We start from the raw sequence: 254761 nt of genomic DNA, 5'->3' as shown, positions 1-254761 counted from the left end.
AGATTTCATGGAGACCAGTACACCCTTTTCAAATTTTTTGTTTCTCATTCCAGTACTCTACACAGCAAAGCTTAAAATAAATGAATGCAAAGGGGTTGGAAGTGGGAGAAGTTCTAAAAATGAAATAAAATAAAAATAAAAAAGACTGCCACCCACTATCCTCGCGGCCCTCCTACCAGAATGACTATAGTTTTAGCATCTATAATAGCATCGTTGCCATTTTGAGAATGTTACCACAGTAACCAAGCCCAACGCTGCCCCTAATATAAGAAAAAAGAATTAGCAAAGAAATAAATAACAGACTCCCATAGAAACATTATCAGACCTTTTCATATAAATAACCTGGATAATTAAATGTTTCAAAACAGAATATTTTGAGAGCTGTGAAAAAAAATTCTACAAAGTTTATTTTTAAATGAAGGGGGGGGGGGTAAATATCCACAAAATATCAGCTGGAATACTTGGCTGCCTGCATGGTTTCAGAGAGTCACCATTTCTAAACTTGCCTGAACAAGAATCACAATGAGAAGAAAGTAGAACAGGTCTGCATTTTGATGCACAAGCAAGATTCCCACCAGGAACCGCATCCCTATTCTCCGTTCTTTCAAGAAGGCTCCCTTTTGTGTTTCCCAAATACCACCAAGGGGGCACATGAATGATATTATCTGTGGCAGACCTTCATGGCACTATTGCCTTGGTAAACATAGCTTTGCTATATCCATATTCTCTTTGCCCTTTGAGAATTTTCTGGTTAACTTGTTCTTCTAAGGCAGGGGCCACACATTTCTACAAAGGGCCAGGTAATAATAATTTTAGGCTCTATAGGTCATACAACTACTAAACTCTTTTCTTGTGCTGCTGATACACAAAAACAACTCCAGACAGATAATCATTTATCAGGGAATAATCATGCCTGTGTTCTAATCAAACTCAACTTACAAAAGCAGTCTGCCAGATCTGGTCCCTAGTCACAGTTTTCTGACTCCTTATTCAGAATATTTCTTCTAAATATTCTCACCATTATTATGTATCACAGGAACCACTGGACAACAATCTTTAGCCCAGCAGGAATGCAGACCAACATGCATGCGGTCCTCAGAGGGAAGGAAAAGGAAACACAGAAAGGGGGGTCTTAAGACTGACTCTGGAAATGACTGTGATAAGCTTCCTTAAGAAGGTCCTCCCTGACAAGACTTTCAAAACCAAATGGAAAACCATCTGTCAGGGAAGGATAGGGCCAATGCCCCCTGAAATCCACGGATACTGCTCTACTTTAAGACAGCAAGAAGCCCGGCTGGACTGGCGGGAGGCCCAGTTATGCATCTCTATTCAACACAGCAAATTACTGTCTGTCTGAAGCCTGGAGCAATGGCAACCAATCTGCAACCTTGGGCGATGCTCTGAAGTTCATTTAAGTTCTAGAAAGAAACCTGGATGCCATTTGGTGATACAGAAAAAGCAGGATTCGAGAGATAGGTGCATGACTTCCGATTTCTCCATGCAGGAGCAGCGTTACCAAGCAAATGACTGTGTGAGGTCATCTGTAGAATGGGTACAGCTGGATTGGTTGAGGTCATTAGATAACCAATAGAGAGCAAGGGCTTCTGAGTATGGAGCTAATGCATACTTGCTGCATTTATCCTTTCTAGGGAGCAGGCAAACCTCCAATCCTCAGTTTCATCTATTTCATCATTTGTATAAAGAGGCATCACTGTGGGTCACAACACTTTGGTCTGTTGCAACAGTTGAAAGAATTTTTTTTCCCTCTTGGCAAATTGCCGTAGCAGTAACTGTGAGCAAAGCTTAAACAACTCATTAGCACAGAATGAGCCCAAGTGAGCAACAGCATGTGACAAACACCTCAACCTCAGCAACACACCTCAGAGCTCACAGACCCCCATTTCTGCGTGTCTGTCCACCTGACTCCTCATAAAAGCTTTCTCGCTTTCTTTCCTTCTGTCCATTTTATTTCCTCGCCTCAGTCTCTCCTCCCCTTTCGTCTTCCTCAAATGGCCAGGATCTGAACCAGAAGTAGATTTATGTAATGCTCCCCCATCCCCTCTCCAATGGCCTAGATTAGGCTGACCTTTTTCAAGTATGCCTGATGGATCTTTTCCATGAGTCAGTGGCCCTGATATAGACAGATTCTCTACCTCTGTTCAAAAATCTTTGTGAAAAATCTCTTTCAGAAGACAAAACCTTATGATACACTACAGAAAAGGGTTGTTTCGTGACAAGGGAAAGTTGATCTCAAATGGAAACCTCCAGAGAAGTCATCCTGACTTCTATAGACTAGTCCAAGAAAAATTAAGTAGCTTAAAAGTTCAGAGGATTCTATCAGAGCCCTCAGTATGAAAATCTAGACAACATTCTACTCTCTGTCCTCCTACGGAAACTTATCTTTCCTATCACAGAGATTGTCTAGAGATGAATGAAAACAACTTAGAGCTTCTTGGAAAGAGAGGTTGAGCAAATCTACTTTAATTTCTCTCTCCAATTTATTGTTACAAGATGACAGAAGGGGGGAAAGCTCCTGACCTTTGCTCCTCTGGAGCAAAATATATCCTGATATATTTTACTTTAATGGTGGGTAAAGAAATGAGTAGACGTTTGGTTCTTTCTGAGCAAACTCGATTCTTCCTCCTTGCTTCAATTATTCTGTGAAATACTGATGAAAGCTCTAAAGATTCAGGTTCATGCACAAGTGTTCGGTTTGATGGACATCAGCCACATGAAATAAAACTGCATAATTACAACTTTTTAACTGGTTATAAAACATCTTAGTGATCATTCAGAGAGGGTGAAATACTTAAGGGAGCTTAATTAAAAGCAGTAGAAAAAAGAAGCTATCATTCTCCCAGAGAGCACATTTAAGATGTGAACCATAGGTCTGGGACACATTGTGTTACCAATTAATACCAATGTTTACTGAGCATCTGCTGTAAACCACAGACAGACAGACAGACAAGAAGAGCTGGCTTCCAGGAATCGTAAGTATAAAGATAGCAATCCATTAGGATGAGTGGACAAAGAAATAAAGACAGGAGAAAGAAATAACTTTAGTATGGAAAACAGATGAGAGATCAATAACTACTTTCCATCAATTCTCAAATATAGGAATGTATTTACAACAAAAATCAATTGTAAGATGTAATTCTATTTAAAATCAATCTATTTAGTTCCTTCATTGAGAAATATCTTATTTCCCATTCATACCATCATCAAACATTTATTAAGTCTCTATTACAAATAAGCATCGAGTTGGACACTGATTTTTAGGAGCAGAAATGCTATTTGACAGAGCCAGGAGGTCCTTCCAGGCAACAAGAGCTAAAAGTTAACATTTACTAAGAGCAGACCACGTGCCATGCATTTCTGAAACAACTTAGAATGCAATTCGCACCACTGCTTATGACAGGGGTAAGGTGTTGTTATTGTCATTACTGCAATAATACCTGTTGGAACTTCTCTTTTCTCCTTTTTTGTTTCTTTTCAATATTAATTTTTTGATGAGATTTCTGTTTGATGAGATTTCTCCCTTTTAATAATACCAAGCACTTTCAGTAACAACTATGTTTCAATAAGATTATTAACCACTTTTGTCAAGAGCAATTCCAGATTAATTTCCTCTCCATCACTCATGCCTTACTGAAAATTATGCCCTCCAAAAATAAATATATACTTCTACTAGGTTTTTGAGAATCCCCCTCACCTAGTTATGTTCTAACCTATCTCTCGATTCCCATAATTCTTACTTGCACCCTCACCTCCAGGAAAGCTAATCTCCCTACTGTTCAGTTCACAGATAATTAATCACAAAGAAGCCAAATCATTGAGGAGATGTACATAACCAAGACATAACATGTGCCCTCAAACATTATAGTTTTAAGATCTATAGCACACAGTAAATAATTCCTACCTTAGATGGCTGTTGCATTTTCTTTAACCTGTCTGGTATCTACTCACCTCCTCCTCAAAGTCCTACTGGTATAAAGCTTTTCTGGGTTTCTCCAACATGGAATTTCAAGAACTCAAATTTCTAAAAATTATCCTTGAAGTTCAGCTCTTTATCTTTATTAGAGAGCATTACAGGGAGAAGACTGGGCAAATGACAAGACTGGTCAATGTTGGTATGTCCTTAAGGGAAGCAGATAATACAATTTCTTCATACTAAGCAAATGAAAGGCAACAAAATAAATAAGGCTAGCAGGTCGCAGGAATTTTCCCCAAACAATCACATAAAGATGCAAAATACTATATCATACATGTCTCAAGATTTATGTATAAACTAGCTTGTTAAAGGGTAGATTTGCGAAGATTGGAGAGAGACCTGAGAGTCTACACTTCCAATAAACTGTCAGGAGATGCTAATTCTGTAGTTCTGAGCTCCACCGCAGTACAAAACTGACAGTACACCCATCCGAAGCTTTCCTGGCTAGCAACATAAACAAACCAGCTTATCCTGGAGTTCCCGCGTTACAACTATGCTCTGCTTGCTTTATTCACACTTCAAATACTTCATTGTTCAAATAAAGAGAATCTTGCCTCAGAATAAAATGAAAACATGAGAATGGTGTTTTCTTTGTTGTCAAAGAGACAACAAAGAAATAGAAATGATTTTTTTAAGAGTCAAATAAAAATTTTGGAATCCAAAGACCATAACTGAGCCAGAAGAAGGCAGAATTAATAAACATGAAATTGATTCAGAATACCCCATTTGAGAAACAAGAAGACAAAAATAATGGGGGAAAAAGACACAAAACTTTGAGCACCTGTGGCCAGGAACAGCATGTGCAAAACGGGAGAACCAGAGAAGATAAAAGAGAGAATTGTTGAAGAAATTGCAGTTCCGGGGTTTCTGGCCAAATGATAAAGAATACTGAAGCTACTCATTCCAGAAGCCCAGTGAACTCCAGCAGGATAACTCAAAATTCCTCATCTCGATATCTTATGGTTAACCATTAAAAGCTAAAACAATGTTCAGAGAAAAGAAAAATGATTCATGACTTGAAGGCAACCCTTCATAGATTTACTTCTGACATCTTATCAGAAAACATGAAGGTCAGAAGGCTATCGGGATGACATAGTATTTAAATGCTGAAAAAATAACATTGTTTACATGAATACCAAGCCCAACAAAACTATCCTGCAAATCGAAGGAGCAATTACATCATTCTTGGATACCATCACTGGGCAAACACCTCACAAGTAGTTCTGCCCTATAAGGAGCTGGTTCAAGCACCGAGCTGGGATTAGGCCCTGAGCACCACCAGGTGTGGCCAAAAACAAGTCAGACAAAAAATGTTAATAAACCTATAATGTAAAAAGAGACTGAATTACTCCATTAAAAAAAAAGTCACAAAGAAAACCCCAGGTTCAGCTGTCTTCATTGGTGAAATCTACACTTAAAGGAGAACTGACAGCCACATTTTAAAAACTCTTACAAAACTTAGAAGAAAAAGGAATATGTTCCAATCTATTCTACATAGATGGTATTATCCTACATTATAAATCAGCGTTCTTCAGAGAAACCGTCATTAGGACACAGATAGATAACAGAGGAGTATTTGTTTTCTTTTTTAAAAAGATAGATGTGACAGAGTGACAAAGTTGAAGATTTCTAATGGCTGAACCTGATGGAACAGCCGACAATACCCACGTCATATGGGAGGTGACTAACCTCACATTTGGTCATTCTTTTACGTAAGCATCCCCTGGATGGATCCAGTTCCCAGGTGCTGGCTTTAATTCTTGGAATGTCAGAAATAGATCTTAACCATTTCTTTCCTTAGGAAATCACTTGATTGACTTCTTAACTGGACTAGTCAAAAGCTGATGAGCTGTAATGTCAAGATTCCTTGTAAAGGAATTCCAGGCTGGATAAGTGAAGTCAATGAGTCCTTATGAGTTGGACTGATTTATTTTTTTAAATGCTTTGTTCAGGCACAATTTACATGCCATAGCATGTACTCTTTTAAAATCTCTTTTAAAAGTGACAAGTTCATCGTGAACTTTATACTCACTCAATGACATTAGAAATTCTGTGAGTCTACTGCCAGATTACTAATGGAAATAAAACAGAAAGAAGATGTTCATGTAAAAGGATAGTCGGAGCATCTTTGAATAACAAGGATTATGTAACAGGGCATACCTGTTTTGGGTAAATAGTTCTAAGGGAAGGAGAAACTTGGGGGACCTATAAGACTTGAAGACGGCACTTTCCCATTATAGAATGTGACAGGACTGGGAGTGAAACTGCTGCTCAACAGAATTAACAATCCTCATCCTTAGTCTAAGATGGGGTAAGCCACTTCCCAAGTTGTTTCTCACTGGCTTCAAGATATGAATTGTTGATGCTTTAAAAATAGGTATTTAAACTAGACCCTGACAATGCTGGCAGAGCAAAGTTTCAGCGTAGGCTTTCTGGCTCCAAAGCTTATTGATTTCAGGTCTTATTTTATTGGATTGTACACTTTGCAATATACTTCACAGTATTTACATTTCATTCTTCCCCACACTATGCTCACAATGCCTAATCCAATATTTTGCTAGTTGACCCTCAGTAACTATCTACTCAGTGGATTTGGGTAGTCGACCATGCCATTGGCCCAGAAAGCAAGAATTTTGTATCATTTGGATTAAAAACATCTCAATAAGATCCTCAGGTTCTCAGTGAGTTCTTCCTAAAATTTATGCTGTTAGCAGTGATCCGAGAACTGGATTGTTGTAATCTGCAAGTTGTCATTTTGCAGGTTTTCTATTCTATGAAATCATCTGTTTCTAATCACTCTCATGCACTGATTTCTTATTTTATAGGGGCCATACCCAATGACTCTCAGGCCCAGCAGTCTCAGAGGGCCATTGGTGTCAGGGATGGAATTTAGGGCCTTGCACATGGCAAATCTGTGATCAACCTCTTGAGCTACCTCTCCAACCTGAAAAGTTTTGCTGAAGCGTGACTCATAAATTTAAAAAAAAAACACGTACCAGTCAGTGCTTTCAAAACTGGATTGTCAAATGCCAGCCTGACTTTCAAGTCACATTTGACTTCCTTCTCTATGCACTTGTACATTCATACTTCATTCACATAAAAGATGTCATTTGTCATTTCCTTAACCTTCAAAGATATTCTTGATGTTATTTTGAACATATGGAAAGAAAGCAAAAACAAGTGAAGAAAGGAAAAGAAAGAGAAAAGGAGAGAAGGAAGAGAAAAAAACAAAAATGGTGGATGGATGAATAGTTAGAGAATGGAAGCAAGCACATCTGTAAATACCTACTTCCCCCTCCCTGATGCTAGAAAACAGACCGTATCAAGGTGAAAAGGAGTAGAGGGAACTGGACCCAGGAAAAGCAAACCTCAATGCCCAGCTATAAAATATATACCAAAAAAAAAAATATATCATCCCACTAAGCCCGTTAGCTCTGGAAACTTCAGTTTCCAACCATGCAATTCTGAAAAAGTCAAATTCCAGTTTGCCCACCCTAAATTGTATAACAAGTGGGTTGGCTCTCTTCCCTCTACTGCATGTTCTCCTTTGGTCCTCACAGAGAGTCTATGAATATGTGGGGGAGGAGGGCAGCCAAGTGAGAGAGGAGGGGAGCCAAGTGTTGGGGGTGGGGGGTTGCATAGGGAGATTACGGTAAAATAGTGCTGGGGGGGGGATGAAAGCTCCAACAGAATCCCAGTCTCTTTCCACCCTAACATCCTGTCCTGTTACTGCCTTTCCTCTGGATACTGTGGATGAAGAGAACTTGGCTGGTATTACTGTCCTTCTCGGGCTCTTTTGGACCACTGCCTTCCTGGCCTGGCATGCAGACCCCCTCTGGGGCTCACTACCATTCGGGAGGAGCCTTAGTCTCCCAACACACCATGGTCTTTAGGAACCTAATAAACCCAGACAGAAACCATTCTCTTTGATGATGAACATTATTCCGAATCCCGAAAGAGAGAGAAAGGACTGTACAAGTCCAGGCCTGCACCCATGGCGGGCAAATCAGTAAAGCGTTACACATGGGTTGCAGCTAGAGAAAGATGTTCTGGGCAACTGCAGATCTCTGCTCCTTCACCATCAGAATTGTTTTAACTTTAACAAAGGCTCCTTAACACTACATGGGGAACGTCACACAAAAGCAGTCTTTTAAGAAAGAACTGTGCCCCAGTCAAAGTTGACTACCTTTCTCCCTTCTGCACCCCGTCATCCTTTGTTATGGGGGTTTTCACAGCTGAAATCCAACAATCCTCTACCGGGGCTGTCATGGCTGTTGGTAAATGATCACACTGCTCGCATGAAAAGAATGAGAGCTTTAGGAGGAGTGAGATCTGACTGTTGATTTGCATGAACTCCTGCCTTCCTCCCGCCCCATGCAGAGGGAAGATGATGTGTGGAGGAGACATACCAAAAATCCAGAATAAATTTCATCTCACGGTCAATTTACATTGCCTTCTTCAATCTTCTCTTGGTGGGAAGGAGTTGATCCCCAAGTCAAGGAAAGTCTCACCCAATTTATTCTGGCCTTTTAAAAAGCGAGTTTCATTTAACAGGCACTAACTCATATGCATTAATACAACTTGGGAACTTGGGAAGCACTGAGGCCAAATAATGCAAAGAACAAGAAGAGGTGAGAAGAGCCCCTCAAGAAACGCATAGGCTGACAAGACTCAGCCTCAGGAGATATGTGGCTATCAGACTAGGAAGGAAAGGAGGAAGACCGGGTTATTCTGATCATCGGGATGGCAAGAGAACTCGGGTGGTTGGTGAAGCGGACAGAGAGATTGAAACCACACTCCCCCAAATTACACGGTATTGTAAGCCAAAGGTAGAGCTAGAAAATTTTAACTACAAACAAGCAAAACCCCTAAAGTTTGGGCTGGGGAAATGGTCCAAGTGCTCCCAGGACCTACCGAGCATGTTCGAAGTCCTGGTCCCATCCTTAGTGTCAGGGTTATGCCACGCACTGCTTGGTGTGGCCCCCACCACATCCCAAGAACCACTGGGTATGGCCCCTATTAAAAATTTTAAATCTTAAAAGATGTATTGCGCAAGGCAAGGCAAAGCAAAATAGGATCCACCACAAGAATCTAAACTATAAATGGGAGTTCAAACGGAAGGCAACATGAATATCTGCCATGATAAGTAGAGAGTTGAGAATGGCTCCACATTTGGAGAGAAAGACAGAGAGCAGAAGATGGGAGAAGATGAATGAGAAATGGAATTCGAGAGTCCAGGACTTAGTAGAGTGGTTAGAGAACATGTCAGGCATGGGCCTGGCCTGGGTTAGGATCTCAGCATCAGATGGTCCCCGGGCATCTCTGAGTGCAGCCCTGAAGGCTTCTAAGCACTGCTGATGTGGGCCAGGTAATCTTCAGCAGCACTGCATCCCCAGACCCACACATCGAATCACTGACCCGATTGGCCGAGAGTTGCTGGTGCCCCTGCACCATCCCCAGTCCGTCAAATATTTTTAATGGAATTCAGGACATGTGGAGGCAGATTTCTGCAGCAGCCAGATAAGCTTTTCATACAAAGAAGTAACAAGATTGGAACTCAGTTTTATGATTGTGGTATCAGTGAGTATATAAAATAGATCCTCATAAGAATCCTTCTGATTGCCTTTTTTTTCAAGAGTTACATGTGCTATTTTCAGCACCAAGAAATTTATCTGTACATCTTCATTTTTTAAATTTTTTTAACTTTTATAAAGTTGTTCATGATTTATTACATTCAGTATTCCGACACCAATCTCACCACAGTGCACCATTCCACCATCATTGTTTCCAATTTTCCCAACCACCCTATATATCTTCATCTTGTTATTGTTTCTACTCTTTGTTGCTTACCAACAAAAATAAACCACCACTCACACTGCAGAGATGCAGCATCGGGTATTATCTTGAAGACTCTGGAAAACAAAACTAGTTCCCCTACTCAGTGACTTCTCAGACAGATGCAGTTCTGCCATCAGGATCTGCTACTAACATACAAATACTGCTGTGGTCATGACATATTCCACCCACAGCAAATGTCAGGTTTGGATGACTGGACATACCTGGGTCCAAATACGGTTCTAGCACTGACTCACTGTAAAATCACAACTGTTTGAGGTCATCAGTCTGAGCATGTGTTTTTTCATTTTCTAAAACACACTAATAAGTCAGTCTGCTTTGAAGTATTAGGTACCCTGAGACACCACAGGTATATCTCCTCTGTGCAAATATGTGACAAACTGACAAACAAAATATACAACAAATGCTTTGTGAAACACTTAGCAGTGAGCGCTTGCATCCTTTTCTCTTCACAACTCCCGTTCCCAGCCACATGCCTGATAAGTACCTCAGGGCTTTATTGTCCAGTTTGGATTCTGTTGCCCACAAAGCAAGCAGCGAGACTTGAACTTGGCACTTCACCTCCATCCCTTCCCCAGACCTGCATCTGAATGGTCCTTAGCCTCCCTGCGTATCGGTCTTGTCTTCAGAAATCTGAAGCGAATGTCCACTTTACAGGCACTATAAAGAGATCATATCAGAAAAGCCTCTGAAATATTCCAGGCCTATAAACAAAGACCAGTTTTCTCAGATTTCCTCAAGATTTCACGATTGGTGCTCTGCCCTCTTTGAAAGGAAAGTCATCCTTCATTCAACATCCTGTGAAGGAATCTCTCTCCTGAGCCCCCTGCACATCCAACATAAATAAAATATCTTCTATTACAAATTATCTGTTATTGGGGAGCATGGCTGGTGACAATGCTCACTATTCAGTGCAAGGGATATAGGATGTGACGCTGCGTGGGTCCTACATTGCCAGGGATTCCCCCAGGAACCCTGGCAGTGCTTGGGACTCAGCAAAGCTCTGGGACCACATGGTGCTGAGGATCAAACACAGGTCAGGCACATGCTAAATGTGTACCCTAACCCCTCTACTGTCTCCTCCTAGCCCCTGTGATTATCTTTCAGGAGAAAGGCAGAATTGTTCTTAATTAATGGAGGGTATGGGTGTTTAGGGCCACATCCAGTGATGCTTAGAGCTTATTTCTGGCTCTGGGCTCAGGGGTCTCTCCTGGTGGGGCTCAGAGCTCCCTGTGCCATGCTGGGGATCAGCCTGGGCTTGACTGCATGCAAAGCAAGTACCTTAGCACCTGTACTGATACTCTGGTCCAAGTTTTTAACTTTAAGGAAAAAATTCAAATATATCAACCTTTTTGACATCTCTGTGTTTGGGTGTCTATCACTGACATTGGCTGGAGGGGCGACGGGAGGAATTTCTTTCGCTAACAGCTTAAGTGGACCTGGGAAGAGGAGAAAAGAGGATAATTTTTCTTTCCATGAAGAAAGTCACATTAAAAATTTTTTTCCCAGCATGGTTTTTGCCTAACCAGCCAATTAATGGGAAATGATATTTATGCTTTAAGGGTAGAGTAAAATTTCTTTCACTTAATTTAATCTCACTCTGTAGGCTTACGGAATTGAACTGATATTATTTCTGAACCTCCATCCACATCTCCTTTTCTATGTTCAACCTCAATTACTTATTTTCTAAGCCTGTGTTTTCAGCTGTGTTTCCACCAACTCGTTCTCACAGGGAGTAAGTGAAGAAACGCCCTAGGAGCAGCTGGGCTGTATATCACCTCCTTGTTTATACATCCCTGTCATTAAAGACTACAGGTTGACACACATGGATGACTCCACCATTGTGCTGATGTGTATTGAATGCTATTTTGCCAAGATGCTTAAAAAAGATAATTTCACTCTCTGCCTTTTCCCTCGCTCTATTTATGTTTTTTAGCATAATAGGTTCTGCTTTGTGTACAGCTCCAGTAAATCTGATTCTTTGTTTTTCAGCTGTGCTTGGGGGAAGCGCACGCTGACTCACGTTGGGTCTGACATCTCTATTGAGCGTGACGGCAGCCCGCTTACCTGCTTGACAATCCCCAGTGCTGTTTCTGGCGAAGAGGAAGGACCAACCATCCTCTGGGCGAGCAGCTCCTTGGTCCAAGAGGAGTCAGTGGAGTCAAACAGGATCCCTGAGGCAGTTGGGCCTCAAGAAGGGTCCCAAGAGAAGCAGTCGTGGTCAGTTTTCCCAAGCAGACATGAGGCAAAAAATCTGTGATTCTACAGTGTGAGTCTCACTAGGAACAATGGAAAAAAACCACATTCTTCAAGGCCAAACAAGGGCAGCGCAGAAGCTTGCCACCAGGCCCATGAAGATGAAAAACTGCCATAAGCTCTCGGAGCACAAACACTGAAGCGATTCACCTTTATTTTGGCCCCCTTTCTCCAGCCATTCTCCCTGGAGGGCTCTCCTTCAAAACATGAATTCCACTTGCTCACAGATGGGCATAATCTCTTACAATTTTATAATTGGAAAGGCCTCGGAGATCCCAATGAGTCATGCTCTCATTTTAAAGATAAGGAAACTGAGGCGAAGGACAGCCAAAAAAAAAAAAAACCACCATCTCATTTCTCATTTAAAGTCACACGGGGGGGGGGGGGGTGCTGGAGTGATAGCACAGCAGGTAAGGCGTTTGCCTTGCAAGTGGCCGACCCGGGTTCGATTTCCAGCATCCCATATGGTCCCCTGAGCACCGCCAGGAGTAATTCCTGAGCACACGAGCTAGGAGTAACCCCTGGGCATCGCTGGGTGTGATCCAAAAAAGAAAAAATAATTAATTAAAAATAAATAAATAGTCACACGGGTCAGTCAAGACCTAAATGATGGCAGAGCTCCGGTTCTGCCTTGGAGGGAGCTGACCAGATCGTTTCTGGGATGCTGCAAGAGCCAAGGCAACACTTGTGCTCAGTGAGAGCAATGGGACAGGCTCGCTGCATCTCATCCACTTAGTCCCACCTTGGGAGAACACTGCTGAACGGGCATCAACCAGCCTCTGAAGAGCCTCCCTTTCCCACCTTGCTCCTCTTCATTAACATGTGCTTCAGCAGCAAAGGGAATCGCTTCAGCAAATAAAAAGCCATCGCAATAGGATAACAAGCCCGGGGTGCTCCACGCTGGGAGAGAGTCTCTGCCAAATGACTTCCAACTTGCAGTTCGCCCTTTGAGGCACTCTCGGAGTCAGGAGTTGCTATCTCCTGGCTTGGAAATGAAAAGGTGAGTCTGGCTTGGAAATGAAAAGGAGAGGCTTCGGGGAGGCAGCCCCAGTGATGGAATCAGGGGCCCAGCTGAATCTCACTGACAGCAGAGTCAATGTTACACTAGGCTGGGAAGAAGCTTGGCACAAGTACTTCATTACCCAGGACAGGAACAGCGTCAGGCTTCTCTCTGCCCTCTACCCACCAGGCATGATAGCGCCCAGGCCAGCGCACCCCAGACAGGGTCAAGAAGTGCTATAAGATCCCCTAATGGCTCCTCTCCACCACCACCAGTGTCTCTCTCTCTCTTTCTCTCTCTCTTTCTCTCTCTCTCTCTCTCACACACACACACACAAACACACACACACAGGGAGTGGGGAGGGGATCGTTGTCAGCCTGCAAATGCAGGGCACACAGAGCAGAGAAGAAGAACGTTGCAGGAGCCCATTTCCCTCACATTAGGAGCCCCAGAATAAGAAGCTTCTACAGGATGAGACAGACACGTCACAAATATGACAAGCCCCTTAATCCTGGTCCCTGGCACAGCTTTTATGTGTTGGGTGATTTGCTCGGTTTAACGAAGAGATGTTTTTCACTTTCAAGTTCCATGTCGACCTGTGAAGACCCAAAATACTACGCTTCATGCGGTACTGAAGAAAAGCATCTTGGTTTTCACAGATTCATTTTCCAATATCAGGAACTTTTTAAATGTACTTCTCTTTATTGAGGTGCTGTGAGGTGATGTACAATACAGTTAATGATGGTTTTATTCCAATACCACACCTCTCAGCAGAGTGCTCACTTCCCTCCACTGAAGTCCCAAAGGTCTCTCCCAAGAGCTAATATATATATAATAAAAAATACAGTGAATCAATAATGCTTTCATATAAATTTTGTCTTTTGCCATACATCAAGTAGGTTCATTTGGAACAAAGAAATACCATGTTCTTTAAATAAACTATGTAGCTTATGTTTCAGACAACACTGAAAGCGCAGATGGATTTATGGACCCCCACAATGACCCAACAGCTGGCAAGACAGCCTTGCACAAGGCCCGCAAAGATCCCCAGCATCCTTCAGTCTAGCGCTTCTCAAGTACTCAAGTGCTCAGAAATCATCACGGGACATTTCTTAAATGCAAATTCTAATAGAGCAGGTTAGGACCAGGCCTGAGATTCTGCATTTCTAACAGGCCAGCAGGGGCTGCTGCTGCTACGCGTGGACATGAGTAGCAAAGTCCAGGCACTGAACCCACCAGGACTCAGTCCAGACTCAGCCCACATATCTATCACCTCAAACACATGCCCACTTATCAAAGTCTTATGGCCTCATACCACCATTTTCCTCTAGTTTCCTAATGTATAAAGGAGAGAGAGAGAGAGAGAGAGAGAGAGAGAGAGAGAGTACAGTAGCAGTTCTCAAAGAGGTCACAATGATTCACCCTCCACCTCCACCCTCCACGCAGTGCCTTGAAAACCATACTCTATTACATAGCCAACTGAGCTCTTCCTATGACTACTGCTATTTTACATGCCTTTGTGTTGATATGCATGGTGTTTCATTATAATCTCCCTGAGAGCAAGAACAATGAGGTGGGTATACACCATAGTAACCAATACTTGCTCAATAAATACTTGCTTGTTGATAAGTTATCCAAATGAGAAACATGAACATGGTGGTGTTAACAAAGAAACAATTGAGTAAATGAATGAGAAAATTCGACGTACTGATTAATCTTTAACATACTTATTTCATGCAAATGATAGGCAGGATTTCTTAAGCCTTCGTCGAGTTGAGCAGAAGGCTAAGTGCCTTGTACATGATCTCACTTAGCTGTCACAAGGACCGTAGGAGGGGACCTACTTCCACAGAGTCCTTCCTCCCCTAATACATGCCTGCTACATATTAAAAACACGGTAAAAATCTGACAGAAGATCACAGAACATGTCATTCCACTATTCTCTAGACAAAGGCAGGCGCAAACAAGCTGCAACGTGACCAGCACAATTATGCAGGTCGACGTGAAGTGAGGCAGGAGAGAGACGCCATCTGGGACTGGTAAGGCTATCAGCTGCCGTGTAAACCAACTCTCTATAAAACAGGAACCCGTGCAGAGAAAGGGAGAAGGACAACTGGGGCATGAGAACACGTGTGCGAAGCATGAGACGTGTGAAAGAGCATGGGAAGAGTAACGGGAGACCAGTGTGTGGTCCCAGACGTCTCTGGGGAGGTAGACAGGTGAGGTGTGGGACACAGAGTGACCTGAGAACCCAACTGCACATCCTCGTCCCAGGAATATGCTCTATCCCCCTTGCCTCTTACCTGGGAGCGAATCAGAATCTCCTGGGGAACTGAGACTGGGAATGGATGGGCTCCCCTGGAGATCCCGACACGGCGCACGGGGGTGAGACCCCACTGCTGGAGAAGGCTGATCAATGCAGGGCTGGGCACTCTCCTCTACACAACACGGGCCAGGGACTTTTAGAAATAGGGGAATGGCAACATGAGGTCTATTTTTAAAGTAGGCTTTGGAGCAGAGCAAAAGTGGAGACAGAGAAAACATGAAGCTGCCGAAATAGCAACAATAAAGATAATAATAGCTTATACTTATTAATATACCAGGCAGGCAGTGTTCTACTTTAATCATGTAATCAACGCTTTGAGAGCCCTGTCTGAAGTGATGTCAGCAAGAGGAGAGAGGAACGGCTTCCGGAGAGAGCTCTCACTGGGCAGGGCACGTGCCTGGGGTAAGCCACCAGGTACCCAACGGAAGTCCTGGGCTACCCTAAGCCCTTCCACTTTCCCTCCCACCAGCTGAAGAATAGAAAAGACATTACAGGTGCACTTTGAGGGACTTAAGAGACAAAGACTGTCTCCAGGATCAAAAATGTTTTCAATGCATTAAAACCACATATGCTGGTTTGGGGGGGGGGGGGGCAGTACGGTGGAGCGGTGAATACATTTTTCAGAGTCAGCAGCAGTTTGAACACTAAAGTGAGGATGAAAGTACAGGTACCCAGCGCTGCTCCCCTGGAGAGACGGCTGAATTTCCTGATTCCCTCTAATGAGACTTTCACTGGGGAAATCCTGAAAAGGACAGTGCTGTGACTTAGCATAGAAGGGCACACACCAAGGAATAACTGGCACATAGGAGCCCAGAAAGTATCAACTTCTAGAATGTTAATGGATTTATGGATCATCTTGGTTTCCTGAGCAGTTACTAGCTGGTTTCCTGAGGGCTAGGTCAAACAGAGAGGGGAGGGCTAGAAAGAGCTATAAGAAACATATTTTAAAGGAACAAATGAAAACCCTAGTCCAGGAAGATATTCAGCGATTGTGCGTGCCCCCTAGATACTTGTTATTAAGCTCTCACATTCCCTTAGACCTCTGGACAGACCTGATGAAAAGTGAGTGTTCCAGAAAAAATGGGACAAAGTGAGGGCCATCAAGGTTCCCTCCGACTGCTCGCCCACAGCTCAAGGCCAGACTGTTGGGCGTCTGCATAGGAAATATTTCCACTATTCAAATAACATCTTGCCTGTCCTTCTTTAGTGGATTAGGGTGGAGATTTTTTTGACCATCAGGAATGGTGCTTAGAACTGCAGCAAAAGGAAAAGTCATGCCCAGAGAGGCAAGCACTGGCAAATAAACACTGCAATTCAGAAGCATATCATTCTAGTTGCGATATTTGGCCAGAACCAGTTATGAAGCCTCACCCAACCTAAAGAGGGTCAGAAGCAAAACTTACCATTCCTCCAGCGTGGGGAGGGCGAACATCTGGTGTGGAACTCTGCTGTGGTAACCAATCATAATCCCGAAAATCGAGTTCATGCCTCAGCCTTGACCAGACAGGCTAATGTGTTTACTGTTGGTGGATAAACTCAAATCACTGATGAATTGCTGCCCCTGAAGCCCTAGCATGCTATCCAAAGAAGAATTGATAACGAGGCAGGATGGATGAGTAATAACATATGAAATTGAGCTTAAAGTGATTAAACAGTAACACCCCTGAGCTACTTCTTCCACCCCTGGGCTACTGCTGTCAGAATCCTCTTTAACAGTATTACCCAGAAGAACTATGGAATCTCATCAAGGGAAAGATCCAGTCTAAGCTTCTCTGGACCAACAACTGACAAAAAGGATTTCAATACACCTCCCCCATTACCACCACTCAGGATCACAGCTTATAAGAATGTGCCTCACAAAAAAATATCCCCTACCTTAAAAGAAAACAAACTCCATCACCCTCTGAGGAAGACTGAGAAGCGTAGTACAAAGCCCATCAGAAAGAAGAAAAATCTGCCATGTCCCTGGACACTGAAGATGACTGACAGATCTACACTGTCAGTGGGAAAGTAAGTTGGTGCAGCCATTAAGGAAAGCAGTTTGGAGAGTTCCCAGAAGAACCGAGGATGGAAATACCATACAATCTAGCCATTCTATCTCTGGCTATTTGCCCAGTGGCAACAAAACTAATAATGAGGGAAAAAAACGTGCCTTTTTTTGTTCACTGCTGCCAAGATATAGAAGCAACCAAAGGTTTCATTGACACATGAAAGGTCATGCATGATGTAGTCTATATATAGGAAATACAGCTCATCTATAAAACAAAGATGGAATCTTGCCATTTTCAACAAGGATGAACTCAATGTAGTTCTCCTGACTGCTCTACTGGTGCGAGACCAGAATAATATAAACACACATTTTGAACCAATACCCACGTCAAACTGATTAAGGAGTTCTGATTCGACAATGAAGAGAAATTCTGGCTGATCTCACAGTGAATGCTATCCCTAAAGCATGTGTATGCAAAATGCAAGACTTCACAATTTTTCACTCTCCTGGCAAAGACAGAAAAGAGACCAACTCTTGAAATATCTATCTATTCTTATTTTGTTATACATTTTGCTTTGTTTTGTATCTCTCACGACAACCTGTATGGTGATTATCATCTTTACGGGTTAAAAAATAAATAACTCTGAATATTAAGGGAGCTTTTGGTTCTTGTCCATGGCCCAACTCCTCTGAAGCAATAGGTCCCAGGAAGATTCCTGACACTGCCCATGGCCCCAGGCTTCTGTCTTGGAGAAGAACCAGTGTACTATAAAAAATACTGTTCCAGATAGTGATTAATAGTGCAGATAGACCTAGGTAGGAACCCAGCTCCACTTCCTGCAGCTGCAGTTTTCCCAAATGTGAAACCTCTTTCTTGTTTTATGAATAAGATTATATATAAATATGTATATATATATATATTTAAGATGAGCCTGGAACATCAAGTGCTCAAAAAACACTGGTTATCATCATATCGGGCTGGAGCAATAGCACAATGGGGTAGGGCGTTTGCCTCACATGTGGCTGACCCTAGTTCGATTCCTCTGGCCCTCTCGGAGAGCCCAGCAAGCTACAGAGAGTATCCCGCCTGCACGGCAGAGCCTGCTAAGCTCCTCGTGGCGTATTTGATATGCCAAAAACAGTAACAACAAGTCTCACAATGGAGACGTTACTGGTGTCTGCTCGAGCAAAATCAACGAATAACGAGAGGACAGTGCTACAATGCTACCATCATATCATAACCTAGGTCTATGTACTATAAAATAAAGAGACACTTAACAGGACCAAAGGCTAAAACACAACATCCTAAGCAGTTTTCCAGATATTTTCCTAAAATCTTGATGGGTAGTGAAGCAAGCAACAAATGACGATGAAACCTTGCTTTTTCTATTTTTTAGTAACTAAGATGTGTTGTCTTAATGTATAAAAGATTCTATTCCAGGACCCTTTCATGTACTAATTCACTTAATCCTCACCCACAATAACCCTAGGTGGTAGTTTCTATCAATATCCCTTTTCTACAGATACTGAAGTTAATTAAGACCATGGGAGCTTAAATTACCTGCCCAAATGCATTCACCTACTAAGTAGCTGAGTCTTAAAATTTAAACATATAGGGGCTGGAGTGATAGCCCAGTGGGTAGGGCATTTGCCTTGTACACAGCCAACCCTGGGTTTGATTCCCAGCATCCCATATGGTCCCCTGAGCACCACCAGGAGTAATTCCTGAGTGCAGAGCCAGGAGTAACCCCTGTGCATTGCCAGGCATGACTCAAAAAGCAAAAAAAAATAAAAAAAATAAAAAAATAAACATAAAAATCCTGATCTAAAGATCTGTGTTCTATTCTCCCTGAGCTAGGCTGCCTCAAATTAGGTGTACAGTAACATGCCAACACAGAACGTGTTGCATCCAAGAAAATAATGCAGTCTCCCATGTTGCTATTTCATGCTGAATTAGTACAAGAAGAGTAGGTTGGGAATAGAGCAGAACTGGTCACGATCTCCAGAGAGCAGCACCTCAAACCAGTAACAACAACACTGTCAAAGGATGAGAGGGACACGACTTGACAAATAATCAGAAGTAATAAAACCTAATTCCAGGGAACTAGCTCCAAGAACTGTGTCTGATTGTGCTGGTTTCATCACGCTCAGAAGAATAGCCTCAAACTACAAAGAATGGTTACATATGAACCCACATCAAGGCAGTGGCTAAAAACAATTCCTAATTTGGATTTTGATTCCTTATTTGTTTTAGGCAAACTGAGACTGTACGCATTAGAGTGGGAGAGGCAGGATGAGCCCCACATCCAAATGTTCAGGGTAGATTCAGGCCTAGAGAAAAAGGATAAGTGACCATCATCTATCCCTTTGGGTCACTTGTCAGATCGGCCTCGGCAGGGCTGTGGATGCAAAAGCAGTCTGGAAACCACGTCCCACCCTGTATTGGTGCTAACTGACAGCATTAGACATGTAGGGCACTGACCATTCAAGGAACTGTGACAGTAGGAAACTGACCCCTGCTCAATCCTTACCTCTACACGGAGGTCTGAGGCCAAAGGCCGACGGTCCTTACTGTATTCTCCACCACTTTGCAAAGATGGTAGAAAGTCCTAGACTATAAATTTCGACCCTAAAACAGTTTTATCATGAGGCAGATGGGAAGATGCATTTTTGGCAGGACTCTAACCCACTCAAATGTAGTGATTTTTCTCCAAATTGAATCTCAGAAATTCAAGCTGCATTGAGTGCTGGCAAAATGCAACTTCCTGGTTCAAGATATTTAATAACCCTAATAGTTATTGAGTGAGATACAGGCAGATGAGACTAATATATGGATAAAATTTCCCTTGAAATTACCTCGGAAGTGAAAGCCCTAGGGGAAATATGTTCATAATGAGGCAAAATGGATTTTTGCTCAACACAAAAATAGCGCAGGACATATTACGAAACCCCAACAGGAGGCTTTGCTGCACCTACTGATCAAGGGATTGTCCTTTCAGTTTTTTTCAAAGGCTCTCCACAGTGGAATGAAAGGGCCCATGTGGAGATATGATGGAAAACGCGAGAGAGTTCTATGAAGCCACTTCCATGGAACCTGACCCCCCTCACTCAGCTCACCCTCCACAAGGTCTTCTCCAACAGCAGAACTGTTGGGGCAGGAGTTAAACTACCCTGCGCTGGGATGACACTGCGTCAAGTGCTCTCACAAAGTGGGGCGAAGCCTCACAGGGTTCAGATTTCACCATCAACTTCATCCCTCTTAGAAGGGGGCAAGTCCCTTGAAGTCTTGAGAGTCAGTTTCTCTGACGACACAGCTGTCAACTGCTCTGAGCACTCTGGCACACAGAGATTTGGAACTGGATAAGAGAAGGCCTTCACTTTGGTGGTATGCATCAATACTATAGACCTTAGTTATACTACGGCAATCATATTATCCTAAGTAGCACTGTAGCACTGTCCTCCCATTGTTCATCGATTTGCTCGAGCGGGCACCAGTAACATCTCCATTGTGAGACTTGTTATCATTTTTGGATAATTGAATAAGTCACGGATAGCTTGCCAGGCTTTGTTGTGTGGGCGGGATACTCTCGATAGTTTGCTGGGCTCTCCAAGAGGGGCAGAGGACTCGAACCCGGGTCAACCACATGCAAGGCAAATGCCCTACTGCTGTGCTATCGCTCCAGTCCATTATCCTATGTACAATTTTAAAATCTAAAATGATAAAAAGAGAAAAGGAAAAGAAAAAAAAGCCTCAGACTCTCCGAGACTCATGAAATAGCATAAGCCTCCCCCAGAAATTGGCAGGAGAGAAGAATCTAAGACCATGGAGATTCCAGAATCAGAACAAATGACAAAGGTGTCCTGTTTATATTTAAAAACAAATGGCACCCTGCTTTCAGGTCAACAGAAGTCTATAATATAAAACAAAATAGACTCCCTGGGAAGCAATTTCCTGGTTCTGGATTACTCAAATCGTCTCCAAGCTCGAACAATAGAAGATTAAGCATCTCCTCTGTTCGCCCAGATCCTGCTGCAAACACGGAAATATCAATAATTGCCCCAAATTGCTCTCTTTTTATCTCCCAGTAAAAAAAAAATTGTACTAAATAACACTGGCATTTCATTCATAAAGGTAGAATTATTTCTTTCATTATTATTTTTGTGGGTATTTATAGAAAATGAATTTGAATTCCTTCCTTTGGATAATTCCAAAAGTCATCCTCTCTTTCTCCCTGGCCAGCTACAGAAAAGCACAATCTTGTGCACACATGTGAACAAGGAGAACCCATTGCCTCTGCTCGGCAGTCAGCATGTCTGTGCCTTCTTAGGAAGCCATCTTGAGTTTCTGGTACTGCTTCTGCAGATGACTACGGTACTGATCTAAGTGTTCCCTTCCCAAAACTTAGCTCAATGGTTTGCTTACGTAGTTGGCAGTCTATTGTGGTCAAAAAAAAAAAAAGGAAAGGAAAAGAGAAGAAAAGAAAACTAATTGGTCTAAAATTCTCTTCTACAGATGGGGGTTAGAAAAAATATTAAGCAGATTTTGCATTCACTCTCTCAATAAATATTTTATAATTCTTGTCTCCAATGTCATCATATTCATTGAAAATTGAATCTCTGAGCTTGTACATAAAATCAATGAGGATCTAGACCTACAGAAACTCACAGATGATCGTATACGTGATCCTACCAACTAAGCTACTGTCCAATGCCTCTATAACAGCTTGTCTGATATTGGGGAAAAAAAAACACTTGGTAGGACAGAGGAATACATAACTCTACAAGGGCGAGAAGAGACTGAATACTGACATTTGCATCTAACATAGATCTAGAAATATGACTCTCCTGTTAATTCCTTTCCTTTATGGGCTTTCTTAGACACCTTGTATATTGATCTGACTTCAAAGATCTATGTTCCCAGGACCCTCATCTTTTCTCCATCTATAGACAAACCCCAGACAATCACGTTCACGCTCACACTTTCAGCTCCCATAGTAAAATCTGCACATTCAGCCTATCCCATTCTCTGGCAGATCAGATTCCCTTTCACCTTGAGCATTTTCATCCTGAGTGTTTCAAAGGCAGGAGGACTAACATCTCATTCTCCTAACCTGGTATAGCTTATCATCCTCTACTTTCTCGGAAGTGCTGACTCCGCCAACCAATGAGATTTGAAATACATAAGTCATCTTTGATTCTTTCCTCATTCTCAACAAATTAGACTCACTTAAACCATTAAGTTCTCATTTTTCATTCCAAAGAGTTCCTCCACCCCCTCCATTTCTTATCTGTGCTCATACCCATTTTTCTTTCACCTAGATTTGCCCAAGAATCTCTATTGAGCCAACCTCTGTGTTGTCATTTGAATAATCTAATTGAAAGGCAAATCTGAACAATTCACTGCCTTATCTACAACCTCTTCGTTGACTACTACACATCTGAGGCGTAACATGGCAATGATCCCTCTTTCTTTCAGTACTGGCTCAGTGCCTTAGGATCAGTCTCCCTGTCCCCATAATAACTCTAATGCACTATCCAAACTTTACCTTCCAGCTCTAATCTTCCAACCTGTGTTTTATGAACTCAGTTTGACCCAAGTCCTTAATTTCAGATATTGCTGGGATTCACACTGGAAAGCTCCTTCCCTGCATTCCTCCAGAGCTAGATCCCAGTTCAAGCCAGTCCCTATCAGCTCCAATTTCTGGAAACCCAACTGAGATCATTTACCAAACCCCTTTCATGCAGTAAAACAAATAAAGATCCTTTTCTTCTGGGTTCAGACACAACCTGGTAGTCCTGGCTACCATCCACTCAAAGATTCTAAAACTTCTATGGCCTACTGCCCCCTTTTCAGAAACAGAATTATTCAGCGTTCCCCCTGGAAATTCACCTTCATTAAGTGAAAGAACATAAGGCATCACCCAATTACACCCAAGGCTACAACTGTCCCCACTGGGTCAGCAACATCCCCCTATGGGGGTGGGGCATAGCACATACTGTTCTACATCAACTTATAGTCCAGGCTGGAACTGTTTTGGGATCAATGTAGAGGAAACTGGAGCTTTAAGCATCTCCCTAAGCTTTATATCTAATACCACTGGCTCCCATTGATACATGTAACATCATCCCCTCACACCCCACAACTTACAACCGGATGGTGTTCTCCACTGCATGAGAAAAGGCAGCAAATTCAAAACTCTTTCTCACGGAACCCCACGAACAGCCCTTCCCATATGAAGTGGAATTTAGTACAACCCAAAGCTCTGTGCTTCTGTCCAGAAAGAGACATATACAGATGTTGTGCAAAAGCTACACATTACAGAGTTCAGATCCTAGGTACTCTGTGGTAGTTCAGATTCAAGAAAAATAGTTTTCCACTTAGTCATTCACTTACTCGCACAGAACCCATACTGCCTCTTGGTACACCCAACCTCAATCGAGTACTAGAGTGACAGACTGTGGTTTCATAACATCAAGTGATCAGCAAAACCTCACAGATGGGACATGAGGATGTTAAATATACTTCCCACCTCTCTTAATGGAAAATCAAATCCAACTATCAGTGGATTATACTATGTGCCTAAGAATGTAGGGGAAGAGCAAATTGTGCATCTCAGTGAGGCCAGTGCTGAAAAGACCTTCCAGTGCCTTTTTTTTGCCTGGTGTCTTTCAAGAGAAACATCTACTGAAGTATATTCCTGCGTGTGTGTGTGTGTGTGCGTGTGTGTGTCTGTGTGTGTCTGTGTGTCTGTGTCCCATTCCTCTAAAGTCACAGCAGGGTGACAGCAAGCCATGGGCTGAAATGAAAATATCAGTAGCTCTCTCTCAACAGCCAAGTCCAACTTTACCAGTTGCTTTGCATTTCAAATATTTTCTAGAGCCTCCCCCACATCTGGCTGTTGGATTATCAGTGACATTCCCTCCCTGAGAGCATGAGAACTGAACTGCCTAGAAGCCATCGATCCCTTGGGTTAAAGATGAGCTGAGTCGCTGCAGAGATGCCTCTGGACTTTGCACCAGGCTGATTTCACCAGGTTGCCTTAGATGGGAGCAGGCATTGTCTCTCCACCCAACCCCTAGGAATCCCAGCCACCATTTTCCAGAACCCAATGAAAAGCCCAGGTACTCAAGATTAGTGGTGGCAAATTCCAGGACTCATAGGACAGGCGATGGGCTGGCCCTTCCCATCTCCCCGCCCCCATGGAACCGTGGATGTCATGCCCACAAGCTGCCTCCAATGACTATTTAAGCTCCTTAACAGCCAGGATCCAGAGACAAACAAAATAATCTAGGAACCAAACAGCTCATTGCAGAGATTTCTCCAGACCCTAATTATCTAAAATTTTAGATTTCTAGGAGCGCTCAGCCGCTCCTGCGGCCACATGACTCCAATGTCATTCATAGCGGGCAATACAAATAAATTATCTACCATCCGCCTGTTCGGCAGGTTTGAGTGGTGATGGGAAATTCAAAATAATGATGGTGGGAAGGTGTAATTGTGGTGGGACTGGTGTCAAAATATTGAAAGTAATCCATTATTGTGAACAAATACAAAAATTTAAAAAATAAATAAAACTTTATATAAAATTTTAAAAAAAAAGATGAGCTGAGGGGAGAAGATAGAGACACTAGCAAGCTAATGCACCCAGATGAAAAGCAAACAGGCAACTCATAGATTGGAAACTGCACTGGAGTCAAGCCAAAGTGTTTGTCATGTGTCTCAGAAAATAATAATCTCCTGGGGTTTAAAGTTCAACAAGCATAAACTAACACTTGGGAGTTCAGGAATGTGTCATCAACCACACAAGTACATTCCTAAAATGGCCCGAGCTGGAACATTAAGCTACAGCTCTCTGTGTCTGTATAGTTCAGTAAATTAGTTACTGCAAAACCATTTTTTTTTTTGCACAGACTCCCATCTCCCTACTCCAATCCCCACCAGATTCCTACTTTACACATGAATCAAAACTCAGGAAGAGTTGAGCACAAGTGTAATACACGAAACACAGGCACTCATAATGTTCCTCCTCTGCTTATCAATAATGAATACTGATAACCAGAAATAATGCTAAACTTTAAAACAACTTTCCCTCCAGAGCAAATTGATGAACTGTCCTCCCATTGTTTATCAATTTGCTCAAGTAGGCACCAGTAACCTCTCACAACAAATTGTGAGACTTGTTGTTACTGTTTTTGGCATTTTGAATATGTCATGGGGAGCTTGCCAGGCTTTGCCATGCAGGCGGGATACTCTTGGTAGCTTGCCGGGCTCTCCAAGAGGGGTGGAGAAATCGAACCCGAGTCGGCCATGCCGGCCACATGCAAGGCAAACGCCTTACCCACTGTGCTATTGCTTCAGCACACAACATCTTTATCAAATAAAACCATTCCCTAGAAACACGTCCAACAGCACAGAGGTGAAAATTCGCATTTTATGGGAATGTGACTTGAGGCAGAGACAGGTCAAGTGCCTCCACCCAGGCCTAAGTCGTGATCATAAGCTTTTTAAACTCCAGCTTAACTCAGAATCTGGGGCTCCACGCCCCGATGGTACCCCTTAATATAGCTATTGAGTCCAGCCCACATTTCAACACCTACTCGAAGACGTTACACCAAATAACACTCCTTAACGAAGCTGTGTTCCCATACCCACAGCTCCGTACCCACACAGAGACTCGAAGAATTTTAAACCACAAAAGATCTTAAAGATCATCTTGCTCAGCCTCCTCACCTAGCGAAGTGGTGCAGCTCTCAGCCCACCATGACTCCCCAATGCCCATAACAGCGGGGTGGGGGGTGGGGTGGTCCCAATCCATGTGGCAGGAGAGCAGCTTCCTTCATCATCTGACTGGAGGGACAGCTTCCAGGCTGTAGGCTGTAGCCTATGGGGCATCTGTACCTGCACCCAAGGAGCAACAAATAACTTGCTTTTCTAGAACTCGCCAGGCTTTTGCCAATCTCCATGGCCATACTAAGACCTCTCTAGACCGCCCATCCACTCCTTGTCCACTTCCAAAATCAAGCTTCAACAACCTGTTCAAATATCATTAGTGCTGGATCCTCTCTTGAAGACTACCACCCTTCTACCCTCACCCCACGATACCTGTGACCAACCCCCGACATCATCATCCTGTATCACTATGTTGTCTGTGGGACCACCTTCTCCCCACTGGAAGGCGAGTTCTGTGAAGAACTCATTCTTCATTTCTTTTATCTTCACCGCTGAACCAGCACCCAGTGGACTCTATAAAATCCAGGTAAATATGATCACGAAAAACAGAAAGAAAAAGCAGAAAAGGCTAAAGACACAGAACTTAGGAGTTTTGCTCAAGACTACCCAAATAGATAACGCAGTTTGCACATCAATCGGGCACATTCTGTTAATCAGATCTGAAGGCACAGAATCACGTCCCTGTCTATACAACATCCCACACCCATCTCCGCCCTCCATTCCCCCAGAGCGTAGTTTCTGGTTCTGAATCATTTCCCACCCGCAGCTTTGGTAGGGATATTTACAAAAAGGCTGAGCATCCAGTACCACGAGAGAGTAGCTCATGAGGACACTGGAAATGAGAGTCTCGCCAGCAAGACTGGGTGGGAGCTGCCCGGAAGTAACCCATAGGCCCCTTCTTCCCAACAGGTGCTCCGAGAACCAGAATTTTGGGGGGGTGGGGTCACACCTGGCGATGCACAGGAGTTACTCCTGGCTCTGCACTCAGGAGTTACTCCTGATGGTGCTCCGGGGGACCATATGGGATGCTGGGAATCGAACCAGGGTCGGTCACATGCAAGGCAAACACCATACCCACTGTGCTATCGTTCCAGCCCTGAACCAGAATTTTATTGCCAATGCCCCAAGCTTGCAACTTTTCTGTCCTCCAACCCTCTAGACAGTATATCTTAGGGGCTTGGGTCTTCCTGGCCTGGGAAAACCTCATGGCTTCTCCTACTTGGAAGGAAAGCCAGCCAGAAAAACTCACCAAGAGATTAGCCAGCTGGCAACAACTCCAGAGGGGGTGAGGCTACTTGAGCCCACACCAGCCTCCAACACTGGCCAAGGGCCTGGCCAGGAATCAGCTTTCCAGCCACTCCAGAAAGTGCCATAGCAACCGGCCCTCCCCTGGGGCCTCGCCCAGAGAGACCGGCCCCTCCCCAGCTGCTGCCAATTTGCACCTCATTAGCAAGAGCCTCTCCCCAGTGACAGGCCCTCAGAAATCCCAGACAGAGCACCTCCTTGGTGCTAAATGAACTCTGGGTGTTTGGGGAGAATGGCATCTGCTCTGCGCTGCGAGGAGAATGACAGGTCTTGGGGCTTTCCAAAAAAAAAACAAGGGACCAAGAGGCCACAGAGAGGGGACAGAGGACAGCATGCTGGGCAGTAGCCAGCCAAAGGTTTGGGATTAGAGGAGCGGGGAGTCAAAGGGACATTTTGCAAGATTCACCTATGACCATCAAAAGGCAAGTGAATGGACGCAGCTGGATAGAGGCAGAGGAAGAGGGAAGTCACCACAGAAGTGTCCCTGGGACTCAAAAAACTTAAAGGTAAAGGCCCTCCTGTTGTTCGTCGATTTGCTCGAGCGGGCCCAGTAACGTCTCCATCGGAGACTTTGTTGTTACTGTGTTTGGCATATCAAATACGTCACGGGGAGCTTGCCAGGCTTTGCCGTGCGGGCGAGATACTCTCGGTAGCTTGCCGGACTCTCCGAGAGGGGCGGAGGAATCGAACTCGGTTCTGCCATGTTGGCTGCGTGCAAGGCAAACGCCCTACCGCTGTGCTATCGCTCCAGCCCAGTGGTGCAATCTGTTAGTGCACGGTACTTATATGGCAAAAAGCTTAAAAATAAAATTTATGTGAACTGTTGGCCCCCTCCCTTGTCACAACGAGAGCACAAGGAAAATGCCCAGGAAATGTCTAAAGGTCCTTGGACGTAAGTAAGATGCTCTCCTCAAAAGTTCTTTTATTGCATTGTTTTATTATTTTAATGGAATCACCTTGAGATACACAGTTACAAAGTTGTTCATGATTGGGTTTCAGTCATACAATGCTCCAACCCCCATCTCTTCACCAGTGTACATTTCTTAATATCAATGTCTCCAGTTTCCCTCCCACCCTTCCACTTTTCTCCTCCTCCTCCTCCTCCTCCTCCTCCTCTCTCTCTCTCTCTCCCTCTTCTCTCTTCTCCTCTCCGTCTCTCCCTCCCTCCCTCTCTCCTTCCCTCTCTGTCTCTCTCTCCCTCCCTCCCTCCTTCTCTCCCTCCTTCTCTCTCTCCTTCCCTCTCTGTCTCTCTCTCTCCCTCCCTCCTTCCCTCTCTCCTTCCCTCTCTGTCTCCGTCTCTCTCTCTATTTCTCTCTTTCTCCCTCTCTTTTTCCCTCCCTCCCTTTCTGGGCATTATGGTTACTCAACAGTTATAAGGAAGCAAACTTATTTGTTAGATTTCCCATTGTTCTTCCAGAGGGATAACAGAATGAGCAATTTAGAGTTCACCACATTGATTTGGACACATACTGCTATCCCAGCTCCCTTCAGAAATGATCATTAAAAAAGAAAACGACGAAAATAAACAGCCAGAGTGTCACCTTAAAAGAAATTAAAAGGTAAGAGAACATCAAAGCAGATAAGACAAAGCTCTGTGGAAGCTGGAGCATCAATTGAGGGGAGAAAAAACAAAATTTAACTGTGAAAGAGAAGCCAGACGAGGTGGGTTCTTCTTCCCCAAACACCACCACCGTGAGGAAAGAGCCAGAAAACCTCCAAAACTGGATGTAGCAGGTCCAGTAAGGTGAGCATGGGAGATGGGGCTAAAATGGAGAGGCTGTCTCTAACAGACACCTGTGTGACTTCATCCTGAGCAACAGGAGGATTAGGGAGTTGGTACTCAAGAAATAAAACATGAGGAGAACATGAAAACACCAACCACAGCTGCATCCTAGGATAAAACCCTCTCCTCCCCAGGTCTCTACAATGGACTACAAAACGTCCATCTCCAAGAAAGAAAAGTTACGTGGAAAACTCTTGGGAGGAAAGTTGGCCTCCATCCCTGAACAAATTGAACAGGAAGTAGAAACATTTCAGGTTTTCCTGGGAAAACAAACCAGCCCCCAAACTCTTACCCCACTGGCAGAGTTGTGGTCTAACAGTCACATTCAGGCACACATTCAGAGATCCCATTTGGTCTTTTGGGAATTCTCTCTTAATTATGACTGGATCATCAGATATTTGGATAAAGTTTCCAACATGAGACGATAGGAACATAGGTAAGAGAAAATGAAAAAAAATTAGAGCCAGAGCGATAATATAGTGGCTAGGGCACTTGCCTTGCATGCAGCCAACCTGGGTTTGATCCCCGGAAGCCCATATGGTTCTCTGAACCCACCAAGAGTGATTTCTGAGCTCAGAGACAGGTTCATCCTGAGCACCACTGGGTATGACTCCAAATCACAAAAGGGAAAAAAAGATTTAATATAGGTTAATAAAAATGTCCAAAAATTAGCAGCAATGTCTTCCAAGAAATAAGAGATTCTATAACCATGAAACATAAATGCGATTTATATTTTAAAAAAAACCGACTTTTTTCCAGCGGGCACTTGCAGGGCATTTGCAGTACCAACTCACTGCACTCAGGGAACCACTTCTGGTGGAGTTTGGGGGACCATATGGTACTGAAGATTGAACCTGAGTCAGCTGCTTTCAAAGCAAGTGCCTTACCCTCAAGATTGTCTCTCTAGTCCAAAAGCAAACTCAGAAAATAAGACAACTCCAGAAACTAAAAGTTTTGATATTTTTAATGAGTGAAATTTAGATGAAATTCCCTAAAGAAGCAGGAAAAAGGTAAAGAAGAGTAGTAGAAGTAAGAAAGAGGAATAGTCCAGTAGGTACAATAATAACTATATAAAATAAATTCCAGGGGTTGGAAAGCAATCGGTGAAATGGAGGGGAGGGGAAGAAAGGCCCCCTCACCATCCCCCAGGGGAAAAAAAATCACATCCCATTTAAAAGCTAAAACTTTTCAGTATGTAGAGATTTGAAAATTCCAAGCACCATGAATACATGCACACATGCTAAGGCACATCAGCTATGAAATTTCAAAACAGCAGCTATAAATAGAAAATCAATTTAACCCAGAGAGAAAAGAGAAGGAATAAAGTTATGACAAATCAGAATGGAACTGGTCATCTCAACCACTTTTGGAAGTAGAGCAGCAACAGAGAAATTCACAGTTTGGAGATAAAACGATTCCCAATCTAGAACTCCATACCCTGAAATGCTCTCAATCAAGTATGAAGGCAGAAAAGGAGATATTCTCAGACCTGAAAGGATCCAAAATATTCACCTCCTATGAGCCCTCTCTGAAAAGGTTACTGCAGGATGCATTCCCCTTTCTGGGAAATGTATTCATCTAAAAATAGGTTAAAGTTCCCTGGGACAAAACCTATCCATGTATGTACTGTCTCATTGGGATTGCCGTTAGCTCCACAGAACAAGGCATCAACTGAAGTTAGAGACGTGAACTCTGGGAAATCTAGAAAACAGGATATTCAATTGGGGATGATGAGCAAGGGACATAGCACAGCGGCTAAGGTACTTGCGTTGCACGCAGCTGACGAGGGTTTGATGCCTGGTAACATTTACAGTCCCCTAAGCATGCCAGGAGTAATTCCCTGAGCACAGAGCCAGGAGTAAGCCCTGAGCACTGCTGGGTGTGGGCCCCCCAAACAAATAAACAACAACAAAAACCAGTGGGGAACCAAGACCATGATAGAATGAAGGCACCGTCCATTCCAGAAGGGGCACAGTGATGGCTGTCTGTCTGCACCAACTATAATGACATAGGTTTTTATTCTGGTAGGTTTTCAGGGGAAAATTTGTGGAAAAATTAGAAATAACCACATACAAATTTTTTTAATAAAATGACCCACTAATCCAGAAAAAAAAGTCTTTTTTTCTGATAACGCACAGAATGACTCATCCGTATGTAAAATATACAAAGTCAATAACATATGAGCATTTATGGAGGACTTCAATAAAACAATGAAGTTTTCAAAGATGAAAGGGAGATGTGCAGGTAATAGAACAAATGATTCTTCATTATTTCACAGAAAATAGTGGAGGAAACATACAAAACAGCACTCAGTGGCATACTAATAATAAATATAAATTAAGAAACCAGAAGGAAAAAGTTGACATATCACAGCAGCTTTGGGGGAAACGGGATCACAAGAGAGGTGCATACAAGGAATAAATTCCCATACAAGCCCAGAATTCTGGTTATCCATGAACAAGCCATCGACGTCACACTGATGTATGACTTTGATTATAAAGAGAGCATCTTTAAAGACTGGAAAAAAAAGAATGAATTAGCCATCACCCTGTATCTGCCATCTCCAAAATACTAGCAAACTTCTACTCCTAGGTGTCATTAAGACATTCAACTACCTAAAAGGGGGAGGCTTAGATCACCATGACCTCAGTGTTTAGAGAAGGGCAGAGACAGAAAGAAATCAAGAGAGCAAGAAGATAACTGGAAGCAATGGGTGAACAGGCACCAGGGCTTCAATATACTGGGGATACGGGTGAGTGGTAGAGCCAGAGATCCAAATCACAGACTCAACAACACTGAAAACGTGAGGTCTAAGCTGCCACCACTGAAACTTCATAATACGCCTGTCGAGTTGACCGGTGGGGATAGGGTGGACGTTGGGAACACTGATAAAGGGAAATTGACACTGGTGGTGGCATTGTCGTTGAAATATTATATGCCTAAAACTCAACTGCAAAACTTTATAAATCATAGTTCTTGAATTAAAAAATAAAATAAATAAAAGGCGTGTATGTGGGGATAGGGAGAAGGGGAAGAGGCCAGGGGTTGAGAGAGAGGAATTCGACTACCTTGAGAAGTTCCCAAAGCTTTGCATTATTTCACAAGAGAGAGCAGCTTTAAGAACTGGTATGGTGATGTTGTGACAATACCTTGCATGGACAATAAAAGGCTTTAAAATTAACAATGTGCAGTGATTTTGCCATTCAGTCCCAACAACCTTGCCGTGCAACAGGACACTGCATTTTTTAGGTGAGGGCACTAGGTTTCAGAGACAGCAACAACACTGAAGACTAGCAAGTGAGACACCAACAGGCAAAACCAATTTTTACACCCAGACACAAATACATACACAGTGGCCATATCTTCTAATACAGGGACACATTGGCAAGACCTAATTTCTAATTTTATTTGTGTCTTTGTCTATTTAGTATAGATAAGAACAGACAGTTTTGAATGAAGGTTGTCAGAAGGGAAAAGTTTTCATATGACTCAGCAACACCATTTCTGGGAATATACTCCTGAGGTGCAAAAACACACAGCAGAAATGACATCTGCACTTGTATGTTCATTGCAGCAATGTTCACAATAGCCAGAAAATGAAAACAATCCAAGTGCCTGAGAACAGATGACTAAACCATCTTTAACAGATGGTTAAAGAAACTATGGTACATCTACAAAATGGAATACTATACAGCTGTTAGAAAGACAATGAAGTCATAAAATTCGTTTATAAATGGATGGACATGGAGAGTATCATGCTGAGTGAAATAAGTCAGAAGAAGGACAGACACAGAATGGCTGCATTCGTTTGTGATATATATATACATACATATATATATATATATAATATAGTATGAGACTAATACCCAAGGACACTAGAAACAAGGGTCAGAATGAATGGTCCATAGTTGGAAGCCTACCTCATGGGCTGTTGGAGATGGCAGATAGGATAGAGAAGGGACCATTATGACAATGATGGTTGGAAGGGAGCACTCTGGATGGGAGATGTGTGCTGAAAGTGGGTAAAGAACCAAACATGATGGCCTCTCAGTATCTGTATTGCAAACCATAATGCCCAAAAGGGAGAGAGAGAGAGAGAGAGAGAGAGAGAGAGAGAGAGAGAGAGAGAGAGAGAGAGAGAGAGAGAGAGAGAGAAGAAATGTGCCTACCATAGAGGCAGGCTGGGGAGGCCAGAGGTGGCAGGAGGGATATAGGAGATATTGGTGGTGGGAAATGTACACCTGTGGAGTGAGGGGTGTTGGAACACTGTATGACTGAAACCTGATCACAATCACAAAAGCTTTGTAACAGTATCGCACAACGATTCAATAAAAAAGGGGGGAAAAATCCCAAAATTGGATTTTTTTTATTTATATGGAAAGAAATAACAATGTTTTGCATCTCAAAGCTTCATATTATTAAATGGAATTGTGACATCACTTGGTAGTCTCTAGATTATTAATATCTATATTGGGTTGAAAGAGTTAATAGAGTTTTCCCATCCTAATCCTGAAATGAACTTGTGGGCTGTGTCTCCTCATCAGACAGGCCACATGGGCGGTGGGCCCAAGACTGTTTAAGGCTCTGGGTGGCATTGACGGGGATCCTATTCCTTCTTGTATGCTCAGGTCATTCTGATCTCCAGCTCACTCCCTTCTACCCTATTTTTCTCTATTTTCCACTTAGATGAGAAAAATGATTTTCTGACATGCAGGGTGCAAGCTGGCTCCGGGCACTGCTGTGCAATGTACCCCGTGCAGAGAACAAGCTGGTCTCCCTCTCATCCTCCAGGAGCGAGCAGGAGTGCCAGGGCAAGAACGGGTCATGCTGACTCTTCCCCCACAAGGCTGGACTCCACTTACCGAAGATTAATTCTGAAAAGAGCCTGCAGTTTGCAGCTGAAAGCAAATCTCTCCTGGCCACAAATGATCTGTATTTCTATTAACGGGTCCAGCCCGTCTCTATTCATGTCATAGTATTAGACAGTAACACAGCCCTTTGACAGTGAACAATAGTTAAGCTACTTGACGATCGTTTTTCTAATAAGTTCATAACACATATTTCTCCCATTAATTTGTTCTCTGGGGAGAGGGAGAACCTTTCGACTTAATTTATCAAAATGCCAACAATATGATGTGAGGGGGTTTCTGCAAATAGACTAGACAGAAAGTCCTATGCTTAGAAGCAGCCCTCTTCCTAAATTTTCTGTACAGTTACTTATTTAGAACTAAGGACAACTTTGTTTAGCCAAATATGATTAAGTAATCATATCAAATGTGAATGCCAGAAGGCAACCAATCTTAGAAGAAAATATATTTATACAGATATATATATATATACATATATATAAGCACACAAGGCTCAACCTTTAACAACATATTACTAATCTTTTACGGAAGGGCTTAATGGCTCCTGGGTGAAATACAACAATCTTTACACACTTTCCTCTGAGAAACCTTTTCAGGATCATTTTTTGAGGATTATTAATAACAGGCAACACAAAATAAATTATTTCGGTTCTGCTTAGGAGGCAGGGTTTGGGGCTCAGGATGGAAACATTCAAAATATGGTGGTGGGAAGGTATAATGGTGGTGGGATTGGTGTTTGAATATTAAATGTGAACAACTTTATAAAAATAAAATTAAATTAAAAAATAAATATGTCAAAAAATGTAAGTGCCAGTTATCAGACTACTGCAGTTAAAACTGAGTTTCATGTTCAGACTCTGAAAAGATCTCACATTCTCCTTACTCAGTCTTTCTCAAGTTCCTGGCGCTGAAATTCCCGATGCCCTACCTTCTACTCTCTGGGATATCTAAGTGGACCCTGGTTCCCCCATTGCCGTGGCCACCAGAGGGAAACCAGGGGTCTCCCCACTTCATGAGGGTAGGAGAAAAGCACTCACCCACTTTGAAATATTTAGTGACAAGAGAGGGTGAATGGCCAACCTTCATAGCAAAGATTTCTCTGTAAGAAGCACTGGACTGGGGCTGGAGCGATAGGGCGTTTGCCCTGTACGCGGGCGACCCGGGTTAGATTCCCAGCATCCCATATGGTCCCCTGAGCACTGCCAGGAGTAATTTCTGAGTGCAGAGCCAGGTGTGACCCAAAAAGAAAAAAAAAAACAAGAATCACTGGATTTACCCACATTTAGTACAAGGCTTTACCCGTTTGCCTGCAAAGCTCCAATGAGCCTCTGTTGACTGTAAAATCCATATTCTCCTGGTGGATTCCAGGCCTCCAAGGTTGAGCATTTACCTTTCCTTTCCCGCCTGATCTTTCACTGTGTACCTCCAGGATGGAAATGGAATCATCCCACAGTTCACACTGTGGCCCAAACACATCCTGCGTTTCCGCCCACCAAGTCCCTGCACTCCCTGTCCTGCTGTCCAGAGGTTTTCCAGCACTCCCTCCTGTGCCCCCTCACCTCCTGGCATTACTTACTGACATTCTAGAGCACCGCCTCCCAACAGAACTAACCTCTCTCCCTGTCCTCTGTGTTCATGCTCAACCCTTGGGGTCTGCTCTTTCCTTGTGGATCCGCTGCTGGCAGGGAGCAGGCAGAGAGAGGACCTGCTAATGCTGATTCATGCATGGAGTTCTAAGTAACACACCCTGTGGAAAGTCCTGCACTCCTTGACAATATTCAAATGATCAATTCTGAGAACTGTTCAAAGATTAATAGTAAATTGGTGATATAGGGCATTGGGTAGCCTAAAAGATCCTGTTTCTAGCTTACTACTTAGGATCTGGGACAAATATCTTCACTTCCTCCTTGAAGGCACAAGTAACATCAGTCTGTTCCAAAATTTTCTTCTGCTCTTCAGTCTAACTAAAGTGCCCTTCTGGAATCCTCCACCTCCTGTCAACATTGGACTTGGCACTCAACATTGTTAAAAGTCAGCTTCTTGCCTTTTTCCCTGGCTAGACTGAAAATTATCAATAAAGCAGATTATTATTTCTAATCCAGGTCTAGCACTAAGCATAATGCTGATTCATAGAAGTCATTAAATAAGATGTCCTATCTGTTTCTCCCAATAGTTATAAGTCACTTGAAGCAACTTGTAGGTAGCTATCATAAAGTATTCAACCTTGGTTTCCTTAACAAGGGCCTGAAAGTTGTGCTTTGCACATGAAACAAGTGTGTGTTCTGTAGATAAATAAAACATGCAATGTTTTATCCCGAGGACTGCTCAGGTTATAAAACATGGGTGAGAAGAAAACTAATGGTTCTCCCAATGCTGCACATTTCCCAATTTTCAATATCAAAATTTGAAAAAAAAAAGGGTTCAGCGTGTGAGAAAACCTCAGAGGCCCTCAAAATTCATGAACTTCATTTTTCATAGTCTGGGGCTTCTCTCCTTTTCTATTTCTCATCATCCTCACAAATTATCTCACTCCCTTTGGCTGAAGATATGCATCACCCTGGTTATTTTTAGAATACCCCTGTGTGCAATATTGGCAGTTTAAAGCACCAGAGAGAATCTGCACAAACACACAGGGAATCTCCTGGGATGCTCGCTTTGTCCTTGATGCTGTTTTCGTGGTGTCCTGGGGTCTTTCCTCTAGGAACCAGGTGAGCCTCACATTCGAGCTCAAGTCTGTGCTTTCCCTTGGAAGTTCATAAAGCCTATATATATATATATATATATATATATATATATATATATATATATATTTTATAAATATATTTTGAACACATGAGAATGACTGTTCAGAACAAAACCAGGGAACATAATAAGCAATGTCTGGGGCACACGCAGAACCTGAAGCAACACATCCATACTCTCTCATATCTTTCAACACAGTCATATCTTCGATTGAGGACCAAGCCCTAGCCCACAGTTCAGTTATCTACCAATGGAGAAACAATAATCTTCCACCACACTTCACTGCATCCCCACATGCAACGACCACAGGCTGTGTCAGGACTGGCATAACAACCAGTCCACCTGCGAGCTGTAAATGTTTCCTCTTGCACAGAGCCTGCATGCTTGGTGATACAAGGCATTGGGTAGTTTACAAAGAGGAGACAGACATCCTGCCTGTGCCTTCAGGAGAACCATCAGCACAGAGTGAGCAGAGAAGGGACATCTGACAAGAAGATGTGGGAGCACTAACACCTTTTCCTCATTGCTCTCTCCCCTTCCTAATTAAGCCAATAAAGATCTAACTTCTTAATTTGAAAACTAGATTTCTTTTTATTTAAATTTTTAAAAAAACTGTATTGAATCACCATGAGCTACACTTACAAAGTTTTCATGTTTGAGTTTCAGTCATACAATGATCAAACACCCATCAGTGGACATTTTTGACCACCAATGTCCCCAGTACCCCGGCCCCTTTCCCCGTTCTACCCCTCCCCCTGCCTCTATGGCAGACAGTTCTCCTCTTTCTCTCTCTACTTATGGGCATTGTGGTTTGCAATGCAGATACTGAGAGGCCATCATGTTTGGTCCTTTATCTACTTTCAGCATACATCTCCCATCCCGAGCGATCCCTCCAACCATCACTGACTTAGTGATCCCTTCTCTGTTCCAGCTGTCTTCTCCCCCAGTTCATAAGGTAGGCTTCCTGGAGGAAGGCAACCGTGGATCAATCTTCCTGGCCCGGTCTCTACTGTCCTTGGGTGTTAGTCTCATGTTATGATATTTTATATCCCACAAATGAGTGCAGAACTTCTATGTCTGTCCCTCTCTTTCTAACTCATTTAACTTATCATGATAGCTCTCCATGACCATCCACTTATAAGCAAACTTCATGACTTCATCTTTCCTAACAGCTGCGTAGTATTCCATTGTGTGGATGTGCCAGTTTCTTTAACCAGTCGTCTGTTCTCAGACACTCAGGTTGTTTCCAGATTCTGGCTATTGTGACCAAACAGGTGCAGATGTCATTTCTACTGTGCCTTTATGCACCCTCAGGATATATTCCCAGAAGTGGTATTGCTGAATCATATGGAAGCTCATTTTCTAAGAAAACTAGATTTCTTAACTTAAGATTTGTAACATTTAGGGGTCAGAGAGAGAGAGAGAGAAAGAGAGAGAGAGAGAGAGAGAGAGAGAGAGAGAGAGAGAGAGAGAGAAAGTGCTCAGGGGTAAGGCACTTGCCTTGCACATGGCTGACCTCCATTTGATCTGGCACCACATATGTTCTCCCAGTTCTGCCAGGAGTTATCCCTGAGCACAGAACCAGGAGGAAGCCCTGAGTACTGCTGGGTGTGTCCCCAAAACCATACAAGTTTTTTTAAAAAATAAATAAATTATGTAACATTACAAAACGAATGAATGATGAGAAGTTTCTATATAGGTTTGATGCCATGTCACAAGTCCCTCAAAGCACTGCTGTTCATTGGAACTTTCTATAGTGACAAAAGTGTTCAGTCTGTGCTATTCCACAGGTTGTGACTGCCATGCATGGCTAGTAAACCTGTCCTGTGCTTCTTTCTTTGGATAGGAACATGAGGCTACTGCCTACTAATAAAATGGTATCCATTGGACAAAATAAATTATCTTCCTGGATACCAAGTAAGTTTCTATCCATATACAAATGGGTTTCTAGATCAGCTTTGTGTCTACATACTAGGACAAAGTTGAACCAAACCTTTCAAAAGCTGAAAGCAGTTTAAGAAGAGTTGATCACAGGGATTTTCACCAGCAGTATTGTTTAAGGGCAGGGCAGACACCACTTGAAAAACAGAGATACAGTAGGATTGGTGCACGGTTGGAAGCCTACCTCAAATGCTGGGGGAGAAGGCAATTGGGATAGAGAAGGGACCACCATGACAGTAATAGTTGGGAATGATCACTCTGGAGAAGAACTGTGTGCTGAAAACAGATAAAGGAACAAACATGATAACGTCTCAGTACCTGTACTACAATCTCAATGCCCCAAAGGGTGTGTGTGTGTGTGTGGAGAGAGAGAGAGAGAGAAAGAAAGGATGAGAGAGTAAGGGAGGGAGAAAGGGGGAGAGAGAGAGAGGAAGAAAGGATGAGAGAGTGAGGGAGGGAGAAAAGGGGGAGAGAGAGAGAGAGAAAGAGAAAAGTGGAAGAGTGGCAGGAGGGAAACTGGGGGCACTGATGCTGGGAAATGTACACTGGTGGAGGGATGGATGTTGGAACACTGTATAACTGAAACCCGACCATGATCAGCTTTGTAATTCTGTATCTCACAGTGCTGCAATTAAAAAAATTAAAATTAAAAATATAAAAATTTTAAAAATAAAAATGTAAATCTAAGCTATAAAATTCAGAAAAGAGAGGTTCTTTAGCACTCAAAAATCAATAAAATTAACAGAAAGAGGAGGGAAAAAAGAAAAGCAGAGATAACAGTAAACAGAACAGAAAGGAGAGTGCCCTGTCCTGGTGAGTGAAGAGAGAAAGGGAGGGAGGCAGTCACCAGGGGAGAGCGAGAGCGAGAAGGAATCCTGAACATTCTATAAGTGGCTGGTGTTTGAAATAAATACGAAACATGCCAAATAAACATTTAGCCAAACTGAAATGACAAATCTTAAGTGAAATGCCTGCAACCTAAGCAAAACTTTGGAAATGTCATCAGTAATTTGTTGAATTGGCAGTCAAGAAATGGAGCTTTGGGAAGGAGGTTTTATGGCAATTGTTCCACACGCATGCTAATTCGTCTCCATGCGGCAAGCATGGGCTAGCAAGAACCAAGTTCCCCAGTCATCTCTCTGAGTGCACCGCTAGTGCTGTGAGTAGCATACCCAGACAAGATCAGGCAGAAGTGGAAACCCAGCCTCAGTAAATTTAACTCTGGGATGGACAAAGCTCAGGAGTAAGGAAGGACTTTTTGTTTGTTTCTCCAGCCAAACTTGGGGCCTGTTTCTACTTCAAAGGCACCACGATGCTTCTGATGACTCAATTGCAGTGGACCACTCCATTCTAAAGAAGGTTAAGGATAGGGGCTGGAGCGATAGCACAGGGGGTAGGGAGTTTGCCTTGCATGGGGCCAACCCGGGTTCAATTCCAAGCATCCCATATGGTCCCCTGAGCACCGCCAGGAGTGATTCCTGAGTGCAGAGCCAGGAGTAACCCCTGTGCAATACCAGGTATAACCCAAAAAGCGAAAAAAAAGAAGAAAAAAAAAGAAGGTTAAGGATAAGCCAATGTGCAATCAATTAAGAATAATCAGAAAAGTGAAGGTGATTTAAAAAAAAACATAAGGGATAAGGGACACATGAAAATGGAGAAGGTTCAGGCTAAAGAAAAGAGGGCAAAGGTAAAATGTGATGCTTAATATCAAAAATTTAAGACCTACTCTCTAAGAAAAGGCAGAGGGGAGAGGTTATCCTGAGTATCCTGAATATTCTCCCAGAAGTGAAAATGTGAAACTCACAATAGTGAGTAAAACATAAAGGAGCCCATTTCATACTGGATGTGAAGGCAGTCTGATAAATCAGAAAATACGGGTTTAGAGAGTAGAAATGAGCCTGAATCCTGACTCCATTGACAAATAGTTCAATGACTTTGGGTTGATTTTGTTAGCCTTGTTTTGTTTTAGTTTTTGGATTTTGGGCCATCCACCCAGCAATGTTCAAGGGTTACACTCAGGAATTACTCCTGGCAGTGCTCAGGGAACCATATGGGATGCTGGGAATCGAGCCCCAGTTGGCCATGGGTAAAACAATCACAATATTCACCGTACTATCACTCTGGGCCAATAGTTCCAATGACTTTGAAGCCAGTGATAATCCCGAGGTGAGAATCACCTTCCTCATCTATAAAAATAACTAATCATTTCATTATGACCATTAAATGAACAACAACAACAAAAAAAGGCAGTCTCCAATTCACACTAAATAGTCCTTAAATTACTTTAGTTTCATGTTCCTATAAAATAATTGTCCAACAATTAGACCTGCCCACTAGCATCCTCTCTCCTTAAAGTAACCAAAAACTCCAGGCACAGAAGATTTTCACCAATAGAGGTTACCATTTATCAAAGACATTTAATAATTTAGGGGGTTTGCTATATGTTTTGCTTGTGGTTACAGGCAACAGAAATTAACCTTCATTAACTGCAACAAAATGGAAGCTTATTGGGAAGATGCTGGATAGTTTATAACTCAGTAGAAAGACTGGTGATCTGTGCTAGCAAGAGAAAGGAGTCAGGGAAGAGGAAACTGGTCCTACCAGAACCCTGTAGCCAGCACAAATATAACAGCCCTTTCAGCGTCCAAGTCAAGCTAAGTCTAAGGCTTCCGCCTGCACTCAGATGATTTCAGGGTGCAAAGAGGAAGCTTATGCAGCTTCCAGAGCCTCCCCTGGCTTCCCTGGTGGAGAGCCAGACTCCTTGATGGATAGTTCCTCGGTCCTGCACACAAGTGGGGAAAAGCTAACTCTGAAAAGAAAAAGAGGGTATCTGGACAGACCTTTCCTGGGATTCTGCACCAAAGAGCGCTGACACGCCCTGGCAAGGGACTTCACCTGCCACACAAATACTCTCTGCAGCCCTGAGGTGTTGCTTCAAGAACCTGTGCCTCAGTTTCCTCCTCTGTAAGTAGGAACAGCACCTTAGCTCATAAAGCGGTTGCAAGAATTAACTGTCTACATGTAAAGGCCTTAACACAGTTCGTGGCGCTTAAAGTAAGGTGTCATAAAAGGAATAATTGTAGGATTACTGTGAATAATGCTGAGGACTGCACTGAGCATAGCCCAGTTTGACTTTTTCTGAGCAACATGAAAGATCCAGCTTCTCTGGTGGCTTCAGGGAAAAACAAAGCTGATTATTTCAGTCATCTCCTTCCCAGCCTTTCTTGACTTGATTTCCCTATGCAGATAATGGGATCTTAGCACACCAGAGCTGCTTCAGCAAAGCTGTTTTGAGTCACTGTAAAAAACACACAAAAAAATATCTGAAAGGCACTAATTGCTGGAGAGATGCTAAAAACAGGCATGCTAATGAACCCAACGCCACCGTGGGAATAACCATTCCCCATTTGTGGATTCATCCACGTATTATTTCTTTCAAACATTACTTTTCATTCCTGGAAGAGATACTTTACTCTAAGTGGGAAGGCAATAAGGCAATTTACTGGAAGTTAAAGACTAGCTTCCAAGCATCCCAACTGGTCCAGGAAAGAGGTATTTTCTCTCAAATGGCCTGGGGAGGGAAGGGGGGAGTGGTAGGGGGCCATGTTTTGTACAGTATCTTAGAAAACAGCACAATTGTTGCTCCCTTAACAACTCAAGAAGCGAATCTCTTAAGAAAATCACTTTGTCCAGATACACATAGGTCTCACAACAGTTTGTGTGTTGCCTAGAACAGAGATGGCAGAAATGTCTTGAAAGCCAGGCCACAAGCTTCCACACATGGCTCAAACCTCTCTCCAAACAGATGAGTGCAATCAGAAAAATACATCACCCAACAAATTTGTCATGTGACATCTACCCCTTTACCCACATAACATATATAAACCTACAATACAGGTCTTCTGCACGTATACCTTTGTGCCTGAGAAAAATGAACTCCATCACTTATGCTTGCTACATACAATCTTTCACCTCCCATTTCTAAGAGCTTTAAGTTGCCAATAAGATCTCATTGCAATGAAATTTTAGTCCCAGTCCAACTCCATGGCTGCAATCAAAATTTGCAGCCGCATTATGTTTTTAAAAACTCAGGATTCTCAATTATCCAGAGTACACCACTGGAATATCATCAGTTAAAGTCAAAGGTGGCCTTGACAACCTACCTATTGGGCAGTTGTACTTTCTGGAATAAAGTCCCAAATCCTTAACATTGTAAGATGCCCCTTCTCTGCTATTTACTCTGAGCTGAAGAACACGGGAGATGATCAACTATGTTGCACGTTTCTCCACAGACTCAACAAATGTGTCAAGGCAGCTATTTCTTCCCCTAAAATCAGTAAGCCCTGAAAGCATATGCTATATGGAAATGCGAAATGCAGTTGCTGTAAAAAATGAAATGCTATTTTTGGAATACCTATGTCATTACTTGAACCGAATCTCCTTTACAATGAAATGGTTGCTGCTTAGCAACTAATGCAAAGGAAGAGCCTGAATATTTCTTTTCCCCCACGCCCCTACTAGGAGGAGAATGAAGCGTATGCCGTCACACTTGTGGTTTCTTATTCCGATGTCTCTCAAAGAGCAAGAGAATAACAATGAGCCCGTCCTCCCTGATGGTGGATATGGACTGGGCACACAGGCTGGTAGATGGCCGGTTCTTCCTATGTCCATTGTGATTAACTGAGGTAAATTCAAGCGAATCAAATGAATGAAGGCAAAAGCTGCCAACTTCAATGCTAAGCATGTAAAGGACATGTCAGATGCAAACAGGAGCCAGAGTCTGACAGTCCCCTTCACAAGTCTGTAGCTTCGGGGAAAGCACTTAGTTACTATGCGTGTTTGAAGGTCACTGAAAACAACACTGAGCTTCCTACCTGTTGCCAGGATGGCTGCACAGCTTACATTAGGTGAGAGCAGTTTATAAATGGCAAATCCCCCAGAGCTCCACGTCCATTTTCGTTGTAAGTACCTAAATTTAGCCCGTATTAACAGCTTAAGAAATATCCAGAAATGTGTCTCTTTTTTTTTTTAAAAAAAAAAGCCCTTTAGAGTTTATTATAATTCCACATTGGCTCATAGAAAGCTCTGTTTTAAATCTTTAAATAGCGCTCATGTTTATTTTTGAGCTAGAGATTTATTTCGCTAAGAAATTCTGAAGATGTTCTTCAAATGTGAAAAAATGACTCAGGTTTTTGCAATGGTCCTTTGGAATTTTCTGGGTGTCTCTAGCTGCACACATGAATATATTTATGAATTCCGAAGGATGCTGTTATGGAAAACTGTACCGCCTGCAGATGTCCTCTGGTTAAAGGTAGAAGAGTCAACTCTTCCAAGACTATTTTAAAAAGAATTTCGATGGTGCTGACCATTTCCTTGTGCCACTTCAATGACATAAAGCACACACACGTTATCCTAACATTTTTCACTGGACCCCCAAGTCACTGGGCCCTTAATGAGCTCTCTTTGCCTCGCACTCTGATTACAATAAATCACAAGAGTTTGTGCTAAAGGTAGAATTTGAAGGGGCAAGCACCAGGCTGTAATCCATGCAAATTGTATCCTGGCTCCAGGAAAATGGATTTAGTCCCTCACACATGTAATGGAAAATTCATAGTTTTAAAAAGAACGACCACAGAAAACTCGGTCTTGTCCTTTTTATAACTCTCAGTAGCACAAAGCTAATCAGAGCAGAGTCTATGCTTGGACAAGGAAGAAATGCTTATTCTCTGCCATAGGACTTTGCCGGCATCTTTCTCTCTGTCCTATGTTAGGCCTGCTGGGACCTCCAAGATGAAAAACACCAGTCGCTCAAGAAACTTTGTTCCAATAAACTACTAGATAGGAAAAATATGATGATCTACACATAGAAACTGGGAGCTGATGCTGGAAGAGGCAGGACAAAACTGCTCTCAGGAAGCAATAAACAGACCCAGGCCTGCCACTTTACTCTGCCCCTTGACCAGAGTTAGCTCAGGCATGACACAGAATCTAAGCCTCCATCAGCATCCTCATCTGTAAAATGGGGACAAGAAAACTTAATGGAGGCTCAAAAAGATAGAGTACACATTTAGCAGCTCTTAGCATTGATCCAATCAGTAATTAATAATAATCAATAGTCACAAATAGGCAAGTAAATTAACATTTGCTGTCTCTCTAATTTTGGTTTTGTTTTGAGAGTCTCTGGTTTACAATACCGCTAATAACAGTTTCCCACATACATAATTCCAACACCACCCCCATCCGCAGTGTACCCACCTCCCTCCCCAAGGGCTCCAAAGACCCTCCCTTTCCACCTACCCCCCACCCAGAAATTCAACTGGGGGAACCAGTGCTCCCAACTGAGCTGCCTCGGGCCCTTTATTGCTCCCTTGCAGTGTATCTTTAAATCCTAGACATGAGAGAGAGAGCACTAAAGTCTGATTCGGAACCTCTTTCCTTTCTCTTTAACTTGACACATTTTTGGAAGACTGTAAGTGGCCTTTGTGGCCAGGGGAACTGTGTAGGAGACCACTGGGACAGATAAGTACAGAGGCAGCTGCTACTCCATGGCTTGAGGAGACAGCGGCCCTCTGGGGTACCCTGCTCTAATCCTGCTCCACAGCTTCTGGGTTCCAGGGGGTTTTTTTCCATGACTTAATTTCAGGTGCTAAGGACAAAGCTTCCAATGGAGAGAAACAGAAATCCACTACAGCCTTGTCTTTGCATGCACAGAGGCCGACGGAGAATGAAGAAACTCTGTCAACCCAAGCGCCTTTCTGGAAAACCTCTACAGGAAATGATCTCTGACCATAATGGGAAGAGTCCTTCTCAGGCCAAAGAGAGACCTGAAAGATCCAGAAGTTCACCCTAAAGCGATAGAGGGATTCTGCTTCCACATAAGCTTATAGAAGACTCTTCACATTTTTTGTCTTCAAACAAATTGCTTTCATGTTTTTAAGAATATTTTTCCCAGGACCAGAGAGATAGTATAGCAGGTGGGGCCTTGCATGAGGCCTCACTCAGGTTTGATCCGCAGCATCCCACCTGGTCCCCTGAGCCCATCAGGACTGGTTTCTGAGTGCAGAGCCAGGAATGACTCCCGAGCATTGCCAGGTGTGAACTAAAAAACAAAATGAAAAATCAAAAAATATTTATATGCATTTTTCCCATAGTCCAAGCTTCCTCTCATATACAAAAGAATGACTTGTGTTTACGTTTCTCTGGAGTTTATTTTCCAGCTTTTTCCTGAAAGTCTACGAAGGATACAAAAACAACTAAAAGAACTCACCTTTGCTTTTCAGAAGGAAAACAAAATCAAATTTGCCGTATGAATATTTTACTCACAGTCCGAACCAGCTTAATTTGTTTAACAAACACTTAAGATTCATCTACAATTAAGAAATAAATTATATTCTTTGACCTGCTTGAGATAACTGAGAGGCTATCCCCGAAAGGTGAGCCTTCCATTCCTGGAGTGGTCCCGGACCAACAGCATCTGGGAAGGTTCTTGTCTCTGATGGCTGGGACACAGCCATGGCTACTGTGTGTGCGGCTGCAGCCAGCCTCATTAAGCCAGGCCAGTGCAGAAAGTATCTCTGCCTTGGAAGTGACAACCCTACTTCGGGAGCCTTTGTCTTCATCTGCTTCTCTCTGCCCTGCCCTGTGCTCTGGTGTCCTGCTTCCAGGCGGCGTTCTGTGGGTGTGGGCAGCTGTGCCCTGAGCACCCAGAACATTCTCAGTAAGAGGGAATGGTTATCCTCATAAACTGTGAAAGGGAAAGTACGTATCTGCTACCTTAATGAAAGTTAAAGCCTATCAATCAAATTTCCTGACGACTTATTTATCTCATTTTCATATTATCTGAATAATTTTATTACTAGCTGCCAATTTTACTCAGGTTCAATATTTTGAAGAATAAATGAAGCTGTTCCCTCTCAGAAGTGTGGCTTTCACAACTCTAGTGAAAACACCCAATGCAATTAGGTGGTGATAGGGAGCACTGTATTAGTCGAGTATCAGTCGAGTAAAGAAGGTACTGCTAGCTTCCTATCCTTACCAACCAACAGATGGGCACACACATTTGTTAACTGGACCAGGGCCACGCAGCATACAGAAGTGAAAAACTAGACCTGGTGGGACCAGTGTCAGAGCTCTTCACCACCACTCTGCTCTGTCTCTGGTGACTGAAGACTGGAAACGACAAAATTTGACTTCAGTTTAATTGTGGTTTTAAGCTTGAGCTATCTTCACATCCATCCAATAAAAATCAGCGTATTAACAGTGCAGGTGAGGGGCCAGAAAGATAATACAGCAAGTAGGGTGTTTGCCTTCTATCCCAGCACCTCTATGTTCCCCCGTGCCCACCGGGAGTGATCTCTGAGCACTGAGCCAGGAGTCAGCCCGGAGCACTACTGGTGTGGCCCCAAAAACAACCACAGAAAACAAACAAAACATAATAAAAATAGTGCAGCTCAATTCAGACTGTTTCTTAGCAAAGCATTGTTCTGGAATCTGACCATCTAAAGGCACCCCTCCATATGAACAGAACACATGGAGTTTAGACGAAAGAACTACAGAAGTCCCTGTCTAAAAAAATCAATTCCATTGCAAACAAACAAACAGGGTCTCTCTGTTCCAAAAACTTCATAAAACCTCAGGGCTAAGTGAAGAAGCATTAAAACTCATCTCCGAAGACACCTTTCCCCAAGTCACTCCAGGTACACACACACACACACACACACACACACACACACACACACACACGATTTTCCCTGGCATAACTAGGCAGCACTCATGTCACCGTTCATGGAAGACTGTTGAGAAACACACCAGCCATTCTTCAAGTGCTTGATGTATTATGTGAATAAAAAATACCTGGCATTTTGTTGACTTTTTTATTAAGCATGCTAAAAAAAGAAAAAAAGACTCAGGCTCACTAAGTCAACTCAGGAATTCCTAAAATAACTTTCCACCAAGTGAGTCAGGTGATTTGGACAAAGAAAAATGAGTGAAGTAAAAGCGAGGCTCTAGGACTCAGTCACCGTGGGAGGGCTGGGGAGACCCCCCCAGGAATGCTGGGCCGCTACCTTTCTGAACTTCAAAATCCTAATTGCAGAAGGAAAACATCAACCGAAAATTTCCTGAGGAGAAAATCAATGATGCCCCTTGGAAAGGGGATGAGACAGACAGAACGAGAGCCCAAGAGCTAATTAGTGCTACTCAGAAAGCAAATTAAGGCTTTTTCTTTGACAAGCTGCAAATAGCTGGTTAAGTAAAAGCCTCTGCCACCCTCTCCAGCCTCCCACAGCTGGCTAAAAAGCTGATGCAGGTACTCAGACAGGAAGTTGTAACCAGAAGCAGTCCTGGGCCATCGGACCAAGTGTAACTGAGGAAAACTCAGATCTTCCTCATGGGAAAAGGGAAACGCGGCAATGGAGTTGGGCAGGGAATGCCTAACAGTTGCCATTTGTTTAAAGAAGGCAATTAAATGCACCCGTCCAATCAATATTTATCCAACACCTACTAAGCACTAAGCACAGGATTCAAAGATTTGAGTGATAATGATAAGGTGCAATTTTTGTCTTCGGAGTAAACAACTTAGAGTTATAAAAATTAACTCTCTGCCAGGCAGGCTGCTGCATCCTTCACGTAAGGTAATTAATTTATTTACAAGCTACATGTGACGTATTCAATATGCCAAAAAATAGTAACAACAAGTCTCACAATAGAGACGTTACTGGTGCTCGCTCGAGCAAATCGATGAATAATGGGAGGACAGTGCTACAGTGCTACCTTCTCATCACTGGCCTCTAAGGAAGGAGTGACTATGATCCCATTTCAGAGATGAGTTTGCTGAGCAGCACAGGGTTACAGAATGGCCAGTCAGAAGGTGTCTGGGTCAAGCCCCAGACTATTTTCCACAACTGTAGCACTACAGCACTGTTCTCCCACTTTTCATCGATTTGTTTGAGCAGGCACCAGTAACATCTCCATGTGATACTTGTTTTTGGCATATCGAATACGCCACGGGGAGCTTGCCAGGCTCTGCCATGCAGGCGGGATACTTCCGGTAGCTTGCCAGGCTCTCCAAGAGGGACGGAGGAATCAAACCCAGGTCAGCTGCATGCAAGGTAAACCCACTGTGCTATCGCTCCACAACTAGAAACTGCAAAGCAATCCTCTTCGCAAACACTATGGGAAGACAGAAGACAGGGATAGACCAGCCATCTGTCATGGAAAGCAGACATGTCAGAGCTCTGTGTGAAGGAGTTTATCTGGTGAAAAATGTCCAAGGAGGCAAATCATGGGAACACTAGGTTCAAATAAGCATAATTTGGTTTTTTACATTCATTTAATCTTCCCTCCATTGCACCGGCTATGCCTTGCAAAGAGAAGGCGTTTGCCTTGCACGCAGCCAACATGGCCGACCCGAGTTCGATTCCTCCGCCCCTCTCGGAGAGCCCGGCAAGCTACCGAGAGTATCTCGCCCGCACGGCAGAGCCTGGCAAGCTCCCCGTGACGTATTCGATATGCCAGACACAGTAACAACATGTCCCAAGCAGTTCAAAGAATTCCAACAGTTCAAGCCGTCCCATGGCAGTTCAAACAACTGGAAATTAGTCCATTGTTCTGATTATTTCCACTAGTGAATTTTCAGAAGGAAAAGGAAAGGAGTCTGGTAGCATAGTTCTTCTGGTGATTTTTGGTTCTCAGGTTTGGTTTGGGTATGTCAGTATATGTCAGTATAGCTCACATGCCGCCATTAATGCAGTAACTCCATCAGAAAACCACCATTCTGAGGGCTGAGAAGAAAATACCGGGATTGGTGTTCCCAGTGAAAACTCATGCAATGAAGCAAATGTCACAGGCCAGTATGTGGGAACTGTCCTTGCTGAAGCTTCAGGACAGGCTTCACTGGACCCATGCCAAGCACCCCTCAGTCTGCCAAGGGAATGTGTGCCCTAAACCCCAACCCAGAAAGGCATGGGAAATGCAGCATGTCTGAGCTCTCCCCAAGAAACCTCATTTTCTCCAATTAGAAAATGAAGCTTTGGGGACAGAGAGAGTGTGTGTAGTAGGTAGAGTGCTTGCACATGGTGGAACCATGTTCCATCCCTGCTGCTGGTGTATGGTCCCCAAGCATCGCCAGAAGTGACTCCTGAGCACTGAGCCCAGCTGAGTGTGGCACCTCCCTCCCATCCATGCCCACTCCCCCCTCCCCCTCTCAAAAAAAGAAAGTGAAGCATTGCAAAGAGTTTGCTCTAGTATGATCTAATCTGACTCCGGCGGCAAGGTTGCTATCGCCAAATACAGGACACCAGCAAAGCCCCCTTCAGATTCTCCAAGCCCTGAGACCACATGGCCCAGTCTGGTTCCTCTCTGGGGAAAGTCAAGTCTCTAAGTAATCAATTGGAGCAGAATCAATCCCCAGCACCGGTTCATGCGTGTCTAGCTGAGGTTATTGGGGTGGGGTAGGGAGTGGTCACTGGGGATGTCTGTAGCCAGCTGGAGCTAAGTCATCACTGAAGAAAGAAACTTGAAGTTAGAACCAAGGATTTTGGTAACTGATCCTAAAATTGATATCTAGCCAATATGTAAAGGAAGACAAAAAAACAAAGAGTGGTTTTCAAAGGAGGATGTTACATATTGATATCAAGGAGAAGAAAAATTCTCAAGACATTATTGGATCCCATGAAAAAAAGCACAATGTCTACGCTCTCTGTATGCTCTTCGTATCATGAGGATGCTTAATGCCATCTCCATCATCCACATGCTCTCTGATCATCATTTTTATAATCATAGAATCCTGCCTTACAGAAAAAAAGCAAATGGAAATTCTATGTTCTTTTTTAAAATTTTATTTTTATGAAGGTATAAAGTATTTAATAATAGAGTTGTTTCAGGCATACAATGTTCCACCACTAATGTCCCCTACCTCCATCAATACCCCTATGTTCCCTCTCTTGGCAAGCATATAACAAATTTATTTCATATTACTGACTCCAACAAAATTTAAAGAAATGGCAAGTAGAATTATCAGGAAATAAATCAATAAAAGTGCATTTGTGATGACTGATTGCTATGTAATTTCAACCTACATAAGTGAAGAAATTCAAATCATTGATATAATATACTGCCTCGTCTCATTTACATCCTACGTTTTCAACTCAGGCTTCTAAAATGTATTGCATTTTGGGGCTGGAGCAATAGCACAGCGGGTAGGACGTTTGCCTTGCATGCGGTCAACCCGGGTTTGATTCCCAGCATCCCATATGACCTCCTGAGCACAGCCAGGGGTAATTCCTGAGTGCAGAGCCAGGAGTAACCCATGCATTGCCGGGTGTGACCCAAAAAGCCAAAAAATATTAAATAAATAAATAAATAAAATGTATTGCATTAAATTGAACTTTGTATTTGGATCTGGTTGTGATCATTGTCATAACTCCCCTGTCATAAACAAAACTTTTCTTGAAATTCTGTGCTAGGAAATACTATGTTCTTATTGTCAACCCAGTGCCCAACCTAACAAGTTCCACCCTTCTTGCTCTTCCATGTCATGCCAAAAACTTAAGGCAGCTCTGCTATTACCACCCTGGTTTGCAATGGGAAAAACAGAAGCGTAGGTTGCAGCTTCTCATGAGCAACGGCAACTGCCCTGGCCTCCTCACAAGCAAAATCTCACTCTCGCCTTGATTCCGCACTGGGCCAGGAGGCACAGACCAGCCAGCAATTCACTGCACCAAGATTCACCTACACATCAGCTGTGTCATTTTTGCTAAAGGGCGTAAAATCTCTAACGAGTGTCTTCAGAGTGCTGGCAGGTGTCATGTAGGTGGTTTTGTTCTCAGCAGCAAAGCCAATGTATTTTTCTGATGATCATGACTTTATATTCATTTTTATGGCTGGGCGAAGAGTAGAGGAGGTCCTGAAAATGATTCAGTCAACGAGACAGGGATCACAGAGGGTGAAGTGGGCAAGAGGTAACAACTAATGGCCTGCGGCCAGTTACAGAAGAGGCGAGAGAACAGCTGCTGGGCATAGCTCTGGAGGCATGCGCTGCAGAGCAGGTCACACCCAGAGTGAAAGTTTAGGGAAAGTCGGTTAGAGCCAGATCAGGGTTTGGATTCTGCCTCCTCCCCAAGCCCAAGCTCTCTGCTTCAGGTTCATTTTCCACAAAATAGAAAGGAACACACACACACACACACACACACACACACACACACACACACACACACACCAGAGGAGTAGCCTGAGCAATAAGTAAGACTACCCAAAAAAAATTTTTAGCGCAGTGTTTTTGGTACAGAAAAGATAATAAACATAAGCTTCCTTCTCATCCCCCTCCCTTGATGTTTCCAAAAGATTTTCTGACTTAAATGGGAATTCTTGAAGTCTTTAAGGGAAAAAAAAAAAACGAAGTTCCTACACATTATATAGTCAACAGCACATAGGTATCTGTTGCAGCACCATAATTTGCAAAGAAAAAGGAAGTAGTAATTTAAACAGAAAAGTACAAGCTCACTTGCACTGCCTTGTAAAACCTCCAGTTTCGCAGTCTGCAGAGACTGCTAGTGCGCTAGGGGAGCAGAATCTCAAATAAAGAAAAAATTCTCATGGGAAAAATGGTTCCCCCAAAAAGAAAGCCAAGAAAGAAAAGATAATGAGGGGAAATCGAGGGGTATAGAAAGGAGTTTATTTTACTTAACAAAGTAAAAGTCAAGCAACATGAATAATCTGCCTCCAGAAATGGTTATTTAAAGGTTTTTTGTAAAGGGCTCTGGTTCCTAAAAAGACAGGAGTCACTGCCTATGCCCACCCACTCCTCACTTATTTTTAAACCCCAGCTTATATGTTTCTTAGCAACAGTAGGAGCAGATGAGACCCCCTACACACACACACGCACACATACACTCTCTCCAAAAGCCCCCTTCTTCTTTCCTATCAAGTGTCATTCCACAAATATCCATGTTCACCCAAAGGTATTTCTGACCTTCCTGCAGATCTCCTCTTTCCCCTCAAGGGATCCCCTTATGCAAGCAACTCTCCTTCATGCCCCAAGCCAACCCTCCACTTCCATGGCATGGATGAGATCTCCCGGGACCCTCTGCAAATAATCCCACCAAGAGTCATCCTCAGGTAATCCCCCAAAGGTGACCTTTACTGAGGAGCCATGGCCTGACTCCGGCCAAAGCAGGCCCCTCCTTCCACACATTCATTGTCCACCTGTGAAGTGGCCAAAACCATCCACCCAAGTTCAAGGTACATAACCATTCAGCATGGCAACTCCTGATGACGATGAATAAGGTGAAGACACCCCCATCTCACAGAGGCAGCTGGAACCACCTTCTTTTTGCTGTTTTTCCTTGACTTTGGGACTACCTGGCCATGTGTAAATGGGCAACGCTTATGAGGTCCAAGATCAATGGTGTAGTCTCAGAGGGAGAAACGAAAAGGGCAACAACCCTCAGCTCTGAGCGTGCCGAGGCACTGCCTGAGAAGCCTGGGAGAAACTCCCGCCCACAGAGTTTGATTTTGTCACTCTGGAATGAGTGGCAGACATTTTTAACCAGCCACCTGAGGTGACGCGGATGCAGGTGGTTCACAGCATTGGACACTGCAAAGCTTTACTGAAGAGGCAATGATGTGACGAAGCAGGACCCACCCCTGTGGAGTGGAAAGCAGACGCAGTATATTCCTCTCTAGAAAAAGTGTCAGGTTTGGGGCTGTGTGTGAGCTCACAGATCCAGGCGATCGTGGTGAGCACGCAACAATTGTAAGCATATAACCCAGAAAACTAGGGTCCCACCCAGGGCTCCTTTAGTACACAGGGCCTCACCCCTGTACTCTCTCCTTTAAAGGAGAGAGGCTCAAAGCAAGAGACCAGTCGACATGATTTCCCTTGCAAACTCTCGCTCAGGAGCTCCTCTCGGAGGAGCCCAGTGAATACCAATGACACCAAAGAGTCTGGCAATGAGCATCTTAAATTCAACCCCCCACCTCCTGCTCACAGAGCCTAAGTCGGGCTGAATTTAAGTCCCTGTTCCCTCGGGCCAGACAGGGCAGCAGAACTAGGAAGTGGGACAATCTGTGTCCTTGCATACCTTCCCAGAGCTTGCCCGCTCTCCAGCATCTCCCTATTTTTAGAAACCAAAACTATAAGGAGAAGAGTTGAGGACTAATCTATGTACGTAAAAGAGCAAGTCAGTGGAAACATCCCTCAATGCAGGGAGAATGAAACACCCATCGGGGCGGTGGGAGCGACCACCTGACCAGGAAGAACCGTCTGGCAGTCGTGAGAGACCCGCCATCAGATGAGGACAGTTTGCCCTAGGCACTGGGACCTTCTGTCCAGGCAGTTCTCCACCGGGACCCCACCCAAGCAGGCGCAGGCTCCCATAAACACAACACCTCCCCTCACAAACCCACACACCCCTGTCATATGCTTTTGCTTACATAACAGCACATGGGGTGACAGGCTTCATATTTTAGATGGCCTTCTGGAGAGACTAATTCAAACGGAGTCAGGTCACAAGAACCCTCACTGCCACCTTATCAAGAAATTCCCCAGCCTCAGTCCATCTCTGTAGTTCTAGGCTGATGGACTACTGAGACTTTTAAAACCAACAAGCAGTAAGGAAAGACAAAGTCTGGACCCTCTCCGATCACTATTCTCGCCTGGGAATTGGGTGGCTGGGGTGGGGAATGAGAGGAAGGGGGAGGTGTGGGGCACCCAGAGCACCTCCTGAATCCCTTCTTTTTCTCATTGGATCTGGATACAAGGTGGGCAATCCTTTCATCCTAATTTGGTAGTTCTCTCTCTCCCGGCATTCACCTCTGACAAACACCCTCTTCCCGAGGATGGAGTGTGGTTCGAACTGCTGCCCAAACCCCTGGCTGCAGGCAGGCGACCCTCGGTCTCCTTTCTGAGCACAAGCAGGAGAAAGGGTGCAAGCACATGCATGAGAACCCTTCTCACAAACTCCGGCTGCGGAGCGTGCAGGCAGCTGCGTATCTATAGCCATGGGCCCATGGGACGCCTCATAGGGGACTCCCCTGCAGGTCCAGCTCGCCTCCGAATTTCTCAGCACAGCGTTTTTCCTTGCTGCCAGCCCGGGGGGGGGGGGGGGGGCCTCAACTAGCAAGTGCAAGTGATGCTGAAGGCTTATCTGGGGGAGCGGATGGCGTGCAGGGAGGGAGGTGGGTATCTGTTAGGCAGTGGTGGCTGGAGAGGACACACGCTCTGGAACAACTTTGAGGACTTCTCTCTCTCTCAAAAAAAAAAAAAAGAGAGAAGAGAAGGAAAAAAGGGTGGCATCTCTGAGTAGGAGCTTCACGCACACGCATGCATTTTTGTTGCTGTTCTGACCTCAGGAGTCGGTCTTCCGTCCTGGTACCGGGGCACCGGACGCACGCAAAGCTACCCTTTGGCAGAGACTGTGTCGCCGGGAAGAGAAGGGAGCAGGAGACGAGGAAGAGGAGAGAAAAAGAGGAAGAGGGAGAGAGGGGGGGAAAAGGAGGAGGAGGAGGAGGAGAGAGAGAGAGAGAGAGAGAGAGAGAGAGAGAGAGAGAGAGAGAGAGAGAGAGAGAGAAGGGAGGGGTGTGCCCAACTCCATGCAAGCAAAGTGGGGCTCCGCGGCGGGCGGCACCTGTCCCCGGGCTACTGCCCGCGCCTACCTGTAAGAGACCTGCTTCCGGAAAGTTAAGTTCCGCAGCTTCTCCTCCAGCGCCTCGTCCTTCTCCTTGGGGCCCGCGGCCCCGGGCTCCTCCAGGGCAGCTGCGCCCCCCGCCGCCGCCGCCGCCGCCGCCGCTGCCCCCGCGCCCCGCGGCTCCGCGCCGCCCTCGGCGCCCAGGCAGCAGCTCCCACCGCCGCCGCCGCCGCCCGTCGCCCCCTTCTCGTCGCCCGCCGGGGAGCTGGGGTTCATGGCGAGCGCTCGGGCGGCCGCGAGCGGAGCCGAGGCGGCGGCGCTGCAGAGGCCGGCGGGGCGGAGGGCGCGGGCGGCGGCCGCCGCGGCGGGAGCGCGAGCAGGTCCGCGCGCCGCTGGCAGGGGCGGCAAATGGCAGCCCCTTCCCGCAGCATCCATCCGCCGCGGCACCGCACCGGGGCATTGTGGGAAACTCCGTGCCTCCACTCCCCCGGCCCGACCAATCAGAGCGCGGCGCCCGCGCGCCCCCGCCCGCGCCCCCGCCCCCCGCCCCCGGCCTTTTCCCAAATCGCCAGCACTAGCCCGGGGCAGAAGCTGGACTCGGCCCGGGGCGGCTGGAGGCAGCGGGCGGCGGCGGGAAAGTCCGACCCCGGGGGAAGCCGACTGGGGGGCGCCCGGAGCGAGCCCGGACGGCTGCGGGGGAGCGCGCCCGAGGCAAACTCGTCTAGCGGGGTGGAAGCCCGGGGCGGCGGACAGGACCCCGGGAGCGGCCGGGGACCCCCTTGCCGGGGCAGCCGTCACAGGCTGGAACTGCACGCCCACCTGCTCCCGGGGGGCCCCTCGGTCGGCTTGCCTCCACTTGTGTGCCCCCCGGACTCTTGCAGAGCTGGAGCCCCGCCGCAGCCGCCCTCCGCGGGACTCCTCCGGGCACCAGGGGGAGAACGCCGGAGTGCCAACCTGGCCGTGCGCAGTGCAAATTAAGGGCCGAGTTGGAAGGTCGAAGCGTGCAAGGCAGGGGTGGCGTCTACCTCCACGCGGAGGGCGGAGACCCCAGGATCCAGAACCCCCACCCGCGCCCTCCCCGGGCTCTTCCTTACACAGCCCGGGGTTCTCCAAACAGCTGTCAGATCTGAGAAGGCTGAGAAATCTCTGAGACAGGGAAGTCGCCGCGGGCTCTCCCCAATCCCCGACTCCCATCCCCGGGCCAGCCTTTGTTTCTTGAGATCATCAAAAAAGAGCTCCGGGGGTTCAACGATTTTGAGGCAAGGAGAGCTTTTCCAAATGAAAGGTTTCCATCGAGAAACCGCTGCCATCAACAAACAGAAGAGAGCTCTGAAGTGCAGTAAGCAATTATATATGTACCCATGTAGATGGTGCAAGAGAACCTGACCAGCTAAGAATTTCAGGTGCATGTGTTGCTACCCGCATGGCAAAGCCTGGCATATGACGTATTCCATATGCCAAACACAGTAACAACAAAGTCTCACAATGGAGACATTACTGGGCAAAATGAACAACGGGGAGGACAGGGACAGTGACAGTGACAGTGACAGTGTTGCTACCCCATAAGACAACGGACTTGACTTCTTCCCCTTTGTTTTCTCGTGAACAGAATGAAGACTGAAAAACATACCAAAAAAAACTCTCCCAAACCCCACATTTTGTAAGTCCCCTCTTATGGACATTGTAACTAAGGCAAAGGCCAGAGACTTTCAGGGAGTAATGAGAAAACGTAATAATAGAACAAATAGGGGGTCCTCCTCTTTACAGGGAAAGTCTGGTACTAAGAATATCTCACCTGTCTTTAGATTTTCACAGCACTCTGCAAGTGAAATTTCCCCAGTGCTCAGGCTCAGGCAATTAGGAATGGGCAGAAGCAAGAATCACACCCAGGCTGTGTAGTTTTGTGTCTTTGCTCTTTACATCTGTGCTGTGTGCCCCATCTTCAGAGAGGGCTGAACATACAAAGAGCTTTAGCAGTAAAGTTCTGTGAGATCCAAGTATGCCTGGTGATATCTGGTGTGTAGGAATTACGGAACAGTTTCCTAATTGCTCTATGTAGTTTCCCATCCACTTCACTAGCATGACCTCCAAGATACTTCTGATATGTTAGCCATTATCTAAAGCTCTTCCAAGGAAGTTATTTTGATCCTGTTCCAATACGTCTTAACTGATTTTCAAGGGCACATTAGTGGATAATTTGTCAACCTTGACCCCTTCTCCTTCATATACTGTTCAGGTGGTTCCACATTGAACTTTTCTATTCACAAGTCCCAAATGCTCTTTGCTCTCTGTTTTCCATCTATGCATAGATGGGCCAGCTCCCTCCTTTTCCATACTTTTCCCATCTCTCTCTCCCTTACTTTCTCTCTCTCTCTCTCTCTCTCTCTCTCTCTCACACACACACACACACACACACACACACTATTTGCCTGATCTTTCTGACTTGAGATGAGTGCCCCACTGAACCATTATAATAATCTGTGACTCTTAGTCACTTGTCTATCTTGGCTCTCCACAGGTATAAAGAGTTTATCGTTTACACCGTGTCCCCAATAAGATGCATAAAAATGCATATATCGGAAGCTTCCATTAAGCATTTATTTACCCAAAAAAGAAATACAAATGGTTTCGAACATATAATCATACTGTCAAATTTATTCATTAGGAAAGAAAATAAATTTTAAACTATAATAGGATGCCACTTTTCAGAATAAACAGTTTTAATGACAGATGGTCTTGGTGAGGGGGTAGAAAAACCCACATTTTCTCAAATTGTTGGTATAGTTTCATTGACACAGTCTCTGGTGGTGAATGTGGTAATAGCTATCAATAGTATTAAGAGGCCTGAGAGATAGCATAGCAGTTAGGGCACAGGGTAAAACCGGGCCCAATCTTCAGCATCCGATATAGCCCCTCCAGAAGTTATCTGTCAGTGCAGAGCTAGGAGTTAGCTCTGATCATAGATGCGGTCCAAAAGTCCCGCCCCAAAATAATATCAATAAATATCTGAAATGCACAGGCTTATTAACCTAGTAATTTCACTCTCAAAAGTTTTCCTCTCACACTTGTAGTTGTATATAAGGTTTTAAGACTGGAACTAATCTAAATGCCTACTAATATAGAATTAAACTATCTATGATATCTAATTGTCTAGTATGCCTATTATAGTATGCTTAGTATACCTATTGATATAGACTACTTGGTTATATTTATTCCAACCATGAAATTTCTGCAGCCATGTATAAAATGTAGTAATATAAGATGTTAATAAAATTAACTAGAAAAGAAAAGTAGGTTTCAGATTATAGAGCATATTATGATTTCCATTAAAAGAGCTATAGCTCTAATATTTGAGGGATGAAGCAGAAGAATTGGTGACACAGATCAAGTTGAGCAGTCCTAACCAGAATCTCATGTTTTGCCTTATTAAATCAATAAATACTTACAGGAGACAGGATATGTCCCGTGTTCAAAGGAAAATCAGCTGGACCTACCTGGTTTGTATTTGCATGTTAAGAAAATGTGACAAGAGAAGGTGGACAACTAAACAAAGGAGAATAAGCAGAAATGGTCATTGAATATGCACCCAAGTTTAGAGGTGGGGTTTTCAGGGAAACATTATACCTGAGAAATACAAATAATTTCTGCACATGAAAAATAAATCTTTGTTATGGGTGGCCTTCAGAGAAGTTATTTAAAATACCACCTAACATCTTAGACCATTTATTTTTCTTTTTGTTTTCAATGGTCACTAAGCAACCTTATAACTATTCATTCAACTTCTTAGTTACCTAGACACTAAAAAGTAGAATCCTTGGAAATGGGTCAAAAACATTCCAATCGCAAGAAAGAAAGTTGACCTGGAGGTATGAAAATGCATCTTGTATAATTTTGAAAAGTATTAGTACATTCGCGGCCGCGCGACATCTTATTATCTCATTCCTACTTTGGACAAACTTGCAGGCTATCGAATGTAGCCTGCCCACAGGGCAGAGTCTGGCAAACTCCCCATGGCGTACCAAATATGCCAAATACCAGTAACAATGATGGGTCTCATTCTCCTAAAGAGCCGTGAATATAATCTCAGGGCTAGGATGAAAGAGACGTTACTGGGGCCTGCTCGAGGCAATCGACGATTAACAGGATGATGAAATGATGAAATGATGAAATTAGTACATTAATATGTACTGAAGAAAATGAACTTCTGTGGGGATACTATGACATATTGCTTTGGAGCCTCTAGCTGACTTCACAGAAACTGTGCATCTATACTAAACCCCATAGTATAACCTCTTCAGTGAACTTCTTATCTCCTCTTCCTCTCCCTAATTACTGTGTGTTGTAAAACAGGGATCATCCCCTGAATTCTAGGCCTACTTTTTTTAAAAGCCTAATTTTTTTTGCCATACCCGCTAGTGCTCAGGGCTTGCTCCTGGCTCTGTCTCCAGGAATCTCTCCTGGCAGTGCTCAGGATTCCATAGGCAATGCCAGAGATTGAACCATGGTTGGTCACATTCAAAACAAACATCTTAACCCTTATAATAGCTCTTCTGCCCCGAAAGCATAAATTTTTAAAGAAAAAACAATTTTGAGAGTTTTTATAAAACCACAAGACAAGAAATGAAGAGAACATCATAGCTAGCATTTTTATAAATATACGAATTTCCAGAAAATAGCACCAAACCAAATAATGTGTTTTAAAAAGCAAATAGCCATCAAGGCAGGCTAGGGAGTGGGAGAGGGCTGGGAGGGAATCTGGGAGATTGGTGTTGGGAAATGTACCCTGCTGCAGGGACCAGTGTTGGAACACTGTATGACTGAAACCCAATCACGAACAGCTTCATAACCATGTATGTTATGGTGATTCAATTCAAAAATAAATAAATAAATAAATGAAAAAAGTAAATAGCACATATGAATTTACAGTGTATTAAGCACATATAAATATGCAGTGTATTGAGATCTCAGGTATTTATAAACCAGCATACAAATAATAGAGTTTTTGAAAACATCACTATCAAGGAGAGAAGAAAAGGAGTTTCGAGAATTGAACTGATGTGTATGGTTACTTACTCCTACGTCCAAATACTTTTTTTTTTGCAGAGTTAAGAAACAAACCCAGAGTCTCTCACATGAGAAACAGAAGACAAAGGCCCTACCACTGAGCTATATTCTCTACCCTGCTTCCAAATCTTTACACTTGCTACTTTGGCTGCCTGGAATGTTCTGTCTTAGAGACTCTCAAGATTTCTCAGTTCACAGAACCTTGACTGTCTCCATAATTAATTTTTTCCCTGGCACCTCTAAGCCAAAAAAGATCTTCATATTTATGTTCATTAGGTAGTTAGGTGCTAACAGTTTAAGAAGGATTATTTCTTAACAACTTCAGAAGCTGTTTTTAAATATAATACACGTAAATTGAAAGAAAAAAGCTGATGCTTATATTTTATGAGTAAGTAGCCACAATTCTTAGTAATGGGTAGGAAAGAGCATCAAACTGTGGGATCATGTTAGACTCCATCATCCTCATTTCCTGTTCCACACTGATTTTCATTTAGTATTGTCTCTTATCGGCACAACCACTGTAAACCCAGCTTCACAAGAAAACATCATTGAGAAAGAATATAGTCTGAACCAGTGCTGAAACTGTCAACCCCATTAAGCATGGAGTTTAGTAGAGGTTGATTTGAGTATCCTTCCTTTCCTTCAAAAAATGTAAAATATACAGCAGGTCCCCTGTGAATTCACTACAGAGGCTGAGCACCTCATGCATAACTTACAAATAGTGGATCTACGCTCCAAAGTTCTGAACAGTGTTTGCTTTTGCCTGGGTTCTCTAGACAACAGATCTCAAGACAAAGCTTAACAAGTCAGGACTTTTAGGAACTTGTGAGTCCAGGCATTATGAGACAGAAAAAAAAGTAGAAAAAATCTCAAGCTGGTGAGCTGGAGAGACAGCACAGTGGATAGGCCACTTGCCTTGAGTGTGGTCAACTCGGGTTCGAGCCCTGATGCTGCATATGGTCCCCCATGTATAGTCTGTAGTATTCCTGAGTGCAGAGCCAGGAGTAATCCCTGAGAATTGCTGGATGGGGCCAAAAAGCAAAACAAAATGAAAACTTAAGGTGACGAGATATGAAATACTACATCTTCCCAAAGTTCATACAGACACCACTGACAGCATGGCTATTGCAGAGAACATTCTACAGGAGAAGCAGAACCTCTGTGCTTGCTTTTTCTTGTCTTCTGCCTCTCAGAGGTTGAGATTTATCTCTTAAACAGTTATCTCACCTTTTCATCTTTATGCCAATCTCTAGTGAATCCAGATTCCTCCCTCATGGAGGACTTGCCCTCCCTTTCTAGAAGCGATAGGAAGAATTTCTAAAGACAGAGACAGGTGATGTCTGAATACAAGATGCTGACTCTTTGCCAGTGCTATCTCAGTAGAGGTTATCCAGCCCTCCTGGACAGAAATTGATTGAATTGGTAGAAGGCATCAGGCAATGGCAGTGGTATGGTATACTAATAGGAATTGGTAGGAGTTATTAGCAGAGGCCGTCTATAACCTAGATTTAACTAAAAACGGAGCTTTCTTGCCTCTAAGTTGTAAAGGGTCTTTAACTCGCCCACCCACTCCCACCTTTCGCCCATGCAGAATCCCTCCCTCTGATCCTTTCTAGCCTTGAGCCAACTGAAAGCATGGGGGAGTTGTTCTTTCCAAGTCACTGTCAAGAGTCTCTTTTTGAAGATTCTTCCCATTTTTCAATATTGCTCTTTAGTCTGATGTTGGTGCCTTCGAAATTAACAAAATTGAACATGTTCCTTGTATTTTTGAGCAGCTGGTTTGGAGGTCACATGAAAGGAATTAACATTTATATCCATTAAATGTCCTTTGCTGTGTCCAGACCGTCATCCACCCACCCATCCAGAATCTGAAGTCTATCTTTTATTGCACTCACAATCATTCTTGGTCCCTTACTGAGAGCGAGTCTGATCTGCAATATACTATGAAGTCACTGATAAATTTCTTGTGGAGGACGAGGCTGGGATCTGAATGTGTGGTGTACTCCTAGGAACCTCAAATCAAACTGATCGTCTCTTATTTTATAGGCAGTGACTAAATAGCAAAATTAATATACACAAGTCCAAGCACATTAATCAGTGAGAAGCAGAAGACTCTGATCTCTTTGAGCTAAACATTTTTTCAGTGTATCATTAATCAATAACTTTTGTATATAATATTATCTAAATTTAAATATTGTGTTGAACTTTTGTTAAATCCACATTTCTTTTTTTGTGTACACACTTCCACTGAGGGGTTATCTCCAATACTTTATTTTCATTGCATTTCCCTAATGTATCAAACAATAAACCCTATCAAAGAAGATGAGACTGATCTAATAGGACTTTTTAATTAGTGCAGCCCAATTATGAGGGATCATATATTTACCTTTCAACCTATTGCAAACACTTCTTGAGCCTCCTCTGTAGAAACACTGCACTAAGCATATCAAAATGGATATCATTCGGGAACTTTTCCAAAGGAGTTCACTGTTTACTCTGTTTACTTACAACAAATGAAAGCCAACTTGCTTTTTTCCATCATAATAAGTCATGTGCAGATAATAACTTTTTCACTTAAAAGCTAATCCTGTCCCCTTTCTCTAGGATTTTTCTCAACAGATATGAAAGATAAAATACTCTTTTTTTCCCAGACTTCCCTGCAGTGAAGTGTAACTCTGTGACCTGATTCTAAACAATGAAATAGAAGCCAAAATAACCAGATGGGGCTTCTGTGGAAGTGTTTTATTAGTAGAGAAAGGCAATATGCCCCTTCAGTCCTTTGTCCTTCTTTCCTCTTCCTGCTTGAAAGGCAATTCAATGCCTAGAGGTGAAATAGCCATCTTGCCATCATGAAGACAAAACCCACTTTCCGAGGCTAGATAGATGTAATGGTCTTGGTCCTCAGTGACTTCCTTGAGCGCTTGCCAACACCGGACAGCTTGCCCACCACTAGATATTTTATTACCAGAGAAAATTAAACTCCAATCTGTTAAAGTCACTGTCGGTTGGATTTATTTTTCATTTGCTTGCAGCCAAATACATTCTTAAATATTAATTGGTACAAATGAGTTCAAAAACAATTAATATGTTGGCTGAAATATTCATAATAACCTAAATCAACAGGGCTATTTGGATTCTGCTTCTAATTTCCGAAATTAGCTATGAAATTAATAATGTGCCTATAGGATTCTACATTTAGAAGTTGATCTTAAAATTAAAAATCCCAAGAAGAGTGTAAGTAATAGAAGACATTTGTTGTATAATGAGGGACAGATCTAAGCAGATCAACACTAGAAAAGTAATTTATTTAAAGTGTCCATTGATGAAATATTATTCAGCCCTTGTAAAGTTTGTTATGGGTCCATGTAAAACTAAAATCAATTGCTTTGGGAGGTAGAGGGAGGGTTTGGGTCATACTTAGATATTCTCAGGATTTAATCCTGGCACTGTGCTCAGGCATAACTCTAGATGGTGGTCAGTGAACCACACACTGTGTCAGGTTATCAAACCTGGGTCAGCCACATGCAAGGCAAACGCCTTACACACTGCACGATCTCTCTAGCCCCAAATTGCTTTTGGCACAGCAAATAAAAACAACTAGGATATAAAGTTGAGTGACTAACATTGAAATCATTGTTTTAAAGGAATGTACAAACAGGTCATTTATTTTCAAGTGAGACTTTTAATTTTTAATACATCTCTTACAGAGGTCAAAGATTTTATTATGTATTAATTTATTAAATAATGTATTAAATAAATGTATTGAATAATAAATTACCAATAACTTTCAAGTAAGGTAATTATAATAATAAGATTATGCTTTGAAATATATATATTTTGTGTTTCTTTTAGGGACAGAGATATATAATAGAAATTTGTCTTTGCATACTATGGGTAATAAAAAGAGTGCATTATAACTATTTGAGAATACTTTTAGTATTATAATGACTTCTAGTATAATAATTTATAAGAACTTAATTGCCTTCCAACAACTCTACCCACTAATACCATCAAATTGGTGATTGGGGCTTCAATATAATAATTTCAGGAGGGCACATTCAGCCCATCACACCTAACATCATATACGAAAATTAATTCAAAATTGATCATGCACATAAATGTAAGACAGAAAGCTATAAAACTCTTAGACCACAAGAGAAGAAAACTTTATGACTTTAAAATAAGAAAACATTTGCTAGATATGAGATTAAAAGTATAAGCAAAAAAATTCTAAAAAGAGAAGTTGGACATATCTTTGGGGCCAGAGACGAGATAGAGTATATAAAAGGTTGAGGTCAGAGAGAATATAAGGGTGAAGACATATGCCTTGCATATAACCACCCTGGTATGACATGGTCCCCACAACATTGTGGGTGCAGTTCTGGAGCCCCTCAAGCATCATCAGCATGTCCCTGAGACCCTAAGCACTGTCAGAGTTGCCTAAGTCATCCTTGGTACCACAGGACCTTGACAGCATCATCCTTGGACCCTGGCATTGAACCACATGTGCAATTAGCTGAGAATCACTGGGGGTGGTGCCTAGACCTCTTGAGAAAAATAAAATGGTGCAGATGCAATGGAACATAGTTGGGAAGTTCCTCAAAAACTTAATATATATATATATATATATATATATATATCATGGGGCCAGAGAGTTAGTACAGTGCTTGCCTTGCACATGGCCAACCCAGGTTGGATCTCTAGCATTCCTTTACGGTTCTCTGAGCCTGCCTGGAGGGATTTCTGTGTGTAGACCCAGAAGTGACACCTGATCACCACCAGGTGTGACCCCAAAACCAAAAACATAAACAAAATTTTTAAAATACAAAGTTGTCATCTGACCCAGCAGTTTCACTGGTAGGTCTATATCCAAAGAAACTGATAGTAGGACTTTAAAGAAATATTTGCACACCTATATTCAAAACAGTGTTGTTTCGATAGCTAAATGGTCGAAAGAGGTGCTGGAGTGATAGTACAGCAGGTAAGGAGCTTGCCTTGCACACCTACTGGATTCCATTCCTGACACCATGTATGGTCCTTCAAAGCCACAGGAATAAACTGAGCCAGGAATAAGCCCTAAACACTTTTGGGTGTGGCCCTCAAATAAAACGAAACAAAAGGCGAGAAGGTAGAAGCAACCTAGACTGTCATCAAAATCTGGTATATACACACAAAGGAACATGAGTCAGCATTTAACAGGGAGAAAATCCTGGTCCTAGCTCCAACCTGGGTGAGTAGAGAGGACATTGTGCTAGATAAAATACATCCCAAAGAGAAACAAGCAAGGTCTTTCATCCCATTTAAAATCCACAGAATCTCAGAGCAGAGCAGGGGCCTGAGAGGCCGTGGGGGAAGAAACAAGATGCAGTTGTTTAGGGAGCACAGAGTCTGAGACTGATTGCAAAGCAATAATGAATACACTTACCACCTCTTAGAAATGGCTAAAGTGGTCAGTTTTAGAGTTTTTAAAATTTGGGTTGGGGAGAGGGGGTTGGCCAGGAATGTCACTCAGTGGTAGAGTGCTTGCCCGGCATATGTAAGACCCATGTTTCATTCCCAGTTTATAAAAATATTGAAAAATCAAATTTATGCTCCATGCCTTTTGTTTGTTCTTTGCAACAATAAGAAACAGTACTTGCATGTAGAAAGCCTTTGAAACAAAGGGAAAAATGTTATGATCTGAGGGTGCCCTGTGAGTGCTCAGTGGCAAAGGTGAGTGCTCATTCTGCCATGCAAGTATGAGGCACTGTCCCTTATGCCCCAGTGCAATCCCAGAGGCTCTGCCATTTGGGAGTTTGGAATCCCTGGTGCTAACATCTGCCATGTTCCACAGCCAGCTATGTGCAGGCAGGCCCACAGCTCAGCAAGCATGTTCTAACTTGTGTGTAAACCTCAGTTATGCCAGGCAACCCCTGGTTATCCCAGTGACAACAGAGTGAAGGAAGTAGGAGAATTGTGTGTGTGTGTGTGTGTGTGTGTGTCCACACACAATTAAATTTTGCAGTAGGAGTTAAATTCACACCGACCACAAATAATTATTATTATTATTATTATTATTATCTATTTTTGACTTTCCGTCTCAGGTCATAGCATGAAGGAAAAAAATTCTTCTACGGAGATGGGGCCAAATGAGCAGGCGCTAGGAAGGGACAACTGCAAATGAGGGAAAGAAATAATTTCTTGATGGAGAATCTCAATGGGGATGCCAACCCCTGCATCAGGCTCGGGGACATTGGAGCTTGCTCTTTCCTCATCATTAATTAGAAAGAATGCCAGAATTACAGGGTGGGATTACTTGCCAAAGAGTTTTCCATTCTCTGCCACTCTGAGATGATGCCGATTGGAAGGAGAAAAGTTCCCTGAGGACAAATGCGCTGTTCTTGTGTTTGCTTGCTGTGGAAAACAGTGCTCAGAAGCTCCGCTTTCACTCCTGTGGTTCTAGTCCCGTGATGACAGTACAGGGCAGAGCCCAGGCCAATCTTCCTTTATGGAGCCGATCTCAGAGCCTTTATATTTCCCTTCCCTTTCAAGTGACTTGGCTCTTTCGTTGCACTGCAGACACCGAAACTTCCTGGGCCACCAAGCTGCACAGTGAGCTTGGAAGCATTTCCTAAGACATTTACTTGAACTCAATAGTTCATATTACTATATCTCAATTTTTGTTGAATTCTCTTATGGGAAAAAAGGTTCAATAAAGGTTCAATTAAACTCTTACAATTTTTTAAAATTGTATTTCACAAGGTAAGGTTAAAATTCTTGAGGCTGGAAAAAAACAGTACAGGAAGTAAAGCACTTGCATGTGACTGAGGCGGCCAGGATACTGGTTTGAATACCCAGCAACACATATGCACACATGGTCCTCTAAACACTGCCAGGGATCAAGCCTGTGCAGATCCAGGGATAGCCCTTGAGTGCCCTCAGCTATGGCCCTCCAAACTAATAATAATAATTATAATAATAATAATAATGAATTACTTATGTTGGACACATAACTAAAAATTCAAGTAAAATACAAACTCAATTTAAAAGAACACACACTATATTGAGGCTGAAGCAATAGTACAGCTGGTACTTGTCATTAATTGCGTTGCATGCAGCCAACCCAAGTTTGATCCGCAGCACCTCATGTGGTTCCCTAAGCCCTAGCAGAAGTGATCTCTGAGTGCAGAGCCAGGAGTAAGCCCAGAGTACTGCCAGGTGTGGCCCCAAAGCAAGCAGGGAGGGAGGGAGGGAGAGAAGGAAGGAAGGAAGGAAGGAAGGAAGGAAGGAAGGAAGGAAGGAAGGAAGGAAGGAAGGAAGGAAGAGACAGGAAGGCAGGAAGGCAGGAAGGCAGGAAGGCAGGAAGGCAGGAAGGCAGGAAGGCAGGAAGGCAGGAAGGCAGGAAGGAAGGAAGGAAGGAAGGAAGGAAGGAAGGAAGGAAGGAAGGAAGGAAGGAAGGGACAGGAAGGAAGGAAGGAAGGAAGGAAGGAAGGAAGGAAGGAAGGAAGGAAGGAAGGAAGGAAGAAAGAAGGAAGGAAGGGAAAGACAGGAAGGCAGGAAGGCAGGAAGGCAGGAAGGCAGGAAGGCAGGAAGGCAGGAAGGCAGGAAGGAAGGAAGGCAGGAAGGAAGGAAGGAAGGAAGGAAGGAAGGAAGGAAGGAAGGAAGGAAGGAAGGAAGACAGCCAGAAAGAAAGAAAGAAAGAAAGAAAGAAAGAAAGAAAGAAAGAAAGAGAGAAAGAGAAAGAAAGAAAGAAAGAAAGAAAGAAAGAAAGAAAGAAAGAAAGAAAGAAAGAAAGAAAGAAAGGAAACACATCTTGCAAAGTCAAAATGAGTACCATTAATAAATGAAGGCTATTGTGGTTTTCTTCCCTCAAATTGTATCACCATCTTCCACCGAAACTTTGGCGCTGTTTGCTCCAGAAAGGAGTGCCTGGGCACTGCTCATCCCCATTGTTCATATTTTTCTGCTGCAACTGCTGTGGCTCTTGGCTCTCAGAGCCTCTCCTGGTATCATATGGACTAGCTTAACACCCAGGCTTCATTTACATAATAATTCCATCTCTACCCCCTCCTCATTAACCCACAGTTGGATATCATGCTACTTAGTGATCCGTGTCAAAGCGGCTCCTGAAATCACAGGTCACTTAGTACTGAGAGGATAATCCGGGTTGCCAAAGAACACAGAGAAACTACACTAATTGCTAGACAACTACATCCACAAAAATGCAAATTTTAAGTTTAGAAAAATAACAGCTCTTGGGGCTTGGGATCCCTGGAGAAACATAACGGGACTGTGTACCATACCTCCTTTAACATCTGCTTAATTCTCAAGTATTTCATTGTTTCCTAATTATCTCTGCTCAGGTAGTGGATCAGCAATAATGTAAGCGCATTAAGTTCTATGGACCAAGGACTTCTCCTACAGCACCCAATAAAACTGCCCCCATAACCATACATTAGAATGGATGAATTATTTGCTTGCTTCTTAGGTTGCTATGCTGATTAAGGTTACTGAGTTTATTGATTTGAAAATAGTACTGTTTGGCTCATGGGTTAAAGGAGATTATTGCTACTGATGGTGCCTGGAAGTGGATTGAGACTTGAGAAGTTCTGCTGGCTGACAGGTAATCCACCACAAGCATCTTCTGGGAGCCCAGAAACACACACCTCCCAGGCTTCACTCAATCTAAAGACTGAGCTAGAAAAATGGGAACTGGTTTTCAAACAAGGCCACAGGATAAAAACGGAACCAAACTACTCCTACCCATAGCCTTTCTCAAAAGTACTCTCTACAAAAAGATGCTAAATGAGAAAGTCAAAGGTTTTGGGTACTTGTTTTTACCTAGAAGATGAATGGCCTCTGGAATGTTCACCCAACTTTTCTAATGTTTATTTATTTTGCTTCTGTTTTAAAGGCACTGAAATAAATTCTTGAAGATTTTTTCCTCTCCTGACAAGAAACTAGTAAATAGGAGTCACTTGGAGACTGGAGAACTGAGGTAGGATGCACACAGCATAGTGTGTTGCTCAATTGTTTTCTTTTTTTTCTCTCATGCCTCTTCCTCTGTTATTCCTCCCTCCCTGCTCCCGAATGGTGATCACATCCATGGAAGAAAGGGTGGAAGGCAAGAACATTTTCAAAGGTCCTAACTGCAAAAGTTTGCTTTTTGTTTTTTGCTTGGGAGCCATACCTGGTGGTGCTCAGGACTTACCCCTGGTTCTACACTCAGGGACCACTCCTGGTGTTGCTCAGGGGGCCATATAGGGTTTCAGGAATTGAGTCCATCATGTGTGGAGCAAGCATCTTGCCTGCTGTACTATCTCTCATGTAGAAGTTCCGAAGGAAAAAAGTGTGAAGGCGCTAAGAGATAATATAGGAATTGCTTTGCATGCTACCAGCTCTTGTTTGATACTCAAGCACTGTGTATGATCTCTTAAACATACCCAGGGATGTTCAAGGGATACTCCACACACTACGTGTGGCCATTTTGTGGCTCCAAATTCTCCCCCCACCAAAAAATGTATCAATAAATAGGTCAGAGAGATAATAGAAGCTGCTGATCCTGGTTCTATCTCCAGCACAGCACATATAGTTCCCTGAACGCCTCCCCACACACCCAACACACACACACACACACACACACACACACACACCAATGTATTTTTTTCTCACTCCAGATTATTTGGGAATCTTTTTGAAGTTTTTCCCTCAGAAAGTAATTTCACGAGGTGTTTGCCAACCTGAATGTTGAACCATTTCCAGTAGATCGCTTCCTCAAAGCTAATGGATATCCGCAGTCTGGTAGTCTGGTAGTCAAGCCTTCATTGATGTACTTCCTGCTCCATTACTCAATACACATTAAATATCAATAAAAGGAATGAAACTATGAAAACCACTCGGATGAATTCTTTGAGATGGAAGGAAGTAGGAAGGGAGAGGAGAGAACACTTTAGGTCAAAAGATGAAGCTCATATATATAAAGAGAAATGGGTTTGCTCCCTGGAGTTGCTAAATCGACCTTGCAATTTGCTTTGAAACCATAAAATTCAACTGTATTTATTGTAATATTTATTTATTTTCTTTTTCAGTGCCAAGGATGGATCCCAGGACATCACACTTGCAAGGTAAAGCTCCACAGCTGAGCCACATCCCTCACCCTACAGAATATTTTAAAGTGGTCCTCTGGTAAGATGGAAGTTCCTGTAAAGGCAGGACCTCACATTGAACACAGGGCTGATTTAATGTTACTCTTCAGAGGGAAACATAGAGTGACTGGAGAGAGATCAGCTGCAAGTAATAAATCTAACCAAAAAAGAATGGAAAGAAGGAATTAATGATGTTTGTTGTGTGTGAAAAGAACCATGCTAATGGTGAATTCTCTATCTTGTGGGAATATCAACAGAATTGTCAGGGGGCAAATCAAAAGAAAATACACTTTCTGTTGTCCTTCTAATAAGTTTTAAAATTAAAAAATTCTTCTGATTCCAGGGACTTTTATGTATTCTTTAAATCGCCTCAAGTACTTTCATTGTGTTTGTATTATTCTCCTCAGTTCTTCATCCAAAGCACCTAATCTGATTATTCAGCCTGAACTCCCTTTTCAGAAAGCTTCATCTCCTTAAATGGCTTGTTATATTTCTTTGTCGACTTGTATTAGCCGACTTGTGGTATTCTTCAAGACTAGAGCAGTCAGGCTTTAGGCTTCTGAGAGAGAAATGAAAAGTGAAAGGAAAGAAGGGTCTCATTTCTCTCTCCACTGCACCTGTAGCAGAACTCGTCAACAGGGGTTCCATGTCTCTCTGACGCTAAGTCCTGCTGGAGTGAGCAGGAAGAGGCAGCTCTGTCCCAGGTGGCAAATGTCTTCAACCTCTGCTCCAGAAAAGTCCATTGGCTCAGCCCCTCCATGTCCCAGATGAAACTAAGAGCCAGCATCCTTTGCAGTTACTTAGGCTGTCCTTCAGCTTGATCCTGCATGAACTGAGTTCCAGTGTTTGCTTCAGTGACTTTTGTTCCAGTTACTTTTGTGGCTGACTGACTGATACAAAATGCAAAAGGTGAGGAATTGAACACCCAAGATATTATATTAAAATGCACATTCAAGGTATTATTTATATTATATATGTACTGCACGTCCTCCCATTGTTCATCAATTTGCTTGAACGGGCCTAGTAACATTGTGAGACTTGTTACTGTGTTTGGCATATCGAATACATCATGGGTAGCTTGCCAGGCTTTGCCATGTGGGCGAGATACTCTCGGTAGCTTGCCAGGCTCTCCGAGAGGGGCAGAGGAATCAAACCTGGGCTAACTGGGTTGGCCGCGTGCAAGGCAAACGCCTTACCCACTGTGCTATCACTCCAGCCCATTATATATGTAATGTATATTAAAATGTATACCCAAGATATTATATTCCCTAAGTCTCTAGAACATTAACTTAACCAAAAATTTGGGAAGATTCTGGGTAAATGCTACCTGTTGAAAAATCATTGAAACTTCTCATTAATTTACAGGTTTCTGTCTAATTCAATGTTCCACCCACAATTAGATTTTTTCTTTCCAATTCTGGAACCTGTCTTATTCTACTTACCTGTCTATTCAACTAACCATTTTGTCATGCAAAAACTAAATAAACCAAAAAGAGCCTTTTCCCTTCTTACTTGATTCTTTTGTACATATTTAGCAATTAGCCTGTACAGGAAGCTGACATATTTCAAAATGGGAATGCGTGTCAATGGAAGTGTGTCATAAAGACCATTGGTGAATCTCTCCCCAGATAATGCTAGTTATATTCTCTTGAATGGAGCTCATCAGAATTTTGACAACAACTTTCTAGATAATTCAAAGTACCTGGAGGTTTGAGTATCATTGATCCAGTAGTCTGTTGATAATTGAGTGCCATTTGAGACATTGATATGAAAATCTGTTTGGTAATTCCTGGGGACAACAATCTGAACACTTGTCATAAAGTAAAGGTTAGTAGCTGAAAATCGTGCATGGTTTTCTGAAGCCTTTGCAGTAGGGATACTTGGTAACCAGTACTATGTTAAAATAATACTATAAAGAAGAGAGAGGAGCTAGAGAAGGAGAAAATAGAAGAGGAGGAGGAGTAAGAGGGTAAAGGAAAAGAAGGAAAAGGAAGATCATCTACTTAGATGATTTCTAATCACACTTGCGAAGATTTGGGGTCAGAATTCACACTAATTATATGAACATAAATAGGAAACTTAATTTAAAGTGGTTCCAGGTAGGTGGAGTCTCGTCACCTGGTAAAAATAAAAGCCGATTTTCTTTGGAGTAACCCAGTTTAAATCTAGGTCTTAAAGAATTTCCATAGATAAGTTTTTTAAGATGAGTTCAAAATAAAATTTCACAAAACCTATACAGACACAAAGCAGCATAAGTCCCTGGGACAGGAAAAAATCCTGCAGAATCATTCTGCAAATTCTCAGATGTGGAAAATATTCATAAGAATATAAAATAATTATATTAAATATATTTTTAAATAAAAAACTTAAAAATAAAAGTGTATTAAGAGTAAGTGGCCATCAAAACAAGTCATTTTATAAAAGAAAAATCAAACTTCCAGGAAAAAATATGATAACTGAAATTAGAAATGCAATAGACAGACGAAACAGCATTGCAAGGGTCAAATGTGAATTATAAAGATTCTGTTTCAAGGGACGACTTGTGCTTCTACAAGCAGGTGGTCCTCAGAGAGCTTCCAGCTGTCAGCTTTTTCGGGGTCCCCTCGGATTCTAGAGGCCATCTTTGTGCTCTTAGTGACTGAACAAGGAAGATACCTTGGCCCCAGCTCTTTTATTCCAATAAAAGACAATTCTAATGGGAAATATCAGTCTGAGTTCTCTGCTAGATTAGCCAGGTCTTTGTGAAGATTCCAAAGCAATTTGCCTTTTTCCTCTGCTTGGTCATGACTCTTTTGACTCTTTTTCCTTACATAGCTCTTGATCTCTCACAGGGAGGTTAATACCTCAATCCAAACTCAATTTCAGCATCTGCTTCAATGGAACCCAACATGCGATTTAAGAAATTAAGCACAACTGAAAGGAGACCTATTAACTTGCAACGTAGATCTGAAGTGACGGCCACAGAGAGACAAACACAAGAGTTGAAAAATCGTGCGGATTGGAAGCCGGCCTCACATGCTGGGGGAAAAGGCAGCTGAGATAGAGAAGGGACCACCAAGTAAAGGATCCTTGGAGGGCTTGCTTGGTACGGTTTATGTGTGCTGAAAGTCGACTATAGACCAAAGATGATGGCCACTTAATACCTGTATTGCAAACCATAACACCCACAAAGAGAGAGAGAGAGAGAGAGAGAGAGACAGAGAGACAGAGAGAGAGACAGAGACAGAGAGAGACAGAGAGAGACAGAGACAGAGACAGGGACAGAGTAAAAAGGAATGTGCCTGCCACAGAGGCAGGGCTGGGAACATTGATGGTGGAGAATGGGCACTGGTAGAGGGATGGGTACTCGATCATTGTATGACTGAAATGTAAGCACAAAAGTTTGGTTAAGTCTGTAACTGCACCTCATGGTGATTCATTAAAATAAAAAAAATTTAAACTATCACTACAGAAAAAAAAGGAAAAAATAGTGCAGAAAGGTCAGAGAGATAGTACAGTGGGGAAGGCACTTGCCTTGCATGCCACTGACTTGTGCTCTATCCCAGATGTGCTTAAGTACCACCAGGAGATAGACATGAGTGCTGAGTGCAGAGGTAGGAGTTATCCCTGAACACTGCTGGGTGTGGCTCCCACCTCTAAAGATAATTTAAAAATAGAGCTAAAATTAAAAGGGTAGTGCAGACAGAATAAGGTCTGGTATAAGAGGAATTGGATATCCGTAAAGACTTAACAGAGGGAAGGGTCTCATTTAGGTAATATTTGAAAAGAATGGCAGACAACTTCCCAAATTGATGAAACACATTCACACTCAATTTAAGAAAACACAATGAATCTCAAATAAGGTTAATAAATACAATCCTGAGTTTATTAGATAAAGTGAAGACCCTAGGTATCAAGAAGAAAAGTCATATTACCTGTTCAGATAATCAAAAACCAGGAAAATAGACTTTGATATAAAACTGTCAAAATAAATTATTATTATGCAACATGATAACTAATGCTTCAGGCAATAACATTGCAATATGTAAGTGTACCAAATGAACACCTCGATACATTGTATATATTTTAAAAAGTTTTTTTTATTAAATCACCAGAAGATAAACAGTTACAAAGTTGTCCATGATTGGGTTTCAATCATACAATGTTCTAACACCAGCCCTTCACCAGTGGACATTTGCCACCACCAATATCCCTAATTTCCCTTCTTCCAGCCCCAACCCTTAGTCTGCCTCTATGGCAGACACTTTTCTTGTTCTTTTTTTTAAATTTTTAATTGAATCACCATGACATACAGTTACAAAGCTTTCATGTTTGAGTTTCAGACATACAATGATCAAGCACTCATCCCTCTATCAATGCACATCTTCCACCAACAATGTCCTCAGTATTCCTATCCCCATCCCAAACCTTCCCCTGCCTCTATGGCAGACAATTTCCCTCAAACTCTCTCTCTACTTTTGGACACTATGGTTTGCAATACAGATGATGAGAGTCTACCACGTTTGGTTCTTTATCTACTTTCAGCACACATCTCCCATCCCGAATGATACTTCCAACCATCATTTGCTTAGTGATCTCTTCTCTATTTCAGCTGCCTTTTCCCCCAGCTCATGAGGCAGGCTGACAACCATGGAGCAACATTCCTGGCCCTTGGGCAGATACTTTTCTCCTCTCTCTCTCTCTCTCTCTCTCTCTCTCTCTCTCTCTCTCTCCCTCCCTCCTTCTCTCTCTCTCTCCTCTTTCTCTGTTATTATTATGATTTGCAGTATAGGTATTGCAAAATTATCACATATATCTCTTTACCTACTTTTAGCACTCAATTCTTGTCCAGAGTGATCATTTACAAATGTCATTGTATCATTGCCATAGTGGTTTCTTCTCTGTCCTATCTGCCTCTCACACTGGACATCTTAAATGCACATGATTATATTTGTCAAGTATATATCAGTTCATAAAATGAAACTAAAATAAACCAAAATTGTATACCCAGCAAAACTATCTTTAAAAATTAAGAAGGAAAGACAATTATATTTTAATTCTCTAAAGTAAAACTTAGAGAAAGACCCTCATATAACCCTTTTTCCTGCATAACAAGTATTTTAAAAATCCTTCCCAGCTCCTGTTCTTACTAAAGATCTTACTTTCCTCACAAGCTTTAGCATGTTTCACACATTCTTCATTGATTTTTCAAATGCATGATGGCCGTAGCTGAGAAGAGTTTAAGGTTTTCTTAAACCTGGGTAATGTAATCATAAATTCTGTTGGCTTTCAGCTTCATAATGATGCTGTCTACTGTGCTTTAAAAAAAATTAATCTTCATCTCAGGAACTCAGAGATTTAGCTACTTCTACCTCTTTTCATCATGTCATTACTGATTATAGTTGTTATTTTAGCACTTTCCAAAGTAGCTTTATGGATAGATTGTGGTGTCTTTTTCTTTTTTCCTACATGTACCACATTACTTATTTATTAGCATTGAACTTACAGCCAGTTATAACTCGTACCTGACTAAAGCTGATCTAGCACATATTTCTCAAAAAAAATGGTGGATCACGACTTTTTCTCAGTTAGGAACACTCAGCAGGACTTTGACACTGTGTTTATGGGACATTTTTTAAGCATCAGGAATCATTACAAACAACAAAATTGCCAACAACAACAACAACAAAATAACACACGAAAATGGAGTGAGGGAGAATCTGGCACTAAAGAGGTCACAAAAAAGAAAGCTTATTTATGATAGACAAGTTGAAAGAAGGCAGGATGTTTTCTTGTTCAGCCTTTGTTAGAAATACATACACCACGCAAGTCCAAATTTTGTTGCTCTGCACAAGTCCATGATGACAATGAAAGTTCTGTGAACATAGATTTCAGGACTGCAAATCCATTAAAATAAGTAGGCAAGTTCACAAATAAGCTATCTGCAAATAAAGAGGATCAACTCTACCCCTAAAACACTGCCCCAAAATGACATGAAAAAGAACTTACTGGTCAGAAGGAAGCTATTCTAGGGTTTACACATAGTTAAAGAAATGAGGAAACAGCCTTATTTTCAATATTTGTCCAATAGGTATGAAAGTAGTATACTGCAAAATAATACAAGGATTGTGCCTCATTCCAAACAGTAAGGCCCATATGATGTCCTCTTCCACCCACTGGACTGACAAAAGTTAGAATCAAATCATATCAGATATTAGAGTGAGTTTGGTGAAAGAGGAACCAACACATATATTGCTGGTGAAAGTGTAAATCAATACAGCAATTTAGATAGAAGTTGGTCAATACCTAGAAGGTCTATGACATGCATTTTAAAGTGTGGTTCCCAGGATGGCACAGATTAATACCCTGTGAAACAACTCCGCAGAGTTCTCCTGCTTCCTATGATTTGAGGGAGGGTCTAACTGCACTCAATTCACCCATCACATTCCAATGTGTCAACAGAAACTTCGAGCTATAATACCAAGCCAGAGCTTCCTCAATCTATTAATAGAAAGCCAAGTTCTGGACCTAAAAATAGGTTTTCCTAGGCCAATCTTCTACCCACCCACTTTCCTCATCTCAGTTTGGCTCCCTTGTTGCCACTCTCAGTACCCAGAAAAGGCAAAGTGAGTCACAGAAATATGTGACCAGCCACGTTCGTCATGATGAGATGGAAAAGGTCTCCTCTCTGTTATCGTCTCCCCACTTGGCCCAAGTTATATTTATCTTCTATTCAAACTTTAAACCCAGTTTGAGGTTTGATTCTAAGTTTGGGTCAAAAGTTATACCTCTGAGCTATTGATAACATCTATCTCATATGAACAGAATTATGTTACCTTTCTGCAAACACTCAGGCACAGCTAAGCACAATGAGACCAGCATCTGAGAGCCCAGCTGACTCAGCAGTGCCAAAGGTGAACTCTGGGCAGGCCACACAGAGACACTTCCTCGCTCCTAGTTCTTGCTGGCCTTTTACTAGCTTAGGGAGGCAATTGTAGGGGAGACCAAGTGCTGAATCATCTGAAAATTCCTAGGGTTCATGGAAGAAGATAATTCAAAGAGATAAAAGTCTAAAAGAGACAGAAGAAAACAGGGGTAAGTGTGAAGAGAAAGCAGGAGAATTAAGTAAATGACAGACTGAACAATGAAATACTCCCTGGCTCTGTTTCCTGCTCTGATCCCGCCATACCAAAGAAGAGCTACATCCTCCAGTCAGGACAATGAATGTGCTTCCTCCTGAGAAAGGGAATGGTCCTTGTCATCAAACACTGTCCTTGGAAACCTAACCAAGGAAGACTCCCATCTTTTTTTTCTTTTTATTTATTTTTTTGGTAACAGAGTTCTGTCAGTCCATTAAGGCTCATGTTTGGTTTGTGAAAAGTTTTCAGCTATTTGCTTGTGATCGTAAGAAGACACAACTTTCATATTGTCATCTGTAATAACATCTATATACACAGGACTAAAACTAAAATCACATGAAATAAAACACATTCCAATATTTTTTTTATCCACTGCAATGTCAACCCTTCCATATATTCTGATTGTTTAAAAATTGTTGGTCAAAACACACCAGAATGGTCCCCAACCCTTGGATTATATGTTTGTAGGGTATAAGGTGAAAGTAAAATGCATATTTATTTACCCGGACCCACAAACCTAGAACTGTACATTGCCCATTGTGAATGCGCTTTGCTATGTTGAGTGGACAGCAACAGTCCTTCAGATCTTTAAGAAAGGAAATAAATAGATGGAGAACAATTGGGATAGTGGGGGAAATGGAGGTGATAAAATTCTTATAGACCCCCACAAGAGCTGATAGCGAATATTTCAAATCAACTATTTGCAGCAAAGAACATCATTTGGAAATGAGAGAGAAATGCAAGAAATGGGGAGTGGTTACTTCCAAGAAGGAAAACTGACAAAAAAAACAGCATGGAGTACTATTTGTCAATAAAAGACTTTTAGTACTCTAACATCTTAGCTATATATGCAATTACTGAAAAAAAATTAATTTCATTTACTGCAAGGAAATTGGTTTTCCCAAAACACCCTTTCTGCCTTCCTCTTTCCCCCACTTTGCTATAAATGTACTCCCTAACTCAAATTGACTTTCTCCAGAACATACTCTCTAGTTCGACCTACATCCCTGTCAAGACTGACCCTAGGGTAGGATGGCTTAAAATATTGCACATGGTGTCACAAATGCCATTCAACTGTTTTTTTTCCCTCTCCTGCATTTATTTACAATTAAACCATATCACACCACTACAAAAAAAATCTGTCTTACCCATTAAAAGCCTGATAACTGAGCCAGAAAATGAGGATAGGGCACTTTTTCAGCCCTTGTGGTCTCAAAATAGGTCATTTTTAATATTTCCCTCTTTTTAAATGGGAAGCGTTTGTCTTTAAACCATTTTAAACCAGCCAAAGCACCGAGAACTATGTACCCATCGGGAAACTGAAGTCGCCATCTGTTTTGCACTAATATTGGGGAGAGACGTTAATGATGAACAGTCTGGCATCTCCGATTCCCAATACTTTTCATTTAAGAAATATTAAACATTTTGAAACAGACGTCTTAAAGAACTGCACAACAGCCTGGCGGCGGCTTGCACAGTACCCCTCCATGGCTATTTTTATCCCTCCTTCTAAAAACAACAGCAGAGAGGGAGGAGGAGAGCACATGTGCCCCCACCCCCACTCCGGGGGGCCAGGAACTCTTCCTCCAAATTGCCAAAAGATCGAGCAACAGCTGAGCCCATTGGAAGACACTATCAACTTGTGCCACCTGCCCAGGCTCATCAAATGACAGGCGATCCTGTCACCATCCTCACAAATAATGACTTGGATCAGTTTGAGATGAATCGTCTTCCTTCCTTTTTCCTTATCTGGATAGTGGTAAGGGGCCTTGAGCACTTGGGCAATGGTCAGGGTGCAAGTACTACACATGAAAGTCACCACATTCTATAAACAACACTATTGTTTATTTTTCATTTTTAAATCACAGTGAGATACACAGTCACAACGTTGTCCATGATTAGGTTTCAGTCGTACAATGTTCCGATACCCGTCTCTTCCCCGGTAGACATTTTCCACCACTAGTGTCACCAGTTTCCCTGTCTCTCTGTCTCTGTATTTCTCTCTCTCTCTCTCTCTCTCTCTCTCTCTCTCTCTCTGAACCCCTCCTCTTTCAGGCATTATAGTTACCACATGAATTTAAAGAGCACAGTGGGAAGCCTCAGAAAAGAAGATTTATTTCATGGACAAAGGCAATCTCTGGAGTGGTCCAGAGGAGGCAGCTGGTTTCGGATTCTGCTCTGCACTCACTCTCTGGGTCACTTGCTGGAAAGACGTTCATGCCACTGTAGGGCGCCTGTGTGGAGTTGAACGAGAGGAAGTGATGCTTGCTTGCCTTCTCTTAAGGATCATTATGAGATGCAAGCATGTGAAAGAGCTTTAGGAAAAGCACCGGGTCTTATACCAAGGGCCCCATTATGGTTTTCTATGTAATTTTTGAGATTACTGCAGGTATTTCTCTGGAATGAAGAAGACACTTAGATTGCCCATGTGAGTGTGCACTGCAAAGAGGTGCACTCAGTGTGGACCCCTTACAGTTCAGCTGTCCCTGCTACTCAGACCCCTCACTTCCTGTCCGAAAGAGTAAAAGGAACTAACCACTTACCTCTGGGTCCTACCTCCAAGACTGTCTCTTTGTCTCTCTCCTGGTACTTCCAGGAAATCGCTCTGCAGAGTGTGAATTATACAACAGAAGCATCAGGCCAGCAGCATGAATAGGGTAGAAAGTGGGGTCATCTAGAGATGACAGACACCCTCCGGGGACCTCAGCTCCTGACATTGTCAGGTCTTCCCATTCTTTCAAGAGATGTTTTCATCTGAGTTTTAGGAGAAATCTTGGATGCTCCCTAAAGTTCACCAATAATGGTTAAATGTTCTGGCTCATCTATGAGATCAAGCCAGAGACTTGTGGGCTGGTGCTTAGGGGAATGACACCTCTGATAACGGAGTGGACATCCTTGGGCTAGCGAAGACCAGGTCTCAAATATCTTACCTGCACTTCATCAGCTATTTGACGTTGAGAACGTTTATTGTTCATTCATTTTAAGACCCAGTTTCTTCCTCAACTGTGAAAGGGGATAATTATAGCCCCACAAAGCTCTTGAAAGAAATAATCAGATCTTAGCTATTGCATGAAGATTACCTGGGATTCACTAAGCACTCAGTAAGACCATTCCTTTGCCCTTAAGGCCAGTAAATTAGTAGTCTAACTGCTAGGATCCTTATTGCTGAGACCCAGAGTCAAGCTGTCTCACCACACTCTTGTTCCTACAACTCTCCTTGTGAGAGATGGAAGGTATGATTCACCCAGGGTCTAGAAGTAAAGCTCTGGACACCTGCTCTTGATTTCCCTCTTGCTGTCCATCAGACCCGCTGCCCAGTGGAAGTATCACTTTTCATCTCTGCAAGATAACTGACAACCCGTGTGGACTGAGAGAGTAAATTGTACCTCCAATTGCAGACTGCTCATTTAAGACACCCAGAGTCCACGACCCTCCTCTCACCTGACCTTCTGGTGCCTCTGGAGTGAGTTTAAAACACTGTTCTCCCATTCATCGATTTGCTCGAGTGGGCCCAGTAACGTCTCCATTGTGAGACTTGTTGCTACTGTGTTTTGCATATCAAATACGTCATGGGTAGCTTGCCAGGCTTTCCCATGTGGGAGAGAGACTCTCGGTAGCTTGCCAGGCTCTCCCAGAGGGGCGGAGGAATCGAACCTGGGTCGGCCGGGCCGGCCATGTGCAAGGAAAACGCCCTACCACTGTGCTATCACATTCCATCAGTTTAAAACACATTCTCTTATTTGGAAACATGGCGGCCAATACCTCAAGAGACAGCGGCCACTAAACACCTCAGTCCTCGTGGCCCATTGTTCCCAAGACAATGCACAGTCGGTCACTCAGGGCCCCATGGGACCACCCCATGGTGGACCAGGAGGTGGAGAAAAGGAGGCATAGTCAGCAAGAGCCCCTCGGGAAAGTTCCATGAGAATGAAGAACAGGGAGTGGGTTAGAATGGGCTTGTTTGAGTCCTGTCAACAGAAACTGGAGTGTGAAGATGGTGAGTGCTGTGGCCTTATGATAGTCCAAGATGGTGACAGGCTTCCCGCTTTGTGTGTGCTGCTTCACAGAGGAAGGGGAGTCTGGAGGGGAGGCACTGTCACCCCTAGGAAGTGGCTCTCTGCGAAGGCCAGCGTGCCTTCCTGGTACCAAGGCATCAAAAGTGCAGGAAAGATACAGGTGTGGGCACTGGAGATACAGCACAGTGGGAAGGGCATTTGCATTGCACACAGATGACCTAGGTTCAATCCCTGGCATCCCATATGGTCCCCCTGAGAGCCAAAAAAGATACAGGTGTGATGGAGACAGAGCAGGCTCCCATTCAGGGACACTGGTGGGCCCCTCTCTGACCCACCCCAATCCTTGAAATAATATTAGTGTGTAGAAATTTGTATGTGGAAATTGCTCCCTGGTGCAAAAAAACAAAGAGGGCAAATGGCTAATCTCCCCCACCCCCACATCCAAGAAAAGTCACCCTATTGGGAAACAGTTTTCTCCAATGGTTCCCGGACACATTACCCACTGGGTCTGAGAAGAGGTGGAGCAAAGGATGACAGGTGCGCAGAGAAACACCTTCCAGGGGCAGCTGATGTCTGTTCACTTTACTGCCAGATATGCACATAATTTATAGAGGTTCTTGGCTTTACAGGAAGTTTCCAATCACATAAAGTTGAGCATTATTGGCCTATCACCTTTCCAACTCTGCTTTTAAGGATAGATGCTGCAGTTAGGATGATTTACTAAACACACACGACAGTTTCTGTGTCTTGGGCTCATGTGACTAGGAGGTCGTGACACTCAAGGCTGGACACCTGGTTCTGACATCCTGTTCTTGCCAATTTTTCCCAGATACTCCCTTATGCATAACCACCCTTCTGGGCCACTTTTCTTTTTTTTTTTTATGGTCACGGTCACAGTCACAGTCCTCCTGTTGTTCATCGATTTGCTCAAGTGGGCTCAGTAACGTCTCCATCGTGAGACTTGTTGTTACTGTGTTTGGCATATTGAATTATGTCACGGGTAGCTTGCCAGGCTCTGCCGTGCGGGCTAGATACTCTCGGTAGCTTGCCGGGCTCTCCGAGAAGGGCAGAGGAATCGAACTCAGGTCAGCCATATTGGCTGCGTGCAAGGCAAACGCCCCACTGCTGTGCTATCACTCCAGCCCGTTTTTTTTTATGAGTTACTTTTATTTATTTATTTAAAAATTTTTTTTATTAGTGAAACACCACGAGATACAGTTGTAGACTTACAAATTTTTGTGCTTGGGTTTCAGTTATACAATGATCAAGTACCCATCCCTCCACCAGCACCCATCTTCCACCACCACGGGTCCCAGCATCCCTCCCACACCCCATCCCCCCACCCCACCCTGCCTCTGTGGCAGGGCATTCCCTTTTGTTCTCTCTCTCCTTTTGGGTTCTGTGGTTTGCAAGAGAGGCCTTGAGTGGCAATCATGTTTGGTCTATAGTCTACTTTCAGCATGCTTCTCCCATCCTGGGAGGATCCTCCCAACACCCTTTAATTGGTGCTCCCTTTTCTATCTGAGCTTCCTTTTCCCCTAGCAAGTGTGGCTGGCTTCCAAGTCATGGAGCAAAATTCCTGGTGCTAATCTCTTCAAGGTTGGGTCTTATCTGCTCCCCATCACTGCATTCAGGATCAGAAGGCCCAGGTGATCGACCCAGTGATCTCGCTCACATGCACCATGTAAAGACGCATAATGGTGGAATGGTGACACCCCAAAGACAGCGGACACAAAGAATGTGACAACTGGTCTCCAGGAGGAAACAGGCCACTGAGGGGACTGGGGGATAGGACAGGGAGGGGGCCACATCTATGGAGGAGGGAAGCGTTAACTGGTGGGAGGGGGAGGAAGAGATGCTGAAAGTCAGAAAAGTAACAGTGCTGTAAACCACAGTGCAAAACTGCACTTAACAACAACCACAAACAGCTCTCGTCAAAGCAGGCCACCGGGTGGGAGGCAGCTGAGAGTAGGGAGGACGCTGGTGGAGGGAAGCAGACACTGATAAAGGAAGCATTGTCGAACCATCATATGCCTGAAAACTAATGATGAATAAATAACTCTGCAATTTCATGGTGTATCACTGTCACTGTATCACTGTCCTCCCATTGTTTATGGATTTGCTCTAGCGGGCCCAGTAACATCTCCATTGTGAGACTGGTTGTTACTGTGTTTGGCATATCGAATACGTCACGGGGAGCTTGCCAGGCTCTGCAGTGTGGTCGGGATACTCTTGATAGCTTGCCAGGCTCTCTGAGAGGGGCAGAGGAATCGAACCCAGGTCAGCTGCGTGCAAGGCAAATGTTCTACCCCCTGTGCTATCGCTCCAGCCCAATTTCATGGTCATTGTCACGGTCCTCCCATTGTTCATCGATTTTCTCGAGCAGGTCCAGTAACATCTCCATCGTGAGACTTGTTACTGTGTTTGGCATATCGAGTACGTCACGGGGAGCTTGCCAGGCTTTGCCATGTGGGCGAGATACTCTCAGTAGCTTGCCAGGCTCTCCAAGAGGAGCGAAGGAATTGAACTCTGGTTGGCCATGTTGGCTGCGTGCAAGGCAGACGCCCTACCTGCTGTGGTATTGCTTCAGCCCAATTTCATGGTGACCAAATAAAAATAAAGAAAGAAGGTCCAAGGTCCAAATGCTCAAAGAAGGAAGGAGGCAGCTGAATGCAGCCCAGAGCCCCCACTCAGCTCAGCACCTGGCCTTGGTCTCAAAGGCCCGTGGGCTCACTCTAGGGAGACCTAGAGCCCCGATCAGTCAGAATGCAGAGATGGCCATGGACTGCCCATGCTGTATCCTACAGCTGCGTCCTCCAGAAGCCATTTCACTGCATCTGGGGAGTGTGAGGCATGGGAGATGTGCCAGACACTTCTGATCTAGCAGGAGCCTCTGCTGCTTGAGCCCAAACCTTGACAGCACCTTCAGATGGGGCAAGCAAAATGGAATCCACAGCATCCAGAGAGTGAGGGAGTGATAGCAGGCAATGACTGGACTCATGCAGACATTGCGAGTCTTCCCAGACTGAGAAACAGGAAACATTTCTCTATCCCGCTCAGGAGAGACCTGGGTCCGGACTATCTAACTACACACTACTGGTGGGGCTGGAGTGACAGCACAGTGGGTGGGACATCTGCCTTGCACATGACCAACCCGGGTTCAATTCCCAGCATCCCATATGGCCCCCTGAGCACTGCCAGGAGTAATTCCTGAATACATAAGCCAGGAGTAATCCCTGTGCATTACCAGGTGTGAAACAAAAAAGCAAAAAAACAAACAAACAAACAAAAAAACTTACACACCACTGGAGTGAGTCTGCTTTCTGTGGACGAGAACCTACATTTCCATGTCTGCAAACTCAGGCACCCAAGGAAAGCCTATGGCTTTGAAACAAGAGTCCCAGGATTTTGAAAGGCCAGACACCATTGTACTATTTAAGAAAAATATTTTTATTTGCAAGAAATGGAAATACAAAAGCATAACAATTTCATATTTTCCCCAAAACTAAATACAAGTATACTACAAAGCTTCATTTATTTATTTATTTATTTGGTATTTACTTTTTGCTATGATAAAGAATGCAAAGCCATTAAAAACAATAGCAATAGGGCCAGATACTAGACTTGCAAGGTATTGAGGCTGAAACACCGCTGGTAGGTTATTACACACGAGAAGAGAGAAAAACCCAGCCTGTCAGTAGAGGCATGAAAGCTCAGGGATGATTTCAGGCCAAGATCTCTCCGGCGTGATTGAAAAAGGGTCAGCCACAATTTGTCAGGGTGCTGGTGTTCTCACGGACTCAGAGAGCGTCTCATCTGAAATAGCGCGTTTCTAAGCAGGGCTGGCCTTGGGATCACGGTCCCCACAGTACATGTTCTCATCAAGCTGGGAGCAAAGACAGAAGAGAGAAATAGAACTAGATGCCCTGGTCCTCCTTTTCCAGGACGCCAAACCTGCCTGTGGAAACTCACAGAAACTAGGATGAAAGGAAGAGCAGGTAGCCCTCAGTTGGACACAGTCAGCGGGAGGCAGAGAAGTGACTGGGTACAGGATGAAGCAGAGGGCCTCCTGCCTCCTGCCTGGCAAGCTCGAAACATGTGTCTTCAGGAGGAAATGGGCTCCACCTTGTCCAGCAATGAACGCAGGAGCTGTTTGTCTCACGGCCAGGGAGCTGTCCTTGTCTGCTCTAAGTCTGCAATGGAAACACTTTATACCGATACCAATGTATACCAGCACCAATAAGCATTCAAGAAATACTGGTTTCCTTCCTTCTAGTAACTAAGACAAAAGGCAAAACAGTCCCAAATTCCATGTTCCCCAACCTAAAATCAAATATCAAGTAGACTCTCTTTGGTTGTTGTTGGTTGTGGTTTGAACCACAACCACAGTTGGTGATGATCAGGGCTCACTCCTAGTAGTGCTCAGGAGGACCATGTACAATGCCAGGGACCAGACAAGAGTCAGTCACTGCAAGACAAGCACCTTAAGCAATGTTCTCTCCTCTCTCTCTCTCTCTCTCTCTCTCTCTCTCTCTCTCTCTCTCTCTCTCTCTCCCTCTCTCTCTCTGTTGGAAGGGCTGAGACTTGGGCCAATGACACATTGACACATGGATTCCTCCACATGGGCAGAATTCCTTGACACCAGGATGTTCTTCTGGAAGGATCTGCAACCCCCCCTTCATGCTGGCTGGCCAACTTCATGAGATGGTTGCACTTTTACATAACGGAAATCTCCTAATGGACAAAATCCTGTTTCTTTTCTCCTAAAGTGCAAAATCTGTTCTTGGATCCCTGTTAGAGAAACCATCTTTGAGACTGGGAGGAAAACTTCCACGTCCACGCATCAGGTGATACTCTAAGGCTACACAGAAAACCTGCCTGCCGGGGGCTGAGGGACTTCCCAGTCACCCTGGGCTCATCTATGAGGCCTGTTTGAGGCACATGTGAGGAGTAGGGAGGAGTAGTGGGGTAGGGGGTTGGGGGGGAAGAGAGAAAGAAACCTACCACCAGTGTCTTGAATAGGGGCTAATTAATGACATACTTTTCATTGCTATTACTCCACAATGTCCTTTAGGACCTCATGCAAATTGCAGAGCCCTAACACTCGCCGAATGAATGAATGAATGAATGAATGAAAATCTGGAATGGATTGTTCTGACTCTTCAAAACTCCCTGATTCTTCCCAGCGCCCTAAAACACACCCACCTAGAGGTGCTTCTCCGCACATTTCTACAAGTGTCTCAGCTGAAAAGGGTTTTAGCAAGGGGATACTCCCCAGGGCACTGCCTGCCAGTGGGTACCCAGGCCCTGCCATCTGGCAAGCGGGGCCATGGATCGTTCTTCGAAGCTCCTCTCAAACTGGCTTCCACAGAAGCAGCGAGTCCCGGGAATGACGGGAAGCAGAGGGCCCCCAAGTACTCCTGTGAGCAAGGCCTGCGGGGTGGGGACCCTTTCCTCGGGGGTACAGGCTGGAGGTCACCTTCATCTCTGCCTGAGCTCAGGTCTGCCTCTCAGACCACAGGTGTTGTATCTCCCTGGAGGAAGCGGGCCTGAAGGCAAGGCAAGAAGGAGCTGTGGAACACAGAACATTCATCAACAAACACTGACAACATTTCTTTCAGATTCCCTGTGGAGCAGAGGAGAAACCATTCAACATGCCCACACTGAAGACTCACACACTTCCCCTGACATCTGACACCCAGGCTACAAACCAGCGATTTCTTAGATGGGCAAACCGGAGCCTGGCACTGAGGGCTGGTTTGTGAAGAAGTGGCGTGAAATGCATTTTCACCATTTACCCATCGGGTCTTCTGATCAGGGAAAAGCTCTCTGGTTTCATCCGCCCTGGTGTCAAGCCTCTCCTCACACTGGGCCCCCCGCGGGGGTCGGGGGTGACCTCGCTAGCCCCAGCTGGGGTGTTCACACCTTTCCTATGGGCTGGCTCTGGAGTGCTGGCACTTTCCAGAAAGTCCTTCCTGCAACCAGCCGAGGCCTTTCATATAAGGAGCTCCTGGTGACTTGTCCAGCTTAACAGGGGGAGTGCAAAAAAAAAAAAAAAAAAAAAGGCCAGTTGTCTGAATTTGCCCACAAGATGTCTCCTTCCCAGAGCAGCAAAGAAGACAAGAGCCTCTTTGTGAAGAGGGAGAACTAGAGCTCACCTCTGTGTCACAAGCACGGCTTCCTCAGGGGTCCGAGATGTGCTAATAGCCTCCTGTCTTCCAAATACGTTCAAAATTCAGCATCTACGCTGTTAGGGTTATTTGTGGAGAACTGGGCTCTGCGGACTGCTCAGAGGGCCCCGGTGTGGGAAACATCTGCAACAATTCTGCCCTTGAGTCTGAAACAGAATGTGTGGACATATCCAGGAGCTCTTAGAAAGCAGTCTATTCCTGTCCCCTCTCCTGGCCCCAGCCTGGTCATCTCTTGAGTCTTCCTGGCCCCCATCGGATGACTGCTTCTGTCCCTTTCTTCGCCAAGCCAGGACTCGGGGCAGAGGTGCTTGTCAGGACAGTAGCCACCGAGATAGCTGAACCCCCTGAGAACAGCCATCATCAACTCGAGCCCAAGTTAAGTGTGGAGCCAGGCTCAGTTCTGGAAGAACAGAGAGAAAGGCATGCTGTGTGGAGGGGTGGAGACGGGCTAGCAAGAGAGGGCAGAGGGGAGGTGGGGTGGGTTGGGGGGTAAGGTCCTCCAGCTACCGAGGACAGGATGCCAGCACAGCATTCCCCCTAAGTGGGTGACACTCACACACACACACACACACACACACACACCAGAACCGCCCAGAGAGGGGCAGCAGCACCTTTGGGTGTGACTGGGGGTTGCTCTCTGTTCACGTAAAGAAGGTAGATTTCCAGGGAAGTACTGGTCCCTCTCACACTCGGTCCCTTCAACACAAAACCCTCCTCATCCTCCAGACCCTGCCTCCACTCTCTATTAATGCTCCAATTCTACCCCCACTCTGACAAGCTCAGGACATTTTTTTTTCAAAGAAAGAAAAGTCTGAGAACCACACACCAGGCAGGCCCAGGAGCACTGGGAGAAGAGGAGGAGGGAAGGGCATTGTGAGGAGCCAAGCAGAGCCTGGCGGGAGATCCCTCCTTCCCACATCCTGCAGTGAGTCCCACACGAAGCTCTGGAGGGACCAGGCAGGCTGGCATAGGGCCACCGGGACAACCACAGCCTTCAGGCAGTGAGAGAAGACAAGCTTGGCCTCTGGGTGTGAAATGCTCCATCCCACAGGGAGAGGCGCCCCCAAATGTGGTTTGGAAGGCAAAGTGAGGGTCCCCAGCTCAGGTCTGATGGGAAGGATAATGATGTCAGGCAGTATCTTTAATGTACCCCTTAAAAGTACATGAGAGAGAGAGAGAGAGAGAGAGAGAGAGAGAGAGAGAAAGTAAACCTTTCCACCAGGTCTACAAATACAATACAAAATAGAAGCTAATTTCCTACCCCAAATCTTTTACAAGCTACTGAAACAAACTTTGGTAGCAATCTTCTACATCACACAGTCAGAACAAAACAAAACAAAAACACTATTTCCATTTCTTATTTGTAGGAAAACAGAAAAGATTTTTTGAAAAACTACAAACATTACTTTGAATCATTAAAAAACAGTAATAAAAGTAGGATGGGGGGTTAGGTTGTATGTCTTTGGGTGAGCTGCAAAGTAGCCAAACCTGACTATATCAAAGGTAAAACTCTGGACACACGTGGCCACCACCTCCAGGAGCCGCCTCTGTGGCCACCCAGTGCAGAGGTGGGAGGGGAAGGGGACTCAGAAATGCAGGGTGAGGGGGCAAGGCCAGGGGTGAAGGGAGCCAGGGAGACAGCGGGGACCCTGTGGTGGGCACAGGACAGGAGAAGCCCACACTCCTGGGCAGACACTGCTCCCTGGCCTCCCACGGTGGCCCAACCATACTGGATGGGGCAAGAAGGAGGTGGAGGAGGAAAAGGTTGGGGGGGAGGAGTGTAGGGGAGGAGAGAGAGGGAGAGGGAGGAGGGGGAGGGAAAGGAAGAAGAGGAGGAAGTGGCGTGGGAGAAAGAAAGGAGAGGGAAGAGAAGAGGAGGAAGGAGGAGGAGGGAGGTGGAGGAGGAGGGAGAGAAAGGGAAGGGGGTAGGATGGGAGGGGGGGAAGGAAGGGGAGGATGAGAGGGGAGAGTAAAGTGGGAGAAGGAGGAGGAAGGAATGATGGAGGGAGAAGGGGGATGAAGAGGAGAGAGAGGAGTGAGAGGAGGAGGGAGAGGAGGAGCAGGAGAGGGAGGAGGAGGGGAAGGAGGCGGGGAGGATGTGGAGGAGGAAGAGAAGGAAACGCAACATGGCTGGAAAGATGGGGTCCCCAAGCCCCCCTCACTCCCAAGGCGGCAGACGTGCCTGCTGGCCCAGAATTGGGGGACAGGTCTCTTCAGTGTGGTCGTGAGAAGCCTTGGCGTGCTAATAAATACTATTTACAAACGGGGAGGAGAAGCGGGGGGCACAGCGCTGGGTGTGGAGGTGATGAGCAGTCAGAGAGGAAAGAGAGGGCGGAGGAGAAAAGCCCGATGCCTTCAGGCATTGCACTGCTGCCCCAAGGCCAGGTGGCGGGCATCCCCCGGGGCACAGCGGGGGCGGGGGGGGGGGGTGCTCCTCGGAGTCGCAGGCACTTCCAGAGTGGATGGGGTGGACACGCGCGCGACCCAGGGAGCAGACACTGGGCAGCCAGTGCTGGGCCACATCCCCGCAGGCATCTGGGCATGTTCACTGCCCAATTCTGATGTGAACGAGAGCTAATTCTTCTCCAAACAGTGGGTCGCGCCACTGGTGAGAATCAGGCAGAATCTCCTTGGCACTTTCTAAGTGGGGAAAAAAGGCTCTGGGCCCACTCCTGCCCTTCCCCTTCCAAGAATGTCCTCAAAGAGAAAGTGAGGACCAGCATCCTTGCAAGGGGTGGACCAGCATTCTTGTGCGGTAAGTACCAGAATCCTTGCATGGGGAGGACCAGTCTCCTTGCGCCGGGAGGACCAGGACGGCCGGTGAGGGTGCTCACTGCCCCTGCCAAGTCAACAGCAGGCGGTGGCCTCATCTGTGTCTTCATCCGGATTAGAGGCAGAAAGGCGAAACTCATGGGGAAGATGTTTGGGGGAAGTCCAAGCTAGGTGGAGGAGCGGGAGGGCGGCTGGGGAGCACCTCTCAGAAAGTGGTGTTCACTCTTCGGTCGAGTTCCACGACTTTGAGGGTTTCATTCCCCTCCAGTTTGGTGCCAGCCCTGGGAAGGCATAGAAAGAGCTGTCTTAGAGGCCACAGCGCCAAGGACTCACCCCACTCTCCCACCTGGGAAGATGATCCAATGGTCCTGGGCTGGGAGGGACCCCACGGCACTCCTGCCCCTTATCCAGTAGCAATGACCTGCAAGTTCCAGGTCTCCCACCATCCACCTCTCCCCCTCCACATTCCACCCCAACCCAGAGCACCAACACTGCCATAATGAAGGCAGTCCTGGAGAACGGTGAGCCCTGAGATAGCCCTGAGAAGGATAAAATGAAAGGACAAATGACCTGATCCTGGCCTAGTTAATTATCCACATGGCCAGAGTGGTAGCACAGAGTTTAGGATGTTTGTCTTGCACACTGCCAAGCCAAGTTCAATCCCCAGCATCTCATACAGTTCCCTGAGCACTGTCAGGAATAATTCCTGTGTGCAGAGCCAGGAGTGAGCCCTGAGCATCACCGGGTGTGGCCCCCAAACAAACAAAATGAGAACTGAAACAAAAAACTAACCTGAAATCAACAAAAGTATCTAATAGAAAATGAGTTTGTCATTAAGTTGGATGACAGCTCAGAGAGTTTCTGTGTACCCAGAGGAGGATTCCTGAGTGTCTCCCCCTTCAGCAGAGAACAGGGGGGAGACAGCCCCTCGCCAGGGAACAAGTGGGACTTCAACCAGGCCTTGTATGGCTGAGCAAAGAGGGTCACGGGCCTAGGGAGGAAGCGACTGCGTCTTCTCATTCCCCAGGGCCTGTGAACAACTCCCTAAAATGGGAATAATCCTAACGCCGGATCTCTTGAAGGATCACCACACCCTATTTGCATAGTGCCGAAGACAGAAAGTACGAGTAAATGTTACATGTGCATGTATAATGCGAGCATCTATAATTACGAGCCTTCCCTTCGGCAGGAAGGGAAGAAGGCTGAGGAAGTCGACACAGAAGCTCACCCACTCACTGGAGCAGCGTCACTCCCGGGAGGCCCTGAGGCAGAGTTGAGGCGAATCACCTGCTACCCCACAGATAAGCAGGAGAGGGCACGCAGACCCTCCTTCCATTTGCTGTTCTCTGTTCCCAGACACCACCCAGAGCCCCCTGACAATGTCCAGCTCTCATGCAAGGCCTTAGGTTCTCAAAAGAACTTTCCCCCGTCACTACCTCAGGGAAACACCTCAGGGAATTGAAACAACTCAGGGAATTGTAGCCCAGGGGTTTCAATATGGAATCACACACACACACACACACACACACACACACACACACACACACACACACTCACACACACGAGGCCTCTGCAATGGCGTCCCATGCACGTTAGAAATGGGGGTGCCCTGCCACAGAGGCAGGGGGGGATGGGGGGATAGGGGTGGGGGGATATTATCCATGGTGGTGGAAAATGGGCACTGGTGGAGGGATGGGTATCTGATCATTGTATAATCAAACCCAAGCACAAAAAATTGTAAATCTACAACTGTACCTCATGGTGTTTCACTAATAAAAAAAAAATTAAAAAAAAAAAAAGAAATGGGGGTGCCAACATGGGGCCCTGTACTAGCAATAGACAGTGAACACCGCTTTTTGGGTTTTTTTTTTGTTTTTTTTTGTTTTTTGCTTTTTTTGGGTCACACCTGGCGATGCTCAGGGGCTACTCCTGGCTCATGCACTCAGAAATTACTCCTGGGGTGCTCAGGGGACCATATGGCATGCTGGGAATGAAACTAGGGTCAGCCACACACAAGGCAAATGCCCTACCCGCTGTGCTATAGCTCCAGCCCCTGAACACCTCTTTTATCACAGACAGCACACAACTGTCTGTCTGCATGTGTCTAGAGTTGGAAGAAAATTCAAGAGGGATCTTGTAGCTCTGGGCCCAGCAAGTCCATTGGCTATTCCCGGGCTCCCATGTCTTGGCGGGAGAGCATGAAGAGACTGAGAAGAGTGTTGCTCTCTCCACACCCCGGGAAGGCAGCAGAAATGGGGGAGCTCACCCTCAGCCTTGACGCCCTGGTCTCTACGGGCAAGCGGCCACACCTGCCCAAGTTCCTGGTCTGGGGGCTGAGCCAGAGATCGAAGCAGAGCAGTGGGAGGGACCCCACCCAGCCAAGCAGAGCAGTGGGAGAGTCCCCACCCAGCCCACCTGACCCAAAGTAGCTGCCTCTCTGTACTCACAGGTGTTGCTGCAACTCCAGCAGCACGGATTTCTCCAGACTGCTCTCGTTGGCGAGTAGGAAATGGGGCAGCTCCACTTCCGGCAGGGCTTCCAGCCCGGAGGCCCTGCGCAGGGATGAGCCTCCATCCCAGCGGCCCAGCTCCGGGCTGGACGGCTCCTCCAGGGGAGAATGTTCCTCGTAGATGAGCAAGTTCCTGGATCTCACTGAAGGGAGAGCAGAGTGATGGGTGTCAGGGTGGAAACAAGCACCAGCACATCCCATATATTAACCCCCCCAACACACACACACACACATCCCCCTGGGCCCAGGGCTGACAATTTGTATCCTCTTCGTGCTTTTCGTGCACAGGACTGAAAGCCAATCAGAACTGGCTTTCTCCAAAGGCCTGAGAATTTCAGAGTTTTGTGCACTGAAAAATTATACCAATTATACAGTGCCGGAAGAACAATAGAAACGCAAATAAACAGGAAGCAAACTGCCACCCCCACGGCTTTGAAAATAAAACTCCCCTCATTGCCCACCCCGAGCCATCTGGGGGAAACTATTCACAGGAAAGGAGAGTTAAAAAACGAGAAAGGGGAAGGGCTCCCGCGAGGGCCGGCAGAGAGGCCTGCAGAGAGGAAGGCGCGAGGGCAGAAAACAGGTATCATTAGGAAGCTAAAGGCGCAACAGCCAAAGCCATAAATCAAGTGAGGGAGCCGGTCTCTGGTGGAGAGGCAGCTGTACCCGCCAGCCGTGGCCCTCAGCCACTTCCCCATCCGAGTGGCAACACTCCCCTGGGCTGCCGTTTCCATTTAGAGATACATTACCTCGGGGAACAGAGACATTCCCGAGAGAACCTGAAACGATCGGCTGGAAATCCAAACACTCCTGACACTTGCCTGGCAGGAATGCACTGCTCAGAGCTGCAGGGCTGTGCTACCCCCACGCTCAGCACCCCAGTCTCCACTGCTGCCCTGATCCTGATTAGCCTTATCTACACACACACACACACACACACACACACACACACACACACAGATATAATGTGCCTATATGATGATCCCCATAAACTGCCTCTTCATTTTTTCACCTATGTAAAAGAGATCGCTAATCTGGAGAGCAGCAAATCACATACTTTGATCTAGCACTCAAGTGTCCAATTCCCTTAAACCCTTGCCCTAATGTTTTGTAGAACAGACCAATTTTTTTTTATTTCAGCATACAGTTTTTTGTTTGTTTGTTTGTTTGCTTTTTGGGTCACACCCAGCGATGCACAGGAGTTACTCCTGGTTCATGCACTCAGGAATTACTCCTGGCAGTGCTCGGGGGACCATATGGGATGCTGGGAATCAAACCCAGGTCGGCTGCGTGCAAGGCAAACGCCCTACCTGCTGTGCTATGGCTCCAGCCCCTCAGCATACAGTTTTAATCTGGTACCATGCAATCACACTGAGCGGAAGGAGAAATATCCCCATTCCTTTAAAATGTCATGAAAAGCTATACACTTTCCCCCTTTCTGTCTCTGACCCCCTCCCCACCCACCCACCCACCCAATTAGAACTCGGCAGGAACAGAGGCATCAGAATTTGCCAGAAAACAGTCTAGTTTCTGGAAGTGGGTGACACTGCCCCCAGGAGGTCACTGGGACAGTCCTGGGGGGGGGGGGGGACAGAAATAGCTTTGGGATAAGTGAGGAGAGGGGCACCTTTTGTCTGTTCACTTAAAAGAAGGCGAATTTCAGGGGGGGGGGGATGTGCTGAGTAACTTTTTTCAGAAAAGAGGTAAATTGGATAACCTCTGCTCTAGAAGGCAGTTTGCTAATGCTGTTCTTAATGAATTCTAGAGATTGCCAGAAGTTTCTGGAGGCAAGCCTGGAGCAAACCCCTCACATCTCCGCCCCCCCTCCACTCCCCGACCACCACCACTGTCGATAGAGAAGCTGTAAGGTTTGCTCAGGACCAAGTGGCAGCCAGCTGATGAAACAGTGACATTCCCAGAATCAAAGGTCCCCCCCAAATGCAGCATTCCCACAGTTTTGTTCCCTTCCCTGCCCACCACAAGTTAAAATCCCACTTGGCCTCTCCCAGGGTGCACGTCTACTCGAGCCTCACCAGAGCCTGGATGATTCTACCCAGAAGCGCACCCCAATAAACTCCTCCGGTTTCCTTACTCTACTTGTCCCTCGGTGTGCGCTGGTGAGGTTTCAGACCTATCAATGTCATACATTCATGAATTCAGAAATAATTGAACTTTCTCCTAAGACTCGAACTTCTAGAAAGTTGGGCTTTCTGATGTTTCAGGGGGAGAAACAGGCGCTACCCCAGCGACCACGAGCCCACTCTTACCGACGGAGGCTGTGTAAGGCTCCTGCGCCGAGTGCCGGCTGGGCAGGGCCATCTTGGTGGCAGAAGGATAGGGCCCGTAGCCCTGGAAGAAGCTGCCAAATGCAACAGCAAAGCACAGCACAACCACCTGAGGGGGAGACGAAGACATGGAGAGTCGTCAGTTCCCAGGCCCGAGTTCAGAGCAACCTGCTGACCTTCTAACGGGTCATGCACCCACAGGCCAATCACTGTGTTATGTACTGAGGTATGTTATTTGTTATAACCTGCAGAAATATTATGTAGTTTAAGGAAGCATCATCCACATACTGTTGGACCAAGGAAGGGTTAGACGTTTGTAAGAATCAGACCATGAAGTTTTCAGAACACCATCTGTGCGGATCGTGTCACTCCCTAAGAGACCCTAAGGTGAAGCTCTCATGGACCCTGATATTTACAGGGTCTATGATGGCAGAAAGCTCACCTGACCTGTCCAAAGAGACCATTTGCTCCTATGTGAGGTCTGGCTGCAGCTGATGCCTTACTGGTGCATATCTATAAACCATATATTGTTTGACTTATTAATCTTTGTTTTTGGGCCATACCAGGACATGCTCATGGGTTATTCCTGGCTCTGCACTCAGGAATCACTCCTGGCTGTGCTTGGGATCCTGAGGATGAACCTGAGTTGGCCACATGCAAGGTAAACGCTCTAGTCACTGTGCTATTCCTTGGGCCCCCAAACATATTTTCTTTTTCTTTTTGGATCACACTTGGCGATGCTCAGGGGTTATTCTTGGCGGCTCAGGGGACCATATGGGATGCCAAGGATTGAATGCATCCTGAAGGAAGGCAAATGCCCTCCCCACTGGACCATTGCTACAGCCCACTCTTGCATGATCTTAATTGGCTCTTTGGAATGTGGTAGTTTCAGAGTATAAATGCAACCTCAGTCTTTGAATCAGTGGTCAAATGGGGGGTTGGAGTGATAGCACAGCGGTAGGGTGTTTGCCTTGCACGCAGCCAACATGGCCAACCCAAGTTCGATTCCTCCACCCATCTTGGAGAGCCTGGCAAGCTACCGAGAGTATCTCGCCCACATGGCAGAGCCTGGCAAGCTACCCGTGATGTATTCGATATGCCAAACACAGTGAAAACGAGTCTCACAATGGAGATGTTACTGGGCCCACTTGAGCAAATCGATGAACAACGGTAGGACAGGGACAGTGACAGTGACAGTGGTCAAATGGGTTAGAGTCCCATGGCCCACTGCAGTCCCTGGGTACTCTGTGACAAAATAATCTTCTGTCCTCCTCCCCTTCTGTGTCCAGCTCTCTCACTAAGTTATGATGAATTCTCGCATAACAACTGCCCCCTAAAAGTGGAGCAGAGCCTCAGAAAGCATAAACACCTTCTTCAAACCCATCACACCAGGACTTGGTGAGTCGTGAGGATAGGGTCAGGGGTACTTAGAATGCTGTGCCCTGAGAAAACTCACCATGAGGCACGAACCCGTCTGCGTGCCAGCCAGCTTGCAGGTGCGAGAAACCTTGCCCATCACCAATGTCTGGAGCTTCTGCAGTTGCTGCAGGAGAGTTCTGCGAATAGAAGAATCCAGACCATGAAGGGAGTTTGGGGGATGAGAGGCTTCAGGGGCGGGGGGCGGGGGAGTTGTCTCTGACCCATGCTCCAGCAAAGGGGTTTTGTGTCAGAATTAGAACCAAGTACCAAGGGGACATTTCTGAGCGGGAGGCAGTGGGGGGTTGGGGAAGCAGACATCAGTGCTTCTAGCAACACGTCCCTGGGGTGGAGAGTCACACACTCAAAGCCTGGTCCAGACTAAGTGGTGCTAAGAGGCAAAAGTCCCAAATTATCCTTGACATGCCAGACTTGTCTGTCAGTCACCTAGATGGAGGGAAAAAATGAAGGAGGAGGAGAAGGAAGAATGTGATGGTGATACAATGAAATCGACTGGTTTACCGAAAAGGTGAGAATCATTCAAGATGTAGGAAAGGTCTATGTGGACAAGTCTGGAAATAGCTAGTGTAGGAGGGGAGGCAGAGAGAAAGGAACTTCATTCACATGGGTGGGAACGCCATCTGGCTCCTCCTCCCTGGAAAGCAATATGGAGCTACCTCTGAAGAGGAAGAACAGAACTCCCATAAACAACTCAGTGATATGGCTTCTCAGAGTCTAAGCCCATAACACAAAAATGTCAATTTGAATGGATATGCAGACCTTCGTTCACTGCTGCGCTTAGGACAAGAGTCAAGATATGGAAACAAACCAGATCCCAACGGGGTTGTTGGGATCAAGGTGGCACACATGGACACAGTGAAAGACTATGCGGCTGCGAGAAAGGATGGAACTGTGCAACCAGCCACAAGATGGTTGGAACTAGAGGTGATCGTGCTGGGCAGAGTGATTCAGAAGAAAAGGGACAGACAGAGAATGATGGTCCTCGTATGTGAGATTTAAAGACACACCGTATGGGAGCGACAAAGGGTCAAAAACAGAACTGAAGAGTTAGTCACATAACCGAGTTTATGGGAGGGTGGCAATTAAACAGAAAGGCCCTTTGGGATTTGGTGGAGGGAAGTGGGGTGTCTGGTGACAGGTGTGGTGTTGGAACAATGTGTGCATGAAACTAGCGTTAACAGTCCTATAAATCACAGCACTTTAATAGAGTTGGGTTGTTTTTTTTTTTAAGAAAGGAAAAAAGCAGAAAGAGGAAGGAAATGGCCATTGGAAAAGAGAGGTGGGTAGAGAGAAGTCATGGCCATCACTGGAAAGGGTCACCAGCCACAGACATGAGGTGCAGGGAGGGAGCTGTGAACACCACCGGGTCCCAGGTCCCGGATTCTGCCACCACCTTTGGGTGGTAGCTAAGCCTGGGACTGTAAGTTGGTGCCACCATTATAGAAAATAGTATAGAGGTGCCTCAAAAGAGTGACACAGGTCTAGTTGACTGGCAGCCCCGCTTCTGGGCATTTATTCAAATATGGAGATACAGATTCAAAGAGATATTCACCCAAAAGACAGGCTGCTCAGAGCAGCACGATCACCAAGGTACAGAAGCAGGACAAGTCTTGGTAGGTAGGGATGTGGAGTACACACAGACACAGTGGATACCCCTTGGCTTCTTTCAAATAGACAAGGTCTTGCCACTGAGGACAACATGGATGGACCTTGAGGAGACTTCAGCAGGAAATCAAGTCAAAAGAAAGAAAATAAATGCTGTGTGATGACATTAGTCTGTAGAAGACAATTTCCTTATTCACGCCTCTGTAACTGGATGTTTGGATTCCTTCCAGATCTTGGCTATTATAAATAGTGCTTTAATGAACATAGGTGTGCACATGCCTTATTGCATTAATCACTTGCTATTCTTGGGATAGATGCCAAGGGTTGGAACTGCTGGGTTGTAACTGTGGATACTATTTTTAATCGTTTGGAGAAGACTTCATAATGTTTTCCGTAGCAAATGGACCAGGTGATATGCACATTAACCATGAATGAGGGGTGCTTTTTTACCCACATCCCCACCAACATTCTCGCTTGGCATGAGGTGGCATCTCATGGTTTTGATTTCTATTCCCCTACCAGTAAATGATGATGAGCACTGTTTCCTATGCTTGTTGGCCATCCATATGTCCTCTTTTCTTAAAAAAAAATGGTTTTTTTTGGCTACACCCAGCAATATTCTGGGGTTACTCCTGGCTCTGCACTAACTCCTGGTGGTGCTCAGGGGACAATGTGGGATGCTGGGGATTGAACCCGGGTCTGCTACTGCATGCAAAGCAAATGCCATCCATACTGCACTATCTCTCCAATCTCCCTATGTCCTCTTTAAGGAAGTTCCCCTCACACTTTTTTCTTCTTCCTCTCAGGCCCTCCTTAACAGTCTTCCTCATTGACACAACCACCTGGTCCAAACTGAGAACCTAGGGGCTCTTGCACAAGCATCCCTCTGGTGAGCACTCGTGCTTGTGGAGCCAAGAGTCAAGGGCAGGAGCAGGCCTTTTATTGACTGCCAGCCCTCAAAACCCTGTCTGGGTTCCCCAACTCTACTTCCTGAAGTTCTGGGATGGCTACAAGCCCATAGATAAGTCCTCATGGCACAAACCCTTTCACCCTGGCCCTTCTCCCCCAAATCATAAAAGTCTTTGTTGCCTGCAAACATGTTGCCAGCTTTCCCTGAAAGGTGGCTGAAGAATCAAGTCTCTCAGTGACAACTGCAGCTGTCTCTGGGCATGTGACCCGCCCTCACTGCCCCGAAGGTGCCAGAGCAGAACACGCACATTTCTAAACCGGGGTTTCCTCTGAGACAGGAGCTTCCAACTATGGTCAAAGCCATTCTCCTGAGTCTGGAGATGTTTTCAAAGTGAAGTCGGTGAGGAGAGACAATCCACGGCTCCCTCCTATTTTTTCAATCTTACCGGCCTCCTCCCGGCCCAGATCTTTTGAACCTTCTCAGGATGTGGGTAGGCCTGGTCCCTGCTCTGTTGGAAGGCCCCGTGCTCCACCCACACCCAACTTCTGCCGCATATAAAGGTCCCAGCTGAGATGCCACGCTGCTGGGCATCCCAATTCCACAGCTCCTGAATATGTGGCCGTGCAACAACTCCAAGTTTCACAATACTGACCGCCCACTCGGAACACAGCAAATTAAATGAAAAAGTAGCATAGAAGCCCAATAAGCTCAAAGAGCAAAAACAATAACACAGAAGGCTCCAAGAGAAACAAACAGGTCAGGAAATCCTCAGTGACTTTAGGAATGCCATCATGAGACAGAGGTTTTAACAAGCAATATAAAGTAAATAATTTTGTGTCTGCCAAGGAGGTGGGTGGGTAACTGAGGACACTGGCGGAGGGAAGGTCACATTGTTAGTGGGATTGGTGTGGAACATCAAATACCTGAAACAACTTTATGATGAACAACTTTGTAAATCGTGGTGTTTAAAAAAAAAAGGTTCATAAAATGCCCAAAAGTGGGGGTGGGTGGGATGGGGTGGAGGGAGGGAGAGAGAGAATCGCCTGCCATAGAGATAAACAGGGGGTGGGGGTAGGGGGTGATGGGAGGGAACCTGGGGACACTGGTGCTGGGAAATGTACACTGGTGGAGGGATGGATGTTGGAACACTGTATGACTGAAACCTAATCATGAACAGCTTTGGAAGGGTCTGTCTCACAGTGATTCAATAAAATTTTTTTATTTTAAGATAAAGGTTCAAACATGAAAAAATATGAAGCCATATCCACATTTTTCATTTTTACCAACCTCCTCTCTTTACTTATAACCCTCTCACACACTACCCCAACCCCCCTGCCCATGCCCTGCTCTCCATCAAGTCTAGAGTATGAACCATGAAGCCAGCAAATCCCATTCCAATCTCAGAATCATTCCTTCTTTCCATTATCTGGTTGAGACAGTAGCCTGGAGCCTCCTCATAGGAGCCAAGTCTTCTCTAGGAAAAAGAGCTCTCTCAGGAAAATCATGGGTCCCTCCTGAAAATAGTCCTAGATACAACTCACTCCCCATGGTAGACTATCTCAGGCTCACACTGGACTACAAGTTTGGAAGAAGAACCATTTTAATCTGGCTGGAACTAACATAAAAGGTCAGAGAGATGGAATAGCAGGCAATGAGCTTCCCGTGCAAGCTAGCGACCTGGGTTCTATCTGCAGCATCTCATAAGGTCCCCTGAGCCCCACCTGTGTGATCCGTGAGTGCAGAGCCAGGAGTAAGCCTGAGCAACTTTTTCTATAGAAAGGGGAAATCAGATGTTGCGCTCCCACAAATTTGGAAAACACCATATACCAAGGTGCTATGTATCTCCAAGACATGGACCAATCTAGCTGAAGATCTAAGAGGCTAGCCCAAATCTATCTGACTCTAGACTGCATGGATGTTCCAACACCGTGGGACAAGCTATCCTGGACTATTACCCCACGTAATGAGCAATGGCCTTTAAAAAAAAAATTGGCAGTGCCTGGGATCCATGCCAGGTCTCAACACATGCAAGGCAGGCACTTAACTACAGAGCCATATGCCTGCCACAGCAATAGTCTCCTTAACTCAGTAGATATTTTTTTGAATCTAGCGGCATTAACATCAGATCGATAAAACCCAAGCAAGAGAGATGTCCACTGTGAGTCTAAAACCGCTTCTACTTGTTCTGCTCCCTCTGGCTTATTTTACTTAGCACCTGGTGACCTCACTCATCTGTGGTGTCCAGAGAAATAAAAGGTACGGACAGTGCCAATGGATAACAACACTGAGTGCCCGATTCTACAACTGAGACTAGGAGGTTGGTGGGGGTTGGGGGAAGTGATTAGGGAGAATGAGGGCGGGGACTGGGAATAACACAAGGGTATCAGTGGAAGGTTCTCAGCACTTTGGTAGAGGTAAGGTAACTGTAGCACCGTAGCACTGTCCTCCTGTTGTTCACTGATTTTGCTAGAGCGGGCACCAGTAACGTCTCCATTGTGAGACTTGTTGTTACTGTTTTTGACATATCGAATATGCCATGGGAAGCTTGCCAGGCTCTGTCGTGTGGGTGGGATACTCTTGGTAGCTTGCCGGACTTTCTGAGAGGGACGGAGGAATCAAACCCAGGTCGGCCAAGTGCAAGGCAAACGCCCTACCCTCTGTGCTATCGCTCCAGCCCTAAGGTAACTGTACACCCTAAAACCGTAAATGCCAACACTATTATGCTATTATAAACATACAGCAGAAATGATATCTGTCACTGTCACTGTCCTCCTGTTGTTCATCGATTTGCTCGAGCAGGCCCAGTAAGTCTCCATTTTGAGACTTGTTGTTACTGTATTTGGCATTAAAAAAGAAAAAAAAAAGACAACAATGGAAGGACATGGACACTTTGGTGGTGAATCGATAAACTTGTACGTCAGAACTGAAAATATCAGTTCTACTGTAACCATGTTACCTAAGCTATAGTAATAAGAATAATAAAAGAAAGTCTCTTATATTGGGGAACATCTGGCAGGTGGAAGAAAGAGCCACGAGGAAAATGAGTGTGAGGGCATGAGATACACACCAATGAGGTGCCCGTGATAAGGATACCCACAAATACCACAAATACCACAGGAAGACAAAGGATGGTCTCAGGAAATAAGCAAAAATGCAAGTGACAGGGGCTGAGGTGATAGTACAATGGGTGGGGCATTTGCCTTGCATGAGATTGCCCTGGGTTTGATCTCTGCCACCCCAATAATCCTCAAGCCCTGCCAGGAGTGATTCCTGAACTCAGAGCCAGGAGTAAGCCCTGAGCATCACTGGGTGTGGGGGGAGGGAGGAAGGGAGGGAGATGGAGAGAGGGGGAGAGAGAGAGAGCAAGAGTGAGAGAGCAAGGCCAGAAGCACAAGGACTTAATGCAGAGCCCAGCAGCTTGCAGCAGAAAAGTGAATGGACTATGCCTTAATCTACGCCAGCATGTCTGCCCGGAGGGGAAAGGGTGTTGGTCCCTTCCGCCTTTTTCCCTCTGGAAAGAAAGATGGCAGCCGCTTGGGAGCTTTGCGGAAAGCCAGGTATGAGCCAGTCGTGATGGGGCGACTGAAACCTCATGGGAAGGGGGGCGTTCCCGGCTCATCCTTCACACCCTACCGAGGTCACGAGTTGCCCCCCACGAGTGGCTCTCCGGCACGGCCATTGCTCCAGAGCACAGAAACCAATCTCATAACTATCTGACTCTCAACAGAAATACTTCCAGGGTTAATAAGTAAAATAGCAGAAATCCAAAATCATTTGATTCTTGTGACCAGCTGTAGAAAACAAATTATTTCACAATGCCCTTTCAGCATGTCTGATTTGGGGGTGTAAACTCTAAATAATAATGGTGCATCTTTTGTCGAAACAATGAATCTAGTCAAAGTAGATAGAGTGTTAACTAGAATTCATCTGCCTCACATGCATTGGGAGGGTTGGGGGGGTGTTTATTGGGGTCTTCGTGGTGAAAAATAAATATTGGTCAAGAGAAATGTGTTTGATATTTGCATGACCGAGACTTAAACCTGAAAGCTTTGTAATTTTTCCCACAGTGATTCAATAAATAAATTTTTTAAAAAAAGAGAGCAAGAGAGAGAATGAGTGAGAGAGCGCAAGGGAGAGAGAAAGAGAGAGAAAGAGAGAGAGATCCAGTTGTTCCTTGACTGAGCTCCGAAGTCCAGGATTCCCCCTAGCTGCTATTGGAACACGGAACCCGGGGAGGCTCTGGAACGGTGGGGCTGCCGCTCTGGGACAGGTGGGCTGGGTGTGGGGGCAAACAAGCTCCACAGAAACTGGAGCCTTGATCTCAGTCACTCTATCAAGGTCAGTGAGAGTTAAGCAGCTGGTGGAGATTCGGAGAGCAGAATAAGGAGAGAAGGCCCCTCTGGGGGAACTCCAGCTCTGCTGACTCAGACTCAGCTTGGAAGTGTGTGTGCTTCCCGAGGGCAAGAGCTGGCACCAGGACTCCTCAGGACACCCACAGCCTCTGGGCTATCTGCTGGTCCTCTCCCTCACATGGCTGGGACAGACGCCCCAGCCCAGAGTGCTCAGAGCCGACACGGCCGTCAGGAGCCAGATGTGTGCGGCAGAGACAGACCTCAGAGGCAACAGAAGAGCTAACAACGACAGTTGTGAAAATTCCAGTGGTGTATGCAAATCTCACTAGAAGCTTCTCCTTTTTTATTGTATTTCCAATCATCAGTAATCACAGCTAATTAGGGTCTAGTGAATGATTAGGCTTCTGGAAGCAAGATTGTAATTCAGAGAAAAAATTACTCCGAGCAAATATTTATTTGGGCCAAGAGATTGCGCGCAGCCTGTTAAGTCGGCGTGCCCAACACTCGATAGAAAATGTAGATTCTGTCCTGTGGTGAGATGTAAAAATAAACACAGCCACTGTCCTCAACCAGGTCCTTGCAAAGCAACAGCCAGAAGTCAGCTGTGGAAGAAAACCTTGCTCTCTGGGAGGCAGATCAAAGGAAACGGGACAAAACGCTCCGACTCAGGCAAGAACAAGAGACATCGTCTTATAATGCACCTGCAGTCACACACACTCTCTTTGTTGAGATATAATTTTATTTCTTTCTGATCTTTTATTTGAAAGGGGAGAGAAAGAGAGAGACAGATGAGAGAGATGACAAGACGGAGAGAGATAACACACCCAGAGAGACAGACAGACAGAGACAGGGATAGAAGCAAAGTCAGTCATGTGGTTGCTGTATGTTATGCATCAAACTTCTGGTTATTCAATTTCTTGTCGGGGTAGACAAGCAGGAACCAGGAAAACTAGTCATTGCTGGGAGCTAATAACCTCAGTGCCTGGAGCTTCACCCAGGCTCCATCTCCAGTTATCAAGACTTGTAACACACCGTGTTTGGATGTGGGGTGCTTGGGCCTGGTTGCGTATGCAGATGTGCGGACGAAAACCTCCTTTGTCCCTGCCCCCCACACCCCCACCCACCGCCCTCGGAGCTCTGTCCTACTCTACAGATTCCGGAGCAGGAACCTTTTGTGGGTGATGAAAACAGCAGGGAGATTACTGGTGTGTTTTCAAATAAAACAGCCAAAGAGAACACACAATGGTCCAGGGCCTCTTGCCCAGTAAATACGTGTTTGTGGTGAAACATCCCTGCTGGTCACGCATGTGATGCACTTGTGCGGGTGAAATGTTGAATGTTCCACAGAAGGTAAGACGATCACAGTAAAAAAAAAAAAAGCCTGAGTCACTTGCCCAGTACACACACATGAAAAAATAAAATCCCTGTGACTTTCCACAGCTTCAAAATGGGAGAACAAAGGGCCCTCGTCCCCATGCATCTGAGTCAAGTTCCCACCTGATTCAGATGAATGGGGGGTATCCTTCATTCTCCCACCCTACTTGAGTGCCTAAGAATTGCCAAGGGTTGGGGCTGGAGTGATAGCATAGTGGGTAGGACATTTGCCTTGCATGCGACCGACCCGAGTTCGATTCTCAGCATACCACATAGTACCCAACCAAGCACCACCAGGAGTAATTCCTGAGTGCAGTGCCAAGAGTAACCCCTGTACATCACCGGGTGTGCCCCCCCCCAAAAAGAAGAATTTCTGAGGGTTAGAAAGGAGATCCAAGAGTTTACATATTTGCCTCCAAGCCTGAGGTGGAGGGGTAAGACACAGTATTAATACTTAGACATTCTGCACATTACACTCAGGAGATTCATGAACTAGCTCAAAGACTGAAATACTGTTACAATGTATACAAAAGACAATCACTTTCTGCTGGAATCCTAAGCTTTGAATGATACTCATTGATTTATGATTTTTTAAAAACTTATATTTCAAAAGTGGTTCATGGGACTCTGGTGGACATAGAAGAGAAAAAGAGTAAAATCTGTCTCCTTTCTCTATTAACTGACCTTCCAGGAGGGCTTCTGCAGGGGCCAAGAACTATCACCTACTTACCTAAGAAAGCTCAAAAACAGAGCGTTCCAGAATGCTTTCTTGGGCTGTAGTCGGGGAGGGGCGGGGCACACCCAGGGGTGCTCTGGTGCTGCTCCAAGACCCATATGCAGTGCTGGGGGCTGACCAGTGGTCACAACTGTGCACAGCAAGTGCCTTAGCCCCTGTAATTTTTCTCTGGCCCCGAGTCTGTAGAATTTCCAACTTTACTGCAAAATCACACTCATTCTAACTGATATATATTAAAATTATATAGTGACTTCTAATCTCAGTTTTGTACCCAACTATCCTGTGAAGTCTAAAATGGCATCATCTGAAAGTTTATACTCTTCACATATTGTGGAGTGAGAGCTAATGGAGAAATGAGTGAAATCAAGGTCAAGGTCAAGGGCTCAGGAGGAGCAGCTTGGGTCATCCACCATCCATCCATTATCTGCCATCCATCTACCAACCCATTCATCCCATTCATCCATTTATCCATTCATCTTTCCACCCCATCCATCCATCATCTACTATCCACCCATTGATCCATAATCCATCCATCTATCTACCCCATCCATCCACCCCATCCATCCATCCATCCATCCATCCATTCATCCATCATCTACCATATATCCATCTATCCAGAATTCATCCATTCACCCACCTGTCCAACCATCATCCACCCCAACCAGCCACCCACCCGCCATCCAGTTCCCAAGACCTCTGTGCAGCAGGAGCAGGCTTGTCCCATCAAGGTCCTTGTAAAGCGGTGAGGCATGGGGGATGCATGGGAGCCCACGAGACTGCACTTGGAGACACAATCACAATGGTCCACAGGACGCCCCTGGTAGCCACACGGACAAGGAGAGCCAGAACAGCAGCCAAGAGAACTCGGCCTCAAACATCTTTCTCAGGAATTTGAGTTTTGTTTTGTTTTGTTTTGTTTTGTTTTTGCAGAGGACAGTGCTTTGGACTCACTCCTGGTGTTGCTCAGGGATCACTTCAGACCACAGCGAGGATGACCTCACTCTCAGAGAGGACACCGAGACAGAGAATGAAGAACAGAAAATGAACCAGGAAAACAAACTCCACGATCTTGAACCCAGAAGTGCGGGTACAGTTCCCTAAGGGGGAAGGGTGGTTGGAGAAGACAATGTGTGTGTGTGTGTGTGTGTGTGTGTGTGTGTGTGTGGAGAAGGGGTGTTGAGAATACAGACCCTAAAACTCACATTCACAGTCTCATAAATCACTCTTACTTTTGTTAAACAGATAACAATTTTTCTTTTCTTTAAAACAAAGAAGGACAAGCAAAGAACGGGGGGGGGGGGGGGGGGGACGACACTGCAGTTGGCCTTGCTGGGTCTCCGTAAGTGAAAATGTGTTTCCTGATGGAGCGCAGGAAGGAGGGCCCCTGGGAATCCATCTCACACTCATCTGACACATTTCTTGAGGGTGTGCAATTAGGGGATCACCTCAGCGCGGCGGGGAGAAGGTGCCTTCACAGTCTGGGCTCTGCTCTAAGGCTTTGGGGTGGAGGGGTTTGGGGGGCCTTCCTCTCCACCCCTGGTCCCCACTTTCTCCTACCTCCCGCCCCCGAGCTCATAGCACAGGCTTCCCTGGAGGCCAAGAGGAGGCCCTGTGAGTGATGGAACAAAAGTCCAAAATGACTCTAAGTTGGGCACTGCTTTTCAGAGCAGAGACCCCAGGGAGTATTTGTGTGTGTGTGTGTGTATGTGTGTGTGTGTGTGTGTATGTGTGTGTGTGTGTGTGTGTGTGTGTGCGCGCGCGCACGCGCGCGCATGCAGGGACTGACAAGGAACACAGAAGGGTCCGATGGAAAGGGGAGCACTGCTCTTCCATCAGGCCCATCTCCCCTGCCCCATTAGCACCGAGGGGCGGCTCCACGTCTGTCTTCCTGCTCACCTGGGCACTCCCAGTCCAGAAGCAGGACCACAAACACAGGTGTGTGTGCACTAGCCCAGCCCTGTGCTAAGTTCAAACACGGTGGAGTGGATATGCAGGAGGACACCGAAGCACCCCCTCCTTACCACGTGCTCCCAACACCCAGTCCTGAGGGGAGGAGGTGGCCTGGGGCGCTCCCTGCCTCCCTCTGGCTAGGGTGGCATCATTGGTGCAAGCTGAGGCCACAGGAGGTGCTGGCAGGAAGGACAAAGGTGGGAGAGGACTTTGAGAGGTCTCTCTCTCAGTCTCTGTCTCTCTCTGTCTCTCTCTCTGTCTCTCTGTCTCTCTCTCTGTTCTCTGTCTCTGTCTCTCTCTCTCTCTCTCTCTCTCTCTCTCTCCTGCTTTTGGGTCACCACACCTGGCTTACTCCTGGCTCTGTGCTCAGGGATCATTCCTGGATGCTCAGGGGACCACGTTGGGTGCCAGAGATCGAACCCAGCTCAGTCACATGCAAAGGAAACGCCTAACCTCGCAGTTCTATCCTCAAGCCCTAAGGTCCTGCTATTTTTTTTCTTGCTTAACCGCGGGTTCTCATTTTCCCCTGGGACTCTTCAGCGAGGCTCGAACCGCACCTCTGCTGCCCCCGTGTGGCCACAAGAAGCTCTACACGCTGTGTGCAAACACACCTTGCCTTCTGGGTGAAACTCTTCAACCTCCAGCCCCAGCCTGCCCCAGACTGCAAGGGGGTGGGGTGGAGGGGTATGGGGTGGGGAGGTCCTGGACGCATTTCTCTTCCCCTTTTCGCCAGTCAGTGGATTGTCTCACTCTTTGCACTACAGGCAGCTCTTCCAAAGAGCAAGTTCTGGAACACTGTGGCACATGGACAAGATGGAGAAAGACACTGATGAAGGCTGGAACAGGATAGGGCATTCTGGCAGGAGTAAGCATGAAGATAAGAAGGGATGATGCTTCAGGAGACTCACGGCCCCTGGCAAGGCTGATCATGATCCTGGAGGCAGCCTGCCGCTCAGGGAGCACATGCTAGAGCCTGGAGCTGGTGACCTTTACCCACATGGGAGGTGAGCAACCCTTACCCAGTGGCAGGGCTGCTGGCTCACAGAAAAAAACCAGGGGAAGCCAGTGGGGTCCCCCAGCCTAGAATCCCCACCAATGGTTCTGACCAGGTCAGCATGCTCCGTCTGACCCACTGACCATGAAGACTTAAGAACCAGAAGCCCAATTTGCTGGTCCCACCCAATGCCACTGTCACTGTCCTCCCGTTGTTCATCGATTTGCTCGAGCGGGCCCAGTAACGTCTCCATCATGAGACTTGTTGTTACTGTGTTTGGCATATCGAATACGTCACGGGGAGCTTGCCAGGCTCTGCCGTGCGGGTGAGATACTCTCGGTAGCTTGCCGGGCTCTCTGAGAGGGGCGCAGGAACAGAACCTGGCTCAGCCAGGCTCGCTGTGCACAAGGCAAACACCCTACTGCTGTGCTATTGCTCCCGCCCACCCAACGCCATGCAAACAAATTTAACCTCCTGTGAAACTGCAGAAACTGCAGAGGGGCATTCATGCTAAGCCGTGCAGTAACCCCTTCCTCTACTCCTTAATTCCACATCGTCTCTTCTCAGCTCAAACTGCTGGATCCTACCACTACGTTCAGAAGGCTGCCCCAGCCAACAGGCTCTGTTTTCAAAGCACAGGTGCACGCTGTGTCAAACACACCTGCCTTCTGGATGAAACTCTTCAACCCCCAGTTTCAGAACCCGATGCCTTCACGCCTTTCTCCTGCAGGGGACACCGGGGTCACCTGACAGTAAGCCAAGTAAACCCCACTGGCTTACCCCAGGGTCACCTGCTGCCAGACTGTTCACGTGGCCTTGTACATCCCCTCCCCTCTGCTCTAAGTCTCCCTCCTCTACAGAACAGGGTCTCAGAGCGCCCTGGAGGGGTAAACGAGCAAGTGTGGGTGACATGTGGCACAGGAAACAATGGATAAGTTGGGTTCACTCTGTCCTATAGCCACTTCTCAAAATGAATTTGGGATGGAATGAATTCTCTCTCTCTCTCTCTCTCTCTCTCTCTCTCTCTTTACAACAGTCATTACAAAGAGCAATGAAAATAGCAATGAAAGGAATGAAAAGACAAACTCGATTTTCTCTCTCTTCCCCCAGCAGTGAACACCATCCCTTCCTAAAATGGGGAGGCTGGCCGGCACGGAGGCCACACCCTCCTCATCTTCCTCTCGGCTCCAACACCATTTGCGGATTATTCTTCCTCCAGTTTCTCCCTTAATGGTCTGTCATGGTCCTTGGCAGAGCCAGCCTCTGCATCAATTCCATCTTTTAGGAAAAGTAAGGAGCTCTGTGTGTGTGTGTGTGTGTGTGTTGATGTGTGTGCATGTACGTGTACATATGAGTGCATGTGTGCATGTGTGTGCATAATTGTACGTGTGCACACCTACAGGAATGGGTAGGAAGAGCACCTTCCTATACATGTTGGGCAAGCTTGCCTTCAGTAGCTCTGGTTCCCCCCTGCCACTTGCTCACCCCTACACCTCCCTGCACAGGAAACACTTACCTATTGGTGCTCTCCAGAGCCTCAACCTTCTTCCGGAGCTCCGAGTTCTCGGTCGAACAAGACTCCACCCTGTAAAGGGAAGAGAAGAACATGGGGTTCGATCAGTGAAGCAGGAGCAAGGGTGCAGGGAGGTAGAGATGGGAGAGGGGCGTAATATGAGGGTTCTAGGGAGGCCAGGGAGAGAGAGACACACACACACATGCAACGTAGGATGGGAAAAGAAACAGAGAGAGTTGAACGATTTGAATCAAGGATGGGACAATGAAGAGAGATGAGAAACGTTCTTAAGGTGTTCCAATCTTGATAGGAAGCTGGGTGGGGGCGGTGGGTGGGCAGGAAGGACAGAAACCCATAAAAAACCCTCAAGACAAGGAATCCAAGCGCAGGAGCACGCATGTCCCAGACCAGTCAAGAGCTATATCTGCGCAGAAACATCCCAAAGCTGACACTGCTGAAAATGATAGTTCTAAATGACCGGCCTCTCCATCTAGGAAAGCTGATCAGAATCCAGGAGCCAATCAGAGCCAGGCAGAATCTACGAGAGCCAATCAGAGCAGACCATTCCTTTCTCAGGACCCATAGGAAAATTTCTGACTCTGGGACCTTACTCCCATCTTCAAATGACCCCAAGTTGGGGGCTGAGGAGCTAACTTGAGGGCTAGAACACACGTTTCACATGCTGGAGTGAGGCTGGGTCACTCCCTGGCATAACCTGGCATTCCTCAGAACCACAAGCAACAATCCCCAAGCATCCCGCTGAGAGGACAGACTGGGCGTGGCCCATACCCTGCCCATCTGTCGGCAGAACTATCTTCTAGGACTAATGCAAAAACCAGACTCAGTTGTTTAATATACATTTTCCTAACGCTCCTCCTGATGTTTCAGGTTACTATTTTTCCCCCCAGAAGAACTAAGAATGTCTTCAAGTGTTTCTGTGAAAAGTCACTTGGTGACTTGGTGAATTCAGTGGACAGGAACATACAAAGCCCCAGTTTGCTGTCCCTAGGGGTGGCTGGACGTGGTCAGTAAGTACTGCTTAACTGGAACTCTGATGTTCCTTCCGGACTCAGGAATCAACGTGGATATTTTCATGGGTCAGAAACAGTGGTTCAAAATTAAGACTGAACTCCATTTGGCTTGTTGCCATACTTAGAAGTTTCCTCCCGATTCGTAGGCGGTGGGGAACACAGAGCTGATCTACCCATGGGCTTGACCGCAGCCAGGAAGGAGCACTTTTCTTGCTTCTCGTGGATAACATGTTTCCCACACTCAAACTTCCCCGTGTACACTGCCCCGTAAACACACCCAGTTTGGCTTACTTTTTCTCCAAGCTGTCCATGTATTCTTTCTTCTTTCTTCTACTTTCCTGGGCAGAGATCTGACAGAGAGGAAGAAAAAGGGGTCCAGCTGAATCAGGAAGGCAGTTTGCTGGGTGACTGTGGGGGGTGGGGTGGGGGGCGTCAGGGTGTGTGGGGGGGGCAGGGGGGTGGAGATCACTTCCAAGACCTCGTGGGCTTCCGGAGGCTCCCAGCTCTGGTGCCCATCACCTGGTCTGTCCTCCTCAGCTTCAACCCATCTCTGTTCTCCCCTACTCTGCTGCAAAGAGGCCTCCAGTGGGAAGGGCAGGGAACAGCAGCAAAGTGACAAGTGACCAAAGGCATCTTTGAAAGACCATTTCAACTCTGCACCACCAGGTGGCGCAATGATAATACATGAAATAAGACTTTGGGGCTTGGGCGGGTGCAAACCCTCAGGTCGTTCTGCAACTGGGTGGGCAGCCAGGACCAAGGTCTTTCCATCCTGCCCTGTCTGCCTCCTCCATCCTGAGCACTCTGAGTGCTGCACCACAACCCCAAGTCTCACCTCACCTGGGCCTCTGACCTAGGAGACAGGGGAGCTTGAACCCAGGTACAGAACAGTGTTCTGCAAAAATGGCTTAGAAATCCAAAACCCCTATGAAGAAACTGGAAGGGAAGAACCCACATGGATTTCTATTTATTAATTGGCTGATAGTGTTCAGGGCTTACTCCTGTCTCTGTGCTCAGAGATCACACCTGGTGGGCTCTGGGGGCCCTACGGGGTGCCAGGGACTACATCAGGGTCAGTCGTGTGCAGGACAAGCATCCTGACCATCATACTTTTACTCTGGTGCCATATTTCTATTAATAAATTATGTGCACGCATGGGAGAGGAAGATATCATACACTGCTACTTTAAAAACAATTTCAGTGGAAGTTCTGATTTTGCTGGGGGGAGGAGAGAGTCCCAAACAAGCTCATGAGGTCCAGGACTCCCACCGGGGACCTCAGCCATCTGGGCCATTAGCTCAATGCAAGAACTGGCTGAGCAGCAGATGCTGCTCGAACCCTGCACTGCTGGGAATGCCCAGTCCACCCTGGCAGTGCTTGGAGTCTCCAGGACTGTACCTGGCGATGCTCGGGGCCCCACGGGGTGCCTGGGATCAGAGCTGGGTCAAGTGCTGTGCTCTGTCCCGGTCCCTAAGCTCTGATATTTTCTTCCCATCGTTGAATAGATCACTGTGGGCACCAAGGAGTGGGCTTCCCTGGGTGAGAGGGTGTAGGAAGGGGCTGAGGAATAGGGTCCCAGCCAAGGCAGAGGGAGGGCCGGGTCTGGCCGCAGCTCTGAGGGACTGGGGAGGGGCCGAGGCCGGGTGCTGGGCCCCGCTGCTCATTGGCTGTCGGGAAAGGTCACCTTATTCTTGATCTTCCGCCGGATCTTCTTCAGGGCCTTCTCCTCGGACTTGGTGAGGGGCAGTTTGGTGGGGATGGGATAGCCCTCGGCGACCAGGGTCCTCTTCTCCTCCTCTGTCAGAACCAGGGGGCCGGAGCCCTGCAGTTTCTACAGAGCACAGCGGGGTTAGCGGAGAGCCAGCAGGCACCAGCCCAGAATAGCCTCAGCCTAGCCAAGGGCTCTTGGTGGCCAAAGAGGGCATGAAGGGGAGGAAGGACGGTGGACAGGTCACTCCTGCTGAAATGGTTTAGCCTGAGGATTGTACTTCAGCAGAAAGACCCCTCCACGACACACACACACACACACACACAAAATACACTTCCTCTCACAAGCACGCCAGCAACACCATCCAAAGTACAAGTACGGACGCATCCCAGCGACCGCATTCCCATAGGAAAGTGCTTGGACATTCTCCTGAAAATGCAATTTTTCAAGGTGCTCTCTAGGCCCTCCAAGCCGCTGAGCACCAGCCCAAGAGCCCACCTGCAGGCACTCTGCAAGGATGTGCCTGTCAGCCTCCAGCCGGGCCGGGCAGTCCCTCTCGAGGGGCACAGTCACTCAAACCATCTGTGCACCACACGGGCTGCATCTTAGCTCCCCGGTGGAGAAGTGGAGGCACAAGAAAAAAGGCTGCCCTGGGGTGGCTTGAGATCCAGACTAAGTGTGAAGAGGTCCCCATGGGAGGGGAGCGCCCCGGGCAGTGCTCAGAGCTCAGAGACCAGTGTGCAATCACACTCGGGGACAGAACACAGGTGTGACTGTGTGGCAAGGAAATGCTTGGGGGCTGGACACACAGTTGAAAAGGGGCTGGGGTGATGGGACAGTTGGGGATGCATGTGGCTGACCCGGGCTCCATCCGTGGCTCCCCATATGGTGCCCTGAGCCCTACTAGGAGTGATCCCTGTGCACAGAGCTATGAGTCAGCCTTGAGCATCTCCCCTCCTGGTAAAGAGCTGAAAGGGCATGGCTGGAGGCCTGAGAGGAGGGAATCCAGGCAGCTGGGAACACTGGGATGGGGATACACATCAGGCATCTGGTACCCAGCAGTGGACCTCAGGCTTGGTACCAGGCAACACGTCACGGGGTAAGGCCGCACTTGTGAACTGACCACAGATGGAGAACTTTCAGCCACAGACCAAAGTCAGGTGTTCAAAATTAGGTCCATGGAGAGATGGTCTCAGAGAATTTCCATACGCCTCGTTTCAATTTATTCTACATGCTATTACATATTCAGGGGCTGACTTAAAATTTCTCTTTTTAAAAGCTATAGCAATCCAGAGCATTTCAGTACATGGGGGAGATAACCGTCACTCCCTAGATTTCATGGGCGGTGGGGGTGATGTGAGGTGTGCATGTGTGTGAGGGAGGAATGATCACTCCTGATTTCTATCCAGAATCCTGGGATTAAAAGTTATGCCTCAGACAAACAAACAAACAAAAAAATGTTAATTTTGACACCAAAGTGTTAAATCTCAGAGTTTCTAAATTCATTCAAGCTGGCTTCTTTTTCTGGCACTGTTGGTTATTTTGTAGCGCAAGTCTTAAGGACCGTTCCTACTGTTGACATGCATCCGTGACATAATTTTGGGCAAAAAAATAAAAAAATAAAAACACCAAAAACCCACCCTTGTCAGAGCAACGAAAGCACGTGAATAAGAACTGGAAATGAGCACAGGAAAGGGAAGTGAGCTCTAGAGTGAGGTCTATTACTTGGCGAGATTACGGGAAGTTCTTTAAAAATGTTAAGAGCTCTCAGCTCACTTTAGCTATCAAACGAAGAATGAAAAATAGGATGATGGGGGCTAGGGAGAGAGTATAGTGTGTGTGTGTGTGTGTGTGTGTGTGTGTGTGTGTGTGTGTGTGTAGGTCTTGCCTGGCATCAGACCCAACCTGGGTTCAATCCTGGGTGCTACCAGTGGTGACGGGATCACACCAGGAGAGACCCCTGAGCCCCGCCAGATAAGGCCCACTCTGAGAGCCCCACCCCGCAAAATAGAACACTCAAGTGATGCCCAGCAGGACCCCCTGTGGGTGAGGCCTCTGGAGGGGGGAGGCCAGCGGCCGGGGACACTCACGTGGGGCGCGGTGAGCAGCGGCGACGCGGACAGGGCGGAGGGGGCGCGTGCCAGCCCCCGGGGCGGGCTGTGGGTGGACGGCAGGCCGAAGGGGTGCAGGCGCGGGTTGGGGCTCAGGCTGCCCTCCGAGTCGCTGCTGTGACTGCTGGGCGGGGTGGGCGGGAGGTGCAGGTGGTCCGCGGCCGCTGGAGGACAGAACCGGGGGGCGCCGGTCAGTGGGGCTTGGGGGGGCACCCGGGAGACCGCGGGGACACCTCGCGCTGTGCCCCAACCAGCAAGAGCGAGGGGTGAAGGCTCGGGGAGCAGCGGACCCCGAAGGGTCCCTTTGGGTAAGGGTGGTACTGTGGGGGCGCCCCCCAGAACGCTGGGGAATGGGGGTGCTGGGAACATCAGGAGCTGGGCAGGAACCCGGTGTCCACCTCGTGGGAGGGAGGGGTGGCCCGGGGTCAAGGGGGGCTGCGCAGGCCCCTCCCTCCTGACGTTTCTGCAGGGTGCCGTCTTCCTGAGCACAAAGCAAAGCCTGGAGTCTGGGGGCTCCCCCTTCCGGGGGACAGGTGCAGGGGAGACTGCGGGCTTCCTTGCACGCGGCCGAGCTGGGTTTGACCCCGGGCATCCCCTATGGTTCCCCTGGGCCTGGAGTAAGCCCCGAGCACAGCCCAGGGTGACCCCCCACCAAACCACAACAGAAGGTGAGATTCCCCGAGAGAGACTCAGGATACCTGGAGGACAGAGGCGCAGGGAGGCCTGGGCACACCCAGTGTCCGGCACGAAAGCCCACCCCGCACCTGCTATTCCCTGGCCCGCGAGTGGAAACCATCAGGTAGGGCCCCTGGCGGCGAGGGGCGCCGTCCATCCGCCTGTAGGAAACCCAGGGCCTTGCCCACAGGGGCAGTGACTGGCCGCCACCAGGGGGCGCCCTCCCCCCACTGGAACACCTGAATCCAGGAAAGCGCGGCCAAGACACAGCACCTCTCCCTCCACTGGGCGTGGGATCTCTCTCTCTCTCTCTCTCTCTCTCTCTCTCTCTCTCTCTCTCTCTCTCTCTCTCTCTCTCTCTCTCCTCTTCTGTCTCCCTCTCTCTCTTTCTCTTGTTCTCTCTCTCTCCCTCTCTCTCCCTTTTTCTCCTCTCTCATCTCTCCTCTCTCTCTCTCCTTCTGTCTCCCTCTCTCTTTCTCTTGTTCTCTCTCTCCCTCTCTCTCCCTTTTTCTCCTCTCTCATCTCTCTTCTCTCTCTCTCCTCTTCTGTCTCCCTCTCTCTCTCTCTCTCCTCTTCTGTCTCCCTCTCTCTCTTTCTCTTGTTCTCTTTCTCTCCCTCTATCTCCCTTTTTCTCCTCTCTCATCTCTCTTCTCTCTCTCTCCTCTTCTGTCTCCCTCTCTCTCTCTCTCTCTCTCTCTCTCTCTCTCCTCACTTCCCTCCCCAACTCTTTTCTCCCTCCCCTTTCCTTCCCTTCCAATTTCCCCCAAACATTCTCCTTTTCTCTGCCCAATGGCTGCCTGGGTTTGTCAGGGTCTGTGGGCGCTCTCAGACCTAGCATAGCTTCTGTGAGAACCTGTTGTATCTCCCCGGCCGGACCACCTGGCAGCTCACAGCGCCAGGAGCCAGGAGGTCTAGTAGATGGGCACCAAAATCCAGAGACTAAGCAGACAAAGTCACAGGGTGCCCGAGGTTTGCCCACAGTTCTGGGCACCTACAGCCTCTAGGAAACAAGAAAGCAAAGGCTGAGACTGACTCGGTGCCCTCGCCGCCAGGCCGAGCTCTGGAGAAGCGCCCAGAGCACCTGGACCACACGCCGAGTGTGCCTGGCCCTTGTTATTGGCAGAGCCCACCTAGGTCGGCCCCGTTTTCCTTGCCAAACAGAGTCTGTCCCCCCACAAAAGCAGAAATGGAGGATGGCATCATGCAGCCCACGGGTCGATCCACGTTCTTCATGCCTGTTGGCATCCCCAGCACCAAACTCGAGGCAGGACCAGATCCCTAAATCTCATCTGAAATGAGATCACGAAGAGGACGCGGGCCACGGAGGCTAAGGGAGCCCCTGAACTCTGCCTGTCAGACATCAGGAGACATTTCTCCTCTATAGATCCCGGATCCCAAAGCCCCCGCGGATGCCTCCCTAGAGCGTATGGGGCTTTCGGAGGTTGACTGTGATGTTAATTAAACAAGGCAGTGTCGCCAAGATGAGAGGGATGAGTGGAAAGGCGTCTCCCACGCGGGAAAGCGCCACTGCCCAGCAGGGCAAAGCAACAAAGCAGCTCGTCTCCATATAGATACTGCATGGGGCTGTTGCTGAATTTTGAATTGCTTGGATAGTACATTGTGGTACCTGAAAAATGGGAGAAGAGAGAGGAAAGTGCTGGGAGATAACTATCAGACCAGCGGCAACCCTGCTTTAACTGCCGCAAAGCCAGTCCTCAGCTCTGAGTGGGTTAAATGGAGGGGACGTTTCTGGGCAGACGGTTCCCACGGAATCCGCATCCCACCGCATGGACCGCAGCCCTGGAAGACGCTGTGTTGCTCTTTCCTTGTCATGTTGGTGAGAGAAAGAATAAATCCCTTGGGGCTGGAGCAATAGCACAGCAGGTAGGGTGTTTGCCTTGCACATGGCTGACCCAGGTTCGATTACCAGCATCCCATATGGTCCCCTGAGAAATGCCAGGGGTGATTCCTGAGTGCAGAGCCAGGAGTAACCCCTGTGCATCGCCAGGTGTGACCCTAAAAGAAAGAAAGAAAGAAAGAAAGAAAGAAAGAAAGAAAGAAAGAAAGAAAGGGAGAGAGAGAGAGAGAGAGAAAGAAAGAAAGAAAGAAAGAAAGAAAGAAAGAAAGAAAGAAAGAAAGGAAGAAAGAACAAGTCCCTCCTGAGAGGGGCCTCCATGGGTGTGAAGTCTGCACATTCCCCCAAGTTGTGTGCGTTTTCTCGGGGGTCTCTGGTTTCCCCCACATCGCAAAGATGTGCACGGGGTGGGGGTGGGGGGTCCGCAGTGAGTGCACACTATCCTGGGTAAAGCAAGTTGTGGCTTGAAAACAGGAGAGTGGCAGAGGCTGGTGCACTGGTGATGGGACGGATGTTGGAACACTGTGTGACTGAAACTCAACCATGAATAATTTTGTAACTGTGTATCTCACAGTGATTCAATTTTTAAAAATATTTTAATTTAGCACAGCGGGTAGGGTGGTTGCCTTGCATGTGGCCGACCTGCTGACCCGGGTTCAATTCCTCCGCCCTCTCGGAGAGCCCGGCAAGCTACCGAGAGTATCTCGCCCACATGGCAAAGCCTGGCAAGCTCCCCATGATGTATTTGATATGCCAAACACAGTAACAACAAGTCTCACAATGAAGATGTGACTGGGCCCACTCGAGCAAATTGATGAACAATGGGAGGGCCATACTACAGTGCTGCAGTGGTAAAATGGCTACAGTTAAAATATAAAAAAAATTCCAAAAAGAAGTGAGTATGGGTGGGTGATTGCTCTGAGATGGAGGGGGTGGTCCTCTCCACGGCGGGTCCCACCTGAGCTGCAGGGATGTCTGGCCAGCTATGCCCCTAAACTGGAATTGGCCGCTTAGAAATTGCTGGGGTGGGGCGTCGTCCAGAGAGACAGAGCCGGGCCTTGCATGTGGAGTTCCACCGGGACCCCTTATGGAGCACCAGCAGGGGGCACTCCTGAGCTCAGAGTCAGGACCAGCTTGGACTCATTGCTGGGTGTGGTACCAAATCACAGTCCCCCAAATGGAGAAGAAATATGGCTCTCTGATTTCTATCACATGGGCTTGGGGGCTTTGTTTAGAAATTTGATGAGCTTTCCATGACCCGAGGCATGTGGAGGAAACTTAACTCTGATCATCTCAGCCAAGAGCCAAACTTCCTTAGCCCTCGTTGCCCTGAGCATCTGTCAATGACCTTGAATGCGCCCACACCTGCTCTGATGGGTGACCTGGGTGACGCAGCTTTTGGTAAACTGCTCTAGACGTGCAGTGCCAGTATCAGCACAAGGGGAGGTGACGTGCAGAACTCAGAACTGGACGTCTGTGCGGGGAGAACTGAATAAATCAGCTGGAGGTGGTTTCCTAGGGACTCTCAGATCTTGGGGGCCTGGTTCAAGGTCCGTAACTACAGAGATTCGAGCTATGAGACGAAGGAGGACATGTCAGAAAGAAATGGGGACCAGGGGGCTGGAAAGAAAGATAGCACAGCAGGGAGGGCGTTTGCCTTGCACGTGGCCAACCTGGGTTCGATTCCCAGCACCCCATATGGTCCCCCGAGCACCACCAGGAGTCATTCCTGAGTGCAGAGCCAGGAGTAACTCCTGTGCATCGCTGGGTGTGATCCAAAAAGAAAGAAAGAAAGAAAGAAAGAAAGAAAGAAAGAAAGAAAGAAAGAAAGGAAGGAAGGAAGGAAGGAAGGAAGGAAGGAAGGAAGGAAGGAAGGAAGGGAGGCCAGCAAGTGAGAGGCGAGAGTGCTCCTTTCCGGCAGGGTGGGCTTCACCCCAAAGGGCACCGTGCAGCCTGGGAGGGGGCCAGAGTGATCCATGGGTTGGGGGCTCCTCGCTGCACTGATGAATCTGGAACCCTTAACCAGGGTTCCCAGGAAGCTGCTGCATACAGGCCAGGGGCCTCCATGGCAGTGTGTCTGTCTGTCTGTCTGTCTGTCTTTCCCATTCCAGGGCAAGGAACTGCACTCCCTGCCATCAGCGCCCCAGTTAGAACAGGCCACAAGAGTTGGAAAAACTCCCCGTGGCGAACTTCTTTTCTCTTTTGGTTTTGGGGCCACACCCTGGCCAGGCTTAGGGGTTACTCCTGGCTCTGCACTCAGGAATTACTCCTGGCAGTGCTCGAGAGTACCATATGGGATGCCGGGGATGGAACCTGAGTTGGCTGCAGGCAAGGCAAGTGTCCTGCCTGCTGTACTCTCTTGGATTTGAACATTTGCATTCCGAGTTGCTTCTCAAGGCAAGTGATGCTGGGTGATCCAGCACCTTCTACCCCATTTCCTTCTTCTTCACACTAGCCACGAGCATCTTGAAGGGCGCCTGAGCGGGCAGGAGGCTGTGGGGAGTGTGAGGGGAGACAGACCTTCTTTAGAAGAGAAGTTGAGGAACTGATCCACTTCATGAGGCTCCAGCTTGATCTTTGGGATAATGGTCTGGCAGGAAGAATCAACCTATGGGAAGAATTTCAAACACAAGCTTTAAAACCCATCACCAAGCCTGAGGCCTTCAGGGGAGACATTCTCGCCTCTGTGTCCCCCGCCAGGGGGAAGTGGCGACTCTGACAGAGTTTTCCTGCTGACCCTTCATGGCACTGCTGTTGAGGGATGAATACCTGGGTTTTCTCAAGTAAAAATAAAAAATCCAGGGCTCATTTACCAGCACTTCTTTCTGTTGATTTTATGATAACATATGGGAACGCTATCATCAGTCACTGAGCACTCTGGTAAAGATTGTTTTTGTGATGCGGGCTGGAGCGACACAGACCATACATATGCCATATTAACATAAACATATATGTACATAAGGTAAAATGTACATATATATACACATGTATGTGTCTATATATTTATGTCTAAGCATATACTGTATATAATATATATATATATATACATCCTTAAACAGACAAACAATATCAAACAATAAGAATCTGCAACTTCCGATCCAACTTGTTTAAAGGGAAGGAAATGAAGTATACCCCAGTATTCATTTCCAGAGGGGGTTCCTCCTTTTCGAAGGGCGTGGAGATGGCCGTAATGGTCAGGGTGACCGAGGGAACAAGGCCAGGGGCTGGCTCGTCCGTGATTGGCTCCGTCTTGATGGTTGTTGAAGGAAAGTCTGCAGACAGGTACCACTTCTCACTCTCCACTTCATCTAAGGGACAAAGACAAGCACACATGTGAACTCACTGACTGACCTCTCTCCTTCAAAAAATTTTTAAAAAGGTCCAACCAAGAATTACTGAGAATAGAGTAACAGGAAGTAAAAAGAGACTGTGAAAGAGATGAATGGATGTAGAAATGAATAGTGGAGCAAGAACCTATCCAGGTGTTCACTAGAGTATAAGGAACCAGACAGATACACGTGAAAGGAAGGAATTGGCTTCCTGCAGAAAGCAGGAAGAAAACGGAACGCAGGGGGAACAGGGCAGGAAGGAGAATTTCTGTGTACATTGTTTGACACGTCTGGGTTTTCAAACCACGTACATAGGGCATCTATTATGTTTAATAGAATTTTATTTATTTATTTATTTATTTATTTTGCTTTTTGGGTCACACCTGGTGATGCACAGGGGTTACTCCTGGCTCTGCACTCAGGAGTTACACCTGGAGGTGCTCAGGGGACCATATGGGATGCTGGGAATTGAACCCGGGTTGACCGCGTGCAAGGCAAACAAACGCCCTACCCGTTGTGTTATCTCTCCAGCCCCTTTAATAGAATTTTAAATCAATTTTTATATATAAGTGAAACATACATTTAAAAATAAGAAAGAAGATAAACCACACAATATTCCCACCAATAGTGGATGAGCGTTCATTTTTCAGTACATCCCTGCCAACACTGGTTGTTTCTAATCTTTTTAATATATGCCGTTTTTTTTTTTTTGCTCTTTTGGGTCACACCCAGTGTGCTCAGGGGTTACTCCTGGCTCAGTGCTCAGGAATTACTCCTGGCGGTGCTTGGAGAACCATATGGGATGCCAGGTATTGAACCAGGGTTGGTAATGTGAAAGGCAAATGCCCTACCTGCTGTACTATCACTCTGGCCCCAATATATGCCATTCTTTTTTTTTTTTAATAAACTTTTGTTTATTTATTTATTTGCTTTTGGGGTCACACCTGGTGATGCACAGGGGTTACTCCTGACTCTGCACTCAGGAGTTACACCTGGCGGTGCTCAGGGGACCATATGGGACGCTGGGAATCCAACCTGGGTCAGCCGCATGCAAGGCAAACGGCCTACCCACTGTGTTACTGCTCCAGCCCCAATAATATGCCATTCTTGCTGGTGAGAAATGATAACTCGTTGTTTTGATTTGCATTTCCTTGATAAGTGATAATGAACACTTTTTCACCTGCTCTCTGGCCCTCTATCTTTTGTCTGCAGAAAAATACATGTTCATTTCCTTTCCCCCCCTTTTTGGAACCACAGCCAGCTGTGCTCAGGGCTTACTCCTGGTTCTGGGCTAAGGAATCATTCCTGGCAGGGCTCAGGATACCATGGCACTGGGGACTAAACCCTGGTCAGCTGTGTGCAAGGCAAATGTCTTACACATTGCACTGTCTCTCCAGGTCACTTTTGATGGGATTATTAGATTTTTGTAGATGAACTTTGTGATCTTAGATATTCCCCCTTTTCCGATGTATCACTGTCACTGTCACTGTCCTCCCATTGTTCATCGATTTTGCTCGAGCGGGCCCAGTAACATTGTGAGACTTGTTGTTACTGTGTTTGGCATGTCGAATATGTCATGGGTAGCTTGCCAAGCTTTGCCGTGCAGGCAAGATACTCTTGATAGCTTTCAGATGTATATTGTGAAAATATTTTCTTCCATTCAGTAGAGTGTCTTTTTATTTTAGTCCAAGTTCCTTTTGCCATGCAAAAGGTTTTTTAATTGAATATCCTCTTGTTCAGTTTGTATAGAAAACAGTATGAAAGAGTCCTCAGACAAGGAATAATAGAGCTCCCAGATGATCCATCAATTACACTTCTTTGGACCTACTCCCAAAACATAAAAATACAAATTTTAGAAAGATATATACACACCTATGCCCATTGCAATACTTAGTACAATAGCCAGGACACAGAAAGAACAATCCAAATATCTAATGACACATGAATGGATAAACACCACACACACACACACATACACACACACACTTGAGTAAGCTGAAATCGGGGAGTTGACTGCAAAATGGATGAAACAGGAGGATATCGAGTTATGTGAAGTTAGAAGGACAAGCGCCAGGTGTTCTCACTTATCTGTGATTGAGAGACAAAATGAGGGAATAGACAGTTTCAAACAATGACAAACTTTTGGTCATGGATAACAAAACTCACATTGCCAACCACTGGTAGCTGATGGACGGTGGGGGGATGGACAGGCAGATTAACAGGGACCCAGGGGCAGTGCTGGAGGGTCTTGGTGGTGGTGAAGCCACAGTTACTTTGGACATCCACACCATGAACTTTAATGCTATTGTAATCATACTACCTAAACTATAATAAACATTAATTAAAAACATCTTCATCACAATCTTTTTTCTTACTCCTGGTTCTGTGATCAGAGATTACTCCTGGCAGACTTGGGGGACCATACGGGGTACTGGGTTTCAAGCCTGGGTCCGTTTTACACAAGGCAAGTGCCCTACCCACTGTACTATCCCCTCGCCCATTTTTTTTAAAGTAGCAAACCCCCAGGGTCTCAAGAGAGAGGGCTGTGATTGGGTATCCAGTTTCCTACTGATACACAGTTATCTTTTTCTACAGCTTCTTCTTTTTTGTTCTCGGTCTTTTGTTCTCTTAGGGTGCCCAACACATCCGCTTATTCTTCGGATTTTACTGGACATCGAGAACTTCACTGAGCCTACAGGGAAAGCTTTGCATTTAAAACACGCATCTATGGAGCCCAAGCAATACAACAGGGCTCGAGGGCTTGCCTTGCATGCGGCCAGCCTCATTTAATTCCCACCCCCGCACCCCACCCCCATATCCATTAGTTCCCTAAGCCTGCCAAGAGTGATCCCTGAGTGCAGAGCCAGGAGTAAGTCCTGGGAACCACTGGATGTGCCCCACGCCCCCTACCGCCCCAAAAAACGCCAAATAAAATAAATGAAAAAGAACATCTGCTTCTCACTTGAATGAATCCTCCAGAGAAAAGAGTTGCCTCTTGGCGAGGCTGAGTCTTGGCTGGCTTCTGGCTTTCTGATCAACACCAGGCCTGGGAACCGCAACAAAGCGACCAGACAGAGGCTGCCGTAGCACGGAAACATGCTTCTCGGCCGCTGGGCAGCCATGTGCATTTCTAACCCAGTGGTTTCAGAGCCAGCCAATCGCTCAGCGCAGCCCTGGATAAGGAGGGAAGAAGATGGGACAGGAAACCAGGAAGTCGCAAAGCTGTGCTGAGCCAGCCAGACTCCCAAAGTCAGCATCTGACGCCAACGTTCACTAAAACCAAAGTAAAAGAGAATGAAGCTAGGCTCGCTTGACTTGTGAAAACACACACACACACACACACACACACACACACACACGGCATCCAGAGTAAGTGACTACTGCACCAAGGAGCAGTCATTCACATTTATAAAATCATCTTACACCAGAGAACTAGAATCAAGTTTTGTTAGTCACCCAACTTGGGTGGGGGGTCGACGGGGGTAACAGTGGGCACTGTCTAAAGCACTGTCCTCCCATTGTTCATCGATTTGCTCTAGCGGGCCCAATAACGTCTCCATCGTGAGACTTCTTGTTACTGTGTTTGGCATATCGAATATGTCACGGGGAGCTTGCCAGGCTTTGCCATGTGGGCGAAATACTCTTGGTAGCTTGCCGGGCTCTCTGAGAGGGGCAGAGGAATCGAACCTGGCTCAGCTGAGTCGGCCACGTGCAAGGCAAACGCCTTACTGCTGTGCTATCACTCCACCCTACCAGAGGGAAAAGTGAAGCTGGCAACAGTCACAACATTTCATAAGCAACACCCCTCAAACACAAGAAGAAGCTAGATTTGACACTCACAGTGGAAAATAATTTCCCCTACTGCACTGCTGAATCGATTCACAATTCCTGCCCTGAGGGGTGTCCTCGGGTGAAACAAGAACGGACTTGACTCCTCTGGCTCAGTGCTATTCTGCTTTTAGAAAGTTCCCCATCAGGACAGGGGCCACAACGGGGCACTTTCCATCCTTTCCTGGGGTGTGAGCTATACCTTGGCCCAGGGGGAGAAGGAACTCAGGATTTTCTGCCATGGGCCAAGGAGAGATCATACTTGGACTCCGCGCCAGCGGGCCCTCTAGCTCGGCTGAGAGAAGTATGTGGAGGAAGAGTCTAACAAGAAGAGAAGCAGGTGGAGGAAAAGAAGATTCTAACGCTGATCCCCAAACAAGTTCAGGGTCTAGAAGACTGTCAGCTGCAAGGAAGTCACACTCAGGGAAGAATGCAAACAGAATGGGGTAGGAAGTAAGGGAGAGAACAAATCACTCTCCACTCAACACATATTGCCTATCCACACAGATCTAAATTTGTCCCTAGGAGTTGGGTGGGAGGGACTGGAGCGACAGTACAGCAGGTAGGGTGTTTGCCTTGCACGCAGCCGACCTGGGTTCAATTCCCAACATCCCATATGGTCCCCTGAGCACTGCCAAGAGTAGTTCCTGAGTGCCAAAGCCAGGAGTAACCCCTGTGCATCACTGGGTGTGACTCTGTCGGCACTGTAGCACTGTCTTCCCATTATTCATGGATCTGCTGGAGCGGGCACCAGGAACGTCTCCATTGTGAGACTTGTTACTGTTTTTGGCATATTGAATATGCCATGGGGAGCTTGCCAGGCTCTGCCAGGTGGGCGGGATACTCTCGGTAGTTTGCCGGGCTCTCCCAGAGGGATGGAGGACTCCATCCTGGGTCGGCCACATGCAAGGCAAATACCCTACCTGCTGTGCTATCGCTCCAGCCCGGGTGTGATCCAAGAAGCAAAAAATTAAAAAATGAAAATAAAAAAAAATAGTAGTTGGGCGAGGAGACAGTATGATGAAATACAGACTTGGTATACAAAAGCAGTCATGAAGCACCTCCGAGGAAAATGTCACCAGCCGTGACCAGGGAGCTGGGCGGTAAGATCAGAGGCTTCTGATCATGTAGCTGTGACTAAATAAACACGAAAGAGCAAATGCTAAAGACAACATGGAGCGGAAACAGATGAAGAAACGAGTTCTTCCAATCTAGCTGCAAGTGTACAACGGCCATAAACTAGGTCCAGAGAGAGCTTCATGCTTGGCCTCCTAGACATTATTTGAATCTTTTATTTTATTTTTTATTTTTTTGCTTTTTTGGGTCACATCCAGCAATGCACAGGGGTTACTCCTGGCTCTGCACTCAGGAATCACCCCTGGCGGTGCTCAGGGGACCATATGGGATGCTGGGAATCGAACTTGGGTTGGCTGCATGCAAGGCAAACGCCCTACCCACTGTGCTATAGCTCCAGCCCCGTCATTATTTGAATCTTAGGATACAGGTGGGAAGGTAAATGATACCTGAACCTTGAAACAAAACCTCTCCCTGGAGTCATGGAGATCGTACAGGGGCTAAGATGCTCGTCTTGCACAGCAAGTGATCCCTGAGCAAGGCCAGAGGGAAGCCCTGGGCATAGCCCCAAGCCCCCGGCTCCAGCTCCAGAAAGAAACTCTCTCTCAAGGATAAGTGGACACTTCTCCCCCAGGTGGGAAGGCCAGGTCAGCGGCTTCTCCTCCGGAGCTTTGATGAGGACTAACAACGAGTGCTGCCTTCTTCATGCTTCAACTCCTCCCTGTAGTGCGATGCTCTGTCTTCAACTTGGGGAAAAAGAGATGCCACTCAGGTTAGAATCACGGTCACTCACGGCCACCCGGCTCGAAGACAGCATGTCTGATCTGGGTAAAACGGCCCAGGCTGGATGGATCCGGGTCACACAGCAAATAGGGGGCAGGACCCTGTCCTCGCTTTGGGCCAGTATTCCTTCTGCGGAGGTAAGGAAATGTGATATGTGCCCACATGCTCACTGATGCATAAGCACATCCACAGAAAACAGACAAAGTCTGGAACCGCAAGGGTATGGTTGATGAGTTAGGTGCATCTGTGCAATGGAATATTAATTTTTGCATCAGTAATTTTACACATATATATTCTTTTTGGTAACAAGACAAAGACTTATATGGAATATATTTTTTTAAAAAAACCCTAGTATAAATTTGTGTATACCATGAACAGGGTAATTTTTTTTAAAGACTGAAAGTGAAATAAGCCAAAATAGGAAAAATGTCACCAAAGAATAATTCAGAACACTGATGACTCTCTTTCCCTCTAAATTTTACACTCTGTTTTAATTTATATACTAAGAGTATATTGGCTGGAGCCATAGCACAGCGGGTAGAGCGTTTGCCTTGCATGCGACCAACCTGGCTGACCCAGGTTCAATTCCTCCGCCTCTCTCGGAGAGCCCAGCAAGCTACTGAGAGTATCTCGCCCGCACAGCAAAACCTGGCAAGCTACCTGTGATGAATTTGATGTGCCAAACACAGTAACAATAAGTCTCACAATGGAGATGTTACTGGTGCCCGCTCGAGCAAATCAATAAACAACTGGAGGACAGTGCTACAGTGTTACTAAGAGTATATTGTCCTAGATATATAAAGGGTATTGAGAAGATCCTCCCAGGATGGGAGATGCATGCTGAAAGTAGACTATAGACTGAACATGATTGCCACTCAATTCCTCTTTTGCAAACCACAGCACCCAAAAGAGTCTCCTGCCCCCGCGCCTGGCTGTCCTCGCTGGGGCCCCTTAGAGGGGGGTGGGTTGAGTTTCCCTCCCCACCCTGAGCACCCAAAAGGAGAGAGAGAACAAAAGGGAATGCCCCGCCACAGAGGCAGGGTGGGATGGGGGGTGGGGCAGGGAGTGGGAGGGATACCAGGATCAGTGGTGGTGGAGAATGGGCATTGGTGGAGGGATGGGTACTCAATCATTGTATAACTGAAACCCAAGCACAAAAATTTGTAAGTCTACAACTGTACCTCATGGTGTCTCACTAATAAAAATTTTTTGAAAAAGAGTATATTGTCCCTAGAGGATCACGCATGGCACAGCCTGCTTCTGTCCACTCCACTTTACACCCTACGGTGGGTGGCCATTCATAGGCAGAAGTCTTGATACAGAAAGATTTGGCAAGTGGCAGATATGTAGTAAAATGCGTTGCTGGCCTTACATCTCTCCTCTCTCCACAGAGCTGAGCTGTGCCCTCCACTGTGAATGAGTCTCCATCTTGGGCAGGCCACTTGCGTTCTTTGGCCAATGAGATAGTCACTTCATAACTAGCAGAGAGCCTTGAAGCATGCAGCTATGATGGCTTTACTTTAGCTCTTCTGCCACCAAAATAAGAAGGTTGTGTCAGAACAATCCACTGACGGCAAGCAAAGGATGACATGTTCCTCAGATGGAAGCCCCTCCTAAGCCCAGCTCAGCCAAAACTTGAATCTGGATGAGAGCAGAACATTCACTCAGCTGCCCCCTCCCTAAAACAGTCAGCCTCCAGCCAAGGCAGAGACACCGGAGTTATAAAAATAAATGATTGTTGCTAAACTGAGTGAGTTTGGGGGTGGCCTGTCAGGCCAAAACATAGCCAGCTGATGCACGGCAGCTGAATGCACAGACAAGAGCCTTTATTTCAGACTCGACTGTCATGAAGCCGTGATAACTCCATAATAACGCCTCTGATCCATTAACAGTGAACCATCTCAACAAATATTTGTGGGCTGAGTGATTACAACTACCAGTAACATCACAAAATAAATGACTTCAGAAGAAGAAAGCCAGCCAGTGACACAAACATCCCAGTAATGGCTGAAATGAGAGAAAAGCACTCTCATTCCAAACTACTGCTGGGTGTCAGCGGGTCCTCTGCCCTTCATGGAAAGAAATACCCAATCAGAGAAAACAAAATGAACAATAGAACATAAGTGGGAGGGGGTTGGCAAAGGGTGAAGGGAGTGAGTGGCCCACATTATTTATCCATATGGCCTATTTGGTGGGATGGAGTAATAGCACAGCAGGTAGGGCATTTGCCTTGCACGCAGCCAACATGGCCAACCTGAGTTCGATTCCTCCACCCCTCTCGTAGAGCCTGGCAAGCTACCGAGAATATCTCGCCCACATGGCAAAGCCTAGCAAGCTACTCGTCATGTATTCGATATGCCAAAACACAGTAACAACAGAGTCTCATGATGGAGATGTTACTGGGCCCGCTCGAGCAAATCGATGAACAATGGGAGGACAGTGACAGCGACAGTGATGGCTTATTTGGTACTTTTATTTTGTTGGGAAAACAACAACAACAACAACAAAAATCACTAGGACCACCATGGTTTAGACCTGAAATATCCATGGATGGGCTGGAGCGATAGCACAGCAGTAGGGTGTTTGCCTTGCATGCGGCCTGCACGGCTGAGCTGGGTTTGATTCCTCCGCGATTCCTCCACCCCTCTTGGAGAGCCCGGCAAGCTACTGAGAGTATCTCACCAGCACAGCAAAGCCTGGCAATCTACCTGTGACGTACTCAATATGCCAAACACAGTAACAACAAGTCTCACAATGGAGACGTTACTGGGCCTGTTCGAGCAAATCGATAAACAACGGGAGGACAGTGCTACAGTGCTACATCCATGGATATCTAAGGTACTGGCTACACAACAAAAGCAAGAATCAGTACATACTTTATATTCTTTAATTTCTCAAAGTTGACGTTCAGATATTGAAGCAGAGCAGGGTGGAGAGGGGTGGGCAGTGAAGAAGTTTCTTCTAGATTGTGTTTTCACAGGTTGTGAGCTGTATTTCTGGAGAAAAAGCATCACCCATAAAGACCAGCAATGCAGACTTTGGGGGAGCAAGAGGAATACAATCACCATGCCAGCTGGTTTTACTTAAAAGATCTTCCTGTCAAAGGTCAGACGCAGGGACTGCAGAGGTAGTACAGCGGGTGAGGTGTTTGCTTTTGCACAGATCCAGGTTCAATTCCTGGCACTGCATGTGGTCCCTCAAGCACCAGCACTGTCAGGAGTGATGCCTGAGCACAGAGCCTGGAGTAAGCCCTAAGTGCAGCCAGGTGTGGGCCAAAAATGGAAGGAAGGAAGGAAGGAAGGAAGGAAGGGAGGGAGGGAGGGAGGGAGGGTGGATAGAAAGGAAGGAAGGATTCAAACCCAACTGGCACTTTGCTCAGCATCACCGCATAGCTCTCATTAAGGTAAAGGTAAAGGCCCTCCCGTTGATCGTCGATTTGCTCGAGCGGGCCCAGTAACGTCTCCATTGGAGACTTTGTTGTTACTGTGTCTGGCATATCGAATACTCTCGGTAGCTTGCCAGGCTCTCCGAGAGGGGCGGAGGAATCGAACTCGGGTCGGCCATGTTGGCCGCTTGTAAGGCAAACGCCCTACCCGCTGTGCTATCGCTCCAGCCCATAGCTCTCATTAAGAACAGAAAAATGAGCCACTGTGTCATGGGCATGAGTAAACCTTTCACATTTTAGGACAAAATTCAGCAGCTATGAGCAATGGGAGTTGCTGTGAAAATTTCCAAACAACAGAGTAGGTAGAAGGAGGGGGGAAAAGACAAACTTGAAGCCACCACAGAGGCAATGCAAAAAGGCAAATTCTCCAATCAGTTCCCTGTGTAGAATATAGAACACGGCATTGAGTACGATTCCTTTGAAGGAGGGGAAAAGATCAAACTGGGGGCTGGGGGCCGGGAAAATAGGACAGGGGTTGTTGGGTGCATACTTCATCTAAGCTCCTCCGCATTCAATAACTGAATTTGCCCACAGGATATTTTCAAAGATGTTGACAAATCTTGACCAATCCTCAGTGGAGAACTCTTAAAGGAAAACACACAAAGGCCCGGCTGTGGACGGTGGGGGAGGGGTTCGGCTGAAAGCGTCCAACCTAAACTACAGCCCACTACAAGTTGGGACGGGAGAGAGAAAACCTGGACCGGGCTCACTTGCTCCATGAAGTTCCATAACCCTGAGACAGCTTGAGTCATGCCCTGAGGAGGTGGTGAAAAAGGTCAAAATAACCAGCACTTCACGCCTGCCTAGGGAGCATTTGCCAGGAGCTGTGTATTGTTCTGAGGTCTTTGCATATTTGATGAATTTAACCCTGGGGTAAAGCATGTGCTACTCTAAGCCTCACTTGACAGAGAAACACAGGGATTAAATGGCTCAGCCCAGGTCCCACAGCTGGTCCACTGGAGAGGTGGGGCTCAGGTACACCAGCTCCATGGGCTCCTCCCCATTGGAATTTGCTTTTGAAGCCCCCCAGGATTGGACTGATCTCTAGTCAAGAGCAATTATTCCGGGGCTGGAGTGATAGTGCAGCAGGCAGGGCATTTGCCTTGCATGCGGCCGACCTGGGTTCAATTCCCAGCATCCCGTATGGTCCCCTGAGCACTGCCAAGAGTAATTTCTGAGTGCAAAGCCAGGAGTAACCCCTGTGCATAATAATTATTCCTGATTCACACTATTTAGAGCCTGCAATTAGCCACAATTGCTGGTTCTTTATCTATGTCCCACCTTAGGTAATAGAAACTTTGAATTCAACATCCCCTTCGCCACCCCCCCCCCCCACCACCACCACCAAAGAGCACCCATTTTCAGACCAACTAATAATAGCTACAAAGATCTGAGCCTAGTCACTGAACTAGACACTCCACAATATTTGCAGACATGGTGTGCTCTGATCAATGTAGTTCTTCTCAGCAAACCCCCGACTCTGTGCTCTTTCTGGACTGTGTGTATAGGATCCCTTAACCTTACTCTTCTCACTCATACTATGGAGAGCGGGTAAACAGTCTTTAATTTTGTGGCTGCTGACATTAAGGTGATCATAACAGCTAATGTGTATGCAGCACTTACTAATCGTGGGGCACTTTTCTAAATGATTAATGCCTATTAGCACATTTGATTCCTAACGTGGGATTGGATATTCTTCCTGTTTTAATGATCAGGAAGGCAAGACACAAGCATGGAGCAGCCTGTCCTGGTAGAAGAGCCCAGATTCAAATCCAGTCAAGCTGACTCTTGACATGAACTTAACACACCGGGTGATCCTGCATCTCGGGTCTTCCTGTGGCAACTGTGCTCAGTCTATGAATTAAGGAAGTGTCTGGGGAACAAATGACTGACTTCAAAAGATTGGTTTAGTCCATAAATTGCTATATCAATGGAAAAATCGCTCTTCATTTTTTGGATGTTTATGGTTTTGTTTCTAGGTCACAGCTGGCTGGACTCAGGAGACCCTATGTGGTACTTGGGATGACATCACGATGACAGCATGCAAGACAAGAGCCTTACTTCTGCACTCATCTCCAGTCCCCCAAAATGCTTTTTTATACTAATCCAGGCAAAGAAGCCATCACGGTATGTAAGTGCGACTGTGGGGAAGATTGAACCTGGGCCTCCTGCATGCAAACCATGAACTCAGCTCCTTGAACCATCTCTCATGATCATGCTCTTGTTATACTTATGCTTATGGTCTTATTATACTTATTATACGTATGCTCTTATTATACTTATGGCACTTAGTTGGTCTCTTTTTGATGTCAGGGTAGCTTACGGCCATCCAGTTCCTTTGTCAGAACTCTCCTTTGGGGGGGTGTTAGGAAGTAAAGGCAACTGAGGTTTAAGTCAGGTAAATATGATGAATGCCCAGAAGCAAATATATTTTTGGAGCCAACGAACTCCCATGTTACAAAGCATAGCATCAACTGTCTTCCTGTGTCTATACAAAATGGACATGGCTAAATTATACCATGCATGAGACACAATGGAAAGAGGAAAGCAAGATAGGATTATTAGTGCCTGATGGAAATGGTTGTGCCTCAGGGGCACTGTTTTGAGAGTGGCTCAATAAACCTAATCTCCCTGTGGGAGGAGCAAGGACAACCCAATGTTATCCAACACATCTCCCCAGCCTGCTTTTTCCCCTGCTAGGAAAATTTTTTTTTATTTTTATTTATTTTTTTATTTATTTATTGAATCACTGTGGGAAAGGTTACAAAGCTTTCAGGTTTATGTTTCAGTCATGCAAATATCAAACACATTTCCCTTTACCAATACTTATTTTTTACCATGAAGAACCCCAATAAAGCCCCACCCCCCACCCCTCCCCGTCCCTGTGAGGCAGATGAATTCTAGTTAACACTCTATCTGCTTTGATTAGATTCATTGTTTCAATAAAAGATTCACCACTATTATTTAGAGTTTACCACCCCCCCCCCCAAATCAGACATGCTGAAAAAGCATTGTGAAGTGATTTGCTTTCTACAGCTGGGTTCAAGAATTAAATGTTGGTTTTGGATTTCTGCTATTTTACCTATTGACCCTGGAAGTATTTCTACTGAAAGTCAGATAGTTAAGAAATTGGTTTCTGTGTTCTGGAGTCGTGGCCGTGCTGGAGAGCCGCTCGCGGGGGGCAACCTGTGGCCTCGGTAGGGCGTGAAGGGCGGAGCGAAACGCCCCCCTTCCCATGAGGTTTTAGTCGCCCCCACACTCCCGGCTCATACCTGCTGTCCACAAGGCTCCCATGTGGCCGCCATCTTTCTTTCCAGAGAGGAGAGGGTGAATGGGGCAACACCCTTTCCCCTCCGGGCAATTTAAAAAAATTTTTAAAAATAAAATAAAAAATAAAAAATAAAAATTAAAAAATAAAAAATAAAATATGGTATCACAAATGATGCTGAGTAACCAAAGAGCTTGGAGTCCCAAGTTAGGCTTCAGCCTCAGAGAAGGCAATCACTCCTTTGCTTATCTATCAACCCTATTCCAGTTATTCATTTCTGGACCCAGGTGCTCTCTGGAAGAGGATGGCACACTCACCTATCTGCTCCCAGCCAGTCTCTGACTGAGACTCATCAGTAGTTCTGGTGACAGATACTGAAGGTACAGCCAGTCATCACCTCTGTGACTTTCTTTCAGCTGCCACCTGCTTGGAACGCGATGCCCAGTGGAAAACTAAGTCTTCTTGTTATAGTCTTCTCTCCCCTTTTCTTGGCACACGATCTGGAAGTCATGCTAGTTGAAGACTCTCTGTTCTCCCTGCATCTTTCTATCCCTGTACCCTCCCCCACTCCTGCCTCACACCCCACAACAACTGAGTTTCTTCTGGTCTGCAAACAAGACCCTCCCATACCCTACTTCCTAGAGACCCTGTAACCCATCCAACTCCAAGATTTTTGCCTTCTGCCGGGATGTTCCATTTGCCCCAAGCTCACTCACACCAGCTCACTTTTTCACTCTTGATGGAGCTTTCCTCTCCCTGTGGAAAGAACTCCATAAATAGAGGGGAGCCACACCAAGCCAGTCGACCCGCCTTCCCCTACCCCTGCTATTTTGAGAAAGCTGCTAGATTAATCCAAAGGAAGATGATTACTATTTATGTTCCTCACCCCACCCTCTCCAGACCTGGAATAGACACATCCTAGTCCTTCATTACACGCAAAACAAAGTGACCTTGACTTGTGCATGGGCAAGATACAGCACCAGACACTTCTGTGTTCCTCTGGTTTGGGCTGAATCTGTGGATAGTTTTCGTATTTTCTAACTTTGCTGTTATGTCATCTTGGAGAAGAGGGGTCGTGTCTAGTTCTCTTTTTCAGCTTTGGTCTAACACTACCAAGTTTTTGCTCTTAAAAAAAAAATATATATATATATATATATCAAACTGAAATTGATGAACAAAGAAAAGAAATATCTGGCCACCCAATATAATTACAAAGGAACATGGCGACAATAGTTAATTCATGAAGCTCTACCCTCCATGTGGTAATGTAGCTCAAATACAGGCTTTTTGTTTTTCAATTCAAGCATTAAAATATTCACAGCTATTTTTCTTGGTTGTCTCTGCTTATCTCTTTATAACCTCCTTACATTTTTAAAGGAACAAAAATAAGCCGGCTTAGCATCTGGTTAGCAGCCTTAGTCATGGGGAGAGATGGGTGCTCCTCAGACAGGGTGTATTTCTGGTGGTTTGGGAGACAGAGACCACATTAGGAGGCCTGGTTCTTGTGGTTGCGGGGCCACAGGAAGTTCTGGAGCCTCCATGTTTCAGAGAAATCAACAGTAAAATTCAACCCCCCAAACAGACACCACTTGTGTCATCTTGGACCAGTATTTCTTCTTCTTTTTGGCGAGTGGATGTTGGGGGTTTGAGCCACACCATAGCAGTACTCAGGGTCTACTCCTGGCTCTGTGCTCAAAGATCACTTCTAGTGGTTCTTGAGGGGGCCGTATGCTTGGAGATGGAACCAGGGTCAGCTATGTGAGGGACAAGTATCTTATATTCTGTACGATCTCTCTAGCCCAGACCAGTATTTCCTAACCTTTCTTGAGTCACAGACCCTTCCAGGAATCTAAGAAAAAGTAATATGGTTCTGTGCAGAACTCTGAGCAGAAACAAAATGTTGATAAACCAAAATGTTATGTATAAATGTAATTACTGTTAAAAGACTGCGTGGCTGCCCACCTACCAGATGGTCAGACTTCTTCATCAAGATCATGAATGATCGGTTTGAGGCTCTTCGTGTTCCTGGAATGAACACATGCTATTGGGCTACACTAGCACACGACAGGGACAAATGGAGACGTTACTGGCGCCTGCTCGAGCAAAGCGACGATTAACAGGAAGTCAAGTGATCAAGTAATGTATAAATGTGTGTGTGTATGTGTGTGTGTGTGTGTGTGTGTGTGTAGTAGGGGGGATGCCTATGATTCATCTGAGGTTCATGAATAGAAGAACTTAATGCCTACACTATCCAATGAATTGATTTAGGGTTCAAGGGTAGGTAAGAGGAGAAAAGACACTGAGGAAGGAAAGAACAAGGAGGGAAAAAGAAAAAGAAAAAAGCTGAAACAGGAGAGAGCACTTAAGGAAGAGGGTAAAAGAAAGATCACAGATCACAGATCATCCTGTTATTCGTCAATTGCCTCGAGCAGGTCCCAGTAACGTCTCCTTCATCCTAGCCCTGAGATTATATTCAAGGCTATTTAGGAGAAATGAGACCCATCATTGTTACTGGTATTTGGCATATTTGGTACGCCACGGGGAGTTTGCCAGACTCTGCTGTGTGGGCAGGCTACATTCGGTAGCCTGCCAGTTTGTCAAAGTAGGAATGAGATGTCATAATAAGATGTCGCACGGCCGCAAATGTGGCCGCGCGGTTCCGGGAGAAAGAGAAAATCCTAATAAACCAGGAGAGACTTTACTGAACTGTTTATCTTATCACTTACTTTCAGGTTTGGAAGCAATTATAGAAGAAATGCATTTAATCTACACAAAATTGAATAAGGAGATGAGAGTCACTGGCTTTCCCAGGAATAATGAATTACTCATTATCCAGCACTAAGAAACAAGGACTTCCAGTTTTTCTGAAGTGATTTTCACAGATGAAGAGATAAAGGTATCAAATATAGACTGAAGAGATACCTTAAAAGCCTTGTATGTTCAAGGTCCTGACTTGAATCCCTGATACCATATGTCCCCCAGCACTGAGGTCCAAACTCTGAACACTGGGCCAAGCATTGCTGGGAGTGGTCATTATAAAAATAAATTACAATCAAGAATATCAGATCTGGGCTGGAGCGACAGTATAGCAGGTAGGGCACTTCCCTTGCATGCGGCCAACCTGGGTTAGATTCCCAGTGTCCCATATGGTAACCTGAGCACTGCCATGAGTAATGTCTGAGTGCAAAGTCAGGAGCAACTCCTGTGCATTGCCTAATGTGACCCAAAAAAGCAAAAAAAAAAAAAAAAAAAAAAAGAGTATCAGATCTAATGTGAAGAACAATTCCTAAATGCTGACCAAGTGTTTCCTGGAACACAAACCATCCCCTCTAATGCGTAGGAAAACTACTTGCAAGCACTTGGATCCAGAGAAATCTTGTGGATCGATCCTCTCTTGGGAAGTAACAGTAAATAGCCTATCAGGATTCAATCAAAATAAAACATTTTCCTGACATTTGCTCACCCATGGGTTGGAGCGACAGCACAGCAAGTAAGGCATTTGCCTTGCACGCAGCTGACCTGGCCAACCCAGGTTCGATTCCTCCTTCCCTCTCGGAGAGCCCGGCAAACTACCAAGAGTATCTCGCCCACATGGCAAAGCCTGGCAAGCTCCCTGTAGCATATTCGATATGCCAAACACAGTAAAAAGTGTCACAATGAAGACGTTACTGGGCCCACTGGAGTAAATCGATGAACAATGGGAGGATAGTGACAGTGACAGTGACAGCTCACCCATACATACAAGTCAGGAAAAAGACCCAAGACCTAAACCAAGCCTTCTTGGGCAAGCTTCCCATCTGCTCATGCATTATGCCTAGCTGGTTTGGGGGTTTGTCTGGGGGACCCTGCAGTACCAGGGATTGAACCTGGCCCCCTAACACGCAAAGCCTGTGCTCCACCATTTGATCTATCTCGCCAGCTTAAGTTTTGCCTAACTCTGATGTCACATATCACAGGTGGTTATGGTCTCTATTCATTATCCCTTACTTATAAAGTGCTTTTGCCGGTAAAAGAAGGTGGCTCTAACTAGGAAAAAAAATAGTTCTTAACAAAAGTGAACTGTGAATCAGCCACTCTGCCAAATATATCTGACCCGCTGTATCTGTTCTCAGCAAATTATTAGCATAGCTACTGCAGTACGGATTCTAAAAAAGAACAAGGTGTCAGTTGGGAGAACGGGATGCAGTATGCTTTGGTCTGCTGATAAGAAAGGTTTGGCAAAGATCAACGGATTATTTCTCCATCCTAAACTCTTACTCGAGGTGGTACCCACAAGTTCCTGAATACAACTGGAATTGTATATTGACTGGAATCTAAAAGCAAAGAATGGGGCCAGAGAGATCATACATGGGGCTAAGGTGCCTTACTTTGCACGAAGTCAACTCTGGTTCAATCCCCTGGCACCACATATGGTCTCCAAGTTCCAGCAGGAGTGATCCCTGAGTATGGAGTTAGGAGTAAGCCCTGAGCACAGCCGGGGGTAGCCCACCCCCAAAAATAGAAAAACAAAGACGTAGAGTCATCACAGAAGAGAATATGAAAGTCTATTTATTTGCAATCATTACAGTAGAGGCCTTATTTTAAGAAGAATTAGTGTCCTGACCCTCAGCCCTCGTTGGCCTTCCTTGAAGCCTCACCATTATTTCTGAATGCTTTAAGGCCAAGATAAACTCTGCCTAGTGCATCCAACTTCTCTAGTGACCTTCACAGAATGTATTCTCTCCTCTCAATTTTTACAGCCCAATTCCCTCTTGAGATGCTGCTCTCATGTGTCCTGATAAATGATTTGGGCAAACGGAAACTTCATTAGACTCTGAGCTACTTAAGACAGGCGGGACCAATACTTATCCCACAAGTATCATATGCCCCATTCTACAGAACAGTGAAGAGCTATTTGAGGTTATGCAACAGGTAAGTGCTATGACTGACCTTGAGCATTTTAGGGAAGAGAGCTTTGAAGCAGAGCTTAGGGGTCCAGAGGACACTCCCAGTGATAGCCTGGCTGTGCATGCCTGATGGTTCTGTCCTTGGGCCTGGCAACGAGGTCATGCTTAGGTCCAAGGATACTAGGGGTAGACCTAGTGGTTCTCTGAGGGAGTGGGAGTTATATGGTGCCAGGGATCAAATTCAGGGCTTCTACATGCAAAGGCATATACTGCAGGCCTCTCAGCTATCTTCTAGGCTCCTTGATCATTATTTTTTGTTTTCCCTCCCTTATTTTGAACATTTTTGTACCTTCACATCATACCACTTCTTAGAGTACTGATTCCAACATCCTAAATACTAAGAAAAGAAATATTTACATTGTTGGTCCTAAGAAACTCTCTCTACTACATTCTGTTAGCCTACCCCCCCCCCCCCCGAGCATTATAACCAAAGGCAGAGTCACTGAATCTAACAGATACATAAAAAAGAGACTAACTAAAATAAAATAACCCAGTAGAAAGGGGTAGAAACCCATTATCCCATTTCATTGTAGAACTTAGATTGGAAAGTTGAGAAATATTCCACAAAGCCTTCCTGCTCACCTAAGGTACGATCATCCTTTTTTGGTTGGGTTTTCTTTCTCGGAAAGGGGACTGGGCGGGGGGGGGGGGGGGGCGGGAGGAGTAGGGTGTCACACCTGGAGATGCTCAGGGCTTACTCCTAGCTCTGTGCTCAGGGGTCACCTGGCAGGGTTTGGGGGAACCGTGTAAGGTATTGGAGACTAAATCCAGCTTGGTCACATGCAAGGCCACCACCCTACCTGCTATACTCTCTCTTGGTCCCAATAAACATAAAGAAGTTTTTTTTCTTCTGTTTTATTTTTTATTTTTCAATTTTTATTTTTTAATTTTTTTTTTTTTTTTGAGGGAACAGTGGAACCTAATGGCTTTCAGGATCTATTCATGGCTCTGTGCTCTGGAGTGACCCCTGGCGGGGCTTGGGGGACTACATGTGGTATTGGGGATAGAGAGAACTTCGAACATAAGAAAAGCAAGTGCCTTAACACCTGTACTACCTCTCTAGAGCTCCACATCATCATCAACACACAGCTCTTGATCTTATACCATGATCACTGCAATAACATCTAAGAACAATAATATCCTTTCTATCACCCAGGCCCTTGGCTGGACATTGGGATATATTTTCCAACTGAATCCTTGCAACAAGATAAGAAATAGATGCTGTTATTATCCTAGTTTGACCTATGAGGAACGTGTGGTGTGAAGGGAAATCCCCACAGCTTGTCAGTGAAAAGGAATTTGACCTCACCACTCTTCTTAGAGTGTTTCCAATTGTTTTAATATTTAAATATGAAATAGCGCTAATACAGCTCTAAGACTTCCAACTAGGGAAGTGCTGTGAGAGAAAGATTTCCTCCAGCACCTTCAGTGAACTCAACCCTCTCTAGATGGATGAACTGCCACATTTTTAAAATTATTTTTATTGTTTATTTTTTTTAATCACTGTGAGATACAGTTTCAAAGCTTTCCTGTTTGAGTTTCAGTCATACAGAAATCAATCCCCCAACCCTCCATCAGTGCACATCTTCCACCACCAAGGCCCCCAGTATTCCTCTGCCCCATCCCACTCCTCCCCCTGCCTCTATGGCAGACAATCTCCACCATACTCCCTTTTGTATTGCTTGTTATGAATAGCATAAGATGTCCTGGAATTCTAAAATTTTAGATAATTAGGGTCTGGAGAAATCTCTGCAGTGAGTTGCTTGTTTAGAAGATTCTTTTGTGTGTCTCTGGATTCTGGCTGTTAAGGAGCTTAAGTAGCAGCTAGAGGCAGTTTGTGGGTGTGGCTTCCAGGGTCCCATGGGAATGGGGGTTGAGAGGGACCCATACCCTATCCCTTGAGACCTGGAGTTTGCTGTCACTGAACCCCTGTATCTGCACTCCCCACTGGGCTCTGGAAGTTGGCAGCCCCTGAGTTTTCAGAGGACAGGTGGAGGGACAATGTCTGATCCTGTCTGAGGCACCCAGTGAAGTCGGCCTGGCTTAAAGTCTGGAGGCATCTTTGCAGAGAGCTGCTCAGTTTGGAGATTCTTTAGTGTATCTCTGGATCATGAACTGCCACATTTTAAGGAGCTGTGAAGGGTTCTACTGATCAGGACATCTGAGTTCTCTGAACACCTTACCATGGACAGTCTGTAAGGCTATCACTAGTGCAGGGATGCATGCCCAACTCTTGGGGAAGCCAGTGGCCATGTTGTGGAACAGTCAGACAGCCCCAGAGAGAGACCCATGTGGGGTGGAACGAATTCTGCATTGTTCACTTGCCAGTTCTGTGAGTGAGCCTTCATGGAAACAGATCCTCTAGTCCAGTCATTGGATGATGTCACCCTCAGCCAATGTCCGACTGTGGTCTCATGAGAGATTTTTAACCTCCCAGTAGCCCAAGTGTGAGGGTTTCCACAGAGCAGGCATGTGGCTAAAGAGTGCCCCCCAAAAAACCACAACTCATGGAGCAAACCTCAAGAGGTGCAAAGTCAGAGGGGGTTAGGAACCGAGGTGCCTCCCATGCTGGACATTTACCATCATTGAAGCTGTCGCTGGTGGCAGCATGAACAAACGGTGACTGTGACCGGGGCTCCTCACACAGGGAATAGCTGTGCTCAGCCTGGATGAGAGGCGCCGGGGATGTGGGGGATGGCTCCACCTCCATGGACACACTCTTCTCGGAGAGAAAAGGGTCGTTCAGGAGCTGGCCCAAGACGTTCTGGGAAAACTCATCCAGAAGTTCTGAGAAGTGCTACAAGAAACAAAGAAAATAGAATTCAGTGCCCCTGAGTTAGGATCAGATATGTACAAGACCATTGGAAGGGAAATGTATCGCCCATACTTCAAATGAAATGACTAAGCTTCAGGGTCCAGTTACCTATGACCATGTGGCACACACCTGTTCCCCCCCCCACACACACACACATCCCCAAAGTTTAGTAGTTTAGTAGAACCATACTCTATCACCAGGAGAGAAAAACATTCATTCAAAAGAATGTATGCACACCATTATTCACTGCAGCACTCGGCACAATAGCTAAGACTTGGAATCAACCTAGAAGCCCAACAACAGATCAGTGAATCATGAAGATGTGATACACACACACACACACACACACACACACACACACACACACTGGAAAACTATGCAGCTGGAAGAAATGGTGGAATCATGCAATTTTCAGCAACATGGATGGAACTGGAAAATAACGTGTTAAATAAGTAAGTCAGAAGAAGAAAGATGAACACATGTGTATGTGGTGTTTAGAACAGCTGGATGAGGAAATGCAACATCTTAAAGGGGGCTGCCCTTTAAGAAGGCACTGTCCTGCATTTCTACAGCATGAGGGAGGTGTTTGCAGCCACGTCAAGTTCAAAGGCATCAGAGGCAACTTCTTTCTAGTCTCCCCACCGCCTGAATTTGCTACTCTCTGGTTTTCCCTTAATCTCCCTCCCCGCTTACTGGCAACACCAAAAACTCTCCATGCCATGCAAAGACAATAAGACTGGTCTATGAATAAATCCACAAGGATATCCACAACCTCTTCTAATCCTCCACTCTACTTCCTTGGCAGGGGTAATCAGGATTTGCAGGTTTGTGGATGGAACTTCTCAAACTCTGCACTTGGATGACTTGGATGACTTGGATGACTGCCGGGGGGGGGGGGGGGGGAGGGCGGGGCAGAGATGTTGGATGCTTCTATAGGATGTTTCACAGCATCCCTTCTCCCCTTCAGAAAACCAAAGATGACTCCAGACACTGGCAAGTGTCTCTAGGGGGGAAAGGGGCATCTTTGCTAGAGAGTGGCCTTTCTGTCAGAGGGTATATATTAATTAAAAGAACATGTAGAAACAATCAATACTAAAATGAATGTTTTGGAATAACCATTTAATCCTGACACTGGCTATTAGAGCCACTTTCAACTCTTTTAATACTGCCCAAGTTACAGACAACTGTCCTTCAAGACAGCAGTGGACAGAGGTGGACGTAGACCCAGCCAGAGAACCCCCCACCATGCTGGCAGACAGTGACAGCTCTGGGGACTCACAGGGATAAATCAGTCTTAGAGCTGAACTCAGTGAAAATGGTTTTTGTGGAAATGAGGCAGCTTAGAAAGGGGAAGTTCAAAGACTACACAGTCTTCTTCAGGGGAGGAGAGAGGAGACAGCCAGCATGCAGGCCTTGTCGGAGAGGTGCTTGAAGGATGCTAGACATGTGGGTTCCACCAGCATCCCAGACAGGACCATGAGAGAAGACCCGGTCTCCTCGGGAGAGATGTGAAGAATCCACAAGTGAAGCAAAACACATGTCACCAAAAGCTACCTTCCAATGGGCATAAATCTGGAGACATGTCTCTGCAGACACGTTTTGAACCGAAGAGCAAGAATTCCAAATACTCCCCACCCCCACTCCCACACTTCAACTACCTGGAGAATTTTGTTTCCATCCTGTTGAGACAAACTATTTGAATTGTCTGGAAAAACTAGAGAGAATAATGCCATGAAAAAAGTATGTGCTTTTTTCAACAATCCTTTCTCTCTGAAGAAGTGAAATCTCAAGGAACTAATCCAGCTCCCACTCATTCCACTTTTGATCTCTGAATATAAATTTGCAGTAAACTTTGTGTGTATGATTCCCATTCAGGTCTTCATGCTTATTCCAGAGGTACGTTTTCACTGCATACAGATTAATTTGTTAAACTTGAAATATATATATTTTTATGTATTATATAACTATGCCACATCCTTCCCAACTTTGTTTCCTCTTCATTCTATAATAAGATTTATTCATATTTACACAAACAAGCTTGAGTGGGCATCAGTAACGTCTCCATTGTGAGACTTATTGTTACTGTTTTTGGCATATTGAATATGCCATGGGGAACTTGCCAGGCTCTGCTGTCCGGGCAGGATACCCTCAATAGCTTGCCCGGCTCTCCGAGAGGGATGGCAGAATCGAACCCAGGTCAGCGGCATGCAAGGCAAACACCCTACTCACTGTACTATTGCTCCAGCAGAGTCTCCTGCCTCCACGACAGGATGTCTTCACCAGGGCCCCTCGGAGGGGGGTGGGTTAAGTTTCCCTCCCCGCCCCGAGCAGAGCCCCAGCAGCTGAAGACCAGCTGAACCCAGCCACAGCCATGCTCAAGGCCACTTTCCACACACTCAGACAAGCTTCATGCATGAAGGAACTGGCAGAGGAACCCAGGTGTGCGGGACCTGGGGCTGAGATCCCAAGCCTGCTTGAATCAGGACTGGGCCTCCTCCACCCAGGCCCCCCATTTTCCAGTAGCTAGGCAGTCACACCCACAAACTGCCCCCAGCACCATGCAATCCCATCAATGGCCAAGATCCAGAGACTATAAAACAAAGCTTCCAGAAGTGTATGGTCACAACCTCTTATAGTCTAGTTCTCCCTCTCGGAGAACCTGGCAAGCTACCAAAAGTATCCTGCCTGCACACAGAGCCCGGCAAGCTCCTTGTGGCATATTCGATATGCCAAAAACAGTAACAATAATGAGTCTCATTACCCTTACCCTGAAAGAGCTTCCAATGCGGCACTGTTGGGAAGGACAAGTAAATAGAATCTGCTAAAATCTCAGAGCTAGGACGAATGGAGACGTCACTGGTGCCTGCTCAAGCAAATCGATGAACAATGGGATGACAGTGATACAGTGATACACAAACAACTCAATGTCATTCATTAAAACTTCTGAATTGTATTCCATTGCATGCATCTATTTTCTCTGGAGGGACACTGAAATATTCTTCATTACATAAGATACTCACAAGAAACATTTTTGAACATGAAGAGGAATGAACAACAACCACAAACGCTCTATGACCTACTTTCAGAGATGTTAACTTCCAAGATGAAGGGATTCGATCTTAAAAACCACAATTCTAAAGCTCGGATTCATTTTTCAGCCACAGAGGATGATCCTCATCCCCCCCCCAAAAAAAATTTACAGTTATGTTCCCAGAAGTTTAGACAGACCCAAGATCAGGGGAAACTTCATGGATTTTGCAGCTACCACGAGCTAAATTTTAGATGGTTTTGAAGATCCAGAATCATAGTAGGCGGAAGAAGCATGTGACCCTCTGTGAGCTGAACATTTGTGTGTGCACATAAATCACTCGGTCTTTTCAGTTAGACACAAGTTTACAAGTCTAAGTGGACGCTGCATGTCTTTTGCTAGAAACCGTCCACAGACCAGACTTTGCAGAGTTTCCAGGCTAAGTTTAGACTCCAGGTTTCTAACCATAATCTGCTCTCTGGCTTTGATTTACTGCTTGGTTGATGGTGGATTCTCTGCAGGGTTTTAGAGACTTCCCTTTTCATTTTTGGAAAAGAGCCCTTGATCTGGTGATGCGTTTTTTGCTCAGCCCCAGGGGAACCAGCAGCTATCAGGACTACACCCCGCAGTGCTTAGTGGAGGTCAAACTCAGGGTTTTGCGATTCCCAGTCATGAGCTTCACCCTTGGAACCACCTCTCCTCAGCCCACAGAGTTCCTTTTGAGTTCAAAATTAGTATTTTTTAAAAAGGCAGCTGGAGAGATAATACAAGGGTTAAGATGTTTGTCATGCATGAAAGAGCCCCTAGTTCTTCCTATCCCTGGCACTGAGTACAGTCCCCTAAGCACTGCCAGGGTCATTCCTCAGCACAGAGCCAGGAATAAGCTCTGAGACTTGCTTGGTGTAGCCCAAACACACACACACACACACACACACACACACACACACACACGCACGCACAGTTAGAAAGAAAAGCAGCCCTTCATTCCGGAGAGGTTCCATCCCAGCTGAACTGAGCGACTTCTCTTCCTTACTCTATGACACATTCCTTCTTGGAGCGCCCACAATCCTCTGCTCAGAGGATGCAACTTTTCTCTTGATTTTATGGTGCACAGCCCTCTGGGAGCAGAACTGGTATCCCGGCCAAGGCAGCGGAATCCCTTTACTTTCTGGATCTCTCTGACTCTATACATTTCAGAACTGAATCCAAACTCTCTATATTTCCAGGCCACAACTCTTGATGTCTCTGTGTCGGCACGCTCATGTTAGCCAGGGTATCCGCCCTGCTCAGCCTCGGGACTCCATCCTATCGGGAGAACCTATCACGGGCCTCCGAGCAGGAGGACCCTACCAGAAGGAGTGGCGCCTGGGTGTGGGATTAAGAGAATTTCACCAGGAGGATCTCTCTGACGACTCCCACCTTCCTGCGCAAGCTGTGCAGGTCAGGCTCGTCTGCTGACACTCTAGTTTTTCTTTCTCCTGAGCAACACTAATGAATGTTTTCACGCACATACCTTGGATAACCGATAATAAACCTTCTCAGATTCTGCTAGCATTCCTCAAACTCCCCCTACTCTGGACTTTGCAGTAATTACCTTGCTACCAAATCAAGACAGACAGCCTTAAGGATAGACAGCCCGGAAGAATTCCTAGTGGCTATCAAGTGTCTGGCTGTAGCCTCCCTTCTAGAAAAAGGGCCTGCTGGTTCTTGGAGAAAGGGAGCGATTGGGTCTGGCTGGTTCCCTACCCTAAAAATGTCACAAAGTAGTGAGCACTGAATAGATTCAGGGGAGACACAAGATTAAAACAATATGTTTAACTTGTTCCAAAAAGACGCTGTAACTCAGCCAGCAAATGAACTCCAGCTGGGCTCCTTGGCAGCTGTGGGCAGCAGGGTTCAGCAGACAGCGCAGGGAACAGGCTAGACTCAGACCATCACCAACACGGAGGAGGTCACTTCTGATTTTGAAAGCTAGAAATCAGAGAAACTACCACTTAACGCAGAAAACCAGCCGTTTGGAGCAGAAAAGCGAATGGACTATGTGTTACACCGCGCCATCATGCCTGCCCGGAGGGGAAAGGGTGTTGCCTCATTCGCCCTCTCCTCTCTGGAAAGAAAGATGGAGGCCGCACGGGAGCCTTGTGGACAGCAGGTTTGAGCCGGGGGTGGGGGCGGCAGGGACCTCATGGGAAGGGGGGCGTTCCGGTCCGTCCTTCACGCCTGACCGAGGTCACCAGTTGCCCCCCACGAGCGGCTCTCCCGCATGGCCACGACTCCAGAGCACAGAAACCAATCTCTTAACTATATAACTTTTAATAGAAATACTTCCAGGCTTAATAAGTAAAATAGCAGAAATATTAAACCGCGCGGCCACTATTGCAGCCGTGCAACATCATTTAATTCTTAAAACCCAGCTGTAGAAAGCAAATCATTTCACAACGCTTTTTCAGCATGTCTGATTTGGGAGGGGGGGGGTCATAAACTCTAAATAATAATGGTGCATCTTTTATCGAAACAATGAATCTAGTCAAAGTAGATAGAGTGTTAACTAGAACTCATCTGCCTCACAGGAATTGGGAGGGGTGGGAGGTGGGGTTCTATTGGGGTTCACAGTTAAAAATAAGTATTGGTAAAGTGAAATGTGTTTGATATTTACATGACTGAGACCTAAACCTGAAAGCGCTGTAACTTTTCCCACAGTGATTCAATAAATAAATAAATTATAAAAAAAAATAAATAAAATAAAAAAATATGGAAAAAAAATCAGAGAAACTACCAAAGTGCGCCTCCAGAATGTGCCTTTACAGAGCCTATAAAGAGCAGGGCAAAAGTCTCTTCAAGTGAATCCACAGCATTGGCAATTTTCATTGAATTCTATCAAAGATAGGGCCTGATGACCCTTTACCAGGCTGCCTCATAGGGCAGTCAAGCCTCAAAGGTTTCCATTGTACTTTCAGAGCTTTTCCCTCAACAGTGATCACAAGAGTCCTATGGTGTTGACTTTAAATTTACTCTCAAGATCTCAGTGACCAATTGCCTGAGCCAGACCTTGAATAGGGTCCTCTTATTTCAGACTGAACTCTGCTCACCTTGTTTCCTCTAAATAAAGAGGCATTTTTGCTGCGCCGAGAGGCTATCATGCATGCACAACCATGATGACCATGGTGTGGAGGTGGCTATAGTGGAGGTGGGTAGTGGGGTTAGGCTCCTCTGATGTACTAAGTACCTGGAATATCTAATGAGCTGGATACTCTCCTCCCAGACAGACATGGTCCCCTTTACAGATGAGAGAACTGGGTCCCAGGACTGTACAGTTGATACAAAGGAGAATTAAGTTTCCACACCAAGTCTGGGCTACAGCGATAGCACAATGGGTAGGGTGTTTGCCTTGTATGCGGCCAACCGGGCCGACCCATGTTCAATTCCTCCGACCCTCTCAGAGAGCCCGGCAAGCTACTGAGAGTATCTCACCTGCTCGGCAAAGCCTGGCAAGCTCCCTGTGACGTATTCGATATGCCAACTACAGTAACAACAAGTCTCACAATGTTACTGGGCCCGCTCCAGCTCCAGCCAAGTCTAGCTGGTTGGTTCCAAGTCCTACACCCAGTCTTCTCAGCTAGAGGTCTTGTGTAAACCACCTTTCAAGCTAGCAACGAGTGGAGACTAGAATCAAATAATAATGATGGATGCAGGGATAGGTCACCCACTAACATGTAGTCTTTTGCATTCTCACATGCTGAGGGATTGTTAGAGGGAGAGACTTCTGGTATCATTTCCATGAGCCATTATTCCTAGACTCACTTCCCACCCACCCCCACCCTTTTCCTCTCTACCCAGCAGAAAAGTCCCTAAGACAAATCCTTTCCACTTGCAAAGTCATCCTAGACAGACTTCAGCTGGAATTATTTTTCACTGTGCTCATAACTATTGTCCTCCCAATAACCAAATCCCAATCTCTTAATCTGAGGTATTTATGTTGTACTTTCAGAGTTGCTCTCTTGCTTAGATTCTTTTATCCTTGAGTCTAATAAACTCTGACTCAGATGTAACCATTTTCTCCAGCTCCCCACCAATCCTCACACAGATCATAGATCACAGGCATTCAACAATGATTTCATGTTAGTATATTATCATTCTACTATCTCAGCCAAACAGTCAACTGGTCCAGATGAAAGTCCAGACCTTCAGAGATATATAAGGAAATGCCATCCCATGTTGGAAACATGTATTCAGGTGTTCAAATCGGACAAAGAGGACAAACTGTCAGCCTTACAAAACTTAACTTTCTCAAGTTACCATGGCCATGAAGCATGTTTACTTTTGTTTGCAGGTTCATTATTTGACCAAAGAACTTGTCAGAGAATGGTGGCTTATGGTCAACTGTTAACTCTTGTCCCAAGAACAGAGGGCAGGACAGTAGGAGGGGAAAAAAAAAGGGCTGATGATTTGTGAACTCAAGTCACTGATTACACAAAACTGCCTATACTATGGCACTTGGACTGCTCACCAGTGAGGTCCATTCACTCAGTGGGTACCATGAGCAGTGACCCTAAGCAAGGCACTGTGTGAGCAGTGCAGGGAAAGATGAATGAAGGCCATTTTCTGAAGAGATCAGTGTCCTTGTGCTACACATCATCTGAAACCTACGTCCCATGTCCCTATACATTGAGTATGTTCTAAGGAAATAGGTTCTCCCATAAGGCCCATGGGAATCTCACCAAGAGCAAGCTGAAGTGTGTGTGTGTGTGTGTGTGTGTGTGTGTGTGTGTGTATTTTGCAGGAGAAGGAAAGAAAATTGACCCACGTCTGTGATAGAGCAGATGCTTGGCTGCTCAGTTGTTTCAACTCTTTTGAGAATCTAAGGAAAGCTTCTGAGAGGTAAAAACAAAGGGCCTACATGGGCAGTAGACACAAGGCCAGCCAGGGATTTGGGAGGCTTGCCTGTTAGTGAACAGAAGAAAGGGAGTCCATGAGTTTCATTAAACACTCTCGGCAGAAAGAAGAGCAATAACACACACACACACACACACACACACACACACACACAGAGTTTACAGTCCCTTGCTAACCACCAATTCACTAATGCTGTGTAATTTTCTAAACAGCAGTGGCAGGCAGCATAAAATGGAGCCACCGAGACTTTTTAAGCTGAGGAAAAAGCACTCTTTCTGCTTGTGGTTCTGCTTAGCTTTGGCCCTGGGACTCACCGCCACACCCCTCCTTCCGCCAAGGACTCACAAGCCCAGGACTCTCTCTTCTGCACCCCACAAAGATCCTATCCCCCAAGTCTGCTGCCCTTAAAAGGAACTGCTCTGCCTCTGGCTTCGGGCTGATTGGCTACTCTCAAGCTGGGGGAAAGGAGTCTTTCCTGACTACACTGCTAGAGTTCGGAAGCCGTGCCAGAGCACAGGAAACTCTAAGACTGGAGTCCCGTTTGCATGGGATGTGGAGGGTCAAGCGGACAACCCTCCAAAGCCTTGAGAGAGGCAAAGGAGCAGTTGGGAGGGCGGGCCTCAAGTTCAGTTTAGAAATCGGGGCTTTCTTCCAGCAAAGCACACAGCCAGTCTGTACTGCACTGAAGAGAGAGGAGAGGGAGGAGACAGGTAGGAAAGAGGGAGGAGGAATGAGGAAGAGGGAGAAGAAAGTGGGACAGGAGGGAGGAGAGTGGTGGAAAGAGGAGGGAGATGGGAGGAGGTGCCCTCCCCCTTTCAGACTTTCGGGAGAGGACCCCTTAAGATTGAGCGTTTCTTGCTCTCACTCTGTGCCTTGCAAGCACACTACAGAGAAGACAGGCGGATGCCCTCCAGGAGAGAAAGAGGTAAGTCTAAAAAATCACAAGGGGAAAAAAAATAGCTCACAAGGCAAGCCCTATAACAGTAAATTTCAGAGGACACTGTTTAAAGGGAGCTACCTTTAAAACATTCAGCTGCATAGTTTTTCATCACTGAAAGAAGTAATGACACACTTCCTCGGAATGCAGTTGAATTCTGAATGGTCAATAGCAGCTGTTCTTGACTTAACATCTGAAGTGCAAAAACTCTCTGATTCACCTTCTACAAATAAATCAGTTAATGAGAGTAAGGGAAGGACACCCCACAGGTGGTTCCTACAGGCACAAAAGAGCAAAGAGTTTCGTAGAGAACTGGAACCAAGAAATCAATTAGCTGGCTTACTGGCTCATTTACGTAACAGGTTGCAAATACATCATTTTAGTTGTCTGTGAACCTATATTTGCCTTAGCCTGGTAAAGAAAGGGTCTCTCTCTTGATGGCTTAATGATTTCCAGCTAATCCCCAGAGGAATGCAGAGTCTAAGAAAATATACAACAATGATATTCTACTCCAAGCTCAACCCACAGAGCTTTACACAAGACGGTGCATTTTCAGTTTTCTGCTGTGTCTGATCTTGAATCATCTAGAGCAGAGTTCTTCACCTGTGGCCGACCACCAGTCCTGCATAACGGATTGGTGGTTCTAACTGAGTTGGTAAACCAGTGTTTGTCAACCCGTCTGCTCCTGTGCACTGCATCGGTCTGGGATGCTACTTGAAGAGCACTGATCTAGGGGTAGGAGTGAAGGGTGTGAAGCGGGACAGGATTGCTGGTTTTGGGCTCCCATCCTCTTCGAGCTTTCAGCCAATCAGTAGCTTCACAGACAACTCAGGTGCCAGATCCTGATGGTCAAAACGTTTGTGAATTGAAATTTGGTTCTGAGGTCAGGACAATCTCCTCACAAAATGCAGAGAACCCATAAGGCCCTTTCAGACACTTGAAACAAGCTACATTGTGTACAGTACCCTCTTACTGGTTTCATGACATTCCATTCTTCTCCTGCCTCTCCTCTGTGCCACAGTGGAAGGCTGGTTCTCCCCCAAAAAACAAAAATCCTTCACAATCAGGATCCTGGCAGCCATCCCTGTGTGAAACAGTGGAGAACTCACTGTTCTGGTCTCTCCCTCTCGTCTGGGAGGAATCACATGGGCCTGGGGTGGTGAGGGGCACCACCCAGAGAATCAGTCCTCACCCCCGCATCCCCACCCCTCTGCCCACTGTTTCTATACTCTATGGCTGTGCTGCAGACCCAGAGGAACTTTTTTTTGGGGGGGGGGGGGGGGGAAGGCGGGCATCACACCCGGCGATGCACAGGCGTTATTCTTGGCTCTGCACTCAGGAATTACTCCTGGCAGTGCTCGGGGGATCATATGGGATGCTGGGAATCGAATCCGGGTCGGCCGCGTGTAAGGCAAACACCCACCTGCTGTACTATCACTCCAGCCCCAACCCAGAGGAACTTTAAGACAGATTTATCCAACTTGGGAAGGCAAACAAAAACCTTTGCTTTTAACCTGCCCACACTTAAAACCCTCTAACCTAACTGAATCTAAACTGCCCACAGTTAGGACTGAAATGCATTTAAATTTCTAATTCACCATCTCCCAAATTCCCTGAAGAGTTTCTTCCTCAAAGAGTAGGAAGTTCATTTTTTCCCCCTGTCCTTTGTCGATGCTTCTGTCCTTTGCCCTCAATTTGCAGTTTTCAATCCTTTTTCGTTCTCACAGAAGCTAATCAAAAGCTTCTGGAGGTGAATCTCTTTGAACTGAATCTCTTGTTGCCTCGCAAACATAAATTTCTCTCAGGTTCCTTTCACTGTCTTACACAGAAAACAAACTCAGACTCTCCTCCATAACGCACCTTCCATTATCAACATTTCACCCCAAAATATTCCCAGGGAAGTCCTTCAAATCCTAGAGTAAAGGTACAAGTGAAGACATTCCTTGTTTGTGCCCTTCTAGGTTCCACCCTAAAAGAAATAACTAAAAGCTAGTATTTTTCCATTTCTCTCTCTCTCTCTCTCTCTCTCTCTCTCTCTCTCTCTCTCTCTCTCTCTCTCTCTCACACACACACACACACACACACACACACACACAGTCTAATTTTGATAAGCTTCAAATCCTAAATAGATAAAGCTTGAACAAATATAGGAAGCTTCCTATATTTGTATCACAAGGTTGAATGTGATTCATGAAATAAGCATGTTGAGGGCTGAATTCTATACTGCAGATCCTGCGGTGAGATAGTGAACTAAGCATAAGACTTGTGCCAGAAGAGGTCTCATGGATTTTTTTTCTCCATGGAAATCTCCAAAATGGGCATTTTAGTCTGCAATGGGACAATTCGGTCTCCAAGTGAAAATTAAAGGACAAAAATTGAGGGTATGAAACGCATTATAAGGTGTTTGAGGAGGGGTAGAATATAGCATGCTTCCTTAAAATCTATCTTTTATCCGTGACCCAGACACATCATACAAAGTACTGAGATAACCTCATCCTTGGTGGAGCACCATGCGAGGGCAAGGGAAAGCGCACCGTGATACAAGGTACACTGCTGTGTTTAAACCGCTGGAGTGAGTCAGTTCCAAGAGACACCCTTGAGTCCCAGATAAGAGTGAAAGGCACCCTACAGATTGCAAAAGCAAGGAGCTCAGGTTCTGACTGTAAACCTTTGGATTCCTGCTTTGTCAGCGCTCCTAGACATGCCCCACCTGTCTGGCCTGCTGGCCCGCTGAAAAATACCAGAACATCCGAACCATTTAGGACGAGTTTTACATACTGGATGCATGAGTCAGAAAACACATCATTTATTTAGGTCTTGAACAAATCACTCCTGTTTTCTCCTGCACTGAAGTTAGGGGAAAATATAATCTGCCTTTCAAAAATGTTTTGGAGATTCATTGAGTCTTATCTAGATATAATATAGAACTATACAATAGAGTGAATTGCCTGAGAACCACCAGTAAGCTCTGAACATGAAAGCAATTGCTGTCATCCACTGTTAAGCTTTCCCTCCGTCTTGATAAAGCAATTAGTAAGGACAAATACTGTGAGCTAGACGCTCACAGGTTCTCCGCTCCAGCACAAGGTGGCGAACCCTCCCCTATCTCCAGATGCTACTAGAATCCAAGAGCTCAAGAGCCTCCTTCGACAGGATCTTCTGGCACAAAGGAGAATGAAGAGGCCCTAATTAGCAACCTATCCCTCACTCCTACTCCACACACTGCCTGCTCCAAACTGAGCCATTTATCAAACTCCATTAGTTTAAATGAAGAGGCTCTAGTCAAAGGATGATAAACCATCCCCACCACCTCCCCCACCCTCGCCCCCTCCTAGAGAAGCAAACTTCGATCCTAGTCTATCCAGTTAAAAGAGATTCTTTCTATTGGTAACAGCAAATGATGGCCAGGATGGGGAGAAAAAGAAACTTTGGAAAACTGTCAATGAGACTGTAACTGGTACAGCCTCTATAGAAAGGGTTATGATGATTCCCACCCACCCAACCTATTGATTTATTTTTTTAGAGAAAATTACATTACGTTCCAGCAACACGCTGGATATGCTCCTACGCATATCCAAAGGACATGAAAACGTTCAAAAAGATATGTGTACTCTGTGCTCATAGCAGGATTATTCACAGTAACTGAAACATGGACTCAATCTAAAATGTCCATCAACAGATGACAGAGGAAGATCCATGGTTTATCCAAGGGAATATTACTTTGCCATTAGACAAAAATCATGCCTTTGAGGACAAAGTGTACAAGATTGGAGGTGATGATGCGAAGTGAAATCAGTGAAGAAGTGAAAGATAGTTAGTGTGTGGTTTCACTCTCTGTAACTTATGAATAAGAACAAAAAGCTAGAAAAACTAACCCCTAGACTCAGTCAAAACTATGGTGGTTACCAGGGGTAAATGGGAGGTAGGAAGAAGTATAGAAGGGATTATTTTGGTGGTGGGATGATACCAAAATCTTGGTGGTAGGAGTGATCTGCATTAGTACATACATGAAAAAACATTATCAATAGTATTGTAAACGATGAATCTCAATCACTAAAAAAATTAATAATTAGGACACACAGAGGTAGGAAGCTAAATCCCTTAAATTCCAGATTATTGTGAACCAACAATAAATCAATGAAAAAAAATTTTAAGTCCCTTTCACTAAAAAGACTTCTTAGCATTAGTGAACAGAACTAAAGTTAAATTATTTTAACTTAACAAGACCATCATAAGTTATTTGTTTTATTAGTGTTATTGCTACGTGCCTTGCTGAAATTGAGATAAATTACTGGACATTTTCTTACCTATCTGTTTATTTCAACTAAACAATCATGAGGCCCAATTAAATATCACTTTCCCTTAGAGATCACATACTGGAATTTAATCTTGCCAGTTGTTTACCAGGGGGCTCCGGGTTCAGTTCATAAATTCATAACTGACAAATCTTCCTTCTCTTTCTTTGAAAATTAGGCACAGATTTCTGCTCCTATTCCCTACCACTTCCTGAGATCATCAGTGACAGGTTGATGGCATTCACATGTGTCTTCCCTCTCCTTTCCTTGTAGCCAACACCCACACCTCTCAAGTTTTTATAAGACAACTGGTGACAACCAAACAGCACAATCAAGATCCCACTTTCATGGCAGTGCTAAACAACGAGGTCCAGAAAACCCAGCCATCAAGTTTTTTCTTGGTCTGTGGAGGGTCCATGATAAAGAACAGCGTCTCCCCTTGGTCTGTGGAGGGTTCATGATAAAGCAACCATAGAAAGGGAGAAAAACAGTGCAACTGGTTTTTAAGAAAATGCCCTGCACAAGCACAGATTCCTTACTCTAATTCTATGTGGCAGCCTGTCAAATCCTTCTGTGGGCAGAAGATTATTTGTGGTTCCTATCCTGCTCCCAAATTGTGGTCCGGGTGCCTATAATATATCTCTACGAGTGTTTTTGCCACCAGAAGAATTATTCCTTGTTGTCTACCCCTTGTCATGCCCCTCATATTTTCTGACCTTGGAGTACTCAGAGAATGTCTGGGGAAGGTGAAAAAGGAGGCCCTTTCTAAGCAGGACCATCTATGGAAGCAAGGGTCTCAGGGGAGTTACAAGAACAAGCATTCTGAAGATGCCCTATAGCCCCTCTGTGAGAGGTGCCTACACCAAACATTCAACTTGTCATCAGACAGTTTTATTGAGCATTTCCCACACACCTTCACTCAAGACCCTCTTTATATCAATGATTCTAGCCCCTTTCAAGATTGAACATATACAGTAAACATTTGCTCCTGATCTTCAGGGATCTTTACTCATCCCCCATGAAGCCAATAGGTTCAGAAATCACACAAGTTTTGAATGTCATAATGACGCTAAGTCTGGTGGGGGTGGGGGATAGTCCTGGAGAGAAATTCATCAACGCTTCATTACTTAATAATATCAGAAGGCCAAGGGGGTCATTATTGATATAGTAGGGGGAAAAGTGCTCTATTTGGAATCCAAAGGTTTGGAGTTCAACCTAGCTCTGTCACAACTTCGCGCAGTGGCCTTGGACAAGTCTAAAACCTCTCTGGGTATTGGATGGGGTGTAATGTAGAAGGCTACCAATCCCGATTAACAAAACATAAACACAGAAGGCTTAACCTGTAACAACATTAACAACATCTTAGTAAGCTCTTATGCAAGGACTTAATGGCTCCATGGTGAGTTACAACAATTTTCACTCACTTTCTTCTAAGGAAATATTTCTTTGATCATTCAAATTAGCAAATTATTGATAACAAGCAATATTAAATAATATTAATAATAATTATAATAATAATATTAAATAAGTGACTGAGGGCCTGTTATGCGAGCAGGCTTACGGGGTGGTTGGGAAAATTGGAGATTGTGGTGGAGGGAAGGTGTATTGGTGGTGGGACTGGAGCTGGAGTATTGAATGCCTGTAACAAATCATCATGAACAATTCTGTAAACTTTATATGTGTTAATATAAAGCATAAGGGGAAAATTTACATATGTAGGCCTTACCTATTCCATGCAGACTCCAAAGAATTGCTTGAAAAGTGTTATAATGATAGGCAAGAGATGATTAATATCATAATGAGATCCAAGTATAAAATAAAATTTAATGTAATATACTTTAGCTTCCAGGGTTGAAAACATATATATGTAAATGAGAATAGGCATGTTTTGCATCATATCAAATGGTTTTATTTTCTTATTTACATAGGCCAGAATCATAGTAATCACCAACTGGCCCTTACTGATATATTTCCTGACTATTCTACTTGCCAGTTCTCAAAGTTTTATTGTATAATGAACAACTTTGTAAATCAAGGTGTTTTTAATAAAAAAATCAATCAAATATATATATAATTTATATATAAAATCTCTCCAGGTCTCTTCGAATATAAAATAAAGGAGTAGGATCCGCTGGTCTCCCAGGCCTAGCACCTCTGACTTTTTGAGGTCTATTACCATATAGGCGGCCTCTGCTTCTACTCACCTAAGGGAATAAAATAGTAGGAAAACAAATCTGTAGTCTGAGTCAGTGTTCCCTGTAACTCCCTCTGGCCCTTCCAGAGACTCTTTTGGCAAAGAATTTGTTCCCTCAAGGATGGCCAAGCTAACAGCTGGACAATACTGGCTGATTTCATCGTTGAGCAGCTGGTCTAGGAGACAAACAGCCAGTGAGGTTGTTAGCAAAAAAACTAATTCAACGCTAGATCATGAGAAATATCAAACTTTCCATGTTCTCTACTATCCTTCTATACCTTAAGCCCTTACATGTCCCAACCTCCTCCTAGCCTTATCTTTGCACCAGAAACTCCTTGAGAAATGGGAAACAGAAAAGAGACTGATTACTAGGAATCCCCAGAAAAATACAATGGCCTAGTTTCCTATCTTTCAGTTTCCTTCTTTAGAAGCAGGAAGTTCTGAAATAGCTAGAGATTTTCAATCAGGTCCTGCTGGTATTTTCAGCAGAAGGACACTTCATTCATTGGGATCACCGAGAGTGTGATGGGGCCCCTCAGGACTGAATGCAAGTATCCTTTCCTCCTCATCAAGAAGACCACTGAAAATGCTACCCTGTATTTCTAAAGGTTAAAGAAGCAAATATTTAATATGTAGACTTGGCTTTATCTTGAGGGTCTGTATGTTCACGCAGGTGCTCTCCCTGAGTCCGTTGTTATTATTCGAGTCTGTGGCACAATGTCCAAACGTTCCCTTGAAAACTGTTTGGGTCACTGAATTCTATTCCTACCACAGTCAAGCCCTCCTGAATTTGGAGAGCACCATCAACCTGAATCCAGAACTCCTAACACTGGCAAAGTTTAGGTTTCTAACAGGTTAAAAACCGCTAGCTAATTTGAAAGTCTGGACTTGGAATAAACGGATCTTTTACTTCCCTTTGTTTAAACAATTTTGTGCTACCAGCAGCCCAGTCAGAAGGAAAGGGAAAGAAAAACAGCAAGCCCCAGGCTGTACACAGAGCCTGTGTGTGGACCTGCAGTACAGCTGGACCAGCTCACCGACTCATGATGTCTGTACCGAGCCATGAAATTACTGGCTTGTGCCAGTGCTAATACTCCAGTCTTAACACAGTGGTTTGTCTATTAGGGCTCCTCGCTCACAAAAGAGGTATTTAAAAACAGGGTAAGGAGTGTAGGGAGTGGACCAGGGAAGAAGCTAACAGCCCAGGCTTTGTCTTTGCATGCAGTAAGCACCTGATAAATGCAGGTCAATGAAGTCTGGCATGAATACAATAGGCTTACACCATTCTGACCCAAGAGAAATGCATCGATCCAAGGCAGATAATCCTGACTCAAGACTTACCAGCTCTCATTCTCTCTGTCTCTCTCTGAAACTTCTATTGCTTCGATAAAGTATGGTTGATCTGAGCAACCATTGAAAATATGACTGATGTATACAAATGTTCACATATGATATGCAAACTGAGAATATATACACAATACAGTTTCCTTGTGTTTTCAATGATAAAGTCAAAGTTTGTCATAAATGTCACTATGTAGAAATGTAGGGACAGAGAGTTGTCAAAATGAGGATGGCAGGGCTGGAGCAATAGTACAGCAGGTGTGGCGCTGGCCTTGCACACGGCTGAGCTAGATCAATCCCCAGCATCCCATAGGGTCCCCTGAGCACCGTCAAGAATATTTCCTAAGTGCAGAGTCAGGAGTAACCCCCGAGCACCGCCAGGTGCAGCCCCAAAACAAACAAAACAAATGTGGGTGGTAATTCTGCCCAGTTCAACAGATGCAGCTTTTTAATTCTTCTTATCTCTGTTTTCTACAGTGAAAACCTGAGTCTATAACATGGAAAAAAAACATTTGTTCATTAAAACAGACTCTATTTAATCAAGTTAAATGAGACCTGGTTTAAACAGTCCTCAGGGAACAAAGAACAGTGAGAACAGTACGCTAAAGACAGCATTTTCCACCCAGAAGATGGATATTCTATATTGCACTGCTTATTTAAAAAAAAAACACAAAAACAACAACAACAACAACACACACACACCAGAATCAAGCAGGTAAAAGCTTAAAGGATAAGTCTGCTCTGCAGGAAATAATATTCCAAAACACAAGCTTTGTTTCTTTCCCTCTGACATGTTAGGGTACAATGGACAAAAATCACCAGTTTGATTGTGTCTTTTATGTTGTGGGCATTTCTTGTCTGCTCTGGTCCTGTCCTCAACAAGCTCAACCTCCTACACTCAATAGAATCCGTTTGTCCCAAGCAGCGGTGGCTCAGAGCTCTGGAGGCAAACCCTGGCAAGGAGCTCCACTCTCACCACTGGAGGCCCCAAACCAGCTCTCAACAACTTCCCTCTACCAGTCACGCTTTTTCTTTTCTAAATCAAAATTTTCACCCTGGGCCACCACAATTCAACTTTTATTCCTAGAGTGTATTTAGTGGCCATTTCTGTTCTCTATGATGTGGGGCCACCCCCACCCCCCCGCCCTGCCCCCAGCCACAAATATTGAAAATTAGCTCTTTGCTGTGGCCCTCCACCCCTCACCCCACTTCCCAAATTACAGTCTGCTGAGTGGAGCAAGCTGCCAGTTGGGCTGCTCACAGTCTCCATGATCCCTGCTCCCTGGCGTGCATGCCCTAGAAGACCCACCTTGAGCGATGGGTCAAGAAGTGCCTGGCTGTGTTGTGGGGAAGGTGATTTTGCAGAGGTCAGCAACGCCACACTTCACCTGGCTTTAAGTTCATAACTCCTGTCTGGGACTCTCCTCACAAAGCGGGTCATTTCAAAGAAGTGTCGAGAAGATCTAGACACTCCTAGCCTGCAAGAAGCAGGCTACCAAAGAGTTCTGAAAATGCCAGAAACATTCTGCCAACATCCCCAAGAAAGACCCCAGCTCAGGGGACCCTGTGGTCCCATTGAAGCCCAGACTCCCAGTGAAGGGAAACGGAGATCGGTTGTTCTAAGCAGCTAAGTTTGCTGGAACATATGTAGAAGTAGAAACGTAACACCCCAGCCATGGGGCCCCTACCCGTCCCCTGCCTATAATTCTTCCTGTCTATCCTCCGAGATGTTTCTGTGCAGAAAAAATGATTCTGAGCAGGACTATGAAGATGGGAGGCTCCTGGTGAGTGTTGGGGGAGGGGGGGAGCTAGTCCTGCCTCCCCCCAGATCTGAGTCATCCCACCCCAGTTTCTTTCTTTCTTTTCTTTTTGGGTCACACCCAGCGATGCACAGGCATTATTCCTGGCTCTGCACTCAGGAGTTACTCCTGGCGGTGCTCAGGGAACCTTATAGGATGCTGGGAATTGAACCCAGGTCGGCGCATGCAAGACAAACGCCATATCTGCTGTGCTATTACTCCAGCCCCCGACCCCAGTTTCTTAAACCTCATGCTTTGTGAAGAGAGGAGGAAAGGGGAGGGAAGGGGAGGGGAGGGGAAGCAAAGAGAGGAGAGGCAGAACAGAAAGGTGTCAAGAAAATGGAGAGAAAAGGGGGCTTTTTCCAAGGAAGGCGTAGACACATTTACCTACGACACTTCTGAATCTAACTGAACTAAAGGCTAGTCATAGCCTGGCTGGCTGTGCAGATACTGGAATATTCATGTCCACATCCGCTTCCCTCACCAGCCCTCCTCTTTGCAGGAGGTTCTCAGCGGGGGGCCGTCTCTTTGGCCCAACTTGCGTTTAAGTTGGTTCCTTTCCAGCCCTGGCGCCTCCAGCCCTGCCCCCGCCACCTCTCACCCAGGTCCTCCCTTGTGATTTCTGGCTCCATGAAAGAACAAGGCACCTCCCCTGCCCTCAACCATTCCTCTCCCCGGCCTCCTGCTGAGAACCCATCACGTTCTGGCTCTGGTTTCCCTCACTGTCTTTGGGCCTCTGTGATCCTGATTCTTACCCTGGTGTCCCTGACCTCCCTGACTTCCAATCAGCAAATATATATTCAGAATTCATTACGTTGTTTTTTTTTTTTTACTTTTTGGGTCACACCCAGCGATGCTCAGGGGTTACTCCTGGCTATGCACTTAGAAATTACTCCTGGAGATGCTCGGGGGGCCACATGGGATGCCAGGGATGGAACCCGGGTCGGCCACATGCAAGGCAAACACCCTACCTGCTGTACTAATATCTCCGGCCCCAAGAATTCATTACATTGGGATGAGAGGCAGCACAGGCTCTGCATGCTGGGTTGGGTCCTCAGCACCACCAGGAGTCGTTACCCTGGGGCACCATGTCAGGAGGTGTCTCTGGACACTGCCAGTTATGCCACTCCCCTTCCCCCAAAGAGGAAAAAAAAATCCATTGCATGTAAGAAACTGTGGATACAGAGATACTACCAAGATTGCCTATCAACGTGCTCAACAGTCCAGGATGAAGGTCACAATTCAGTCAGTCAAATCAAGAATCCACCTCCACACTCTCTAATGGGGGTTTCCAACCTGCCCACACCTGCAAGCAGGCATCACTGCCCGCCCTGGAGGCTGAAAACCACTCTTCGATCAAGTTCGATGAAAAGAATATAATTGGAGCTTCAGTGCCTCAGTTCTATGTCCCTACCAGACTTCTCTTACATTGCTTATTTTCAAATACTTGTTGCCAGAGGGAACAGAAAGAAAGAGATTACTGATTCATCTTGACCAATGCGCGTTCCTGGAGGTAACTATTCACCTCTGAGAGGGTGACTTATTCAAATGTGCTATGGTATGCACACATGAATGCCCCAGATAGGATGTTCCTCTTGAAACCAGGAACATAAATAGTGGTGTTGAGCATAGCGATAGTAGATAGGTAGAGTGTTGCTTTATACAGGGCTAGGTTCGTATGACCTCAGCAGGTCATAAGGAAGTGAAGAAATGAGTGACAACAAGCTCACATCAAAATCCAAAGATCATGTGTCTCAGGATAATCTCAAAGGTCAAGCCAGAAAAACAGGTGTCATTTTTACTTAAGGAGATAAGCGGCTATCCAAATTTATAAAGCAACAGTCACTTGGCATTTAGCATTTGGACTGTCAAGCCTGTCATCCAGACCAGAATCACCTTCCAAGAATACCTGAACAGGAAGGGAGGGAGCACAGGAACACTGGTGGAGGGAGGTTGACATTAAAGGTGGAATTGGTATGGAATATTATATGCCTAAGACTCATTTATCAATAACTTTGTAAATTATGACTCTTAAATAAAAAATTAGAAAAAAAGAATACTCGAGTAGATGGATTTCACTGGCCAGAGGCATAATAAGGTTTAAAAAAGAACATACTGGGAAAAAAAAAAACATACCGAGTGACCGGAGAGATAGTAAAGTAGGTAGGGGGTTTGCCTTGCATGCGGCAGACCCAGGTTCGATCCCCGGCATCCCATATGGTCCCCCCAGCATCACCAGGAGTAATTCCTAAGTGCAGAGCCAGGAATAACCCCTGAGCATCGTCGCTGGGTGTGACTCAAAAAGAAAAAAAAAAAGAAGAACAACATACCAGTTGCCTTGTAAGGTGGCTGACCTGGGTTTGAATCCCAGCATCCTATCTAGTCAGCTGAGCACGCCAGGAGTAACTACTGAGCACAGAGACAGGGGTAAGCCCTGAGCACTATTTCACCTCTGGGTATTTATCCAAAGAATATGAAAGGGCTAATGATAAAGGGAAAGATATTACATGCCTTTGTTCACTGAGGCCCTGTTTACAATAGCTGAGATCTGGAAACAACCCAAGTGCCCAATAATGAGTGCACGGAAAAAGAAGATATGGTACAAGTGCACAATAGAATACAACTGAGCCATAAAAAAGAGGAAATCTTGTCACCTGTGACAACAGGTCCCTCAGGGGATTAAACAAGGGGAGATTACTCAGGAGAGAGACAAACTGAGAGTGATTTCATTCACTGGTGGAATGCAAATACACAAAACAAATAAATGAATAAAAACAAACCCTCTGACAATATAATGGTGGTTATCAGAGGAGAAAAGGTGGGAGGGAGACTTGAACAGAAAAAGGGGATCAACTGGTTGGTGGTGGGAGGCAACTGAAAAATTGGTAGTGGGCCTGGTGTGAGATTTATAGCTGCCAGTTATAATAGTTACAGACTTCTAACTGACTATGGCTGAAACTATGCAGTGATGTAAAACCAGCCGACTTCAATAAAATAATTAATAATTAATTAAAGGCTGCATCCCCCACTTCTTATTTGACTCAGCAAGTTTCTTCTATCTACTACTATACTCAACAGTCAGCTTGCCATCATCTCTATCAAAATTAGGGGAAATGTCTAAGAAACATCTCGCCAATGTTTTATTTTGAAATCTTCATATCTCTTACAGCTGGAAAACAATGCATTTGGGGGAGTGAACATTAAATAGCAGTTACAGTTTCAGGCCCTCATGAATACATAACTGTGTGTGCATTTGTGATATGATGGGTGGTCATTTCCAGGCAGAATTTCAAGGAGGCTACGGTCCCTGTCAAGATTATTTTTTTTATTTTTTAATTTCCTTTATGGCTTCATTAGAGAGCTCTGTATCCACAGTTTGCTTAAAATCAGAATGTACAAGAAAAAAAATAGCTAACTATACCGTTTCATCTTCAGAAAAAACATATGAACTAAATAATTATTTTAGTCCCACTTTAACCAATGAGAAAAGCTCAGAGAGGTTCTGTAACTGGGTCAGAGTTACACAGTTGTAACAAGATAGAACCAAAAGCTCATGTTCACTTCTCTGATTGTGACACTGTGTGACAGTCTCAACGATTCTTGTTACTGCACCAGAAGCCTCTAGATTCCTCCCTGGTGACAATGTGAAATAATGCCTGTGGATGGACCGTAGGGGACATGGCATGTATGTGCATGCGTGTGTGTTGGGGGAGAGGGGAGTGAAAGGCGGGAGCAGGGGATAGAAACCCTCTCAGGGTCTCTGCAGTGAGTAAAATGCCTAAAAGTCACTTCAGAAAGAGAGATGAGCTCAGCTCTGCCTCCCGTCGATTCTTCACCTTGATATCTTTCTCTGGGAAAGAGAAGGGAGCAATTGCATCTCCCCTCAGAATGCCTTTATTTTTATTTTATTTTTGCTTTTTGGGTCACACCCGGCGATGCACAGGGGCTACTCCTAGCTCTGTACTCAAGAATTACCCCTGGCGTTGCTCAGGGGACCGTATGGGATGCTGGGAATCGAACCCGGGTTGGGCGCGTGCAAGGCAAACACCATACCCACTGTGCTATTGCTTCAGCCCCCTCAGAATGCCTTTAAAGAACAAACTACATCGACTTTAGCCAGTAGCAGAGAACGCTGCCAGGGCCAAAGCAACCAGGGCCTGAGTGGCATTACCACCACGATCCCCTTAGGGGCACTGAGGGCTGGTTTGTCATTCATGCTTGGCTTCGAAGCTCTTTTTTTTTACTTTTTGGATCACACCCATCAATGCTCAGGTGTTACTCCTGGCTCTGCGCTCAGGAATTATTCCTGGTGGTGCTCGGGGGATGCCGGGAATCGAACCCAGGTTGACCGCATGTATGGCAAATGCCCTACCCGCTGTGCTATCGCTCCAACCCCTCAAAGCTCTTTCTTAATGAAGGCTTTTTATACAGGGTCTGGTTTATTTGGGGGAGGAGAGTGAGAAGGGATTACGAAGGCTTCGCAAACTCCAGACCAAAGTGCTGTCTGTGTCCAGTCCAAAGCGAGTCAATTTGGGCTCAGTCGACGGGAGGTGGGTTTGGGGGAGGGCTGTCCATAGATGAGCTCCCACTGGACCCTCGTGAGCTTCCCAGGTTGCAAATTCACGCACTGGCTCAAATGGAGTCACCATCCAGGACCCGTCCTCCCTCCCTGGGGGAAAATCCTGTGGTGCTTTCTCAGATATTGGCTCTGCGGGTCTGTGGACGGAAGGGAAAAAACTGTGCGTTTCCTCAAGAGCGCATTTTCAGCTAGCTGAGGTTGCATGAGGCCACGCTCCGCCTCTCCGTTCCAGCTCTCAGACTGCACAAGCGTCCTTTTCATGGACTCCTGAGTGCTACATTGTTCGCATTTTTGCCTTTTTCTGCTGGGAGATTTTGCTACTGAATGTAAGACCTATGGGCAGTGCCAGTGTGTCGGGCTATATTTCAAAGCACAAGAGGGCCACGATTGTCCCGTGGGGGAAATGTGGATTAAGGGCGCATTCTTCTCAGGAGCCCAAGGACCGTGAGCTTCAGTGTAACCACCCTGAACCCATGGTGTTCTCTTCAAGACTGTCTTTCCACAGGAACACACACAAAGCAACGTTCTGGGTTGATCCGTTGATGAAAATGTGAGTCCTGGACTCCCCCAAGTACCTCCTGAGGACAACAGTTCCAGCAACTTTATTTATTTATTTATTTATTTTTAAGTTTTTGGGTCAACCCGGCAATGCTCAGGGGTTCCTCCTGGCTCTGTACTCAGTGATCACTCCTGGCGGTACTCAGTGGACCATATGGAATGCAGGGGATCGGACCCGGGTTGGCCATGAGCAAGGCAAATGCCCTCCCTGCTGTCCCATCACTCCAGTCCTGCAACATTAGAAAATATAACTGAGGGGCTAGAGCATTAGTGCAGCAGATGAGGCATCTGCCTTGGATGAGGTCGACCCGGGTTCGATCCTCTGCTCTCATATGGTCCCCCAAGCACCGCCAGGAGTAATTTCTGATAGTGGAGTTAGGAGTAATCCCCGAGCACTGCCAGGTGTGGCCCAAAAACCAGGAAAAAGAAAAAAAGAGAGAAAAGAAATGTAATTAAAACACAAGAATGGCTGGGGGCTGGAGCAATAGCACAGCGGGTAGGGCGTTTACCTTGCACGCAGCCAACCTAGGTTCGATTCCCAGCATCCCATATGGTCCCCTGAGCACCGCCAGGAGTAATTCCTGAGTGCATGAATCAGGAGCAACTCCTGTGCATCACGGGGTGTGACCCAAAAAGGAAAAAAAAAACCCACTAAGAATGGGATGTCTCTCACATTGGTTAGTAGAGAAGGTAGAGGTAAGGAAATGCCTGGGTGACTCACTCTCCAGTGGGAAAAATCAGTCTTCTGTGGGAAAAAGGCAGGAAAGGAAGACAGAAAACAGGCACCCTGGTGTTCCAGGCTAAGGGCAAGTTTCCTTATTTCTCCCGCTTCGGTGATAAGCTCTTTTTTTCTCCCTGATTTTAAAGTTTTCTTTTAAAAAATGCAAAGCAGGAACTCCCACCTTTTATAATCTGTGAGAGAAACATAAAAGTCCTTATTGTCAAGCGCATAAATAATGCTCTGTGAGGCGACCCTCCTGGACTGGCGATTAAAACCATCTGGAAGAACTGGGAAGTTGGGAATCACTTTGAGGGAAAACTCGAAACTGATCTCCTGAGTATGGGCGTATGATTTATCAGGCAGCAGCGCTGGAAGTTCAGGGCTCTCGTGCTTTGATTTCCGTTCACCCCTCATCACCCTCTCCTGAACCCTTCTTCTCCACGTGCCCATGGCTGATGTGGCATTACTCTCGTGCTGGGAGATATTCTGTGCCCCCGATTCTAATGCCACCCCCTAGAAGGCAGTGGCCCAGCGTCCCCCAACAGATCAAGAGCCGGCCTCCTCCACTTTACTGCCTCTACCATTTATCGAGTCATCTTGTTTGTCTGTTCCCGTTTTTATTGCTTGGCCCATGGTCCTTCATTGCAACAGACAGGGACAGTCTCTGGTGCTCGCTGTGGGAAGACACCTGTGCCACCGCACCCTTGCCATGGCTAGACGGGCGGGTCCCCCCACATGCCCCCAGGAAGAGAGCAGAGGAGCTCAGTAAATATTTGCTGACTACCGGCTTGTCAATTGTCCAGATTCCCTTTTCTCCTTTGACCCCAAATGAGCCACCATCATGTGTTTTCCTAGCAGGCTGATTCCGGGAGTTTAGGAATATGCCCGTCATTGACTGTCCCTTGTACGTGGACACCTGTGTGTCCCAGTCCAGTGAATTTCCTGGAAGATGGTTCCAGAGTGAGAGAATTTGCTCTACACTACTGCAACTGACAGGAAGTAGGATTTGCCCCTGGTTGTACTGTGCTGAAAACCTTCTTCTAACTTGGCCGATTAATTGCCCCCACCCCCACCCTCGACCTAGCACATTCCTTCTTCATGCTCCAAACTCTGCCTTCTAACTTCTCCACACACTCTCCCGTTGGCTGAGGTCGCAGGGGCTGATGGATGAATAGCAAGGTATGAGATATGTTGGTTTACGCTAACGTTCAAAAAAAAAATTTTTTTTTTAAAATCCCCAATTCACAACTGTCTTGAAAAGGAAGTCGACAGTGGGCAAGTATGCGAACAAGGAGAGACTTGGTGATGACCAACTTGATAACATGACGATGGAGAAATCACTGCATCTCTGTTCAAAGTTTTCTTTTCCCGCATGCATGCGTTTTAAGGCAGTGGGTATGGAAGGGGGGGGGCAGTTCTTTCTGCTATCATGTTAATAAGAAAGCAACAGTAGCATCCTCGGAGAAAATGCTTTGCCCGATTCTGTTTTCTGCAGTCTCTAGGCAACTGCTTGCCTCTAGCCATGACAGGGTCTTCTCACACAGCCCTGTAATATCTCACAGGCCTGTTACTCAGCCGGGAGGACCCAGCAGTGGTTTGTGAGCGCCTCCCTGATGACTAAACGGAATTCTCTGGATGAATCATGAGGAGGGAAAAGCCAGTCACTCCCCGGAGACCATCTTGAGAGGCGGCCTGTGTGGGCTTCTGTCTGGCGTTCTGAAGTCCCACAGGCCCAGGTATCCGTGAGGCCCAGGTTCCCGTTGTCTTGCCTATGCATGATGGGGCATGAAAAGGACCACCCAGATTGAAAAGGGACCAGCCTGCTCCATGGCTTGGAAACTGGCCTCACATGCTGGGGGAAAAGGCAGTTCGGATAGAGAAGGGAACACCAAGTAAAGGGTGTTGGGAGGATCCGCCCAGGATGGGAGATGCAGGCTGAAAGTAGACTACAGACTGAACATAATTGCTACTCAATATCTCTGTTGCAAACCACAAGACCCAAAAGGAGAGAGAATAAAAGGGAATGCCATGCCACTGGGGCAGGGTGGGGTGGTGGGAGGGATGCTGGGAACATTGGTGGGGGACAATGGGCACTGGTGGAGGGAGGAGTAAACAATCATTGTGTGACAATGATGCAAACATGAAAGTTCATAAGTTTGTAACTGTACCCCACAGTGATTCACTAATTAAAAAAATAAGGGGGGACCAGCAATCAGCGGTGACCAGGACAAAAGAGTCTTCCTCATTCCTCTCCAGCTGCTGGTTACTTCTCCTGACAAGGCCAGTAATCAATCTGAGAACTAAAAATGCACCACTTGTGACCACCCTTGTTCTTCCAGGGAAGGGGTCAGTAGATGAAGGTGGCTCTACAGCAGAAGATGGAGTGGAATGAGGAGGAAGTAGCTGGGTCCCCACGGAAGTGTCAGTTTGCTCCTTGTTCTGACTGCCAATGGGCCCAGCTTTCTGCTTTCATAACCTTTCAAAGTGCTGCCGAGAAACCCCCAGCAGTATCACAGAGCCTGGAGTGCTGGACAGAGACGTGAACTGGAGCATGGACTCCGGCAGGAAGGCAGGAAGGAATGCCCTAATATGGACACGCGGATTGTTCCATTTGGCCAGAATCCTTGAGGTCGACAGGGGTAAACCCATGTGGGACAGTGAAGCAAGGACCTGGAGGCCCTGGCAGACTGGTGTGGCGATGAGAGCCAGGAATAGAGAAGAGAGCCGGGAGGGAGACTGGAAGGAAGGGTGACTAAATCCCCCCCACCACCCCCAGTCTTGCCTGGGGCTTTCCTGCCATCAGAGCTGCAAGTCACTTGAAAAACACTGTCCCTGGCTACCCCCCAGCAACTGCTCAATCTATAACAGAGCAAGAGAAACTCACAGGCTTTGGAGGCCCAGATAGGAGCAGAGTGAGGGCGACTTCCCTGATGTCACATTCCTTTTCTAAGTGGGAGGGGGGTCCATCTGGAAACCCCTTTCCTACCTTTTGATGCTAAGAGGTCATCAGCCCAGCACTGACAGAGCGAGCCTATCAAGGACAGGTGTGGGTGGTGCTGAGGGGGAAGGAACCTGGGGACATGGTTGACGCAGAGCTGACACCTGTGGTGGGATTAATGCTGTAACACTGTAAGCCCCAAACTCCACTGTGAACAACTTCATAAATCACAGTGCCTTAATAAAAATGTTTTTAAAAAACTAATAAATGTGGTATTGGATTTTCACCACCCTCCCCCCAAATGCATTTAGGGAGCCTCTGGCACTTTCGCTTATAATTTGGAATTACTTTTTGCCTCATCTTTTGTGTCTATGTGAGCTGATGGATGTTAAAACTAAGTTTGCTTCACCAAAGAATGGCCGAGATTAGTACCAGGAATTTTACTCCATGGTTTGGAGGCCAACCACACATACTAGGGGAAAAGGGAGCTCAGATAGAGAAGGGAACACCAAATAAAGGTGTTGAGAGGATCCTCCCAGGATGGGAGAAGCATGCTGAAAGTAGACTATAGACCAAACATGATTGTCACCCATTGCCTCTTTTGCAAACCACAACACCCAATAAGAGAGAGAGAACAAAAGGGAATGCCCTGCCACAGAGGCAGGATGGGATGGGGGTAGATGGGGGTGGGAGGGATACTGGGATCCATGGTGGTGGAAAATGGGCACTGGTGGAGGGATGGGTATTTGATCATTGCATAATTAAAACCCAAGCACAAAAATTTGTAAGTCTACAACTGTACCTCATGATGTCTCACTAATAAAAATAAAAATAAAAAAAAAACTAAGTTTGCTAGCTATCCAAATTGATTCGCCACAGTAGTCAAATCAGGGTAGGTCCCTTAAACTGACCTGGTTATATGACAATTGCATCACAAAACAGAATCAAAATAAACTCCTGTTCCAATTATGAAATAATTTGGAATAAAGAGTAAACCAGAAAATGCAACAGAATCCCCAAGCCCCTCTAGCCAGGCTTTTTCAAAGTCAGCCTGCAAAGCTGGTTTCAGATTTTTCAAACCCACTGGAAAGGTTACAAGTGAAACCCTCTGAGAAAGGCAGGAAGATGCAAAGGTGGACCTGGAAACTCAGAAAGTAAATAACCTCAGGTTTCATGTGCTTCTGCAGCAATCAATCTTAGTCTTTCTTCCTGCAATTAAAAGGTCTCCTCTCCCTGGGTACCTTTCCATCCTCTTCAAGTTAATCCTAATTTAATATTTAAAACTTGGTTCCAAGATTCAGATTTGGCCCCTGCCATGGGTGATGAAATGTTTGGTATTTGGTGGCCAGACTGAATGAGCACCTAAACAATGTAAACGGTCAATCAGAAAAACAGCCCCCAAGGCTTTATAATTATTGGTGTACAGATACTTTCCTGCTTATAAGTGAAACTAAAACGCAATCAATGGGGGCTGGAGTGATAGTACAGCAGGCAGAGCATTTGCCTTGCATGCAGCCTGCCCCGGTTCGATCTCCAGCATCCTATAAGGTCCCCCAAACACTGCCAGGAGTTATTCTTGAGTGCAGAGCCAGGAGTAACCCCTTAGCATTGCTGGGTGTGACCCCAAAAGAAAAAAAAGTTATTGTATAAAGCAAATAGAACGTGACCAGAGAGCACAATATCAGAATCATGAAACATGCCTCGTCAGAATTCATTTCTGTAGTTCCTCCAAATGAAACTTTTCTTCACCAAAACCCTTCCAAATAGCCATTTCAAGTCGGCTTTCCTCTGTCCGGAACCTGGTCAAACCATGAGACAGAGTGCCACGCCAGATATTTTTTGAGAAGACAAAGCCCCACACTGCTGTACCATAAGGGCGCAAAATCATCATCAAAGCAGCACAGCAATTTCATTTCAGCCAATAGTTTAAATTCCAAGTTCTTGAATGTTGCGATGGGTAACAAAGAGCACACTGTTTCACCTGAAGTTTCACCAACAGGGGCCAGAGGAATCGTTTCATGCAAGCGTGCGTGTGTGTGCGTGCGAGTGTGCGCTTGTGTGCTTGTGTGCGTGCGCGCACGCGTGCGCATGCGCGCAAGAGCCCTACTATTTGCGGAATGTGTAATATTCACTGAACCCAGTAGCTGAAGTGTTGCTTTGAGAGTTGACTAGCATTTCCTTCCCATGTGTGCGGCATCCCTTCCCGTCCTCTGCTGCACAGTCATGCTTCTCAAATGTTTGGTCTGCCGTTCTTCCTGCCTCTTCACCAGTGCAGCCCACACACTGATCTAGTCCGACAGAACCACACATTTCCCTGGAGAGACAGTGTTTAGCACACCTGCCTGGGGCCACAGGCTTCTGCAACTTGGCCCCAGGCCACTCCCTTCTCCACTTGCCCACTCCCTAGCCGGGCCTTCGCCCACTCATTTAGAAACCAGCATGCCAAGGATGCCAAGGACCCAATGCACCACAGGCCCTCATATGTTTGGCTCTTGTGCCTTGCCCACTTGCTTTGCTTTATTTGCCTTTATATTGCTTCCTCTAACAGGTTTTGGGGGGTTGTTGGTTCAGTGTGGAGGCCACACCCAGCCGTGCTCAGGAACCATTCCTGGCAGAGCACTGAGGACTCTCCGTGGTGCTGGGGATGATCCCAGATTGGCTTTATCCGAGCTGCCCGGTCCCTGCTTGCATAACCACATAGTCTGTGGGCGCACAGCCTAGTCCTGACAGAAAACAAATCAAAGCTGGATAAAGTTGCCCCCCCAACTCCACACCCTGACCACCCACACGCATACGTCTCCAGGCTGGCCCCTTCACACTGACATCTCGGTTTGGCCCGGGTCACCTCCCACCAGCAAGAAATACCACAACTGCTAGCTAAACAAGCAGGCCATTGCCTCAACTAATAAAGCACCCTTACACTCAAGCAAAGAAGGGGAATTTGTCTGCCTTTGTGGAAAGCAGAAAATTTTGCCAGTCCAAGAAAATTCCAATTCTTTCTGTTCCATTTTTCTGCCAAAGAATATGGCTGCAAAAAAAAGATGGATGGAGGTACAAGAGCAGTCAATGAGAGACTGCTCTCTTTCCTTTGACAAGATATTAATGGATCAATAAGACAGAACACTTCAGATGAACTCTTAGCAATTTTAAGATATATATACATAATTTTTTTTCAGGACTTTACACATGAAACTATGCTACCGCCCACAGTTCCACCCCCAGTCCTTCTGCTGTGACACACAGTGAAATAATCACCATCATAAAACACCTCTTCCTGAAAGGTGACACCCTCATGTCCAGCATGTTTTGTTGGGGCACAGCCTACCGAAGTGCTGAGTAGCTGTGTCCTAGTTGCTAAGTCTCATTCATCACTGACCTCCATGGTCACTGAGGGACTCAGGCAGCCCCCACCTCTCCCATTCTTCCTTGCTCGGGTCATTCCCTGGGGTCAGAGGTCACACAGATGGGTTTGGAATTTACAAGTCGGAAGACAATGCGGAGTTTGTGTTATCTAAAGCCTTATAAGGCTGGGGCTATGAGTCAGCAACTTGGTGGTCTGACATAAAGCTAGGAAAACATTCAGTTTTTAAAACAGCATTTCCCAGACTGGTGACAGAGCTAGACTGGCTCGAGCACGGAGTGCTGGGTTCGGTCCCCGATACCACATGGCCCCCAGCACACTGCCAGGAGTGACCCCCAAGCAGTATTTAACAAAGTGGGCAGTACTACTTGAAGGGCAGCAGAAGCCCTTCAAGTGGGGTCCACTGCCTCTTGTTTGCTTAAAGATGGTATCTTTCTAGGATGCTTGAGAAATTTATTTTTATTTTATTTTTCTGAAAAAGAGGAGAGTAACTCAAGCTTGGGAATTTGTTTTCAAAGAACCCCAGTAAGGTTGGGCTTTAAAAACGAACCATGCAGATCTCAAATCTGGTGACTTGGGGATGAAATGAATGGATTTCCACTAGCCTCAAAATAAAAGCAAGGGGCTGGAGCGATAGCACAGCGGGGAGGGCGTTTGCCTTGTAAGCAGTCAACCTGAGTTCAATCTCCAGCATCCCATATGGTCCCCCAAGCACCACCAGGAATAATTCCTGAGCACAAGTCAGGAGTGACCCCTGAGCATTGCTGGGTGTGGCCCCAAAACTAAAAAATAAAATAAAATATATGCATTTTTTAAAAAAAGGCAAAAACAAACTGGATGCAGCGGGCTGAGAGCATCTTATGGGTAAGAGAAGAGTATGCAGTACCTTTATTTAAGGAACAAATGTCTCTACTGAGCATGTGCTGCGATGGTCAATATGCTGACAGACCCAGCTGAGCATCCAAGGATGCTGGACAAGCAGCTCTTGAGCACAGGCCCCCTGCGCTGTGTCCAGTATCTGGTCCTTCCCTACTTCCTGGCCACTACTTAGATAATGGACAAGAGGATCTGGTCAAGGGTGGAATCCAAGGCAGCAAGAAAGGTCGGGGTCAATCATCTATGGGTAGAATTTCAGCACAGAACTTAGAGACAAGAGCCCTGGCTGCAGACTGCTGGAAATGATGACATAAACATCTCTTTCCAGTCTTCACCAACTCATGGTGAAAAACTAAATTTAAAAATGACAAAAAAAAAAAAGACGACAAAGAATCTGCTGGCTCTCTGGTAGCAGATTTGATGCATTCGAGGCCTGAAGGATTCTCATCTGGGAGGGCTGCAAATATGCTCTCAGTGATTCAAAACCCCCTAGCCAGAGATGATTCCTATTTTTCTCCTCATTGATTCCAGAATAGCCCGTTGAGTTGCTTAGGTCAAATGTGCTGCATGGAACATCTGAATTCTGAAACTGGGCGGAAACTGGTCCAAGAGTCTTTGGCATTTCTAAACTACCACTTGGAAACAAAAATGATCGTGTGAACAAGCTAGGCAAGACAAGCCCAGTGAATTAAACAAAGGTTCAACACCCCATGATTCCCTTCTTCTATCACCCCAGATGATCCCCAGTCCTGACCCGGAAGCAGAGCTGGCTACCTGAGCAGATGCTGGAGTGAGCCCCACCAGGGTCAGCAAAAGAACGACCTACCCATCAACACTCAGTTCAAATGGCCAATCCACGGAATTGTGACCTAACGAAAGAATTGGATGTTCTAAGTCGCTGATTTGTTAAGAAGCAAAAATTGACTATTGTTCTCAAAATCAGTTTAGGAAAGAAGAGATGGCCAGCTGCTCAAATGGCAATCAATTCCTTGAAGGTAAGGAATCTGGCTGGTGCTTTCTCAAATCTTCTACAAACGTTGATGATAAGAAAATAAAAAAATCAAAAAGACCAAATTAATTTATTTTAGGTAATCTGTATCCTCTATCACCCAGGAAGGGAAGAGGAGACAATATTTAATTGATTGATTTTTTGAGCCACATCCAGCTGTGCTCATGGCTGATTCCTGTCTTTGCACTCAGGGATCACTCCTGATGGGCTCAGGGGACCATATGTGGTACCAGGGGCCTAATCCAACCCGGTTGGCTATGTACATATTTTAACAGTCAGCAGTAATTTGATCGTTAAGCTTGATCGTGCAGCAGAAAACTGAATGCTAAGATGACTTTAAGTTCACGCTCCTCCCTTTCTTAGAAGTCTATTCTTCCAAGTTCTTCTTCCCCAGTTTTTATAATTCCTGTTACTTTCCATCCAATTGAATTTGTCTTAAAAAAAAAAAACAATGGTGACAGTGATCATTTCCACCAATGCAAGGCCTTGTTGGATTCTTTCTACACATTCCAGTCTTACAACCACCGCATTGGGGAACAATGTTTGGAGTCACTTTATAGAGCTGTAAACCTAGGGTCAGAGAGGTTAAATAACTTGCCAACACCCCCTGGTTTGTAGGTGCTGGAACTAGTATCTAAACCTCCTGAGGGACTGTACAGCCTGAGAATTTTCCATTACGCCCCGCTGTCTTGTTGTACTATGTGCTAAGTTCGCGGACTGTCCATAATAAGAAAGTAAAGTACAGAACTATAAATATAATGACCATCAATTTTATAAATACCTACTTATGAGACTAGAGTGATAGTATAGTGGGAAGGGCCCTTGTCTTGCACTCAGCTGGCCTGGGTTCAATCAATGACACCCCCAGATGGTCCTCAGAGTCTCACAAGGAGTAATGCCTGAGGATAGAGCCAGGAGTAAGCCCCAAGCACTGCGGGGTGTGACCTCCAAACCAAAATAATAATAAAGCATACTTCTACTCATACATATCAAAGTAGTCCAGCATAAGGGCCCTAAAAGGATGCGTAATTTAACTCCCAAACCTGCAACTTGACAGGCTGAGCAAGGCAGCTGGGCTGAGCTCATCCTACTGAGCTAATCCTCCTGTCCAGGAGACCCCAGAGGCCCCCCGCTGCCGCCAGCTCTGTGGCTCGGTTCCTAGAACTGGTCTAGTCATGCTCTTCTCAGGAGAGACCCAAAGTATTTTATGTGCATCTCACCACCTCCGCATGCCTGGAACAGACGACTGCTTTCCCAAAATTGGCTACATGTCTCCTGCTCACCTACTTCTCAGAATGAACTAATCTATCAAAAGCGGAAACGTCCCGCCCAAGCAGCCCGGAGACACACAATAAAAGACTCCGAAAGGCTGTGCTAAGCGGGTGTCTGCCTCTGAAGGCCTCCCCTGAGTCAGTCAGTCTGACCAGTGCATTCCTTTTCAATAAATTAATTTTGTTCTCATCTACCACACCAGCTTGCTGTCCCTGTAAATTTTTTGACCACACTGGGGCTCGACCCAAGCAGTTCAGGATTCGAGTCCTTCATCTATAGTGAGGGAAGAGAGGATTTTAAAAAACCAAAGATAGGAACTGGAGAGATAGCACAATGGATAGGGCATTTGCCTTGCATGCAGCTGACCCGAGTTCGATTCCCAGCATCCTATAAGACCTCCTGAGCACTGCCAGGAGTAACTCCTGAGTGCAGAGCCAGGAGAAATCCCTGCGCATCGCCAGGTGTGACCCAAAAAGAAAAAAAAAAAAACACCGAAGTTCTAGAATCCTACTGATTTGGGCCAAAGTTTTCCTACGACTTCAAGAGAAGTGGGATTGGAGGTAAGTCATCTTGAAACTCTTCAATAAAAGTTAAGATCGGACCAGTGAATTCTAAACCTGAAGCAAATCCATGTAAAGGCATCAGAATGTCGTCACTGCTTGAAATTCACAGAACTGACAGAAAGAAAGGCAAAATGTCTAGTGCATCTTTGTGAGGAGTTGGCCACAATACAACCATTGCCAGAGTCGAATGTGTTTTAAGTCGGAGTTTCTCAACCAAGGTCCTATTAGGAAAAAAAAAAAGGCTGAGAAACACTGTCTTAATTCATTTAAATTCATAAATAATATGACTTTAATAGTATAGTGGGTAAGGGCATTTGCCTTGCAAGCTATTGACCCAGGTTCAATCCCCAGCACTCCACTTGGTCCCTGGAGCCCACTAGGAGTGATTCCTGAGTGTAGAGCCAGGAATCAGACCTGAGCACCACTAGGTATGGCTCCCAAACCAAAAAGAGCATATATATATATATATATATATATATATACACACACACACACATATATATACACACACACATATATATAATCTATATATCCATTTTTTAAACCCAAAAGTTACCCCCCATCTCCCCCACCCATATGCATTCAAACTGAAATACAGGGCTAGAGAGACAGTGCAGGGCTTAGTTAAGGTCTTGCATTCAGTCAACCCTAGATCTGAACACTGCCTACCAGGTGTGGCCCAAACATCCTACCCTCCTTTCCCCCAAAAAACAATAATATAGCCTTAAAACTTTTAGTAAGGGGGCCAGAGAGACAGTATAGAGATTAAGGTGTTCGCTTCCCTTGCACACAGCAGACCTGAATTTCTATCCCAGCACTCAATGGTCCTTGGGAGCAGCCAGCAACCCTGAGCACGAAGTTAGGAGTTAAGTTCTGAGCAAACAAACCCAAACAGAAAAACCTTAGAGGGAGTGTGAGCACAAAACCAAACAAAAACCTTTAAAAAGAGACTGACATTTTTTTTTTAAACTGAGCCTTCAGGTTGTGTGTGAAACGCTATTTCATTCTTCTGTATTCTTTGTCAATTGGGGAAAGCGATGAAAACTTAAATATTTTCTACTGCCCCTAAGTTTTCCCATTGAAGTCAGTGTTCGGGCCATGAGGTCAGCTCTTGGCATCAGTTGGGGTGGGGGTGGGGTACCAGAGGACTTAAAGCTGGGAATGAACACGGGCTTCCTTCCCGTGGCAGCTCCAAATGGACTGGGATTCTCTTAGGCTGAGTCAGCTGCCCTCTGGCTTCACGCCCCAGGGCCGAACCCCAGCCCTTCCCCACACTGCCCTCTCTCCTGCCTCTCCCGAGGCTGCCCGGCCTTCACCCCTTCCCTCCCTGCCTTTCTCTCAGGGACCTTGGAAGTCTTCAGAAGTGGGAGTTCTTTCTTTGCTCAGGGCGAACGTCAAAGGGGCCTCGGCAGCCTCCTTGGACCCTCTAGGTCCTGGAGTGTCATCCTTCTGGAGGGCTGCCAACACCTGCATGCAGTGACCCCACATGCAGGTAGGGCCTCTCTCCCGCTTCCCACACCCCTACTGCTCATCCCACCCCTCCTTGCCACACAGTGCTCGTAAGAACTCAAACTGCTGCCCGTTCCCTGGAGACCTGCGCTCAGTTCCTCACCTGTTACCTGTTCTGGGCCTCAGGCCCCAGTCCTGCCCTCCCAGAAGGGGGTGAGTCAGCGTGTGCCCCACAGGTTCCCAAATGCAGACTGGAGAGGGGGAGCACAGATGAGGAGGAGGGATCAGGCGGGGCGGGGGAGAAACGTGTCGCCAAGTGTTGGCCACCTTCAAAGTCTCCTGAACTGCTGACAGATACTGAAAGTTCTGAACTTGGGCACTTTCTGGAATACTTGGAAACAGAAGCTCCTTTGTACCGTCCCTCTGCCTCTCAGGGTCTCAGGCTCAGGTTTTTTTTTTGGGGGGGGGGATCACACCTGGTGGTGCACAGGGGTTACTCCTGGCTCGGCACTCAGTAATTACCCCTGGCAGTGCTCAGGGGACCATATGGGATGCTGGGAATCGAACCCAGGTCGGCCGCGTGCAAGGCAAACGCCCTACCCACTATGCTATTGCTCCAGCCCCCTCAGGCTCAGTTTTAAGGCCCCCTCTCTCCCTGCCTTCCACCTTCTTTCCTCTCCACACTCCGTCGGCTCCACACACCCCTGGTGTCCTGGGTGGTCCTCAGATGCCTGCAGAGCTGTTTGAAGGCGCCTTCGAGTTCATACCTACTTGGCCAGGCCTCATCTCGCCACCTGCCTGCCTGTCATCCAAATCCCGCCACCTCTGGGGAAACTCCCTCCCTGTCCGTCTGTCCCGGAAGGGCTGGGTCGTGGCTTGAGTTCAAGTGCACCAACCCTCAGCAACTGGGTCTGAGAAACTAGCCCCAAGAGAGAGACACAGAAATAGTCAACAAACTTATTCCCTCAACACGCCGCCACTCAGATGCCCCCTTCTCGTTCTTACCAGGGCCTACACGTGTCCAGCTCTCCAAGGAGCCTGGTGATTTTCCTTTGGGTTTTGATACTTTTGGTTTTGGGGGTGGGGGTGGGTCACATCCGATGGTGCTCAGAGGCTGCTCCTTAATTCCCTGCTCTGGTGCTGGTCTTGGCAGTGGTCGGGGAACCATGTGGTTTCAGGACTAAAACCCGAGACTCCCACGTGCAAAATGCCAGAGCCCTTGCTGGGCTGAGCACAGCAGTTCTGAATGCTGATTCACTGGCGGGTCTTTCAGCTTTCAGATTTTGGCGTGCCTGATCCTCTATTTCTCTTTCCTCCACTCCCCACCTCCCTCACACCAGCCCCTGCCATACTCCCTATCCTGATGCAGAAAGTTCTACCATACGAAAGTCTAGAAAAGCACAGATTCTATGTCATTTTACACTTTGCTCTTAAGGAAAATTGAAAAGAGAGTCAGAGTGACAGCACAGCAGGTAGGGTGCTTGCCTTGCACGCAGGTTCAATCTTCAGCATCCCATATGGTCCCCTGAGCACCTCCAGGAGTAATTCCTGAGTGCACAGTCAGGAGTAATCCCTGAACATCATCAGGTGTGACCCAAGGAGGGAGGGAGGGAGGGAGAGTGGGAGGGAAGGAAGGAGGGAGGGTGGGAGGGAGGGAAAAAGGGAGGGAAAGAGGGAGGGAGGGAAAGAAGGAAGGAAAGAAGGAAGGAAGGAAGGAAGGAAGGAAGGGAGGGAGGGAGGGAGGGAGGGAGGGAGAGAAGGAAGGAAGGAAGGAAGGAAGGGAGGGAGGGAGGGAGGGAGGGAGGGAGGGAGGAAGGAAGAGAAAAAGAAAAGGGCACTGCCCTCCTAAAGAGCCCCTTCTCCATTAGTTTTTGGCCAGAAACCACATTCCTTTGACACCGCCCAGCCAATGCATGCCACTCCCCACCATAGGACCACCCAAGCCCCCTTCCTTCACAAAGGCTCTAGTTACAGAGCAGCTCTAGACGCCCTCCAGGTATTAAAATGCCCAGCTTCTCACCTGGGAACTCACATTTCACATTGGTATTCCTTATTCTAATTTTTTCACCACCCACGTAACTTCTACGTTTGTCCTAAGACATATCTCAAGCTTTCTAGCTTCTAAACAATAATACCTATTGTTTACAAATCTGAGCTTATCCCAAAACTCCCTACTCATTTTCTCGTATATTTGTTGTTGGTTTTATTTTTTTTAAATAGACTGAATTTAAACTTTCATTATTCATGAACTATGCTGATATTGTACTCTCTGGCCTTCAAGTGTACCCAATTTTGACTTGTTTTAATAACCTAAACTGAAGAGTTTGTTTCCCTCTTAGTTGGGGTGGGTGGGTGGTGTTTCCTGGCTTGCTGTTAAGTACTTTTCTCTCTGTGTTTGGCCTATACAGTGAATAAAGATGGGAGACAAATTAAAATGAGGCCAAGGGATTATTGGGAGAGCATACTCTTTCCATGCCAGGGGCCTGGGGTGGAATTCCTGACACACACCACACACTCCCCAAAAATATTTACCAAAATAATTGAGCAAAAGATGGCATACTAAAATATAAATTGATCACAATCGTGTGTTTTCTGAGGGTGAGAGTAGGACTCCCAACTACTAGTGGGGAGGCCCACGGGTCACTCCCTGACATCACCCCAATCAAGCAGTGGTGGCATCCAGTGGAAGAGCCCAAGGATGTGGGTGTGTCTGGGCCCTGCGGTGTCGGGACCACCAGGGCTGAAAGCTCTTTCCTAGGGAGTGTCCAGGCTCTGCCCTGACTGACCGTGTCAGAGACACCGCACCTAATCTGTGAGCAGACCTGTTCCTCAAGCCAGACCCATCACGTCCTCTGACAGGAGCACGTTCTCGAGTGTTTATTCTTTCTCCACACAAAGCACCCGCGGCCAAAGACCCATCAAAGACAAGAACTGTAAGTCAGCCAGAAAAACCAGATTACCCGGGGAAGGCTGACTGGGGGCCTGCCACCCCCATGGAAGGTTGGGGCGGGTGAGCTGTAATGTACACAGCCACCAGAGTGAATGACCTCGCGGGCCTCTTCCCTAGCCTTCCACGGCTGCTTCTTGCTTCTATAGACAGAAAGCAAGTTCGTACAGAACCTAAGGAGACCAGAGAGAGAGAGCAATGGATGGCAGGAAATGCCTCGGAATGCGTTAGCCCCCAAACTGGATGAGAGCTGGAGACTTCGAGGGATGGCACCCCAGCCCTGCACAGACCCCCATTCACGGCAGCCCAGGCTCTGCAGAGAGCTCCTGAGTTTTCTATAAATAGAAATTCCACTTTTCCTTTCTCAAACACATCTCACACAGACACACACAGACACACACACACATACACACACACACACATGCATACACATGCACTCGCATGCACTCCACTGTTCCACTAACCATAATAGCCAAAGACAGGATCAACCCAAATTCCTACTGCCGGATAGATAAATAGGCTGAGGTCTATATACTCAACTGATTACTTTTCTGCACTGTAGCACTGCAGTCCTCCTGTTGTTCATCGATTTGCTCAAGTGGGCACCAGTAACATCTCTATTGTGAGACTTGTTGTTACTGTTTTTGGCATATCAAATATGCCACAGGGGAGCTTGCCAGGCTCTGCCGTGCAGGCAGGATACTCTCAGTAGCTTGCGGGACTCTCTGAGGGATGGAAGAATCAAACCCGCGTTGGCCGCGTTCTAGGCAAACACCCCACCTGCTCCAGTTCGACTACTATTCAGCTTTTTATTTATTTAAAAAAGGAAAAACTGTGCCTTTCACGGCAATAGCTGGAACTGAGGGTGAGTATTCAAGTGAAAGAAATCAGGAAGTGAAAGACAATTACCGGATAGATTCACTCCTCTGTGGAATATAAATAACCAGAACAAACTGGTAAAAAACAACAAAACTAACCCTTAGACTTGTCAGGAAGAAAGCGGGAAGGAATGGAGAGAATGGGTAGCAGGAGTCATTCTGATATGATAGTAAGACTTTGGAGGTTGAGTGTGCTGAGTTTTGTGTATTCAGGAAGTATAAATTTGTATTTCTCCAAATTTCATACACCAATCAATAGAAAATTTCAATTTGATGTTTTTAAAAAAGGTGAAAATGGAAGTCATGAAATAATTCAGGAAGCAAAACACAGGGCAAGTTGAAACTTTTTGACTTATATTCTAATGTTTATTACTTAAAGTCTGTATGTGAAACTATATACCATTTTGAGTGTCTACATTAATTAAATACTTTTCTTAAAGCTTAGATTGTAATTTAAAAACCAAAACAGTAATGGAAAAATAGCAATGCCTGGGTTGTTGGGAGAAAGGAATAATTTTATCCTAAGTATTGAATGTGAATGGTTAAGACATGTATATTGATTCTATTCACAGTTCAACGAAGGGAGACTTCTTGAAACAAGCTCATCTTTGGGAGAAAAGGAGAATGCCCTACTTGGGATATGGGAAGTTTAACCTGGACACTTTTCAGAGAATAAGCAATAACATTTGTTCTTGGCTTAGGGCCTCTTAAAGTGAAAAAATAATAAAAATAAAATTATCTACAAATTAAAGAATTAAAGAATAAAATATAAAAACGTTCACAGTAGAGTTCATTAAACTCACTTGAAAAGGCTTTTCATTGACATGCTGTAGGAACTAAGGTAATGAATTATTTTTCTGCTACCATGGACTCCACATTAACAGTGCTCTCCCTCTCCTTTCATTGAACACAGACTCTCAAAAGTGGGGAACAGGGTATGAAAAGAAGTTTCTATGGACTGAATATGTGTCACACCCACCTATCCCCCCACTGTATATGCTGAAGTTTAATATCCTCTCCTTCCTTCCCCTCCCTTTCTTTCCCCTCTCTTTTCACTCTCTCTGTTTCTCTCTCTGTCTCTTTGTCTCTGTCTTTCTCTTTCTCTCTCCCTCCCTCTTATTATTGCTGGTCACACTCACTAAAGCAGAAAGGGGACACAGAAACACTAGCCTATATGTGGGCTCTAAGCTCATCATCACAGTCCTTTCATCTACTGAGTGATGACTTAACTAAATGTGAACCTAGTTCCCAGGAAGAGCCAAGAACAGATCAAACAAGAGATTAAATGCTGGAGGCAGTGTGAGTTCCAGCCCCTCCCATAATCACTTCACCCCTACTCCTACTGCCAACAAGAGCTAATCTGATGTCTCAACATTGTCACCTGGATAGTCACAGCCATTGCACGTGACAGTTTGGTTCAGCACCTGGACCGTCTTTCCAATCCCAAGCCCATGGCTTCTGACTGAAGTCCTGTACCAGATCACTGGAAGAAGTTATCTTACAGGTTTCCATTACCACCACCCAAACAGGAAGCTTGTCCTAAAATTTATTCCTAAAAACTTCCTTCCACTGACAGATTAGCCTTGGCCAGCCACCTCCAGGAATTCAGAACCTTCATCAACCCACAGTCCCCTCACTGCAGTGACTTCATCCATTTGTTGGGATACCCTATAACTCAACAGCTAGAATTTACTGAGCACCACCTGTATGTCAGTCTCTTTCCTTTAACGTGCATCATCCTGAATCCTCATGACAACTCTGTGAGGTATACATTAGTCTTCCCTCTTATATATGAAGAACCAGGAGATTTGAAAACTTAACTAATGACCCTATAGTTATACAATGATCCATTGTTTTCATTTATATGCCTGATATTCAAGTCTTTTCATTTTGACAGAAAGGAGGTACCGTGCAGACCTCATCTCAACTTTTCCCTGTCCTCACTACTGATGCTTCCCAAAGCTCTTAGATCATGTTAGTCCAGTGCTATGCTAAGCTCTCTGAGTGTCCTCCAACAATGCCTACAAGTAGGTTAGTCTGCTGACACACCTCCCTCAACTCCATCACCTGATCTCTGTCCCAACCCATAAACGAACACAATTAGGTGAATCCCACATGCCACACCAAAGTTCCAAGCTGAAACAAAAATTTTCCAAAGCACAAGAATAGGCAGTGTAAGGGCTGGAGTGGATAGGGTGCTTGCTTGGCACATGGACAAGTTAAGTTTGATCCCTGGCATCCTATATGGTTCCTGGATCCCTTCCAGGAATGGCCAAAAGAAAGGAATAGGCAATGTGTGTGTGTGTGTGTGTGTGTGTGTGTGTGTGTGTGTGTGTGTGTGTGTGTGTTTGTATAGGACGTCAGGTGAAAGAACAGAGAGAGGTGATTAAGGAAAAGAAAATGAGGAACTGGAGGCTGGAGCAATAGCACAGCAGGTAGGGCATTTGCCTTGCATGTGGCTGACCCCAAGTTTGGTTCCCAGCATCCTATATGGTCCCCCAAGCACCGCCAAGAGTAATTCCTGAGTGCATAAGCCAGGAGTAACCCCTGTGCATCGCCAGGTGTGACCCAAAAGGAAAAAAAAATGAGGAAGTAAAAAAGAGAAAGAAAAAAAATTTAAAAAGTAGAGCAGGAGAGAGAGAAGGAAAAAGAAGTGGAGGCTGGTGTCAACCAGCACATGTCAAACAAGGACATCCTGAAGCTGCTTAGTCGGGAAGACCAGGAGAATCTGGAACTGGGGCAAGATCCCTGTCTTCCTCATGGAGCCAAAGCAAACTGTGGCGAGGCTAGGAAGAGAAGGAGCATGATATCAGGATTACACATCATAAAAGCATGTTTGATCTTCCACTGGGTACTGGAGTCAAAAAAATTTTTTAAATCCAACTGCAAAAGACATTTCGAGGACAAGTCAGGCAACTAGATAGGGACATAATAGAAAACAGCAGTGTGTCCATATTAAATATTTTTGAGTGTTAAGATTCATATCAAGGCTCTTCAGGAGCAAGTCTTTGTTCCTCAAAGAGACCAGCTGAAGTAGTTAATGTCACCCTGTCACCCTTGAACTAACTTCCAAAAGAGTCAGAAAATGAAATAAAACAGAGCACACATACAGAAAGACAAGCAAAAAGAATATAATATATGTATGTGTGAATGTAGTTGATAGATATATATTTTCAAGGGATTCCTCTTTTGCTAGATCTTTTGCCAGCTCTGAAATTTTTTATTTTTTAAAGGTTTAGAGGAAAAATTATAATTAGCTCCAACTGAAGAGGCAAACTCCTCCATAAGCCTCAGGGTCCAATAAATTCCTCCTACAATCCTTAAAGATACTATCGCATGTTTTGGGGGGGGGGGGGCGTGGGGGTGGGGGTTGAAAGACCAATTCACTCTTGGTACCAGCCTTCCCCACCAGTGAGCAGGACAAGTTACTTAACCTCTTTCAACCCTCCATTTCCTCACCTGTAAAATGGGGCCAAGAAAAGATACTAACCTAGAGGGAAAGGAATGTGTGAGCATTCCATGGGGTCACTCCTAACAGTTTTTACTATTACCCTGACATGAGAAAGGGCAGGATGACACCATCAACATTTAAACTGCACAAACAGAATCCCAACGGATAAGCTTCTGGAGACGTTCCACTTTTTTCTTGCTCTTCTATAAAAAACCCTGAGAAGTCCTCAGAGAGACAGCATGGGTCAAACCCCCGGAAAACAGGCCCCGCTCTACCATTTCTATAACATAACAGCCCAATGCCTCTTTACAAAGTGTCTGATCCACTGTTCCTCCCCTGGAGAGTCGGGGTGAGGAGTGCACTGCAGAAGGAGGATCAGGAAGGAGAAGGAATGAACAGAGGAGTGCTGATGTCTTTTCTGGATGGTGTTTTTGGATTGTGAAGTCAGTCAGAGGGAGGAGGCAGACACCGAATGTCTCTCCTACCTGGGCTAGAAAGAAACTTGGTAAGGGAACACCAAAGCCCAAAAGGCAATAGGAACAAGGAGCAGGAGAACTCTTCCAGGGGAAGGTGGGCCCCGTGTCAGGGAAGTGGGGAGTAAATTAGGGAAGGGAACACTAGGTCAATAGTGAAGAGGAAAAGCACCCACCTCCAAGGCAGGCTTGGGGATGGGAGGGAAACTGGGGACACTGGTGGAGAGAAGGAGACACTGGTAAAAGGATGGGTGCTGGGACATTGTATGTCTGAAACGTAATAAGGAATGACTTTATGACTGTAGTTCACAGTGATTAAAAATTGTCAAAAAATATCAAGAACAAAGAGTGCAATAGACCGACAAAATCATTTAATACAATAATGCAATAGTTACAGTTGAAAAAGAAAATAAAAGAAAGGAGTCCGCTACAATAAAAAGGACAGCTCAGGACAGGGGCTGGGGCTAGAAGGCCCCAGGGCTAGGGGCCAGAGCAACAGCACAGTGGATAGGGCACTTGCTTTGCATGCAGCCCACCCAGGTTGGATCCCCGGCATCCCCATATGGTCCCCAGGGTGCCGCCAGGAGTAATTCCTGAGTGCAGAGCCAGGGGTAAGCCCTGAGCATTGCCAGGTGTGGCCCCAAAACAAAACAAAACCAAAAAAAAAAAAAAAAAGGTCCAAGGGCTAAAGCGATAGTACAGTGGGTAGGGCATTTGACTTCCATGTGACCGACCTGGACTCGATCCCAAGCACCACACACTGTCACACAGCCCCAGTGGGGGTGAACCCTGAGCCAGAGCCAGGAGCGAGCCCTGAGCATGGCAGGGTGTGGCCCAAAACCAAAAGCAAAAAAAAAAAAGAGATTCCTACTTTTGGGTGGAAAGTTGGGGCCAAGGTCCGGGAGAGCTGGCCAGTCCCTCCCTGCACGCAGGCCCTCTCCGGCTGGCTGGCAGCGCAACCCAGACAGACCCAACACATTCCTCAGCGTCAGAGGGTGGGCGTGGAGCCAGCAGCCGTTAAACGCCACTTTTGTATCCTCCAGCATAAAAGAATGTCTGGAACCAACAGCCTGGACCTTGTTCGGAGAACAGCTTTCTCCTCGAGCGACTTCTACAGGTCCCAGAAGGCCTGTTCGGTGTGTCCCGCCTCCCTGCGTGCCCGGCGCCCACTTTCTAACCATGTCCTCAGTGTGAGATACCTTAGAACTGCCTCGAGAGTAGACCAACCCTGTCCCCGAACGGTTGGTGGGAATACTGAGCGGCACTCAGGCTTGCAAGGAAAATAAGCAGCGTCTGCGGCTGCCGCGGGTTCCCAGAACTGAGTCAATTATACACACACAGGCACTTTCAGAGTCGAAAAACCTGTGACGCAGGACACAGGGGCAGATGCTGTGTCTGGGGGGCAATGCTGTGACTTGGGGGCACAAGAGGCTCTCGAACCCCGAGTCTGGGCCACCACCCGCCCCTTCAATGGGGAGCTCCTTCCTCATCACAAAACTCTTCTGCTCTTAGTCATGGTCTTCTCTGGATGGTGACAAACAATGGGCAGAGAGGCGGTCCATCGGCTGGCACGGTTGGCTCGGAGGAGGCTGGGTTTGATGCTGGGCATGGCGGCCCCAAGCACCAAGGAAGTATCCCCTGAGCACAGCTGAGCATGACCCCCGAACAACAGATTTTTTAAGGGAATATTTATAATGCAAATTGACTTTTTCTACCTTTCTAGAATCATTAAGATGTCAAATTATTTTAAAAGAGGAGCACACACACACACACAAAAAAAAACGATTTGGGGCTGGAGTGATAGCACAGTGGGTAGGGCATTTGTCTTGCACAGGTCTGACCCAGGTTCGATTCCCAGCATCCCACATGCTCCCCCGAGCACCACCAGGAGTAATTCCTGAGTGCAGAGCCAGGAGAAACCTCTGTGCATCGCCAGGAGTGACCCAAAAAAAACAAAACAAAACAAACAAAAAAAGAGGAACAAAGTGGCTAGGGACGTGGCTCCATGGGACGGCACCTTCCAGCCTCACAGGAACCGAGCCTAGAGCTCAGGCCCCAGCACCCTCCTGAGGGCCCCATGCCACGCTGGAGGTGCTGCAAAGTGTGAACCACAGCAACCCCCAGGGAACGCTGTCCCCAGGTACAAGTCAGACCACGACCAGAGTGGGAGCACAGCAACCAAGAAGGCACAAGCCCTGGTCAGAGGAGCAACAACAATAATAACAGAACAGGAAGGGACCAGACAGAGAGCTCAGTGGGTAGTGCACAGGCTCTGCATGAAGGAGGCCCAAGTTCAATCCCTGGCATCACACTGGTCCCCTGAGCACTGCTGGGTATGAACCCAAGCAACTGAGCCAGGAGTGGCCCCTGAACACCACCAGGTATGGCCCAAAATTTAAAAAAAAAAAAAAGAAAAAAGTGGAAAATAACCTGAAATTCTAACACTCAAATTCTAACACTACAAAACATATTCACATACACACAATGACAAATGCATAGAAATTAAAAAGTGGTAAGTCCTGGACTGGAGCGATATACAGTGGGTAGGGCGCCTGTCTTGCAGAAGGGGCCAACCTGGGTTCGATCCTGGCACCATATATAGTCAGTCTCCCATGCCCCACCATGTGTGACCTGAGCACCGAGCCAGGAGTAAGTCCTAAACACACAACTAAGTGTGCCCCCCAAAACAAACAAAAATGCTAAAGATTAAACTGAAAAGGTCTATTATTGCAAAGGATAACTCAAGCATTGTACGAAATGTGAATTATAGTTCTATCAAAGAACTGGCCCTAAAACAAAACTTTTGGGGGTCTGGAGAATTAAAACATGAGTTAAGGCGCTTGTCTTGCATATGGCTTGCACATCCCAGTTTGAATCCTGGCATCCTAAGTGGTTCTCCAAGCACTTCCGGGAGTGATCCCCCAGTGCCCAGCTAGGAGTAAGGCCTGAGCATCACCAGAAACCAAAAGTTTCTGGACACAGATACAACAGAAATGAGCCACAGTTTGGAGGCAGTGGGGCGTAGAAAGAGTCCTGAGAAATATCTTTTCAGTTTTGCTTCTGCACAAGGCAATATTCCTTTTACAATGAACAATAACAACAGTTCTCTCAGTGAGAAAGGAGACAGAGACCAGGGACCGAGGGCTGCTTTCTTGTTCTGAGCCCCATTGTAATCTAAGGAAACTGGACACCGGGGTACGGACCCAGTCCTCAATAAATACGTTGTGAATTCATCGACACAGGGGGCGTTTTTGCACCTGCAAGTTCCCGTACAGACGTCCTGATAACAGTCTTCCTGTTTCACTTGGGGAACGTTCCAAAGGCCAAGGGAGAGATAGAGGCTTGGGGCCTCTGTAAAAATATTTACTCATGAGAACAGCCCACACTGTGAAGTGGAGGCGTGGCGGTGGGGATGGGCTCGCATGAAGGATTAAAATAGTCTGAAAAAAGGAGAGGGACAGATATAGAATGACTGCATTCATTTGTGGTATATAAATATATATATATATATATATATATATATATATATAGTAGAAGATTAATAGCCAAGGCCAGGGAAAACAGGGGTTAGGAGGACTTGTCAGTGGCTGAGGGTAGGTAAGAAGGGACCAACATGACAATAATAGCTGGAAACGATGACGCTGCACAGAAACTGAGTGTTAAACATAAGTGAAGGGAAATACACAATCACCTTCAGTATCTGTATTATGGAGAGAGAGAGAGAGAGAGAGAGAGAGAGAGAGAGAGAGAGAGAGAGAGAAGTGCCTGTCACAGAGGCAGGCTAAGGATGGGGTGGGAAGTGATGGAAAGGACACTGGGGACACTGGTGCTGGGCAATGTACACTGGTGGAGGGATGGGTGTTGGAACACTGTATGACTGAAACCTAAACATGAATAGCTTTGCAAGGGTCTATCTATCTCATTGTGATCCAATAAAAATAAAATCTTGGAAAATAAAAGTCTGAAAAAGCCCTGACGGTGTCAGCATTAGCCTTCGAAGCCTCACGCCATTGTTTGCCTTGGGTGGGAGACCTGTCCAGAGAGGTGGGATCTGGGTGTTGTCTCCACCCACAGTCTCACATTGGGTGTGTCTGACTTGGATCAACTCTCCAGTGCAGCGAGTTTCCTAGACAGAGAGCCAAGGGACCTGATCTCTCGGGTGCACTGGAAATCTATGTCACCCCCAGCGTGCACAGAAATCAGGGCCTGAGCCCCCCGCTAGTGAGGGGTGTACCTCGGAGAAAATAAGCAACTGGAAATGTTCTAGAATCAAGAAAGTAGTAGCTTGGGCCCATCTGGCACCAGATCTGTCACTCTGCTCAGAGACTTCGCATACGGCATCTAGCATGAGATGCTAACAGAAACAGATTATTTTTCTTTACGCCACAGAGGCAAGAAATGAGAACTGGGGGCCGGAGCGATAGTACAGCGGGTAGGGTATCCCAGTTGGTCCCCTGAGCACTGCCAGGAATAATTCCTGAGTGCAGAGCCAAGAGCATCCCATGAACATCACCACATATGGCTCAAATACCGAGAGAGAGAGAGACAGACAGACAAACAGACAGACAGACAGACAGACAGAGAACTGCTTCAGCTCTGGATTTCCATCCCTAATTCTCTCTCAAAAAAAAAAAAAACCCACTGCTACTGTTTAATCAGTCACAGCTTCTAGGTTTATTTGTCTGTTTTCTTTTCTTTCTCCAGGAATCCCAGACATTGGTGGGGTGGGGCCAAGGGGTCAGGATTCTCTAGGGCAGCTCGTGGGCTCAGGCTGGCCACCTCGAATGAAGTGCTTTAAGCCTCCAGATCAATGAAGATCACTTTTGGGGTGGGCCAGAGTGATAGGACAGCAGGCCAGGGCTCCATCCCTGGCACCCCGTAAGCTCGTCCAAGCCCCTCCAGGAGTAATTCTTGAGCACACAACCAAGAGCAAGCCCTGAGCACTGCTGGGTGTGACCTCAAAATCAAAACCAAACAAACAAAAACCACCACTTAGGAGGCCCTCTCACAGGGATTCCTGAGGGCAGGAATGTCTCAGTGAGCCTGTGCATGAGCTATCACTGGGGTTGGAATCGGCACCTCGAGCGTGTGGGACAAGTGTTTTAAGCCCCTGAGCTATCTTCCAGTCCCCCCCCAACCCTCGAGTTTCTATTAATAACTCTCCCACTCTTACTCACAGTTAACTTCTCAAATAATTAATTGTGCAAGTTCACATCAGATTGCTAGCAATCTAGAGACATTTTATGAGTTGGCACTGTGAAGTCCTGAGAATTTCCAAACCAATCACTGCTCATTGTTGACTTTGATGGAAGAAGGAAGTGGTCAGAAGCAGAAATAGCTGCATTCTAAATGTCCAAAATAAAAGAAATAATACCAAGTATTTACCTTAAAATAAAAAAAAACAAAACCCAATGCCTTGTGTATGAAATAAAATGTGCACAAGAAGTCTGGCCCTACCTACTTCATTGAACAAACATTTCCAAGTACTAGGTACAAAGGTATGAAAAGACAACGAGATACTGGCATTATAGAAACTGATACAGGAGAGGTTGTGAATCAATCAAAACACTGAACACAGGCAGAGAATGCTCTGAAATAAGGAAACATCTCCAAGTTTCTTACAGCTGGAGCTCCATCCAAAGTGCAAGTATTAGGAAAGAAGAGGAAGAGTGTTCCAGACAAAGTGGCATATGCAAAGGCCCCGTGACAGGAAGGCATAAACTTAAATCAACTTCAAAAGGGGAAGTTCTTGAGGCTGGAACACCTGTGAGTGTCAGAGGAGGGTTCTCCAGAGGTCACCACACAGAAGCCTAGTGAGGGATTGAGTTTCTATCAGAGTAGAAATAAGAAGTCCCTGAGGGGTTGGAGCAATGAGAGTGACAGAATCAGATTCACATCTGGAGAAGGTCTCTAAATCGAGGCTCAAGGTTAGGAGAGAGGAGAGGGTAGGAGAGGTGTTGGGAAGAGACTGTCACTGTTTTGGGTCAGGGTGTGAGAGGTCTGTCCTCGGGAGGCAGTAGAAGTAGTGGAGCCAAGACACAGAGGAAGAAAGATCCAGAGGGAATGAGGGAGTTCAGGGAGAGGATGAGGGGAGGAGGAGCCACCGAGCGCCTGGCTTGCCCGAGACAGTTCCATGGGCCAGGTCTGGGTGCAGGTTCGGGATGGAGCCTGACAGAATAAAGAATGAGAAGTTCAGCTTTGGACATCAGTCACCGAAGAAGCTTGGAGGAAGTGAACTGGCAAGAGGTTCACCCGGTGGCCAAGACAGCCAGGCTATGACATACATGCGAGTCCCTGATGACATGGATGTAACAGTGACAGAGGCCACCACGGAGAAAGGCAGTGACAGGAGACTTTAGTACTGATCCTGAAACACTCAACCCACGGGGAAGGTCTGGGCCCAGGAGATAATGCAGAGGCATGGTGCGACCATGGCCCCCTTCCTACCGCATCTCCTTCCGGTGGCCCCGTGTCCAGAAGTTGGTCCCCTAGTCTCATACCGTATTCCCCACCCCCTAACCCCACTGATTTGACTTTCACCTGAGGCCTCAAAATACTTGGGGGTCCACGGCTCAGTGACCTGGAGCCCCAATTCAGAAATGCTAACAGAGATGAACATTCTTTATTAACCGTAAAATGTGCAGTGACTAAGCTCTGACAAGAGGCCAGAGACTGATGTTTTTCTGTATTTTAAAGGTGCAGCCACTGGAAACCAAGTCACAGATGGAGCACTTCAAAGCCCCGCCTCGGCTAACTAGGAGAAGGCGGGAGTCATCCATCTCAAAGCTCCTGGCGTGCTACAGAACAGACTGTCTGGTTCTCTGAAGCCCCGGGAAGGGGCTGAGTTACTCCCCGTCTGCAGAGGATTTCATTTCCAGAACCCACAAACAGCCCTGCTGCTGGCCGGCGGCAGCACCTCGGGGGGGCTGGCGACACACAGCAGACTCGTATCTGCCAGCCTCACCCTCCCGGGAAAGGGCCTTTGTCATTTGTTCCCCGGCCTCACAGGTTGGACACAAGGGTCTTTGCTTCTGCTCTCCTGGAAGCCAGAGCAACTTTGGGGCAAACAGGAGAGAGAGAGAGAGAGAGAGAGAGAGAGAGAGAGAGAGAGAGAGAGACAGATCAGACAGACAGACAGACAGACAGACAGAATCTATTTTTCACCACTCAGGGTATACCAGGGTCCATAACCCAGAAGAGAAACAACAGCCAGTCTAACCCTTTTCTCTCTTGGGGCTCTCTCCATCTCTGGGGGCCTCAACATGCAATTTTATTATTTCAAAAGTCTGTTTTATGTTCCCAGTACTGCATGGTCCCTGGAGCACACTGCACTGGAATAGCTCCCCACCTCCACTGGGTGAGCTCCCAAAATAAACAAAAACAAAAGAATGTTTTTAAAGGTTGGAGAGATCATTGGACAAGCCAGTGCCAAGGCTTTGCCTGCAGACGGCTCAGGTTTGATCCCTGGCACCGCCTGGCCCCCAGATCACCTCCAGGAGCAAATGCTGCCCGAGCACAGAGCCAGGAGGAACCCCTGAGCACCCCCCCCAAAAAAAAACAAAGGTCTTCTTTTTCATCTTATGTTTGGGGAGGCCCTACCCCTTGGTGTTAAGGACCTACTCCCAGAGGCCCAGAGTTAAGACTGGCTCAAGGCCTCCTGCATGCAAAGCATGTGCCTCTAAGCTACCTTTGCAGCCCTATATATATTTTTTTTTCACTATCGAATCACCCTGAGATATGGTTACAAAACTTTCATGTTTGAGTTTCGGTCATACAATGATCGAACACCCATCCCTCCACCAGTGCACATTCTCCACCACCAATGTCCCCAATATTAACTCCCCCCCTTTCCAACCGTCCCCCTGCCTCTATGGCAGACTATTTCCCCCATACTCTCTATTTTTGGGCATTATGGTTTGTAATATAGACATATGGTTTGTAATATAGATACTGAGAGGCTATCATGTTTGGTTCTTTATCTACTTTCAGCACACATCTCCCATCCTGAACGATCCCTCCAACCATCACTGACTTAGTGATCCCTTCTCTATCCCAGCTGCCTTCTCCCCCAGCTCATGAGGCAGGCTTCCAACTATGGGACAATATTCCTGGCCCCTTGTGTCTACTGTCCTTGGGTGTCAGTCTCATATTATGTTATTTTATATTTCACAAATGAGTACAGTTCTTCTATGTCTATCCCTCTCTTTTTGATTCATTTCACTTAGTATGATACTCTCCATGACCATCCACTTATAAGCAAATTTCATGATTTCATCTCTCCTAACAGCTGCATAGTATTTCAATGTGTAGATGTACCAAAGTTTCTTTAACCAGTCGTCTGTTCTCGGGCACTCGGGTTGTTTCCAGATTCTGGCTACTGTGAACAGTAAGCAGTCCTATATTTTAATTCCATTTTAGTATGTCTTTACAGATACACCGTGGGTGATCGTGGGGCGACTGAAATCACGGGGTCCCTGTCCTGGCACTATCTGCCATGGGAGATCGAAAGGAGGGAGTGCAGAGCACTTGCCTAGCTGAGTCCCCGGCCTTAACAGGCAACATTCAAGTCAGTAGACTCTCTTTTTTGGTTTTAGGATCCTTCCATTTTGTTTTCGGTTTGGGGGCCACTGCTGGCTTTGCTCAGGGCTGACTTCTGGCTCTGTGCTCAGGACTTGTGCCTGAAGGTGCTTGTTGGCGGGGGGGGGGGGGGGGGGGGGAACCATAGGTGGTGCTTGGAGTTGAATCGGGATCAGCCACATGCAAAGCAGCTGTCCTGATCCCTGTGCTAGTCACCTGGTCCTGCTCGTTTGATTTTACGATGGGTGCTGGCACTAGAACCCAGGAACCGGCAGTCAAAATACAACCTCTTATCACCAAGATCTTCCTAGGCCTCTCCCTTCATGTGACTTGCGAAAAAGAACTATGTCCTTGTCAGCACCCACTGGAAAAGAGCAGGAAGCAGAGAGGCAGCCATGCCTTGCACAACGCAGCTTCGAGTTTTTATTTTTTTCTTAGGAAAACTGTTTCAAACGCTCCTCATTGGCTGGAACTTAAAAGTGATTTCACCCTCCAGACAGCAACCCTAGAATCATTCTGTCCAGCTGCACAAACGGAATGCACTTCTGCTCAGGACACTGGGGAAGACATCAAGTAGGCGTGTGGACCCGGGAACGGCGACAGCTTCTCCAGCGCCAGGATTCTGTTCCCTGATGGAAGATCCAGATGTTCCCATAAAAGTCAGTATCTTTCAAAAGCATCAACTTCCTCTCTGCTGCTCTGGGAATCAGTAGCCCTCAGGATTTTACTTACTCAAGTTTGGGGTACAACTTGATCCTCGCCTGCTTTTTCTCTAGGGAGAGGAAGGTCTTCTTCATTTGGGGGCATCAATCATAACCACAGGATGCCCAACCAACCTCTTGGTAGAAGCTGCCAGAAAGATACAGTCTCGCAACCCCCCCCCCCCACACACACACAAACACACACACACGCACACACACTCATCACCCACCACTGACCCTCAGGCATCAGCCAGAAATGACTCATCTGGAGAAGCTGGGCTTTGATTTCCAACATTTCAATTTGAAAAAAAAAAAAACTGAGCAAAGTGGAAAGAATTGTATAATGGATCCCGCATGCCTAACACCTAGATTCTACCATAAATATTAAACTTTTCTAACTTTATCACAGATCTGGACGCCATTCTATAAATCCATCATTTCACAGTTCTTTTTTTTAATGTGTTCCACAGTCAAACACAGACCTCTCTACAAATAAATGTGATCTGGGGAGTACTTAAAATTTTCTTAGGCTCCAGGTCTAGTAATTGTGATGGAGTGAGGCTGGAGTGGGGTAAAGAGACTGGTGGGGTTTGGTTTGGGTTGTGGCACGAGGGATCGAACCCAGGCAGGGCCTTACACATGCAAGGCAAGTGCTCTGCCTCCGTGCTACATCCCTGGCCAACCAGCAGACACCAGTGTTCATAAAAATCTCCCCCTAGCAATTCAAATGTACAGGCACAGAGAGAGAGGAGCCTGTGTCTAGTTTCCAGGAACCCTGCCCTGGGAGCGGGTGGGGGATGAAAAGGACCATAAGCTCTGGATTTTACTTACACACACACACACATACACACACTCAACAAGCACAGAGTGCAGGTACAGGGTGTGGCTGGGGAAGGCTGGTCTGACTCCTTTAGAACAGACCTTGCAGCCTTGCAGCTGAGGAAATTCAGGTCTGAAGACAATCCTGGATCCTTTCCCACTGTTCCCTGGCTCCTGCCCTAAGGCCCCCTTCCCCCATGACTGGTCAACTTCTGGCCAGAAGCTGCCGTCCCGTGGAAGGCCGTGTGGCTCAGTGGCTGCAGATCTGCTGGAAAACTAGCGCCAGGGAGAGAGGCCAAGCCACCAAGGGCCTTGCAGAGGCGTTGGAGTCCAGCGGGTAGAGCTCTTCAACAGATTCTCCATATCTGCCCTCACTGAGACCCAGGACACCCTCCAAGATGGCTATGAGCTGCACAAAACTTTCCAAACTAAACTGCGAGGACAGACCTAGGAGTTCAGGCATGACAAACTGGGACTACAGGAAGAAGCCTGGTTCAACCCACTGGGCATCTAATCAAAGAATGACTAGCAGGGCCAGAAATATGACTCAAAGGGCTGGTGCATACACTTCGGATGCAACTCTGGGTTCAGTCCCCTAAAATAGTACAATCAGGAGTGACTCCCGAGCACCAAGCTGGGCACAGACCCTAAGCACTGCTAGGTTGACCCCCAAACCAATAATCGTAATAATGAGTAGCTGGATCAGCAAGGCTGACATGATTAATTTTGTGAAAACAATAAATAATAACGTATCGAACATACTCAACAATAAAAGTTGTTCCGTTGAAGAAATGCAGAAGCAGTGTCCAGTGCTTTCATTTGAATTGCATAATACTTCACAATGAGGCTGCTCTTTTGCCCTTTTATAAAGTGATCCTACCCCCATGAGCTCATGTAATCCTCCTGCCAACTTGTGTGAAATCAGTGGGTATTCTCATATCATTTCACAGAGCAAATGAGGCAAAGATAAAATAAAATCAAACCTGAGAATATTGAGCTCAGTGAATGCAAAAAACTCCTGTCCACATCTTTTTTTTTTCTTTTTGCACATCCAGCAATGCACAGGGGTTACTCCTGGCTCTGCGCTCAGGAATTACCCCTGGTGGTGCTCAGGGGACCATATGGGATGCTGGGAATCGAACCCGGGTCGGCCACGTGCAAGGCAAACGCCCGACCCGCTGTGCTATTGCTCCAGCCCCCTCCTATCCACATCTTGTCGTCTGAAAACACCTTCCAGAAAAACTGAAAGTAAAGTCAGAAAGCATATTGTTGTAAAACAGACTGGATAATGCAGAAGATGAACTGAAAGAGCAGTAAGGATGAAACAAAAGAAATGCTCAGATGCCCATCACTCCCTCCCTCACTCCTTCCTCCCTCCCTCCGCCCTCCATTCTCTCCTTCCTTCCTCCCTTCCTCTCTCTTCCCTCCTTCTTTCCTTTGTGGCCCACACCCGATGGTGCTCAGGGCTTACTCCTGACTCTGCACTCAGGCTTCACTCCTAGTGGTGCTCAGGGTTTCATATGTGAGGCACAGAATTGAACCTGGGTCAGCTGCATTGAAGGCAAGTGCCCTACCCACTATAGGATCTCCCCAGGCCCCTGCGTGCTCCTTTTGACTCTAACTCCAGAAGCCTTTCAACTGGGTGTAAAGTCAGAATTTTCCACCCATGAAGCACAGGTGACTGCAGTCTGTTCTGAGTCTCTGAAGCCTGGCAGCCTGGGGTAATGGTTATATTTCTGTGACTTGGGAAGAGTGCACCATTGACCCCTAAACGGTCTGTAAGATAAGGACTTCAGGAGATGTTTTTCCCTTTTTCTTTGGAAATTCATGGAGGCAGGGTCAGGGGGCAGTTGTCAGTAGCCAGGGGTACACGCTTTGCCCTATCAAAAGGCCTCCTTTTGGTGGCCAGGGAAGAAAGGCCAGAGCAAGGGCTTTGTTTTGTTTGTTTTGTTTTGTGGTCACACCTGCCATGCACGGTGATTACTTCTGGCTCTGCACTCAGGAATTACTCCTGATGGTGCTCGGGGGACCATATGAGATGCTGGGAATCGAACCCAGACTGGCAGTGTGCAAGGCAAACGCCCCACCCACTGTCCTATTGCTCCAGCCATAGCGCCAGGGCTTTGGACCAGACAGCTGCTCTAAGTCCAGCTCTGCACGGCCTTAGACAATCTCTTTCATGAACCTTCTGATTGTAATTCGATTTTCCTACTTCCACCCCAAAAGTCATTTCATTTCATTTCATTTCATTTCATCATCCTGTTATTCGTCGATTGCCTCGAGCAGGCCCCAGTAACGTCTCTTTCATCCTAGCCCTGAGATTATATTCAAGGCTCTTTAGGAGAGTGAGACCCATCATTGTTACTGGTATTTGGCATATTGGGTACGCCACGGGGAGTTTGCCAGACTCTGCCCTGTGACCCCAAAAGTCAGGACAGGGAAAACACCGCCTGGCAGATGAGGCAAAACATTGCAAGCCCAATGGCACAGGTTGGAACCAAGTCCTGGGCCTCTGACTTCCCAGTGACTCCTGTTCAGATCCTCGCATCCCAGGGGCTGATGCATGCAGGGACTTCCCAGAGATCGGGCAGAGAGAGGCATGACCAAGCACGACCAGGAGCATGAAGCCCGATCCTGTAGCAGACCTGCACCCCCCAAGAGAGAAAGGCGGAAATGGAAATGCTGGAAAAAAAAATGAAAAAGTCGGTGGCTTCTTGGGCTCCACGTAGCTGGACCAGGATGGAAGGCAAACCAGGGTCCCAGGAGAGACGGCAGGATGCTCCGGTCCTGATTCTCACATGCGACCAGTGAGGGCTTGACTGGGAGGCAGCCACCCCCAGTGTTCTGTGAGCAAGTCTGAAGTGAGGACCCAAGACTCAACATCAGTGACAAGCTCCATCGCGCCTGCTACTGCCAGAGGACAGTTGTCACCTTGCAAAACTACGGTTCCCTGGTATTATCAGGAGTGATCCCTGAGCACTGCCAAGGAGTGGCCCCAAAACCACAATTTGAAAAGAAGAACACAGAGGAGAAGAAGAAGGGAAGGTCTCACAAATGGCCCCTGAAAGGCAGGGCAAAAGCCTCCTGCAACCTTCTCGGAGTCTGGGTGAGGAGTGAGCCAGCCCAAGCTGGGCCCAGATTCTAGGGGGTTCTGTGGGTTTATTTATTTATTTATTTATTGCTTTCTGGATCACACCCGGCGCTGCACAGGGGTTACTCCTAGCTCTGCACTCAGGAATTACTCCTGGCGGTGCTCAGGGAACCATATGGGATGCTGGGAATCGAACCCGGGTTGGCAACGTGCAAGGCAAATGCCCTACCCACTGTGCTATCGCTCCAGCGCCGGGTTCTGTGTTTTGAAGATCTCTCTATGTCCACCACATTTTCAGGCATTATTCCAATGGCTTACAGAAAACAGACGATGTCAAACAAGGTTCAAAATGAAAGCAGGGAAGAACTTGCCATGTGGGAGAACAGGGAAGTAGAGAAAAGCTCAGGGCGCACCCTGGTTTACTGGGGAAGGGGGTGATGGAGAAGTGCGTGGTCCAAGAAATGAGAGACCCGGGGCTTGTCTACTCTGAGTCAGAAACGAGAGTATTAGGAAATATCTTGAGTAAACAAGATTTTTTTTTTTTGGCTTATGAGTAACTCCTTCTGTTTTTTGGGTTTTGTTTTTTTTTTTACACATTCTCCCAGAAAGTGTTTATTCCCCCCCTCAAAACAAAAAGAATGTTAGTTTTAAGGATCCAAACAGCGCAGCCTGTGGTCTGGGTGGAAGCCAGCTGGGCTGGGCTGCTCGGGCAGGGTCTGGGACAGGCTAGCAGCCAACGCAGCTGGGGGGCTTGTCCCTGTGCACAGGAGGTACAGCGTGGTCATTGCTGTATACAGGCCACTTTGGAAGGATGCCCACAGACCAGACCAGACCAGACCAGACACTGGCTCTCCACGTTGGGGTTTTGGAATGAGCACAATTTTTTTTTTTAAGTGTTATGGAAAATCCACTTGTGCACTGCAACCTCATCTGCTAGAAAGCATCTCCGGGAGGTTTCCAAGCACCCGGACCCAACTTCAGTGCTCAGCCCCGACACACAGTTCAATGCACTGAGCACAGGCTTCACTGGTAGCAGGGCTGGGTTCACTCTCTGGCTCGGCCTGGACCACCGAGCACCACCAGCAATGAGTCCTGAGCACTTTAGTCAGGAATAGCCCCCAACGTGACCCAAAAGCCAACTAGCCAAAAAACCTGCCACTCCATGGGTTTACAATCCATACTGGATTGTTACTTGGGAACCCTATAAAACCTCCATGGCTATGGACTGGATTATATCACACCGAAATTCATCAATTTACACCTGAGCCTGTCTGTATAAGAAATGGGGTCTTTTGGAAATGGGGTCTTTGAGATAGATGGGACCATGAAGGTGGGTACTCATCATGAGATTAGTGCCCTTAAAAAGAATTCTCCTTTGGGGCCGGAGTGGGTAGGGCATTTGCCTTGCATGCGGCCAATCTGGGTTTGATCCCCAGCATTCCATATGGTCCCCCAAGCACCACCAGGAGTAATTCCTGAGTGCAAAGCCAGGAGCAAGCCCTGAGCATTGCTGGGTGTGACCCAAAAAGGAAAAAAAAAAAAGAATCCTCCCTCCCTCCTCCATCTCTCTCTCTCTCTCCCTTTCTCTCTTTCTCGAACACACACACTCTCTCTTTATGTCTCTCTCTGTCTCTGTCTCTCTTTCCCATTCTCTCTCTCTCTCTCTCTCTCTCTCTCTCTCTCTCTCTCTCTCTCTCACACACACACACACACACACACACACTCACAAAGTATTTTGGGTGCTCCAGCCCCCAGAAGGCGAGAGAGAAGTCAGCATGTGCGGTTTGAGCCAGCCAGCCCATGACATTCATGTGAAAACGTCTAGCTAGGGCACCCAGGTGCTCCCGGTTCCTCCTGCTCTGGGTCCACCATGGGGCAAAAGACCCTCGAAGGCACGTGCCTCAGAAGCCAGGCTAGAGATGGTCCCTTCAACGGTCCTAAGCGCAAACTGACGGGGCCTGGAAGACGGGCTCTCACCCCAGAGCCACAAGGACAGACACACAGTCACGCCACAGTGCCCAGACAGGCCGAGCAAAGCAGGAAAGGGAGAAGAGGCAGATGCTGAGAGTTCCCGGGGAAAGCCGGTACGGACTGGCCTCCAGACGTATTTCCAGCTGTCTGGCCAACCGAAGGCTGCCTTGGCACATGGCAAGGAAGCCGGCAACATGGTCACCTTTGGGCTGTTCTAAATACCAGGCTGCAGACCAGGGCAATGAGATGGTTCCAAGCAGGCGGGGCCGTTTCCCCACCAGCCAGTGTTTTAACACACCATGGCTCTCTGCACCGAAGAACAGACCTTCCAAAGGGCTGACTGACTCCTCTACACCCCAGCTGCTCCAGGGCCCTGAGCCTGTGTCCACTCTGACTCAGCCAGGCCGGCCTCCCGGAGGCCTTGGAAGGCCTGGCTCTCCCGGCTCAGACCGGGTCCTTGAAGTCTGGTTCCCAGAGGCCCCAATTCAGACTCTGCACTCCACGGTGGCCCAAGCGAGGCTGGCTGGCTGCGTTTCCTGAGGAAGAACAACCAGACCTTTCGAGTATGCTATACGCCTAGCCCAGATCCTCAGTGTGAAAGGGATTTCTGCATGCCCCCATTCATGCCGGGAACAGCGTCCTCGCATGGGTGACAGGAAGTACACGCAGGCTTTCCAGTACACAGAGCGGAGCAGATGGGAATCAGTGAGTCCCTTATCTGTCACATGAAAGGGTGGTGCTCAGCTAGCAAAAGTCCCCACAGGGGTCAGAGAGATAGATAAGACAGTGGGGAGGGCACTCGCCTGGCCCACAGAAAACCTGGGTTTAATCCTGGCATCATGGATGGTTCCCTGAGCTCCTCCAGGAGTGATCCCTGAGCACAGAGCCAGGAGTAAGTCCTGAGCACTGCTGGGTGTGCCCCTACCACCCACCCAAACAAACAAAAGTCAATCAAAGTCCCCACCACACCAATGGCCTGTGAACTTGGGGGAAATATTCTTTTGTAGTGTGGGGGACATAGCTACTGAGCCTTCCTGCCCAACTGAAATGTTTCCCGTTCCAGATCTCTCTCACAAGCTACGGCCTCAGAGCAAGCTTTGGCTTTCGAAGTCCAGGGATCGGCCCCTGCCTGCTTCTACCACTGTCTGCCACCAGTGGGGTTGACATCAGGTGGCAAGGCTGATGTTGGAGGTGAAACTTCCACCTTGCAACAGAAATTAGGCCACGACAAGGGGGATAATGGTTCATTCATTAAAGAGAGAAAGCTAAAAAATTCCGGGCTCCTCGGTGCAACCATAAGCCCACTCCCAGAAGGCCTTGCTGGGGATTCTTGGCCAAAGGGCAGTTTTCCCCTGGTGAAATTACCACATAGTTAAGTCACATGAAGACAGACTTAGAGGTCTATAGGCTTGCAATATTCTTGGTTTTCTTTCTCTCTTTCTTTTGCTAAAATTTAGCTCACTTAAGAATTTCTCCAAAAGGCAATGAGAAAGAAAAATCTCCCTACTAGGATATTTTTCCTTTGGGGTGGAAAATACCCAAGAGTAAACTTTTCAAAACATACCATTTGCATTTCACGACCAATCCAAAGGAGAGTGGACTGCGCTCTGGACCGGCCACCTGTCTGCGGTAAGGAAGCGCTACAGAGAGAGGCTGGCCAGTCTAGCTGCTCACACTCCTGAGCCCTTTAAACCCAAATCTTCTTTCTTTCACCTCCACCCAATAATGATCAGCAAAGATTTTTGTTTCAAATAAAAATGTCAGAGTGGAGCTGGAGTGACAGCACAGAGGGCAGGGCGTTTGCCTTGCACACAGCCAACCTGGGTTTGATTCCCAGCATCCCATATGGTCCCCTGAGCACCGCCAGGAGTAATTCCTGAGTGCAGAGCCAGGAGTAGCCCCTGTGCCTCGCTGGGTGTGACCCAAAAAGCAAAAACAATTAAAAAAAAAAAAAGTCTTGAGTTCCAGAAGAGAAGGAGCATCAGACACAGGCTTCAAATAGCTTCTTTGCAAAGCCGGCCTGAAACTGCTAGGGTGCTGTGTTGAGGCATTGGAAAGGGGGTTCATTGACATCCCAGTTCTGTGAACTCTTCTGTAGAGAGAACATAGCAGGGTGCAAAGGAAAGAAGCAAAGCAGAGAGCCTGGAGCCCTTCTTCCCACAGATGGCACAACTGAAGGCGGCTCTCTCCTGAAGCACCCCTTCCAAAAACATGACTGTTCTAGAAAGCTGCAGCCAGCCAGGGTCAGAAGGCAGGGCTATGACTCCCAGGCTTTGCACTGCAGTTCATCCACAGCACTCAAAGTCAGTCCTCTGGGAAGGCCGCAGGGACAGGCCTCGTCACTGCAGACAGAGGACTCCCCTGCTTCTCCCTGGGGATGTGGTCCAGGGCTCATGAAGACCACGACAAGCCGGGCTGAACTTCCCCGAGGGAGAGTATTCTCAAGCCCCACCCCCAGTCCTGGAAAGGCTCCTGATCCTAGAAAAACAATGTGTGTGCATCCCAGCACAGAGGTCTTAGGAATGGGCCACACCCGCTGTGACTTCAAGAATGGTCACACCTGCCACCATCTTCATTCCCCTCCCCCGCCCCTGCAAACCTACAAAGATCTTTCAGTTCTGTGGACGCAGGTGACTGAAAACTGGAAGTATGAATTCGGTCTCGCAAATCAGTGCCAGGTCTTGAACCTAAAAAAAGACTCCAGGCAGATAGGAACTAAAGGGTTTCTGTCCCTAAATATGTGCGCACAATTAGGCCACACCAGGGCCACAGTGCTTAGGAGGAATAAACTTGCAAGTGCAAGGGAAGTTAGCTGTGGGGGTCAAATGTAAGCCGCAGCAACCTCAGTGAAACACAATCTGGAAGAGCTGAACGATTCTCAGAGAATAAATCACAAAAGTTGTCACCACAAGAAAAAAAAATGATATGAGGTGTGATCGCATGCACATTATCACAGTGTGAAATGATGATAGCTAAACTTACTGCGGTCATCACTCCTGCTGTAGACACAGTAACTCATTATGCCATCTACCTTACCCAAGCAAGGCAATGCATCAAGTAGTGCTCAGTACAACTAAAATCATCGTTGACCACATCAGGGAATGCTGTATTTCATTTGCTCCTTCTTTTCACCCCATTCTCTTTTTGTGGGGAAGGGATGATGGGGATCAAACCCAGGGCCTCACACACGGGGAGCATGTGCTCCTACCTCTGAGGAGCATCTAGCCCCTACTTTCCCTTAAAGTCTAGAATTTGGCTAGGATTTTCTTCCTCTGCTGCCCTGAAATCATTGGAGTAACTCAATCCGGTGGGCGTGGGGTCGGAACCTCAGACATCCTGGCCAATGGCCCTGATCAGGTATGGAAACTCTTGACTTCCATCATGCCACTCATTCTCCACTGTGCCTGGTGACATGGTCTAGGACCCAGAGGTGCTCCAGGGATGTGGGCTAGAGGCAGAGCTCCTGCCATGCAAGTATAATGCCACAAGGGCAATGCCAGCACCACCCAGTGTGCCAACTGCCACCCTGACAGCATGACTAAGTGTGCAATCCCTGGCCTACAGCAACCAAGTGAACAACCCATCTTCACCACCACACCAACAAAAAAAGGGGTGGGCAAGTCTCACGGGGCAGTGAAGGAGTGGGCCCTCCTTCCCCCCACTTCAATGGTACGCCGAGATGAAGCCACATCTGCCCATCATCTACGAAAGCCCCCACGTGGCCATGATCCAGAGACACAAAAACCAATCTCAGATCCGAGCAACTTGTGGCAGTGATTTCTTCAGACCCTAATTATTAAAATCTCAGAATTCCCGCACAACACTATATTATATCCACAACAAGCATTAAAAAACACATTGTTAGCAATTGCATTTTTGGCAGGTATGAGGGGTGGTGGGACTGGTCTTCAAATATCGAAGGTAACTAAAGTAGCACTGTAGCACTGTCCTCCCATTGTTCATGGATTTGTTCGAGAGGGCCCAGTAATGTCTCCATTGTGAGACTTATTGTTACTGTGTTTAGCACATGGAATACATCATGGGTAGCTTGCCAGGCTTTGCCGTGCAGGTGAGATATTCTCAGTAGCTTGCCGGGCTCTCCGAGAGGGGCAAAGGAATTGAACCCGGGTCGGCCGGCCAGCTGTGTGCAAGGCAAATGCCCTAGAGAAAGAATATTTTGCAAATTGTCTGCCACACAGGCAGGGGGAGGTGTGGAATTGGAGGTGGCGGAGGAGATACTGGGGATTTTGGTGGTGGAAAATGTGCACTGATGAAGGGATGGGTGTTTGATGACTGTATGACCGAAATTCAAACATGAAGTTTTTTTTACCGTATCTCACGGTGAATTAATAAAAAGTTAAAGAAAGAAAGAAAGAAAGAAAGAAAGAAAGAAAGAAAGAAAGAAAGAAAGAAAGAAAGAAAGGGGAGGAATAAAGGGACAGGTGGTAGACCGGAATCCAATCCCTGGTACCCATATGGTCTTGTGAGCTCCACCAGTAGTGATCCCTGAGGACAGAGCTAGGAGTAAGCCCTAAGCACTGGGTGTTATCAACACACACACACACACACACACACACACACACACACACACACACACACAATGGGAGGGGACTGGGGGGAGGAAGGAGAGAAAGGGACAGAAAGGCAGCCAGGAAGGCATCCAAGTAGGAGCGCCAGGGCCAGAGCCGTTCACTTTGCACCTAAGTCACCGTGTGTTTGGGGACTGTTCTGGTAGCCCCCAGGAAGCACCCACCATGGACAGCGAGCCAAGTGCCCGGCCAGTACCATCATCACCGTCTCGGAGAGTTCCATCCACAGAACTGGGGGGGCATGGAAATCGCTTGTCAGTGGGGACAGCGGGGAGGCTGGTGCTGTCTCCTGAATCCTGGCCTTCCCACCATCCTTCTCAGGATGGGAGTACTCAGCAGGCCACAGCACACTCCCTAGGAGCACTCAGCAAGCCACAGCACACTCAGATCCCAACAGGGAAGCAGGAGGGCAGGGAAAAGGGCATGGAGGGAGCCCGTTGGCTCTATCCACTCAACTATCCCGTCTCTCGGCTGGATTTCCATTTCTGCCTAAGAGCCTCAACTAACATCTCCAGGAAACACAGAGTCTCCATCCTCCAGGTGGAGCTGGCTAGCACACAGGAGGGAAAACCCAAAGGGTTTCCTAGCTGCTCCTTTGCTGCCTTGGTTTCCCATTTTCCTGGCATGCTGAGGGCATTCCAAGAAGGTGATGGCCTAGAACCCAGGCCTTTCCATTCTTGTCTCCAGCTGGGTTTGCTTGTGGCCTCCGAGGCCTCCTCAGTCCTCAGCCCCAGGCCTCCCAGCTGCTTCCAAATGTGGGTCACAGACTGCAGGAACATGCTGGAAGGAAAACTGGCAAATCCAGAGCAGAACCAGAAAAACAGCTCCTGGCACTGTCCCAGAGAGGAGTTCCATCTCAGGGTAGAAAGTTAAAAGTCAGAGTCACCAAGATGATTTTGGCTGCTCAGGTGACAAAGTAGAGAGTCCCCACGTTCTCCCCCCGCCCCACCACCACCAACTGTCCCACCCCCTCCTTTCCAAGGACAGTGTCTAATGCCCAGTGCGGGAGGAGGTGGGGAAAACACATGAGATTTTCATTCCACTCCACTGAGATCCACGGTCTGAAGGACATTTTCATTTTCAGTCAAAACAAAACCAGAAAACATCCTGCGCACACACATACATTTGAAGGTCTTCTGGGTTCTGTGCCAATTGGGCTTCACAAAAGGAAGCTTGTCTGTGGCTAATTAAAAAAAAAAAAAAAGGAAAAAAGGTAAAATGAAAGACTACCGTAGGTCACTCCAGTCTTAGAATCCACATTCCAAAAGTTTCAAACAGAGGGTGCTGATGGCGAGGTCAGACAGCCTGTGGTGGGGGGAAGGGGAGTTGATAGGGGACTCTGGGTACACTCTGCCCTATTTGACTGCAAGCCGACTAAAGCTATGCTTTAAAAAAAAGTGTTTTTTTTTTTTAAAGAATTCTTAAAACAAAAACAAATAACACCACATAGTTGTTTCAAACTGAAAAGACAGTTTCTAGTTGAAATCTGGTGATAAAAAGTTGGAATTTCAGGCTGGGGAGAGAGTTCAAAGGGCTAGAGCGCATGTCTTGCCTGCAGGAAGCCTAGGTGGAATCCCGGGCTGGGGGGGGACCCCATGATCTTGCCCAGCAGTGACCTCCAAGAAGAGACCCTGGAGCTCCAAGCCAGGAGTAGCCTCTGAGCACTGCAGGATGTGGCGCCCAAACCAACCAATTCCCAAAGATAAATTTTGCTGTCAGCTTAGAGACCCACTCAACCAGACCGTGGACTAGAGGAGCCTGGTGTGGTCTGGGCTGAGGAGGCTGCCGGCTCCCCACAGGTGCCTTCCAGAAGAAGGAAGACTCTTCTAGGTGCTATGTCCTCTTCAGGGCCTGCCTGATCAGGACACACCAGAGTCAGCCCAGAGTGCAGGGGGCTGGGACACCTGCCGGCCACCCAGCCAGAGGCCCCTTTGCAGAAACTGAAACCCAAGCTCTGCGGCTTAGCCCACATTTTCTTTGAAGTTTCATCCTTTATTTTCAAGAGCCTTCGACTGGAGAGCCCTCGGGCTCATTTTCTTATAACAAAACCTTTGTCCTCACCAGCCCTGTGAGTCCCACAAAGTGAGGACAATGAGATATTATTTTTTAACTCAGCCTGATCCTTTTTAACCATTGTTGATGTCTCTGTGGTGAGAACCTCCTCTGGCCACCACTGATTCTTTCAGATATTTTCTCAGTGGAGGTCTGATAAGGAGGGCCAGGCATGGCTTTGCCCCTCCCGAGCACAGTGGGTGTGACTCAAAAACAAAGAATTGGAAAGGCTCAAGTCTCCTGGCCTGGGATAAATCCCCAGGCCCTTTCAGGTACAATGAACTGCACACCCAAGGTCAGATCACTGCATGGCCAGAAGTCCAAGAACTATCAGGACACATTAGAAAAGGGGCATTTGCAAACTCCTTGCAGACCTGAAGGACATCTCCAGGGACAGAAGGACTCAACCCCGAGTCAAGGAAGCAAGGACCCTTATGAAAGTGCCCAGGCAACTGTGCAGGTTACCCAAGTCAATACTGACAAGAGATTTGAATAAATTTCCTATAAGAATGCGGTAGTGCGGGCTACTTCACATACCTCGCCCTTGGACGCGGTCATGCTCTCTGGGATCCTGGGATGGGATTTTCCTGGACTCTCCATATTTCTCTGCTTTTTCTGTGTCCCATCTTCAAACGCCTCCAAATTCCAGTAGGCGGGGGTCACACCCACCAACTGGCCCCCTGGCGCCGTGTAATCCCATCAACAGCCAAGACTCAGAGACTATAAAACCCAGCTCCGGGAAGAGAACAGCGCAGAGTCTCCTGCCCCCGCGTCTGGCTATCCTCACCAGGGCCCCTTAGAGGGGAGCGGGTTGAGTTTCCCTCCCCGCCCCAACCAGGGCTCCAGCAGCCGAAGACCTCCAGAACCAGCCACCACCATGCTGAGACCACTCTCCGCACACATGAAGGTACCGGCAGAGGAACAAAGGCCTACAGGTCCCGGGACTGAGATCTCCAAGCCTACTCGGATCAGGGCTGAGCATCCTCCACTCAGATCCTCCAAATTCCAGTAGGCGGGGTCACACCCACCAACTGGCCCCCTGGCGCCGTGTAATCCCATCAATGGCCAAGACTCAGAGACTATAAAACTCAGCTCCCAGAAGTGCACAGCCGCATTTGCGGCCGTGCGACATCTTATTATCTCATTCCTACTTTGGACAAACTGGCAGGCTACTAAATGTAACCTGCCCACATGGCAGAGTCTGGCAAACACCCCTTGGCGTACCCAATATGCCAAATACCAGTAACAATGATGGGTCTCATTCTCCTAACCCTGAAAGAGCCTTGAATATGGCACTTTTTTAAAAATCTCAGGGCTAGGATGAAGGAGACATTACTGGGGCCTTCTCGAGGGAATCGACGGATAACAGGATGGTCGTGATCTTCAGACGCCCCTCCTCCACCATTCCTTCCAGAATCATCCAGGGCTCCATTCTCAGCCTTTTCTCATGCCTCAGTCTGACCCTTACGTCCCTGGCCTATCTCCTGTGGACTTCTAACTCGACTGATCCTGACTCCCAAATCTCTAATTTGGACCTTCTCTCCAGAAGTCTATAGAAACTCTAGATCTGAGTTCCCACATTCCATGCAGGGTGTCTATCCTGAATCCATGCAGGGTGTCTACCCAGAAATCAGAACTGCCATTTTCAAAATTGAGCTTTTTATTCTGGGGGTGTGGGGTGGGGGGAGGGTTGGGGCCATACCTGGCTGTGCTCAGGGCTTTCTCTTGACTCTGCTCAAAAATTGCTCTCTTTTTTTTTCCTTCGCTTTCTGGGTCACACCCAGCTATGCACGGGGGTTACTCCTGGCTTTGCACTCAGGAATTAATTACTCCTGGCGGTGCTCAGGGGACCATATGGGATGCTGATGTTTGGAATGGAACCCTGGTCGGTCACATGCAAGGCAAACACCCAACCCGCTGTGCTATGGCTCCAGCCCCAGACATCGCTTATGATGGTGCTCAGGGGACATAAGTGGTGCTGGCTGGAGAAGCAAATCAGCAGGGCTGCATTCAAGGCATCTCAACCCCTGCACCATCTCCAATCCTGAACTGATTATTTATCACCTTCTCCATCTAACTCATTTCTCCTTCAAATAGTGCACTTTCACATCAATGGCAACACCAAAAACTCACTGGATGCCCCATAGCAGGTGCATAAGCAGGAACGTGGGTACCATCCCGCCTCCCCGCAGCCCCCCCCACCCTGGAAGTTCCTTTATTCCTTTCTCATCCCCCAGGGTCACGAGTCTCCAAATCTTGTTCCAGGGACCTCAATTCATATGACCCTTCCCCTCTGGTTCAACCCTTCGGGTTCTTCTTTGTGGATGAAAGGGTCCATCAGTAGATCATGTCCTGCCATTACTTCTTCCTCCAGCCCATCCTTCGAAACACTACATCTTCCTTTCTAAAGTACATCCTACTCCCACTGAACTCTGACTGCCCCACGTGTAGCAAAGTTTTTGTGATCTTCCTGCACCGTCCAAAACTCTCCATGGCATGCTCTAACTTTTTCAACTACTGCATCAAATGACTTGATATTCTCAGGATCTAACGTGATAGTTTATACATTCCTGCCCTGTATCTGCTATTCCCACTGCCTGGCAAACTCCTACTTAAGCTTCAGGAACCACTACTAAGAAACCCTGCCCTGTGAAACCCTCCTCACCTTCTCATTCTCTTCACACTTGTTATTCCACCTGCAGTGTTCCAGAAATACTTTACACGACACTAAAGCAAAATGTCTACTTGGCATTTTACAGCTATATTTAATTACTTTTGTTAACTACTTTCATTACTTTTCTCCTTTCCAACTCTTCCCATGGTCAAGAATGTATATCTTGCTCTCTAAAACATGCAGGGTTAAAGAAGCACTTCATACAGTGCTTCTGTGGGGGAAGGGGCCGCTGTAAGCAATATTTCCCCAGGATGCACAGGCAGGAAGTTAGGGGAAGGAAGGAGTTAATGGTTGAACTTTTAAAACTCTATGATTGAAAACCAGGGATTGAAATTTCTGTTTAACATAGGCCAGCAAGAAAACCATTTCATCACAAATCTTAATTTCCTCCAAGCATTCTTAAAACATTGCCCTATCAGTTTGAATCCTGCAGGCTCTTTCTCAGCCAAAAGGAATTTCCCTTTAAACAAAAACTATTCAGACATTTCCAAGATATGAAATGTTGAAAAACCAGGATTTTCCACTCAGACAACCAGGAAACTGTGCATTTTCCCCCCCAGACTCCTTTTATTTGCCAAGAAGTCTGAGGAGGGTCCCCCCCCCCCAACACACACACATATCTTCTTTTCTTTTATTAAAAAAAAAGTTTCCTACCTCTGTGCCTCTCTATTTTTCCATTCTTTACGTTGTCTGGTTTTCTCTCAAATGGTTTTTAAGTCAGAAAACAGAGGCCACAAAATGCACCTTTACAAGTTCCAAATGAATTGGCCAAATGAATCTTCCTGCTACTGTTTCAAGTAACCCATTCTTTTTAAGATTAGAGATTGAGATTTTTTTTTAAGGGAAGGAACATGGAGCTCAGTCAGAACTATGGAGTTTAAGGAACCTTGAGGCCACATGAGACAAAACCCATATTTCACAGTTGGATAAACTGTAAGCCTAGGATGTACGGTAACTCATACTATACAGAACTCACCATCTGCATGCTTTATGCTCCAAAGAAAATCTCTCTTCCAAAGGCCACCACCCTTAATACTTCTAATAAGAAGCAGCAGAGAAATTCAAATGGCTCACGGGAACCCATCTCAACGCTTTTAAAGCAGCCTGTGCCTTGAATGACATCAGCAAAGTCTGGATAAATAAATTACGCCAGAATAGAGTAACTCGAAAGGCAGGCAAAGTAACACCAGGCTACTAAAACTGAGCAGAAGAACAACAGCTCTGTAAGCCAGAGAGAGAAATAAATGGTGCATGATCTAAGAAGTTATGTCTGACTTTCTCACCAAACTTTCATACAGTTCCAGAAAAACAGACACATGCTCACAGAACATTTCTAAGGGGTTCCTGAGTCAAACAATAAGCAACAAACCAATCAAGATACAGTCTGAAATCCCTGGCAGATTCTGCAAACAAATGTGTCTCAATAATGCCCTGTGAACTTATCAAGGGTTTATACTTACAAGAGAGCTGACTCGCTGAACATTCCCGGAGATAAATAAGGCACAGTGATAAGTGGGATCAAAGTGTTCCCACTCAGACCAAGATTCAAGGGTTACCCAGCCAGAGCTGTTCTACAGGAAATGACCCAGAAAGATCTCTAGTCACCCTCCCGCATGCCATCAACAGAAGAAGAACAGATTGCAAGATCTGAAAACCAACTGTGTTAACATTGATAGGGGAGCCCAGAAGCATGTAGAGGTAGACCAGAAGGCTACACAGCAAATGCTGACACAAGAAAGTCAGTGAAGGAAGAAAAATTTAGCCTTAGTGATGGAACCCAAAGCAGGAATGAGCTCCAAGATGATGACCATGGAGTCAGAAATGTCTTCACACTTCCCTCAGATCTAGTAGGAAAAGTAAGAAAAGCAATTATATGTAAGGTTCAGAGATATCTGAGGACCTTCCGGTAGAATGGGGATTAGATGATATAAGAGTAAGCAGAAAGCAAGGAAATGAAGGTCCCTCCTAGGATAGAAGGCCTGGCAGTAAGCAAAGAGAGAAAAAGTGAGCAAGAAGGGACACTAAGATCTGGCAAGCATGCATTCAAGGCAGACACCTGTGTTTAGAGAAAAAGGTAGAAATTGGAGAGGAGAGGAAATGAAGATATCAGAGGAAGAATAATTACAGGTCCACTGTTCTTTCTGAATGATGTCACACACCTGAAGTCGGGACAACTCTTCCTCAAAAGGAGAGCTTAGTTACAACAGGCCAGAGGGTGACCCGTGAAAGTCACCGAGGTCCAAAGTCACAGAACTCAAGTCTCTCAACACAAAAGCTGCCTGCCCCCAAAGTTGGCTCTTTCCATGACTCTGCCTTCACCTCACTCTAAGTACTCGGGACCCTGAACTAGAGAGTGGTACTGCATGACCCAATGAAACCTCATGCCACTTTCATATGAAATTCTTAGATTTGCAGAAGCATTCGCAAGAATACAGAGTACTACAAAATATTAACAAAAGCAGCCAAGACCACAGAGTTTGTCCTTTCTCCAAGACTGCCTCATTTTCATTTTATTGTGCGTTGAGCAGGTGTATTATGTGCCTCTGAGCATCTTGTGCTTGATGAAGCATCATGGGAGATATAGAAAAGGCAGTCATGGGTCTGGTCCTCAAGGAGCCTCTGTGAAGACTGAGCAAAGTTCTCTCCTGCTCTCAGCAGCAGAGACCCCATAAATAAAATAAGTCACCACTTCCTATGTGCCTCTGGGGAGAAACTATGCAGTTCAAATTGGGGGAAATGAAAGTAACTTAAAACTTTCCTTGGGAAAGCTGGGGAACAGTCAGGGAAAAGGGAAAGGGAGGGATAAATTCGACAGTGACCCAGAGATGATGCATCTCATTGCTGACGTTCAGTCTTGACTCTCAAAGGACATAAAACATGATAACACTCTCTCATTCAAAAGATAGCTCACTTGCAAAACTCAAATTCCCTGGAGCCACAGGCAGACAACTCTACCAAAACCCCAGCCAAGACCTAGGGCCATTTGCTCCCGAGACCAGCAAGCAACAGGTAAAAGCCAGGCTGAGATGGGCAGTTCGAGCTGTAACCAAGCCCAAGTAACCTTATCAAGATTTGAATGGCCCGATGCAACCCGAAAACAGCTTCTTTGGAAATGTCACTCTGTTTTCTTACTTGATGACTTGAGATTGTGTTGGTCTCTAACAGAACAAGTCGTTCTTATCTTGTATGACAAGTATGAGTACAGGCTCAACTAGTAACTTCCTGCCCTCATATTTATGCCTCAGAGAGAGAGAGAGAGTTCAGATAATACTGTTAATTCTAAAATCCCTAGTTAGTAAACTGGGACACAACCGCCGGGTCCCTTCACAAGGGCCTGATCATGTATCTCCAAAAGGTTATTCCTGTCTCTATGGGTCTTTCTTCACTAGCTGCTGTTACACAGCTAAATAATGTTCTTAGATTTCTCTGAGTTCTTGGTATGATCTTTCAATCTCAAAGCTAATTATTGCAAATTTAAATATTTTTCCATTTGCCATGCCAGTTCTCAGATAAAACAAAAGCCATTGGTTAAATAGACTATTTCACAGAGGGGCACTGCAAATGGTTCTACTGATCAGACCTCCATTATCTCCCCCATCCCTAGATTATTCTAAGCCAATCACATATACCCCTTTCCAGCCATTGGCTTATTCATACTGCTGGAATCCAATTCTTGCCAATAAGGTTAAGGAGAAATCAACTGGTGGGCTTCACAAAAACAAATATTTCTTCTATTCTTCAAAGGGACCCAGGTAAGACACAACCTCTCTTTGTCCTCTGGATGTCATTATTTTGAGCTGAACTCCTAGCTCCGAGCTGCTTCAGGTTGCCTCCAACCAGAAGATGACACCTACCCTGGGGTGCAGAGCATCAAGGTCCATGTTGACACTAAGGACTGGTTGAGCTGGCCAAACAAAACGTTAGACTCTGGAACTCTTGAAACAAAACATATAAATTCTTATTGTATAAAATATTAAAATCTATTTCAGTTCCCCACAGCTGGAGGCACTGAAGTTTGAGTCAATTATTACTCGAGGAATAATACCTCATTTCTCATGCAAGAGCAACTAACTTCCTTATCACAGCTCTGCCTCTGCAGACATCAGTCAGGGATCCTTTGTGAACAAGGACAAACACAAAACTCAGTGTTGTCCTCTCCACTGTCAGGACTGTGTACAGACCACCTTTTCTAAACCTGTGTACACCATGAGTACACCATTTCAGAGATAATACTATGTCAGGCCTAAACTTTTTTGCCAAATGGGGTTATTCCAAGGAAGGAGGGGTCATCACAGATGAAACGTATAAACCGAGAGAGGGAGCGGAGCACAAGACCAGGAGGTCAACTGGTAGGACAAAGGGACCAACAAAAGGAAGAAGCCTTGAAGGAAGCTGATAAGCATGCCTTAGATCATAGATAAATCAGTGACGTAAAGGATGCCCTAGGAATAAGAGGCATGTGTAGAACAGGGCAGGTGTGGAGCAAGGGCTCTCTCCACTTCCTAAATAGTCTTCCTCCTCTACCCATCCCTAGGCTCTCCTTTTGAGATTCACCCTGTTAGCCTAGAGTAATCATTACTTATAAGTGCCCACCTATGACTCTTAGGTTAAGCCTGACTAATATTTGAATTTCTTTTATAAAATTATCCCTTCTTTTTTACTGTAAGAAGGGGAGTGTGGGGGGCTGGAGCGATAGCACAGCGGAAGGGCATTTACCTTGCACACGGCCAAGCAGGGTTTGATTCCCAGCATCCCGTATGGTCCCCCAAGCACCAACAGGAGTAATTCCTGACTGCAGAGCCAGGCGTAATCCCTGAGCATCGCTGGGTGTGACCCAAAAAGAAAAAGAAAAAGAAAAAAAAGGGGGGCGGAGTTTGAAAGAGAACAGTTACAATGAAGGGGGGGGCTCCAGAATGGGATGCTGTCACCACTCCTCAAGGCAGATCATTGTTGTAAGAGCCCAGACTCAAGCAATCACCTGCTTAATTAGACCAGAGAAGCGCAGTGTTTCGAAAAGAGGGGGAAGCATGTACCTTTATGCAAATTTTGGAAATCAGGTGATGAGGAATGAGACTCTCAAGTTAGGAAGACTCAGGTTCTTCTCTAAGCTTTCGCCAAGAGTCAATAATAAAGGAAGCAAACAACCCAAAAGCTTCGGTCTCCTCTGGAGGCCACAGCAGTAGACACTGTTCTTTGGGGAGGAAGAGGGACGAAGCCCTGGTGAGATTAGCCAGCTCTGCTCCAACAATCGGGAGTGGATATGGAAGCTACTAGCCAGCCCACGAATGCCAGGCTAGTTGACCATTCCTTCACTGCCAACCTACCCCCTTGAGATCTGCCTCTTCATTTTTCAGAACCAAAATTTCCGTAGTGTGAAACGTAATCATTTTATAGTAACTGTACGTAAATGTGAACTCAGCATTTAAAACCATCAGGACTTCAGTCATTTGGGGGAAGATTTTGTCGTCCTCACTGCAGACACTTTTAAAGAGATAAAACCATTGCAAAAGTTTCTAAAATCCTTGTTTTCCAGTTTGCCAAACTTCCCAGCCATGAGGGAATTAGTAATTATCACTGAGCTCCTCATACACAAGCTTCCACTCTGAAGTAAACATGAAAAATATTACATTTAATGATTACATTAAATCATTTTCTACCAAGTTAAATCGTTTCCACGATTCTTTGCCAGGACTGACATGGACTCAGCACATCTTAGTTTTACTATGTCCCCAGATCCTCCTCTGTCCCCCGAGAAAATTCAGGCTGGAATTAAGACCAGCTTTTTGTGGATCTCTAAGTTGCGATTTTTGTTTTTTGTTTTTGGGTCATAGCCAACAATGCTCTCAAGTTACTCCTGGCGGTGCTTGGGGAGCCGTATGGGATGCTGGGATGAAACCCAGGTTAGCCGCATGCAAGGCAAATGCCCTACCTCCTGTAATATCGCTCTGGCCCCTTTAAGTTGCAATTTTTAATCTTCTAAATATACCCAGAGAGTGAAAATCTGAACAGTATGAAAGGGAGATTGTATAAATAACTCTTCTTTCATTGCTTAACCGCCAAGGCCTCCAAATCCCCTCGCCTGAAACAATTGTTCATTTCTTGAGCTACTACACAGTCTGGACAGTTATATGCACATCGATAAAATTCATAGACTATCTCCTCTTTAAATTGTATAATCTCACAGTGAAGTACCAGGAATGAAGTTGGCCCAAATCTTATAGAAAAACAGGATATGTATTAAAAATGCCCAACGAGCCAGAGAGACATTACAGGGATGAAGGCACTGGCCCGCCATGCAGCCAACCCATTAGATCCCCAGCATCACGTACAGTCTCGGCACTGCCAGAAGTGACCCCTCAGCACTGCTGGGTGTGGCTCAAAATCCGCTCCCCCTCCCCTCCTACTCAATAATTAAATTAACAAGTAGATATGTCCAACATCCAGGCAGATTTGGGGGAACAAACAGTACTGATCAACATGACGTGAAACCATCAAGAGCCACAGTTTTCATTTTCAAACGTGCCATTTTCCCCCAACCCACCTTGAGCCTACAACACTTTCAAAATGTTCAACTCGCTGGCTTAAAATATTTCATTGCCCGCCCCCAGCGCCATCTTACAGCACACAGTAGCAAAGAAAAAAACCGGCTGGAGGGCCCCACAGCTCCCGGAGAATGCTCCGGCCCCGGCCAGAGCTGATATCGCCGGGAGGTCCCAGAGGGGGTAGGTGCTGTCTCCCCGCCTTCCCCAGATGGAATCCCGGTGACCATGAGCTTCTACAAGCATGGCTTTGGCATGTGTACCAGGACTTTTTCCTGAACCACGCGGCCACATAAGCAGCTGTGCGACATTTCTTGATATGCAAAGTGATCAATGGATAGCAAATGATATAGCATTTTTCCCTGAAAATCAGGCTTGAATGATGATAGGAAAATCTGAGTAAGAGAATGCCCAACCGAAAAAAAAAATTCATTATCTGTATGGGAACTTTTGCTTTTATTAAGTTTCAAGAGAAAGTCCAAAGCTGTCATAATTGCGGGTCTAACCAGCAAGTCCACCTTTGCCCAATCTCTGTCCTCATTTTTTTGTGACTCTGAACCAAGAATTGTTGCTAAGCATCTAAATGAGAGAGGCAAGACCCTGGTGGCTCACGGGAGGCACCCAGGGATATTACAATCCCAGCCTCGGGCAATTTGAACCTTTTATGTTCTTAAAATCAGGGAGGTGACAGGTTTGCTGAAGCAGCATGAGCAACCATGCATGTGGGAACAAAATCCCAATTTCAGACAAATATAGCCATCCTGCTGGGCAGGGTGGACAGCTGCAGGTAAACGTTAGCTCCCTCTGCACTCAGCACTGTCTGATTCTCTGGACACCCTCTCCATCCTCTGCCTCGGTTTCTTCTGTTTAAATATGGATCCTCCATTCAGACAGCACCGTGGCAAGAACCTGGGCTTCACATGCAGGCAGATCGGCCAAACCTTGGGCTTATCACTGTCATAATGTATTACTGTGGGACCTTCACCTACTCGCTTAAACTTACTAAACCCTGATTTTCTTGGGTGTAAAATAAAAATAATAAAAATGGTGCCCATATTAAGCCATAGTGCAATTTTGTTTTATTTTTGTTTCTTTGTTTTTTAGGCTGGACTCACCTGTGCTCAGGGCTTACTCCTTGCTCTGTGTTGGTTAGGGGACCAAGGCTTAAACCCAGCTTGGACACATGACAGGCAAGTGTCCCTACCTACCTACTGTACTACCTCAGTGCAGTTTTGATAAATGTGAAACACAACACTCTCAGCGGGAAGAGCCACATCACCAGTGCAGTCTGAACTGATGGGCTGAGAGATAGCAAGAGAAAGCATGGAAGCCAACGTGGGGTTATGCAGGGCTGCACAGGTGTGGGCGTGAGGAACAGACCCCCTTACACGCCATGAACTTTCACCAGACAATGCACCTCTCCCTCTTCCTAACTTACATCTATATTTTACCCGCCCTGCAGGCTTTCCAAGCACACCGGCCAATCCATAAACTTGGAACCATCACCAGATTCTTCCTACACCAGGCATTATATCTCACCAGTAACCTATACTTAAAAAGAAAATGACTGGCCAAAGCAGGACCATCTAAACCCCACAGTAATGTCAGAGGCTCAAGCCGGCCACATGCCAGCCTTGGGGCTTTTTGCTCTGGTTTATCCTGCTGAATTAATGTTTCTCCCTCCTTCTACCTATCTTCAGATCACCTTTTTAAAAATTATTCTTGTGGGCCAGAGCAATAGTACAGCAGGTAGGGCATTTGCCTTGCATGCGACCAACCCGAGTTCAATCCTCGGCATCCCATATGGTTCCCCAAGCACCGTCAAGAGTAATTCTTGAGTGCAGAGCCAGGAATAATCCCTGAGCATGGCCGGGTGTGACCCAAAAAGAAAAAAATATTATATTCTCTGGGGGAAGGGAGATGGTGGGTGGGCCACACCCAGAGGTGCTCAGACACTTCCTGGCTCTGTGTGCAGGAATAATTCCCTGGTGGGGTTTTGGGGACCACAGATGGTGCCTGGGACTCAAACCACGGCAGGCCACATGTAAGACAAGTGCCTTATCTCCTGTACTATCTCCCCAGTCCCTGACCCACTTTTTATGGGAGGTTTATTCTGTTCACTATATTCAATAATATATTCTGTTCTCTTTTCTTCCTGTTTTCTCCCTCTCCTTCCTTGCCTTGTTCTACATTCATTTACCCGAATCAGTTAAAAACGTTATATTTATTATTTGTTTCTCTCCCCAACTATAATGTTTCTCAAATTCAAGAATTTATTTCTGATCTTATTGATGGATATATCCCAAGTGTTTAGCACAGCTATTAATTGAAAGAAAAGTTAATTTTTGAATGAATGCATAATCAGGCCATCCTTTTCCTACCCAGGAATCAGACCTTCCCACACAGTCGAACAAAAGGCAGTGATAATCAGTTCTGCAACTGGATATCCAGCAGACTTCAAGAAACAGATGGGAAAGTTTTCAAATCTCCACCACACTCCCCTCAGCTTCCAAAGAATATAATCCAGTCACCCATGCGGCGGCTAAATCCAAGACCTCATTCGACACAAATTAATAATACACAGTTTGTGGGTAACAACCTGCAGCCTTTTGTGTCAGTGGGGTTGCCCGGAAAGGTCACAGAAATGGTTTTTCAAAAAAACCATACATCACTGCTTCATCCCAAAGAGAGAAAGGAGTCCTACTGGCCTACACCCTAAAGCCAGGATAAAGATGCACATTGGAGCTCATCCAGGCTGTTCCCTCTCCCTCTCTCTCTCTCTTTCCCTCTCCCCCACTCTGTCTCACATACACACTCACACGTGTGCGCACATACATATACACACATCACAGGGTCCACAAAAGCAAACGTGGACACCTGTTCTGAATCCAGACAACGAGCTGAGAGACAACCCCAAAGCTACACATTTCAACTGCTGGGTGAGGCATTTTCACCATGAAAGACTGGCCAGGTGCCTTGAGAGTACAGAAGAGGTAGGGTGCTTGCCTTGCATGATGCCTACCCCAGTTCCATCCCCAGCACTGCCGGAAGTGACCTCTGAGCACAGGAGCAGGAGTAGCTTCTGAATACCAGTGGCTATGCCCCCTCCACGCACTCCCTTCACATCCTAACCCCCCCCCCCCTCCACCCCTGGCCATGAATCTGTTTTAGAATTTTATCGAGAGCTGCATCTCTGCAAATGGTTAAACCTAGTTGGAGTCAGGAACAGCTGGACTCCCCAGTTATCTGCAGACACTCCGGGGTCAATGCGTTCCAAAGACTGTACGGATGACAGGAAGCACATCTGGGTTCCCAGCCGGGAGCAGCCCACATGGTCTCCTCTGGAAGGCTGGGAGCAAAGCTTGGCAGGTTACCCTCAGCATCTGGCTTTTGCCCCTGCGTGAACTGCCACTCCCTCTCAGCCCTGCACTCCTCCTTTTCTGGGAGTTACTGTTGTTGTTGTTTAAAAACAAGTCATTTCCAACCACCACAAATGCTCTGGTGGAAATCACAAGGATATTCATCTCTTTTCCCAAAATAACGCCAGTCAGAGGCAAAGGCCAAAGAGGTGGAGCTTGCAGGCTATTTTGTCAAAGTTTCAAATATCCTGGCTCTGACCTCATTAAAAGAATCACCAGGGGGAACAGCCCAACCTCCCAGTTTTCTCTTGAAGACAGTGGGCTGCTGTTCCTGCTCCTTCTCCTCCTTCTCTTCCTCCTCTTCCTCCTCCTCCTCCTCCTCCTCCTCCTCCTCCTCCTCCTCCTCCTCCTCCTCCTCCTCCTCCTCCTCCACCTCCTCCTCCTCTCTAATTACAAACTTCTGCACTTACAGGAAAGAAACAAAGAACCGTCAGTGCTCAGTGCTGTAAACCAAACCTCATTTTGCCAAGGTTATACCAAAGCAATCCAAGGCAAAGTTCGAACAGGAAGGTGTATGTTCCTCTGGGCAGAAGCCCCATCATTTCCAACCACTGGGACCAGTCCCCCCACTCACCCCACCATCCCACCCTAACTTCTCCAAAGCCCTTTCTGAAACAGGCAGCCGGCCTCACATTTTCCATACTCCTCTGGCTCTTTCCTTTCAAGGGGGAGGAAGCGGCATTCTTGGCCCTCCAACAATCTTCCTTGAAGGAGAAGGGGCCTTTTCAGCTCCCCGTGCAGAAAGACCGACTCAGGAAGGCGCAGACGCAACAGAAGCAAGCATTATCTCCCCAGCAACCCCCTCCTCGGGGCTTACAGGACTACTAGGGGGTGCGGGGAACGCCACCAAGGATGGGGAAAGGGCCTCCCCCTCCGCGGGAGGGAAGAAAAGCCTACATTGTTAATAAGATTATCAGGTGTCACCACTTCTGCTGGAAGTTTCACCTGGCAGCTGCTGCACCTCCGGGCCAGCCACACCTCCCGCCCGCTGCAGCGGTTCCCCGGGAGCCGGCCCGGTTCACTGGCCCCCGGCTGTTCCTATGGTGACAGCTCGTCCCCGGCCAGCCTCCCTCGCCCGCCCCGCCGAGTCCTCACCGTGGGATAAGCGAGAGCCTCGGAGTCCCCGGGCTCTGACAGCTCGCTCAGCTTGCGGTCCCACTGCAGGACGCTCTGCTCCCCGCTCTCCAGCACCTCCATAGCGGTCCGTCCGGGCGCGCCGCGGGGGCCGAGGCTGCGGGGTGGGGGTGGGGTGGGGGGCAGAGCCGCCCGGGAAGCCTGGGCTTGGGCTGCGTGTGCGTGTCGCTTATGCACTTGGAAGGAAAGAAGGATCGCTCCTCGGCCCGCGCCACAAGCGCCCGGGGATCCCGTCCGCGCGCGCGGTCCTCCGAGGGCCAAGCGCTGGGCGCGCGGGTGGCAGGGGTTAAGTCAGTGCAAGGAGGGCCTCCAAAATAAAGGCAGCTCGGCTTTCATTCCCTACCCCACCCCCCCACAAAAAAAAAGAAGAAAGAAGAAGAAGATCTCCGCAGCAAAGTTCACTTTCCACTACAACGCCAGACACAAACTTTGAGACGCTCCAGAGCTCCAGGGATCCGCTCGGGATCCAGCTACGGCTCCACCTCCCTCCCCTCCCCCGCAAGACAGTGTCCAATCGGAGCCGCCCATGGGCAATCGTACCCAATCAAAAGTCTAGCTTTCCGCCATGTCCCGCCTCCAAAGGCAGGGGGAGCCCGCGGGAGCCTCCGCCCAATCTGTGGAATGTAGGCGGGGAGCGCTTTGACGTCACCGAGGACCGCCTCCTGCCCGAGAGCGGCCGGCAGCCGGCTGTCTGTGGCAGAGGACCAATGAAATGCGCGGATCCCAGAGTGAAGGACTGAGGATAGAGCCAATGAAAATTGAGCGCTTGGGTAGGCCAGCCAATGAAATAACGACAAGAATACATTTTATAAAAGAAGGAGGGTGCGCTTCTGTTTGCGAATGCAGACACTTAGGGAGCGCTTGTAGCGAAAAACTTTCAGTACGGGGCAACTTTGTGTACTGCCCTAAATAGTTTTCAGTAATTTAGGCCATTTGAGTCATATTTTATTTAAAAAGACTTGCCTATGGTACCAATGCAATTTCCTACCACACATGAATTTGTATTAGCACGGTTCTTGCGAATTTGTCGGTTTCTTCGCCAGATTTTCGCCCTCTTCCGTTGGTGTTCTCCTGATAAATTTAGGGCTTCGCTTAATCTTTTTTTTTTTTTATTCACCCTACAGTCATTGACAAGAGAGGCGTCCTGAGCTAGGATTCACAGAGCATTTATCCCAGAGGTGTCAGGCATAAGCATAAAAATAATATAATTTTTTTATTTTTTATTTATTATTAGGCATGGATATAATTTCGGAAAGTGATTATCTGCAGTAAGGAAAAATAAAAGCAGATTAAGCGAGTGGGCTTAGACAGTGCTATTTTAGATGGCAGAGTGTCAAGCTCTTCTGAGTGAGTCGGTGTCCTCTGAACACGGGTCTGAATCATATGAGGTTTGGGGCCGAGCGGGTGTGGAGCTGGAGTATGACAGTGTGACAACAGCTTGGAGTGCCAGGCAGTGAGAGTGGCGGGCAGGGCTGGGGGTTGAAATGTACCCCGAAGGAGATATTTTGAATTTTTTTCCTCCTTTTTCACCTTCTTAATTTAGGGGGATGGGAGGAGTTCTTCAAGTAGGCTTGCCCCCGTATCTATAAAGATGTCTTTGCCAACTGGCCCCAGAATTCGCTTACAAAGGTACATTCAGGAATTTCGACTCTCCTGAAAACTTTCTGATAAATGGACTCAGTTGAGTGTCTTAGAGCTCTATTGTCTTTACGCAGCAAATTATCGTGCAGACTATTCCCAGACTGTTGCCCTGTCTTTTTGTGCATTTTAAGATTATATAACTCCTGTAGAAATCCTAGGTTTTAACCGCAAACTTCCTTGTGTAATGGTTTTGTTTTTCTTTCTTTCTTTTTTCTTCTCTTGGTCCTTGGTTTCTGTTGTCCAATCTGCTAACTCCTTTACCACATCCTTTTCATAAGTCACCCTTTCAGTACTCTTTCTGTTTAATTTGTTTTCACCTTTGGGGCCTTACCTGGGAGTGCTCCGGGGCTCTTTGCTCAGGAGTCATTCTGTTTGCCATACGTGGTGTCAGGGAATGAACCAGAGCCAACTGCGGGCAAAGCAAATGCCTTAACCGCTTATATTATCTCCCCTTCCTGCCCTTTCAAATTCTTGAAGAACCTTTCTATTTTCCTTCTTTTTAGTGTAATACTCAAAAAGAACAAGAGGGCTAGAAACAGAGAGACCCTCCTTAAAATTGGATCACAACCATTTCTCTAACAAACGTTTCTGCTATTGACAAGACAGCTTCTAAGGGTGTTCTCAGGAGGCTGCCTCGGGTGACTCGCTATCTTGTGCAATTCCTTTGCCTTAAGTATGGACTGGACCTGGAAACTTCCTTCAAACAAACAAATTGTGGGAGAAGTTATGGACTCTTGAGAAAGACATGACTCCTGATTGGCTAGTTCTTTCCTCTGCTTTTGCTTTCCTGTTCAGAAGGAAGCCGGCTGCCCTGCTGTCAGTCTCTTAGTGGAAAGACCCCTTCACACCGAAGCGAAGAAGGCGTCAAGTCAATAGCCATCCGAAAAGTAGACCCTAGGTCCAAGTACCCAAGGACTGTTCCTTGGACGCTTGAATCTTGTAGTCATTATACTAACTAGAGCATAGCAGAGCAGGTGCGGGCATTAGCTGCATAAGTGTGACTCAAAGGCAAGTGGCCACGTCTAGACAGTTTCAGATGTGCAGTTGAGTTAAGATGGGTCTTTCCTCAATGGAAAAAGGTACACAATAAAAAAAAAAATTCTCTCCAGTCAGGCAGTGAGGCATAAACTGCTGGTACATGCCGCTTGGGACCACTGCTGCCTAGGATTGAAGGACTAGCATTGTACTGCACCAGTCACATCACCCGTGACTGAATTCAGAACCAGATTCTGCATCTGTCTGGACCATAGCCTCGAGGGAAGCTTGGGACCTGAGGACTAGGCTGGGCTTCACTCACAGTCCTGGCCCACCAAAAGAGGAGATGATAAAGATATGTTGTCTAAGATTTTCCTTGTAAAGTATCCCAATGGGTTTGATTAGATTTGTCTACACCCCAATCCTACTGTCATAATCCCTCATAGTGAGTTTTTTCAGCTTCCTTCTTTTTGAGCAGGCTCCTGGCTTCTCCACAAGAATTCTCAATGGCGATCTTCCTGTTCTACAGCTAGAATCCAGAGTCCTTTTCCCTCTCATTCTTGGGATTTAACCCTTTGGTTGACTTCGTTTCCAGGCATTCCATGGCTTCCCTTCAAAAACAAACAAACAAACAAACAAAAAACAGGTGTGGGCCGGTACTGTGGGGTAAGGCGCTTATCTTACACTCAGCCAACCCTGGTTCAATCTCCGGCATTCCCCTGCGGTCTCCCAAGCACCACTAGGAGTGATTCCTGAGGGCAGAGCCAGGAGTAACCCCCAAGCACAGCCAGGTGTGGGCCCCAAACCAAAATAAACACCGACACAGACTGAGTTCATACCTTCCATGAAGGCTCACACTGGCTCTATCCTTTGCACCATGTATTCCCCTAGAGTGACCCCTGGGCACCATCAGGTGTGGCCCCAAAAAGAAAAAATGAGACAGATCAGTCTGGGCTGTGTGACTCAAATGATCACGCATACCCTCACTTGTGTGAGACCCTGGGTTTGATTCCCAGGAGAGTGTATCCTCTGAGACCACAGATCCAGCGTTGGCAACAACACAAAAACAAACCAAAAGTATAGCAACGCTGTTTATCTGTTTACACACAACTGATCTATAACATTATCAGAGGTAAATATAATGATTCAATATTTATAAATAGTGGGAAATGACACCTACCACACATACGTCTAGCCTGTATCTCTTACTATAATTATCATTTCTTTTCTTGTTACAAGAGCCTTTTAAATGTTCTTTGCAACTTTCAGATATATTCTACTCTATGGTTAACTCAAGCCTCATGATGTATCTGTACATCTCCAAGATTTATGTATTTTATAAATGGAAGTTTGTACCTTGAGATCCCCTTCGCTCAATATCTACTCTCTGCTCCTGGTAACTAGCAGTGTGTTCTCTGTATCTAAATTCACTTTAAAAAAAAGAAAGAAAGAAATCTCTCTTTTTTCCCTTCCCTTCCCTTCCCCTCCCCTCCTCTCTCTTCCCCTCTCCTCCTCTCTTCTCCTTCTCCTTCCATCCCTTCACCTCCCCTCCCCTTCCTTGGTTGGGGTGCTTTGGAGATCAGTGCCAAGGGTCCTAAAAAGCAAAGCTGCTGTGATTTTGCTTGGGTATGTGGGATGGTGTGAGGGCTCAAACTTATGGTATAGTCCTTGCAAGGCAAGTGATCAACTACTGAACTATATCTTCTCATTGTCGGTCACTTTTCCCCCACCTTCAGATTCCCATTAGATGCCCTTCAGATTAGCACAGCGGTAGGGCGTTCGCCTTACAAGCGGCCAACATGGCCGACCCGAGTTCGATTCCTCCGCCCCTCTCGGAGAGCCCGGCAAGCTACCGAGAGTATTTGATTTGCCAGACACAGTAACAACAAAGTCTCCAATGGAGACGTTACTGGGCCCGCTCGAGCAAATCGACGATCAACGGGAGGGCCCTTCAGATTCATGTAGAAATGAGATCATTCCATATGTGCTTCTTTCACTTCATGGCTTTTATTTTTTCACTTAGCCTAATCCTCTCAATGTTCATTAATATTGTCTCAAGACAAGATTATCTTATTTTATGACTGACTAATATCTCATTGTACTTATAATGCAATTTTGTTAGATATATCCATGAGTAGACAATTAAGTTCCTTCCAGGATTTGACTCTAGTTAATAACGCTGCAGCAAAATGTGTATAGAGCTCTTTTAATTAGTCTTTCCATTTACTTCCTAAATAATCAGAAATGAAGTTGCTGGAGCATGTAGTAGGTATACCTTAGACTTCTTGAGGACTATTTTTTCTGTTTTCCCTAGTGGCAAAAGCAGGTTACTTTTTTTTTTTTTTAAATCATATTCTTTAATCTTTATGAAAACAGAATGAGTCCTAAAACGATCAAGGTATAAAGATATTTTGAATTACCTTTCCTTAATAAAAGTCCGGGAAAATTAATTTCACATAATAGTTGGATACAGAAAGTAGTTGACATAAAGCCCAGAAACGTTTTTGAAAATAACCAAGGAATGTAGAACAGAAAACCTCCGTATGTATGAAAACATGACAGACATGCTCAAAAAATATGAAAAGTATAACCGAATTTTCTTAAAGTAACTAATTAAAATAACAGTTATTGAAGTTATAAATAAATAATTTTCTTATTTTTTATTTTATTTTTTTTATTAGTGAGACATATGAGGTACAGTTGTAGACTTAAAAATTTTTGTGCTTGGGTTTCAATTACACAATGATCAAACGCCCATCTCTCCACCAGTGCCCACTTCCCACCACCGCGGATCCCAGCATCCCTCCCACCCCCCATCCCCCCCATCCCATCCTGCCTCTGTGGCAGGGCATTCCTTTTTGTCCTCTCTTATTGGGTGTTGTGGTTTGCAAACGAGGCCACAATGCCTTCTTTTTCTGTACATCCAAGCCCTGTTATTTTGTCTTTTTGATAATATCTAGTCTAACTGACAGATGTGAGATAGCTCACTGTGGATTTTATCTGCATTTTGTGAATGATTAGTAATGTTGAGTATCTTTTTAGATGCCTATTGGCCCTCTGTAATTTTATGGAAAATTTCCTATTTTGATTCTTTTTTTAAAATTGGATTCTTAGCATATTTTACTTTGAGTTGGTTGAGTTCTTTATTTTGAATGTTAACTTCTCATGAGACACCTGATTTGCAAATATTTTCATTGTGATTTTTTTTGTCTGTTTGTTTTTGTGATTACTTTTCCATTTTATTGATGATTTCCTTGTCGGTGCAGGAGCTTTTGGTTGGATGGCTTTGTTTGTTTTTGCTTTTGTTGTATTTGATTTTGACATCAAATCCCAAATGTCAAGGACCTTGCTCCTTGTTGTCTTCTACTAGGACTTTCATGATTTCAGGTCCTAAATTCAAGTTTCTCATCTAAACATTTTGTTGATCCCTCTTCCTTTCTCCTTATTGTTATTGCCATGCTATTTCATTTGGTTGAAATCTGCAGATGTCACAGTTTCCTATGGAGTTAGAAACTCCATATAGAAGAACTCCTCAGATAAATCTCAGGCAAGCTGGGTGGTGCTCGAGGACAGAACTGCCAGCTTCCCTGGCCCCAGGCTTGCAACACTGACTGTTAGCAGAAGCTTCCCTGTGTTGCCTACTGACCAAGTAAAAGAATGCTTGATTTTTCATCCCCCCTTTGTCCTGCTCAAAGCTGGGCAACTTCCCAGTACAGGAGGTTTCAGTTTGGGAAAAATGCACCCTCGTAAATGATTTGTAAATGATGTACGAGGAACAGCACAGTCTCTATGGATATGTCAAAACTATAACAAAGCAGGCCGCTCCGACCGGTAGCGTTAGGTCGAAAGGGTCACCAGGTAGCTGACCAACGGTGCATGGCTCTGCCCACTGTGACTGACCAACGGTGCATGGCTCTATTCATCGTCCCATCCACTTTCCCACGTCCCATCCCCTTTCCTTTCTTTTGGGTGGGTTGTGGAAACATACTTAAGTCTGTACCTGTGCTCTGAATAAAAGCACACGCGCATTCATGCCATCTCCTGAATGACGGAACCCTGTGTGACTCGAGTGCTGATTTCACCCTGACGGCCCTCCCCTGGCTCGGCTCTGCAGCGCCGGACGCGGCAAGTGGAGGTCCCACCGAGATCAGGTACGAGGGAGAACCGGACAGGGCTCACCTGCGCATAGCAGGGGGAGAGCCTGCGCATAGCAGGGGGAGATACCGCATATAAGCGGGGGAAACAGTGCATGGTACCATGGGAAATTCTGACTCAAAAACTCGGCTGGCCACCGAGTTGACTGAGTTACTGAAACAGCAGGGAACTGCTATTAAGTTTAGGACCGCGCTCGAGTTCATTACAGTAATAGGGGAAGTTAGCCCTTGGTTCCTGACAGGGGGAGAATTCAAAATCTGTGACTGGGAACAGGTTAAGATAGATCTACAGAGAGCACTCAGAGATAAGGGGTCGGATAGGGTTCCCGTCGCTACATTCTCCCTCTGGAGATTGGTTAAAGATGCACTGTCAACTACCTGTGTCCGGGTGCAGGAACAGCTGTATGACCTCCAAAAAACCTTCGGGGAAATCCAGGAGGAAGTAACTGGGCGCTCTCTGCAGGGGGACGCTGGCAATGATATAGCAGGACATGAATCTGCTGAAGCCCCTGTGATTTCTGAATGTGGGAGCCAGACTCCTCTTGCCCCTGATCTAGACACAGAAGAAAAGCAGCTCCTCTCTGGTCCCAGACCTCCCCACCAATCTTTGGGGGCGAGATATATTCTCAGCCATGGGCGCAGTTCTAGTCACACCGCCTGGCCACCTCCAGACCCCCCTCCCACCCCCGGTTTCTTTCCGGACTATAGCCCATATTACTAGTGATTACCCAGCCCTGGGACAAGGGGACCCCATAACTCTGATGCCCGTGGAAGAACTGGAAGGGGCCGCAACCCCTGGGCCGGAACATAAGCCCTTTTTAATCGGGGCCACTGTCGAGCGGCCTTCCCCCACTCCAATCACCTGGAAATCAGATGATCCAGTCTGGGTGGAGCAGTGGCCCCTCCCTAAAGAAAAATTACAGGCCGCACATGCCCTAGTATCTGAGCAATTAGAAAAGGGGCACATTACCCCATCCACATCTCCCTGGAATACCCCAATCTTTGTTATAAGGAAAAGGACAGGCGGGTGGAGATTATTGCAAGATCTCAGAGCAGTCAATGCCACCATGCATCCAATGGGGGCCCTGCAGCCAGGGCTCCCCCATCCCTCCGCTATACCAAAGTCCTGGCAATTGTTAGTGATAGATCTTAAAGATTGTCAAAGATTTGCCTTCTCTCTACCTTCCCCCAATTTTCAGGAGCCCTATCAGCGCTACCAATGGGTAGTCCTTCCCCAGGGCATGACTAATAGTCCCACTATGTGTCAGATATATGTTGCAGCGGTTTTAGCACCAGTCCGGGCTCGTTTCCCCAATGCACTTTTGATTCATTATATGGATGACATCTTAGCCGCCTGCCCCACCAAAGACCTGTTACTTCAACTCTATGATCATGTCCGGGTCGCCCTGGAATCAGCAGGCCTTGTAATCTCCCCAGACAAGGTACAGCTCTCCCACCCATACAGATATTTAGGATACACCATAAACAAGGTGGGAATAGTGCCTCAAAAAATACAGTTTGCCACCTCTCATTTAAAGACTCTACACCAGTGGCAACAGTTTTTGGGAGAACTCCAGTGGCTCCGACCATCCTTCTCCCTGCCCACGGGAGAGCTCAAACCTCTTTTCGAACTATTGAAGGGGGACTCTGACCCCTCATCACCTCGTCAATTGACCCCAGAGGCACAATTGGCTCTTAGAAAAGCAGAGGATGCCTTAGAAGAAATGCAAATACACCATATTGATTATAATCTACCACTACAATTTATAGTGCTTGCTTCAGAGTTTGCCCCAACTGGAGTTTTCTGGCAGATTGGTCCATTATATTGGGTCCACCTCTCTGCTTCCCCAACCCGAACGGTGATTCCCTATCCCACCTTAGTTTCTCAATTACTCTGGAAGGCCAGAACCATAGGGTGTGCACTCTTTGCTAAGGATATGGACATATTGGTCGTTCCCTATTCCAAAGACATGATTAATAATCTGATGCAATATGATGATTCCTGGTGCCTTTTTGTCTGCTCCTTTAAAGGCCAAATTACACAGGCATATCCCAAACATAAACTCCTGCAAAGCTTCAGGATTTGCCCTATTATCTTCCCTCGAATTGTTAAGACCACCCCCCTTCCGGGCGCACGGACCCTCTTTACTGATGGCTCTAAAAGCGGTCGAGCTGTAGTGGTTGATGGGCAGGTTGTTCATGCCATACAGCTTGCAGAAACCTCGGCGCAATTTGCAGAAGTATCGGCTGTATTATTGGCCTTGCAGACATTCCCTAATGAGCCCCTCAATATTTACACTGATAGTGTGTATGTTGCCAATATCTTCCCCCAATTAGAAACAGCACCCCACATAGGTGAGGGCTCGAAAATTTTATCTCAATTACAAACATTGCAACTGTTGATTTGGGCCAGAAAGGACCCCCTCTTTGTGGGTCATATTAGAGGACACTCTGGCCTCCCGGGACCCCTTGCAGAAGGCAATGAACGAGCAGATAAAGCAACCCGCTTAATAATGACATCCCTGGAATATGATAAGGCCATGCAGCTACATAAAAAATTCCACCTTAATGCCCAGTCTCTTCGTTTTCATACGGGTTGTTCCAAAGCTGAGGCTCTCTCCATAACCACTGTCTGTCCCGCTTGCGCTCCTTATATACATTCCCCGTCCCTAGGAGTCAATCCTAGAGGATTGAGAGCAAATGATATTTGGCAAATGGATGTGACCCACACTAACTCATTGGGTAACCGGCATTATCTCCATGTCTCGATAGACACACACTCGGGCATGATTTTTGCCTCACTACATGCCGGGGAAAAAACGAAACATGTTATAGATCACCTTACTGCCGCTTTCTCATATATGGGAAATCCCAGGCAAATTAAAACTGACAATGGACCGGCCTATACAAGCCGTGCCTTTCATTCCTTTTGTGAAACCTGGGATATTGCACATACAACAGGCATTCCCTATAACCCCCAAGGACAGGCTATCATAGAGCGAGCGCACCGACATCTCAAAACTTACATTTCTAAAACAAAAGAGGGTGAGATCTACCAAGGCTGTCAAGGGCCACAAGCGCTCCTATCCACAACCTTATTCATTTTAAATTTTTTGCTCCTCGATGATTCAGGCCGCAGTGCAGCCCAACGTCACTTTGCTACTCCGGCTCCCCTTAAAGCAATGGTGAAATGGAAGGATCTGTCCTCAGGAACCTGGCAACCACCAGCAGCGATACTTGCCAGAGTCAGAGGCGCAGTCTGTGTATATCCAACTAATGCAGAAAAACCCATTTGGGTACCGGAACACCTGGTCAGGCCAATACATGAGCCCCCCCAATCATTTGTCCCCCACAACTGGGAAAAATAATGAAACTCACCTCCAGGGTACTTAGCCCTGAGACAAACTTCTCTTTTTTCCACAGGAACAAAATGACCACAACGACGCTTGTCACCTGGACCCTCGCTATATTATTAATGAAGGACCCAACCGAAACTCATGCCAATCGACACCAACCATTCAAGCAGACCTGGGTCATAAGGAGTGGAGAGGACTATGAGGTTTGGAGTACCACAAGCTGTGACGCAGCACCCCTTAATCAGTGCTTCCCTGACTTATATTTTTCCCTGGAAGACGCCTACCCCTTTCAGGATGGTTTTGAAAGGCCCGGGGCCAGAGCCTCTATGAGACGCAATGACTTTTTCACCTGCCCCGGGTTCCGGACAGGCCAATGGAGGAGAACCTGCGGTGGCCCTGAATCTTACTATTGTGCCAGCTGGTCTTGCGTAGATTCTAATGATGGCTATTGGAAATGGTCGGTTGACCACGACCTGGTTAATATTTCTTATGCTGTGCCACTGAGATATGGATCATATTCTGTACAATACCACCCCCATATGCTTCTGGTCAAAATCTCCTTCACTGATAAGGGAAGGTCAGAGACCCGATGGGTCAACGGCCTGAATTGGGGACTTATGTGGTATAGCAGGCCATGGCATGGGGTTATCCTGCAGATCCTCTTAAAAATCGAACCCGTGCAGCAGGTTCCGCTAGGCCCTAACCAGGCACTTAAGGCTCCAAAACCCCCTCTTAAGCCCACCATCACTACCACGGCTGGCCCTAAGGCGACACCAGCTCCTGTTACAGCCGGCCTATCCATCCCAAAACCCAGTTTTGGCCCAATCATTAACCCCCTCAGGAGTCTTATCGAAGCCACATATCAGACTCTGAATGCTACTGCCCCAAACCTGACTGAAGCCTGTTGGCTGTGCTATAGCCCCACACCACCGTTTTATGAGGCTATGGGTATTAACGCCTCCTACAATGTTAATTACAGAGCCCCTGGAGAGTGGAAGGCCCGCCCCCAGGGATTGACCATGACCCAAATTAGCGGTCAAGGGACATGTGTAGGTACAGTCCCTCAAAACAAGAAGGAGTTGTGTGCACAGAATGTGGAGTCCCCAGGGTGGAGTAACTCCGCCTGGATCTCACCAACAATGGGAGCTTGGTGGGCCTGTTCACGTTCAGGATTAACTCCCCACTTGGCAGGCTCAGTATTTAATGCCTCCCAAGAATTTTGTCTTATGGTTATTATTGTCCCAAAAATTATATACCACCCTGCTGAGGTACTCCTTGACTATTGGTCCAATTCCCCTGATGTCCTGCGTAGGAACCACAGGGAACCCATATCCACACTAACCATCGCCACTCTGTTTGGCATAGGCTTGGCAGGTGCCGGCACTGGCATCGCTGCTCTGGTAACCCAGCATTCTGGCCTATCTTCTCTAAGAGCAGCTATTGATGAGGACCTGGACAGAATAGAAAAATCTATTAGCCATCTTGAAACGTCCTTGACCTCCCTGTCGGAAGTAGTCTTGCAAAATAGGAGGGGGCTCGACTTGCTCTTCCTTAAAAACGGAGGGCTGTGTGCAGCGCTGGGAGAAGAGTGCTGCTTTTACGCCGACCACACGGGAGTAGTCCGAGATTCCATGGCTAAGCTGAGAGAAGGCCTGGAACAGCGTAAAAAGGAGAGAGAGGCTCAGGAAGGGTGGTTCGAGTCTTGGTTTAATCAATCCCCCTGGTTCACCACCCTGATATCTACTATAGCAGGCCCTCTGATCATACTATTACTGATGCTTACATTTGGGCCCTGCATCCTGAGTCGACTTGTCTCATTTGTCAGAGACCAGATTGGCAGGGTTGATCGGCAAATCACCCAAATTCACTTTATGCAGCTGAGAGAAACTAGCAAAGAGCAGCCCTATTCAGAAAGGTATTTCTAATGGGCCTGGGAAGCCTCTTCCTTTATCTGTTGCAGTGACCTGATCCCGTGGCCGGTACCGGAAAACGCAGGAGGAGAAGGAGTGCGGACCGGACCTGTACAGGAACCCTGGATCACTGAACGAAGAGATCCCCATCACCCCTCTACCCTACCCCTGCCCCTCTTTTCTGAGCCACGCTCCATTCTGGTCAAGCCACACTGGGTCCTGCCTGGTCTGGTAAAATGTCATCAATCCTCCCCTATGACTCCTCACGGTTAAGGAAGTATGCCCTTGCCCAGGATACCCAATGACAGGCAACTTCTGTCACCGCCGCGCATACCTAAGACAGGGGCTAAAGCATTCTCCCCAATGACGGGTACCACGGCGGGGCGACGGATGACCTAAGACAGGGGTCCTGGCGTGCCATAATTGGAAAAAAGGGGTGAGATGTTGCCTACTGACCAAGTAAAAGAATGCTTGATTTTTCATTCCCCCTTTGTCCTGCTCAAAGCTGGGCAACTTCCCAGTACAGGAGGTTTCAGTTTGGGAAAAATGCACCCTCGTAAATGATTTGTAAATGATGTACGAGGAACAGCACAGTCTCTATGGATATGTCAAAACTATAACAAAGCAGGCCGCTCCGACCAGTAGCGTTAGGTCGAAAGGGTCACCAGGTAGCTGACCAACGGTGCATGGCTCTGCCCACTGTGACTGACCAACGGTGCATGGCTCTATTCATCGTCCCATCCACTTTCCCACGTCCCATCCCCTTTCCTTTCTTTTGGGTGGGTTGTGGAAACATACTTAAGTCTGTACCTGTGCTCTGAATAAAAGCACACGCGCATTCATGCCATCTCCTGAATGACGGAACCCTGTGTGACTCGAGTGCTGATTTCACCCTGACGGCCCTCCCCTGGCTCGGCTCTGCAGCGCCGGACGCGGCACCCTGGGTCTCCAGTCCCTCGTTCGGTTTTGAGTCACTGTCACTGTCACTGTCCTCCCGTTGTTCATCAATTTGCTCGAGCGGGCCCAGTAATGTCTCCATTGTGACACTTGTTACTGTGTTTGGCATATCAAATATGTCACAGGTAGCTTGCCAGGGCTGGAGCGATATAGCACAGCTGGTAGGGGGTTTGCCTTGCACATATCCAACCCAGGTTCGATTCCTCTGCCCTCTCGGAGTGCCCGGCAAGCTACCGAGAGTATCTCACCCGTGCGGTAAAAGCCGTTTTGAGTAAATGATGAAAGATGCAGTTTTCTCAACACCTTTTTTGCTAAAGATCGTCTTTTCCCCATTGTCTATTGTAGGTGCCTTTGTCATAAATTAATAACCATAATTTCTGGGTTGTTTATGTGTCTGTTCAATTATGTGTCTGTTTTTAGGAGCATGATGCTCCAGTTTTGTTCTCCTTACAAAGATTGCTTTGAGTTTTCAGGGTAATTTGTGGTTTAATACAAACTTTAGAATTTTTTGTTCTATTTCTGCAAAAAAAAAAAATCACATTGGAATTTTAGTAGAAATTGCAATAAATCTATAGATTGTTTTTAAAATTTTATATATTTAATTATTTAATTAATAAAATTTCAAAATATTTTGTTTATTTAATTAACAAATCTATTTTATTTATTTGATTAATTATTTATTTGAGTTATTATTTAATTATTTAATAATTTAATTAAATTAATTAATTTAACGAAGAACCTCCAGCTCCGAGCACATCTCTTCGATTCCACTGTTCTTCCTGCATTAACATACACTTCAGAGACCTGGGCCTTACGAAAACAGGATGAGAAGGCTATTCGGGTCTCTCAAAGAGGAATCAAAAGAGCTATGCTTGGAGTATCACGCTTCACTCAAATGAGAGAAAGAATCTGGAGTTCCAACCTCTGTCAATGCTCAAGAATCAGGGACGCTGTCTCATTTGCCAAAGCATCGAAAATCATATGGGCTGGACACGTAATGAGATTTAGAGACGACCACTGGACTAGAACCATTACCGACTGGATTCCACAGGACGTGAAAAGATCACGTGGCCACCCACCTATAAGATGGGCAAAATGAAGACCCTGAATGATCGGTTTGAGGCTCTTCATGTTCCTAGAATGAGCAGATGCGATTGGGCTATGCTAGCACGCAACAGGGATGAATGGAGACATTACTGGTGCCCGCTAGAGCAAATCGATGAGTAATGGGATATCAAGTGACCAAGTGATTTATTTATTTATTTACTGGCTTTGGGAGTCAAATACAGTGATGCCCAGGGGTTATAACTGGATGTGCACTCAGGAATTACTCCTGGCAGTGCTCAAGGAACCATATGGGATGCTGGGGATTTAACCCAGGTTGGCCAGGTGCAGGGCAAACACCTCCCCACTGTACTATTGCTCTGGCCCCCAAATCTACAGATTGTTTTGGGTAGTGTAGACATTTTAATGCTACTAATTCTTTCAAGCTAGGAATACAGAAAATCTTTCTATTTATTCCTGTCTTCTTCAACTTTCTTCAATATTGTCATAGTTATCAGTATATAAGTCTTCCACTTCCTGGGTTAAATTTGTTCCTAGGTATTTCATTCTTTTCGATACAATTATAAATGTTTTTATTTATTTGTATGATCGCTTTATATTAATATATAGAAATGAAACTGGTTTTTTGTATAATGATTCAATAGCCTGCAGTTTTATTGAATTCCTCAATTCTAAGAGCGTTTTGGTGAGTCTTCAGCATTTTCTACATACAATATTTGTCATCTGCAACCAGTGACCCTTTCGGATTTATGTATCTTTTATTTCTTTTACTCGCCTAGTTACTTCAGCTAGAACTTCCAAATCGTGTCGAAAAATATTTCAGTAGTCCCTTGGGCATATGCTAACTTAGATGCCTGCCCATGACAAAACGCTTTAAAGAGGTACTTCTTTTGGTGCATATGCTGCCTGAGCTCATGTGCTGTTTGCACCCTCATGGCAGAGCACACGTGGACTGAGCACATGTGTCGCCTGCATCTCCCCTCTTGAGATGTGTACTTTCATGCTTTTCTGTCTAATGCTAGGATGTGTGTAGGGGCTCTCTCTCTCTCTCTGCCCTTGGAGAAGCCCGTGTTACTCTCTCACTCTTTCTCTCTCCACACTTTCTCTCTCTCTCTCTCACTCTTTCTCTCTCCACACCCTAAAAATCCTCCAAATAAAATCTATTTATTTCACTGGAAAAAAAAGAGAGACTTCTTTGTTCTTTTCCTTGAATATATCTAGTTCATAGACCAAAGATGTGAGTATAAAATGAAACAAAGATATCCATAGAAAGCACTTAGGAGCTGTAGAATTAGAAAGTATATGCCTGGCACTGATCTAGCTCAGTCTCTAATACAACATGGTCCCCCAAGCACTGCTGGGAGTAGACCCTGAACACTGCAGGGTGTGATCCAGCAATTTCCTCACCCCATCATACATTTACAATTTTAGTGTGTGCAAGGTCTGAACTTATATTAAAAAAATAGAAATATAGGGAAAGTTAGATATATCTGTTTAGACATATGTATAGACATATTTGTTTGAAAAACTTCAATCAAATAAAACTTAGGGCTCCAATGGGGGTTATTAAACAGTTTTGCACTGGACAGCATCCCACCTGGCAAGTAGAAAGACTCCGCAAGGGGTTTTCCAAAATGGATTATTTTTATCATCAGAGAGTGGGATGAAAGATTATTTCAGACAAAGTCACCTTTCATTAAAGAGAAGGTTGTGGAGTCTTCCAGAAACTTGCTCAAAAGAAATTCAGAGCTAAATTTTGAAAGAAAGAAGGAAACAGGGAAGGAAAGAAAGAAAGAAAGAAAGAAAGAAAGAAAGAAAGAAAGAAAGAAAGAGAAAGAAAGAAAGAGAAAAAGAAAGAAAGAGAAAAAGAAGGCAGGCAGGAAGGAAGGAAGGAAGGAAGGAAGGAAGGAAGGAAGGAAGGAAGGAAGGAAACCAAGAGAAAAGAAGGAAGAAGAAAGAAAGAATGAGAGAGGGAGGGAGAGAAAGAAAAAAGAGGGAGGAAAAGAGAGAGGGAGAAGGAAGGAAGGAAGGAAGGAAGGAAGGAAGGAAGGAAGGAAGGAAGGAAGGACTGTCTTCTGTGTACCCGCAGTTGAGAACAAAGAACCCTTTTCCCTTATCTTGCCCGTCCCTCCAAAGCCTATTAGTGAGAAGCAGGCTCACAGGCTGAACCCTTCCTTTCTCAGAAAGCTTTGTTTAGATTTGCCACAGAAAACCAGCCCATATGGGAATTTACTGAGCTCTGTGGCGCCCTCCCGTCTGCAACCTGCCCTTCTGAAATAGTAGCTCCCTGTTCTTTCCTACCAACGGCTTCTTGAGACCATGTGGGCACGATGGTTCTCCAGGACAAGCATCCATCGTCTTCCAACCTGCTGTCTTGTGCCAATGAAGCATTTTTTCCAACTTGTCATCTTGGCGCATGAGCAACTGTGAGACCAGTCTGGCCAGGAAACCTCAGATTGGTTTAAAATTTTGGACCAGAGGTTCATGGCCACTTTGGTGGCAGTGGGGTGCTGTCACTTTGTCCTTGGTACAGCAAAACTATAAACCTGAGCACACTGTAATCATATTACCTAAGCAATAAGTTTAAAACATTGAAAAAAATCACTTTGGGAAGAGACTGAAACTGTGTTAGATATTAAGTCTTAGGACACCGTAGGGACGTTCCACTTTGAATCTGTTTCTCTTTATTTTTATTTTTTAACAAAATGTATGTATGTGAGTATATAGGTATCAAATTTAATATATAAGTTAAATGATTGTGATTAAAATATCATGTGTGCTAATAATTATTATAAACACAATTATTTTGAGTGAAGTTCCTTCCATAAGAATAATTTAGATTGTCCTCTCCCGGAAAGGAGCATAGCATCACTCCCCATAGCCATGCCTCCAGACCCCGCACCAGGCTATTCCGTTCGGGGCATCCTGGAAGGGGATGGGTGAGACCCCTCCCTGCCCCACAGGACCCAGCCCTGGCAGCTGAAAACGTCCAGAACTCAACCGATGCCATGTTCATGGCCGCTCTCCACATGCTTGGGCTGAGCCTCACCCACAAGTGAATATATTCCTGGACCTCACAGCCACAAACCTCACACCACCCATACTCCAAGAGTAGCACACCAATGTGGTTTGATGGAGTTTAAAGTAGGAGGCAACTAACCTTAAAGGGAAATCTTTTTTTATACATATACATATACATATATATTAATAAGCACACAAGGCTCAACCTTTTATAACATGTTAGTGATCTCTTATAGAAGGGCCTGGGGCTGGAGCAATAGCACAGAGAGTGTTTGCCTTGCATGTGGCCGGCCCGGGTTTGATTCCCAGCATTCCATATGGCCCCTCGAGCACCGCCAGGATTAATTTCTGAGTGCAGAGCCAGGAGTAACCCCGTGTATCACCGGGTGTGACCCAAAAAGCCAAAAAACAAAACAAAACAAAACAAAACTTAATGGCCCCTGGGTGAAATACAACAATCTTCACATTCTTTCCTCTAAGAAAACTTACTTTTTTTGGAGCATTTTCATAACAAAAAATGCAAAATAAATAATTTCGGTTCTGCAGCACAGCGGTAGGGCAGGAGGTCAGCAGGGCTGACCTGCGTTCCATTCCTCCGCCCCTCTCAGAGAGCCGGGTAAGCTACCAAGAGTATCTCGCCCGCACGGCAAAGCCTGGGAAGCTACCCGTGACGTACTCGATATGCCAAACACAGCAACAACAAGTCGCACAATGGAGACGTTACTGGGCCTGCTCGAGCAAATCGATGAACAATGGGAGGACAGTGCTACAGTGCTACCGTGCTGCTTTGGGGCAGGGGTTGGGGTTCAGGATGGAAATATCTGAAATGCGGTGGTGGGAAGGTATAATGGTGGTGGGGTTGGTTTTCAAATATTAAATGTAATCAAATATTGTGAACTACTTTATAAATAAATAAATAAATAAATCGTTTAGAAAAAAAGAATAATTTATCTGGTGCCAGCACCAAAGCCAGGGCCTCACACATGTGATTCATGCTCTCTACCACTGAGCCAAACCCCTTGCCCCTAAATTGTTCTTCTAGTTAACCCTCTACAAGTCAGACAAAGAAATTCCCCTTTTCCCCCCCTCAGTTCTTCTTGGCTGACAAACATATACAGAATGAGTGAGGAGAGAAAAACAGAGGAATGATAACATGGATCTATGGGTCAAACCCTATAATAACCAAGTCACCAGAATGGCTCGTCACTCTCGTAGGTAACTGTGGCGAAAGAGAGAAGTATTAGGAAACAAAGGGAAAGATGAGTTATGGGACGACCAAGGAAGATGCAGCAAGGTACTGACAGGTGTTAGGAGACACCAAGTGACTGTCCTCTTTATTGCTCAGAATGAAGCCAGCTTAGCCCAGGCCCAGACCGACAGGGAGGTCTTCCTTCATACCTAAGAACATCTCTGCAGGAGGAGGACCATGTTCACTCACCTTTCAGCGCCCTCCTCTGAAAGAAGCCACAGGCCAAGGAGCTAGCGTTTCCTGGGGCTGGTAAGTCAACTCTCCTGAACCTCCAGCCCAGGGAACAGCACAGTGGGGCCTTTGCTGCCCTTTTCTTTCTGTTCAAATCATATTATACGCATACCAGCAGGGGTGCCGGGGCACTGTTCTCCCATACTCAGTTCTTGGCATTTGTTTTTTTTTTTCTCTCGGCACAATAGAGCATGGGGTTTCCCCCATGTCTCAAAATAAGATCTAGTGCGTTTTTGTTGTCAAGCGAGGATGATTAAAAGGTAGCCAGAGGCATAGGACATTTTTGATCACAAACCAATTGGAACCAGGCCACCTCCCACCAGCACAGAGGGGAGGAGCTGTGGGGAAGAGGCTTCAACCTTCAGAGAGCACAGGATGAGGTTGTTTCGCTGGGCAGCCAACCAGCTGGGAGAAGGCGGCCAGGCGACCCCAGGACCTCTTCATCAGGTGGCTCCTGAAAGGTCGATTGGGTATTACATTTCTAGGGGATCTGAAACTCCAGCTGGTTCAGGTCATGGGACCTGTTGACCCCCACTTCCGGCCCCCCTGCAATTCCATTTATTTATTTATTTATTTATTTTTCTTCTTATATTTATTTATTGAATCACTGTGGGAAAAGTTACTAAGCTCTCAGATTTAAGTCTCGGTCATACAATGATCAAACACCTTTCCCTTCACCAGTACTCATTTTTCACCACCAAGAACCCCAATATATCCCCCTCCCACCCCTCCCAATGCCTGTGAGGCAGATGATTTCCACTTCACTCTTCACTACATTGATTACATTCATTATTTCGACAAAAGATGCACCATTATTGTTTAGAATTCTCCCCCCCTCCCCCCAACAATCAGAATTGCTGAAAAAGGCTGCTGGGTTTTGAGATTTTTTTCTGAGCCTCTGGGATCATGGCCATTAAGCAGCTTGATCATGAGCCAGAGAAGCCATTCGTGGGCAATGACTTGGGATCTTGTTGGGATGGGGAGGACAGGACCGGCTCCACCCTCATCCCATGAGGCCCAACAAGTTTTGTCACTGTGGGCCCAAGCCTGACTGTCCAATGGCCTCTGGAGGATGACGGCCACTGAGCTGCAAAGAGGGAGCAGGCAGAGGGATAACACCCTTTCCCCTCTGGGGTGGCCCGGCGACAGTAACCTACTGTGGAGTCTGGACGCATTTCTGCCAAAAGTTGCTGGGTTTCAAGATTTGTTTCTGAGTCTCTGGGATCATGGCCATTAAGCAGCTTGATGAGGAGCCAGAGAGGCCGTTCGTGGGCGATTACTTGGGGTCTCGTTGGGGTGGGGAGGACAGGACCAGCTCCACCCCCATCCATGAGGTCCCATGTGTCTCGTCACTGCAGGCTCAAACCTGACTGTCCAGTGGCCTCTGGAGGATGGTGGCCACTGGGCCGCCAGGGGGAACAGGCCAAGGCACGAAACCTATTCCCACCTGGGTTGGCCCAGCACCAGTAACCTAATGCAGGGACCAGACGCATTTCTGCCAAAAATCTTTGGGTTCTGAGATTCGTTTCTGAGTCTCTGGGATCATGGCCATTAAGCAGTTTAATCAGGAACCAGAGAGGCCATGCCTCCAATTATATAGCTGAGCCGGAGGTGGTTTGTGGGTGTGTCTCCCATATACCTAACTTTTGGCCATTTACTTTCTTGGTAAACTTTGCCCCAAGTTTTTGGGGTCTGGCCAAAGGGACAGCAGCAATTTTCGGGTATCTGGAAGTCTGAAGGAGCCATCAGGCTGCTGATGCACTCGCCTCACAGGTACAGGTTGACTTGCTGGCGGCACCATACCCCCCAATTCCTTTTATTTTTTTAAAAAAATTTTATTAGTGAATCACCATGAGGTACAGTTACAAATTTACAAACTTTCATGCTTGCGTTTCAGTTATACAATGATTGAGTACCCATCCCTCCACCAGTGCCCATTCTCCACCACCAATGGTCACAGCATCCCTCCCACCACCCCGCAATTCCTTTTTAAAGAAAAAAAAACTTTCTACCAGATAGGCATTTCCTCCATGCCCATGTTTCCCTTCTAGAAAAACCACTTAGCATCTTTCCAGATAAGGTATGGAGCGATATCAATTTATCTTTACTGCTGATAAAGATGATAGCATTTTTCTCATTTGTATTTTCTTGTTTTTTTGGGGGGGGGGATGGGGGCGTACCTGGGGGTGGTCAGGGCTTCCTTCTGGCTCTGTGCTCCGGAGTCACTACTGATGGGGTCCAGAGGACCAGAAGTGGTGCTGGGGGATTGAACCTGAGTCAGGTGTGGGCATGGCCCCTGCCCAGCTATATAATCATTCTAGTACCTCACATGAATTTCTTTTTTGGCAACCTTCTCCAAGTCATGGAAGATGGAGTTGTTGGATTTGAAAACTTAAGAACACTCGGTTCCCAGGGAGTGAAGATGGGGGGCCAGGATGGACCCCAGGAAGATGTAGAGGGCCTGGAATAGAGAGAAGGTTGAGGTCGGAGAAGGTGGCCGTCTTTGCCTCGGACCAGCGGAAAGTTCCCACCTCCGGATACTGCTCACAATGCATCACAGCTGTGGGTGCGTAGGCCAGAAATGATTTCAACTAGGGTGGAAGACAGAAAGCCTAACAGAAAGTCTGCTTAGAAAGAACAGAAGTCAGGCGTCAGTGAGAATAATTTCTACAATCCTGCCACCCTGTGGCCGGAGTCGAGCATTGCAGCTATCGAACCAGAAGTGATGGGTGGGAAAACTTAGCACTCTTTTTAAGGAGAACCAATCTTCGCGTTCTGTTTCAATCTCCAACGCTCGGCTACAGCTCAGAACATTTCCAGGGACCCAAGACTATTCTTGTCTCAGAGGATGGCCTACCTTTACAATTTACACTGCTGGCACGTGATGCGTGGAAATTTTAAATTTGGAATAAGTTCAGTCGGTCAATTTTTCATTTGTGGCTAGTAATGTTTTGGGTTTGTTTATTTTTGAGCTACACCCAGCGATGCTCAGGGGCAGCTGCCTCCTCTGTGCTTGGGAGTCGCTCCTGCAGTGCTCCTGGGGACCAAGCATCGTTGGGGACTCAACCCAGCCTCCTGCATGCAGAGCGTGGGCTCAGACCTTTGCTGTCTCCATGTTCTGGGATTAGTGATTTCTGTGTACTCTCCGAGAACTCTTTGCTTGCCCCCAAGGAAATAAAGTAATTCCTCTATTTCTTTAGATATTTCTTAGTCTTTCAACCCAAAGACAGAATTATACAACTAATTGACCTGGGTTCAATCCCGGACGAGAACAGTGCAGTCTTCTGCCCCCGCGCCTGGGTGTTCCTTCCCGGAGCCCCTTGGAGGGGAGCGGGTTGAGATTTCCTCCCCGCCCCGACCAGGGCTCCGGCAGCCGAAGACCTCCAGGACCAGCCACCACCATGCTGAGACCACTCTCCACACACATGAAGGTACTGGCAGAGGGACAAAGCCACGCGGGTTCCGGGGCCGAGACCTCCAAGCCTACTCGAATTGGAGTCGAGCATCTTCCACCCAGATCCTCCAAATTCCAGTAGGCGGGGGTCACACCCACCACCTGGCCCCCTGGCGCCGTGTAATCCCATCAGCGGCCAAGACTCAGAGACTATAAAATCCAGATCCCGGAACCACGCGGCCGCATTTGTGGCCGTGCGACATCTTATCAGAACTTTTTTTTTGTGACATCTTATTGTCTCATTCCTACTTTGGACAAACTTGCAGGCTATCGAATGTAGCCTGCCCACAGGGCAGAGTCTGGCAAACTCCCCGTGGCGTACCAAATATGCCAAATACCAGTAACAATGATGGGTCTCATTCTCCTAAATAGCCTTGAATATAATCTCAGGGCTAGGATGAAAGAGACGTTACTGGGGCCTGCTCGAGGCAATCGACGAATAACAGGATGATGAAATGAAATGAAAAAATGAAATTGACCTGGATTCAATCCCCCCAGCACCACATCTGGTCCTCTGGACCCCATCAGGAGTGACTCCTGAGCACAGAGCCAGAAGGAAGCCCTGATTACCCCCATGTGTGCCCCCACTCCCAAATAAAGCAAGGACACCAGCCCCCTCACAGTTAAAAAAAAAAAAACTGTTAGCACTGTTCATCAATTTGCCCGAGCGTGCACCAGTAATGTCTCATTCTGAGACTTGTTACTGTTTTTGGCATATCGAATACACCACGGGGAGCTTGCCAGGCTCTGCCGTGAAGGCGGGATACTCTCGGTAACTTGCCGGGCTCTCCCAGAGGAGTGGAGGAATCGAACCTGGGTAGGCCGTGTGCAAGGCAAACACCGTACTGCTGTGCTATCGCTCCAGCAATATAAAGTAAATGAATTAGTGCCTGCTAAGGGAGCAGGCTGAGGGGGAGGATTGGGGGAGAAATTAGGGACATTGATGGAGTGAAGGGCACATTGGTGGTGGGGATGGTGTTGGAATATTGAACTCCCGAAAGAACTGTTTTGTGAACAACTTTGTAAATCACAATGTTTAAATAAAGTTTAAAAAGAGAGATGCCATGTTGTAATAAACACTCAGCAGTTCTCCGGGGTTATTCTCCCTTCAATGCTGCGGGTTGCTTCTAGTTTTCAGGGGACCAGGCAGCACTGCGTTTAAAACCCAGGGTTTCTGTATTCAAAGCAAGTCATTCAGTGAACTAACTGATATGTAACACACAGATGTGAGAAACGTAGGGAGAAACAGACCATGAAAGAGGTTCATGTGTATGATATGAGAGCTGGAATAGGGAAACAGAGAATAGCCTTGTTCCGCCTTGTATCCCAGAACTCAAACGACCACTCTTGGAATGTATATGGTCACTGTGAAAGCGGCATACTGAATTTGTACCTTACACATCATTCTCCCCACCTCCACCCGCCAATCCCGCCCCCCATAGGATTATTTGCAAATAAGGAATCCCTGGGTAAAGAGCAATTTTATCTATACTAAAATAAACACACACACAGAGAGAGAGAGAGAGAGAGAGAGAGAGAGAGAGAGAGAGAGAGAGAAGAGAAAATAATGGAATACAGCGCCACCTGCTGGACGAGTGAGAGTAGTTTAACTCTACTAATCCAGAGAGATGAAAATAACAGAAAAATTTTTAAGTAGCAGAAAATAAGGCAGACCCTAAAACATATTACACAGCAACCTGAGAACTCAAGGGAATATGAAATAACAATTATCTAGCCTCCAGTTTCAAAGATAGGTAAATCTGTATCTCCCTCTTCAATAGGAAATTAAAAATTGCTCTAAGAAATTAAGAAAAGGCAAAAAACTCAGACAAGCACTCAAAGGAATATAAGCACTGTCCTCCCGTTGTTCATCGATTTTCTCGAGCGGGCCCAGTAATGTCTCCATTGTGAGACTTCTGTTACTGTGTTTGGCATATCAAATACGGCAGGGGTAGCTTGCCAGGCTTTGCCATGCTGGCGAGACACTCTCTCTCGGTAGCTTGCCAACTCTCTGAGAGGGGCAGAGGAATCGAACTCAGCTGGGCTGGCTGCACGCAAGGTAAACGCCCTAACGCTGTGCTATCGCGCCAGCCCAAAGGAATATAAGAGGACAAAGAAAATATCATAAATTGTATACAACAAAACCAAGAACAAATATTTTTAGCTTACAAATAAAATCAACAAACAGAAGGCAGAATTAAAGCTGTAGATTAAAAAATAGAGTCCAGGAGTCAGAGTGAGAGTACAGTAGGTAGAGTATTTGCCTTGCATGCAGCTGACCTTGATATGATCTCCTGCATCCTGAACACTCCCAGGAGTAATTCCTGCATGCACAGTCAGGAGTAACTCCTAAGCATTGCTGGATGTGGCACCCAAACTGAAAAATAAAATTTAATAAAAAAATAAAGAATCCAGATATGAAAATTTAAATAAATGAGACAAAAAATTGCTAAAGAAATCCATAAAAATAAGGCAGAACAAACGGAGGATCAAACCATGAGCTAAATGTCAGTAATGACAAATGATTCATGTAGGAGAGAGAAAGAAAGAAAGAAAGAAAGAAAGAAAGAAAGAAAGAAAGAAAGAGAAAGGTGGGAGGGAGGGAAGGAAGGAAGGAAGGAAGAAAGGAGGGACAAGGGAAGAGAAGGAGGAAGGAAATAAGGACTTACCTGAACTGTTCAATGACACAAGAAAAGGCATCATGAGGTGTAAAATCTTATCACACCGAAGGTTTGTGTGTTCACGGGCTCACTGGATGGCACTGTCTCACCGCCTGCGTTAGGTGCTCTTGAGCCGCTGTGTGTGGCCTGGATTGGAACGGCTGTTGGCCAAGGGCAGACGGAAGAAGAAACAAGGGCCAGGCCGGTCTATATCAATAGTAGTTTATTCCAATCCTCTTCACTCCTGTCTTTCTCTGCCTCCTTTTCTCCTGGGCCCCAATCTTGGAACCTCTCTCCTTCTGGCTCTGACTCTGGATCTCTGGAGCCCGAGCTCTCTCGCTTCTGACTCTCCTCCCTCCGAGCTTACGGTCTTAGTTTATATAGCAGTCACATAAGGCGGTGACATAAAGGTGGGTTGAATATTGATGAATCAACAAAGAGAGGTAAGACCACTCCTCCAGGAGATTAACTCAAGGATAAAATCTCATCTACAGAGATTACTCCAGGTTACTGGGAGATCCGCTCAAGGGTGGGATCCCAACAAGGGTGTGTTCTTCCCTCAGTAATCTATTTAAATAGTTGTAATAAATCTACTTCTAATATTTCTAGTAATGTCATTCTGTATGAGCACAGTAAGAGATATAAACTTAGTTTGGTTCTTCCTGAGAACATCTCACTATGCATTCCGCAGTCCTCAGGCCAGGTTAATCTTCCTAGCTCCAGCAGGGTCCTAGTCTCGTCGTTACTTACTTTTGGATCATGACAGCATTTGTCCATGATCATGCCCTCAACTTGTAGTTGAGTATCGTGGCTCTTTGGCCTGGCCCATTTCAATGCCAGGGTAGCTTACCGCTTGCCCTGGGTCCATTCAGTCCCTCGTCGGGACCCTGCTTTTGGGGTGCTAGGAACTAAGGGCAACTGAGTCAAGAAATCAGGTGCCTGGAGTAAATATTGTTCGGAGTCAATCAACTCCCAAGTTACAAAGCATAATATTAACTGTCTTCCTGTGTCCACACAGAAAGGACATTGCTTACAATACAAGTTCAGTGTCCTTAGATGGGTGTGACCTGACAAACCTAAGCTACCTGAGGAAGGACAAAAGAGTGTTATCCTACAATGAGGATATTGAATATTCTAAAAGAGGAAGCAAGAAAAGATCAAAATTAAATTTCCCAAATCTGGGGATGAAACTGAATAAACAAGTCCACAAAGTCAAGAAAATGGTTATTTAAGTACAAAGAGACCAATGCCAAGACAATATGTAGGGAAATCATTGAGTTGAGACAAAGAAAGAATAGTGAATATTATGATAAAAACAAAACTTGGTAACCTATAAAACTTCTCCTATCAGGCTTTCCTCAGGTGAAAAACCCACAAAACAGAAGAGAATGCCCTGACCTAGTCAAATACTTGAAGATAATATCTGTCAGTCAAGAGCACCAGATCCTGCAAATATGGTGGAAAACAAAAGCTTTCACAAGACAAATAAATGTTAAAGGAATTTGCCAGCAATAGAACTCTCCTACAGGAAATATTAAAGGAACCTCTCCTATCTAAATTGCAAGACCATCAACAGATGAACACTAACGAACTTTAAAGAACTCTAAAGAACACTAAAGTTATAGCCACAGAAACAAACCCTCATATATCCCAAATCACTCAATACAAGCACACCAAACTCACTAAGCAAAATTCAAAGAGAATTAGAATAAACCCAAATAAATGCAGTTTATAAGAGATTTCTCTTAAGCTATAGAGACAAATATAGATTACAAGTAATGGAGGGGAAGATGGTGGAGGTAAAAAATAAGGAACCACTATATATACATCAAATAAATAGACTCACAGCCAATAAAGATCACGATCACGATCACGACCACCCTGTTGTTCGTCGATTGCCTCGAGCAGGTGCCAGTAACGTCTTCTTCGTCATAGCCCTGAGATTTTTTTTTTTAAAGTGCCATATTCAAGGCTTTTTCAGGGTTAGGAGAATGAGACCCATCATTGTTACTGGTATTTGGCATATTGGGTATACCACGGGGAGTTTGCCAGACTCTGCCGTGTGGGCATGTTACATTTGGTAGCCTGCCAGTTTGACCAAATTAGGAATGAGATGATAAGATGTCGCACGGCCGCGAATGCGGCCCCGCGCTTCCGGAGCTGAGTGTGATGATCTCTGGATCCTGGCCGTTGTTGGAGTTACACGGCAGTTGGTGGGTGTAACTGTCTAGTTACTGGCAGGTCCAGTCCCAAACTGTGCAGGCTTGGAGATCTCAGCCCCGGGTCCCACACACCTGGGTTCCTCTGTCAGTTCTTTTATGCATGAGGCTCATCCAAGTGTGTGGAGAGTGGTCCCAGCATGGCCTTGGCTGGGCCTCGGTGGTCTTCAGCTGTTGGGCCCTGGTGGAGACAGTCAGGCATAGGGTAGGAGACTCTGCCTTGTTCTCTCCCAGGAGCTGAGTGCCAATAAAGATAGCAAGAGACAAATTGAACATTTTATAATAATAAAATTATCAATTAAACAGGAAGGTATAACAGTTACTAAGATATGTACACCCAGAATAGTGGCTCTGAAATATATAAAGCAAATATTAGCAGATATAAAGGGACTATTTGACAGCAACACACTATCGTAAGGAATGTAAGTATCCCACTTACAGAAACGGACAGATTAGATGGAATTATTTAGAACATCACCATTGGACTTCACAGAACATTTTATCCAAGTCACCAGAATACATACTGTTGATATAAAACTAACAGTCTGAAGGACAAATTGTTTCACATGCTGAAACACAAAAGAAGTCTGAATCAATTTTTGAAAATCAAAGATCAAACATCCTTTGCTGTCACAATAGTACAAAGATAGACACCAGCCAAGAGAAGAAAGGGGGTGAAAATCACAGATTCAGAGAGAATAAGGAATGAAGTGCTGGACAACTGTTGGGTGAGTGAGGAAATAAGGAATAAAATTATGAAATATTTAGTTTTATATAGCGAGAATTGAAAGAAAATGAAGACAAAACTTATCGGAACCTATGGGCATTGGTGGAGGGATGGGTACCATTGTATGCCATTGTATGCCATTGTATGACCATTGTATGACTGAAACACAAGCACGTAAGTTTGTAAGTTTGTAACTGTACCTCATGGTGATTCACTGAAAAAAAAAAACTTATCAGAACCTATGTAGTGCCAAAAGCAATGCTAAAAGAGAGATTATAGCAGTATAGGCCTATTTCAGGAAAAAAATAGAATCACAAACAAAAAAAATCTTAATTTACCACTAAAGGAACTAGAAAAAGATGAAAAAGCAAAAAGTCAGTATGTGAAAGAAAATAATAAATAATAAGTCACAGAGCAGAAATGAACAAAACAGAGATGAAATATACAAAAGATTAACAAAAACGAGTTGGTTCTCTGAAAAGCCTAACAAAATAGACAAATGAGAGTCCTAAAGGAGAGAAGACACAAATAAAATCAGAACAGAAGATCACTCAGGACAGAATGTAACAGAAATGGAAAGGATCATAAGAACATATCATGAACAATTATATGACAATAAATCAGACAGCCTAGCAGAAATGGAAGAATTCTTGGAAACATTCAAAAATTGACTCAAATAAGAAATAGAAAGGCTGAAAAGATCATCTTTTGAAAAAGTGGGCTGGAGAGATAGTAAAGGTAAAGGTAAAGGCCCTCCCGTTGATCGTCGATTTGCTCGAGCGGGCCCAGTAACGTCTCCATTGGAGACTTTGTTGTTACTGTGTCTGGCATATCCAATACTCTCGGTAGCTTGCCGGGCTCTCCGAGAGGGGCGGAGGAATCGAACTCGGGTCGGCCATGTTGGCCGCGTGTAAGGCGAATGCCCTACCCGCTGTGCTATGGATTCATGATCCATTATACATGACCAATAACAAAGTCCATATACAACAAATGTGGTCTATAATAAATGTCTCATATAACAAACCCACAGCCAATATCAGACTCAATGGTTGAAAAACTAAAAGTACTTCCTCTAAAATCAGGGCTGGAGCGATAGCACAGCGGGTACCATGGAGAGATAGTACATCAGATAAATCGCTTGCCTTGCATGCAGCTGACTGGTTTCAATCCTTGGCTTCCATATAGTCTCTGGATCCCACCAGGAGTGACCACTGAACTCAGAACCAGGAATAAAGCCTGAACCTAACTGGTGTGAACCTCAAACTAAATCAAACCAAACCAACAAAATCAAATTACTACAGTGACCAAAAGCTACCCCTCTCAACAAAACTCAAGACCAACCAAGACCAAATAGCTTCACTAGTGAATTTTGTCAAACTTTCAAAGATAAATTAATAGTCACCCTTTCAAATTCTGCCACAAAATTGAAAAAAGATTTTTCAAATTTCAAAAAGATTTCCAAACAAAGTCTGTTAAGTCTACATTACTTTGATTCTAAAATAGACAAAATCATCACAATGAAAGAATTGTGTAGGCCAGTATCTCTAATTAACAGATAGAAAAATTTAAAAACTCTCAACAAAAACTGAATTAAAAATTCTCTAAGAGTCTTACAGCATGATCAAGTGGGATGCAAGAATATTTTAACATGGGCAAGTCAGTAAATGTAATATACTGCATCAACAAAAGAAAAAAAATATGTGATCATCTCACAGTAAAAGCATTTGACAAGATTCATGATCCATTATACATGACCAATAACAAAGTCCATATACAACAAATGTGGTCTATAATAAATGTCTCATATAACAAACCCACAGCCAATATCAGACTCAATGGTTGAAAAACTAAAAGTACTTCCTCTAAAATCAGGGCTGGAGCGATAGCACAGCGGGTAGGGCGTCTGCCTTGCACGCAGCCAACATGGCCGACCCGAGTTCGATTCCTCCGCCCCTCTCAGAGAGCCCGGCAAGCTACTGAGAGTATCTCGCCCGCACGGCAGAGCCTGGCAAGCTATCCATGATGTATTCAATATGCCAAACCCAGTAACAACAAAGTCTCCAATGGAGATGTTACTGGGCCCGCTCGAGCAAATCCATGAACAACGGGAGGGCAGGATAGGGCCGACAAGAAAAAGAAATCCAAGAGCTTCCAATTGGAAAAGAAGTGTAATGGTCACTATTTACAGGTGGCATAATATATATAGAAAATCTTAAAGGTTCCATTAAAAAATATTAGAAAGAATAAAACAATATAGTAAAGTGGCAGGCTTAAAAATCGATACACAAAAATAGGTTGTATTTCTTCATAGCAGCGATGAATAGAAGAGGAAATATGTTTAATCCAACCATAAATATACAATCATAGAAAAAAATTAAGTACTTAGAAATACACTTAACAAAGCAAAAAAAAAACTTTGCACATCAAACACTGTGAGTTACTGTTGAAAGAGACTGAAGAAGATTGCTGTGGGGTAGTTCAAAGGAATGGGGTGCCCCAGGTTTCCCAGAGCACTGCCAAGTATGGCTCACTGGTGCCCAGCACCACAGACCCAAGCACTGAACAATCAGGCCCAAACCACCAGGCCTGCGTATGACATGGAGTGACCCCTAAGCCCTTGGATGCTGCTGGGGAGGCGTCTGTTTATATTAGAAGAATTAACATGGTTAAAATAACTATACTACCCAAAGCACTATATAGGTGCAATGCAATCCCTATAAAACTCCCAGATATACTCATCAGGCAAACAGTGAAACATTTAAACATTATTTAAATTCATATCGAACCTCCAAAGATCCTGCATAGCCAAATCAATCTTAAGACAAAAGAAGAATGGAAGCATCATGCCCCCCGCCCAACTTCAAACTACACTACAAAACTATAGAAATATAAACGGTAAGGTATTGGAATAAAAATTGACACAGAGAGGTTGGAGCAATAGCACAGAGGGTAGGGCATTTGCCTTGCACGCGGCCAACTCGGGTTCAATTCCCAGCATCCTCTATGGTCCCCTGAGCACCGCCAGGAGTAATTCCTGAGTGCAGAGCCAGGAGTAAACCCTGAACATTGCTGGGTGTTACCCAAAAAGCAAAAATAAATAAATAAATAAATAAAAATTGACACAAAGATCAGTGAAATTAAATCAAGATTTCAGAATTAAATCCTAATAGATATGGGGCAGTTGATTGTATTGTAGGCCAAGAATAGAAAATGGAGAAAGGGTAGTCTCTTCAGTTAATGGTGTCAGGAAAATTAGATAACTATATGCAAAAAAAAAAAAAAAACCAAACCCACAACAAAACAACTGTATTGTCTCATACCAGGCACCTAAATAAACCTAAAATGGATTAAAAACTTGGTGTTAAATCTGAAACCAAAAATAGATGGAAGTAAATAGGCAAAACTTACCATAATATTGTCTTTCAATATTGTATTCTATTATAATGGCAAGGCAAACAAAAACAAGGGAAAAAAGAGCTAATATTCAAGGAATATAAAGATCTTATAAAATAACCTGAAAACAAAGAATCCCGTCAAAATATGGGGAGAACTGCTGAATACTCGGTTCACCAAACATGACATAAAGATATCCAGCAGGAACACACAAAACATATTTTTATTTGTTTGGGGGCCACACCTAGTGTTACTCCTGACTCTGTATTCAGGAATCACTCCTGGCAGTGCTCCGGGAACCATATGGGATGCTGGGGATTGAACTCAGGTCAACTGAATACAAGGCAAGTGCTCTACCTGCTGTACTATCTTTCCAGGTCAGGGACATAAAAAATGCTTATTATCATTGATTATCAGAAAAATACATAACAAAACAACATGATATCATGTCATAATTCTTTCATCAAAAGAGGCTAGAAATATGTATTTGTGAGAGTGTTGAGAAAAAGAAAACTTCATACTCTATTGCTGGGTATGAGTAAAATTTTTAGCCCCTATAATAAATCAGTATGAAAAATACCCAAAATTTTTTAGAGATCTGCCATATAACCCAGCAATTCCACTCCTATATGGCTCATCAGAGAATACAAAAACAGTAGCTAAAAATAGATACATGTACACTTATATTCCTTGCAGCTCTTCTCACAATAACCAAGATCTGGAAACAACCCTAGTGCCCAAAGGACAGCTAGATGGATAAAGAAAATGTAATATATAAAATGAAACACTATTCAAAGTAGTAGTTGAGTATTTGAAGTCTTACATTTTGCAACAACATGGATTGAACTAGAACGGGTCATGCTGTCAAGACAAAAACAAACACTGTCCTCCCTTTGTTCATCAATTTGTTCAAGCAGACCCAGTAATGTCTTCATTGTGAGACTTCTTGTTACTGTGTTTGGCATACTGAATACTCTCCGTAGCTTGCCAGGCTCTCAACTCAAAGTAATAGTTGAGTATTTGAAGTCTTAGCACAGCGGGTAGGGCGTCTGCCTTGCACGCAGCCAACATGACCGACCCGAGTTCGATTCCTCCGCCCCTCTCGGAGAGCCCGGCAAGCTACCGAGAATATTCGATATGCCAGACACAGTAACAACAAAGTCTCCAATTGAGACGTTACTGGGCCCGCTCGAGCAAATCGACGATCAACGGGAGGGCCTTTACTTACTTACTTACTTACATTTTGCAACAACATGGATTGAACTAGAACGGGTCATGCTAGGTAAAACAAATCAGAAGGAGAAAGACAAATACCAGATGATCTCACTCATGTGAATGACATAGAGATGCAAAGTGTGGAATAGATGAGGTCAAATGCAAACAAATCTTATTTAACTCATAGACTTGAGGTTACCAGAGAGGAAAGAGGGAGGGAGGGTTTGAGAGGGGAGAGAGATTGATGGACTTTGATAGAGGAAGATTGACATTTTGGTGATGGTTACAGTGTGATAACACATATTTTGCAGAGATGTGAAAAAAAAATTCAGCCCTAAAAACACAGAATTAAACCAATACACCTCAGCAGAATATAAATTAATTAACAAATAGATAAATAAAAATAAAGTGGATTGAATTTTTTTTTTAAATGTCGGAACATAGAGTTAACTGAACCCTCCTGCATTGCTGGAAATGTAAAATGGGTACAGCTGCTGAGAGAAACAGCTTTGTGGTTCCTCAATAAGCAAAATATTAAATTATCATATGACCCAGTTTCATGACTGAAGTATGTTCCCCGAAGAATTGAACAGTTGTCCAAACACATGTTCATGAATATTCATAGCAGCCCTAAATGTAGTAATCAAAAGGTGAAAACTACTCAAATTCAATCCAGAGACAGATAAATAAATAAATATGATAGATCCATATAATAGAATATTATTCAACCATAAAAATAAAAGTAATGATACATGAGTGAATCTTGAAAACAAGTGAAGTAAAATAAGTTAGTCACAAAAGATGACACAGCATATTATTCCACTGTTATGAAATGTCTGGAATTGGCCAATATAGGAACATGGAAAATGGACTAGTCACTGTATATAACTGAGGGGCCTGGAATACTGGAAAAGCATACAAGTTTTCTTTTTGTGTTGATGAAGACGTCTTAAAATTGAGTGTGGTAATCATTTTATACATCCATGAATATACATAAAACTGCTGAATTGTAGGCTTAGAATAGGTTGATAGTACTGTGTGTAAAATGTTTGTCAATAAAGCTATATTTTTCAAAGTCATCAGTTTTCTTAATACGCATTTGTAGGGAAGAAATACTAAGGGGCTGGAAAGAGAGTACAGGACTTACAGTGTTTGCCTTGCATGTGTCAATCCCCCTTCCATCCTGGGAACAGCATACAAGTTCCACTAGGAGTGACCCCTGAGTACAGAGCCAAAAATAGACCTAAAAACTGCCCAGGGTGGCCCAAACCCTACCTCCCAAAAAAGATACTTGATCACTTGACATCCCATTACACATGGATTTGCTTGAGCGGGTGCCAGTAACGCCTCCATTTGTCCCTGCCACGCTCCAGTGTAGCCCAATGGTGTCTGCTCGTTCTAGGAACGCGAACAGCCTCAAGCTGATCGTTCAGGGTCTTGACAAAGAAGTCTGACCATCTCATAGGTGGTCGGCCACGCGATCTTTTGACGTCCCATGGAATCCAGTTGGTAATGGCTCTAGTCCAGTGGTCGTCTCCAAATCTCATTACGTGTCCAGCCCATCTGATTTTCTTGGCAAACGAGACAACGTCCCTGATTCTTGATAGTCGACAGAGGTCGGAACTCCGGATTCTTTCTCTCATTTGAGTGAAGCGTGATATTCCAACCATTCCAACTTTGATTCCTCTTTGGGAGACCCGAATAGCGTTCTCATTCTGTTTTCGTAGGGCCCAGGTCTCTGAGGCATATGTTAATGCAGGAAGAACAGTGGAATCAAAGGATGTGCCCAAACCTGGAGATTCTTCGTCTTCTTAACAACTTTTTCGACGTTCTTAAAGTTTGTTATAACAAGTAATAGCACTGTAGCACTGTCCTTCATTGATTTGCTCAATCAGGCACCAGTAACATCTCCCATTGTAAGACTTGTTGTTACTGTGTTTGGCATATCGAAGATGTCACAGATAGCTTGCCAGGCTTTGCCGTGCAATAACAAGTAATATGAAATTAATTATTTATATGCTTGCCAAGGAGCCAGGCTGGGCTAGGGGTTTGGTAGAAGGAAACCTTTGGTGGAGGGAGGAGAACCTTTGTGTGGAAATTGGTGTTGGAACATTGTAGAAACATTGGAACATCCTAGAAACAACTCTGTAAATTTTTGGTGTCTTAGTAAAAGA

The 254761-nt window shown here is 46.0% G+C and overlaps 2 protein-coding genes across 11 annotated transcripts in view; both read right to left on the bottom strand.

Moving 5' to 3' along the window:
• The window catches only part of DGKI (diacylglycerol kinase iota), a 512024-nt gene extending 456175 nt beyond the window's left edge, over nt 1-55849 (bottom strand). For 5 of the 9 annotated variants that reach the window (XM_056123871.1, XM_056123872.1, XM_056123876.1 and 2 more), the window contains exon 1: nt 55443-55823. In XM_056123871.1, the coding sequence (XP_055979846.1) occupies nt 55443-55690 (248 nt within the window). In that variant the 5' untranslated portion in view covers nt 55691-55823. Of the gene's footprint in view, nt 1-55442 lie in introns of all 9 variants that reach the window. The other 4 variants (XM_056123879.1, XM_056123870.1, XM_056123875.1 and 1 more) reach the window with 1 other exon arrangement.
• Nucleotides 55850-88957: 33108 nt separating this feature from the next.
• CREB3L2 (cAMP responsive element binding protein 3 like 2) lies at nt 88958-220784 on the bottom strand. 2 transcript variants are annotated; one of them, XM_056123997.1, is made up of 12 exons: nt 220322-220784; nt 140998-141214; nt 120877-121052; nt 120265-120352; nt 115194-115378; nt 113080-113226; nt 111687-111745; nt 110368-110436; nt 96950-97049; nt 95476-95602; nt 93147-93351; nt 88958-90980 (listed from the first exon to the last, which is right to left on the bottom strand). In XM_056123997.1, exons 1-12 carry the CDS (start codon nt 220421-220423, stop codon nt 90905-90907), a joined length of 1551 nt encoding a protein of 516 aa, XP_055979972.1. In that variant the 5' UTR covers nt 220424-220784; the 3' UTR covers nt 88958-90904. The 2 variants fall into 2 exon arrangements, with proteins under 2 accessions (XP_055979972.1, XP_055979973.1); XM_056123998.1 differs by lacking the exon at nt 220322-220784 and adding an exon at nt 210245-210325.
• Nucleotides 220785-254761: the final 33977 nt, after the last annotated feature.

This window comes from Sorex fumeus, unplaced genomic scaffold, assembly GCF_029834395.1.
Source record: "Sorex fumeus unplaced genomic scaffold, SorFum_2.1 ptg000048l, whole genome shotgun sequence".
In the NCBI taxonomy this organism is placed as follows: Eukaryota; Metazoa; Chordata; class Mammalia; order Eulipotyphla; family Soricidae; genus Sorex; species Sorex fumeus.
Note: the sequence above shows the minus strand (reverse complement) of the source record. Positions and strands in the feature narration are given on the sequence as shown.

What these genes read in the sequence shown, in the direction of transcription:
- CREB3L2 (XM_056123997.1), bottom strand. Translation starts at nt 220,423, where the DNA reads ATGGAGGTGCTGGAGAGCGGGGAGCAGAGCGTCCTGCAGTGGGACCGC. An exon ending in CTCTGGAAATGAATACTGGG is followed by an intron (nt 120,353 to 120,876) that starts GTATACTTCATT and finishes TTCTTCCCATAG; the next exon opens with GTTGATTCTTCCTGCCAGAC. An exon ending in GGCGGAAGATCAAGAATAAG is followed by an intron (nt 111,746 to 113,079) that starts GTGACCTTTCCC and finishes CCTCTCTGTCAG; the next exon opens with ATCTCTGCCCAGGAAAGTAG.